Source organism: Leptidea sinapis, chromosome 18 (genome assembly GCF_905404315.1).
Source record: "Leptidea sinapis chromosome 18, ilLepSina1.1, whole genome shotgun sequence".
In the NCBI taxonomy this organism is placed as follows: domain Eukaryota; kingdom Metazoa; phylum Arthropoda; class Insecta; order Lepidoptera; family Pieridae; genus Leptidea; species Leptidea sinapis.
The window spans coordinates 11885341-12128771 of record NC_066282.1 but is presented as its reverse complement, the minus strand read 5'-3'; the positions used below and the strand labels follow the sequence as shown (position 1 = coordinate 12128771).

Sequence of the window (243431 nt, the reverse complement as noted above, 5' to 3'; positions counted from 1 at the left end):
ATACAATACAATACACTGTAAAACTTTATAAGTTATATAGTGCAAGTCAGAATGAAGTAGGTTTTTTTTTCTTTTTTTTTTATGGAATAGGAGGACAAACGAGCGTACGGGTCACCTGTTGTTAAGTGATCACCGCCGCCCACAATCTCTTGCAACACCAAAGGAATCACAGGAGCATTGCCGGCCTTTAAGGAAGGTGTACGCGCTTTTTTTGAAGGTACCCATGTCGTATCGTCCCGGAAACACCGCACAAGGAAGCCCTTGTGCGGTGTTTCCGCAGCATAGCATTTGGCTATATACTTTGTGTATCGTAAAATATTGTACTATGTACTACAAAGCTGTGGAATGAGCTTTCATTCCACAGCTTTGTAGTACATGGAAGAAAGCTCCTTGAAAACCGCACTGTGGAGGACCGCCACACATCCAGATGGTGAGGATGATATCCTAACTTGTGGCGTGTCGTGCGAAGGTGGAATTCGGCGGCAGGTTAAACAGCTCTTCGGAACACTCCCCGTGATAAATGCGGTAGAAGACACACATGAAGTGACGTCTCTACGCAACGCCAAGTGATCCAGCCGTTTACAGAGCACTGTATCCCCGACAATTCGAGTTGCTCTGCGTTGCACGCGGTCAAATGGATCGGGCTGATACTGGGGTGCGCCAGACCAGAGATGACAGCAATACTCCATGTGTGGCCGGACCTGCGCTTTGTAGAGCGCTAGTATGTGGGCCGGCTTGAAGTATTGCCGTGCTCTATTAATGACGCCCAGTTTCTTTGAAGCCAATTTGGCTTTGCCTTCCAGATGACCACGAAATTGGCAATCGCTCGTGATTTCGAGACCCAGTATTCCGAAACTAGGCGAGGCTTTGAGGGAAGTGTTGTCGAAGAGCGGTGATACGACAAATGGGGTTTTTTTAGTGGTAAACGCGCAAACTTGAGTCTTCTGGGGGTTAAATTAGACAAGGTTCAATTTTCCCCATTCCGCGACCTTCTCAAGAGAGGATTCGATAGAAGACACAAGTTTCTCCCGGCACTGGTCGACGATTTCCCGAGAGAGACCTGCATGGACAGTGTATACGGCATCACCAGTGCAGTCGTCTGCATAGCAATGAATGTTGGAGGTGTCCAACATATCATTGATATGCAGAAGAAACAGCGTGGGAGACAGCACACAGCCTTGCGGCACTCCAGCATTCACGGGCTTCGGGTTCGAGCAATATCACAGCTTTGTAGTGCGAGGAAAAAAGCTCCTTGAAAACCGCACTGTGGAGGACCGCCACACATCCAGATGGTGGGGATGATATCCTAACTTGTGGCGACTAAGGGCTTTTTTGAAGTGGGAGAGTCACGCTGTCGTCTTATGACGTCAGCACGATCGGGCCAGACTCGTCCGGGTTAATTACCACACTCGCAAAGAATATGGGCGTAAAGTAGCGGCAAAGTGCCGCTATGTCTCGCGTAGGTTAGTGTCGAGAAGCGGAGATCATCCAGCAGGCATATGAAGAATGACACCCTGGCCCATACGGCAAAAGAGAAAGCCGATCTTCTGTGGGCTCTTTTTGCCTCCAACTCGTGACGACAACGAAAAAACTCCGCCGACCATCAAATTCAAATTCAAAAACACTTTATTCATGTAGGTCACGGAAATGACACTTATGAATGTAAAAAAAATAAAAAACATAAAAATTTATTTATTTATCACACACATAGCAACTATCATTACAGGTATTATCTAATGCGACAGTTACAAACAAACAAGAATAACAAACACAGCAAACAACAAACAAATCAAACTAAAACTAATCATACAATCAAACATTACATTATAAATAATATATCACACCAGAAAATAGAAAAAACTTAAACATACTACTATTTAATAAAATATTGTTTCTTATTGAATTTACCGCTACTTCGTAAAGGGTTGAGCTAATGAGAAGAAGTAGCAAGAAACTCATTGCTACTCTTTTAAGTCAAGATTACATTTTAATTGTTTTACAAATCATTTCAATTATAATATCGACGCTATCCCGGGACATGTTGGCACGGTCGGTGTAGGAAGCATACCCTGTGCTGTCGTCTGCATAGCAATGAATAAATAGCGCGAAAAGCTTCTTGTGCAGCACATATATAGCAATAGCATATACCATATAGCAATGACATATATCATAGAATATTATACTATGAAAATAACTAATAAAGTGAAGTAGTCGCGCCGTGTCTATGTCAGGCAATCCTATAATCTTTTTAACCGCGTATGCTGCAGAACTAAGTCTATCTATCTACATATCTATCTACTATCTATATAGTCCATCGCCAGCTTTAAACATTTCAATCATCTCTTGATCACACCCAGCAGACTTTCCTGACCGTATACCTTTAGTTATGACAGTAAGGGATGAGACGAGCAGTACGTTCAGCTGAAGGTAATTATTACGCCCTGCCCATTACAATGCAGTGTCGTATTATTATACTTATATACTTATTATATTATATAATAATGTGCAGGATTATTGAAAAACCCAAAAATTCTGAGCGGCATTACAATTGCCATCGTCACCTTGAGACATAAGATGTTACGTCTCATTTGCCCAGTAATTTCACTAGCTACGTCGCCCTTCAGACCAAAACACAATAATGCTTATACATTACTGCTTCACGGCAGATATAGGTGCCGTTGTGGTACCCATAATGTAACCGGCATCCTGTGCAAAGGTGGCCTCCACCTCTTAACGATTTCATAATTTCATCGCTCTTGACCGCAAACATATATCTATCATCTCTTCTTGTTCTATTTCACTTGCATCTTTCTCGAATAATTCTATTAACTCTAAACTCTATTATTAAAACTCTATTACCATACTATCTTCATTCATAACCTCACCTCGTTCACTCCTAATTACTTTCATCGAGGTATTTATATTTTTGCACCGTACTTCTTTCACGACTTTCCAAAACAATTTTATATTGTCTCGGAAACTTGCATCGAGTTTTACCCCATTTCTCCTTTTCTCACTCTTCTTCTTATACCAACCATACATCACTCACACTTCCACATTAACAACAAAACAAAAGCTGGAGTAGCTTTTCAGCATCTAGCCTTTCGCTCAATTGCTTTTCACACTTCTCTTTTAGACGCTGATCTATCAATCTTTCCACTTTAATACGTTCTAATTCAGTAGTAGACCCTTTAGCTCTGTGCCGCCAGCGCTTATACAAACCAGCAATTCTGCTCATTACCAAATAGTGATCTGTACTAACATCCTGGTCTACTATACGCTCTAGTATCCACTGCTTTAATTCTCATTCATTCATCGACTATCACAAAATCTATCATACTCCTTAACACAACATTTCTCTCCTTCCTTCGGCACGTGTACATATGTATCATCTTGAGCTACAGACAGATCCATCTCCATACTTATATCTAACAAGTACCTTTAAAGTTAAAGCCGTTGCAATTCACACTCATAACTTCAAGCATGATAATGCGTTCATTAAACTTACGCAATAATGTTAATTATTATTAGTTATTTGTCCCAATTTTTATGTTCATATTGTTTTTACTTTTTGAACCAAAAAAACCTTTTAATTATTAATTATTATTATTATTATTAACATGGTCCGAGCCATCAGTCTGTCAATACCTTATCCCACTCTGCATCTCATTTAATTAATAATTTGACAATGACACATGTCGATGTCACATAATATTTAAAATAACCTAGAAAATTTGGAGATCAATCAGTGTTTGTTTTTGAAAGTTTCAAATTTTGAAAGTTTAAACTCTGACTTCTAAGTTTCTAAGTTTTCGACTTGGAATAGATGATTGATTAGATACCTACCTTCCTATTTCTCTAATTTCCCTTGTTTATAAATCACTTATTACAAAATTTCATGCTTGGTTTTAAAGCTAAACATATTATATGTAGTGTATTCGGCGGTAATACGAATAGTTATTACCTATAATTAATAACGTAATATTTATGATAAGATTGTTGTAGATTGGTACCTTTTTAAAGAACCAGGTACCTTGTTAAAATATTAAATTATGTCTGGCGTTCCATTGAGTCTTACTGAAATTTTTTATATAGAAGAAGGAGTGAACGTAAGTAATACTTATGTTTTCTAAGTGTATATTATTATACCTATTCATGACGATGGTAATTATTTTCCAGGATGATTTTCGTTCAGATGGACGATCAAATATAGATTACAGACCTATGGAACTAGAAACTGATGTGGTTAGCCATGCTAGTGGATCTGCCCGACTTCGGCTAGCTAACACAGATATACTTGTAGGTGTCAAAACTGAAATTGATGTCCCAAAGCCAGATATGCCAAGGGAAGGGAAAATAGACTTCTTTGTAGATTGGTAACTTATGAATGATTTATTTTTATTGCTGGCTTGTTACAAACAAGAGGCTTATACGGGATACTGATAATAAGCTCATGTGATGTAGAACTCTACACTTAACTTGAATTTAGAATTTTGGAAACCATCACAAAGTAATAAAATTTTACTTTGCACAGGTACCAAATGGCACCTTATACTGTGATGGAAAAGGTATTCTACTCTTATTTAGAATAAAAAATTTTCACAAAAGAAAAAAAATGTTTCCATAAAATTAAAAGAAATATTTATTCATCATAATTATCTATTTGTCACAAATATTTTAAAACAATTCAAATTAAATATTACACACTCTCCTCACCCTTTTTTCCGCAAGCAGTAAAAGCTTTTATTAATTTTTGCTTGCACATGTTGGGGGCCCCATATAATAATTGACATGGCGGTAGCTATGCCCCTGTCCAGTTCCTGCTGGCTACTGAAACTACATTGATTGGTCAATACTCTTTTTGAACTACCCATTTTTCTCTTTCCAAGTGAGCCAATCCATTTTACAGTTTGTACATCATCAATGAGTATTGAGAAACATAATTCAAATATTCATTTCATCTATATTGGACTAGTTACTTATAACTATGATATGGGTGCATGGGTACATTAAAAAAAAGTGTGAATAAAACCTTCCTTAAAGCCGGCAACATCCTGTGATTCCTCTAGTGTTGCAAGATAATGTGATTGACGGAAACATTCTACTTCTCTAACACTCAAGTATTTCTTCAGTTCAGCTAATGCAACTCCAGAATTTGAGGGTCGAGGAGGGGAACAATTGGCTACTAGAATATCTAACATGTTACAAAAGGCATACCATTCTTCACAAGCCTTTGACCTTACCCAGTTGTGTATATTCGAAGGAAAACAATGTTGGAAACTGTATGTTGATATTCTAGTAAGTATATTAATTATATGCATACCAAACTTTTTAGAAATAAAATAACAGATTCCATATCATTTTAGTAACAATAAACTTTGATAATCATAATAAAAAGAGATATGTTTATAATAAACATTTTGTTTGACTTCCCAACAGCAACTATAAGTTTTTTTTGTTTAATTAAATATATATTCTAACATGCATTTTTAATTGATAACTCTACAATCTTATGAATTTTATTGAATATTTTCTTGCAATTTAGCCAAAAATAATAGTATTCAAATGTAATTTTTGAGAGGTAACTACAAACTAATGTTTATTTTATATTATATCATTGAATTAAAGCTATGTAATGTGTATTAAGAACGTATAAGTATAAATTAAATATGATACTCCAATATTGACAATCAAATATTTGTATGCCGTTATATTGGCGAATTGCGCTGTACACCAATTAATTGTTAACAACTATGTTACCACGATTCAAACAAATAAATCATTTCATTTCATTTCAATTATAAAATTACAGATATTAGAATGTGGAGGCAATTTATGTGATGCTGTTTCATTGGCGGTAAAGGCTGCTCTATTTAACACAAGGATACCATTAGTTAAAGCCGCTCTGATGGATGGTGGAAACATAGATTTAGAACTCTCTGATGATCCATTTGACAGTAAACATTTAGATATTGGAAGTGCACCACTATTGGTAACCTTTTTTTCTTACTATAAAATCCACTATATAGACATTACTTTAAAATTTGAGATAAGTATTGGGAAGGTTAGTGTCATTCCCTTTTATTGCGAAGAAGACAGTTTTATAACCACCAGCAAACATACCAATGTGGTTTCGGTTTAGCGAATTGTAATTGAAAACATTATCAGGAAACCTTACACATATCTGCATAGATATTCAAATTAAAAAAAAACAATACACATACTGCATCTTTCACTCAAAATTTGTATGACAATGTGTTAATGTGTGTGCATTGGTCACAATTGAGGTTTACTCTAAACTCAATTTTTTTCAATGTTTTCACAGCTGTCATAGTCTATCTAGGTATATTAATGTTCTAAGATCTAGGCATATAAATTATTTTAAGAATTAACATTTCAACTTGTATTTTTTTTTTAATATTTTAGGTCACATTATGTAAGATAGGAGAAAATTGTGTGGTAGACCCCTCAGCTGAAGAAGAAAGATGTACTGTTGTATCACTTGTTGTTGGTATATCTGGCAACAAAAAATATTATACAAATGAAGCAAAGGAATCGACCAATGTAGAATGTAAATTTACAGCAATAGGAATGAATGGTGAGGGAAGTGTCACACCAGACACACTAACACAAGCAATCGCACAGGGAATGTAAGTTATTATTTAATTAATTATTGTAGTAATTAATTATTTATGTTCATCTCAGATCACGACATGAATATTGTTACGTCTATAGTTCTTGAAAATTTTATAGGTACCTACCGGCATAAAACTTGTTTGTAAGATAGTTCTTTACAATAACACACTTTTCTTGTCACTACCTACTACAGTGACTGACATTATTCTAGAACAATACATGAATTACATGGGTACATTCATATAGGTGTTGTAACCCATGATTTATAACCTGTTTGACACGAATAGGTTTAACGTTAAATTTAAGGTTAAATTATTGTTGCCCGTGACATGCAGGCTGCAAATCACATGAAACATTGGGTCTTGTTTTTTTAGTTTATCATGCTGTTTGCATGAAAGTTGTCAAGAAAATATGAGCAGATATTACCTAAGATAATTACAGTGACCAGAGTAGATTCTTCATTAGGAATTACTATAATAAATTATGTGGTTATTACAGCCTTCTCATTTTCTCTAGAATTGCACAGTAAGTTGGTTTAGGCTGCTCTGCCACTTTTTTCTGTATTTCATCTTTCACAAGGTGTTAATATTACATCAACAGTTTACATTACATATAGCCCAGTGTTTAGTGACCCTGCCTACTGATCTAGAGGTCCCGGATTTTCTCGTTAGGTCTAAACAATATGATGAATATGGATGTTTATTTCCGAGTCATAGATGTTTATTGTATTAAATATATCATTGTCTTGTACACATAGTGCAGGCTTAATGCCTAGTTTGGGGCAGGATAAGTTGTGTAAAAGTGTGTCAATGTTATTATTATTATATACTAGTTGATATCCGCGACTATGTCCGCGTACATGACTAAGCACGTAGTACTTATAAAAATCTTTATTTCTTATCACAAAACTTAAGATTTATCGTTCATAAAACTTTTGTTATCATATTTTATTTGAGCTAAAATTAAGTTTATATTTTACTTGCTGAGAAATTTGGAAATATATTAAAATTGTAATTAAATATTCATTTTAAACTATTCTTTCTGATTTCTGAACAACACATCAAAGGAAAAACAAAAATGTTGTTTTTATTAAATTCCAAGCATTTTTATATTTATTCACCTTTTAAACCTTCTCTGGACTTCCACAAATAATTCAAGACCAAAATAAGCCAAATGGGTCCAGCCGTTCTCGAGTTTTAGCGAGACTAACGAACAGCAATTCATTTTTATATATATAGATTGTGCTTGGCTATTGTAGTTTCTCCGAAATGTGCATTAACGCGCAAAAGAGTCAGAGTGTAAAGTTTCGATCATTAGAAGTACAGACAGACTGCTGCTAACGAAGACGTACCAACGATGGCTAGAAATTGCCACCTGAATACCTAATGTTGTTACTTAAGCATTAAATTGTATTATTACGACCTTATGTTTATTTCTTAGTTTGATTGTATTTTTTTTATTATTTAATGAACTATGTATCTCTGTCTCTGCAATGATTTTAATTAAGGATAGGTCTATGGCGCGCTCCAACTAGATACCGAAGTACCTAAGAACAATATTATTATATAATATTTTATATAAATTTTTATTACGGCAACTTTGTATTGTATTATGGCTATTTGTAAAAATGCTTGTGTGCGTGGCATTTTGACACTCAATGGCATCTTTCAAATTCTGTAGGTGACTTATATACGCTTCGTAAATTTAATATTAAAATTAATAAATTACAAAATACTGATGATGTGATCCCAACGTCAAACATTGTTCGAGACTGGCTCGAGTTCGCCTATTTGGGCGTAGAAACAGGTGCCGCGCTTTACAACTACGCCTGCGGTATCTAGTTGGAACGCAGCGGAATTATATAACTTACGGTGATTTGAAAAATGTGGGTGACAAATTGATTCTATAAAAAACAGTACTTACATTTACTTTATATTCAGTTAGTAAAAAAAACCCTCTGTTGTCATTGACGTATAATAAACAATAATTAAACTCCCAATCACTAAAAAATGTCCGAGCGGCGTTGTATATACGTGTAGATACATTAATTTATACTGATAACATTATTTCGTGGCACTAATGTTAAGTCTATTGTATACGCTCATTAGAAGCTGGGACGCAAACACGAGGCAAGAACATTGTTTTAGCAATTGAAATATTATTTAGCAAAATGATTTAAAACTCAATTTTGCTAATTTCAAGTCTACCTGAAATACGATACTCTATCCTTTTTAAGTTTGGATATTATGCTGTTATTTGGACGCTTTTCACTTAACTGTCATTGCGTGGCGTTATATCAAAGCGCGGTCGAAACGCATTCAAAAAAATATTGAGCGTGATTGTGAGTCTAGTTGTTTATTATACGTCAATGACTGTTGTAGAATAATATGTGTCATAAAATGTGATACAACGCCCTTTTGCTCCTGTGGATGCCTCTAATTTTGCATGAGAGCATAGGTTAACTTACCATCAGGTGACCCAACACTCTTTTTTGATCTACTTTCATTTGTTTTTTTTTCCTTAATATAAAGGGCTAAATTTTGTTCTATCCAATCTTCTATAATCCTCTAAATACTAAGTAATAAAAATTCCCACAGGATTGCAGCTAAGTGCTTGGATGAAGCTCTCGGTAAAACACTTCTCAGGGAGAAAGACCAAGTTGTGCGATTTAAGAAGGATACATATGGTTTTCTTAAATAAAGTATTTACCAGTTGTTTGTGTTTAAATAAAACAAAATTTACCCATACACCTTTATTTAACGAGAATAATATGTACTGCCCATCATGTCTAAATCATTGGAATTATTTCTAAGCAGTCTACAAAGAGCACTTAATAGTATCTCTATTAAACAAAAACACCTTCTATTTTCAAAGTATACCACAATGAAAAATTGAAATAAATCATAACTGAATTTGATAATAATGAAAGTTCTAAAATATTAATAGCCGATAAAGGATACAATAATATCAAGTATACTTAATTGTTAGCGCGACATAAAACGTAGGTACATTAAGATAATAATATACTCAGATTAAAGATCAACAGACTCAGATTAAAAACATATAACTGTAAAGAGTCTGATTCATTATATTTTGGATAGGGATTGATTACTTCTTGGTATTGACCGGAGTCAATAGGTCAAGAACAGCTGCAATGTTCCCATTTTTGTTCTCCAAGAGTTGTCCCAGCCAACCGCCATCATTAGTGAAGCCCATGGACATCATTTGTTCAATGGCAGCTTGAATGTGGGCTGCTGTAACAAAACCTCTAATATTATGCACCTGTTAGTAGAAATATGTGTCTGCCGAAGGAGCAGTAGCCCTATTGATTAGGATCGAAGTGGCCTTATGTTAAAAAGTTAAATTTCGTATTCTTGTAACACAAATTGACCATTCAGTTCCGATTGTGATGAAGTTACGTTCCGATTTAGGGAAATCGTATCATGGGTATTCTCATAACAAGGTCGAACGTCAATTGTTGGAAGATGAGTGTACTGCAAAATTGATGTTTGTTTGAGTTTACAACTATAAATATCATTTAATAGAGCATAGATAACACTTATTTGTAGTAGAAATGTTTTATAATTGGTAGAACAATGTTGGTGACTTTGAGCTTTGGCTCCGATTCAGTTAACGTTCTAGGGAAATGATAGAAGAATACGAATCTCTAGATTTTGCTCTAGCAAAACGTGGATTGGATCTGGTCTTAAAATAAACGATTTTAGAAAATTACAATTAGTTGCAGCCTAATTATGAGATGAACTTCCTGCGCAGTGATTTCAGGTCGATATGGCATGTGCACCAAAAAAAGGTGTGCATTCATTTAATTGTTTTTCTCTGAGATATTTAAACAAATAATAAACTCAATAGTAAAGCTTGGGTCATGAATTTGTCTGTTTTTGCAAGAGTATGGGCGACGGCGCTTAAAAAAAGTATAATCTCCGCTAGGAATTTTACACATAGGGTTATATAAAAATGCATTATTCAGTTTGTCAATCTTTACAGTACTTTTATCAAGTGAACCCCATTCTTATCAATGAATGAAATCCTTCTTTCAGAATAATTTAATGTATGTCTGGCCTCATTCCTGCTGCCAATATAGATATCTCTTATCTTGAGTACTTTGAACTGGACCTAAATGCGATGTATCATTTTGTGTCAGACACTATTGTTTTGTTATAATATGAGTCATGAAGAAATTACATCAATTGTCCGTATAAAATATTATGAATTGTAATCTTCTAATATATAAAATTCTCGTGTCATGGTGTTAAACATTGAACTCCTCCGAAACGGCTTGACCGATTCTCATGAAATTTTGAGTGCATATTGGGTAGGTCTGAGAATCGGACAACATCTATTTTTCATCCATCATCAATATTAAGGGTGGTCCAAACGATTTATTTTTTTGACATTTTTTTTTAAATTTGTTTGATTATAAGTCAGCATTAAAAAATACACACAACTTCAAATTTTCATCCATCTACGATCAACAGTTAATTTTGTATCGCGATTTTAATATCGGTAATACAACATTTGCTGGGTCAGCTAGTAATATATCATTACAGATTCAAAATTTTTACATAGCTTAGAATAACTAGTCACTAATTTCGTGTGAAAATATATATATATATATATATATATATAAGCTATGTGTAAACAATTTCAATATGAAATAGTTCAACTTCGATTTAAGTTATCACTTCTGTCGGGCGTCCCGAGACGCACATTGTTATGTGGAAGAGGAGGACAAACGAGTGTACGGGTCACCTGATGTTAAGTGATCACCGACGCGTACACGCGTTGCCGGCCTTTTAGAGAATTGTACGTTCTTTTTTTGAAAGTAATGAAGCTCATACTATAGATTTCATCTTCAAGCTCATTCATAGGTTGGATGTGGAGGTCATAGAGAATCACACTGTATATGAATTCATCTATTTATAATTGATCATCTTATGATAATTCTACACACCCAGATGGTGAGGATGACATCCAAATATGTGGTGTGTAGTATGATGGTGTAATTTGGCGGCAGGAATGAATCAGCTACTACACCTTTATGGTGTCCAATAAACAAAACAGATTTCTCTATAAACTCCATAATAACAATAGAAAAAATTTAATAATTTTGGCTGCTTTTATACCTGGGTGCACCTTAGGCTCGGGTTGAGCTGCCTTAGCTTGTCCTGGTTCCGGCTTGGAGTCACCTTTTTTAGCAGGCTCCTGTTGAGGAGCACTTGACTTAGCTGGCTGCGCTTTCTTCCCTTCTTGCTCTTTGGGATTCAATACTATTTAAACAATACATAAAAAGCGTGAGTAATGATACTGTACTTACAACAAAACTGTTGTTAAACGGAAGTTCCAGGCAGATAAGTCTAAAAATATGTTGTCAAAAAAACCTTTTTCAGGTGTTGGGTTCTAACCAACACTCTGTCAGACTACTCTAAATGAATGAAAATTCTTTATCGCACAAGAATACATAAATTTACTATTTGTATATAACAGTTATGGTAGCACAAATAGGCGACCTTATCGCTTTTCAGAGACCTCTTTCAGGTACTCTAAGAGTGTAGGAGATTTTATTTACATACAACTTGACATAAGTCATTAAATTAACGAGATATATTATAAACACACATACAAATATTTATATAAATACAACATACATTATTAATGTTACATTTACGCACAAAAGAGGAGGGAAAAATAATAGTTAAAAAAAACTCAAAAGCACGCTTTATATAAAATTCAACTAAAAAATAGAAAATAAATTTAAATTGAAAATAGTGTAAAAAAATATATTTTATTGTAAAAAAAAGCGTGGGGTGCAGAAGAATTAGTGTAATGTCATCGGTCCGCGATATATCTACAAAGTTTGAACGAAATCTAGCCGTTTAGAGTGGGTCTAAATCGCGCCCAAAGAAGTCGGTTACAAACATACAGGTGAAGCTAATATAAAGCGTATAAAAAAGGAATTACCAGCTACAAAAACAATAAGATAAAGTGTATTATAGTTATACTATACATTTTCACTAGACAACTTCTTCTAAGAAAAGGTCATTATTAGGTTTTTAATGCATTGAGCGTTTCTTAAATAATTAGGTAAAGCATTCCGAAGTGTGATAGCCTCACCCACGAATGAATTTGAAAAAAGGTGGTAGTGTGACGAGGAACACATAAAATTCTGTTAACATAATTTTCTGCCAAACGGACTTGAAAACAGTACAAAGTTGAAATCAATGATTAACCTTCACCCCTACTCTCCGGCCGCTACATACAGCGAATGTGACGAAAAAATTTAGAGCAATATAATAAAAGTTTGACTTTAATAAATGATCCACACTTAACAATTTGTTATTTTTTTTAAAGTGACAACCCTCACTTCTGGGATTAATTACACAAATTAAAATTTTGTAAACAAAATTTATGAACGATCATAGATTTACAAGAGCGACATCTCAAGTTAATTTCCTAATATGCAAATATTGGGGTTGAGCAGGTTATCAACTACTGTAGATCTGTAGATGAACACCTCAACTTGAGAGTTGAACAAGGACAAGATTTATGAAATTTACGTCGCTCGAGCGGTTGGCTAAGAGGAAGAGAGCTCGCACGGAACGAGAGAGGTCGCGGCTTCATAAATTTTCTCGCAACGTTCATAAATTTATTTTCACAATTTAATTTGTGTGGTTTCCTCTTGTGTCCCAATTTACTACATATAGTAAAACATAATAATGACGCAAAGGTATGAGTAAGCTATTAAAAAGTGAATAATTTAGCATACTATTTGCATAATAACAGCACAAAAGAGGTTCAGGAGCTAATTTAATTTATTTAAAGCATGGAATATGGAAATAATATTATAATGTGTTAATGCAAATGATAATATTCACGCGTATATTGAAGCATTGGATTCAAAATGTATAAAAAAACAAAGCTTCAGAAAATATACACGATTTCTGCAATGTTCGCGTATACTTTCTGACACTGAATGAAGTAAATTAGTTGAAGTCTTTAGCACCTATTACTACCATTAAAAAAGAAAACAAATACTCTAAGCTTGGTGGTCTACTTTAACATGTCATTGGCCAACTTGTAGTATACCCTCCATTGAAGCCACAGTAGGAACAATAGAATAGTGCAGTACATTTTTCGGAATGTTATATTATGCGTTACTTATGCTTAGTACATCTATAAACTTCGACCTAGAACACGATATTAACAAATAAAATATGTAATAACCCACACTTACCAGCAGTGGCTGTGTAAAGAGGCGGATACAAGCTTCGTCCTTCAGATAGGCGCAAACTTTCATTGAACTCTTCTGGCAAGTTGAAACCAATTGGAGGTTCTGCTGGCGCGCTGGGTTTTCCTTCAGAATCGGTTAAATCTAAATAAAATATAATGTAATAAATAAATGAAGTGAAGGGCTGTTGCTTGTGATAAAAATTATTAAAAATGCAAGACTTTTTTTATGGAAAAGGAAGACAAACGAGTGTACGGGTCACCTGATGTTAAGTGGTCACCGCCGCCTACACTGTCCCGCAACACACAGAAGCGTTGCCGGCTTGTAAGGAAGGTGTACACGCTTTTTTAAAGGCACCCATGTCGTATCGTCCCGGAAACACCACACAAGGATGCTTATTCCACAGATTTGTAGTAAAGGGAATTCCTTGAAAACCGCACTGTGGAGGAACGCAAAATATCCGATGTGGGGATGATATATATAATATTTTATGGGCGTCATGTGAAGGTGGAACCAGATGATCGAGCCGTTCACAGAGCACCGAGTACCGACAATTCGAGCAGCCCGAGTTTCGAGGCTATGGTAATCACATATAATCAAGTGAACCCCATGCTCAAATGCTAATGACTAGTCTATAAATGCATTTGCACAAGAGCTGGTACAACTTATCACAATTCACAAACAAACACACCTATTTTATGCTTATGATTAAATAGTTATGGCATATATGAATTTTATGGACAATTTTGTAGTTCAAATTCCCATTCCAATGAGAGACATTCTTATTTTATATATTTAAAATATACCTTTGTCGTTATTGATGACTGTCCATCCATCTGTCTTATCAGGTGACTCATCCCTCTTTTCCTCGACTGTTGTGTTAGTTTGAGAAGAAACTTCAGATTGAACACTATCCTTGTCAAACTCTGGTGTTTTGTTATCACCCTGTCCCATTTCAACATCATTTGTTTTATTAGATGGCGCACCTTTGGGCTGTGGTATCAATGTATTCAACTTTCCACTAAGATAAAGGTTCATAAGTTTCTGGATGTCAAAATTCTCAGTAAACGGACATTGTGGGGTGGAAGTAGAAGTAGATGCCTTGGCGTTAGCTGAAGCGGAGGCTGAAGACTTTGTTTCACTTTCTTGAGCCCTCGGAGTTTGACTGGAGTTAGTTCCTTCTTGATTTGTATTCGAAGTTTCATTGGGAGTTTCTACACCGACATCACCTGCTAGATTTGCGAATTCGTTCATGTAAGTAGCAAAGGTGTCGAGCCAACTCGCGCGCGGTCGCCGCATAGAGTCGTCATGTTGGCGACGGTGATGGCTGTTGCTGTGTTCACGACGTTTTTCACGCTCATTACGTTGGCGCTTGCAATGTTCTTCGTTGATAGCGCTGACAGTCTTCAGAAACTGACGTGACCTTTTTATAGCTGCCTTAATAAGAGGGCGCTGAAACAACACATGAAATGAATAGTTTTATACCAAAAATGATTTAGCTTAGTTAAGTTTTGTTCATTTATAAAATATTTTCTTAGATTATCTGTGTAGGACGAATAACTATTATTTAATATATGATCACTATCTTTTTAATAAAGTTTTTTTTTTCTGAGGATACTGTGCGCCATAGGCATAATATGCACGTGTTATTATAAAATAGTATTTCCGTGTTAGCTATTGTATACATATATATAGTATTGCCACATCTCTAGAGTTCAACAATAAGAGTGAAATTACTGGGTCAATGACACAACATTTATTTTTACAACTAAAAACATAAACTGAGCAGCACTGCACTGAATTGAGCAGGGTGTATTGTGCGGCAGCGACGGCTAATTGAAGGTACTAGGAGCAGCTTTCGACAACGCCCAGAACTTACGTGTTCCAGTCGGGTACCTAGAACACTGCTCGCCGATTTTGACGACGTGCTTCGATTTGCCGTTTAAAGAATCTACCTATCGCTGTAGTATCACATCAGCAACGGCAAAGGCACTGGAATCATCCGATGAGAAACAAATCTTCCCCCAAGGGTGGAATGCAAGAAAGGAACGCATCCTATCCCAATCTGTTGACTTGTTGTGCCAGACGCGGCGGGTCGCTGGTGGTCTGTGTCGTGGCTGTTGGATAGGCACTACGCTCCTGACCAGACAATGGTCGGACGTTCCTAGAGGAACGTCGATAGAGACCTGGTGACTACCAGGATGTGTAGGTGGCAGAAGATCTCACAAGAAGGGCATGAGGCTATCCACATCTGGGAGCCGAGTTGGCGACTGGGACGACCTGCGAACCAATTGGGACAGACCATACGCCAATACAAAATTATGCACAGCTCGCATTACGTAGTCTGTGATGCGTGACCCAAGCCATTCGGTATTGTACTCGTTGAAATCACCCAAGACTACGATTTAAGCGGAGTGGATCTGTGCAAGCAGTCGTCAATTTCCGTTTGAACGCAGCAGATGAGATGATCCGTTTCTACGTTACCACTATGGGACCTTTAGACACACGCATAAATGCGGAGTCGGTCCTCAAATTCTAAACGTAGCGAGAGAGTAGACAGGGCGCAAAATTGCCGAGACGGCGACAGCAGATATACTCCCTAACGTACACACATACACCGGCATAAGGCAAAAAATTATGCTCAATTTTTTACCCGGGGTATGTTAAATATGATGTATCACTCGGTTAAAATATCTGCTCCTCCGTAAGGAAACACAAGCCGGCTGCGCCTTGTCAAGGTGGTGGTGGACGGCGTTTAAATTGGTGATGTTACAAAAGTCTACATTAAGCGTGGAGCGGGATACCGTGGTGTTATTGCCTATTTGGTAATCAGACTTGTGCGGTTCTGTGCCCTCCCCAGTACTCGACGGGCGGCACGAGCGAGAATGCTCGGGGTCCTCCTGAAGTATTTTTTTTTATGGAAAAGGAGGACAAACGAGCGTACGGGTCACTTGGTGTTAAGTGATCACCACCACCGACATTCTCTTGCAACACCAGAGGAATCACAGGAGCGTTGCCGGCCTTTAAGGAAGGTGTACTCGTAAACGGTAAATTTCTTTGAGGACCGCTGACAAATTCTGGTGGAGAGACGGGAAGGATGGGCTCTGTTACGAATCGACATTAACCTATGCGAAACATAGCGGCAGTAGGCCGCTACTTCACGATGGCATTCTGTGCGAGTGTGGAAATTAAACCGAACGAGTCTGGCCCATGCTTGCTGACGTCATGATACGGAAGCGTGACTTGCTCACATCTAAAAGCCCTTAGTGGCCTCTTACGCACCCTTGGGCCTGGGACTCCGCTATTCTTTTTACGCCACCAGGGAAGCACAGACAAACGAAAAAACTTACAGCTAAATGGTGTCTCATAAAGAAAGTTCATTAAATGCCCTATATATTATTGCAATATTCATAGTAAATCATGCAATATTCGGCATCCTTACCCTATTAGTTCACAACTACAGATACACCCTGGTTTTATGTTAAGTATTAAGTAATAATTTGTTTATATCCATAATTTAGTATTTTTTTATTCAACAATAAACATTATAAACTACATATAATTACTATCCTCTGAATTGTTGTTGAATGTTTATTCTGTGTGATCTCAACAAACCTCATTCCATTTACAAACTTTCATTTTATAATATCAAGGCCAATATGACATGGCTAATCTTTAATAGTACAACTTTTTCAAAGACTACAAATTTACTGAGAATTTTCCAACTAAGCAGTGATGATAGTTTACAACAGGAGCACTCTCTAACAAGTTTGTCTTAGAATACAAGCATCATGGATTTATAAACAAAATCTGCATTTTATATGTAAATTCTTGGACAAAAACCTGTTTTATTTTTATAACCTTATATTAACCTTCATAAAAGTCCAAAGTCCATTAAAACATAAACCTGCTATAAGTGTATTTGAAAACAAACATATTAATTATTCATGTAAACTGTATAACCAATAGTAATGCTCCACAATCACTACACAACATGTATGATATTTTGTTGTGAAACTTGGTTTGAATGTCCAAGGCTATATGGAGAAGTTCATTTACCTTTATATGCACTTACATTATTATTTCAAGTAAACATGATATGTGTACAGCATAATCCAGCCAGCCATAGACAGTTTATTGTAAAGTTATGGATGGTTTAACTTAGATAATTTTGTAGCATTTGGTGAGTAATGTAGCAAATACATTATGTAAAAATATGATTAGTTGTGTAAATTATTACAAAAAAAAAACTTAATTGTAGCTTGTAATTTTAGTAATAATGATTGGTAATATATTGTGTTAGTTTATGTTTAAGGGCCCATGACAGGCAACTTAATATTTGGGGACCTATTTGAAATCTTTGCCCAGACAACACTCTTTTGTTATACACAGCATTGACCTAAAAACACTTTAGGAATATTATGATAAATGTGATAAGATAATCATTTAGTATTGTTATAGGTAAACACTTACAGGCATAGAAGGTGCAGGTACTCGAACCATGCAGTGTTCAGGGTGCAGGCCAGCAGCCTCACACTTGGAGCACAGGTCATAATCATCACAACTGGTGCATTTATAGCGGAATCCGACTATTTGAGAGTCACATTCATTACAGACAACTCCTACATGTTCATTGCCACTAGCTAGACAGATAAAAATTTATATAATTTTATCTCATGCATACTGAAATTAATTGTATAACATATTCAAAAATAAATTACTATGCTTACTTGAAGGAGTTTCAGTAACAGCGGTAATAAAAACATCACAACTTTCATTCTTATGGTCAGCATCTTTACAGTACACATAGAGCTTTTTAATATCTTCAGATATTGCTGTCAATGCAATAATTACTTCATCATCAGAAGATATAGTAACTTCATCACCTTCCTCATCTAAAAAGATTTGCAATCTATAGAAACTTCTAGAAACATTGAAAGTAATACTTCTGAATGTAATATTCAAATACATACAATTTATATACATTAAAATGTTGACACAATATTATTGTACAATGATAATGAAAAGGTTCAATTTTTTGTGTTGTTGACAATAAATATTAATAATTAATAAAATTAACAGACGGCTGATGAAGAAAAAGATTTCCCATTATCAGTTCCTTAAATCAACAATAACAATAGAACACAATACTGATTTTCAAATAGGCATTTTAAATATTTATATATAAACTAAGCAATACCTTTCCAAACAATGGTGAAACTTCTGTCCCTAAGTTTAGGGTATACTTCCCTAAGTTTAGCACTCAGATATTGAAAGCTGGTCACCACACTTCTCTCAATTCCGAACCTTCTCACCTCTGGTTTCTCCTTTTCATCCCAGTAAGTGTATACTTTGAACTGAACTTCCATGTTTGAATGCAAATTATTTTCACCTAGACCAAACAAGAAATTGTATTTAGAAAAATCTGGCACAATTAGATTGGTTATTCATATTTAAACAATTGCGTATTACTATTTTTCTTAAAGATTCAACTTATTTCAACATAACGGGTGCCACGCATATTAAGATTGAAACCATTTCTAACAGACTCGATGATATATTTTATATGAGTAAAAAAAACTTAATAAGTTATTTCGTTAAATAAATAAGAAACTTACGACAAACGAGAAAACTGATGAAACACTTGAAATAACAATAAATGTATTAATCAACAAAGACGTCTTGCCAATCAGACCGATTCAATATTTATGTTTATAAAACGGGTCGTGTGTTTTATTATATATAGCGATTAAATATGATTCATCACTCACCGAACATTGGAGAATGGAGAAACACTATTTTCTGTTGTGCAATATAGCCTATACCCTAGGTAGGTACGTAAAACTAAATTGTTTTGATCATTCACAACAAATAACAAAACTCAAACATCATGCTGTCAAGTATAAGATGGCTTGTGGCGACGATATGAACTAACGATTTATTGTAATTAATAATTAATGGTATTCATAAATTGAATCACTTAATTAAACTCAAGCTCTTGGCCTAACATTTCACAGATATATTTAATCTTTATAGTTCTAGGCAGTGGATATATTAATAATATAATATTGCACAAGAACGCCAGAAGCGCCTCCATTCAAGCTCCAACTTATACTTGACGTCTGAGTGGTGACGTGACGCGGAGTAAAATTATGACATTTGATGGCTGTCGGCTATTCTGACAGTACAATATTTTTTGTTTTATTTATTTCGAGCATTAGTAACAAGACCATCAGCTCTAACCAAAATAAAATAAAAGAAGAATATTTAAATCATTTTTCTATATACTGGATTACAACAAAATCCCTGTACGGTAATTGACACGGATGTAAAGTAAAATGCGGAGACACCACCACAAATAAAATAAAAAATCAAAACCTAATGATTATATTGTACTGTAAAAAAACCATTCCATATTAAATGATTTCACAAATCTTGAGAACCCTTGAATTATTTATTCTTATAGAAAATTAGTTATTGCTACTATCCCAATACTTGCCAGGCGTGTTGGGGATGCAAATGTAAGTGATGACACAACTGAACGCTGTTGCGCATTCCCTGGATTACATTATTTTTGTCGACTTACATCCATCTAAGAAGTCCCGCCTTAAAGCCTTTTCTAGACGGAAGTAATCCAGCGTCCCATCAGGGGTGACCTTGCTTGATGTCATTCATGTAGACTGCAGATGTCATCCAGATATTGATATGACCTTCACCGTCCTCGGATTATGTACGCGTGATTCCATACGCGGTTGAAGTTATAGATTACAAACCTGTGTTTCAATTCAAATATTTATAGTCAAAATAGGATGTGACATCCCTTATTGAAAGTCAAAAACTACCACCCAACCTAAAAACGAATGCCTCTGACCCGAGAAGAATGGTCACAACAGACACAGCGGGCTTTTTTTTTCATCGAAAAAATATGTTTACAAAGTAAAATTGTACAATTAAACTTATTATTTAATAGCCTGAGGGCGGTCACTCCATTCCCGATCTGTGGTATCATTAACAAACTCATGTATGTTATAATAACCTTTACCACACAAACGTTTTTTAACAATTCGGCTGAGTATCGTTAATTTGCTCCTAAGAATTGAAGAGTTCCGTTACTTTGTCATGGATTCCGTAATCAGAACCTAACCAAACTATCTTTGAAGTAACTATATGCTTTCCAATAAAAAAAGAATCATCGAAATCGGTTGGCGCGATATTGAGTTATTCGTAAATTTATCATCCACTTCAAATTTAAGACTTATGGTTTTCTCATGAATGCCACTGTCAGATCTGGACCAAAATACAATGGGACCACACGGGAAGCATCAGCTTTCAAATAAAAAGGAATTATCAAAATCGGTTCACCCAGTCGAAAGTTTTGAGGTAACAAACATAAAAAATATACCGACGAATTGAGAACCTCCTGAGAGTAACCTTTACCACACAAAGTTTTTTAAAAATTCTTTTGAATAACGTAATACTTTTGTTTTGATCATTTTCTGGGACCTTGTTTTAAAAGCATATACCTACATCGCCCCACAAAAGACTTACTAACTCGACTTAGCCGAGTAGTAGGCATTATAAGTTTATGTCTGTTCCTGGTATTAACATTATGGTTAGGACAGTTCCTAGCAAATTCACTTAAGTGTTTAGCCAGTGGATAACATCTAACAAACCGCTAGTTGCAGGAAGCATCCTTAAAGTTAATGTTTCATTTTTAGTAAGCTATCTTTGGCTGTCAAAATGAAAAAGAAAGTGACGGTATTATATTTAATGAAACATTAACTTTAAGAGCTCTTTCGCACTACGTCCGATAAAAATGGTCCGGTGTAGTCGTAGAACTATTTCTATCTCGGACCGGAGTAGAGACGAAATACCAATGAATGTAATATGAGATAAAACTACACGAATTTTTGTATAATTCATATCATATTTATAACTATTTAATTTGAATTATTAGGATTAGTATCCAGGCTCTTAGTAATCTATTCCTTTATAATAATGAATTTTTATATCTACATTTCTCAATAAAAGTTTATTTCAACCCGAACCTTCACTGAAGTGTAATTTTTTGAAACAAGTTAACCCTAAAATTATAAAGCCTCAAACTGCTAAAGCAAGGTCCACTTTTTGTAGTTTGGACAGTATTTTCACGCCAAAAGAAGACTCGCAACTGATTCGCTAGCATATTGGCGCGCGGATGACGTCTGAGTAGCTGAAACACAATCCAAGGATCTAAGCTCACTCAAAGGAGACTCTCCTGATGGAACGTTGGATTACATCCGTCTAAAAAACTCCCAAAATAAATTTAAGTACATCGGAATTATCGACATATTTTCTTGTACCATGGATAAGGGGTGAGTTTTATAACCTATTTTAATAACGGAATACCATTTTTGAAGATCTTTTGCGTCTTTCAGCACATTAAATCTGTCGTTTTTAAAGAAGTGTTTATAATTAACTAAATAAAACACCAGTTAACAACTCCAAAGTAATTTATTTCGCGTCGACTCGTTCGTCCGGAACGATTATAGGCTCTCTTTCATAGGTAAAGGGGTGGTTATAATGGAATAGAACCGTAACCACGGAGGTAATGCCCGGCTTAAAGAAATTCCCCATTAGCGTTACGTCGTTAGCCATAGGGCTGCAATTCGACATTGACTTCGAAAAACTATTATATAGCATTCTCTATATTCAGCCGATTTTGAGCCAGTGATTTATATTTATTTCCAACGTTGAAGAATTATTTGTAAGGACACAGATTCAAAGATGATGAGGGTGTAACTGCAGCACTTTAATTCTTAAAAAGTAGTAGGATGGAGATATTTAAGCTTATTTTAGCTTAAGAATTTTAAGCTTACAAGAAATAAATTTGAAAAAGCTACCGGCATCACCGCTCATCGACCTACCGGCGTGAAGTAGCAGCCTAGTGCCGCTACGTTTCGCATAGGTTAGTGTCGAGGACCGGAGGCCATCCCTTCTCCTCCGGCTCAACCAGAGCCGGAGAATCCCTCCCCGAGCATTCGCGCTCGGGCTGCCCCTCATATTCTGGGGAGGGCACAGTACCGCGCATTTCACAGGACAAACAGGGCAGCATCACCACGGCACCCCGCTCCACGCTTAATGTGGACTTCTGTAACATCAGGGGAATTCACTCCAATTTAAACGCCGTCCACCACCACCTTGAGACGGCGCAGCCGGCCTTGTGTTTCCTTACGGAGACGCAGATACCTCGACCTAGCGATACTTAACGTACCCCGGGTACAAAATTGAGCATAATTTTTTTCCTCATGCCAGGGTATGTGTGTATGTTAGGGCGGATATCTGTTGTCGCCGTCTCCGAAATTTGAGGGTAGGTACCTGTCTACTCTCTGGCTCCGCGTAGATTTAGAGGACCGCGTCCGGATCTATGCGTGTGTCTACAGGTCCCATGGTGGTAACGCAGAAACGGATCACCTCATGGGCTGCGTTCAAGCGGCATTTGATGACGTGCTTGCACAGATCCCCTCCGCTGAAATCGTAGTCTTGGGTGATTTCAACGGGCACATTGCCGAATAGCTTGGATCACGTACCACAGACTACGCAGGGCGATCTGTGCATAATTTTGCATTGGCGTATGGTCTGTCCCAGCAGCTTTCCAGTTACCCGACCGGAACACGCAAGTTCTGGTCGTTGTCGAAAGCTGCTCTTGGTAACTTCAACCAGCCGTCCATGCCGCCGTTGCACATGAGGAATGACACCCTGGCCCATACGGCAAAAGAGAAAGCCGATCTCCTGTGCACTCTTTTTGCCTCCAACTCGACTCTTGACAATAACGGAAAAACACCGCCGACCATCCCGCGGTGTCAGAGCTCCATGCCTGAATTACAGTTCAGACAGAAAACTGTTCGGCGAGCTCTGTTTTCGTTGGACGTCAGGAAGTCGAGCGGGCCGGATGGCATTTTTCTCCAATCGTGCTTAGAACGTGTGCCCCTGAGTTGACGCCGGTGCAAACGCGTTTATTCCGGCACTCTTATTCAAAAGGCGGAGTCCCTGGCTCATGGAAGTCAGCCCTTGTCCATCCGACCCCAAAAAAAGGAGACAGTTCGGATCCGGCAAACTACAGGCCTATTGCTATTACCTCCCTGCTCTTCAAGATCATGGAGAGCATAATTAACCGCCAGCTCTTGGTATACCTTGAGGGTCACCAGTTGATCAACGACCGGCAGTACGGCTTTCGACATGGTCGGTCGACTGGCGATATTCTGGTATACCTAACACATAGATGGGCGGCGGCTATTGAAAGCAAGGGGGAAGGCCTGGCAGTTAGCCTGGATATAGCGAAGGCCTTTGGTCGTGTATGGCACAAGGCACCCCTCTCAAAACTTCCATCATTTGGGCTTCCCGAGAGCAAATGCAAGTGGAACTCCAGCTTCCTCACAGGGCGCAGCATACAGGTCGTTGTCGACGGTTATTGCTCAAATCCCAAGCCCGTGAACGCTGGAGTGCCCCAAGGCTGTGTGCTATCTCCCAAGCTGTTTCTTCTGCATATCAATGATATGTTGGACACCTCCAACATACATTACTATGCAGACGACAGCACTGGTGATCCCGTATACACGGGCCATGCAGGTCTCTCTCGGGAAATCGTCGACCAGTGCCGGGAGAAACTTGTGTCTTCTATCGAGTCCTCTCTCGAGGTCGCAGAATGGGGTAAATTGAACCTTGTCCAATTTAACCCCCAGAAGACACAAGTTTGCGCGTTTACTACTAAAAAACACCCATTTGCCGTATCAACGCTCTTTGACAACACTCCACAATTCGCTTTATAACTATGCAGACGCCATGGTTGCTTTCAAACAAACTACGCAGGAGCCTATGAAATTCACACGGTCGAGTTTGTTCGCGCAGTTAATCAGTTTACCCTTTAAAAGCCGCATCAGTATCTCTGAAACTATATCCCTACATATATGGAGCAATTAACGAGAGATTACGTCATTTTCTTCTATATTGGAAGTGTTTATCCTTTTGCTTTAGTTACCTGTATAAATGACTAAATGCTAGAATAAAAATTTCACTCAGTAATAAATGTAGAGATGGCAAATAAAACTAATGTTTCTATGACATCTTAAGCATATTTTTAATATGTGACATAAATAAACGACTAAACTAATACATAGAAACTATGGAATATATTTTTTTAATAATTAATAACTAAATAAATGATGTCTCTTACACTCTTACAACAAAAATTCACTTAAATACCTCATAAATACTTCAATGTATTATACACGATCATAAATCAAACAATATTATTATTATGTTAATCTTGATGCTGTTTTTGAAGATTTTGTTTTGTATTTGTATATTTAGGTTCATTTGCATTTATAAACTTGGGAGGTCCACCAAGTTGACAAGTTTCAGGTATTGACAACTCTTCATTCAACTTTTTGGCAAGGAAGTATATTTCAGCTAATGCAATGACCAGCGCACACATAACACCCAGTAGAAGTCGAAATCCAAAATCTAAATTGCCAACCATCCATTCCACTCCACGGAACCCAAACAGAAAGCCCGCAAAAATTGATAACAGGAACTGTCCAATTGCAATCAGATGACGGTTAACTTGTTTCACTGAAATTAAAAATATTTGAACTCATTATATAATTTACCTTTTCATTAATATCTGAAACAGTCATCAAATGTTATTTTTAACTTAAAACTTAGGCCTTGCCTGCATCACTCCAGTTTTATTTTGCCATCATTCATTTATATATATATTTGTGAACCCTACCTTATAAAAAAAAAACCAAATAGAATCTAAGCAGAAGTAGTCAAACAATCGAACTCAGGTAAATGAAAATCTATGTGTGCATCAGTGTATAATTTTTGCGCAAGTGTGCTAAAGAACTTATTTTGATTGGTGGTGTTGAACCCGCGGTTTCACTTACATATATATATTGCGCACTCCAGACTCTACACGAGGGAACGGGAGAGTGAGAGTGGAGGAGAGGTCGGTGTGCTCTTGTGTGCCCTTGCTGTCGCTCCGCTTCGCTTTCCGAGCGCGAGGCAAACAATCAACCTAACTCTAGCGCTCTCTTGACGGAGTGGATTAACGATTTGTACACCTCTTTTATATAATTATATCAAAAGGAAGCAATCATTTGGAATTAGGTATCACAATTACGTCAATATTTTAATAGATGTAGTAGGCAACTCAGTCGAGATTCTAGCCATCTCCACTCCTGCCGCCTGCACTCGCTAAGTCTGGTGCCAAGAGCCTTTAGGAAGCGCTTCGCGAGTGTCTATAGTGGGCATAATAAATTTTGTCAAAAAATACCTATTAATGCTTATTTATGAGAATAGATATATATGTCACGGACTTTTTTAAAGTAGTTATTAAAATCATTATGATTATAAAGAATAGTTCATAAAACCAATAATGGCATGGCTATTAGGCAAAGTGCAATACCAAAGAATTATTCAAATCTGCTTGTTAGATTCAGAGATTGGCAAGCTCAAACAAAAACACAAACAGAATTCCGCAACTTTATAATATTAGACAAAAACTAATATTATAAATTGTTTGATGATCTAATAAGTATGGTAAGCCCACAACATCAAATTGTACTGACAGAAGAAGTTTTCTCCTTTTTTTTTGAAGATGTTGGACTAAATTTGAAGCCACACAATTGCGACTCAGTTACAAACGCAACAATAAACCTTTGCTTTTGAACACATTTTCTGGTCAATTTCGTTTTCTCCATATTACAATACATATTATAAACCTTACGTGATACATATTTTTAATTTAAAAAATGAAAAGTTTACTTTTATGGAAGAAGAGGGTGAAGTACATGTTATCAATGAGTTAAATTGAACATTTTAATTAGCAAAAAATATATTATAATTTTCATATAAAATTTTGTTTGCTTCGATTTACCTAAGCAAATGCATATCATTTGTATAGGTGAAATAAAGCAAACCAGTCACCAGCTAGTATTGCATAAGTATGTGTAACAGTAGAGTGCACAAATTATTATAAATAAATTTCACTTAAAGCTAAGATACAGTGGGGATTCCAAAAATCTTTCCAAGATATTATATAAATTAATGTACCTATAAAAATTTAAGTTTGATAAAAACCTTGACTTTAGGTGAAAATTGTGTGTTTCTCTCTTGAATGTGAGTGTGACTAATGATTAGGTTCTAGGTTTTTTCAAAACACAAAGCATTAACATCATTTGGAAACAAATGGCACTCTGATAGAAGTGAGAGAAAAACTACCTGTTCTTCTTTAGCGGTGTTGAGCACTTAATTAAACACATAAATGCTAGTACTTACTTAATACTGATTAATAAAGCAATTCGTGCGAAATTATTCCCAAACCAATTCAAAATATTAAAAAATCCACAAGGTGAATGTTCAAATTCTTCTGCCAGCACTCCCAGAGTGCAACCTGTTTTTTTGCTCTCTTTAAAAAATCAAACAAAGATAATACTCACATTGATATGAAATGCTGTCTTCTGGAAACCTCATTCTAACATTATCAACACCTTTTGTCATTTTCCTGTACTCTCTTGCTTCTTGTTGAGCCCTTAATTTAACACATCTAGACTCTAACTCAGGGTTTCTCTTAATAACTTCATTCTCAGGCAGCTTTACTTCACTTTTTTCAAGCAATTCATGCAAATATGGAACGCTACTGTCTTTTTCTCTTTCAGTTTTAATGTATGTGTATAACCAGGTTAAATCTGAAGTTGTGAGAAATGATCTATCTAGATTGGTTTTGATATTTTTGTCATCAATTGGATCACTTTTTGATGAGTTCTCTGCTACACTATTACTTTTGGTGTCTTCATTCTTCCTATTATTTTCTTTTAATTCTATTCCATTACCTGATTTTATATCATCCTTGTTTACATGTAATTCAGTTATCTTTGTTTTAATCTTATGTAATTTATTAATGTCTGCATCAGTTAATTGTATTTGTTTCTCAGAATTACTAGATTGAATTTTAACATTTTTGTCACCCATAAAACTAGCAATATTGGCTGGTACATTATATGAGTCTGGTATAGATTTTATAAATATAATCAACTTTTCTGATGGATATATTTTAAGTTTTGTATCAATAAGAGAGCCTTGAAGGTCCATTGTTTAATTACTTGTTATGTTCAATTTATGATTAAGATCAGCATACAAATCACGTAGTTCTTCTTCTTTCTCCTCAAATGTATTATCAATCCTCTGGCACTTAAAATTCATATCATCAATGAACTGATCCCATTCTTTTTTCCTTTTCTCTTTATTTTTTTCTCGTTTTTCCATACAATCCTGTATTGGATATATTGTTAAGTTATAATAGTAAAACATCAATATATTATTAGTGGCAATGAGTTTCTTGCTACTTCTTCTCATTAGCTCAAGCCTTTACAAAGTAGAGGTAGATTCAATAAGATTTTTTTTTTTTACATTCATAAGTGTCATTTCCGTGACCTACTTGAATAAACTAAATAAAGATTTTGATTTGATTTATTAAAATTAATTTAAGTAGAAATATATTGCAATAATTCTCAAAGAAGTACAATGATAGCAATTATGCTCAAATCAAAACACCAATAATTTACAATCACAGATGTACAACAACAATGTAGTGTTTTTTACCTCCAGTTAAATAACCCTATGACAGTTTATTGTAGTGGCTGAGATCAAATGACCTTAAATGTATGTAAGTAAGTATAAAGTTATACTTCTTTAAATATATTTGCAGTGTTTAATAGATTTTTTCAACATTATAATAACTTAAAACAAGACGACAACAACATTATAAAACATAAATAAGTTCTATGGAAAGAGAGCTTACAAATTACAATAATTATACTAGTTTTAATCTTCAACATAACATCATTTTATAGGTACTTTTAATATAATATTTACCTTTTGTAGTTCCAAATATTCCTTTTCCACAGAGTCAGTTAATGCAAGAACCTGTTGTAATTTTTCACTCAATATTGGTAAAACTTTTGAACTTTTACGAATTTTATCTACTTGACTGTCTTTTACATCAGTGAGGTTTTCCAAAATACTGAACAAATTTTCCACTTCTCTATCTCCTCGTTTTTCCTATAATTTTGTAAACTTGTAAATCGATTATCCTTAATATTCAAGTTCATAACTTCATAGCAAGTTGACGCTCTAGGAGTGTAGGAGATTACTTATTTTATAGTAGTTAATCGATAAGGAAAGTTGCTTACCTCAAATTCTTTTATCATATACTTAATTTCTCCATTCAAGAATGGTCGATGATCAAATAGTCTTGACCATATCTCTCCAATTTCTGAAAATTATAAAATAATAGTCCTGAGTGTTTCTACCAATTAAGTCGTTCCGTTTCGAGTTTATTGCCTGGGTTCTATTAATTTGAGAACTACGATCTTATTAGGTACACGATAAAACTATAAATATTAATTTATTAAAATACCTAACCTCGTGACAATTCCGTCATTATAGTTTTTGTTTTTCACCAATCACCACAATCCACAGGGCTCAGTAATGCCAGAACACCACAGAAGACTCAAGACCACAGAACACTATTACTCTAACTGTGAAGTGTTATGCCGTAAATAAATTCTTTGACTTACTGTCAGTAGTGCCATTACTCACCATAGATGTATTACTGAAGTAAAAGGTTTTCAATGCGAAAGAGCCCGCATATATTGAAGAGAGTGATAGACACACGAGATGTTTGTTGTTAGAGCAAATGATTACGTCCATTTCACACATAGGTACGACTTCAAATATTTACCTGTTTGTTCCCAATAGGGTTTATGCATGTAACTTAAATTTAGTTCAAATTTTTTTTTACTTTATTATTACCTATTGATCTTTGAAATTTAAAAGTAACTTCTTCAGCAGACGAATTACTGTATATTTCTTTATAATCATTGGACGCACAATTTCAAGTAATTCATGTTCATAATTCAGAATGTCATCAGAATCACGAATCGGTAAAATATTCAGGTCACTCAAAGTAATTCGCTCTATGAGTGTTTCATCGATTTTCTTTTTTTGTGTTATTCTTTGTTATTATTCTTCACTTAAGCCAATTACTACATATTTTTTGCTCAGGCATAACAAGATACTGCTAAACCGATCTTTTTTGCTTGGAAAGGCAAGAAACCATCGCTTTGAATACTGGAGAAGAACTAAGGAGTTGAGTTGACCAACGACCTTGTAGAACGAATACAAATATACCCTCTTTGACCCGACCAAGAAGGCGATGGTTAGTGTCAGCCGTGTAGAAGGCTTGAAGGCTTGAGTTCGAATGACTCGACAAGTTGTCATTGAGTACGTTGAGTGTTGACAGCACTTTTACTCAATTCTGTCATTCTTATCTGTCAGTGTCATCTGATTTCAGAATTCAGTTATCAGTCCGTCGCAGAATATCGTGTAGGTGGGACTATACGTAGGGAATATCGCGATATAAATTGTTTTTATTTGCGAATAAGTGTTTGCATTATGAGGTCAAGTAGTGGCAAAGTGCTTATGCAGTTTTAGTTCAGTAATTCAATTATCATAAGCAGTTTTTCGGATGTGGCTGTTACGTTTCAGTGTTTTGTGATTGTGAATTATTGTGATCAACATGCCGGGTCTTATAGGTGTTGGCGAATTCATAGAGGAAACAAGGGAGGATTATAATTCGCCGACGACATCTACATTTGTTTCTCGTATACCGCAATGCCGTCAAACTATAAATGCATTGGAAGAGGTGGGCAGTAGACTAAGTTAATTCATAATACATATATAAATAAATTCTGTGCGGAAAGAAACTGTCAATGACAGGGCATGTCCTCAAACTTAAGTTTTATGTAGAAAAACTAAAACAACTGGTACTACACTGAGATTCAAAACATTTCTACAACTTTTACCATTCTTAGAGTTATGGTGCCAACAGATCAAAATATAGATTTAGATCTATGACTTCATCAGATTTACTTGTCTCCAAGTTGTAATATAATATGAGATATTGCTATAAGATTAATCTCTAAAAAGTAGAAAACAAGAACCCTTATTTTGTGGGTTATCATAAATATTATAGTGCAGAGTGTAAGTCACAACCATCATTGATATGTGTAAAAGAATAGAACTATAATTCTGTCATTATTCAATTTAATATATATTTTTTTTAGTAGTTGAACTAGATACATACATATTCAGCAGCCAAATATTAACCTAAACTTGTAACCAACTTACAAAAATAAAACAAAACATCTTAACATGACAACTAGTGTTATTTATTCAATACAGGCAGCAATTCCATAATAACAATAGTTTGTGTCTCAGTAGACATCAATTCCAAGATATGGTGTCAAACAAAGTACAACTCTCCTTTGCAATTATTGGTTTATTGCCCTAACGATTTTGACAATTTTCTCTGTCTCTGTAACCAGGTGACAAACGTGACTTAGAAATGCAGGCACGAAATGTATTCACTCATAGACTTTAAAATCACCGTTGTGGCTGTGTGGCACAATATGTTCCAAATTGACGTCAGTAACCTCATTTAAATTTCTTAAAAGACAGTTTAACCTGTTTTCATAAATCCTGTTTTGTAAATTCCTTAAGTCTCATTTGCTAACAACACAAGGATGTTCATTACAAAATTTTATTTATCATCAAGTTGTCAACTATATATTTAAATAACAAAGTTATATCTTATATATAAAATTCTCATATCACAATGTTAGTTATCTTACTCCTCCGAAACAGCTTTACTGATTTTCACCAAAATTTTATATGCATACTCAGTAGGTCTGAGAATTAGCTAATATCTATTTTTCATCCCCCTAAATGTTAAGGGTACACCCCTTATTTTTTTTGGACGTACTTTTTTGTTTTTATTTTTTTATGATACAACATTAAAAAATACATGCAACCCTCTACCCTGTTTTTATATCGCGATTTTTATATTATTCTGTTCCATCCACAAATCCGCTATAGGATTGCACGATGGCAATGGATCAATACTTACAATAATTGTAGTACGATAACTTTGGTAAGTCTAAGAATCGGTTGCATCTACTTTTTGCACCCCAAAAATTTTTTTATTACTGTATATGGCAATACAAAGTTTGCTGGGTCAGCTAGTTTATCTATATTATTATGCTATTTTTCCAAGCAATAGGTATAAATTTACAAAGTATGTCATATAAGTATCACTCTAAATCTGTCAATAAATGTTTCATTATGTACTGTCATGTAGTCACTAATGAATATTGTTAAAATATTAGTTTACAGGAAAATATTTAAATCATTACTCAGAATAATACCTCATTTATTTGTCAAATCAAGGTTTTTCCCTAAATAGTGAAACTGTAGTACTTACAGATAGGATTACTTGTTACAAATGTTTTAATTTTAAACCTGTTGGTGAAATACTATTTTTTACTTGTGAAAGGCTAAATTTGCCTTAAAATTAGAATATTGCAATAAAGAAATAACATAAGTAATATAAAGTCTATACAATATAGAAATATATATAAATGTCAATATGAATTATGTAAATTTCACTTTTTTTCATATATGATATTTTAACATTGCATTTGTAATCACATGTTTGTAATTTCAGCAAAAAAGAAATTAAAACTAAGTAATCTAGACGTAAAGCAAGGCTGGTGTTGAATTATAATTTATGTGATTATATTAGCATCTTATGAATAATTAATGTTATAGTGAAAGTCAACCCCTTTAACCACAGAATGTTGTCAAATGTCTTTACAATGGCTGATTCTTAATATCATATTCGTTTATTTTAGTGCGTACAAAATATTGCACACCTTAAAATTGAGTAGGTACATATTCAATATTTTTTATAAACATTTAATTGCATATGCAATGCTTACTCTAAATTTAATAAAGGTACCCTTATATTATCAATATATCATCTATATATCTATATAATATATCAGAAAACTCACCCTGAAAATTCATATGCAAAAAACTGTATTATCGGAGAGCAATTAAAAAAATATTTAATTACTTAAGTAATAAGGTTGTGCCACTTTAATAGATCACATTTGACATCTGTAACTGCTTGCTTGATAGTGAGGTAATCTGCTTAATAACAATGAGTTGAAATTGAATGAATGAGTACAGACCAGACTAACCAGTGGCAGGCTCCTTTCCACAGGATGGCGGCTATCATATGGGAACCACAACAACACCTTTTCAGCAGTGAAGCGGTAATGTGTTAGTAATATTTTGTTTCGGTCGAAAAGGCACCATAGCTAGTGAAATAACTGGGCAAACGAGATTTAGCATCTTATGTCTCAAGGAGATAAGCGCAATTATTGTAGTGCCACTCAGAATTTTTAGATTTTTCGAGAATCCTGAGTGGGACTGCATTCTAAAGGGCAGGGCGTATCAATTACCATCAGCTGAACGCCTTGATCGTCACGTCTCTATTTTTAATAAATTTTCAATAATTTTGTCTTTTTTCACATCTATTTCAAAACCCATTTTTCTTTTGTCAACTCATTTTGCTCCAGTTCACACTGCCAGTCGAAATTTGTGCTCCTTTGGCCATAAACCATATTTTTTATTTTATCAAAATACGCACTATCATTACGGAATATTCCAATGCGATAGAGGTACATACAATATTTCACTTTCTTACATCCTTAAATTTTATAACATATTATAAATAATGTTACTCTCGTAAATTCACCCTGAGTGCAAAAAAACAGATCCGTCTGAGAGGCTATTTCGCGGTGTGTGCTAAGTGCGGATGGATTTCGTTTCTTAACCATAGACATAACCATAAAAAGTAAATGTCAATTGAATTTGGGAATAAGGTAAACGACAGACAAAATGTCTAATTGCGAACTTCGTATCAATCTTCGGATCCGAAACACTTTCGTAATAGGGAAATGTACGATCCGTCAACCGAAACTTCGTATTTTGATTTTGGTAATAGGGCTCCAGCAACGGCGGCCGACGTCGGCGCCATACCTACCTATCCGGAACAACAAAATACAGTCTACTCAATATATTCGCACTATGCTCCCTCTATTGTTACGCTTCATACTAACACCACATTTACAAAAGCGCGTACCTTCTATCTTCGTAAAATGCGGGTCACGCTCTGGTCTTGCAGGAGAACGTGGGCGGCGGTGATCATTTAGAATCAGGTGACCTTGTACGCTTGTTTGGTCTCCTCATTCATAAAAAAAAGTATCGGTGACCATTGTTTGGACAAAATATGATATATTAATAATAATGGTAGTGTTTTAGAGCCATGCTAAACAAGTTTTTATGTAGCATTAAACTGAATATTTCAATTTCTTTTATGAAAATAAGGGAGGAGACGAGCAGGACGTTCAGCTACAATGCAGTGCCGCTCAGGATTCTTGGAAAACCCCAAAAATACTGAGAGGCACTACAACTGCGCTCGTCACCTTGAGACATAAGATGTTAAGTCCTCATTTGCCCAGTAATTTCACTAGCTACGGAGTCTTTCAGACCGAAACTGAAACGAAAAATGCTTACACATTACTGCTTCACGGCAGAAATAGGCGCCATTGTAGTACCCATAATCTAGCCGGCATCCTGTGCAAAGGAGCCTCCCACTAGTAAAATTTACATTCGCCATATTCCATTAATACCTGATCACCTGAAAAGTTTTCTGCCCGTTTCTAGATAACCGCTTATTCGATCGATTACTTAACTTAAAATGGATAACCAAAGGGTAAAACGGGGCGTATTTATTTGCGTTCGTTCGAATATCTCCATTCGAGGGGCATTGATTAAGCGCCGGCTGTTTGTGCGGCAGATGTTTGCAGCGAACCCAAATTGAATAGCTCGTGCATCCTATTGTGGACTTCACACTGCGTGACCAGTTTTATTAAAACAGGGTCACGGCATTCACGTTGCTAGGGGATATCTTTACAAGACGATCGTACACGTGCCTCAAAACTAGCATAACTAGTTATCAATGAACTAGGTAGGTATATTTCTATTCCAATTCCACCTTCGCACGACACGCCACAAATTAGGATATCATCCCCACCATCTGGATGTCTGGCGGTCCTCCAAAGTGCGGTTTTCAAGGAGCTTTCTTCCTCGTTCTACAAAGCTGTGGAATGAGCTTCCTTGTGCGGTGTTTCCGGGACGATACGACATGGGTCATGGACACCTTCAAAGAAAGCGCGTACACCTTCCTTAAAGGTCGGCAACGCTCTTGTGATTCCTCTGGTGTTGCAAGAGAATGTGGGCGGCGGTGATCACCTAACACCAGGTGACCCATACGCTCGTTTGTCCTCCTTTTCCATAAAAAAAAATCATGTCGAATTATTAATGTAGATACTTTTATATGATTTATCGTTAGTAAAATCGTATTCATATTAAAACAAAACTATGTAAATTTATATGTATGCTACAAATATATCCGAATTGATTTCCACTTAATATCTAGGTCATTTTTGGCAAATATAGCAAACTATACGAAAATACGAAACTGCAAGTTAGGTAAGAGCCAGCTTATAACAATACGCTTGTGAAAATGGAAGTCAAGTGCTTCAAGTCAAAGTAAAGCTATTCCCGAGTTTTCGCAAAAATTCTATCTGTATATCTATACATATATATAAAATTGGAGTGTCTGTTTGTAATATTGAAATAACCGTTTTTTACTTCATGTATATGAATATATGTACATATGGTACATACACCAAATTAACATTTTTTACAATTTCTATCTGTCTTTTTGTTCCGGCAAATCTCCGAAATGGCTGGACCGACTTTGATTGGCAGGTAGCCGATGTAATAAGGACTTAAGGAGTATGTAAGGCTACGTTTATTTTAGAAAAATAAGGATAATACAACATTACTTTATCTTTCTTAAAGAAAATTATTTTATTTAAGAAAGATAAAGTAATGTTGCAATGTCCAAGAAACGGCCTAACTAATTTGAGGCACAATCACGCCTAAACCATTGATCGTATCGACATGAAACTACCACCATTCGATGCGAATTTTATCCAAGATGGTTTATGGCTACTTATTTTTCGAATTCCAACGTTCCTTCGTTAATTTATTGCCTTTTTAAATTCGCCCAGCGAAACGGGCGGGAACGGCTAGTAAAGTTTATATAAAAAGTATTCTTAACACAAAATTTTATGAAATATGTAAATGTACCTACTTTTAATAATATTTAGTTATATAAAGGTAACACGGATACATACTTACGTATATACTATCTCCCTTATTCATAATAGTCTGCTAACTTAAAGCATTGCTAATTCTCACTCTGTCTTCTTCTATTGACCTAGTCAGAATGAGAAAAAAAAAACTCCTAAGCGGCTGTTTTAAGTTAGCGGACCATTATGAATAAAGGGGTAAATCTTAAAGTATAAAATAAAACTTAAAATGTACATATTGCTGACATGGTCAGAACATCAAAACTCATTAGTATAATTATTATAATAAACGTATTATATTCATTGTTGCAGACCTTGGATTTCGACAGAGAAGGGCTGGCGAAACTGAAGAAGGCGATAAAAGCGATTCACAACTCAGGAAATGGTAAATATTTATCTACCTATGTATCATACATTGTCATATGTTATATAATAAACGGTCAAGACTGCCATTTATTATTACTTTTTTAGTCTTAAAAGGATAATAATGTCGTAAGAATGAATAATCGATGTATTAGCACGAGCCATAGTTTGGCATAAATACTACCGGGTATCGTACACTGAAAAAGCCTCTTATCCTGAAGTTCCTCGTAATAAAAATAGGACAGACTATATAAATTATTAAATTGACATCAGTCCTTAACCAGTTTGCAAAGTATTAAATTAATCCGACGTTTTGAGGGGGTCGAAAATCAATACATACCAAGCTAATAAAAGTAGGACAGACTGTTTAAAGTGGGTGAATCGTGTCCAACGATTCCTTTAACGGCCGTTTTCAATAACTTATCTCTAGTTACGGATACAATGCTATAAATGCAATAAAAAGATCAATCCCAAAAGTCCAATGCTGTATGTCGATAGGCTATTGAAATGTAAGTAAGCGTAAAAGGATAGTTTTGTCTACCTCTAGTAAGTTAAAGTAAGGATAGATAGGTAATTGAAAACGGCCATTAGTGCACATATCAAAGATAGACAGTTATCAAGCTAGTATACAGCGTGTAAAAATAATACCAATCAGAGCTTTTGTGGTTCTGTTCGTGATAGTTTACCGCGTCAGAGTTTGTTGCAGCCCTTCTATAGATCTGCAGATTATGTGCCATGTTCCTGACTTAGGCTAAGATTTATAGAGCGAACATAGACTTTACTCACACGTAAGATTTAGCTGGGTGTGATAAAACGCGAACTTGACTTTTGTATTGGGCTGTCTTAGTTTAAGGCGAAGAGTAAGCAGAAAACACGCAAACATGGTGTTTTTAGACAAGTTTTGTGGTGAAAGTATACCATTTCGAGCTATGAACACTACTTAATCCTGTTACACATATCCTTAAGTCTTATTTGTAGGTTGCTAATGCTTGCTGTAGGTTATAGTTAACACTGCCGAGCCTTTTTGAACTACCACTTTTCTTTGAAGTTAAACAAGTTTTTTGGCATGGCGTGACGCATTTTTTTGGTACTTCTCTCAGAAAAGTTATTCTTATAGCTTGTACTTTTTTGTGTAGGTTCATTTATTCAGATTAGTAGTGAATAACGAGGATTGTAAGCATATAAACTGTTTTCCACCCAAGAATTTTGAAGATATTGGCCTTGTTACATAGATGGCGGGCCGGCAGCCGTGAACTCATATCGCTGAAGGTCGCTGGCATTAAGTGTCGCCTTAAGCTCAGCTTAGTTACAGATGTCAATTGACTATAAAACGTAATTAAAAATTATGCTAAGCTTAAACTCAGCTAAGTTTTACGTGGGTAAAGTCTGAGTAAAATCATAGTGCGCTCTCTCTCTCTCTCTCTCTCATCATCATCTCAGCCGTAGAGATACTTCTACTGCATTGTTACGAAAGAGCCATTTTTTGATAAAACATTTAAATTTATTTATAGATAATGCCTGAACAGTGGCTGGGACTTTATTATATAAGTGTATACGTTTACCCTTAAAGCTATTATGTATCTTATGAAGCCTACTAGAATTAGTAAAAACCAGCAACGTTCATGTAATTCCTCTGGTGTTACAAGATATTATGGGCAGCGGTGATCGACATATGACCTTAAATTGTTTGGCGTCCTATTCAATGAAAAGGCCAATCGAACCAAGCAGCGATCTTTATCCTGCTTAGAGCAAAACCCCCTTCAAAGGCCCGCAATCATCTCTTAGCCTCTGGTATTGCGGTTGTTTATGGTCGGAGAGTTTTCTCTTTCCCTCACTTCAGCTACTTGACCGTTTGCCCCCTGTAATATAAAAAAAAAGATGTTCCGTTGCTCGAAATGGAAATTGCCCCAACAACAAGCACGCTGCAAGTAAAAATATATCTTCAAAGAATGTTCTGTTAATTGCTTTCGGAAATCGGCGATTTTGGGGACAACTGGTAATAATTATTTGTAAGTTAAACATACTACCCGAAGGTATTTATAACTGAAAGAACGTGTTCTAAAGAATTCCTTTAGAACACAAACAGCTTTCTAAATGGAGCGTCTTAAGTAGAGTTCCATGGATGGTACGGTGCCGATAATAGCTTCGGAAGTGTAAGCTTTAAATATCTTAGGGTTGCTGTATTGATAGAAATTCCGTTGCGTAGTCAAATTTATGCTACTTTAGCCTAACGAATACAAAAATCAATAGAGTGATTTATGCCTCGTGCTATTCTACGTTTTTAGAAAGAACAATTTTGTAAAAATCCTGCAAAGAAGGCTTTGACAATTTATTATTAAATAATAAATACGGCTGTATGGGCTTGAACCCTTTGCCTTTCCTAATAATGGACGAAGAAGCCAAAAAAATATAACAAATGACGAAAATGTCAGAAAATTTTAGCAACCAACTTCAATCTGTTACTTTTGTGTTACAGTGATGCGCGCGCATCTTAAAATTTCACTAAAATTTTTTCATAACGCGCCTAAAGAAGTATAACTTCAAAACCATATACAGATTTGTTCAGACTTCCCTGCGAACTTTCATCTCTTATTTCATACCCATGTAGATGCAGACATCTGTCTGTTTACTTATCTTTATAAATTAGGCCTGTTTGTTATTCTGATGTGTACGGTATATTATTGTAAAGTTTCATCAAAATCCATTGAGTAGTTTTTGCGAGAAAGAGTATCAAAGAGATACCCATACATTCTTACAAACTCTCACATTTGTAACTCCTTCAGTTTTTTGCGGCGCACGCATAACTAGCTCGCAGAATGCAGATCTTTTTTTCTACTTACTTACGTGCATATATCGATAATTCACACTATATCCTTATAAATTATTGCCTATGTGTTATTCTGATGTGTAAGCTATATTATGGTAAAGTTTCATTAAAATCCATTGAGTACTTTTTGCGCGAAAAAGTAACAAAAATACAGACATACTCACAAACTTTCGCTTTCTTCCACGTACTACAAAGCTGTGGAATGAGCTTCCTTGTGCGGTGTTTCAGGGACGATACGACATGGGTACCTTCAAAAAAAGCGCGTACACCTTCCTTAAAGGCCGGCAACGCTCCTGTGATTCCTCCGGTGTTGCAACAGATTGTGGGCGGCGGTGATCACTTAACAACAGGTGACCCGTACGCTCGTTTGTCCTCCTATTCCATAAAAAAAAAACTTTCGCATTTGTAATATTAAGTAGGATTGCCTACCTGTTACGTTTTGGCAGCATCCAAGCTCTAATCTTTTGTCACCTTCTATCGGTCAATATGTGCACTTGGATGTTAGCCAGATGCATTATCAGTCAGAATATTATGTAAAAATAAACATTTAAAATTTAAAGAAAACTCAGACATTTGTTACTCAACGTGAAGTAATGTTGGAAATATTGACAAGTCTGTCTGTCTGCTGTTGAATTCTTTTCTCTAAATTGTTAATTAATTTGGTGTCATAACGGCATTTATAATCGAATATTCTCGAACCTTTCTAAGGTCCAAGCTATAATTTCCCTTCACGCGTTTGATGAAAGTGTGTCGACATATTCTGGTTTCGCTTTTACTCTATGGCTGGCCACATAAGGTCATTTCTAGCCCAGTGTTCTAGACGTTTAAATTACACTTTGGCCGCCGGAAGTGTCAATAACAGGAAGTAGGTTGTTTAGAAAGCGGGTTAACGTTTTAAAGAGTCCAAAAATAATTAGGGTTTGGTTACACTGTCGACAAATACCGTAAATTATTGACATGTGTATCTATCTATTGCTTGAAGTTAAAATAGACCAGAAATGCGGCGCTGTAATGGTCCATGCAACTACCGGACGACTAAGGGGTCTTTATATGTGGGAGAAGATCGCTGGTGTACTACAGCACGAAAGTGTCGGTTTCGATCGGATTAGTACCACACTTCCATAGACAACTGGTGTGAAGTAGTGGCCTAGGGCCCTTATGTTTCACATAGGGTAGTCTTGAGAACCAGTAACCGTATCTACGCTTCTTCTACGCTACGTTTCTTCTTCACATAGTGGTAAGGTAGAAACGAATCGTCTCATGTGCTGCCTCCAAACGGCAGTCGATGACGAGCTTGCAGTTTCCCCTCCGCTGCAGTCGTAGTCTTCGGTTACTACAACGGGGATGATGCCGAATGACTAGGGTCGCGCACGTCAGACTTGTGGCATCTGTGTATTGGTCTGTCCTAATTGGTCGAGTTGCCTACGCGGCTGCCATCGGAAAACCGTATCACCGTCCTCGGATTACGATAGAACATAAAAATCAGCGGTACGAGTATTAAAAATAAATGAATTTGCATTAAAGGTTTAGAAGACACTAGAAAATATGTGGCAAATGGAGATCCCGACGAATGAGGCCTGTCTGTATGTTTTAAACAAAAAACCATAACAATCTTTTCAATCAACTTTCGCTTTTGCTGACCGGCGGCAATAATTAAGCGCACCATGAAAGGAGTTTATTGACTCGATCGCGTGCTGGGGTTTGTTTACTGCGGGCGCGCTATTGGTGCGGTAGGTAGTGGAGGACTCGCGTTCGGCGTGGAACTGGTTCTGCGGGTTGTGATTGAACGGCGTGCAGCGCGCGGGCTCGCTGGGCAAGGTCGCGAGCGCTATGCAAAAAGCAAACGATGCCGTGCCGAATTATTATTAGAATTTTATTTTATTTGAGCCGGATTTGAAAGGCATTTCGTGTGTAACATAATATATGTTGACATGAAACAATAAAAGGCACTGGTTTTATGACTAGGTGGTGATTTTTATTGAAGTAGGCGTTACTTTGCGAAAATCCATAATTATACAAATGATTTGAGTTTTCTTTAGTGTTAATTCCGCCAATATTTGTCTTTTAACAATTCAAATCAAACTCAAATCAGTTGTATAGGTGGTGATGACTGGTTATTTTTCTGGGTGTATTAATGAACAATTCTTGAAGACATACGTAGATATTTATTAGTGTAGTAAGTAGGTGTCTTAGGAAGCGGCCTGAGTGTTTTGTATCAAAGTTCGGATCAAATAGTTATAGGTTTTACATTGTTTATTTATCTACACATATAAATAGGTAAAAGGCATTTATTTTCTCAAAATTGATTAGAATTCTTTTTGATGCCATTTCTCATGAAACAAATGGCGCTCTGAGAGAGAAGTAGCGGCGCAAGAAACTCTCCCAGCATTCTTTTTTTGCGCTCTTTTCAATAAAAATATACAATATTGTACAGTCATTTATATTGCTATAAAATAATCACAATCTAGTCCCAGGCTGTCCGATCATTTAGATATTCAGCAGTGGAGTAATAGGATTTACGACAGAGCCATTTTTTGATAATACATTTAAATTTATTTATAGATAATGCCTGAACAGTGGCTGGGACTTTATTATAGAAGTGTATACATTTACCCTGGCTACGGAATTGATTTAGATTATGTTTAACTATTCGTTATAGTATTATGTAAGTAAATATTATGAGTGTTAATTCTGCTAAGCTTTGTTAGCTACATGCAGATTGCAAAGTACGTCCTGGATTTGCGCACTCCAACGAAGACTTGCTCCCTGCTGAACCTTCGATTGAACGACCGTCCAGTACACAACACAATATTAATTCTTATCATTTTATTACTTCATAATGTTATTCAATCATTCAGAAATACGCTTTTGTTTCAATTTTAAACTTATTAACTTTGATTAAACATTTCCGATGGCTTAAGACTACATTATTACGGAATACTTACACAATTTTTTTGTTTTCCTATTGACAGAGCAGCGCCTATCGGGTCATATTATTGATTTTGATTGTCGTCTTCAACAGTGGTATACCTTTATAAACTAGATTACATACCATCGTTGGCAGTATGCCAAGAGTCTGAGTCGCTTCATATAATCGGTACTATCTACTTCAGTATCTTAGTTCAGCATCGATACTCAATATTACATACTACTATGTACAATTGAATATTCCTATTGTTCTCACAAGATGTAGTTAATTGTTTCGTCATCAGCCGGAAGACGTCCACTGCTGGACAAAGGCCTCCCCCAAAGATCTCCGCGACAATCGATCCTGCGCTGTCCTCATGCAACGTATTCCGGCAATTTTGACCAGATCGTCGGTCCATCTTGTGGGAGGCGTACCAACACTGCGTCTTCCGGTACGTGGTCGCCAATCGAGGACTTTTCTGCGCCACGGGCTATCTATCTGTCAAATTATGTGCCCTACCCACTGCCACTTCAGTTTCGCAATTATTTGGGCTATCTCGGTGACTTTGGTTCTCCTACGGATCTCCTCATTTAATTGTTTATAGAACACAATTAATTGTTTATAGAACACAATGTAATAAACCAAGTTTTGTTGCGCATACCTAGAAATGATTTTTATGGAATTAGCGCTGCCAAGTGTCCGGATAGAGCCGGACATAAAATTAGGCTTTTTGATTGCGTGTCCGTCCAAAATAGTCCCCGGCTTACTGCAGCAGACATCAACACAGCACTGGTTTTCAGCAGCCCCTCGTTTTACAATTTAGATGAAAGATTACAATCTATATAAAAAGTTATTCTTGATAGAAAATGATCCATTCTTGAAGTCCCAAATTGTGAGCGGCACCCCCTATAATTGTACTGGTAACGTCATTCAATTAGAGATTTTCGCCAACATAGTATATTTTCTATGAAGTTTATTCGTTGCGCCGCGGTCGTGGCGTGTTGATGAAAAGCTTTACGAGTGCCCATGTTCCATACAAAGTGACGATAAACAAGTTTATGGAGAGCGGAGAAAATGAAAGGCTAGCACATGTTTCGCTTGGTATTCTGTGTGTGTTTGATTGGTTTAGGTTAATGTTAAATTGTGACACGGAACTTCAACTAAGTTTAATTCGAAACGGAAACCAACGGAATTGAGAAGGCTCTTTGATTGAACTAGAGCCCTAGTACTAATCTTTAATAATTATTGTTTATATTATTATTATCATGTTCTGTTCTGCGAGCAGTAATATTGTTATTGGATGTATCATATTTCTGGGAGGTTCCTTTGCACAGGATGCCGGCTAGATTATGGGTACCACAGCGGCGCTTATTTCTGCCGTGAAGCAGTAATGTGTAAGCAATACTGTGTTTCGGTCTGAAGGGCGCCGTAGCTGGTGAAATTACTGGGCAAATGAGACTTAACATCTTATGTCTCAAGGTGTCGAGCTCAGTTGTAGTGCCATTCGGCGTAGCGAAATTTCTATTAATGGCAATCTATAGTTCCGAGTCCAATTTCAGGCATACGGATAATAATATACTGCTATAGGTATATTGATAACTGCTCGATTTCTGTCTATCGATTTGTGAGGGAAGCATAGAGTAAGGTATAGGTAACACATTTATATCTGTTTCATAAAGAGAATATGTTATGCTATGAAATTATATATATTTTTTTCTTTTTTTTATGGAATAGGAGGACAAACGAGCGTACGGGTCACCTGTTCTTAAGTGATCACCGCCGCCCTTTTTTTGAAGGTGTGAATGTCGTATCGTCCCGGAAACACCGCACAAGGAAGTTCATTCCACAGCTTTGTAGTACGTGGAAGAAAGCTCCTTGAAAACCGCAATGTGGAGGACCGCCACACATCCAGCTGGTGGGGATGATATCCTATTATAACTTGTGGCGTGTCGTGCGAAGGTGGAATTCGGCGGCAAGAATCAGGTTAAACAGCTCTTCGGAACACTCCTCGTGATAAATGCGGTAGAAGACACACAATGAAGCGACGTCTCTACGCAACGCCAAGTGATTCAGCCGTTCACCGAGCACTGGGTCCCGGACATTTCGAGCTGCTCTGCGTTGCACGCGGTCAAATAGATCAAGCTGATACTGGGGTGGCCGGACCTGCGCTTTGTACAGCGCTAGAATGTGGGCCGGCTTGAAGTATTGCCGTGCTCTATTAATGACGCCCAGTTTCTTTGAAGCCAATTTGGCTTTGCCCTCCAGATGCCCACGAAATTGGAAATCGCTTGAGATTTCGAGACCCATTATTCCGATACTAGGCGAGGCTTTAAGGGAAGTGTTGTTGAAGAGCGGTGATACGACAAATGGGGTTTTTTTAGTGGTAAACGGGCAAACTCTTCTGGGGGTTAAATTGGACAAGGTTCAATTTACCCCATTCCGCGACCTTCTCAGGAGAGGACTCGATAGGAGACACAAGTTTCTCCCGCCACTGGTCGACGATTTCCCGAGATCTTTAAAATAGGTCCGCTAAATTTCTAGCGGTCGTTCTTTTCAGGTCTGGCAAGTACAAAGCCTTATTGATACTAACACGCACTTGTAATCTTCAACTTTTTTTGGAATGAATAAAGCTATCATACAACCAATAATTGATAAATTGAGAGTGTAATTCTGGCTTAACCACCAAAACTAAATTACGTCCGGCCGGATACTAGCGGAATCAACCGTTACAAGGTAAGAGTGTAAGGGTACAATAAAATCACGTTAAAAGGGGCGTAACTTTATAACCTCATTATGCAATTATCATTTCCTGTTAAACTATTGTGTATTTAAAATTTTAATTATTAACTTGACTCTGAACTGTTTTTCTGAACTTTTAAAAGGGCGTTAATGTTACGAAATTACTGTGATGTGACATTTTATGGCGCCGCGGAATTCTGAGTCGCCGTGGAGTGATTTCGCCCAAAAACCAATAATTTGTGTTGATCCGATCGCTATCAAAGTGCACATAATTGCTCCTATTTTTTGTGGAAGGCGCGGGTCAAATAGCTAACAGACTGGTCTCTTGATCATGTGACGCTGACGAAGTGATCGGCGCCGCCGATACGTCATCTCCAGTACAAATAGGAACACCAGCGTTCATTGTCGGGCTTAAGGGCTAAACAACAATTGCTGACAACGATCGGAATGCTGCGTACAGCGTGGAGGCTGGTGATCCACTAACAACTCATGGAAAAGCCTTAGCAATATCCATACTAACTGCTAAGTCTAGCTTGTTTTTAATAGCCACCTACGTGTTAGGTGTAGCAACAGACCATGGCGAAAGCCACATTTGGTTGTGGATTAACTGATGAGACTGTGTAATTACAGGGTGGGTCGGAATGGGTGGATTTGAAAAGTGGTACACATAAAAATTTAAAATTTAATTATAAGTGAACATTTGGGAAATTCATAATATAAAAATAACACGTACCACATGTACACCTTTGCGCTGCAAATATGGACCTCCAATTGCTAAACACTGGCTGGCATATTGCGCGTGGAATAGCCATATCTTCACTGATATTGATTTTCAACTGGGCAAATATGGTTGGATTATTACTGTAAATTCGACTCTTCATGTTTCCCACGGAAAAAAGTTTGGTGGTCTTTTATCTGGACTTGGGGGCGGCCATGGATATCACCTCGACGCGATATAAGTTTCCCTGCAAACATCTCATTAACGGCTGCTAATGAGTCACTAGATGAACTTGTTCAAACCATGTCGCATGATTGTAGGCTTCATATTATGTACATACAATAAATACATCAAGCCGGACTTCGTAGGAAAACAGAATATTCCTTAAACTGCGACAACATGCCAAAACTGTTTCAACGGCATCAGATCCTGCACTAGTTGAATTTTGAGGCCTTTAATTGATAGATTCCTAATATTTTAGTTACTCTTGCGATCGGTTTTTTGTAGCTTCGGTTTCGGTTGGGTAAATTGGAATAATAAATATGAGTATCGACTGACTAATTTGTTTGCTAGTTTGTTTATATTTTATAAAAAAAAAACTCGATACGCCTTTTATGTATTTACCGACAAAGCTTATGAAACGCCTGCTTAAACATTGAATGGTAGAATGTCAGATTGGTATTGCGATGTTGCGCGCTCGTTCACACTAGTCGCATTATCTGAGATTAGTGACGCGCCCTGTTACTGTTTATATTTTTCTGGTCTGGTTTTACAACAACTATGCTTGTTATATTAAATTATTAATCAGTGACTTCCATTTTAACATTAAGATCAATAATATTATGTTCTTTACTATTATTAAAAATAATTAATGAACTCATATGTTCCATAGCTCACGTCGACAATGAGATGTACTTATCACGCGCGTTGGAGAGGCTCGGCGGAAACGCCCTCAGCAAGGACTCGGAGCCGGATATTGGAGCGGCCTTCTTTAAATTCGCAGTCGTCACCAAAGAATTATCTGCCCTTATGAAGACATTGGTGAGCCATCATTTGAGCTATATTTTTATTGATAATCATATTATAATAATAAGAAACGAACCATTGTTGGTAAGTACCTACTTTAATTGTTAAAATGTTAATTTCTCAGTGACAATATGTCTTATTGAGAAAGTTATTTAAATCTAAGAATAGATTTGATATTCGGTAATTTCTGGCCATTGCATTGCGAATATGTACTCTAGGAAATCTTATTGGATAGATGTTTGAATATTAACCGAAATACGATCAGGCGAGAATGTAATAAATGAATTTTTGGGATGGGAGAATGGGAGTATAAATTAGCGCACCACACGGTTAGCTTTCAGATGTAGCTAGCTTCACTTAAGACTCCGGTCGGCAGCTGAGTAACTCTCCTGAATCAAAACTAGGAACCACCTCGCCTTTCCAGTCATAAAACAGGTGTAGATGAATCATAATCAGTACTTTACAAGGAGAACATTTGGTAAATCCAATTCATGTCATTGTTTCGGCTTTTTTTAAATACCTATAAACATGCTGAGAAATAAAGGAAAAATTAAAAGCGTTCTTTTGAAGGTCCTTAGATTAATTACTTCATTCCATTCAGATACGGCTTAAAAACTCTATCCATAATAAATTGAGTCATACGTTGGTCATTGTTAAGCGCTTTTGATAGTAAATATTAATGTGTTTAAACATTTAACATCTGAACGACCGAGCCTTGCTCAGATTTTGAAGAATGTACAAAACTTGACCAAAAAAAAAACTAATAGGACATCTGGATTCGAACCGGGGTCTTCTGCTTTCCGGATCACCCAATGTCCCATCTGAGCTATTATAGTCTTGTAAATAGTGGCGCAATTTACTTTATTTTATTATGGCAGCAAACAGTCATGTACAAAAAAAATCTTATTCTAATTCTTAATAGATAGGACCTTGAGTGCCCACAAATTATAATTAAGTTAATAATTACTAATGTAATTAAAAATTAATATAAATTAATTTACCTTTGTATTCTAATGTTAATGTAGGTGTTTTTTCATTAAAACACGAATAGAACTACACATTTTAAAATTGAAACCTAGCTAGATCGATTTCTCGCCGCTGAAACTACCTGTATACTAAATTTCATTAAAATCGTTGGAGACGAGACATATATAGGTACAAGAATTGCTCGTTTAAAGATATAATATAATACAAATATGTATATGACGGGATGTAGCACAAGCTTGACCTCAGTGTGACCCACAACAACTCTCTAGAGACTAGCACTCTTGTAAATACTCGAAATTGTTCTCTAGGCCTACTTTTTTGTAATTCGTGTGGCAATACTGTAACTAAATATTTAATTAAAAGTGTTTTAAGAAAATTTATTGAATTAGGCGTTACTTTGCGGAAATCCATAATTATACAAATGATTTAAGTTTTCTTTAGTGGTATTTCCGCCAATATTTGTTTTTAAAACAATTCGACACGTGTTTCGCCTCTACACGAGGCATCCTCAGGACGTGTTGTCTCGCCAAAATCTGGCACGAGACTCTGTTTTAAAAACAAATATTGGCAGAATTAACACTAAAGAAAACTTAAATCATTTGTATAAAAGTGGTTTTTTAAAGATTACGTATTTTAGTGATGACTTATGCAGCTCTTGGGGATAATAGAATGGTTTTCAGGGATTATTGGCCCCTGTGTACCATAAATAGCTAGCCCATATCTTGGGTGAGGGACCTGATGCTCCCCTTTGCAGTGTCTTCTGCCTTTCATTATGTCATCTGCTAGGCGATAAATATTAAAGTTTGATTAAATCCATTGCCCTAAATGACTTTAGTGATCTGGTGAGAATTTTTTGAAGTTTCGTAAACTTCTGGTATCAAAAGTCTGGATAATGTAGCGTTCACATAGAATAAAATTTTGAAACAATGTTATTAAAGTCCATATAATTTGCTGTGTTCGTTGATAAATCAACCAAATGTGTGTCGGTCTCGTATATGGAAGGTTCCGTACAATCGTACGAGATTTAAATACTTTTATATTTCGGATACATTTGGAATTCGTCATCTTGTTAGCTCTTATAGCTGCAACACTAATGTTAACTTATCAATATTCTATTCTATTGCGGTTTACGAGATACAGCATGCATGTTATTTGACGTTTGAGTATGTTTGGTGCATCACTTTACATATTATATTGTAATTGTAATGATTTGTAAAACGATGAAAGTGTAAATCTTGATTTGAAGGAGTGGCAATGGGTTTTTTGCTACTTCTTCACATTGACTCAACCCTTTACGAAGTAGCGGTAGATTTATAACGAAAAAAATTTTTTTTTGTCATTCATAAGTGTCCTTTCCGTGACCAACATGAATAAAGTGATTTTGATTTGATGTGATTTGACATTCAGTTGGACTGATCTGCGTAGTCTTAGTAAAAGCCAAAAGGGTTCCCTTTGATTACTCCTTGGGTACAGAATCCTGCGAAGGCGCTCACCTTTAAGATTTTAAGGATAACCAGGTCACATAATAATTGAAATTGAAATATTTTTATCCAAAAATCCAATCCAAAATATATGTCTCAGACGTGAAGAACGGGCGCAAAACAATCTACAGGTTTATATTTTAACTAGAATTTTATTACAATAAAATTTCTTAACTAAACAGCCTAAGAGCGGTCGCTACATTCCTAAATCATTAAGAAAGTAATTTATGTTGTAGTAACTTTTACCACATAAAAGTTTAGAACAATTTGTTTTGTACACACAAATAAAATTTGAAAGACGTAATCTCACGTCACTCGAACGGTTAGCTCAGTTGGAAGGGCACTCGCACAGAACTATCTTTATTTGTGTATTTAATCCTAGAAGTGAGGGTTATCACTTTAAAAACATAACATATTGCTTGTTTTGTAAATTTTCTGTCATCATGTCGTAAAAGAATATACATAACAAAAAGAAAAGCATTTATTTCTGAAATGCTTAAGTGTGTAAATTTTTCAATCATATTACAATATATTGTTTACAATTTCCCACCGTATTGTGTATATATTAGTTTTTTGTCTGTTGATATGTAATTTCCGGCGAAACTAATATACTCGTGGTCGGCGATACATTCTCGTTTGATTCACGCTTGACCTCGTTTTCGAAAGAAAGTAAATTTCGACTCGTAAATTGGAGATATTTGAACCGCGTTGAGTTTTAATACTTATCAAACGAAATATTGTCTATGTTATAAACATTTTGGAATAATTATCGCGTGCCTAATTAAATATAATATAACCACTGAATAGTAATTTAATACGTTATATAAATTCAGAAGTAAGTAGTTTCAAAACATCATAGTGTTAATAAAATATAAATGATATTTGCCTCAGTGAGTTCTTAGTTTATTTGAGTTTTGAAAAGATTTAGCATTATTGTTATGCTCTAGTTGTCCGTCTAAGTTGAAATTATTATCTCTTCTACTCCCATTTCCTAATTAACCATAACACAAAACTATACATTCCTACGGGTCGTAAGGAAATGAACATAAATGTACAACATTGAAAATTTTGCCCCATGACATGGGCAACAAGTGTAGCATTATAATTGCGTGTATAATTTCATTAGGTGCAAGATAAACTCTCTAAAACTTCACATAAAAAAAGCGCACTGACCTGCGCTATATAGATGGCTGACGCCGCGCATGCGCAGTAGACAGCCCCCGCCATTACATAATTTATACATCTAGATAGACTGTGACAGCTGTAAACACATCAAAAAAAATAGAGACGCACAGTTTGCCTCTATTTTCAGCAAGCCCACGCACACTCAAACAAAGTGACTTAGTCATGGAGAGTGTAAGACGTAGCACACTAAAGTAATAAACCTAATCTTTATTTTCTGGAATAGGAGGACAAACGAGCGTACGGGTCACCTGGTGTTAAGTGATCACCGCCACCCACAATCTCTTGCAACACCAGAGGAATCACAGGAGCGTTGCCGGCCTTTAAGGAAGATGTATGCGCTTTTTTTTAAAGGTACCCTTGTCGTATCGTCCCGGAAACACTGCACAAGAAAGCCTATTCCACAGCTTTGTAGTACGTGGAAAAAAGCTCCTTGGATTGTGGAGGACCGCCACACATCCAGATGGTGGGGATGATATCCTAACTTGAGGCGTGTCGTGTTTGTGACCTGTTGTCAGGTCAAAACTAAACTAATGCACGCCGCATTAGTTTAGTTTTCTAGCAAGGCAGGCACTGTAGATCTAACAAGTCGTGCTTTAGTCCGACAATACGACATATTATGTTGTATGCAAACTTCGTATATGCAATCTGTAGACTGCCTACCGTAGATAGTAAATTAACTTTAACATATTTAAGCTATATTTATTTATGTTCATAACAAGGTTTGCACTGCCAAATTGCCTATATGATATGCACGCCCTTGCCTGTTGTCATGCATTGCCTAACAGCAAGAGGCTCTATACAGGCGTATAAATTATCTAAGCGGTCAACATTCGCGATTTCTCTTTTTATCCGCTCCAAAATAAATATATTTTGATTTATTTCATGGTCGTAGATAAAGTATTGAATGCCACTGCATGAAATTAGCCATTGTAAAACTAACTGTTGCGCCATACAAACAAAAAAACTAACTTAAATAGCATTCATTACTTAGCATTGGTGTAAATAACTATAGTCCGTATGTTGAAGTAGATGTCCCTTAACACAAACATATGAATGGGATTAGGAATAAATTAGATTAACGTTTGTACGCATTGTGTGTCGTAGCTTCTACAACGGATAAAACAGCTTAGAAAAAGCTGCTATAATTCTCAATGAAGGCTTGTCATGTCCTCTGTTTACGACGTATTTTTAATTGGTAAGATTGTGAGAAGCTACTGTGGTGATCGTATTTGATAATACAATAGATAAAATAATACTACTATTTTCCAAAATATTGTCCATTCTCGTCAATACATCGCTGCATCCGATGGAACCACTGTGAAAAGAACTTTGTCCATTCGTCCTTAAGGGTCGTTTCGGCGGGCTTTTGAAACGCAGCTGCCTCGGCGTCCATAAAACATCTTCATCGAAGATTTCTTTGATTTTTATATAAAAACCGCAAGGTGCGTGGTCTTTTGTCCGGAACTTTCCTTCTGTAGTAGCTGTTTTTCGATCCTCTTAATTCCAAAACAATTGTCGCGTCCTCATCCTTCCGAAGAATGAGGCACCCAACCATATTTATTCTCACGCTTCGATCTCTCTTCACTTTAGTTGGACATTCCTCGGAAGAATACACCCACTGAGCAGACTTTTGGACAGTATGTCGAACATAGGCACCTCCGTTAAATCCTTCAATCATTTTTATCATCATCATCATTTCAGCCGGGAGACGTCCACTGCTGGACAAAGCGTCCCCCAAAGATCGTCATGACGATCGGTCCTGCGCTGCCCTCATCCAACCTATTCCGGCGATCCTGACCAGATCGTCGGTCCATCTTGTGAAGCCTACCAAAACTACGTCTTCCGGTACGTGGTCGCCATTCGAGGACCTTACTGCCCCAACGTCCATCTGTCCGTCGAGCTATGTGCCCTGCCCACTGCCTCTTTAGTTTCGCAATTATTTGGGCTATGACGGTGACATTAGTTCTCCTACGGATCTCCTCATTTCTGATTCGATCTCGTACGGAAACTCCGAGCATATCCTTCTCCATTGCCCGCTGAGCAACAAATTCAACCAATCATCAGGTCGGGGTTTGCGGCCTCGTTCAGATTATGTACGGAGCACGAGGCTTCCTGACCGCTAAATATTCATGGAGGATCTTGAATCTATTGATGGGTCACTCTTTTATCAGTCTCGATAATACACCGCAAACACTCGTGTTATTTTTTTTTATGATAATAAGGGACGAGACGAGCAAAACGTTCAGGTATTGTTAATTGACATGTCCTGCCCATTACAATGCTGTGCCGCTCAGGATTATTGAAAAAACCAAAAATTTTGAGCGGCCCTAATATTGCGCTCATCACCTTGAGACATGAGATGAGTCTCAATAGCCCAGTAATTTCACTAGCTACCGCGCAATTCAGACGGAAACAGTTATGCTTACACATTACTGCTTCACGGCAGAAATAGGCGCCGTTATAGTACGGGGTACCCATTATCTAGCCGGCATCCTGTGCAAAGGAGCTCCCACTGGTATCTTCAGTCGCCGCCGTAGAAGACCGTACCTTACGCAGATCATCGGTGCGATTAGTGCGACCACGTTAAACTGATTAAACCAGTGTAAAAGGTGCCGCGACATGGGGCTTTATCATTAAAGCCTATTCGCAGTCTATCATGACTTTCTTGTTGACTTAAACTGACATCGAAAAGCACAAAAATTTCTCGCTTCATCCATGCTGACGTGACACAGACAATTTGCCGCCAAATCGTAAAACAAATGGCAAATGAATTTTTATTCATTTGCCATTTGTTTACTCGTACTCAATAATAATATTGGGACAGAGATCCATTTTCAAAATTTAAGCTTATTTTTTTATTATATTGCTTACACGTGGCCAGTATTGAACTGGCTTGTGTGAAGTGTACAATTAAATAAAATATTATATTATTACGGCGATGAATGTTATGAAATAATAAATCGTTAGTTTTGCGTAACTATACAAGCTGGCAGTATTTCTGAGTAAAGGCACATAAAATATTTACTTTATAATAAACTAGTTTATAAGATTTATGCGCACTGAGAATCTAGGTTCTAAAAGATTTCCCTCGTTGTAGTCGATGCGTCGTGACGTCACGGCGCGGGCGTGTGTGGGCGCATGGATTGTTGTGTGCCGGTGCTAAATGGGTCAGGGTGATGCCAGCAATCCGACATTGATTCCTTGCCATAAACACTAATTCCGTATTTAGTGCATTAGATCTTTTACGATGCTCTGTAAACAATTTGTTACACTAAAGTGATATCCCTCACATCTGGCATTAACTATAAAATTAACTTGAACCCGTGTCCTTGGGTTCCGTCCGAGAGCTCTTACCAACTGAGACAACCGTTCGAGTGACGCATCGAACGTAAATCCTGGTAATTCGATGTGATATATTTTGATGTGATAGATGGTGTAGATGTAGTCGATGGATCCACAACCTGAGAGTTGAACAAGACATACGTTCGATGCGTCACTCGAACGGTTGGCTCAGTTGGAAAGAGACCTTTGACGGAACCCGAGAGGCGAGTCTCGCATCGTTCATAAATTTTGGTTGCAAATTTATTTTGGATGTTTTGTAATAAAAATCCGTCAAGCATGAATAGAACTCGCACACGAAGAGTTCTCTAAGATTCTACAAGATATGGATTTCTCTCTTTCGTAACATCATTCTAGACTATTGTGTGGGTATTGAGGTGTGCCTCATACATTTAACTTGTTTAAGATTTAGTCAGTTGAATCATTGCTAAGTTGCAAATAATTAAAGAAGAAAATGAAGGCTCAACTTTGATGTACTCTCGCACACATCAAAGGCTCTTGGGGGGAAAGTACTAAAGCCTCTTGCGTTACGTGTAATATCTAAAGCTGGTCTTAAATTGCGCCCAGGTCCTGGAGCGAGTAAGTCGAGCTTATAAACCTAGGCTTTTCTTAATAATAATAACAATATTAACACACTTTTTACACAAATTATCTTGCCCCAAATTAAGCATATGGCTATATATGTGTTATGTATATTTAATACAATATACTTACTTAAACATACATAAATACATTTAAACATCCATGACTCGGAAACAAACATCCATATTCATCATATAAATGCTTGCACCTACGAGGATTCGAACCTGGGACCTCTAGCTTAGTAGGTAAGATTGCTAACCACTCGGCTATACAGTTCGTCTTCTTATTCCGCCAAAGCAGCGAAGAGCACGGAATGATAGAATCGTCGCAGAACCTTCAGTAGTATTGTATATACATACTCGTAAGTATATATATTATAGCGGCAAAAGTGTACATAAAATAAAGTTAATGGAATCCATAAGGTAAATGGAATCCAAAAATGTATTTATAAGTCTTGACTTATCGACGAGAAATTCTGCATGGAATGGTAGCAGTCGCATTAAATTCTTCATTGGTACCTATGAGCTTAGATTTCTGTTTGTAAATCAAAGTACCATCGCAAACCGAAGAAGTAATTGAATAACAACAACCTATTGTGAGGTTGCTTGAGCTAGATTACAAACTGCTATCTTTATTGAGTCGTCAAGGCTTATCTGTTGTCGCACTTACATCGTAATATCAGTGCAATTACCTTGCATTTGTTTGCCAAACTTGATCACGTGATGACACTTCAGATGGCTATTTGTGTTCGCTTGTGTTTGATGTATTGGGAAAAATATAATGTATATTATGACGTACACGCCAACATATAAATAAAGGTACATACGACCAACCACAACATGGCAAACAAATAACCAACACTTAAAAAATTTGACGTAGAAGCCTATGTGCATCCAAAACTATGACGTGTTCAAACTTGCAAAGGTATTATATATATACTAGTGGACTCGACAGACGTTGTCCTGTACACACGTCTTAAATTTGAAAAATCGGTCCAGCCGTTAGGAGGAGTTCACTCACATACACATGAGCAGGAGAATTATATAATATGGACGGAATTGAGAATCTAAACCAATCTCAAATTCACTGAAACAAACAAAAAAATCATCAAAATAGATCCAGCCGTTTAGGAGGAGTTCAGTGACATACACACGCACACAAGAAATATATACATTAAGATACTCTAAACACATTTTCGGATTTGGTACTGCCGGATCCGTAAAAATTATAATTTTGTGCGATGGACCACGCGACATATCATCGAATATGGTCCGTAACCGGATCACATCCGATCTTTCGGTCGTACAAAAATCCGATCATGTATTTGTAGCTTTATTATTTAGATGTCATGTTACTATAACATGTATTTGGGGGGTCCGATATACAATAATAGAATAGAATACTAATACAAATATATTTTTTTACGATAGGGAGTGATAATAACATTATATATTGCAACAACACTTAAACGTCATGAAAAGGCATTTATTTTCTCAAAATTGATACCTTTAGAATTATTTTTGATGTCATTTTTAATATACGAGATACTACTACCGCTTCGGAAACAAATGGCGCTCTGAGAGAGAAGAAGCTCTCCCAGCATTAATTTTTTGCCCTCTTTTCAATAAAAATATACAATATTGTACAGTCTACATTTCTATCGCTATAAAATAATCATAATCTAGTCCCGGGCTGTCCGATCACATAGATATTCAGCTGTGGAGTAATAGAATATACGACTAGAGATTAGAGCCATTTTTTTATAAAACATTTAAATTTATTTATAAATGATGAAAATTTATTGAAGTAGGCGGGCGTTACTTTGCGGAAATCCATAATTATACAAATGATTTGAGTTTTCTTTTGTGTTAATTCCGCCAATATCTTTTTAGACTACTGCCACTTGAGTCTGGTGCCATATTTTGGCGTGACAACACGTCCTGAGGATGCCTCGTGTAGAGGCGAAACACGTGTCGAATTGTTTAAAGACAAATATTGGCGGAATTAACACTAAAGAAAACTCAAATCATTTGTATTATAGATAATGCCTGAACAGTGGCTGTGACTTTATTATAAACGTGTATACATTTGTGAGTGTGAAGCTGCATCAGTTAGCTTCATAATCAGACAACGACGTCAGTTCGTAAAGGATAAATATGGTCTTATTTCAGGCATATTAACACTAACTTTTCCAGTCTATTAACAAATAGATATTGTCGCGCATTGGATTCGTAACACATTGATTAATTAGTTTACGTACAGGGTTGAGGCATACAAATATTTGTTGCCATATAGTTGACAGATGAAATTATTACATACTTTGCTTAATTACGTACTTGGGTCTAATGTTTACGTTTGTTTTGTTTATGAAAAAGTTTCTTTATGCAACTCCAAGTTTGGGACGACTTTTGCTCCGATCAAATAAACAAATAAGGTATCAAACATGTACCTATGACTCGTATAGTATCGTCGCGGTGATTGACAACCGACCGCATTATCTACCTCGAGGATTCCGAACGCCCATAGGCATGTTTTCGTAACTGAAGCGCGCACATACTTCGTCAAATATACGGTCACACGTGGTAATTGTTTGCCAAATATGAGAAAAACGTAAATACAAATAACCATGTGATTTGCCACCATGACATTGAAATACTCTACAGCGAGAACCCCAAATGAAAGAATGATAACTTGGATCTCGGAAAGAATGATACACTTTTCACATTCTAGGCAAGTGCGCTCAACATTAAAATGAGCCAAAATCTGGAAAGAGATTATAATATAGTTCCAGTCACAGCCCATCAAAAGAAATACTTTCTTAAAAACTCGTTGTAACACTTGGGGATGTCATTGTTAATTAGTTTCAAAATTTACTTTTAAATCATTATACTGAACTGTTGAACTTCATGGCCTACCTTGCGTAAGATTTCTGCCATGCATTGTGAAGCGTTTTAAACGAATTATGTTTGTAAATGTCTGAACTCTGAAGTGATAGAATACTTGGAATTAATGAACACGCTTTTGGTGTCGGTGGGAGCGTTAAAATATTGACGATTCAATATTGTTCTTTGATTCTTCTATTATTTTATTAGGTACTTAAAAATTCTTGACTTTATATATAACAAAATCGTATGCCAAGAATAAACATTTCAAGGTTATTGAGAAAATTTAAGAGAGTTTAACTTTAGCCAGTTTGTCTTTAACACTTGTTTTCCGATCAATGTTGGGCTACGAAATAATGAGACCTGCCCGCATTGTTATCTGTTGCTTCATGACAGAGTTGGGACTCTCTTTGCTTCAGTTATTCCCTCGTGAAGTGCGCAGAATCCTTGGCCTGACCTTGACATAACTCACAGCTTTGTACTTTTCGCGTGTTTCGAGAACCTTTATCGTATTCCCGCTCTGCCAGATTGATTATATATTGAATGTTTTAAATAACTCTTTGGATGTAATTATTTTAAACTAGATTAAGATTTTGTGCGTATCGTTGAAGCGAGTGATCTCTCGAATCTACTAAGTAGATATAGATGCTATATAATATTATTATTGGAATAAAAGTTTCATGAAAACTATATAGCTCCACTTAATATTTTTGTAAAGCCTGTGTTTATGCGCTGGATGATATTCTACTTTCATTTTAAATGCTTGATTTTGGAAGGCAGGTTTGTCTCGAGTCTCCACTCGAGAAAATTACCAAAAGTTCTAAAAAGTAGCATGACCCCTTTTTAATATAGCTACAACTTTTTCTCTATGCGTGTAGCTTCTCTGCTTATTAATTACACTTATCAAAATGAGCGAAACTGTAGTTCCGTTTGCGCCATCGCGCCATCGTAAATACGTGTTTCCTTTGTCGTTGTGTGTCATGATAAGATAATGTTTTAAGCATGTCTTAGCCGCTGGTGCAAGACCGAATCGTGCTGAGAAGAACAGTTTACTTTTTGTAACAATATAACATCCGATTAGCATACAATAGAGCAGGCTTTTAGTCGCGCGTGCTTCTTATTAGTATTGTGATCATTGTTTTATTATTGTTCTATACTTTTCATGCGACGCCCCTTTCACACGATTCCATTATATTATAGTCTTAAAAATTTTTACAATTATTGTTAGTGTTTTTGTGGTTTTATTATTGGTAAATATGTAAACACTACTAATTATATCACTTGTCGAAAAGCCGTTGGGTCATTGTCATATCACAAACTAGCTGACCCGGCAAACGTTGTTTTGCCATATAAAGTATAATTCACGCGATAGTTTTATAAGTAATAAAATATTGCCTATATTATAGCCTGTACATCATTTTGTTCTATTGTCAATAGTTTTTGCAGCGCACGCAAAAATAGGTTTTCGATTTTACACCTTGTGTTACAAAATATCAATTTTATTACGGATCCCTAATTTTGAAAAAAAAAACATAGCCTATAGCCTTCCTCGATAAATGGACTACCCAACACTGAAATAATCATTCAAATCGGACCAGTAGTACCAGAGATTAGCGCGTTCAAACAAACAAACAAACACTGCAGCTTTATAATATTAGTATAGATTTGTTTCAGAGAGAGAGAGAAATATGGGCAATGCTGCTCCGTTTTATTTCCGAATACGAATAAAGATTTACTTTTATGCCTACCTACTGTTCGGTTCAGTCGAGCTAATGTGCCTTTTGTTGGATAATATACCATAAGTGTCGTGAAATCCAAAAGAATCTTTAATAAACGATTGTATAGTAAAGGTTTCTTTACATTATTAACTTTCTAAATTATAATATGATACCTTGTGAATGGAGCTGATGCCCTCAGGCTATTGAAGAAACAAATTAAATTGTGATGGAATTTTATTTCGAATAATGTATCGCTGTGTTTCTTTTCGATCGTTCACACACACATATTCAATTACTGATTTTAAAATCCGAATTAAATATACTTTTATTTGAATGTCTTAATATTAATATCATGAATAAAAGCATGAAATTTCATTAAACTTTTTGTTATTATTTGCGTTTCATTAAAATATTTACGTCAAGTTTCGCTGTGACCGTGATTCGCTATTAAACTCTGCGCACGTTCTAAATTCGTGACCTGTTTGTTCCATTATTTGAGATTTGTTTGTTCCTTATAGACAGTATGTGAATCTAGGTTACCATATAAATCTCTGTCTGTCATTACATTTTTTGTGTGAAATTTAATTTTTTGAGCTCTATATTGCACTGTTATCATAAAAAAAGATAATTATAATATATGAATATTGAATTTTCTCTTTTGAGTTGCGTTAGATGTTCATATTTTATTTTCATCATTCCAATATATGTAAGGAAAAACAATGAACATGCCGAGATTTATAATACAAATATCTACTTATAGTAAACCTAGACTAATACAAAGCTAAGCATTATTTTACGAATCAGATTTAAAAAAAAATCATATTACTTCAACAAATACTTTTTAAATCGTCAATGATTTTTTAAACATATAGAGGAGGAAGGCTTTAATAAAATTTTCGTTTTGAAAGGACATCTCTAATATTTTAAAAGTTGTCGCATTCTTTACTAGTTATTAATTAAATATGCCACGATTATAGAGTAAATATTATAGGATCCATATTTATCGGCAAATGATGACGTGTGTCCGAGCAATTAAAGTGTTAAAATGACATCAAAAAGAAATCTAAAGGAATCAATTTTGAGAAAATTAATGCCTTTTATGCCTTATGTACCTGCATTTAATATATTTTTATCATAATCATTTTGATTTTTTACACAGCTTTGTATTCATATAAGAGAATGTGTCTATTCATCTTTGATCTATAATTGATATAATATTCGCTTATTAAAGTCGCAATCACCTAAAGTTCCTTAGTGATCGTTTTGGAATTCTACTACAACATTGTATTTATATCTTCTTCTTCTTCGTCCCCCCACCGCTGAGGATCGTGACTCCGTAGACTGCAGTACCAGTGGGAGGCTCCGTTGCACAGGAAGCCGGCTAGATTATGGGTACCACAACGGCGCCTATTTCTGCCGTGAAGCATTACTGTGTTTCGGTTTGAAGGGCGCCGTAGCTAGTGAAATTACTGGGCAAATGAGGCTTAACATCTTATGTCTCAAGGTGACGAGCGCAATTGTAGTGCCACTCAGAATTTTTGGGTTTTTTGAGAATCCTGAACGGCACTGCATTGTAATGGGCATGGCGTATCAATTACCATCAGCTGAACGTCCTGCTTGTCTCGTTCCTTATTATCATAAAAAAAAAAAAACTTGCAACAGCACGCCTCCATCGGTTACTGTCGATATCCAGATGTTCGGATATCTGATCCGACCATGACTTCGGACTTCGGCCTCTCGGTCTATTTCCCCTCTACCTTCCCCGACACCATCAGTCTTTCGAGACTTTCTTCGCTTCTGCGAGCAATGTGCACGAAATATTTCAGGATTCTCTGTAGGCAAATCTGAGACAACCGCTGATCTGTTTGAATCCTGAGCTGGCCCAGGAATCCTGAGCAGGCGGCGTCAAGACCACATTTCGAAGGCTTCAATTCTCTGCGTCTGATGCTTTCAATGTCTCTGCCCCGTCGAGAATTTTATATACATACGGGCATGTATTTTTAATCTATATTACACAGACGAGGCGTATTGAAAGTTAGCTAGGCTTCACTAACTTCTTATATATAAATGTTTTAGAAACCTAATCCGTATGCAAAATTAGTTAGACACACTTGATCCTTAAAATTACTCGTATGTGTAACGTTGCGTGTAAAGCATATTACTTACAAACTAGGGTGCTCGGTGTCTTTCAAACCATAGAGTTAAAGTATTCCTGCGTATAGACGACTTGGCAGCCCGATAATTCGCGACCAATTTTGATTTGTCGATGTATTTTTAGCTGGGGGCAGCTTATTCATAATATTAAGGTGTAAATGTTAGGCGTGGCTGACTGTGAAGGACTTGTCAATCAAAATCATTTACAGTAACAATAAAAGATTCGCTTATCTTTTCTATCTTTCTGTATCTCTGTTAGAGATGTGCTTCTGTCTCGCATGCTTTATTTTTCTTTATTTTCTTTTTAACTTAATTTAATTAGGATTAAACTTAGCGCTTTTGAATATCACTATAAATATATCTTTTAAATTACTGAATCTACCATATGTTCGGAAAAAGTAGTCCTCGTGAGAAGAACATACAAGAACCTCAACGGCCACTCTCTTCAAATAGAGTACTTTACAATGGCTGTAATATACATAACAAAATAGTTTGTAAGGTGCTGCATTCAATACATGAATCGTGTTTAAATAATATCAAATTTATGAAATATAAAAAGTAATAAGGACAAAACTGTACAAATATTAATTATCGTATATTGGATGCATCAATCAACCTTTAGAGCTTGAATTCATTGTTTGTGTAAGGATGCTTCGTGAAGATTGTAAGTCTATATATTGCATATACTCATAAAGGGTTTCATATTGCACCTTGCCCTAACACGCCATAATATACCCTCGGCCACTTGTCTGTCATTGACGCGTTCGCTTCATTGATTTCAATAGGAACACTCTCGATAGAGTTTCCACTTTAATGAATACCGTCGGTGATTAAAATCACGGAAGAATAAAAAAGCAAAGTCAAGCAATACTGAAATTCTATTCAACAATCTTTTTCATTGTGTGCAAGCGTTAGTTGATATTATATGGAATTTCAAACATCTGCCGGCTTTTGTAGTGAGTTTTAGCGGAGCGTATAATCTTTGAATACAGTATGTATTGTATCCTATGATATTTGTACCCACTTATGAGCCTGACAATATTTTATACGTTATGAGGAAGCGTCAGTCATGGCGATTTTTCGATACAAACGTTTTCGACTCTTTTCTGTTTGGTTTTTAGCCCAAATTCAAAATTATTTCCTCTTAATATCACTTTTAAAATCTCATTAATATGTCCCTAATTAAAATGGTTGAGCAACTTTTGAGTGTAAGTATCTTACCTACCCTCAATGATAGAGTTATCAAATTGACGGTATCTGTAAAACGATTTAAAAGTGCTACTAATATAATCTTTATATAAGTAGCACTTTTAAATCTTTTTTCATTTAACTTTTTTATATAGTGACTAGCATTATAGTTTTATATTCATTCACTGAAGGAATTCGCTCGTAAATCAGATTTGACTCAAACAAACACAAACATTGTGTTTTTTTACAGGGTTACGTTGATTTATACAATAATTTCATTTTTACCTTTAGAACAATCTGCGAAATATAATAGATACCTAATATATTTATTTCTAGTTCAAAAATAGAGCATCTCTCACTTTTGGATGAGTCTTTGTATGACTGGGGAGAATTATCTATTGCTTTAATAAGTATTATTATTTAACTTATGTTTTCCGCATTAACATGAAGCCTTAACGCCAAAATATTTCATTTATAAAGTTTGTTATAACATACTAATTACACTATTGTATTCAACTTGTCGGTCTCGTTTCGAACATCAAGTCCCTTCCATTGTTTGAGGGGTCATAATCGTCCTTCAATGCTTGTTTAACAAACCTTTGGAATACTTAGATGAAAATGACAATGACCACATCGTCTTTGGAAACTCTGTTTAATCAGTCCGGCGTTGATAATTTTTGAAGTTTTTACATACAGTAGAACCACTGCAAGACGAACACCTTGGTGATATATATCTTATATGATATAGGCCCCTTTACTACCTCCCGTTTCCAATAATAATGTACCATACACGGTTCATTTGCCCGAAATATCAAAAATTTTGAACTTAGCTGACTAATTCTCACTTTATTCTTTACTTTCGTTGTTACATCAACATTATTTATGATTCATAACTGACTTCTTGGTTTACCATATTACAGTATGTTGAGATAAGTGTCTGTTTGTTTGTGCAGTCTTGCGAAAACAAAGAATGCAACAGGTTGACTTTGTACACTGTAACAGTAATCTACGATCCGTCGGCCTAACGTAGAAATAAAATCAAAAAAATCAGAAAAAAAGGTTCACGATTGCCTCATATTTTGTAGAACCCACAATGTTTCGCAATTTCCTCGAATGGCGACCACGTACTGGAAGACGCAGTGTTGGTAGGCTCCACAAGATGAACCGATGATCTTGTCATTAGAGATCATGGAGGTGTTTGGGGGAGACCATTGTCCAGCAGTGGACGTCTTCCGGCTGAGATGATGATGATGGTAATATTTGTATAGCAACCTCAAGTCAATTAGAAAACGTTATTTATTAACTTTGCGTGTAATGAAACGCAAGTGAATTGTTTAAATCGCTTGCAGTTAGTCGCCTGTAGCTATACAGTGTGGCCTATCAAAGTATGAGGTAATCAAAGTTTCCAATCTCCGCGGCTAAAACGTCGACCCTTGCGGAATGCAACTCGGCTTTTGCAATAACGTTTTCGATTTCTGAAATCTATTTTGTTTTTAGGTGATATTCGATAGACCTTCTACATTATAGTCGTAGTATTATACGATAGATGTGTGAATGGTGAATTAATTTTTTGGACTGTGATTACTTATTAAACACGGTGCTGGTAATTTAAACTATGTCTTCTGCCTTCAAGACTGTGTTTCGATTCAAAAGGTGCTGTACGAGTCATTGGGCTTCTGAGACTTAGATCTCAAGATGACAAGCGCAATACTGGTGACGCTGAGAGCTATAGAGATTTTGAAGAGAATATAAATGTCTACCTGTAGTCGCTACTCTCTCAGTATCATTTTGTTCAGTAGTTGGATCTCTAGCGTCCGTTACAAGAAATATGTAAACTTAACAACATGGCATTAGGATTATTTGTATGACAAGGTGGGAATTATATTTTTCTACTCCTATAATCGTAATTTACTCAATACACACCATTAAATCAAAACACTATTCCTTTGTACCGGTCGTTTGTTCTTCTTCATGTGAAACCAATCAACCGTGAATGACTTCTTAAATAGTTTCATGGCATTGGCTACAAAAAGTGTATAATTATGATTCAATTTAATTGTATTTTGTGCAAGATAAAAGCTGTAATCGTCACATATAAAAAGCGTACGGACGCGCATGCGCGGTTGACAGTGCCCACCATTCCCGCCCCATTTTAACTTTTATCCGCACCTAAGTAAATTTTATTTTAATTGTTCGCAGATGCAGAATATTAACAACATAGTAATGTTTCCAATAGACAGCCTATTAAAAGGAGACCTTCGAGGCGTGAAAGGCGATTTAAAAAGGCCGTTTGACAAGGCATCAAAAGATTACGAGTCAAAGTACCTGAAAATAGAAAAAGAGAAGAAGTCACAAGCTAAGGAAGCAGGCCTCATCCGCAGTGAGGTAACGCCGGCAGAGATCGCTGATGAAATGGAGAAGGAGAGGAGGCTGTTTCAGTTACAGATGTGTGAGGTATGTGTCCTGATAACTAGATGAACGTACTAGGTGTTACCCGCGACTTCGTCCGTATTTACCAGTAAACCATGTCAGTTGGTTTTCCAATATTGCCACATGCATGCAGCTGAGTCGTTAAGGCAGCGTTCGTAAAAAACGATTTGGCTCGACCCCTTTTTTTCGACTTTGCAAATCAGACTACCACGAAAAACTAGTTGTTTTGGGGTAATAATACACCTATGACACTCACAAATAAGGTGACTTTCTATTGGGAACAGAATTTTCAAAATCGGTTCAGTGGATCCATAGATTACCCTCTACAACCTTACAAACATTACCTTTTTATACTATTAGTACAGATGACAGAAATGTTACAATTACGAGGGGAGTCACAGGTAGTTGCTGATATCGTTACACGTTAGTATTTTGTTTTGAAAAAGGTGAGCAATCATCGTGAGACAAATATAATAGGTTGTATTATAATAGCTGATGATTTATTGTGCCGTGCATAGAAAATGTTTGACTTTAGTACCTTCTAGCTTCTCGCTAAATGTTATCAGACCTATTTACTAATATCAAATACTGGCACTGCCTACAAAAGTAAGTATCACACTTTTCAAATTATTTTTTTTTCTTAACTATAGAAGTTAGAGATTTAAGATTAAAAACGTTTTGTTGCAATTTTTATAGGCTTTAATTCTTAGAAACTAAAATTATACGTAAGTAACAATTTTAACTTAAAAAAAGATAAAACAATGAAAATAGACATCTTTAGTTAAGTGTAAAAAAAATTCAACTAAAATGTATTACATGTTATTTAATTTTTAATAACTGGTATTGCCTCCTCGAGATCTGATTACAGCTTCGAGCCGGTTTGGCATACTGAACACTAGGTTTCGGAGCCGATGTTGGGGAATATTCTCCCATTCTTCTACCAGGGCGTGCTTTAGTGACCTGAGGGTAATAGGTGGTGGTCTGCGATTTCTGACTAGCCTCCCAAGCTCATCCCAGGCGTGTTCAATCGGGTTGAGATCAGGACTTCTTGATGGCCAAGCCATCACGCTGATACCGACCTCCTAAATATACTCTTGTACGATATGAGCCGTGCGTGGCCGGGCATTATCATGCGTCAGCATCGATCCATCACCCATATTTGCTAAATACGGCACTGCATACTCATTGAGAATCTCTTGAGCATATCTTTGCCCAGTGAGGGTGCCATTTTCTATGGCTACTAGCTCTGTGCGACCTTCTGAAGATATGCCAGCCCATACATGTACACTGCCTCCACCGTATTGGACTCTTTCTGAGATGCAGGCTTGTAGGTATCGCTCACCAGGTCGCCTGTAAACACTTCGCCTTCCATCAGAAGTGTAAAGGGAGAATCGAGACTCATCTGCAAACAAAATTCTTGACCATTCTTCTTCGTCCCACTGTATGTGTTCACGGGCGTATCGCAGTCTCGCTACTCGATGCTGTCTCTTGAGTTTTGGGCCACTCGCTGGTCTTCGGGGTTTCAAATTTGCTTCAGCAGGTCTTCTTCTCACTGTACTGTCACTAAAGTAGTCCCTCCGGGTCTGAAGTAGCTGTTGCTGGACTTCAATTGCATTTTCGTGGCGATTTCTTAACACAGTGGAAATAATATAACGATCTTCTCGGGCACTGGTACACCTGGGTCTGCCATTACAAGGTCTCCTCAGATGGTGTCCAGTCTCCTCGTACCTTCGCTTTACCTTCTGGACCGTTCGTACCGTCACACCCACCATTCTTGCAGTGCGACGCATACTGATACCTAGTTCCAGAAAAGCCATGATCCTAGCACATTCTTCAACTGAAAGAGGCATGATAAATAAATGTTATGTGCTTTTTAGCATAAATTTTTAAAACAAGACTCATCGATCTTGAAAAAAATTTAAAACAGAAAGAAAAATGTGAATGGTAAAATTGTAATTCTGAAACGTCCACTTTGAAAAAGGAATGGTTTTGTTTTTGAAGTTTTTTTTCAGCCAATTCTTAAAAGAAGGTAACCAACTATAAAGTTTTTATGTTCAAAATTAAATTCTCTTTGGAGTCCTTTTTATTTCGAAAGTATATCTTGTGAACTTAAAACGTTATCCCAATTTTAAAAGTGTGATACTTACTTTTGAAGGCCAGTGTATATACGTTGCTACAGCACTTTATACGGCTTGATCTCTTCTCGTTTCTCTTCCTCCTTATCCTTTATTCTAGGCAAGTTTTAGGCACTTTAGTTGCAATTTATGGAAATGAAATTCTGATATTGTGTTTAAATATTTGCATGCTAGGAATAGTGCTGACAAAACATGTAAGCTCTTATTATTTATTTAAATTTAAACACCATTGTACACTATGTTTTTTTGCAAATAAATATATTATTATTATTATTAATTTGTCGGTATTACTTTGATTTTCGACTATCCGACTTCCGTTGATGAGTGTACATTTTAGCACTCAAAATTCGTTTTAAATGCCCAAACGCGATGAATTCACATTTAATCATAACGTGCTGTTATTCATTACAAGTTTCCTCACACAACTAACTACAGACGATGTCAACATTTTGGATAACGAGTTAACAGATGTTATCGCGTTAAAATTAATTGTTAAAGCAATCTGCAGCTCACGATCATACTCAAGAGAGTATGTAATGCAATCATCACTGTCGGTACGTTTTAGTTGTTTACCAGCTTTTCCTCGGGCGGTTACTTGTTTGTTTTTATTTGATAAACTCTTGTTTAAATCTAAGGAGATTATATTAGAATCTGTCCATCTGATACTGTCACTGCTGTTGCCAATCTTTAGAATGGAATGCCTACTACATTAAGTCGACTTAATAAGTATTTTGTGGGGCGATGTGTATGCCTTTACAACATGATCCCAGAAAGTGTAATGTGTTCAGAAATTCCAAATAATTTTTAAATAACCTTTATGTGAACAAGGTATAAGGTATAACAGAAAGGATTTTCTAAATGATACCACAGATTGGGAACGGAGCGATCGCAATAAATCAATTTTATTGTAACAAAATTGAATTAAGAAAATAGTTTCTTGCACCTTCGTATGCAAAAATTTTCAAATGGGTTCGTCTGTTTTTGAGGTTCAACCATGTTAGGACCTAGAATAGGATGCAGGGTAGATGCCTGCATCCTGTGAGAATCCTCTCTTGACTCTTCGGTGAGAGATGCATAAATTATTCACGAGGATCAGTATCATGGCGCAGTAGCCCATTTCTCCTGGACTGGTCAAAAAGGAACTTGTACTTGCTCCACTGAAGTTAAAACTGACTCAAGTATAAATCTACCATATATCTGAAAACCTCCCCTTTACTCTCTTTTCTTCCATTCGGAAAAAAAAGCGTCCCGCCCAACACAATCACACAAACACCTTTGGTATTCACGAAATCGGGTTCGTCGTACAACTGGTATAATCTTACCTGCCCTATTCAGCTGTATGGCTCCAATAATTAATCTGATGATGTTTTTTTTCGAAAGCCATAAACGCGAGCTCTTTTTTCTTCATGGCCCAGATTCTCATCCGTTCACGAGGACTTGTTAAGTGTGCCCATTATTAGGTGATCATGATATAAACGTATTGAATTTCAATGAAATAAGATTATACGAATCCACTATCTTATCTATACATAGTCTTTTATCAGTTCAATTTAACATCCGCTACCGATTCTGTGTTAAGTATTTATGAGTATTCTTGTTGTATGGTACGTGCCGCGCGCAGGCCGAGTGAATGACCGACCTTTACAATAGGCAATACTCGTTATGAACGCTTATTCGACGAACGAATGGTTCTTAATTAAGTTAGCTTTTATATCGTACGCTACTTGATTTGGTTTTACGGTACTTGATGGTGTGCGTGTTGCTTTTTTTTAATCATGCGTATCGAATACTGTCGCTTCTTGTAAGTCGGCTAAGTGTGTTTATTTTGCAATATCAAACACTAGTGAAATTGATGACTCAGCTTGATTTACTTCATACTCGGTAACTAGCTGTTTATTCCGCAGAACGATGACCGTTATTATATTTTTAAATGGAAGAGTAAGACAAACGGGCGTACCACCTGATGCTAAGTGATCACAACGTCGCCTACATTCTCTTGCAACACCAGAAGAATCACAGGAGCGTTGCAGGCTTTAGAAAAGTGTACGTGGTTTTTTGTGATGGTACCCAGGTCGTATCGTCCTGAAAATAAAGCACAACGAAACTCATTCCACAGCTGTAGACGAATTTGTGGCGTGTCGTGCCAAATCAGGTCAAACAGCTCTTCGGAATACTCCCCGTGATAAATGCAGTAGAAGGTAAACAATGAAGCGACGTTGCTACGCAACGCCAAATGATCTAGTCGTTCTCGGAGCACTGGATCCCCGACAATTCAAGCAGCTCTGCGTTGCACTGGGGTGCAAGTTTTATGTGAAAGATAATAAATTTGATTCACAAATTGAATGAGAAGGGAATCTTAAGATTGATTGATGAATGTTGATTATCTGAATACATTGATAAAGCGAATTATGATGTAAATGTTGTGGGTTGGTGTGTGGATTGGACTGTGTGTAATATCCACGGCGGTTGAGAATGACTGCCAATTATAAGTGAAGAAGCTAAGGAAGTATGTCAAGTCTCTGGAAAATGGTGTTTCGTAATCTCCACCTACCCCTCCGGTAGATTGGTAGAGGCGTGATTGGTTGTAATTGTAAACCTATTGTTAATTGTAATTCATAGCATTAGTTTACTAAAACTTAAACAGCCACAGTAGACATTTTAATAATTTATCTTCAGCTTTGAACAAAACATGCTTTTGATGGAGTTCCGCAAAACACAAAAATATTGCATGATTCCCGTAAATTCTAATGTATTCAGCAGAATATTCATTGTTAAAAGATGTATCACAATAGCGGCGATGAATGTCGGAATATAAAGGACCATCCGAAAACCGTGCTGTTACTGAAAGTTGGACCAAAGCGGATGAATATGACGTTATATTTGTATCTATAGCTGTATGTCACTAACATATTATTTGATATTTATGTTAAAACCTGTACAATTTAATGTACAAAGAAAAGTTATTGGAAACAGGTTTTGAAATGAAGGCCGTTAGGTCATGTAGAGGACGGAAGAAGATATTTTGATTTCATAAAATTATAGAGCAGATCTGATTAAAGGTTGGTGGTATACAGGTCAAGATTACAAAGAATGGTAGACAGACAAGAATGATAGATAGACAGCTAGTATGAACGGTAATACAAGTGGACGAGCCAAGGAAGTTGTTCGGCCCGCTTCTAAAGGGACTCCGTTATCTCTGGCTAAAAGCGTTTAAGTGTATTTATAAACTCGCTTTTAGGTTTAATTGTGTTTTTTTTTTCAATTTAAAAATTGGAATCATACCGGATGTGAAATAGTATTGGTCTACTGCATTTAGACGTTACATTCCCCCAATTGTGGAGTTCCGGTGCAACGTGTAATTAAGATTGTACCTACTGTCGCGTGTATTTAATAAATATTTATAAAAATCTATTTGTTTCAATTAAATTGATTTTTCTACTTCTTTTCGTACCTACTTTTAAGCCTTGCAATTTATTCAATGGGTCAATTTTGATTTGTAGACATACTACCGGTGTGTCAAGAGCTAATTTCATAAGAGCACTTGAATAATGACTATATACATGGAGCAAACCTCTTCAGAAATATGCTCTTTTCGATTTTTAAAATCTGCGTGATCCCTAGGAGCTACTAAAAATTAAGCTTTATAAGCTTCAATACAGTAACGGCCATTTATCAGACATAAGTATTTTAAAAAACCTTCAAATAATTTCAAGAATATGACAGTGTGACAAGGTGGGTTGATCACAAGCACATAGATGTAAGAAGATTGGCTGTAGGTACAAAGTTACGGCTAACAGTATGTTAATCTAGACGTACTTCCTTAAACTTTGGGTTCCAGAACATGCAGGCACCGAAGGCAATGATTGCGCTGTCGAACTTTTAAGAATCGGTGTCAAAAGCAATTTGGCCCTGATCACTTTTGTGGTGTCCCCAGGAGTCTTGTTAAATCAATGTACACATCATGTTCACAAGAGTGTAGTAAACTCTGGAGCAACACTCCGGATGTAAACTATTCCAAAACCCTAATCCAAGTCATTACAGAAAGGCATCAGGCAAAAGCGCATGAGACAGTAGGTCTAAGTAGAAAAAACCTACGCATTCTCACCAGAACCCTAACCTAGAGATTGAAAGGGGGTTTTATTTGCAATATTACAGAATTGTAGATTCACATTTTACACATCCTCTATTAATTCGGTCCTCAAATGCGTAGACGTAGCAGCATTGGGACCAATTCTTGAGATACGTCAGCTTATGCTAATATACTAAAGCTGCTTTACTAACCATAATCATACCCCAGGCGTACATTCAACAAGACAGCTTTCATGAAGGTCGATATTAGTGAAAGAAGCCGGGCGATATGAATGGCATGATTTTTATGAACCTACGTCATTGGTCGCGTGATGCTGCAAATTATTTAATCACCCTTGTAGTTGGTTATCAGAACAAAGCTTTTATATTCCGGCATAGTGTCGGTCTGCTAATTGCGTGACTGTTATTTACATTACCATGATAATGGTGGCGATACTGAAGCCGAGCGCTACGCAGATTTCCTCTTACGATAATATTATTATGTCCACTATTTAAATGTGTTGCATTTTGCATAACGTCTATCTAAACGGTATTAATTATAATCCGCCACGAGAGCTTTCTAATACACGTGAAAGCTGATGTGATAATGTAGAAATTGATTAATTCAGCCAATGTTGTAACAGCTTAAGGTATTTAAAAAAACTCGTTATGAAAAGTGAACGTCATAGTATAATGTGTAGCTTTTGTTTGGGAATTAGCCACAGAACAAGAAAATGATACACATAATGTTATCGGTATTATGTGCTCACTCAATAAACGGATATTATATCGGCGTTATCCGCGCGCTAGGGCGACACAATATCTATGTAGTAACAATATGTATGTACCTCTACATTCTGACTGGCTCAAAAACCAAATTCCTAAACGCACAAGACATCAATACAATCGTCTATGGGTAATACTAGAAGACTAAAATCTATAGTTTACACTACAGGAGATGATTCTCAATTTTGATGCCAATATGGCAAATTGCTATATTAAGATCAATAGAATTGAACTTAAACAGATAACGGCGGCCCTAATTGGTCACGATCCCAATAATAAACATCCATTTAATATCGCTGCTGCTGCGCATGTACTTTTTCATTGTCCAGGTGTAGCAAATTACCGGGCTCAATATCTTAGAACCCCAAACACACTCCCAAAAGTCTTTAGGAAGGAGTGGCAGTTGCTAAGGTTTCTCGAGGAGTTGGGGTGCCAGGCATAACAAATATACCCACGCAAAATAGGCGCACAGTCGTCGAGTTGCTGAAATTAGTCCGATTATACAATACCATTTTGCCCAGTTCATTCCCAGGGCATAAAAGCCTCGGGTCCAACGGTGTCGTGAGATGCGACTAAGGCAGTGGGAGATTTTTAAATAGTAATGTTGTGTCCCTTCCTTGATTCCCGAAATTATCAGTGCCGCCCTCATAGCATAATTGTATTTCGGTCTGAAGTGCGCCGTAATGAGACTTAACCGTCTTCTCTCTCAAGGTGACGAGCGCATTTGTAGTGCCGCTCAGAATTTTTGGGTTTTTCAAGAATCCTGAGCAGTACTGCATTGTAATGGGAGCTGAACGCCTGGCTCGTCTCGTGTTATTATAAATAAAACTATCTAGGTAGTCGAGTGTACACCGGCGCGAGAATCTCGCTCATCACTGAAGATTCGTGTCCATTTCAAGCGCCATATGTAAATGATACGGTGTGTTTGTCTCGTAGTACGTGGTGTCGCGTCAGGTGTACTGTGGCTATGTGCCGTTATGTGCGAACAAAGCACTCGTCGCGGCCGCGTTCATACGCAATGTTCTATTATTTACTACAGCGCGCTTTGAAAAAACATGTTCGCGACTGCACAAACTGGGACATGCTAGGTCGGCGACTTTGGATTGCCAGCTGTAACCGACATTTCATATTTCACGTTTTTGTTCCCTAGAAAGTGACATTTTTACAGGAGTATGAGGCGGAGACGACATAACTCATCGGGAAACGGAGCTACGGGACCCCATCATTACTGTGCCCGTCAATCTGTGACTTACGGCCCGTATCGCAGAAGGCTTCTGAATACGCCATCCGATATCGTGTGTATATTGTATCTTTTATGCACATTTATGAAGATAGTCATAAGATCGCGGGTGACGTATTAAGACACCTGGGGCAAGGACACACAATTTGATTAATGTGAAGGTGGAAGAATATTAGGTTGCCTCTTTTTTTACTGATCAAAATTCACTTCACTTAAAGTAATTCCTTACTTCCACAGCCTGATTAGTCCAGTCATTTAAGCTTAAATTAGCTAAGAATCTCGGAATTCGAGATACCCAGCTGTAAGTCTGTAAATACTTGTATATTGACACCCTAAAAGTTGTCTCAAAACCTACATATGGTAGAGTGTACGCAACTATTAAATGTCAAGGTCACAGGTTACAAAAATCGGTTTTTTGCGCTTTTTCGACCGGAGGCACCGGTTGACCTGAAGTGATGCTGTGACCGCGCTCTCTCCGCCCCCTTTCTCGAAAACGGTTAACCGTATAAACAATTTTAAACAAAATTTGTAGAGAAATTTGTATTCTACGATATTGATACTAAATACAAATAAAAAAAAACCCATCGGAAATGAGATATTTACGAAAAAAGCGCAAAAAACCGATTTTTGTGACCTTTGACCTTGAAATTTAATAGTTGCGTACACCCTACCATATGTAGGTTTTGAGACAACTTTTAGGGTGTCAATATACAATACAAGTATTTACAGACTTACAGCTGGGTATCTCGAATTCCGAGGTGAACTTACTATAATGACTGGACTAGGTGGCGATCGCTTCATTCGTAACGCGTGGTATCGTTTGCAGGCATTTACGCAATAGCAATCTTCACAACACAAGTTTTTTTTATTTCTGGGATTCTGTTGTAAAAGATTTACTTAACTCAACAAAGGACTTATAAACGTGTAGTACGGTAAAGTTAAATATATTTATTGTCCCTTGTGTACATTCAAGAAAATTCTTTTATGTGCTTATGTACTTACAAATCATCATGAATATATTGAGAGATAACAGTCAATATATTGATTTCTGTTGACTCTAGGACATAATTTATAATAACTGCGAATAGAATAGCTTTATCAGCGATATTAACGGTCCAGGCCATAGGGACTTACAGATTGATCACTTTCGCAGTATTACAACAATATCATTCGTCTTTGCTTTTGTAGTTTATCTATATAGGTGATTTTTCCTCAAATCAATAAAATACATCATACCAAATATAACTCTACGGCCTTCAATCACCACCTGTCTGTCTTTAATAGCGTCGCATCTATAAAACGCGACTATAATTACCAGAGACTTGTGACGGGGATTATTGTAACGTTACAAATGATAATAAATAAAGGCCGCCCCCTCGGTAATTAATTAGCGTGTGTCAACAGCAGCGGCCATAGACAATGCCAGATGCATTTGGCATCAACTTCCATATATCGCGACAATAGTGACTAGTATGATAAAAACTTAGGCAACGCCAATATTATTATATATATATATATAAATGAATTGCTGTTCGTTAGTCTCGCTAAAACTCGAGAACGGCTGGACCGATTTGGCTAATTTTGGTCTTGAATTATTTGTGGAAGTACAGGGAAGGTTTAAAAGGAGAATAAATAGGAAAATGCTCGGAATTAAATAAAAACAACAAATTTGTTTTTTCTTTGATGCGTCCCCCGTTGAATTTATTGACGCAAGGGTTTGACAGTTATGCTGTGAAACAATTTCATTACAACAACAGGGTGCACTTTTACGAAGCAATTCTTGATGTTATGATATATTATTGACAAATTCATAAAAAAACATTATTTTATATATTATATACAGAACAACGTCTGTCGGGTCAGCTAGTATTTTATACAAATAAATATGATGGAACAGCTCCATTTATATGTTTCCCGAGTATAATATTCCCGCGCGGTGAGATAGTGAAAGGTCGCCTTCTTAGTAATATCATAGTTACGTCTCACAGACGTTACTTTGACAAGGATCTGCGACAGTTCCAACGAACAGGGATTATGTTTTATCATCAGCCGGAAGACGTTTACTGCTGGACAAGAATGGCCACGCCGATCGGTCCAGCGCTGATCTAATGTAAAGTATTCCGGCGATCTTGACATCATCGGTCCATCTTGTGGGGGGGGCCTACCAACACTACGTCTTCCGGTACGAGGTCGCCATTCAAGGACTTTACTGCCCCATCGGTCATCTGTTCCTAGGTCACTTCAGTTTCGCAATCATTATATATTAATATTTAATCATTTCAATCATTCATTATGTTATCATTAGTAATTCAATTTGTTTCATGTTGTGCCATCGATTTCCTACTTTGTAAATCTGTAAGCGGCGCACAGTACCAATGTGGGAATAAATAATTCAAATAACTCCATATTCGTCCAATGTATTCGTTTCAATGTTATCGATTGTATTACTTTCTTTCTACGTTTCAAGTGGTTTGCACGTCGAGATGTGATAAGTGTGTGTCCAGATGGGTCTGGATGGCTATTTGGTTTGCCTGCCTCGTAAAATGTGATTGTCCTCTCAAATGTAAGCTCTATAGAGAATATTTATTTTATACAAGTAAACATAACTTTGACATTCATAAGTGTCATTCATTAAGCTAACTGATTTATTGCAAATGAAATTGCAATCAATGTATTGTCTTCTATCAGAGTATCATTAAATTCGAGTGTAAACTTGTTAATCCCACTGATAATTGTTATTACAATTTCGTTATTTCTAATTATTTATAATCCTCGATTACACTTGTGTAGATTTGGCTTTCATGGCAATTTAACCGATGAACCCGGTTTTTTTACTTATTGTGAAAGTTCCACCAAAAGATGCACTTGTTTATGTATAAATTTAATTAAACTTACATTGAATTTCAATAATATGTTATGAATTTGTGAAAGAAAGGTGGTTGGAAAGTATGGAGTGTCATAGTGTCATAGCGTCAGCCGCCAGTTCATCGACCGGCCTTGCGTCGCGCAGGGCCGTCGAGCCGTATCGTGACCCTCTCTGTTCCTCTGTCCTCACTCACCGCTAATTCTCTGTTATAAAGGTCATCACTCATCAGAGCCACCCGGCAGCCTCGTCATTCAGCGTCCACTGAAAGTGAAATTCGCATGGACCACTCGGGACCCTTGTGTAGTCATTGCGCAGTCGAACAAAAATATGCATATTGTATGCGAGCAGCATTTTGTGACTTGTCGCTGAATGGTTCACTCACGCCGGTATGGTACCTACGCTAGGTATTCTGCGCGAAAAGTCCTGCAAACGACGCTGCAGAGTTGTCGTAGTAAGCGAACATATACAACTTCATTAACGGCCTCTTCTAATCCTAATCTTTGGTATTTTGGTATTTGAATAATTGGAATATTAAAAGTAATTTGGAAATTAAGGTTGGTTGTTTTTGAAATGAATATTTGGTATTGAATGACGACTTGCATTAAATCTGGATTCTAAATAGATCGTACATAGAAAGCGGCCGATAAAAAAATAGCTCTGTCGTAAATCCTATTACTCCACAGCTGAATATCTAAGCTATCGGACAGCCCGGGACTAGATTATGATTATTTTATAGCGATATAAATTACTGTACAATATTGTTTATTTTTATTGAAAAGAGCGCAAAAAAGAATGCTGGGAGAGTTTCTTGCGCCGCTTCTTGTCTCTTAGAGCGCCATTTGTTTCCGAAGCGGTAGTATCTAGTATATTAGAAATGACATCAAAAAGAATTCTTAAGGAATCAATTTTGAGAAAATAACTGCCTTTTATGCCTTTTAAAGAAAGATACCGCGCGATGCGAGGCGGTGCGGGTCGAGTGGCTGGTTCATTTAATGAGCCTTAGAAAAGCCAGCCCACGTATCAACCACCTATATATACCCACTCGCAGCAAGCCACACGTCATGCCATAATAAAAACCTGTTTTGTTTGCGATTTTATCGTGAGATATATACGGGAATCCATTGTGATTGATCAAAGGTGTTTTTAAAGCGATTATCAAATCAAACGAGATATTCAGTATTTAAGGTGACGAGCGCGCGGAGTACGCTTACAAGTTGCCTTCCTGGTATGCTACGTCATAGGTCACTCTTATGGTCCTTAACATCACGAGGGTTAGTTATTATCTTTATTTGGGAGTTGTGATCTATATACCAGACAGGATAGTAGGTTTCACTGAGCTCAAATCCAAGACAAAAATCTATAATATTAAAATTTCTTTGAAAAAGAACTTACTATAGTATAGTAAAAGTTGAAAAAGAACTTATATATTATATAATGATGCATGGTTCTTGTTTGGTTCTGCACAGGCCACCTAAAATTGTATAATATTATATTATGTAGGCTAAGTTGTTATATCATTCAAAAGATGGGCTGGGAGTTTAATTTGAGTGAATTTGGAGAGTACAATTTAAATAAACCAATTTGCTCAAAATGGCCATTGCTGGCAAATTCTAGTAAATAATCCTCATTTTCAATGTAACTATAGGAAATGTTTAAACCTGAATAACTATTGATCCCGCCTAGAAACCAAAACTGAAACGATTTTATGCTTTTTTTGTCCAAACCTTTCCAATGATATATTATAGGGGGCTGTACCTACCTATATGATTACTGAGGAATAAAATTATGAAGCCGTCATTGTGTTTTATATATCTATATGTATATACAAATGAAAATGGTCTCTATTTGAGGCTCTTTCAAGCCTAAATCACTGTTCGTATCGACGTGAAACTACTACCATTCGATGGGATATTTATCCTAGATAGTTTGGAATTCCAACGTTCCTTCCTTTTAAAATTCGCCCAGCGAAGCGGACAGGAACGACTAGTATATAATATAGATAATTCAACAACATCAAAAAACCCATAAGTTTGTAGGTACCACACTCAAATAATTACTTTAAAATGTAAGCTTTTAAATTAAAATTTACAATTCTTTGACAATTGAGCTAAGTTGTTTGATTTAAAAGATGGGCTGGGAGTTTCTTAGCAGTTCTTCTCCCTATGTCGAAGCCCCTTTACGACCTGAAAAAGCTTCATGATGTAGACATATGTACCAGTGCGGAAACTACCTACAAATGTTCGAAATGACACACTCACACAAACATGCGCCACCTAATGCGAATGCATTGACATTAGGTGGCCCCTAAGCGGTTTTCGCGGTCAAAAAGAGCCGAGTGTCACGTTGTTATTTATTTCCGCAACCTTTTCAAATACCAGCGTATTGCGTTGTTTACGGCTATTTTAACTCGGCCCATCAAAACTCCAGTTTTCGTTTTTTAAACTGTAAAGTAAAATATATAAATGATTTATTGTTATATTTTTATTATAATTAGTAGGTATTTGAATTAAAAGTCCGTGAGATCGATTATAATAAGTTGGTGAACATAATTCACAATTTACATTAAGATGGCGGCTGCAATATTTATTATCAATTTTTTATAAGTGATGGTTTAATGGTTTTCTAGGATGTTTTTTTCAATTTATTTATTTTGGACAAGAATACTTACCTACATGTGTTTTGTCAAAGATTTCGTGAGTGTTGAAACCAATACCAGCTAGTGCTGTCAAAATGAAAATAAAAAATGGCGGCTGCAAAAAATTATCAAGTTTTTCGTCACGCGTGCCGTTTTCATGGTTTTCGAAGGTGCTGAAATAGATAATGGTGTCAGAATGTAAATCCAAGATGGTGGCTGCATGAAATTGACAATTTTTGCATCATGGGTGTCGTTTTCATGGTTTTTGAGGGTGCTGAAACTGATAGTGCTGTCAAAATGTAAATCCAAGATGACGCCACGAAATTATCAACTTTTTTATCATGGGTGTTGTTTTCATGATTCTCTAGGGTGTTGAAGCCGATAATGCTGGACTTTTGAAATAAAATTGTGTGTTCACCGACACTCCCGAAAATCTCAAAAATGATTCAAATCAACTCATTTTTTTTTATATGGCTGTGTGTATGTGTGGCTGCACCAGTCGGGCGCAAATTATTTCGCCAATGTCGAGTGGAATTGAAGATACACGTTATGAATGAATTTTTTTTTATGAATTTTAAATCTTTTAATTTGGCTTATTTATAAGTGGCAGGTTTTTTTGAGTATTGCGTTATTTTATATAGTTAGTTTGTAGACTGGAACAACACAATATTACACATAACACACTTGATTAATTGACACTCCCGAAAATCTCGAAAATGATACCCAATTTGATTTTATTGTAAAAGTCACATCCGCCATCTTGGATCTCAAAATAGATGTCATATTCGTTATTGACACTCACGAAAACAATAATTGCCCATCAGTATGAAAGTCATTTAAGTTATAGTAACCTTTACCGCACAAACGTTTTTTAACAATTCTTTCAGTAAAGGAAGTGAAGTGAACGAAAGTTCAACGCACAAAGTTTAAAGACACATATTCCAAAGTTTCCCGTCAATATTTCAAATAATATTTCAACGAAAATTAATAAAAAAATTCAAAAAAAAAATTCCCATGAAAAACATTCAATAAAATGTTGTTTAAAAATATTACATGACAGTCATCATGTAGACTAATAATAATATTGCATTAAAAGGCATAAAAGGCATTTATTTTCTCAAAATTGATTCCTTTAGAATTCTTTTTGATGTCATTTCTAATAACTACTAGATACTAATACCGCTTCGGAAACAAATGGCGCTCTGAGAGAGAAGAAGCGGCGCAAGAAACTCAGCCAGCATTCTTTTTTTGCGCTCTTTTCAATAAAAATATACAATATTGTACAATGATTTCTATCGCTATAAAATAATCACAATCTGTCCGATCATTAAGATATATTATACACTCTATAGCTATCATACATACACTATAGATAAAAATCTTACGCTATTTACTTTTTTACACTCCGCAACGCTCCATAAGAAACTTCATTCCAAAACTTCTTTTTTAAAGTAGGTAAGTATTTTATAAACAAGGCTTAGTTTCCATACTCATACATATGTCTACTGTGCCTCATGTGTTGTTGCAATATGTTATGTTATTATCGCTTCCTTTGGTAAATAAATATTTCTATTTCTATACGTTTTGTTTACAAATCAATTTGATAATTGCCGTCTTATTTATAGAGGCAGCGAATTGTCGCGGCCGAGCAAGGCCGTCCGGCCTGTTATTGCTATTGCACAAGACGAATCCGTTCCTCCATATCTTTATTGCGCGTGCGTCATCAAGTACAATTCTGTCTCGCGGAAGGGTTATTGCTGCGCTTCCCGCTTTTAAAATGTCGGATAAGTTGATGCGGTTTGATATAAGTGGTATATCACAATTGTAGCAAATAAAGGTGTGTTTGTCTACTTCTCTGGTAGACAAGCAAAAAAAAACCATACATACATCACGTATGTATGTTTTTTTTTTATGGAATAGGAGGACAAACGAGCGTACGGGTCACCTGTTGTTAAGTGATCACCGCCGCCCACAATCTCTTGCAACACCAGAGGAATCACAGGAGCGTTGCCGGCCTTTAAGGAAGGTGTACGCGTTTATGTATAATATGCCAGCTCGATTTTTATTTATATCAGTCATCGGTAGTTATTGATACGACCCTTATTTTAACGTCGATAAGGTACCTGTGAGTTATTTATAGGGAAGTCTCTAGAATCTCTGAATCTACTGAACCGATTTTGAAAATTCTGTTACCAATAGAAAGCCACATTTTGTGAGTGCACTAGGCTATAAATAAACAGATAAATAAAAGACTTTCGTGGTGATTGGGTTAGCAAATCAAGACGGAGAAATAACGGACGAACGAAGACGTTTCTTACACTCGCTGCCTAACGATAGAAAAATTTGATCAATAAGAGCTTCATAGAGAGAGATCATCGCGGGATGGGAAGTAAAAAACGAACCGGCCATGGACAAGATTGTCAGGAGATACATTGCCGGCCGGAAGATCTCTAAGTAGAGTCAGTTTAGGAATGCTGCAGCCAGCATTTTGATCCACAAAGTTGTTGTATCAAACCTATATATATATGGTGCAGAGAGATTCCACATCTCTATACGCGCCGCCAAAGAATCAAGTCGATCGGTGGAGACTTGAACATCTATGATTCGAGCGTCTGGAGAAAAGTACTCCATGAAAGGTCGGTAGGTATATAGTTGCCGGCGGTGGCTTGAGCTGACTCACCTTAATGAGCACATCAAGTTTTTTAGAGGCTTATCTGCACTAAGTGCTACAGACTGTGACAGTTAAAGGAGTAATCTCTAATTCCGGGGATAAGAGGCTAGTTAGTTGCCCTGTAGAAATTACGGATTAAATATTATACTCTTTATTATAATTTCATTTTATTTTCTAAATTTTCATATATAATATATTTATAAAAAAACAATATTACATATATATATAAAATAGAGTCCCGCCGGCGTTGGTTCACGACAATTCCGCCGTGGTTAGGGCGACAGACTTAGGAACGTACGCACGATGCGTGCCGTTCCCAAAACAGCTGCTTTCTGCAACTGACTCTTAATCCAGTTATTAAGCTAGAGCCTCTAGAGATGATGGTCGAGGCTCTTTGCTATAAGACCGTTTACAGAAACGACTATTCGGAATTATTGTGGAATCAACATCCCACATGTCAGTAACCTCGTGTGCTAAATATTATTATTATTACTCTATTCATGGTGTTCTGATGAAGTTATATTAAATCGTTTGTCTCTTATTGTTTTAGTACCTGATAAAATTCAACGAGATAAAGACGAAGAAGGGCATAGAGCTGCTGCAACACCTGGTGGAGTACTACCACGCCCAGACAAACTACTTCCAGGACGGCCTGAAGACGATCGAGCATTTTGGCGTCTACGTCGCGGATCTGAGCGTCCAGCTGCAGAAGATCAGGCAACAACAGGACGACGAGAGGCGCAGGCTACTGGAGCTGAGGAATATGTTGAGGGCGGCTGCGCCTCAGGACAGAGAGGTATCTACTGTTTTCTTTCTGTGAGAAGTGTTACTGGTCTGTGACCATATATTCCAGTAAAATAAAAAAAAATACTATAAATACCGAATTCAAACATGCATATACTTATTAAACAAGGTAGGTAATTAAAAATAATAATAATCTTGAACCTTTAGATTATTTAGTAAGGCGTTTGGTTTTAAATCACATCATTGTTACTGTGATGGCCAGATGATAACCTTTGATGGATAATGAACCTATTCCGTCAGTTGTTTCAAAAAAAATTCGTGCAGGACTCGTTCGATAGCCTACAGACCCGTGCTATTTGTGAAAAACTTGCAAAATATTGAATTTAGATAGCTATTATAATAATTCACCTCAAAGTGTTCACGTGTTTTCTTTTTATTAAGCGGAATGGTAGCCTTTACATGACCAACTGACGTCATGGATTTAAAACATCATGGTCCAGCGTTTGTTGCTAAATTACACGCGAATATATATATGATAACTCTTGACCACACTGCCACAGTACAAGTAATAGAACAGTAGCGTAACTCAGCAGTCTCCTTGAAATTTATACCTACGTTGGGGCAGAGCGCTAGGATTCGTGAACACAAAAAGATTGACGACGCGTACAAGTACGGCGCATCTAATTTAACTCGGACAGCGACCAGTCTCGGCGGCGTACGGCGTGGCACTTAATAGTTATGTTTTCCCAAGATTACTTAGCGTCCGTGTAAATCGTGTGTATGTGTGCGTGCGTAGATTCGGGCGCTCTAGTATGAAGATAAAGACGTAATATTCTATTACTGTATTGTGACACTGTGTTCAAATTTTTTCGCTGCCGTTATGCTATATAAGCGAAACGCTCTTGTTTCATTTTAAAACCATACAACTTTAGCGTAAAATGCGATCTATGCGTTTCATACAATATGATATGCGTTATTATTGTGATACAATATAATATACATGCAACCCAAGCATATAATCACGTTTGTGTGTGTCAATTATTCAAAACTTGCTAAACATGACTCATTTAGTGTGAGTATAGTTTAATTATTGCAATATTATATTATGATTAAGAATTAAATCGTAGGTACTTTCATAACACATTTCTCTTTTTGCTTGTCCGCAAAAGCTTGAGTTTGATTGAGTTTATATTTTGTTTCTCCCCCAAATTTATCGGCTATTATAGTAAATGGTCATAAAAATGCATAAAATGCATTGATTTTCTCAAAATTGATTCCTTTAGAATTCTTTTTGAGAAGAAGCGGCGCAATAAACTCTCCCAGCATTCTTATTTTGCGCTCTTTTTAATTAAATATACAATATTGTATTGTCATTGCTATTCCTATAAAATAATCATGATCTAATCTTGTCCCAGGCAGTATGATCACTTAGAAATTAGATATTCAGCTATGGAGTATAGTATAGTATAGGTAATGCCTGAACAGTGGCTGAGACTTCTATTATAAAAGTGTATACATTTACCCCTACAGTTATTATGTATCTTGTGAAGCTAACTAAAATTAGTTACAAGCAATCCCTTATTTCTAGTTTTATATTAATGAAAATAACTATTAAGAGCAAAAAGATTACAATTTTTGTGAACGTATACTAAATATCCAGTGGCATTTTAAGAATTTATATTAAAAGAAAAAGTAAACTTTTAAACTTTGAAAAGAAGTAAATTGTAACAACACTCGATAGAAAATAAAAACTCAATGTTAAACCTTGGATCATGGTATTAGTAGTAACTGTAATACTTATGTATCTATGGTAAAAATAGTAGTTAAAAAGAAACTAAAAACACGCTTTTTATAGAAAACCGAGCTGAGAAATGGAAAATATTTTTTGGTTTATTTTGTAGAAGCGTGTTTTTTAGTTTTTTAATCTATTATTTGCATTGGTTAGTTAAAAATTCTCATTCGTATTCGAAATTTTCCTTATATTAAATAAATCGGTTAAAGATAATGGTCGAAATTTAAAATTAACATCATTTCTGCCTTATCGACGAAGGATGAAAATTATATAAATTAACAAAAATCTTATTATGCAAATTGAAAAAATGGAATAATTTCATCAAATTAATGTATTGCCTTCGGTTCTCGATAAATCTACGAAGTTTGAACAAAATCTGGCCGTTTAAAGTGGGTCAAAATTGCGCCCAAATGAATCGGTTACAAACAAACATACATACAGGTGAAGCTAATAAAACGCGTGTAATAAGAACTAGCCTGTAATTGCTATAAAACTGAAATTTTTACAGATATGTTTTTATGGCAGCACCAAGTAAGCACTTTAATCTATATATAAATGAATTGCTGTTCGTTAGTGTCGCTAAAACTCGAGAACTGCTGGACCGATTTGGCAAATTTAGGTCTTGAATTATTTGTGGAAGTACAGAGAAGGTTTGAAAGGTGAATAGGTAGGAAAATGCTGCTAAATTAAATAAATACAACAACTTTTCTTTTTCCTTTGATGTGTCCATACATAATTTCTGTGGGAGAATTTATTGACGCACGGTTTGTCAGTTCTGCTGTGAAACAATTTCATTGCGACAGCAGGCTGCATATTTTACGAAGTGTTTTTGATGTTATGATATATTTATTATTGACAAATTCAAATGAAAACATTATTTTATTTATTACATACAGAACAACGTCTGTCGGGTCAGCTAGTCTATAATAAAATGCTCGCTAAATACCTTTATTACTTCACAGTGTGTGTGGATTGATGCATCTACTGTACTCAATATGTATTATTTTTACTTATTAATTTACATTAACTTTTTTTGACTTACTCGTTTAAAGTATTGAGTATTTGACTTTTGAGTATTTTTTTTTTACATAAATTGTAACTGACATTATTTGTAAAAAGATGAAGCTGTATATGTTGATTTGAAAGAGTGGCAATAAGTTTCTCTTCTTCTCGTTATAGCTCAACCCTTTCCGAAGTGGCAGTAAATATAAAAGGCATAAAAGGCATTTATTTTCTCAAATTGATTCCTTTAGAATTATTTTTGATGTCATTTCTAATAACTAATAGATACTACTACCGCTTCGGAAACAAATGGCGCTCTGATAGAGAAGAAGCGGCGCAAGAAACTCTCCCAGCATTCTTTTTTGCGCTCTTTTCAATAAAAATATACAATATTGTACAGTCATTTCTATCGCTATAAAATAATCACAATCTAGTCCCAGGCTGTCCGATCATTTAGATATTCAGTAGTGGAGTAATAGTGGATTTACGGCAGAGCTATTTTTTTTATAAAACATTTAAATTTATTTATAGATAATGCCTGAACAGTGGCTGGGACTTTATTATAGAAGTTATATAAAAACAAAATAAAACTTTTGACTTTCATAAGTGTCATTTTCTTGACTTCATATTTATATTTCATGCGTCGGGAGAGACCGACAATAGACAATAACAGCCAGCTGTGCGATCGTCAACTGGTTATTTGCGCTTTTCGCCGCGTACGCAACAAGCGGCCAGTGGACACTCACACATGCCCCGGATCATTGTAGTAGTGCAAAAATTTCGCGTGGTTGTATGAAGCTTACTCTCTGTACCATTTTATTTACTAATGTGGTAACAGTCTGTGACGTGTGTCATATTTTCATGTTTTCGTTCTGGACGATTTGTACAACGTAATTGAAGGCAACGTCCCATATTTTAATAATAACTGAGTTCACAAATTCGCACCAAATCAATTACGTATTAACAATCATAATTTATTCAATTAGAATTTAAATTAAATAGTATTACACCATGGCAACCATTGTCTGTTTGGAACCAGTGACTGGATCTAAATAAAAAAATTGCATACGCGTTATTGTAGTGTATCTCGCTTACGCTCAATACCAATGTTATTTATTTGTCTCTTTTACATTATTATTGTTACTTTATTGACGCATCTATTGTTCATTTTCTATCTACGTAAATTAAGTATGCTATTCTTATTTCTTCTTACAAAACCATACTTTCGTGAAAATAGTTTCTATGTTGAAATGTGCCAGGCGTCTTGTGATGGTTTTTTTTAATGACCAGGCTGCATCAACGGTCGGTGGCTACTCCCTCCACCAGCTCCAAGGCGACAAGCAACACGGCGTCACTCGCAGTGGCTACCTGCTCAAGAAGTCCGAGGGCAAGGTGCGGCGCGTGTGGCAGAAGAGACGCTGCAGAGTGACGGCGGAGGGGTACCTCGATATATTCCACGCCGACGAGAACAAGACACCGGCCAGGGTCAACCTGCTGACGTGCCAGATTAAAGTCGCCACTGAAGATAAGAGGGCGTTTGATCTAGTCTCATGTGAGTGTGTACGATCTATATGCTACTAGCTGTTCTGTTAAATAAAATACTTTTTTATGAATTTGTCAGTAATATTTCAAAGAATTTGTCATGTTTTTTAAAGTGATAACCGTCACTTCTAGGATTAATACACAAATAAAATTTTGAACCCACGACCTCTGGCGTTCCGTGCCAGTGCTGTAACCAACTATCTCTCAAGTTGGACTAAATTGCACTCCATGACGTTATCCCCATTCAAATCCGTTCATTAGTTTAGGAGTTCACTGGGAATAAACATCAGGACACAGGATTTACATACATATATTAAGAAGATGTTATGTATCGCCCCGAAGCGACGAGTGCTGGCGAACGTACACGTGTCTAAAATTAAAATTTTTAAAGAATTATCAACACTGTGGGCTATGAATCAATTTTTTCGATGTATACATGCATTTCAAGTCAAATCACTTTATTTATGTAGATCAAGGAAATGACTCGTCTTATGAAGTCTTTTGAACTTTGTGCTGCAGAAGAGGGCTATTCGCGCGATTTATAACCTAGGTCCTAAAAAAATTATTAAGAGAAAAATTTAAAGAAATAAACATTTTGACTGTTGCTTCTCAATTCAAATTCAAATATTGTTATTCAAAATAGGATTTATAATCACTTATTGAACGTCAAAATCTACCACCCATTCAAAAGAGACTGCCTCAGACCTGAGAAGAATGGGCGCAAGAAACTCATACTCATAATACATTTTTGATAATGTTCTGTATGTTCATAAGCACATTGAGGATTTTCTAGAAACTGTGACATTCATAACACGAGGAACAAACATAAACTTGTTATGCCTACTACTCGGTTGGGTCGAGTTAGTAAGTCTTTTGTTGGGCGATGTATATGCTTCTACAATATGATCCCAGAAAATGTACAAAACAAATGTGTTACGAAATTTAAAAGAATTGTTAAAAAACGTTTGTGTGGGAAAGGTTATTATAGCATAAACGATTTTCTTAATGACACCACGGACTGGGAATAAAGCGAACACCCTCAGGCTATTTAATTATAAATGTTTATTGTACGATATCACATTGTAATCCATATTTTATATTTTAAAAAACCCCGCTGAGTTTATTGCGCCCATTCTTCTCAGGTCTGAGGCAGTCTCTTTTGAATGGGTGGTAGTTTTTGACGTTCAATAATTGATTTTAAATCCTATTTTGAATAAAAATATTTGAATTTGAATTGAGAAGCAACAGTCAAAATGTTTATTTCTTTAAATTTTTCTCTTAATGAGTTCTCTTAATGAATGTCAAAAGTTTTTTTTTATATTCAGCACCAAATGGGAAAAGGTTGAGCTTTAATGAGAAAAAGTAGCAAGAAACTCATTGCCACTCTCTTAAATCAACATATACAGCTTCATCATTTTATAAATCATTTCAATTATAATATATAATTGACGACCCATATAGCCGAATGATTAGTGACCCTGACTTCTAAGCTAGAGGTCCCGGGTTCGAATCCCGGTAGGTGCAATCATTTATATGATGAATATGGATGTTTGTTTCCGTGTCATGGATGTTTATATGTATTTATGTATGTTTAAGTAAGTATATTGTATTAAATATATCGTTGTCTTGTACCCATAGTACAGGCTATGCCTAGTTTGGGGCAAGATAATTTGTGTAAAAGTGTGTCAATATAAAAAAAAAATATAATATGTGTAAAGCGTTGCAACAGTGAGTCAAAAAAGAAACAAGACTCATCAGTGCAAGTAGATACATCAATACACGCACACCGTAAATAAATAAAGGTATTTTGCGAGCATTTTATTAGAGATTATAAAAAATAATCCCCCTTATTCATAATAGTCTGCTAACTTAAAGCATTGCTAAATCGCACTCTGTCTTCTTCTATTGACCTAAGTCAGAATAAGAAAAAACACTCCTTAGCGGCTGTGTAAAGTTAGCGGACCATTATGAATAAGGGGGTTAAACTTTAATTTTAACATGAAGCAGCGCCTGTTCATGAGCATGACGCATGACCAGCCATCGCCTCCCTCGACCATAGTTTAGGGAAGGGAACGACCTGCCTGTCACGAGAACTCAACCAAAAATTAAAAAAGACTGCATCTCCATATTATACAATACTCAATAAATAAAATTTCCGCTCAGGATTTTTGAAAAACTTTGATTGTGCTCTTCAATTGGGGCATAATAATATAATAGATTTAGTAACTGTAGTACAGTACATTAACCTACATTAAATCGCAACACGGTAAGAGATCTTTCCAATTAATTGCGTATAAATTTCTATTTCTCTTGCTGCTTACACTACGCTCGACGCCTTACACATAAAATATATGTAGCGTAAGGCACATGTACCTACACCTGTTTTTTTTCATGTAAGGGATATTCCATTTTTTAAATTATTGGGTGGCTGAAGTTTTCATTTTTAACGTAATAAATGGGTAAATTTTTAGAAACTTTGCTCAAGACATAATTAAAATTTGTCAAAGACAGTAAGAAGATATAGACAAAATTTAAAGAAATCAATCGTCTCTTGGAAAACCATGATTTGTCCCTTATATTAATGGATACTTCTGGTATCGATATTATGTTAAATGTTAATAGCCCATTAATATCAGTAACCAGCCTAGCGAAACTCTCTCAGAAAAAAGCGATTCATTCGATTGTATAAAACGTGCAGTCATTTATAGATAGACAGAATATGACGGTTATAATCTTGTAAAAAACGGAGATATCCTAAATGCACTACGTTTTATGCAACTATTCGCTTTCAAACTTACCCGAATTATACTTCGTCGCCTTAATATTGTAATAACCATTTCAAACTTATATCAAATCATTATACGTTTCATACTAAACTAAATTTCAATTTGTACTTAGGCAGTCACGCCTCTTATTACGTAATATTTACATCCTCTTTGTCAATAACTATGGCACCCTCCAAAATGAAACACAAATATTGCATACACAATACTACTTCACGGTAGAAAATGCCGCCATTCTTTGCAAAGAACAAAAGAACGAACTGGCACAAATATGGTAAAACTTAAAAGTCACATATGGAAGAATGCTCATAAGTAGAATGGCGCATTACCGCCTACGTTACGATAATTAAAACATGCAATGTGTCTGACATACCTTACTTCCTCTTAAGCTATAATTTTAAATCTAGTATTACTTTCGTTTTGTTGAAAAAGTAAGGGCTTTTTAGTTAAATATTAATTTAATGGTTAATCACTGGTTGTTATGAAGGCATATTTAATTTTTCTCATAATCCCCAATAATTTAACAGTTGTAATTTTGACAATGTGAATATAACTTTAATGTACAACACTATTAGCACTGATAACTGAATATTAACCACGTTTTGAAGATTTTTTTCTACTCGCTGACTTAACACTGCAATCGTCTATCTTTTTGTTGATAATAACTCCACTCACCAAACCGTTATCTCTATTCGCTTTTTATGTAGGTTGTCTTTGAAATATGCGATTTTTTATCCATTTTCTAAGCAGTGCTTTTGCCCTGTGCTTCCCCAGGGCATAAAAATAATGGGGAAGTAGCAGGCCCAGGAGTGACGTAAGAGGCGACTATGGGCATTTACCAGTGGGAGGCTCCTTCGCACCGGATGTCAGCTAGATTATGGGTACCACAACGGCACTTTTTTCTGCAGTGAAGCAGTAATGTGTAAGCATTACTGTGTTTTGGTCTGAAGGGCGCCGCAGCTAGTGAAATTACTGGGCAAATGAGACTTAACATCTTATGTCTCAAGGTGACTAGCGCAATTGAGGTGTCGTCAAGAATTTTTCAGTTTCTCAAGAATCCTGAGCGGCACGGCATTGTAATGGATTGGGCGTCAATAACTATCAGCTGTAAGTCCTGCTCATCTCGTCCCTTATTGTCATAAAAAAGTTGGCTCTTGAATGCTTGCTGTATCTGTTTTTACATTTATTGAAGCTCCGTGTGCTAATGCTACTTTGCATTGTTGAAAGGGAGCGTCTTTGAGGAGGTAATAAGTACTATCTTTGTGTTAATGCTGGTCATTTATCTTGCAGACAACCGCACATACCATTTCCAAGCCGACGACGAGAGCGAACAGCGGGCGTGGACGTCCGTGCTGGTGAACTGCAAGGAAGGGGCGCTGATGAGGGCGTTTCACCAGCAGGCCGGCGAGAGCAACGACACGGGACATTCTCTGATTGATCTGCAGCGGTCTATCATTAGGGCCGTCAGGTCGATGCCCGGGAATCAAGTGTGCGCTGATTGCGGATCGACTAATGGTGAGTTTGGATGGAGAACAGCATGCCAGCTGCTGATTGGTACTATTAGTACACACACACACTTACGCCTTTTTCCCTTCGGGGTAGGCAGAGACAACAGAACGCCACTTGTTTCTATCGTTACAAACCTCTTACTTACATTCATTACTCTTTTTAGACATGCTTGCCGGTTGCAGGTGCTTCGGACCTTTATTTTTTTCAAATCGTTTCCAATTTGGTCGACGAATATCCTACGAGGTCTCCCGCGACCGGCTTGCTCACACACACTCAGTACTTGATAGTAAATAAATTTTGGTTACAAATTTAATTTGTATATGAATTAAAGTCTCATTTGCCCAGTATTGCACGAGCTATGGCCCGCTAAAATCACAAATTTCTGCTTCATGGCAGGCGCCGCTGTGGTACATATCTAGCCGGCAAAACACAAGCCTCCAACTGATAATTTCAAAATACCCGCACAATTTAACACAACAGCTACAGTAATTAGTAAATGTTTATAGGTGTTACAAAGCAAAATGTTTATATCTTAGATTAATTATTTATATATTATTATACGTATAGAGTATGACAGGTGTGAGCACGTCGAAAAAAGTAGCGGCGAACTGGTAGTCTCTATTTTCAGCAACGGCAGCAGGCTCTATCTAGACGTATAAATTATCTAAGTCTTATAATTATGTATCTACACACATACCGCAACTTAGTAGACAACTTTGCAATACGACCCAATAACTCAAGTGAAGTTTGTCGCATTTCATCATGAAAATTAACAAAGTTCCTCTACCGAGAAATGTCGGCAGCGAATTATTGTTTACAACGACGGAGACAAATGGGCGACTCAAGCGGAAATTTCGTCTGCGAGCGAACTTTTGTAACGTTCGAGAATAAAAAGAAAAGTCTAAATTAATAACTGCATTCCACTATGTCAAGTAATATTTAGTTCTGTGCTTGAGATTTTTGTTTTTTTTTTTTTTTTTTTGTTTTTACTTTCGTATTGTGATAGTTACTGTTGACATATTAAAATAAGCATGACGCACGAATGAATCTCGTAAGTTAAAGTGACTAATGTTGTGATAAAATCTGTACTACCCGGTTACTTTATCTCTGGACCTGGCAATGATGACGTCACATCGTCGCTTTATTACGGTGGGCAAAACAAGCATCGATAGAATATTTATCAATAGTATATATTAAAAATAAACAACGATTTAGTTTTTGGAGAGAAATGGATGGTGAAATCTTGTGAGTTCGCGTTACTGAAATGCTTATAGCAGTATATCTGTAGCTATACAGCTGACGTATTGTGCAACATTAGTGCTGTGTATATCTTATAAGTGAAATAGAATGGATTTAGTGAAAAGTTCAATGTGTATATACGGTGAAAATGAAATAGTGTCTTTGTTTGATTAATATATTAGTGAAAATAAGTTTTAAAAATAAATTGAAATTAATTATTCACAATTTTCACTTCTATCGGTAGTCTCTACAACTGCCAATTGTTTTTATTTTAAGTAGACGACGGGAACTTTCCGAACCGACATCAACATTTTAACCCTCCAAAATGTGACATTATGTATTTTGAACATAATTCCGCAAAAACTCTGAGGCATGTAGATACTATTCTCATTTAAAACGAAATTTAGCATTATTATCAACTTATCTTACTTTTAGTTCAACAGATAGAAACTCATTATTCGGTTATGCAGATAAATTTTCAGTATCACTCTTTGCAAATAGCTCAATATGTTTCCTTGACACACATTCAATTGTTTAATATAAACGAGCGACTATAAGAACGCGTTAATTATGGATAAAAATCGCAAGTATTGTTTCAACGGTTGACTGGTTCGAGTCACAATCATTGCATAATACGAACGCATTGTGCACGCAACACTAGGTAAATGGGTAAGTGTTTTTATGTTCACATGGCGACTCACGTGATACTGTCAGCTCGTTTGAAATACCCGAATGTAATATTGATTATGGAATCTTGTATACATCTGCTGAAGTTGTTCTAGCCATTATTCAGCATTTTATTGAATGTTGAAACGAACGTTTTTGTCTTGGTATTTAAATTTTATTCGATGTAATATGGAATGTTTTCGTCTGTACGTGTTTTAGGTACTGGTGTTTTTATGTTAGCTTCTTTTGTCATGTAGGGACGGGCTTTGGGATTGGGGCTCAGTTGATAGGAGGTGATCTTTCCCGCCTTTCTTGCCATCTTTACAACGTTCGACATCGAGCCGAAAAACTGGTAGTTTTTAAAAAAAACTTAAATCCAATTATCTCGTAAATGGTTAGTTTTAGGATAGGGTGGAGACATAGTCAAATCAGTCGGAAAAGATGTAAATGATAACCCTTAACGGGAATAGTTTGGCGTAACCTGTCACCCTGTATATATTACTTGCTGATGCCCGCGACTTCGTCCGCATAGATAAAGGGTTTTTAAAAATAATAGAGTTTTCACTCCCGTTTCTAACATATTATATGAATCTTATTTCGAGGAAGATTGATATGGCAAACTAAACATACTATTGGTTATAGCTCATCGACGTGAATTTCAGTTCAGAACAATGATTTTTTCCGGGATACAATGTAGACTATGTCCTTTCCAAGCCCTAGTCTATCACTGTTCCACATTTTATCAAAATCGGTTCAGTAGCGCCGGCGTAAAAGCGTGACAAACAAACTTACATTCACATTAATAATCAGCTAGTATTAGCTGACCTGGCAAACGTTGTTTTGCCATATAAATTACTATTGGTCCTAGCGTGATGATAAATTATAACGTTCCTCGATAAATGGGCTAGATAACACATCGAACAAGTCATGAACATATCAAATCGGACCAGTAGTTCCCGAGATTAGCTCGTTCAAACAAACTCTTACAGCAAGCTTTATATATTAGTATAGATTAAAGATTTGCACCTAATATTCCATTAGCTAAACAGATTTTACGAAAATTTCTTCACAAGAGGGTTTGCGGGGCGTTAACACATAATGCGACATAGCATCGTTCAGAAATATTTTTGTTTCTTTATTTGTTAGTGTTTTTATTATGAACTGACCAACGTTTGTCGGGTCAGCTAGTTTTTCGATAAATGTGACACTCCACAAGCGACTATCCCTAAGGAAACCACAATATGTGTCACTACGGGTGACAAGTATTTAAAAGACATATTGTTTTAATATTGTAATTTTTGTGTTTATTATTTTCAGACCCCACATGGCTGTCAACAAACTTCGGTATAATAGTGTGTATAGAGTGTTCTGGAATCCACCGGGAGCTGGGCGTGCACATATCGCGGATCCAGTCTCTCACCTTGGACCGCCTGAGCACATCACAGCTACTCCTGGCGCGGCATATGGGCAACCAGCTGTTCAACGACGTGATGGAGAACACCCTCGACGACAGACTCAAACTGAAACCGGCCAGTACCATGTCAGTGTCCATTATTTTAATATTAAAGTACCTAAGTTACGAAACCAATTTTCAGGGAATTTATTTTGGAACAAAAAATAATGACTGACTTCAAGTTATTTGAACGCGCTGTGCAGCGCAGAGCTGGTCGAATTGTCAGCTTTTAACCACTTGGTGTTGCTTTGATATAATACGGTGTCTACCATATCTATCACAAAGAGTATCGCGAAGATCTGTTTAAAATTATTCCTGCCGCAAAATTCCACCTTCGCACGACACGTCACAAGCATGGATCATTCTAACCATGTAGATGTATGGCGTTCCTCTACAGTGCTGGTGATATTATGATATCACCAGCACGTGATATGTCACGTACTCGCATTTTGAAGTTAACATCTCGTCTCAAAGTGACGAGCGCATTTGTAGTGCCGCACCGAATTTTTTGGCTTTTTTAAGAATCCTGAGTGGCACTGAACGACCTGCTCGTCTCGTCCCTTATTTTCATATAAATATAAAAACGTTCGAATATGCGTGACGGTGTGCGCGCGCATTGCGAAAATTCACTCTCACAATTTTTCCCTAAAAATTCACACTCACAATTTTTCCCTAAAATTCACTCACAATTTATCCCTAAAAATACACTCACAATTTTTCCCTAAAAATTCACTCTCACAATTTTTCCCTAACGCGCCAAATGAAGTATAACATCAAAAGTGAGACGATAGTTCAGTTTGGCTTATCGCAGTCAATTTGCAGGGACGAGCGTCTCCGGTTCATCCGGGAGAAGTACGTGGTGCGGTCGTGGGTGGAGCGCACCTGCCGGGACGAGGCCGAGCGGCTGTCGGAGGTGGAGCACGCCGTCAACAACCGACACCTGCACAACTTGCTGCAGGCCTACGCCGAGGGAGCAGACCTGGCTGCCGCGCTGCCCAGCTCGGTAACTATATTATACTAGTGGACCCGACAGACGTTGTCCAGTACAACACGTCTTAAATTTGAAAAATCGGTCCAGCTGTTAGAAGGAGTTCACTAACATACACATGAGCAGGAGAATTATATTATATGGACAGAATTGAGAATCTAAACCAACCTCAAGTTCACAGGAACCCACAAAAAATCATCAGAATCGGTCCAGCTGTTTAAGAGTTAGTTCAATTGTGAATCTAAACCATTCTCGAATCCACCTGAAGACACACAGAAAGTTTCATTATAATCGGTCCAGCCGTTTAGGAGAAGTTCAGTTACAACAGACGCACAAAAGAAATATACAGTATGGAAACAGCTTATATGAAATAAATGTAGGTTATACCAAAAATTAACGTTATCCGTGCAGTGGTTTTGTCATACAGTAGACTTTTCATTTTGAACAAATTTAAATGTCCTGTAAGATTTGGGTGACTGGGTCAATGATTCAATGAACTTGAATATTTCAAGTTTAAGTCTATTTTGAAATTGTTCTGTAATGATTATTGTAAAAATACTACACCTACCAAGGTATTTAAAACTAAGCAGCTTCAGAATTTTAATTTTTATAAATTATGAAGTAGTTTAAAGATAATGATCGTGAATAAGGAAGAACTAAACAATAACAATTTATTACTTGTTTGTAATTTGAAAGCAACGTATAAAAAATCGTACCAACTTATTTTTTTGTGTTTTATGAAAATAAGGGACGACACCATCAGGACGCACAGCTGATGGTAATGGATACGACCTGCCCATTACAATGCAGAACCGCTCAGGATTCTTGAAAAACCCCAAAAATTCTGAGCGGCACTACAACTGCGCTCGTCACCTTGAGACATAAGATGTTAGGTCTCATTTGCCCAGTAATTTCACTAGCTACAGCGCCCTTCAGACCGAAACACAGTAATGCTAACACATTACTGCTTCACGGCAGAAATAGGCGCCGTCGTGGTATCCATAATCTAGCCGGCATCCTGTGCAAAGGAGCCTCCCACTTGTTCGATGCTCAGGAAAACACTCAGGAAACAGTGGTTTCGTAAGTATTGAACTTACAAAAATAAACTATTTTTTTACAAAGCTTCTCCATTAATTAATTTATTAATTGATAAAAATATTAAAACATTCGAATAACACAAAACTACTAGTTTTTAATGCCTTATTTAGATTGTTGGTTAGTAATTGTAAATAAAGTATCGACGAACTAGAATTGTGGGGTATTTACGCCTTTATTTATTTTCGCCATTTTATTTAAGTATTTGTAATTTGTTATTCAGTTTAACGCGAGCTTTCGGAATGTGTGTCCGATGTCTGGAGTGTCCTAGCGAGTGCTTTAAGCTCAACCCTGCATATTAGGAAATTGACTTGAGATGTCGCTCTTTCAGATCTAAACAATTTATTGTTTTTCCATCATTTTCCTCACTTCTGGGATTATAATATACGAATTTTATTTGTACCAAAAGAAAAAAAAAAGCTTGAATTTATTGTTTGTGTAAGGATCCTACGTGAACACGATGGTCGTGATTACTGTCATAATTAGTAATCGCATCTGCTTTATCACAATGCCTTAGTTAAACCTGTTGTAGCGTTATGTGTTTTGTTACTGGACAATCATGATTTTAGGACAAACTTAGTTTTTCCTAGGCCAAATCGGTTCATCTTTTAGGCGAAATTGTTAGTAGTTATAGTATCGTAAGCTATAATTAATACCATCATTAACGATTAACACCTACAACTTAAAGTTCGACAGTAGGAGGGCCTTCTAAAACGATTTAATATTAGTATAGTATTCTCATTATAACTGTGCCCTTTAGTAGTTGTCCTGGAATAATGTTTAATAATTTATTACCTGTTAAACATGACATTTAAGGGCCAAGACGACATAAATTATTCAATAATGGTGGGTTTGCCCGCATAACCTTGACCGTGGAAGTTACGTGATATTGTTTTGTGCACGCGATGAAATTTTTGGAAACTTAGGGAAACTTTTGTCAATTTACCGACTATTATGGAAGGAATAACAAAAAGATGTGATATTTTTTTTACTTTATTGGAAAGATATTATACCAAACAACTAATTCTTCAAGCTATGTATTATGCGTTATGATATGCATTATTCAATAAAAGTAACTGCTAGTTGTTGTTAAGTACGTGAAGTCATGATAAGTAATTCACTAAAAGTCAAACATGATATTTCTAATAGATATAGAAGGGAACAGTTGAAATATTTAGTATACTTTGTTCAGAACTTAGAGTTAAATAGATAAAATTCTCTTAATTTTTGATAAGTCAAAATTGCTAGTCCTTTTGGTATGTATGGTCACAGTGCACTTGCCAAACTTGACTTGTGTTTTTTGCTTAATTTTTAGTGATAACTAATGCTCATTCCTGATATAACTAACCTCAGTTATCTACTGTATAAATAAAACTCAACGCTTGTATGTTTGTTCACTATGCATTCCGAAAGCGTGTTCATGGGACGCCCATTTCCTGGCCCCAAAAATCTATAACGAATGAATTTATTTTCTTTGTACGTAGCGTGGCATTGCAACGCATGCCGGGTTCAGCTGGTGATACGCCCTGCCTATTACAATGCAGTGCCGCTGAGGATTATTGAAAAACCCAAAAATTCTGACCGGCACCACAATTGCGCTTGTCATCTTGAGACATAAGATGTTAAGTCTCATTTAACTTATAAATGATATAAGCATGTACCATGTGTCTTTTCAGGATTGCGGCGAAACACCTCTCCACCTAGCGATATCACGGGAGCTGGGGGACGGCTCATGTTTGCACATCGTCGATTTCCTGGTGCAGAACGGAGGCTCACAGGTGTTGGACAAGGCGACACTCTCCGGCATGACAGCGCTGCATCTGTGTGCAGCCACCGACCGCACCGAACCCATGAAGCTGCTCCTGAAGGCCGGGGCTGACACCACGCTGAAGGACCTCAATGGAAGGACTCCACTGCAGATCGCGAGGCATTTGGGTCATATTGCGTGCATGGAGTTGGTAGGTTCTGTTATTTTTGTTTAACTAACTGAGTCACATATGCCTGTGAAACCTGGGCTTTCACTAAAAGTCAGAGAGCTATAGAAAGGAGTTTTCTAGAGTGAAAGCTAAAAGACAAAGTCAGACATCAGTTATAGAACAAAACTTACGGACACCTATTGCGTCGACCAACTAAAATGGAGGTGGACTGGACATACGAGTATGCTCCGTAGTCAATAAGGAAAATGGAACAAACAGGTGACTGTCTCGTACCCAATGGGCATAGGAGCTAAGTTCGAAAAGTGATTAAATGGGAAGAAGAGCTGAAAATAACCTTAGGTTTGGCTAAGGTGGGGGCAGATAGAAATCACTGGAAATTGTTGGAGGAGGCTTATGCAAGGCACACCGAGCGAAGAGATATGTTATAAATATAGCTCAAATATTAATAAGTTCAACATGTATGAAGGTTCGGAATAAAAGGCTTTAATATTATTATTATTAATTGAGTATTTGCTTCTTTGTGCTTGTGAGCAATAATTGTTATTCTTCTGTCAATGATTATTATTACAAAATATTTCTAACTTATGGATATTTTTATGGAAGTTGGTATGTGTTTTTACATATCCATCACAGGAATTATTTTTTGGATAGGCAGAAATTCATGCCACCCTCAATTTTAGTTATGTCAGTTTGCCAAGTTAATACTAATAAAATAAATATTTCAGTTGGAAGGTGTCGACAAACGGGAGAAGAATATATTTGAGAATATCAACATTGACTGGAACCTGTCTCATGATGAGGGCTCAACAGACTTCTCTGATGATGACACTGTCATTGATGAAAGGGTAAATAAATATATTTTAGTATTATTATATATCATGTACGGGGATATTCATTCCTTTTTTTGTCATTTGATATGGAACAGAGGGCAAAGAGTTGTTTACTATTGTTTAGTGTTGAGGACGACTGTTTCTAAGCATTTGAAAGTGAATTTAATTAATGTATCATTTCTATTTGCGGTATCATCATCATCAGCCGGAAGTTTGTCCACTGAAGGACAAAGGCATTTAACAAGGATTTTCACGGTGATTGGTCTTGCACTGTCCTCATCCAACGTATTTCGGCGATCTTGTCCAGATCGTCGGTCCACTAACACTGCGTCTTACGGTACGTGGTCGCCATTCGAGGATATTTCTATTCCCACGTACAGATCCGTCGAACTATGTGCCCCGTCCACTGTCACTTCAGTTTCGCATTCATTTGGGCTATATCGGTGACGGTGGTTCTCCTGCGGATTTCCTCATTTCTGATTTGATTTTGCAGAGAAACTCTGAGCTTCCTCATAAAGACCATAGTTAGCGACCACGTCTGCGTACCGTAAGTCATCACACATACACTGGTTGAATATCTTCACCTTCAGACACTGTGGTATTTGGGACGAGAAGATTTTACGGAGCCTCCCGAACGCTGCCCGTCCGAGTGGAATTCGATGAGTGACTTCATTCACGAAATCGGACCTGCGTCTACCGATACGTTATCACCATTCTAGGACTTTACTGCGCCACGGGCCATCTGTTCGTCGAACTATGTACCCTGCCCATTCATTCCTACCATTTCAGTTTTTGTATACTCAGCGGATTTTAAATTATTTTCTTGTATTTCAAAACATAATTTCACTTGTAGCAAAACGGCAGTGTAACACCGGAGAAGAAGTGTCCTGGGTCGCGGCCGCCGTCGTACGCGGGTGGCGGGGAGTCCCCCGTGCTGCGGTCTCGTTCGTCCACGTGCGACTCGCTGCAGCACGCTCCGCCCACTCCCAGCACGCTGCCGCGCCGGGCCAACGTGTGTGAGTTACCTGACACTAGTCTCATCCTACTTTGTAGTGTGATGTTACATCTTTTATCTACACCCATGCTTTAAATCCTCTATTAAAGATTCTGAAACAGTTAGCTTATTGCCAACATTAAACCACCCAATGTTCTAATAACCATTACATCATCCAAATGAGTGTTGTAATGTTGTACTGAATTTCATAACAACACTCCTTGGTTTTTTTCGATCCCTTCATGCACAAAGAGTTTCAACAAACAGCCACATCCTTATTGCTCGATGCGTAGTATCTGTATGAATTTCAAAAGAAGAACATCTTCGTTTACGCGCGTTCCACACTACCAGAACTCGGCGCGCCGTAAAAAAAAGGTTATTCGAAACCCCGCCATTTTTCTTGAAAAAATGAGCGATTCAAGTTTTGACAGCACACTGCCGGAACAAAACGCTGCAAAAGAACCTAATATTCAAGTGAATTTTGATAATTGCACTACCCAAAATGTAAATTACTACTAAAATAAATATTTCTTTCAGTAATACTTAGTTACTTGGTATATAGTCAGTAATGGATGATATTAGGTTACTATTAGGTCTGGCTGTTTTAATGTTAGCAGTAAGCTGTTTCAGAATCTTTAAGAGGATTCATATTCTGGGTGTAGATAAGGTCTTGTATGCAACTGTTGATAATTAGATACTAAAACACTCATGTTATTATTTACACTATTAACCCACATTCGTGTTTTAATGCCGCTTATTACACAACAGTTGCATAAATAACTATAAACGAGCAATTCTTGTATAATATAAATATATAAATAAACAATTTATTATGTTCTTAAAGTGATTACCATAACTTCTGGGATTAATAAACAAATAAAATTTGAAAAATAAAGCCACACAACCTGAGAGTTGAACAGAGCATGCAAGATTTAATGACAGTACGTCACTCGAACGGTTAGCTCAGTTGGTTAGAACACTAGCACGGAACGCCAGAGGTCGTGGGTTCAAGTCCCGCATCGGTCGTAAAATTTTGTTTAGTCAAATTTTATTTGTATATATATATATATAATCTGAATCTCGAAAACGGCTACAACGACTTTAATGAAATTTAGTATTGTATTAGTTGCGGGGGCAAGAAATCGATCTAGCTAGGTTTCAATTTAAAAAAAATTTAGTTTTATCCGTGTTTTAATGAGAAACACCTGCAATGACATTAGAATACAAAGGTAAATTTCGCCACTATATACAAAACTGTAATAGCTCAGATGGGACATTGGGTGATCCGGAAAGCAGAAGACCCCGGTTTAAATCAAGATGTCCGGTTAGTTTTTTCTTTTTTTCAAGTTTTGTACATTCTTAAAAATCCGAGCAAGGCCCGGTCGTCGGGATATTATTGTTTAAATGAATATACAAAATAAATTTATAACCAAACTTTATGAATAATTTACGAGCTCGAACCCGCGACTCTCGTGTTCCGTCCGAGCGCTCTCACCATGTACGCCAACCGTTCGAGTAACGCATGGATCGTAAGTCTTGTTCAATTCTCAGGTTGTGGCTCCAACAATCCATCCAGTCCCGAGTCGTTCATAAATAATGGTTTTTTTTTAATGAAAATAAGAAACAATACGAGTAGAACGTTCATCTGATGATAATAAATACGCCCCGCCCATTACAATGCAGTGCCGCTCAGGATTTTTGAAATACTGAGCGACACTACGATTGCGCTCGGCACCTTAAGACATAAGATGTTAAGTCTCATTTACCCAGTTTGTTCACCAGCTACGGCGCCCATCAGGCCGCAACACGGTAATGTTTACACATTACTCACATATCTCATTAGTATCCAAGGTGTGGGGGATATCACTTTAAAATAACAAAATTGTTTTTCATGAATAAATACATGTAAATGAAGCTCTTTTGGCTCTCCATTGAATTTAAATTTCCCACACATTAACTTTGACCTTAAATGTCAAAGTTTTACATGCCTATTTATTCTGTGGTGACAGCACTTTGCACTATGTTCCTTCTTTAACGGTATTCACTCTGGTTTTATGTAATTGAAAATTAACAAGGATTATTTGTAAAGAAATACTATTAATCATTTTAGATTATTAAAATATAAATTGGAGCAATAGCTTTTAATGTTGTTTCGCTTTACAGGTTTGTAAATAATTGTAATGTTTGAAAGTGTAAAAGTTAGAAAGTTTTATAACAAAATAAATTTCTATTTACAGAGCAACAATTAAATAGTTTTTGTTTCACTATAAAACATATTACATACATTTGAAAATGGTTGTTCTCGGTGATGATTAAATAATGATTTATATGTATTACAGATAATATTGGTAGTTTAAAGAAGAGAACAGCCCCGCTCCCTCCTGCCGTCTCGCTCGGACACCCGCGACCCACGCCATCCCCGTCTCCTTCATCTGACACGAGGTCTATACACAGTGAGTACAAAATAAAAATATTATCAAGAATTTTACAAATAATCTTTTTTTTTTCTTTTAAATCGTAATGAAGAACGCGAACTCAAATAGACGTGTTATATTTAATAACATGCTCGCTGCGTCTTTAGATAGTTTTGTTTTTTTAACTTAATGTGTAGGCGTTAAGTTCTAATATACACTAATAATTATTTGTACAGTTATTGTTACTAGATAATAAATCAACAATTGAGAACAGTTTGTAGCTTATTCATGTATATCGTTGGTGAGTATGTACTTCTCAATGGTTCTACCTTTTCATAAAAACTGCAATAGAAATATTCCTAACATCAATCAAATTATATTCACAATAACAATGCTATATATCAGCTTGGTTATAGACAGTCTCTCAAAGAAAAATTTAAAGAAATAAATATTATGACTGTTCATTGTCAGTACATTTATGAAAAATTAATATATGTTCACAAAAATCGTAACCTTTTTGCTCTTAATAGTGATTTTCATTATTATAACACTAGAAATAAGGGATTGCTTGTAACTAATTCTAGTAGGCTTCATAAGATACATAATACCTTTAAGGGTATTTACCCTTTGTCAGTTTGTTGTCTGGGACTTTATTATAGAAGTGTATACATTTGTATACACTTCTATAATAAAGTCCCAACCACTGTTCAGGCATTATCTATAAATAAATTTAAATGTTTTATAAAAAAATGGCTCTGTCGTAAATCCTTTTACTCCACTGCTGAATATCTAAATGATCGGACAGCCTGGGACTAGATTGTGATTATTTTATAGCGATAGGAATGACTGTACAATATTGTATATTTTTATTGAAAAGAGCGCAAAAAAAAAGAATGCTGGGAGAGTTTCTTGCGCCGCTTCTTCTCTCTCAGAGCGCCATTTGTTTCCGAAGCGGTAGTAGTATCTAGTAGTATAAGAAATGACATCAAAAAGAATTCTAAAGGAATCAATTTTGAGAAAATAAATGCCTTTTATGCCAATTATTATCATTCTAGTTATAAAATATTATCTAGCACCAAATTGAGCGTAATCTGTATAGGTGTAAGAGAAGTCACAACGACATATTTATTTATTTATCTATGACTCAGAGACATCGAATCATCTTACTAATGCGTACCGGACACTGACCTCTACTATATACCTTTGGACTGGCGGCTGTCAAAGTGCTTTTGTGCCAGTTTGAAATTCACCATTTCGGCGTTGTTGGCCATGTAGCGAGAATCTGCGGTACTAAAACTAGTGATGACAACCACAGCAAACAGCGATAGATGGTGGACTATTTACAAAAAAAATTTTACACTTTATTACGTTGATTCTTGAAGTATAAATAACATGGAAAACGAATGAAATTAATTCAAAATGCAAATATACTTCAGAGTATTGTACGTTTCTTCGCAGCCATTTGTATTATACGTCAAAATGAGTTTACAAAAAATTTGCTGTCAAACACATGGAACAGCCTGTCCAGAGGTATTGATACAGGTCAATCAACTTATCTCTTTGTTGCCATGAAATTAGCTTAGGTTTAATTCATAATTAATAATTAAGTGACAACTATTGCATGCTTTTTGGGCTAAACTGGAGATTTGTGCAATCAATCTTTATAATTTATGGGGGAAAAGTGTATTCTATATACCTACTTTCAATAAATTGTTTTGATTTGATTTGATTTAATCTAAATAATAAACTAAAGATTCGATATAAATCAATGCAATCATTTATATGATGAATTTGAATATTTGTTTCCGAGTCATGGATGTTTATATGTATTTATTAATGTTTAAGTAAGTATATTGTTTTAAATATATCGTTGTCTTTTACCCATAGTACAGGCTATGCCTAGTTTTGGGCAAGATCATTTGAGTAATAGTGTGTCAGCATTATTATTATTAAATAATAACTTGTAAAGGTTGGTTGCATAATTTTCGAGTTTAAATACCACTGATGGTACCGGAATACAAACCGTTAATCACCAGCTCACTGAAAACAAGATCATAATTAATCCATTTATAAAACAACAAATGTGTTTCCCGCCAGGCGGGCCGGTGAAGCATCGGCCGCAGCAGCCTCCCCCCACCCCTCCCCCGGCACACTCGCTGCACAACGGAGCACATCGGGACGAACCCACGCCGCCACCCAGAAAGGTACTTGTACAACTAATACAACCACCGTCACTACAACTGCTCACTTGACAATTAAAAGAAATAAAGTTTCATCGATTTGTTATTTTAAAAAGTGATAACTCTCGCTTGTGGGATTTGTAACCAAAATTTATGACCTTAAAATTAATTTAAAAGTTAATTTAAAATTTTTTTTTAAACAACGCGAAGAAGAAAGATCATAAAAAAAATCGTAAGCATAGAATTTTTAAATATAAATTACTTTTATAACTTTAATTATTAGTTACTTATTCATCAAGCAGACCTTTTCACAACTTACATGTAACTACTACCTGTGGTCATATGAACCACAAGCTCATTTGTCCCCCCTCCCCATATCTTAGTGGGAACCCCATTTGTCTTGCTATTGGGACAAACATAGTTTTATTTCAAATAAATCTACTACATTTAATTTATGTAAATAGTCGAAAACTAACATATTTTATAAAATTGTATTTATATAAAAATAAGAACTAATAATAGTTGTTTAAATTAATAATAATATGTAATATATTTTAACAATAAGGAGTGTATGATTTTTCTTAATAAGCCTACTTTGTTTAATTCATCCATATTAATCGAATTAATATTTTCAATATGAATATAATTTGCTGCCGTACTTTAAACATAACTAAATACTTAAATATAAAATAAAATATCTAAACTATAACAAAAATAATATTTAATAAAATGGAACATTCTATATACTATTTCAGTAAATTCTAGATTTGGATTTTGGAAACTTTAAATTTAGAATATTATTTCATAGCAATTATATAGGTTCGTTAATTTAATAAGTGACTGTTCTTGTTTTAAATAATATGTCTATTTCCACGTCTTTTTTATTGATCAACATTGTAAAATAATTTCGCCATTTTAACTAATATCAATGATCCGATATAATTATACTTAACAATAACATGCCAGTAACAAATAGAACGTATAATCTTCATATATAACCTTCAATGTAGAACTAACGCAACAGACAGTACAGGGTGAATTTTGTTTTTTTTTCTTCAGAAGAAAAATAGATTGCATCTGGAACAGGCTGGCAAAGTGAAACTGAGAAGGGTAATAGTCCGAGAGAGCTTTAGTGTATTTAATAGCTTACCTTTGTTTATTTACCACCTTCCCTTATTTGTTTTGTTTTCTATCCACACATCGATGTATTGTCAAGAGACTTCCTTAATCAGTGGGAGGCTCCTTTGCACAGGATGCCGGCTAGATTATGGGTCCATTTCACCACAACGGCGTCCATTTCTGCCGTGAAGCAGTTATGTGTAAACATTATTGTGTTTCGGTCTGAAGAGCGCCGTAGCTAGTGTAATTATTGGGCAAATGAGAACATCTTATGTCTCAAGATGACAAGCGCAATTGTACTGCCGCTCAGAATTTTACAAGAATTCTAAGCGGCACTGCATTGTTATGGGCAGGGCGTATCAATTACCATCAGCCGATCGTCCTGCTCGTCTCGTCCCTTATTTAAATAAAAAATTCAGGATGAATTGTAATAATAAATTACATTTTATTTTTGTAAAATGCAGAATTGTTGTAGGGATAAATTACCACATCATCTAATTTTGTCACCATTACTTATTTGACTCACAAATTGACATGAGTGTCGCTTATAATCTTAGATTAAAAGTCAATTTTGTAGTGGAAATTATATTGGAGAGTGGGATACATTGGAAATTCGAATTAGTATAATAAAAGAATATAAATAAGTATGTTTTGAGTAGGAAAGTACATAGCTCTCTTGACAATCAACTTATCTCTTTGTTGCCACGAAATTAGTATAGGTTTAATTCATAATTAATAATTTAGTGACAACTATTGCATGCTTTTTGGGCTAAACTGGAGATTTGTGCAATCAACCTTTATAATTTATGGTGGAAAAGTGTATTCTATATACCTACTTTCAATAAATTGTTTTGATTTGATTTAATCTAAATAATAAACTAAAGATTCGATATAAATCAATGCAATCATTTATATGATGAATTTGAATATTTGTTTCCGAGTCATGGATGTTTATATGTATTTATAAATGTTTAATGTTGTATTTACCCATAGTACAGGCTATGTCTAGTTTTGGGCAAGATCATTTGAGTAATAGTGTGTCAGCATTATTATTATTAAATCATAACTTGTACAGGTTGGTTGCATAATTTTCGAGTTTAAGTATAAACTTTACTTCACTTAGAGATTGAACAGCATTGTAATATTCTAACAAAGTTGATAAATATAGTAATACTGTCAACAGTTCTAACATCACAGTGAGCACAAATTGTGTGTGTTGTTTTCAAACTAACAAAAAACCGAGTGGAGTGCATGAAGGTTAACTTTTAAAATGAGTTGTAAATTAATTTTTGGTACATACTAGTACACATTTTTTTTCATATTATTTATTTTGTCTCAGTAATTAGTATTGAGAAAAAAATTATGTAATAATTATAAGTATTTTATTATTATAAGAAATTAACTTGATGTCTTTGCGCTGATTCTTAGTGCTTTTTTAATTTATAAATAAAAAACCTTGTATACTTGTGGATATTGTAGATATAAAAGTACAATCACGAACAATCATTTTGTCATATCAAATATATTTATTATTAATTCCATTAAGTTTTGTTATAATTAAGAAATTAAACTTAAATTCATGCAACTCAGTAGTACTTGGATTAGGCCTTTGAATTAAATTTGGTAGTATAATTTTGTATAATAACGCCGGGAGAACATTAAAGTGACATCGATGTGACAACAGCAGCCGTGTGTTCCAGGAGTGTTCTAGTCAAGAGTCGTCGCTGGAGCTGTGCGACATGTCGGACGGCGCCGACGAGAGCCGCCTGCCGTGCGAGCGGTCGCGGTCGCGGTCGCGGTCGCGGGAGCGTGCGACTCGCTGCGACAGTCGCTCGCTTGACACATCCAGCGTGCACTCGAGGTCGCCGTCCGCCTCCATCTCTATGGTATATCGATTTAACTACAACTTCAGATTATTGCGGTCTGTCTCTTTCCCTCAAATATGTGCGAAGAGAACGATGGCTGGTCCATGCGTCAAATCATGAATGGGTTCTGCTTGTGGTGCCAGGTGGACCAGTTATTGTTAATAAATCACAGTATTTGTTGGAAACGATAAGTAATCATGACAGAAATCACGGCCATCATGTTCACGAAGCATTTTTACCCAAACAATCATTCAACCTCTAAAGGTTGATGCATCCAATATACGATAATTTCATTATACAGTTTATTCTTTATTACTATTTATGGAATAATTTATATTATTTAAACCCGGTTCATGTATTAATTGATTACCAACTAATAAATCAACTTTCTGTATGGGCTTGAACCCTTTGTCTGTCTTAATATTGAACGAAGAAATAAGGAAAAGAACCGCCCGTTCTGTTGTTACATTGACATGAATTTAAGTCTTACCATAGACTAACTAATTGCCTCTTCATTCCATTTTATGTTAAAAAATCCACAATTCCAGCAAAAAACACATACATTTCAAAAATATTTTTGTATGTTCAGCAACTGTAAATTTTATATGTATTTGGTGATATTGGTTCATAATAAAATAAAGAATTTTTTACGCTATATTTTATTCATACAACAGCTGGGTCCAAAAATGGTCATTCCCCTTTATAGTTCAAGGTTGTATTATTTTACTAGATTGCATTATTTTTCATATAAATATTGTATAAACTTTTGTGAAATCAAAGTATTTTTTTGTGATTGACGTTGAAGCAATCTGTTGATTTTATGTCAATAAAGTATTCTTGACTTTGACTTTGAATATTGCAGATGAGCGGCACAAGACGGTGTAGAGCGCTATACGATTGTTCAGCGGACAACGAGGACGAATTGTCCTTCCGGGAGGGAGAAGTCATCGTTGTGATCAACGAGCGTACTGAAGACGACAACTGGATGGAGGGACAGGTCGAAGGAACCAACCGGCGGGGCATGTTCCCCGTCTCCTTCGTCCACATGCTACCCGATTAGTAAGAGAGAGACGGAATATGCACTCTCAGCTACGTGTCACGTGATACAACGCACGAGCATGCGTTTGGAACATTTTCTCAGTCTCTTTCGTACGCATGCAAACGGATAAGTAAGAAAGAGACAATCTATGTATCGTTAGTTGCGTGATATATGTTTTTCTCGTGTGATTCGTATTGGTCTCGTCGTTAGATAGTAGACTAGCCAAGTATAAAGTGATAGTCAATGTGAAGGCTCAAGTAATGTGTGGATTTGATGTTTTCTTTATCTTATATACTAACAGACAAGTAGATGGCGAAGCTTTCGGCGTTTATTTGATGGGCTATGAGCTTATTTACATTAGTTATTGTACCACATCACTGCTAAGGGGCGATCCTAAAGTTACGTCACACGTTAAGGGAGGGAGGGGGTTGTCGAAGTGTGACATAGTGTGACAAGGTCCCAAATTAATTGTGTGACGTCACAATTTTTCAAAATATATCATTTTATATCTAACTATTACAACACTTAATTTAAACTACATACAATGTGAAGTTGAAGTGGAATCTAAAATCAAAGAATTGCAAAGAAAACTAAATTTAAATTGATAGATTTCTAAATGATTCACAAAATATGTGACATTACACTACGTAGGGGCATCTCACAAATGTGACCAGCTGTGACAAGGAGAAAGGGGTAAAAAACGAAATTCGTGTGACGTAATATATGATTGGCCCCTAAGACGATAACACCAACTTCAGGCCTCAAGTTAACTAGATTGTGATACAGCGCGACAGTTTTATATGATTTTATGTATAGCTTTCGTATACACTAACGTCATTGATCTCTGTTTTGATATTTTATATTTATAATACGAATTTAAAAAATTGAAACACCAATAGCGATTGCACTCCGTCCTAAGCGTGGATAATCACGTTGACGTACAAAGGGAAGCACTTCAAACGTCCTTCAAATGCATATTATAATCTCATTAATGATTTCCGTTCAAGTATAATATAGTATGGACACAATACAGTAGCGTAACTCAGCGGTCTCCTTGAAATATACCTACGTATGGGCAGAGCGCTAGGGTTGGTACACACAAAAAAATGGACGACGCGGCGTACTGCGTGACACTCAATAGGTTTGTCTTCCCAAGATTGCTTAGCGGCCGTGTAAATCATGTGTATGTGTGAGTGCGTCGATTCAGGCGCTTTAGTGTGAAGTTAAAGTACTGTTCTGTTACTTTATTGTACTTGTATTATGGATCTCTTGTTTAAATTTCTTTCTTATAATTTTGTTAAATAATAGTATTTCAAATACTCATTAGACTTAAAGCAGACTTTCACCGATTGTTACCAATATAAGTTTACTTTACTCCAGGAAACTTGTACCTTATTTCACCACGTTGACAATTGCGATAACTGTCATTTAAAGTTTTCTATTTACTAGTTTAAAACAATGATTTTACTCATTCAAATTTTTTCTTTTAATGCAAATTTAGTGATCTCTAACGAGATTTTCTTAAATACAAGAAGATATTAAGTTCTTCTGTATGAGAACTCGTCTTAATCACTGTCACTGTCACTGCTACTTTTACGGAGAGCCATTTGTAACTAACCAATAAACGCAACAATTATTATTGTAACACAACCCTAACACATCTCTGAACTCATATTACGAATTACCGCCAAAACTACAAAGATGTCAGAAAATATTTCTGTGTTAAATTTAATTGTAATTAAAGTAAGGTACTGAGAATTGTATCGAAAATTCTTGTTATTTTTAAAAACATTTCTATAGATAATAATTTTGTCAGCTTGGTGAAATAGGTGCCTGTATGCAATATAAGTTTTTCTTCTGGTTTTGAGCGAAATATACGTCAAGCTGACAGGTATCAGTAAATGTAATCTTAATAATATTTAACAGCAAATTTAATAGTGCTTTTTAAAAGATTTGTCTTTAAGCAATTCGATACGCCTAATTGCAGTCAGAATTTGGTGAAGATGCCTCGTGTAGAGTTGAAACACGTGTCGAATTGGTGTAACACAAATCTTAAAGGAACACTCAAGAATACTCATAACATTTGGATAGGTATGGTTTTACCCAAAAAACGCCTAATTCATGAAATATTCAGTTTATTTACTTTAAATATTATTTTGAGGTTATAATTAACAATGGATTCCGTTAACGTCCGCTTGACGTTTGATCGATTGTCGAATTTGTGTTCTATAGTATTTAGTTGATGGTATAGGCCTATCATTTAAACAGGACTGATAACTGCTAAAATTAAACATGAGTAATCGCTTATCTTTTTATTAGTCTGAGATTTCTGATAAAATCAAAATGGCTGCCATGTTAACGCAATTTAAGTACGTACCAATAGTACACGTGTGATAATACGTACTGCCACATTCAGGCCTAGATATACACATGCAAATCGGCACAAAATTAGTCGATAAATATACAGTTTTTTATAAATATATATTATAAATGTTCATAAATCATACATACATACAAATTAATACTTTTTATTTGACAATAATGTTAATTAATGTAATCCGTGTTTGTCGAATCGACGATTAGTGTAAGGGAAAAGTTTTATAGCTCATTAGTAATCTGCCAAATATGGCCTACCTTCATGTGATTGATGCCCTCGTAATATGTTGGATACCTAATGGTCTCTTTGACCACCTGTACTAAACAATTTGTTATGCTAAAGTGATATCCCTCAGTGCTGGGATTAATTATACAAATGAAATTTGTAACCAAAATTTATGAACGACGCGGGACTCGAACCCGCGCCTCTCGGGTTTCGTCCGAACGTTCTTACCAACTGAGCCAACAGTTCGAGTGGTAAATATTAAATATTTATTTCAAACTTTTGACAGGTCGCTAGTTAACTATTTAACATTAACTGCGAAGATTAGACACGGTTAAAAGTTAAAGTTATGACGTCATCAATAATTTGTCAAATGGTGCATCATATTTTTTGCTTGCTAACATATTTGTTATTGCTGAAATTAATTGGTGGAGCCTCGCCTTAAAGATGGAATGTCTCATGCATCTAATTACAGATATGTTATATTTAAATAAAAACTGTCCTGCATCCACTTTCAGGTGGTCAAATGGGCTGTTAGATATCCTTTATTATATATATGATATAATTATCTCACAATTTGGCTGTTACAGTAGTAAGAAGTCAATACTTTAGATTCTAGAGCCGTAGGACCAGTGACTTGACAGTAATTGTTCCCGTAGTGACTACTCATAGATTGTTGCTAAATGTTATTTAAACTTTATTATATCTATGAGGAATCATAAGTTGTGACTTCGCGCGTTATAATTTGGTTGATTTTGATTTTGCATATTAATATAGAATTATTTTAATGTAAAATCTTATTAATAAAATCGTAAGCTTTCCATGGCAGTGCATTAAATATTGTTTTGCGGGCGCCTCCTGTTTAGAGAACTCTCTTTAGAAAGAAAGTGTGGGCATAAGTATTTGTTGGTACCTTAGAGATAATGTTATTAGTAGGAACTGAACTCACAACTTATGACTCCTGTACTGTTAAAGAAAATCTTCAGACTTGTTATTAAATATGTAAATTTTATCACTTCGAATTTTAAAACAATTGAATTGTATAGTTACTTGTATAATTAATCAAAAGCATCAAAAATATTTCTTTACCTTAACATACAACCCGACTAACACTTTCATGTGAAACACATTCCCTATTATTATGTCGATAGTTCATCTTTAATGTTTTAAATACATAGATTTAAGTGATAACTTTTTAAAGTTACCTGAGTTAAGCTTGTTGCCATAATTAAGTATTATTGGTTATTAGATTAATTCATCGAGAATTAGTTGATAATGTCTCACACACAAAATGTTTTGTATTCCGCGTGATATTTTCTCGGTAGATATTTTTTGAACAAATGCAGAAATGTGAATTATATTATTATGTAATGAATGCCTACCTAATATTTTTTTTTGTATATTTAACATTTTACCTTACCAAAAATTACATGGCATGTTATAACTACCTTTTTATACAATTTAGCTTAATATGTAATTTATTAAAATATATTATTGTGTTTTTATTTAGTTGTAATTTAAATCTTTAAATTGTTTATAATTTGTAAAATAATTTTACCGTGTACATGCGTAGATCATATTATTTATTTTACAATCTGTACATATTGTGATGAAATATTTTAACGCCATTTAGCCTTTCAGTATATTACCGAATAAAATTTGTAACCAAATGATGCTGTAGCCATTAAGATGTTTTATTCTGTATTGTGGTAAATAAAATGGAGTTGTAGTTACAAATAGTTTTATTTTTCTTTACGAACAAAAGTGAGTGTACTGGTAATTTTATGTGGTTATTTCTGTATTTTTATTGCTTTTTTATTTAATAGTCAAATGATTATGTTGTCATTCTTTGTGTGATCTTCAGATCAGAGAGTGTTTGCAGTAAATAACTTTTAGCATATTAGCTATATGGGAGTAATTGAAAATAAAATGAATTCATTCCTTTTAAGGCCGAATACGTTTCCGGCCGCGTCAGTGTCACGCTGTCCAGTTCCACGACAGTCAGCGCGCGAAATTTAATTGAAAAATGACTTACTGTGCAGTGGAAGGGTGACACCCTTGGCGCCAACCCAAGGCGTTACAAAAATAAGGATAAGAAAATCACATTTCACACTTAAGTACTATTTCACAACTCATAATTTAAGCTAATACATTCGTCAAAACAACAAAATATTTTGTAAAAAAATATGTTGCCAGCCAACACGCCTCGGAAGTCTGCACTACGGAAACAGCCAGACAAGAAAATCTAGCTAAACACAATAAAAAAATATATTATAAGGAGAGAATGTTAGTGATTCCCACTAGGGTGTCATTCGTAGGCAAGAGACGAAATCCAGGATCTCAATAGGAAATCGAGTACACAGTGGAATCGCATCTTCCTCGAGTGATATAGATAGATACCTATTGATTGATACACCTATGAAGAAAACGAATTGTCACTATTTTTACAAATTGAACGCTACTAATTTGATGTATTTTTGGCAGCAATTAATAAAATGATTGCGGCTGGCACAAAAACTATAGACATGTTTACGCCCTACCGACGTAGTACAACATACATTGGAGTGTGGTCAACCAAACTTTCGTATACGAATCTCGCTCGTACTACCTAAGAGAGTTTTACGAGCATTTTATTCATTAGGTACCATCAAGATTGATGTTTGATAAACACTTACTTACTTTAACTGACACAAACTAACTACTTTTGTGAAGCATATTTTGTTGGGTGCATTTGTGATTTTTAAGTATTTGACTTTGAAGTTATTAATAATGTGAAACAAAAACTGAACAAATAAAAACAGAAGTGACTGGGAACAGACTAACTTAATAAATACGCCAGATAATATATTGGCTTATATCAAAAATTCATTTCTAGCAGCCACAGAGGTTGCAAGAAATTATAAATAAATAAAATACAAAAACAAAACAAAATCAAACACAGCAGCACCTTAGATAGATGGAAACGTGAATCTTTGGGAAAAAAGACAAGTTATAGAAGCTTTGTATAAGGAGTAGTTATGATCCCTTAATCAGACTAGAATATAATAAAACCAGAAACAAACTCCATAAATTAATGGAATCCAAACGTGACGCATATTATTTAAAAGAAATTAGTAAAAATTTTAAAGATATAATAAATATGTACAAAATTATTAATGAAATGCTTGATAATTTGAAAAAACAGTATAAAATATAATTCCAAATTGCAAACTAAAACTTGCTGATGCAAGTACCTATAGCAAGCCCTTAAATACTACTGTGTTATTCCAAAAGGTCTCCAAAGACGATGTTAGTAAAGGTACCTGGATGGTATTAAAGTGAGCGAACTTATACTAGCTAACCAATATCTGGCCTTACCAATTGCAAATTTAATAAACTGTAGCGTCGAAACAGGCGATTTTCCTAATGACCTCAAAATAGGTTGTGTAAAACCAATGTACAAAAATTGTCACCACGAAAATTATATGAACTGTAGGCCAAATAATTTGCTTTCTGCAATTGACAAAATCATAGAAAGAATCGTATGTGATCAGGTTCATCAATTCTATCAACAGAAAGAGGTAATTAGTAGCAATCAATTTGGGTTTCAAGCGGGCAAAAGTGCAACAGACCTCCTGTGTTCATTCACTGACGAGGTAAATGCGCACTTAAACAACAAAAAAATTGTACTGGCCATATTTATTGACTTTTTGCGGGCATTTGAAACATTGCAGCATGAACAACTAATCCAAAATCTAGATGATTGTGGATTTAGGGGTCCGTTGCTTAAGTGGTGCAAAAATTATCTCACAAATCGTTCTTTTACTGTTGAAGTACAAAACACATACAGAGACCCCAAAATGGTGACTGAGGGAACGGCTCAAGGATCAGTCCTGGGTCCCTTACATTTTTTATCTTTTGTGAACGATTTGGGAAACTGCCTAGAATACAGCACCTGTTACCAATTTGCAGATGACACTTGTCTTATTGTGTCAAGTAAAGATATCAATAGAGCATGTGAAGATCTACAGTCTGACTTGGACACTCTAACTAAATGGTGTCACGATGCTGGTTTAGTAGTAAACATTAGTAAAACTAAGCTCATTATTATCAAATATCCTTACATCAAGCACTCTACACCAAAAACTATAATTTCACACAATCATAATTGTCTGCATGGGCTAGGAACCTGTAGGTGTCCTACGCTTGATATCGTCGATACACATAAATATCTTGGCCTAATAATTGATTCAAAATTCAACTGGAGCTGCCACATCGAACACATTAGCAATAAGTTACACTAGTGCCTAGGTAATATAAAAGTTGATCTAGTTTTTATATCAGGTTATTGATATTTTTATTTATCATATTATGTAATATGATAATTAAAAAAAAACGAAATAATTGCAGGTCATGAGTGCGCCTCAGTTATGTTATCAATAACTGCCATTAACATTAAAACCACGAAAATTGACAATGACAGTTTCTTGTTTATGTTGTTGCAATTACAGAAATAAAAATATTGGTATTTTGAACAAAATGCCTACCTATTACTACTACTTGATAACTTGGGTTTTTAGTGATAAGCCCATAATCTACCGCTGAATGTTTGTACTATGGAAAGAGTTCTGATAAACGAAGACTGATTACGTAATACTATCATTGTTATAAAATAATTTAGAACTCAAAACACCAAGGTTAATTAATAATATTCACGCTAAATACACGTTATCTTCTTATTCTTTTTTATTTAAAAATTGTTCCTTAAGCTTCCAGTACTTACTAGCAAGCTACAATTTAAGCGAAACAAAATGACACAGCGTAGAAGAGTTCTGGATCTATTACGAACTATAAATATGGCATCGTAAGTATCAAAAGTAAATTAACCTGTAACTTATGATATTTATTCATATAAATATATTTGTGTCGATATATTTTGTACATTGTTAACAAACACATTATTTCCACAAAACAAGCAATTTTCTTCCACTAGCTGCCAAACTTTAGGCGGACTATCTTCAGGGGTTTATTTGCAGTTTAATAAAGATACTTTTACCTTGTAATATTTATAAGATTCCAAGACATCATTGTTTGCAACTTGCAGGGATCATATAGTATGAGGGGGCTGGCATGCCTTCAGATAAAAGTAAAAAATGTTTCACTTAAAACTGCCTAATATGTTTAAACATTTATTTTACTATATTTTCAGTTGTCAATGCCCTGCACACAGTCATAGAGGAAATATCCAAGTCACAAATGCAACACCACTTAAAGATTATGCATTTGAGGTAGTAATTTTAATTAAAGCAGTAAAAAAGATGGAATGTGGGTCATCTAATGACTTTTGGTTAATCATGTTTTATTGATTAAATCAGTGTGTATGTTTTCATTCCATGATGTGATATTGCAATTAAGAATACCGTAATTTTTTTAAATAATATTTCTTTAAGAATTGTGATTCTTACATTAAAAATAATAATAATTTGTGAGATTTTTTCTTATTTTATAGATAAAATGCTCAACTGTGAGGTACGGTTTGGGTGTTACCAAAGAAGTTGGACTGGATCTCCTAAACCTTGGAGCTAAAAATGTGTGTGTCATGACAGACCCCAATGTGGTCTCACTGAGTCCAATGAAGGCTGTGCTGGACTCTCTCACTTCAAAGGGAATCAATTATAAGGTTTATGACAAGGTTAGAGTGGAACCAACTGATTCCAGGTCTGATATAAAAAAATTACTCACTTTAAGTAGATAATAATATAATATTATGTTCTATTGAAATTTATGAAGCTCCAAAAGCTTGGTTTTAATTTAATTAAATGATGAGAATGATGACAGTAAATATGATAATAAAATTTAATAAATGACTCTGATTTGATTTATATATTGAGATTAATAAAAGATTTCGTAATATAAACATATAATCCGGCTATTGGCCAGCAAACATGAATGACATCACACCTCAATTATCATCACTACATTAAATACTTGAAAATTCAGATGTTGTATGACAGGTTATTAATAGGCTTATTAATAGGATTATTATTAATAGGCTTAGTTCTGCAGCATATGCGGTTAAGAAAATTAGACGGTTAACTGACATAGATACTGCTAGATTAGTATACTTTAGTTATTTTCATAGTATTATGTCCTATGGTATATTGTTATGGGGCAGTGCGGCCGATATTAATACCATCTCTGTGCTGCAGAAAAAAAAGCCTGCAGAGTTTCTTGCGCCCATTCTTCTAAGGTAGGCAATGGGTGGTAGTTTTTGACGTTCAATAAGTGATATTTGAATTTGAACTATTGATTTCTGGAGTGTTACATCATTATATGCTACCATGACACCTTCATACTTATGTGTAATTAAAAGTAGATTAAAAAATACATTTATTTGCAATACAGTTTTTTTTATTGCAGACATATTTAAATTGCTGTTGACATTCAACTGATGGTAATTACGCCCTGCTCATTACAATGAAGTGCCACTCAAGACTCTTGAAAATCCCGAAAATTCTGAGCTGCACTACAATTGCGCTCGTCACCTTTACACATAAGATGTTAAGTCTCATTTGCTCAGTAATTTCACTACTATGGCGCCCTTCCGACAGAAACACAATAATTCTTACACATTACTGCTTCATGGCAGAAAAAGGCTCCAATATGGTACCCATAATCTAGCCGGCAACCTGTGCAAAGGAGCCTCCCAATGATAGCAAAATTAAGATTGTATTTATTATCCTAATATTTTTAAATATTTTAGCTTCAAGGACGCAATAAAATTTGCAAAAGAGGGCAACTTTGACAGCTTTGTGGCTATAGGAGGTGGTTCTGTGATGGACACTTGTAAAGCAGCAAACCTGTATTCTTGTGATCCCGATGCTGATTTTTTGGACTATGTGAACCAACCCATTGGTAAAGGAAAGGATGTTACGGTACAACTGAAGCCTTTGATTGCAAGTATGTTTTTGAATTGTCAATAAATGCCCTTTTGCCCTGTACTTTCCCCGGGGCGTAAAAAGAATAGGGGAGTTACAGGCCGTAAGAGGTGTCGTAAGAGGCGATTAAGGGCTTTTTAGAAGTGGGAGAGTCACGCTGCCGTCTTATGACGTCAGCACAATCGGGCCAGACTTGTCCGGGTTAATTACCACACTCGCACAGAATACCGGCGTGAAGTAGCGGCCTAGTGCCGCTATGTTTCGCATAGGTTAGTGTCGAGGACCGGTGTGTGTACGTTAGAGAGGATATCTGCTGTCGCCGTCTCGGCGATTTTGAGGGTAGGGACCTGTCTACTCTCTGGCTCCGCGTAGATTTAGAGGACCGCGTCCGCATCTATGCGTGTGTCTACAGGTCCCATAGTGGTAACGCAGAAACGGGTCATCTCATGGGCTGCGTTCAAGCGGCAATTGACGACATGCTTGCACAGATCCCCTCCGCTGAAATCGTAGTCTTGGGTGATTTCAACTTGGCTTGGATCATGTATCACAGACTACGCAGGGCGATCTGTGCATAATTTTGCATTGGCGTATGCTCTGTCCCAATTGGTTGAGTCGCCAACGCGGCTCCCGGATGTGGATAGCCACATGCCGTCCTTATTAGATCTTCCAGGTCTTTGTCGACGCCCCTCTCGGAACGTCCGACCATAGCGTGGCCTGACCAGGCCGATCATTGCCTGGTCAAGAGTGTAGTGCCTATCCGACGCCAACGTCGCAGACCACCAGCGACCCGCCGCGTTTGGCACTACAAGTCAGCAGATTGGGATAGGTTGCGTTCCTTTTTTGCATCCTACCCTTGTTGGTTTGTTTCCCTTCGGATGATCCTAGTGCCTGCGCCGTTGCAGTAGCCGATGTGATACTACAGGGCAGGGATATATTTTTATACCAAGCTCTGTAGTACCGATCAGTGGCAGATCACAGCCCTGGTTCGATGCGTCAGTTTAAGCAGCATCTGACTGCAAAATACAGGCGTATTGAAATTGGGTTGCGGCGCTGGGCACAAGGGATCCGAACTGCAAAGTTCTTAAGAGGAAATATAACCGTGCCTCCAGATTTTTTAAGCCGCAAATCGCCCGTGCGAATACGAACGACGTCGTCAAAATCGGCGAGCAGCATTCCAGTTACCCGACCGGAACACGCAAGTTCTGGTCGTTGTCGAAAGCTGCTCTTGGTAACTTCAACCAGCCGTCCCTGCCGCCGTTACACATCAGGAATGACACCCTGACCCATACGGTAAAAGAGAAAGCCGATCTCCTGTGCGCTCTTTTTGCCTCCAACTCGACTCTTGACGACAGCGGAAAAACACCGCCGACCATCCCGCTGTGTCATAGCTCTATGCCTGAAGTACAGTTCAGACAGAAAACTGTTAGGCGAGCTCTGTTTTCGTTGGACGTCAGGAAGTTGAGCGGGCCGGATGGCATTTCTCCAATCGTGCTTAGAACGTGTGCCCCTGTGTTGACGCCGGTGCTAACTCGTTTATTCCGGCACTCTTATTCAAAAGGCGTAGTCCCTGGCTCATGGAAGTCCGCCCTTGTCCATCCGATCCAAAAAAAAAGGAGACAGTCCGGATCCGGCAAACTACAGGCCTATTGCTATTACCTCCCTGCTCTCCAAAATCATGGAGCGCATAATCAACCGCCAGCTCTTGGTATACCTAGAAGGTCATCAGTTGATCAATGACCAACAGTACGGCTTTCGCCATGGTCGGTCGACAGGTGATTTCTGTTATACCTAACACATAAATGGGCGGCGGCTATTGAAAGCAAGGGGGAAGGCCTGGCAGTTAGCCTGGATATAGCGAAGGCCTTTGATCGTGTATGGCACAAGGTGCTCCTCTCAAAACATTGAACCTTGTCCAATTTAACTCCCAGAAGACTCAAGTTTGCGCGTTTACCACTAAAAAGACCCCATTTGTCGTATAACCGCTCTTCGACATCACTTCCCTTAAAGCCTCGCCTATTATCGAGTCCCGAAATCGAAACTGGGTCTCGAAATCTCGAGCGATTGCCAATTCCGTGGCCATCTGGAGGGCTTCGAAGAAGTTGGGCGTCATTAATAGAGCAATGGGTATAAACTACAAAGGCTACAACAGCTTCGTCACATATCAAATCAGAAGTGACTTTAATGCAACACTAGAAATAAGGGATTGATTGTAACTTATTCTAGTATGCTCCATTAGATACATAATAGCTTTAAGGGTAAATGCTCACTTTAATAATGAAGTCCCAGCCACTGTTCAGGCATTATCGATAAATATATTTAAATGTTTTATTAAAAAATGGCTCTGTCGTAAATCCTACTACTCCACAGCTGAATATCTAAGTGCTCCGACAGCCTGGGACTAGATTATCATTATGATTATTTTATAGCAATAGCAATGACAGTACAATATTGATATTTGATTAAGAAGAGTGAAAAAAAAAATCGAATTCCTGCGCCGCTTGTTCTCTCTCACAGCTCTATTTGTTTCCAAAGCGGTAGTTGTGTCTAGTATATTAAAAATGAAATCAAAAAGAATTCTGAAGGAATCAAATTTGAGAAAATAAATGCCTTTTATGCTAATTTAATAACTTTAATAGGCTATTGGCATAAAGTTTTTTGACTCTAAAAATATTCCTTATTTCCAGTTCCCACTACAAGTGGTACAGGCAGTGAGACAACAGGCATGAGCATATTTGACTATGAAGAGATTCAAGCTAAAACCGGCATTGCTAACGCAGCACTGCGGCCTATTCTGGCCCTCATTGATCCTCTGCATACCCTTACAGTTCCGAAAAACGTCGCTATATTCTCTGGTTTTGATATATTTTGTCACGCACTCGAGAGTTTCACAGCGATACCGTATTCAGAACGAGGACCGGCGCCAGCAAATCCCGCTCTTAGACCTGTCTATCAAGGAAGCAATCCTATATCTGATGTTTGGGCGAGGTTTTGTTTACAGGTAAGGGCCAATCAGCAAGATTTAAATTGTCTTCTTAATTTTCTTTTTATTACCTCACATTCATATGTCATGTACCTACTCTCGAAATTGTTGACAATCAATGATATGTTGGACAACTTCAACGTACATTGCTATGCGGACGACAGCACTGGTGATGCCGTATACACGGGCCATGCAGCTCTCTCTCGGGAAATCGTCGAACAGTGCCGGAAGAAACTTGTGTCTTTTATCGAGACCTCTCTTGAGAAGGTCTCGGAATGGGGTAAATTGAACCTTGTCCAATTTAAACCCCTGATGACTCAAGTTTGCGCGTTTACCGCAAAAAAAAGCAATTTTTCGTATCACCGCTCTTCGACAACACTTCCCTTAAAGCCTCGCCTAGTGTCGGAATACTGGGTCTCGAAATATCGAGCGATGGCCACTTCCGTGGTCATCTGGAGGGCTTCGAAGTTGGGCGTCATTAATAGAGCACGGAAATACTTCAAGCCAGCCTACATTCTAGCGCTCTACAAAGCGCAGGTCCGGCCACATATGGAGTATTGTTGTCATCTCTGCTCTGGTGCAGCCCAGATCACCTCGATCCATTTGACCGCGTGCAACGCAGAGCAGCTCGAATTGTCGGGGATGCAGTGCTCTGTGAATGGCTGGCGTTGCGTAGAGACGTCGCGGTCGCTTTATTGTGTGTCTTCTACCGCATATAGAGCGGGAGTGTTTGCGAGCGAAGAGCTGTTTCACCATGATTCCTGCCGCCGAATTCCATCATCGCACGACACGCCACAAATCAGAATATCATCCCCACCATCTGGATGTGTGGCGGTCCTCCACAGCGCGGTTTCCAATGAGCTTTCTTCCACGAACTACAAAGCTGTGCAATGAGCTTCCTTGTGCGGTGTTTCCGGGATGATACGATATACCTTCAAAAAGAGCACGCACACCTTCTTTAAAGACCGGCAACGCTCCTGTGATTCCTTTTATTTTGCAAGAGAATGTGAGCGGCGCGGGCGGTGATCACTTAATTGCAATAAGCTTAGACAGTTTTTTAGCTAATATGACGATTTTAAGAAATCGTATTCCCTTTAATGTAGTGTTAATGTTATACAATTCTCTAGCTCAATCTTATATGCAGTATGGTTTGAGTAGTTACGGACGTACCTACGTACTTATAACTTCTATTGGAAAGATTAGCAGCAAAAAAATATTAAAACTTACCCCTAACAATATAATTTTATGTCACAGTTATATAATGAGGGTCAAAAAAAACACGAGTGGCGTGGGTCGCTATGAATGACGCCACGAGCGTTTTTTGACCTTGTTATACAACGTGTCGCATTCAAAGTTTTTTCTACGACTAGACAGTTTTAAATAGAACAAAAATTAAACAATTAAATATCGTATCGTGCTTTGTTTGAAGGTAGCCATGTCGTATCGTCCCGGACGCCGCACTAGGAGGCTCATTCCACAGCTTTGTAGTACGTTTAAGAAAGTTCTTGAAAAATGAACTGTGGAGGAACGCCACATTTCAAAGCGACGTCTCTACGCAACGATCCGCTACTCTACGATCACTTCACAACAGGCGACCCGTACGTTCGTTTGCCCTCGTTTTTATAAAAAAAAACTATATAACACTAATGTATCTTTCAGACACTGAACAAATACTTCTTCCGCTCGATCAGCAACGCAGACGACATAGAGGCGCGCTCCAGTATGCACCTCGCGGCCACCATGGCGGGCGTCGGTATCGGGAACGCCGGGGTGCACCTGTGTCATGGACTAGCCTACCCCATTGCTGGGAATGTTAAGCAATTCGTGCCTGATGATTATGGGTAATTTGATTTCGAAAATATTAGGACCGTAAAATGTGTTACGTAACGTAACACACATCAAAAGAATCTAAGCAACATGTACTAATTTAAATTTTAGGATGGTTTTTCACATTATAACGTTGTATTTTATTTTAAAAATAAACTTATACGGCTTGATGTAAAAATAACAGCTGTTGTCTTTATAAGTTCTTTTAATAACATAAATTAACAATATTAGAATATACTGCAGAAACTAAGGTACATAAGCAACTAAAACTTTTTTAACAAAATGAAATTTATAAAGAAAATGAATTTATTGTGAAAGAATAGGATAATTTAATACAAAGTATGGACTCCTATGCTATTCAGATTTAACTTGTCGGCAACGATTATTCAATGAATTAATGAGACTGTTTATGTCATCTTGCGGTATTCGCTCCCAATGAAAGTGTAGCAAATCCTTCAGCTGTAGGGTTGTTGTCACTCCGTCCAAGTCCTTCAAACCACGTCTCTGGAGCATGTCCCATGCGTGCTCGATGGGGTTGAGGTCTGGCGATTGTGCAGGCCAGGGCAATACCCGGACGTTCTCCGTTGCCAAGTATTGACTGGTTCGCCGAGCTGTATGTGAACGCGCATTGTCATGCATTAACGTAACATCGGAGCCAAAGGTTTGTGTAAATGGATGGACATAAGGTCTGAGAATATCCTCAACGTAATTTTCAGCGTTGATGTTTCCATTAACAAAAACGAGCTCAGTTTGCCTGTTCTTCATAATACCCGCCATACTGTTGAGCCACTGTATGGATGAACTTCTTGAATGCACCTGAGCCTTTCAGTATTTCCGGGCCGACGGTAAAACTAGCACCCTTCTTGTATCAGGCCTAAAACCCGAATCGCGACTAATTGGAAAACATAATTTTATCCCATTGTTCCTGGGTCCATGTTCTACATTCTCTACACCATTCATTTCGACGAGCACGATTCCCGTGACGTATCGGTGGGCACCTAAGTGGGCGTCGAGCTCGTAGGCCGTACTCATGCAGTCGATTTCACAGTTTGGGGACTTACATCAACACCACTTGACTTTTGTAGCCTCAAACTTATCTCTCGAGCGGTTAACATCGGCTGGCGTCTTGGAGTCAGTTTTATGTACCGGTCTTGCCGAGTGGTTGTACTCCTTTTACGGTATGAATGCTGTTCAGCGGGTTCCCTTGTATTATTGTAGCGCTGCCAAAGACGACAAATAACACTTCTATGAATGCCAAAATGCCAAGATACCTGAGATTGATTACAAACAACAATACATATATTACATTTAAAAAACAAAACATAATCGATTTTTTTTTACAACCAGCCAGTATGTCATCAATAACAAAAAAAAAATTACATACCTATGCACTTTGAGTGAATAAAGACTTAGAAATTAATTAATATAAATGGTACATTTGTAATATCATGCACGTTGCTTAGACTTTTTTGATGTGTATATATTAGAGCGTAAGGAATTATAGTTTGTGTGACAATTACGAGACGAAACAACTACCTTCATACATATATATAGAAGGTATTACAGAGTAATTAGAATAAGACTACTAGATATCTTATCAACTTGTGTGTTTACAACCAACTTAACGGCAAACACTCGAAACAAACAGAAAAAAAATTAAAAAAGTGTGTGTGTCAGCTCCGACGCACGACTGTAGTTTACTCCTCAAGAACGATTGTCTTTGAACAGGTACTAAACAAAATCAAGTCCAATGGAGTCGATTACAAACAGACATACAGCAGAAGCTAATAAAAGCGAATTAATTAAAAAAGATCGACGTCATATGTAAGGGTAAATAAACGCATTTTTCTCATACACCCGGTATGAGAATTTAAACCTTATATGAAAATCGATTCTTAAGGAGTAAATTCCAATATTCCCAAGCATACCAACCAAATTAGAGCTTAGTCCCAACTTAGGCGGGCGACGCATCCATAGACCTCTGGTGTACGGGATGTTCATAGATGGTTGTCTCACCACTTCCTATCATGTGAGTTGGCCTCTTTACGGGGGTTTGTATTTATACCAATATCTACAGTTTTGCTTGTTGATATGCCTGTTGTTATGAAAATAAAAAGCATAAAATTAAATTATTTTCTCAAAATTGATTCCTTTAGAATTATTTTTGATGTCATTTCAATATACGAGATACTACTACCGCTTCGGAAACTAATGGCGCTCTGAGCGAGAAGAAAAAGCGCAAGAAACTCTCCCAGCATTTTTCTTGCCCTCTTTTTAATAAAATATACAATATTGCAATGTCATTGCTATTGCTATAAAATAATCATAAACTAGTCGCAGGCTGTCCGACTACTTAGATATTCAGCTGTGGAGTAGTAGGGTTTACGACAGAGCCATTTTTTAATAAAACATTTAAATTTATAGATAATGCCTGAACAGTTGCTGGGGACTTCATTATAAGAGTGTTTACATTTACCCTTAAAGCTGTTATGTAACTTATGAAGCCTACTAGAAATAGTTACAAGCAATCCCTTATTTCTAATGTTATATGTTTTATTGTTTTGATGGTAACCTTACCGTATTGTCCTGTAAACACCGCGCATTCCATGGTTTGGTTATACGTGGCAGAAAGTTCCTGTAAAACCACGCTCTGGAGGAACGTACTCCATCCAGATGGTGAGAATAATATCTAAGTTTGTGGCGTGCAGTATTAAAGATGTTTCATAGTAGCATACCAAGATTAATGTTGATAATTTGCTTGGATGAAATTTGTTGAAAAAGGTAATAACGAATGATTGTACCTTTGCCATTCCTTGAAGTAAAAATAAAACCACTAACCAGAGATAAGAACCATTTCAAACAATACATTTCCCGCCCATAAGCGGCAACTCGAAAACTTGTGGTAGTTGGTTTTTTTTTATTTTTATTAATTTTTATTTCATTTAAAATAACCTAGTCGTAGAAAAAATAATGTATGCGTTACGTTAAGTCAAAAAACGCTCGTGGCGTCAATCTTTCAACCTACATCACTCGCGTTTTTTGACCCTCTTTATCCAACTGTTGCATAAAATACTATAAAAAGTGTTTTATTATAAATTCAAATTCAAATATTTTTATTCAAAATAGGATGTGACATCACTTATTGAAAGTCAAAAAACTACCACCCATTCCAAAATGAATGCCTCAGACCTGAGAAGAATGGGCGCAACAAACTCAGCGGGCTTTTTTTTTTCATCGAATAAATAATTTTACAAAGTAATATTGTAAATGTATTTTAATAGCCTGAGGGCGGTCACTCCATTCCCAATCCGTGGTATCATTAAGAAAGTCATTTATGTTATAGTAACCTTTACCACACAAAACGTTTTTTAACAATTCTTTTGAATAACGTTATACTTTTGTTTTGAACATTTTCTGGGATCTTGTTGTAAAAGCATATACATCGCCCCACAAAAGACTTACTAACTCGACTTTGCCGGGTAGTAGACATCATCAGTTTATGTCTGTTCCTGGTGTTAACATTATGGTTATGACAGTTTCTGGCAAATTCACTTATGTGCCTATGAACATACATTACATTATCAAGAATATATTAAGAAGCAACAGTCAAGATGTTTATTTCTTTGAATTTTGCTCTCAATGATTCTCTAGGACCTAGGTTATAAATAGCGCGAATAGCCCTCTTCTGCAGCACAAATATTGTATTAATATCGGCAGCGTTGCCCCATAGCAATATACCATAGGACATAATACTATGGAATAATGTTGTTTATGATTGTTTTAGTAAGGACCCCATAATACCCCACGGTCTGGCGGTAGTAGTGACCGCCCCGGCCGTATTTCGTTTCACAGCCGCCAGCGACCCGGACAAACATCTAGAGGCTGCAGAACTCTTGGGCGCGGATGTGACTGGGGTCAAACAAGCAGACGCTGGCAAAGTGTTAGCTGATGTGATCCTGCGGTATATGGAGAGGTTGGGAATTGTGAACGGATTGTTTGAGCTCGGATATAAGGCGACAGATATACCTAAACTAGTCGAAGGAGCATTACCGCAGGTGATTGATATGTTTTTTAAGGGTTTTATTGATCTAGCAAGATGTTCATCCTGCGCTACCCTCATCCAACCTATTCTTGCGGGATCCATCTTGCGGGGAGCCTAATTGTTTATTTTATTTTAATTGTTGTGAGATGATTTTATGCCCAGAAGTATTCGTGTGCTACTGTCATTTTTTGTTATTAAGATGTTCACATCTGTTTCTCATGCTTCCAATAAAAAATTACTTATTCCTATAAATGTTTTTTAAAAGACCGGTCATTATCAGTTTAAAGTTTAGTTTCTTGCCAGTTTAATGTTTATAACCTTCATATGCATGTGTTATTATTTGACCTATGATGATATATGATTTAAAAAAAATATTATGATTTGACCAAAAAGTATTCGTATGTTACTGTGAAATTATATTATTTCAGCATCGACTTCTAAAGTTGACACCAGTACCACAATCCGGAGAAGATTTGTCCAAACTATTAGAAGACTCCTTAACAGTTTATTAAGCGATGTAATATACCTAATATAAGCGATTATGTGGGACATCTATCTCCTGACTGCATATACAGTACAATTTGTAGTACTGACTAGCAATAGATATGCATAATTGATTTTGTAAATACCTTTTAAATCAAATAAACAAAATTAAAAAATAATAATAATTATATTTTTATATGACATTTACTCATTTACTGTTTTACTCTGTTGACTATTTTTTTAATGTTATTGTTTCAAATGTGCTGGTAAAATTAAATAAAAGAATTGGGTTAAGTGTTTAATTTTAATAATTTTAAGTACATAAAATAGACCTATCAACTAATTTGTATAATATATAATAATTATGTATATCTTAACTTAATTTGTTGAAATTTGACTTTCTTGTTACAATTACTTAATTATGCAGCGCTAGATGGATCTTGTTCGAACATTGATTGAAGGCACTTACGAATATCAAAATGTTATGAAATTTTGTGTGAATAGCGCCTTATTGCATCACTTAACGAGTTAACACAGTTATTAGTGTACATATTATAGTAAGGTTTGTACGGAGTTACACAGCCTCGGGCACAATGTTGCTGTGGTGGAATGGACTGCTTTCGTAAGACTGGACGTTGGAAGCGTTCACAGTTACGTTGTGAAGTGGTGCGTAGCGGTTCAGTTTTGGTGTGGCCGGACCGGTGAGGTCTTCTGACAACTGCTGATACACCAACCCACAGTCCTTCTTCGTACGGCCTGGTTGACTCATGGCCGCTATTATGGCACTGTTGTATCTCACTTGCTTATTCTTTCTACCGCAAGCGAGCATCACGACCTTAGCGATTACAATGAGGAGCAACAGAGCACTTAAAACAGAAATCAAAACTGGCCACAGATACTCGTATTTGCCGTGATCAGGCTCTTCTAACGACCCTTGCACGAATACTTCAGGGTCCAAGTCATCATACACGATGTCATTTTCTAGTAACTTAATGTCAATCTTCATCTTGTTTTTGCCTGGCGATTGTTCTTTTGGTGCAGCAGTAGTGGATAGCAGCTTACCTTCAGGTTTTTCGATGAGCTTAACTTTCAAATCTACGTTATCGTCGCTATTTTCCTCATCGTCGTCATCGTAATCTTCAGCTGAATCATCATCACCGTCTTCATCAGCATCATCATCGGCCTCGTCATCTGCGTCATCATCCTCGTTATCTCCCTCAATCTTATTAACATTTGTGCTCTTTGTGTCATCTGCAACTTTTCCGTCATCAAGCATTTCCTTAAGTCCGATGTCGCCCACTGCGTCTTTGTCGATTCTTTCCCATATTTCTTCATCTACTGGTGGTAATAACTCAACAGGATGTGTCATAGCAGTGCCACATGTTTTACGCGTAAGGAACTCCCAACTATATGTACCTTCTTCTTCCTTTGCATCCTTAGATAGATTTGCAATGCTAGCAGAGTTTCCGTTCGGTGAAACCTTTTTCGTACTAAGCCAAGACATAAGATTTTCAAAGTCACGACTACATGCAAGTAAATTGTTGGTAATGTCCAGAGTGAGCAATTTATTAAGATGGGAAAGTTCAGTTTGTTTGATCTCGGTAATACGATTATGTGATACATTTAAGAAACTTAAATTATCGAGAAGGTGTGCAGAGCGGTTCTTGTCATCTTTCCATAGTGACGTTAATTCACAATGGCTCATATCTAACCAAGTTAACATCGGTGTGTGAACAAATACATCAGCAGATAGCACTTTCAAAGGGTTACCTTGAAGGTTCAGTTTGCCGAGTTCTTTGTTCTTTTCAAAAATTTTAGCATCTAAGCTTGCGAGATGATTGTACGAAAGGTTGATTTCAACTAATTTTGGGCTGCGAGAGAATACTTGTGTACTGATTGTTTTGATTTTATTGCCAGAGAGGTTAATTTGAGACAAAGCCGTAAATGTCTTAAGTGAGTTATCAAAAATTTCTTCTAGACCACAATTAGCAGCCTCGAACAAATAAATATTGAATTGCTCTGCAGAGCACTGGAACCCGTCTTCTGGCAAATGTTTTAATCTGGGATTGTTTGATATTTTGAAAATATCTAATTCAATGTTTTCTTTGATAAGAACACTGGAAATAAAATCTAAATTGTTGTATGAAAGGTCAAGATAGTTGAGTTCAACAAGTTTGTGGAATGCCTGGTTATGAATCTTTTCAATACTATTTCCACTAAGATTTAAGTTAGCTATGTAAGACATGCCATTAAACATGGAAGGACCAACAAACTGTATATTGGTTTGACCAGCGTTAAGTGTAAGAAGGTCAGATATCTGAAGTCCGTACACGGAGTCGATTGGGTTTCTCTGAATATGGAGTGTCGCTAACTCTGTGTTTTCTGAGAAAATGTCATCAGGAAGAGATTTGATGTTGTTGTCACTAAGGTCTAACTCTTCTAGGTCTAAAAGACTCTTGAAGGTGTCAGCTTCCATATCGGACAGATTATTTCCGGCCAGATTGAGATACATCAGTCCGGGCATATGTTTGATAGTATTTGCAGTTACATATTGCATGTTACAGTTAGAAAGAACAAGTTCTTGAACAGAGGATGCGTTTAAGAAGTATTCTTGTGATCCCGGTGCTGGAAATTTAAAGGGATTGTTCGGAAGCGTCAACAACAATAACTTTTTATTGGTGGCAAAAGTTTCGGGATGAAGACTCTTGAGTTTGTTGTTCGAAAGGTTAACAGCATAAAGTTCATGGAGACCGTGGAATGCTTTAGGACCCACTGATTTAATGGTACTATTAACAATTTTAATCGTGGCTACCTGATGTAGACCCAATTTCTTGAAAATAAAGTCATCAAGCTCAATCGGTATCTCTGCATTTTCAATTACAAGATCTGTAATGTCATCTCCGAATTTCTGAGTGCCAAGTTCCAGTCGGTTGCACTTTGCTATTCTGTATCCCTGAGATACGGTGCATATGCAATCACGTGGGCAAGGTCTGTCTTCATTGAAGAGAACTTCCTGGCCATCGGCTGCATCGTAGTCTTCGTATTGGAAGAGGAAGTTATCGGAGTCCTTTTCTTTTACCTCCTTGGTGTTGTTTACTGCCTCGCTGATAGCTAACGCGCAAACTGCCAGGAGCAGTATTAACTCCCGGGGCCTTGCTCCCATGTCGTAGCGAACTCTGAAATAAGATGTAAACGAGCATCAAACAAACGGTAAATTATTATACAACTTGGTGGAAACTGTAAACCAGTTTAGCAATTACGAAACAATGTAAGTATTGTTTCAATGAACACCCTGTTAGGCTAAACATTTGGAAATATTATTTGTAAACTGGCAAGTTTAATTGATAACAGTTAATTTTTTCGAAGCTTATAAAATGCAATAAGTGCAATTTATGCTATATCATATTATCATAAATTATTTATACTTATTTAAATTCATACTTGAAATAGGTTTTTATGGGGAGAATCTTTGGAATGGTTAAAAACATTTCCAACATTTTTGCATTACTTTATACGTTATAAACATCCAACTAATTCATGTGCTGTTTTGTTTTCTTACTTCGGGAAAATCCTACATGAAACGATATCTTGGATAATTTTGAATGAATAATATCTGCTCAGTTGGATAGAGCACCGGCACCGAATGCCTGAGGTGGTGAGTTCGAGTACCGCATCGTTCATAAAATTTTGTTTTTCTAATTTTATTTGAAGTATTTTAAAGCTACAAAATGGCCTGTGTCTTTATGTGCGTCACGTTCATAGCAGATAAATACCGTCCGATATTCTTACCCCCTCATTCATAATAGTCTGCTAACTTAAAGCATTGCTAATTCTCACTCTGTCTTCTATTGACCTAAGTCAGAATGAGAAAAAACACTCCTTAGCGGCTGTTTTAAGTTAGCGGACCATTATAAATAAGGGGGTTAATGTTTTAGTGACATTAGGTATTGATTTACGGTGACCACCCTGATGTTGTAGTGTTTAATAGAAAGCGATACGCGCTTGTTTATTTATAACTATCAATAAGTGTAATAAGGCATACGGAATCATGGTAAAGATTGCTGAATAAGAAAACAATTTTTCGTTCTTCACATAATAATACAAAAGTGGTTCGTCGCAGTGTTTGTTTTTCGGCCATACTTATTAAAAATTTTAATTTCTTTTAATTAACTTTCCGATTTAGGTGAAATTTGTTATGGGCATAGTTTAAGACCTTGGAAAGGACATTAGATAGCTTCTCCTGGAAGTGCTCGCTTGAAGGTGTGGAAAGAGGGTGCTTCTATAAATTGATCATTTCTCAAAACGTAACCTGGATATACAATTCGTTGTGTATAAGTTTTTTTTGGGTAAATTCAGTGACGATCTATATTTTTAACCTACCTCGGTTAAACTTACAGTATGATACAATAAACTTTGGGCATCGCAAATATTATACTACGTGATGACCTGCGACTTCGTTTGCGTACACACATGACGTAGTGCTTACAAAAATCGTTTCTTAAAACTTCTTTTATCCAGTTGTTGTAAAGTAGTGGTCTCTGCCTACCCCTACGGGAAAGAGGCGTGATTTTATGTATGTATGTATCCAGTTGTTTTTCCATGATGCACAAATGAAAACTTCTATCATTTTTTTTTATATAGATGTCTAGAAAAGCTTGATTGCGCAGAATGTAAAGAAACAAGAGTTCAAATTAGTTTGGTGTCAAATCTGGAGTTGTCTTGATTGACCTAAGGGTCAAGTTTACACAGTCCCTGTTATAGATATACAATATTAAAGGAACCTCCTACAGTTCTCCTGCTACTTGTACTAGTGGGAGGCTCCTTTGCACAGGATGCCGGCTAGTTTATGGGTACCAAAACGGCGCCTATTTCTGCCGTAAAGCAGTAAACATTACTGTGTTTCTGTCTGAAGGGCTCCGTAGGTAGTGAAATTACTGGCCAAATGAGACTTTATATATTTGCAACGTTTCAAGGTGACGAGCGCAATGTAGTGCCGCTCAGAATTTTGGGGTTTTTTAAGAATGGCAAGGAGTGTCAATTTCCATCGCCTGAACGTCCTGCTCGTCTCGTCCCTTATTTTCATAAAAAAAACACCACGTGCATGCGGGGACGTATCTTAGCTTAAATATAATCTTTGAATAAGGCTTGGGATGATGTAAAATGTTCTTAAGCTATCGAACCAAAACAAAAACTAGATAGGACTACAAAAAAAATCAAGCAAACCAAAGTATGATGTGAAAGAAGGTGGTAATGTTAGCAGTGTTAGCTTGTGATTTCAGACTTACGTACTCTGCTGGTAATGACATAGGGGCACAACGGCATATGAAATAAATGCACGCTTGAAAGCGTCTAAATTGTGGGTCCATATGCACCTAAAGGTGAGTACAATTGTAGCTGTTTAATTGATAGAAAATAAATAGGTGCTTATATTTATTAACCATAGGTTACATTATCGCTGGACCTGACGTGGATGACGTCATACCGTCGCATTGTTACAGTGTACAAAACAAGCTTCACTAAATAATACCCTAATATTATTAATAATAAATAAACTTCTATATTATTGATTTATGTAAATTGTTATTATTATAATTATGAAAAAACAATGAAAGCATCTGAGTTAAGTACAATGAGTATTTCTCACAGAACAACAGAAACGACAAAACTATTAACAACAAAAGTCAAAACGTAACATTGAAAACTTTATAATCAAAGCAGTGATGAACGAAAACATCACGACAATACCTATGAACCTAACGGTAACGAAACTGCAATCCGTACTGACGCAACAGGACGAGCGCGAGGGGTGAAAGAGGACGAGAGGGGGCATTACTTTCCAGCGAGGTCCAGAAACTATTTGGGCGTGTAGTAATTGACATGAACATAATATTGTAACAATACTTGGTAAACCTCATGAGGCTACATCAGTTTGGAAAGGGGCTTTGACATGGAGAGATTGATTGTCCAAAACACAGTTGGTTTAAAAAGCAATGTGTCTCCCAATCTCGAAACTAATATGAGACACAGAAAATGGCTTTTAACCTCTAGCTCAAAGAATATATTATATCACATGTGGAATGTTATGATGATGATGATTTTACTATGAGTCTATTTACATGCTGTAGACGCTGATTAAGTGACATAGCACTCTCTGAGTTTCTGAACTAATTGGAGTTGTCACGTGCATTCCCAAAAGTTAACGCTCAATATTGTTGTTACAGTTCAGTTGATGCTAAATATTGACGCAACGAGAATAATGGCAGTCCGCCACGAATTAAACATCTGGTACGTAGTTTTGTAAGAGAAATAAGTTATAATAACATTAGCAAATGCAAAAACAAAGCTCAAGGACCTTTAGGAGAACCTGTACATCACATGGAACACGAGTACATCTTGATGTTTTAAAAACGGTCGCAAAAATCGCAAAAAAGTTGCCAAAAATGTGTTGAATTAAATTACTACCTACAGTTAATGACGTTGCCGCAAATAATACCATAATATGCTTCAACTGCTATATCTATACATTATTCCAGTTGTTTAAAATATTTTTGGTCGATAAGCAGCATTGTAAAATAATTATTCAGTTCAGGTTACGTACGTATGTTGACTTTAGAACCAGATTCGGACAGTGACAGTTGACACACAACTAAGGAGAAAGGTGTAAGGCTTACATTGTCTTTAGTTTAGGTTGTTCTTTATTTTGCCGTTCCGCTATCAGACTGCGAATTAAATGTCCTTATATTGCAGTAGAACGTCATTGACTACAGTTATGAAAAAAATACGTTATACATTGTAGCTATTTATTTTCGTGTTCATACGATATGATCTTTTCCTGTCAAAAATGCTGATCTATTTTATTCATTATTTAAATAGGATTGAATTAAGCTCGGAGGAAAAAGGGTAGTCGATTAGGCACCGATTAAACGTAGGTCTACATTATGGTCTTGAACAAAATATTAGTATTAAGGACTAGTATCTAAGTAGATCTCTATTGTTATAGGTATAGTCGGGTTTTGGGATTAACTTGACTACATTTAAGAATAATCTAGGTATTGATTGCGGAGATTATCGTGAGCAGATGTTACTGATACAAAAATCGAAACGAGAATTTGAATATTGGCAGATAAGAATTTAATGCAGCTGCCTGATATCTCAATCAGGTTTTAACTAATAATCTATACACGAACACTCTTAACGAATCAACATGTCGAAATACGCACCTGATCAAATCGAATATTGAAATTTATGGAGCGGTATTGCCAGATGTACATTACTTAGCATACAATTGTACATGTTCGTGCAAATATGCTTATGGCGTATGTGAGTGCATGAATTATATTATAATCCTCGGACCCCAGTTTGACCCCAATCTTTACTGCGTCAACTTCCGTCATTATAAAACAACCTACTATTGTTATTCGAGAATAATGGTTCTCTCTGCTTCTATTTACGGTTTGGAGTGACAAGTTCGACCGTAGAGCATGTAAGAATAAAGCTCTTTTTATTTACATTCATTATAATGTTATGTGCCGGTGAAGTTATCGAAGCATTAAAATTGAAATTGTTTGTGGATGTAGTCAACAACGACAAACAAATATAGGATTTTAGATTAGAACATTGGATTATGTTTAGTTATTTTTACAACTACAGTTTTATTGATTAAATCTGTTGTTTGTCTGAAGGGTCTGGTGAAAGTTAATTAGAATTATTTATGAGTATCTGCTTTTGGTAGAAACTTGTTTTAGTTATGAGAAAGACTGACGTGCAAGCAAAGCAAAGTAAGCATTTATAAAAACGACGAAAAAATTGTTGTCTGTTAAGCCGGTCTACGGACGTTAATTTTACGTGATAACATCATAAGAAAACATTGATATGAAATTGCATGCTTTTATGAATTGAATTGAATTTTTATCATTATTTTGTATTTGTGTAATACAAGGAGTTACGTGGAAACAACGTCGGTAGGAGAGATAGATAGTCACAAACCGAAATATTTGGCCGATCGTGCCTCTCTATCAGTTGTTCCTCCGTCTCTCTCGCTTGCACGCTTGGATCAGGCGTAACGTGACACTATTTCGTGCATGCAGCCGGCGTTCATCGATTATAAAACGTTTTTAAAAGTTTTCTTTTATATTGACTCTCTTTTACACAACTTATCTTGCCCCAAATTAGGCAAAGCCTGTGTTAAGGGTTGCATGATAACGAATATTTAATACGATATAAATAAATACAAATAAACATCCATGACTCTATATCGATCTAGGATTAAAAGCCAAGGAGAAAATTAACAAAAACATAGAGAATGGAAAACTGGTTGTAATGTCTCCTATTATCAAGTTTTCATCAACTGGCCCACCAGTCAACCCGTAGAGGAAGGGGTTGAAATTTAGAACCCTACTTTGTTTTTTTAGTTTTCAACAAAAATGTTTCACTAATTATCTCGAAAAGTGATATTATATACCTAAAAACTTACTAGTTAACATTTATATAAGGCACGAATTTACAAAATCAAACAATTGAAGAGAAACATTGTGTTATTGAGAGAATTAAAAAAAATGTATTTGGAGGTTTGCTGCTGGTATTATGGAACCCGGGTTCCAAATTACAAGTATCGACTACATCTATTAAATTTTTGGCAATGAATCCAAATTTCACCGTGGGTCTTAGGAGTAATTTTCAGAGCAATAAAGAACTACGTTTAGAAAAACCGACTTCAATAACTAACAATACAGATACCAAGAAAAGGGAACGGAAAAAGGAATCGATTCCGAAAAAATGCTGTTTGAAACTATATTTCACGTTCTTCTTGTGGACAAGTGATCAAATATAACGTGAAGAATGTTTGTAAGCTATGAATGGTGCCTAAGACCCACTTATCATGACACGAGTTAATTATTATATCTAATTAACCTTAATGAAAACTCTTAAAAAGCCGCATTCAATCTAAAATTACATCGTAAATATCATCAACGTAAACAAAAATATTCATAATAAAAAGAAAACTACGTAGCCATATTGTGTTTCAAACATTTATGGGACCAAATATTCCGCATTAAATTCAAATTCAATTTTTTTTATTCAAAATATGATTTAAAATCACTTATTGAACGTCAAAAACTACCACCCATTCAAAAGAGACTGCCTCAGACCTGAGAAGAATGGGCGCAAGAAACTAGGCGGGCTTTTTTTTAATATAAAATATGGATTACAATGTGATATCGTACAATAAACATTTATAATTAAAGAGCTTGAGGGAGTTCCCTTTATTCCCAGTCCGTGGTGTCATTACGAAAATCGTTTATGCTATAATAACCTTTCCCACACAAACGTTTTTTAACAATTCTTTTAAATTTCGTAATACATTTGTTTTGTACATCTTCTGGGATCATATTGTAGAAGCATATACATCAAACTAAAGAAGAATCACGAAATTCGGATCATAAATCATTAATATTAGCGTAATCTATATATCCATAAAAAAATACAACGAATCGAATGGAAAACCTTTTTGAAGTCGGTTAAAAAATACAAAAAGCGTCCTCTTGCACTTGTAACAGGGTTAAAATAAATACTTGCCGGCGACGCGGACGTTCAAACGTTAAAATTCACTATTATAACTTAACCTTTTAAACATGTATTTTGTTTATAATGTCTGATACTTGCGTTGAGCAAATGAAATATAATATAATTCTTTTATTAATTTAGGTACAATATTTTGTACACTTATGAAAGTTAATTTTGATGCCATCGGTTCAAGATAAAACCATACTATACTATTTGAACCAACGGACAGTGTTCTGTCAATTGAAATAAATGGATATTGAATGCTATCCTTAAGAGATAGACATATGCCATCGCTGACTTTTCTGAAGACTCAAGACATTACATATATTATCTTTTCATATATCACAAAGGGTTTAGAGAGGGTTTTGGGTGAAAGCTCCGAGGCGGCTTATTTTTTCCGACATCTCCGACAAATACCGTTTATGAAAAAAAAGCTAAATAATTATACATTAAAACCTTCCTCAAGAACCAGGCTATTTATTGGTGACATCAGCATGAAAATCGGTGGAGTAGTTAATCGCGAACAGACAGACAGGCGGTGGAGGACTTTGTTTTATAATATGTAATGATATCTAAGTATTACTTATTTTATCCTTTGTTTCATTTCTCACAAGTTTATCTGACTGTCTGTAATCTAGACGTTTGTATTGTCTTCATATCAAAGTAATTCATCATGCTATAGATGTGAAGATTTATCTCGTATAAATGTATGTGTGCAATATCACGTAATGCTGTTTCACTATACAAATCGCAATGAGGGCGCAGACGAGGTCCTTTGTTAACCTTAATCAACCTTATTACGACTTGTATACGGGTCAATATAGCTAAGCATATTGGAAGAGGTTTCACGTCAATGTTTGCGGAGACAAGCAAAGGAATTTGCTCCGACAAGGCTCGAATAAATATCGGTGTTACACGTGCGCTATAATGTATTTTAAACTTTGAATCCATAACAGTAAGAGCCATTTTAAGACAGAATATGTAATGATGACGCTTATCACCCACTAGTATAGCGGCCATTACTTGACTGTTTATTGGGCTGTGTAGGGTATTATTTAAAATTAGTATAGAGTAATGACAAGACGTAAACAAGCCTAATACGGTATAGACATAGATTTGCTACTATTTATTGGCTTTCTGAACATCCCGTTGATGGTCAAAACCGATGCTCTTTAAGATAATCAAACGATCTACTAATCGAGTAGCCGAAAAGGCAATGATGGAAAAAAAAATGCGGGCAAGTGCGATTTAATTATAAATTGATAGTTTTCAGATTTTTCCCTATACTTTCAGTATAAGTTGGTATAGCTTGCCAAATTTCATAGTTCTAAACTGAAACTTACTCTAGGCAAACGGAAAATACAGGGTATTTGTAGGTTAAGTAAGTTTTGATTACCTTCAGAGTGTCGAAATATAAGTTTTTCCGGCTATAAACTTGTAATAACTTCTTCGTATTGATTTATCTAGTTTTAATTTCAACTCGATACCTGCACGCGTTCCCTTTAGATAAAGGGTCTTGACAGACAGAGAGAAGGCGAACGGACGAACAACAAAGTGATGCCATATATTTTTCTAAATAATATAATAAAATTTGGGAAAACTAATACAATGTGAATATTAGAGAAAATTATAAGCTTCTATCCAAAATATTACACAGTGTGCATCACACCCAAGAATGTTATCATATTTTTTATTTTGATAAGTATTAATACAGATTTAGAGTATGAAGGACGTTGCAGTACCTACCTTATTATTATAAACTTAAAGGCCGACAACGCATCTCTTGACACCTGTTGCTGCGGATGTCCATGGACTGTTGCTTCACCACTCCCCATCACATGAGCCTCTTGCCCGATTGGCCCCCCTTATTCGACGACCCCTATAGTCCAGTGGTTAGTGAACCTGCCTACTGAGCTAGATGTCCACCCGAATCCCGGTAGGTGCAATTATTTATATTAAGATGAATATGAATATATGTTTCCGAGTCATGGTATTCTTATAAATTTTTACATGTTTTGTTTATTTCATATTTTTGTTTTGTTAGTGCTAGAAGTAGAGTATATTTTAAATCAATACAGTATATTTTAATAATTTTAATCGCTGTCCTTAATCTCCTTATTTCACTGACTTTTACTCACCCGCGTTAGCGCAAAATAAATATTGTTTTAGAATTATTAAATCTGAGAAAGGCCTAAACTAAAATCTCTCTACCAATCTCATACGAAATGTTAGGGAGTGTAATATAAAAATTTTGGTAATTCTTGTTTGATTTTTAAAAAGTAATTGATGTAAATATTATGATTAGTTAACGTACTTTCGATATCAGTCTAAAATTCTTTAATATGTTTAATAGTTTCCTTATAATCGCCTGATAACACTTAGCGTATTTATCACTGTCTCATAATACAATTTTTATAGGTGAAATTTATTTTTAACATTAGTAAAGTCATTCATGAGTTTATCAATTCAAATAGTGTATATTAATTCTCAAAAATTTGGCTTAAAATCGCTATCATAATCTAACATCCACTCGAAACAGAAGTGCCTGTGCAAAAGAAAAACAAACATACAAAAAATTAAAACCTTTCTGTTTATAATATTAGTTTAGATAAAAGTGTGTTGGAGATAAAAATATAATAGCTTTGTACTAATCGTAAATGCATTTATTATTTGCTTTATTGTACCCAGAATATAATTTTTTTAGATTTTGATGTGAAACATCTATAGCCGCACGTAAAACCAATTTTCTGGCGTGGCGACGCATGCCGTGGCGACGCGTCGCCTTGTCACAGTAATACCGTCCTCAGAGGCAACATCGAATATAACTATTACCGAAGTCACTGATTAAACGAATTAAGTAGTCACGATTTGAAATAAATTCGTAAATTTTTGTATTTAATGAAAATAAATGTTTATTCAATAAATAGTCATCGTTATCTGGAAAAAAATCGTAATATTTTATTTTATCATTATGACATATTTAGTTCCTATCACAATATGTTCTTTTCTGCATATTACTTTTACAAAATAATGTCGATGTTTCACATCTGCCAGGCGTCCCGTGACGGCTCACATTTTTGTGTGGGGTTGTAATCTCTAAAGCCGACGCATTTTGGTGGGACTGTCACTGACAGATGGCTCATGTGTTAAACAACGTAAGGGTCACTTTTATTTAAAAAAATATAGGGTTAGGATCATCCAAAGATACGACCGTGGAATACCTAATCGTTTCACTAACATTGACTAGTCACTAATACATATATCTAATAAATAGTTGATAATGTGAAATATACACACCTGTGACCTTGTTCAGCTACCACCACTACCAGTAACGTTGTTAGATATTATCTATAAAAGGAAACAATATTATTAGTAATTTGCAAAAACAAACATGAAATGCACAACATTTTTTTAATATGTTAATTTATAATATTAATTTTAATGTCTATTCTCGGATTTTAGTGATTTCGCGAGGGTATTTTTTTGTTTTGTAACAAGGCTTTTAGGCTGGCAGAATGGACGATGAAATAAATATATCTGCTTATTTGCCATTTGTGCATGAATGTCAATAGTCCTATTTTAATAAATACACATGTTTAAGGTACTGAACGAAAAATGTATTTAAACTACAGTAAAACCTGGTTAAGTGAGACATGAAGGGACCTGCATATTGGTTTCACTTATAGAGATTTTCCACTTACGCAGTGTCTTAGATATCCACGTATAAATAAATATCCATCTCATTTACAGAGGGTTTCATTAAGAGGTCAAAATACAGATTAATTCAGTTATATATTATATAGGTGTTATTATTAAATAATAGTTAATAGTTTTCATAAAAAAAAAATTAAGATAATACACATACAAATGTAATTAACAAAAATATTTAAGCACGCGTTTTTTTAATAGTACAAATATAATAATAATTATATAACAGAATGTGTCAATTACATAAATCTGTCATATTAGTTGTGTCTGGACTTCGGTTTGACATTTTTTAAATAAACATTCCGGGTATGGGTAGAAAAGCAAAACTAAAATTGAAGATTATTGAGGCTTAAAATTACGAATCCCAGATATAGAGGTTTGCTTTGTCCCACTAACAGAGGTAATTCAGTGCCAATGTGTTGGGACCCCAGCATGAGTTGCAGTTATGGAGGTTTCACACTCAATCTACACTGTATATAAACTTTTTACTGTAAATTATTTTCTCCTATTTATGTAATTGCCTCTTTAACAAGCGAATGTACTACGCAACAGTACCTATCTACGAGACATTTCCCCTCACAGGCAATCAGTATTTAGGTAAGTATATAATTCTAACCCCCTTATTCATAATGGTCCGCTAACTTTAAACAGCCGCTAAGGAGTGTTTTTTTCATTCTCACTTAGATCAATAGAAGAAGACAGAGTGAGAATTAGCAATGCTTTAAGTAAACAGACTATTATGAATAAGGGGGAAAACCGTTTACAGCTTTACTTAAGAAATAAAATAAAATAGTGGTTTTCAAACAGCAAATTTTACGATATATATATTCTTTTACATTTTATTGTTTTCGATGCATATATCTCGTTTTCACACTAGATATATAATATTCAAGCGATGACAACATCAGCTGTGGTTACGTGTAACAAAATATTCCATCGTCTGGCTTAGATTGGCAAAGCAGCGCAGATGGTATTAAATGTTGTGAACATTTATATATATATTTTAAGTTTATTTATGAAGAAAGTGTTCCCAAGTAAGTAATAAGAGAATCTCTGAAGGGAAAACTTTTTAGCTGCGTTGGGCACTTTTTGCCAAGGGATTTTATGAATTCGCGTCACCGGCATACACCATGACTGGCACACGCGAAAAAAAGTATTAAAAAATATATATATGACACTTTTCGGATAGGTGAAATCTCGTGAATATGCGTCACCGAAATACTTATAGCAGTATACCTGTAGCTAAACAGCTGACGTATTGTGCAACATTAGTGCTGTGTATATCTTATAAGTGAAATTGAATGGATTTAGTGAAAAGTTTAATATATACTGTGCATTGTTGAAATAGTGTTTTTGTTTGATTAATATATTATTGAAAATGTTTTTTAAGAATAAATTGAAAATAATTATTTAAATGTGTTTAAACATTATGAAATTTCAAAATTAAATTCTAAAAGTTCTAAGTTTTCTCTTCTGTCGGCAGTCTCTCCAGCTGCCAGTTTTTTTTTAAAGTCTCAATGAAGGAGTCTCTGTATTTGATTTAAGTGTAGTTTGTTTAGTATCGCAGACGTGGTCTAACTACTATAGGCCTTTTGAAAAAGCTTATGGTCGCTCAGAGGGCAAAGGAGAGGACTACCAAAGTCACCGACATAGCTCGAATGCTTGCGAGTATCGCAGACGTGGTCTAACTACTATAGGCCTTTTGAAAAAGCTTATGGTCGCTCAGAGGGCAAAGGAGAGGACTACCAAAGTCACCGACATAGCTCGAATGCTTGCGACACTGAAGTGGGAGAGGGCAGGGGACATAGCTCGAAGAACACAATGTTCGTAGGCCCTCCTACAAGATGGTCCGTTGATCTGGTCAAGATCGCCGGAGTAGGATGGATGGGGGCAGCGTAGGACCGATCGTCGTGATATCTTTGGGGGAGGCCTTTGTGGAAGGCCGTTGAAAAGAGAGGAACCGAACATAAGTAATATAATAAAAGGATTATTTGTTAATAGCTGGAAGTGACGCGCGATAGGGCTCTACCAACATACTTTACTTTCCACGGGAAACGCATTCAACGCTCAGGTCAAAGTCGACAAAGTTAAATGTCTAGTTTTTTTTACCTATGATATCGTCAAAAGTACTCAATAGTGACATAATGTCAAACAGTTATAAATTATATTTAATGTTTAAGAATGTTATTTATTTGTATAAGTAATCCTGAATAAGAGTTCAAAGCGTCGCAAGTAAAGAAAGTTTTGATTAATTGTAAGAAATGGTTACTGACAGATAGCCACTAAGCCATCGCGGATTTTCTTTAGGATTTCAGAAGAACTACAACTTAGTTTAAATATCTTTCAAAGGTTCACAACCTACGTAAGTCATGTAGGTTTATATATTTTTCAGCGACTTGGTTGCAAAATATTCTTTTTGCGTACTTTACGTTACAACTTACATAAATTTTACACACACACACACACATATTGTAAATTGTAGTAATAGCCGGGTATACAGACAGACTTGGAATGCATATTATATTACATTATTAACATGTTATTGCTACCAGCCGGAATTACTTAAATAGTGGCTTGAATGCAATTTTTCCAGTCAGTTTTCTAGTGCTGAGCGAACCCGTAAGCCGCTGTCTATTACCAGACACAAAACCTATGTGAGCAATCGAGGTCTTGTCAAACTGATATCCGTCATCCTTGTAACTATTGGAAATGCAAGTGTTTGCTTGTCCTTTACGCTATGTACTCAACCTGTCATCATAAAGTTGACACTGACGTTGTCAGTCTAATGTCATCCTCTACCTAACTAAACCATAATAACAATAGCTCAAAATAGAATATGGTAAATTTTTTTATGGTAGAGAGGACAAACGAGCGTACGGGTAACCTGATATTAAGTGATCACCGCCGCCCACATTCTTTTGCTGTTGCAAAATGTGTATGCTGTTGCATCCAGAGGATCACAAGAGCGTTGCCGGCCCTTTTGAAGGTACCCATGTCGTATCATCCTGGAAACACCGCACAAGGAAACTCATTCCACCTTGGTTGTAAGTGGAAGAAAGTTTCTTGAAAACCGCACTGATAAGGAACGCCACACATCCTGATGGTGAGGATGATATCCATATTTGTGGAGTGTTGTGCGAAGGTGGAATTCCTCAACAGGAATCAAATCAAACAGCTCTTCAGAACACTCAATCATAGGAAGCAAAACAAGTTGTTAAATTAATTTAATTAATTCCTAAATTAACTGTTAGGTTAATTTATGTTTTTTAAATTCTAATATAAATATGGGCAAACGGGCCACTGGGTCATAAAAACAAGAGCTACCGGAGCATCGATATCCCCAATACATGAGGTGATAGGAAAATGCCCTAGACTTTAAGGTCCCTAATCGTAAACCCTAATCCGATTCAGAAAGAAAGCGTTTATTATTAAATTGTTTAAATTTATACGTGCACTGTACAATTTTGAATGCCCCTCTACGGTTTGTTAAATTATAGACATAGACACAGTCCATATAGCAGAGTCGACTGAGTACTAAAACTGGTTTTAGTCTAGATTGCGAGATTGTAAGATATTATAGAAAATGGATATGAATATCGACCCTACCGAACTATCGTACATATTATATTCACTACTTCAGATATCGTCTAGATAGAGCCTCTTGCTGCTAGACAACCGATAAAAACAGGCCAGGTTTATTACTTTAGTGTGCGTGCATTGCTCGAAATAGAGTTTAACTGTCAACCTCAATTCTTTTCGACCTTTTCACAGCTGTCACAAGCTATCTAGACATATAAATGATCTAAGCATAATCATTTGATGGGGATAAATAACGGGAATACTGTAATTAAAACTGCTTACTTACTCGGTGCTCTCAGGACGACACCACACAACATTACCAAATAAAAATATCAAGTACATCCTGTATGTGAAAGGCTACGTTCCTGTGATTCGTACGGTATTGAAAGATAGTATGGGAAGCTGTTATTACTTACGATCAGATACTACGCTCGTTTGTCCAAATATAAAAATACTCCCTTGTTCGTGTGCTCGTCTGTCTAACACATCACATTAGTTCACATAAAAACCAAGATGCCAAATATAAAAAACAGCCGAGCGATTCGGACTCAACACACTTTTTCCTATACTTTTAGTATAAGATATTATAATTTATTTATTTATTTTTATTTAGGACAAAAAACAATCATACAAACAGTGTTACCTATAACTAATTGTTCAAATAGTTTTAAACTAAGTTTACGACATGTTTCTACTAAGTTTGCGACATGTTTCCTTTCTAAGTTGGCGTTACTTATTTTCGGTAAATAATAGTATTTTTTGTCACTGTGATGAAATTGCGAATATTTATAAAGAAATGACTGTATTTTTTATTGATTTAATTTAATGAAGATCGTGAAAATGGCGTGAAATCATTCTAGTCATATTCTAACAAATACATTACCTACATATCTCAGCATTATCAATAATTAAGTCTTAATATAATTTGTATTAGATATTTATTATGTTGATGCGCACAGTTTAAAGTGTTCATATATGAAATATTGACAATTTTTTTTAATATAAATATTGCAAAGGGTAGGTACCTTTACCTGTAAATAATAGTAAATTATCTAACCTTTAGATCATTTAAATGTCTGTGACACCTGCGAAAACGTTGCAAAAAATAGACTTTAGAACTAACCTCTACTTTGAGCAATTCACGCACACTAACATAAAGAGTCATACAAATCGCGAGTGCAAGATGTAGCTTATCACGCACACTAAACTAATATTCCTGGCCTGTTTTTATCGGTTGTCTAACAGCAACAAACTCTACCTATACATTATCTAGTATAAATTATCTAAGATCTAACCTTTGGTGAGATATTTTCGTGATATATCAGAACTTTTTTTAAATAAATATTAATTCTTAAATATAGGAGTCTTAATACTTCTAATTTTAATTTAATTTCCTCAGAGAAATCTCGTCAGCACCACGTCTCTTTCAAGTGGAAGGTCTGGAGTATCGTCGCGACGTGTACCCGCACGATTTTGGCACATTTGAGTACAATAAAGACGGCAAACCGATACAGTACTTTGACGTGAAACATCCGCCCAACAAAGGATTCGACTTGGTTCGAATTAAAGTTATTTCCAACTGGGGCCATTCGGTGTACACTTGTGTGTATCGGGTGCGGGTACACGGAGAACTTGTTCAGAAACAACCTCCGAAAACATTCAAGGAAGAAGACTATCTTCAAATTGACAAGGAATAACAATCATATATAATTTACCAGTGGGAGGCTCCTTTGCACCGGACGCCGGCTAAATTATGGGTACCACAACGGCGCCTATTTCTGCCGCGAAGCAGTAATCTTATAGATTACTACCATTACTGTGTTCCAGTCTGAAGGGCGCCGTAGCTAGCGAATTACTGGGCAAATGGGACTTGACATCTTATGTCTCAAGGTGACGAGCGCAGTTGTAGTGCCGCTCAGAATTTTTGGGTTTTTCAATCATCTTGAGCGGCACTGCATTGTAATGGGCAGAGCGTATCAATTACCATCAGCTGAACGTCCTGCTCGTCTCGTCCCTTATTTTCATAAAAAAAATATATCATAGCCTTAAAATATTTTATTTATTTATTTATTAATATATCTTATTAATTAATTATCTATATATATCTTAATTATTTATATTAGATCTAGATATCTTATGAGTCTTATTCCATCATTAATTGCCACGTGAGAAATATTAATACATGTTAAGTACAGATAAACGAAGAATTTGAAGCTTTTAATACATGAATAAGCACTACTCTGTACGAAGTTAGCTACTTTGCCCTACATTCTAGTAATGGCTTCTGCATACTTTTTAATTCATAAATCATTCATCTGTGTGTTATAAGCAGCACTTTAACTTTGTTAAAATGATTCATATTTCTAGCATTTCATATCGTTTATGTATACAATATACATTCATTCATTTATTACATTTAAAATATTATGTTATTCACAAACTCTACATCCACTTAAATATCACTTATGATTCCGTTCCGTTATAACAAGTTTAGTGTTATTTAAAAGTAAATAATAATATAATATTATAAAAACACTTCTACCAAAATATTATTAAAAAACACATTATTATATTTCATATAATTTCATTGATTGACGACCCACATAGCTGAATGGTTAGTGACCCTGACTACTAAGCTAGAGGTCCCGGGTTCGAATCCCGGTCGGTGCAATCATTTATATGATGAATATGGATGTTTGTTTCCGAGTCATGGATGTTTTTATGTATTTATGTATGTAAAAGTAAGTATATTGTATTAAATATATCGTTGTCTTATGACATCGAGGCGGTGTATTATGGCGGTTTTAAATATCTCGATCGAGTTTGTTGCGCCCATTCTTCTCAGGCCTGAGGCATTCACTTTGGAATGGGTGGTAGTTTTTTTTTTGACTTTCAATAAGTGATTTCACATCCTATTTTGAATAAAAATATTTGAATTTGAATTTGAAACTTCGACCCCTTGCATGAATAAAGGTCGTAAAATTAATTCGTGCTGTGAATAATTATGTGGCAGACGAGAACAGAGACGATACGAACAATACAACGGTACCAATGTACCAATACCAGCTCTCCAACCCACATTATATGGGAGTCATAACTTGCCATTTCCGGTGATATAGCGATACAATGTGACATATCCAATTAACTATTAATCTTCTATGTATGGAACACTTATTCAACAAACAAAGCAAAAGGTAATTAAAGGTTCCAACAGCTCGTTTTTTTTAAATTTGTTTTGCAAATGAGATGTTTCAGAATGAAAAAAATATCACATGACTACCTATTTGATTACAGTTTATAACCCAGTGGGCGACACAGGATGCCGGCTAGATTATGGGTACCACAACGGCGCCTATTTCTGAAGAAATTCCGTGAAGCAGTAATGTGTAAGCATTAGTAGTGCCGTAGGTAGTGAAATTACTGGGCAAATGAGACTTGACATCTTATGTCTCAAGATGTATGTAGCGCAGTTGTAGTGCCACTCAGAATTTTTGGGTATTTCAAGAATCCTATGCGGCCCTGCATTATATGGACAGGGCGTATCAATTACAATCAGCTGAAGGTCCTGCTCGTCTCGACACTTATTTTCATTTAAAAAAATCTTATGCATTGTAAATTTATATGATTATAAACTAACCATTAGGCCTTTTATTTACATAAAATACTTTTTATTGGATTAAAATGCGTGTAATTGTAGCTGTATTTTTACATTCGATTTTTTGGATAACAGAAAAATTAATGTATTATTATAAATATATCCCCGCGTTTCATGAACATTGCACGTTCAGATTGTCAGGAGGTCCGTGTGTAGTGTGGGCATAAAAAGGGCACGACTGTTCAGGTTAATTAATTAATAATAAAATTTCAACTACTCTAAAACCTAATGTAGAATAGAAACTTTATATAAAATATTTTTTTGGTATGTAGTTGGTACTATTTTTCGACCAATAATAAGAGAACATCTGTTTATTTCTGGACTATTGCAAATGGAAGTCCATAACCTCTGTCACAGTACAAGTGATAGTACAGTAGCGTAACTCAGCGGTTTCCCTGAAATTTATACCTACGTCTGGGCGGAGCGCTAGGTTTGGTACATACAAAGATGTTGACGATTATTGACGCGATGGCACATCTAATTTAACTCAGAGAGCGACCAGTACTGGCGGCGTACGACGTGGCACTCAATAGTTGTCTCCCCAAGATTGCTTAGCGGCCGTGTAAAACGTGAATATGTGTGCGTGCGTCGATTTGGCTGCTCTAGTATGAAGTATTGTTTTATTACTGTATTGTGTCTCTGCCCACCCCGTGATTGATAGAGACGTGTATGATTGTTTTTTTTTTATATAAGAGAGGGCAAACGGGTAAGCGACTCACTTAATGGGAAGTGGTGAGACATCCGGTGAATGGAAATGCGCAAAACCAGGGGTTAACAGAAGCTGTAAGCTGGAAGATCCCTGAGTCGTATCGGTATGTAATAAAGCTTGGATAGATGGAAGAAGCTAGTAGTAGTTCTTTACCTGATTTGAAGAACAAACGAGCGTAGGACTTAACTGATGGGAAGTGATAATATCACTCGATTTGCAGGCATTTTAGGATGATATACACGCTTTTGTTGAAGTACCTAAGTCTTATTCATTTCAAGAGGGTTCAATCTAGGCGCTGAGATGTGCTTCACTAATTTATAATATAAATATAGGTATTTTATGATAATAATTGACCAGATTATCGTGCGACTTCGTCAATAAAATTCCTCTAGATAGTTGTAAGCCTTAAGTTATATGGGATTTAAAATTTCATTATGTACGATTGTTCCAGTAGATAGGTTCCTTAGATACACACAAAATAGTAGTGCTTCTAAACAGCTGATTTGCGACATAAAAGCACTGCTGTTGTAGCCTTAGCCAGCATTATCTGCTTTAAAGCCTCCTGGAGAAAAAATCTGGTTGAAATACGACTTGAAACTATAACTGAAAACAATAAATTGCAACTCTCTGTTTCATTATCTCATTATCGTGAAGTTATGACTTTGTAACGAAACAATAGGTAATAAAAGATCTAGACTGTTCTAAGATTAGTACGTCAGAGTATGATGTATTTTATCAGCGATTATATGCATACAGATTTCAATAGTCTTCGTCACTTTTAAAAATTCGCTTCATTGTGTGTCTTCTACCGCATTTGTCACGAGAAGTATTCAAATGAGCTGTTTGAACTGATTCCTGCGGCCGAATTCAACCTTCGCACGACGCGCCTCAAATTACAATATCATCCCCACCATCTGGATGTGTGGGTGTTCATCGACAGTGCGGTTTTCAAGGAACTATCTTCCACTTACTAGAAAGCTATGAGACGAGTTACCTTGTGCGGTGTTTCCAGGACGATATGACATGGGTACCTTCAAAAGAAGCGCGTACACCTTACTAAAAGACCGGCAATGCTCCTGTGATTCCTCTGGATGTTACAAGAGAATGTGGGCGGTGGTGATCACTTCACATCAGGTGACCCGTACGCTCGTTTCTCTTCGTTGTCCATAAAAAAATACATATCATACATGTATTTAGTACTAAATGTAAAAACCAAACTATGTGAATAGTATTTCGGTAGATGCCTGTATCGTCCTGTTATACAATACTACCACCTGACACGACAGACGTTGTTCTGTTCATAATTAAAAAAAAACGGCGAATGGTATATTCCTACCAAACTTCAAGTCCCTACGCCTTATGGTTGGATATATCGTGATGAGTCAGAAATAGGTGGAAATCGCTTATAAACAATATAGATAATATTTTTAAATGCCACTAGTAATAAGTAGGAGTCAATTTAATTACAAAGTATTATGATAAAGCTTAAATTGTAAATAGATCGATCCATGTTAGGTATAAATATAAAATAGTTTTAAATTTTTATCAGAAATGTACTTGGAACAAATCATTTCGTACCTCGACGTATTGTTCAGATAATTTCATAAAAATAAGATAAAGTTTAATACTATGTACTCAGGCTGTTGCGATGTTGATGCCGCGCAAATCGTCATAACAAAGAAATTTTCTTTGATTATTCGTTATCAAAGAGTTCTTTCACAATCTTCTTTCTTTTTCTTTATTTACCTGATTAGATTTTTCCTTTATATTTTATGGTTATAATTTTAAACGTCACGAAATTCAATTTAAATAATTCTATAGTTACATAATAAAATCGGAACAAAGTAAAACAGCACATTGAATATTTTCATTTTTTTTAAACAATACTTGCTGTGTGTACAATTACAAACAATACCGATTCCAAAAAAGGACTTTCTAGAATTTTTATCTGCATCCATATCCAGAAATACGCAAAAATCAATGAATAGTTTTAATTCTAATTTTAATTAATTCTATTTTGCAGGAATATTAACAAGAGGTCGGGACAAGATATTTGCAACTTTATGTATTGCGTCAAATACAGCATACATTAAAGATCTTAAATTTATTGTAGTGTCTTCTATTCGCCTAATTAAATTAGTATGCAAGGGTTTACTTAAAATTTAAAAAAATCTGACCGATAGACTGTGACAGGTGTGAAAACGTCGAAAAAATTGAGGTTGACACTAAAGTAATAAACCTGGTCTGTTTCCATCGGTTGTCTAGACGTATTAGTTTTTTTTACTACAACAACAGTCACGGGATGCAAATAGTAGTAAATATTTATATTACTTACATTATATATTACTTACTAATGGAGTTTGATAACCATACGTCTCTCAATTCCCCGTTCGCGAGATTTATTAATTTTAAAACAAACACAAGATTGAACATTAAATCTTGTATGATGAGCATGTGAAAAGAATTGAATTTACAAATGAATTAACTAAAAAATAATAGTATTTTTATCGAATCTCTTCGAGACATTGCAGGTTATTGCAGTTCAATGACATTAAAATCCTATTTTGAATTAAAATATTGGAATTTGATCGGTGAAAAAGTGGTCGTCGCCACCAGCAATTTTTTTAATGGGGCTGGTGTCATGTTTGACCTCAATTTCACTGAATATAGCACGCGAAGTCAGTAAAGGGTCTGAGGAATGTTTTTTCACAAATTATTTAACTTTTAATTATTTTTAATAACTTAGAAAAACCAGGTATCCAGCTTATCTTTTATTCGTAATGGTTCTTTAAGAAGAATGTTCCTTCAGACGAACGAACGCCTCACATATGGCGTATGGTGCGAAAATGGCATTATTGTTCCAGGTACACGATTTTTCGGTATACTCACTGTTTTATATACGTTAGAAGACGTATAAAGAGTTGACCTCTAAGGTCCATATATAGATAGATATATTGTATTTTGTCTCTTTCGTGAAAGTTAACAGTGACCAACAAAAACTTGTCCATTCTATTGAGAAGATGAGATACTTCAACAATGCAATAAACTACTGCTCAAATTGTTTCCAGATATATTGCAAATATTCTCTTTCGTCCAACTATTAATAATTGACACATGTCGTCGGCGACTTTACATAATATTTAAGACTGTTATCAATTTCTATGTTGTAATAATTTACTTTTAATTCGAAACTAGATAGTGTAATTGCTATCATTAAACAAACTTGACTTGAGCTATGCAATCGATCGAGTTTACAGCGAAAAGTAGACCAAATGCTAAACAGAACTGACATAATTTTATCGAGAGCTATAAAAATTAAAATTTGTGCAAAATTACAAGATTCTAGAGTTATTTCTATAAATATATTGATATTTGTTTACGTTGCAAAAGGAAGGGAAGAGGTAATTGTGTCTGATTATGTAACACATTAACAGTAATATCAAGATCACCGGAATACGTTGAATTAGGGTAGCGCAGGACCGATCGTCGTGAAGATCTTTGGGGGAGGCTTTTATTCAGCAGTGGACGTCTTTCGGCTGATTTGATGATGTAACCACAAGGTGGAACTTATGTGACTGGGTTAACGCGAGTGCAAGAAGAAAAGAAAGCATTCAAGAGGGTGGCAAATGTTGATTCGTATTATGTGTCTACCCTCTACGAGAGATTGACGAACTAGTTTATGTACGATTCCGAAATTTTGGCAACAGTATCAAAGAACGACCCATAATTTGTGGTAGGGAATTGAATTATTAAGCCATAAGGGCTGCCCCGGGTAAAATAAAGGTATTAACGAGATCGCTGTAGAATATTATAAAATGATAGGTTAATAAGGTTGTCCGATTTATGTAACAATAATTGTTTTTACTTTGTTTCTACAAGATTGATTTGTTGCTGACGTCTAGTGTAACGATTATCCAAATTGTTAAAAAATAAATGAAATAACCACTGGGCTATATACAACCCACATGGTAACTTAAGCGTTTACAGTTGTGCGTTTCGGATTGTATTATTTGAAATCCAACTAGCTTCGACTTCAAAGTTGTCAGCAAAAAGATCAATAAATCTATATCTTTCTTACTAATCATAAACGACACAAATACTGTATAGATGATTAGGGCGCCGAAAAATTATTATTTACGTCACTGTAAAGGTTCTCAATGATATCACAGACTGGAAATGTAGCGACCGCTATTAGGTTATTTAAAGATATCACTTAAACATAACATCCTCTATATACGCCTCAAGGCGTTATCTATCCTCGTCATGGGTACGGATAGCTGTGGGATAATATTCCCACGTCAGTTTTTCTCGAACAATATACCTTTGTTTCAAGGAAAGAGTAACTAATCGTCTAATGACTGCGTGTCTCATTGTCACTCTCCATCCAACGATATTGAGGACAAATGCGCTATCAGTCTAATTTAAAAAAGAAATAAAATGAACAATATACATTGTGTAATTAAACAAAGCAAGTAAATTTAATTACCCGTTAACCAGGACGCTGTCTCTCAATAAGGATATTTTATTACCACAAACAATCAAACAGACTAAGCTACATTAAGTTGTCGTTGTGTGCAACAGCCTGTACATGGAAATAGGTTTATAATGTAGTTTAAATAGAGAAGGTCATTAATTTAATTACCTACTATTATGTTTAATGTTTCAGTCTACCTAGTCTATCTAAGGTAAATGTCGAGTATACTATAATATAAGATTTTAATTTTGAAAATAAATTGGAATAATGTAAAAAAACATCAAACAAGCAAGTGGACACAAGTTTGAAGTCCTGAATCAAAATATCCCGAGTTACTCTATTTAAATACTTCTGACACCAATACTTTGTACCAATTATGCTAACACTAATCACTAATAACACTATAATCTAAATGTAAACAAACAATAAATTAGTTAATTTATTTGTGTAGCTAAATAAATTTGTATTGGTTATTTGTTTGGTGTAACTAGCCGCTTATTCATATCTATTCTTGTTTATTTTGCTATTCCCTACAGTATTGGCAATGCCCTATCAGTCCGAGTCCCACACTCAGCTAAAATTGAATTATGTAGATGATATCCGAAACTAAAATTAATAAAATATTTAAAGTTTTTTACTGAACATAATAACAAATATATTCAAAATAGTTAGAACATAAGTACTTGCATTAGTAGATATAAACTGTCGCAGCTAGTTACGCCCACCTCGGGACAATAGGGGCAGTTATGTTCTAAGGTTAGTACAAATACAAGTTGAGGCTATATTATTAGAATTAATTACTATTTTGTTATTATATTATAGAAACGAAATGCTTAGAATCTTTAAGATATTAACGTACATATTACTGTGAATTAATTGTAAATTTGTTATTTTGAAATAACTAACTGATAATTCGTCCTTAAATATTAAACCCTCACATACACACGGTAAGCTTAGCCAGACGAAATTGCACCGAGAGAGAGAGAGAGAGAGAGAGAGAGAAGAGCCACCAAGCAAATTAGGCAAAATGTTTCTTTTACGAAAGTATTTAACAAGTAAATAGTATTTTGTGTGATAGTACTTTCGAAATTATTCGTTTTTATTTTGTGCCCCGTGTGCCCGCGACTATAGTCGAGACCGTCCAAGTATAGTCTTAATGTTTCTCTAGGCTACGCTGAAGGCTTTCGTGAAAGGCATATGAAAGTTTGTCTAGTAGTACCAGAGATTAGCGCTAAAAACAGACAAACAGATGAACATTTTTTTAAATTTGTATTCTTTTGTTCAGCTACCCTCCCTTTATCACCTACAATCGGTTTTTGGAATTAGTATTAAATGCACAGACAGGTCGGCCTTACAGTTTTATTCTTAGATCATTTATAAGTCTAGAAATAGATAGAGCCTTTTGCTGTTAGGCAAAGCATGACAACAGGCCAGGTATAACAGCTACGTCTTACACTCGGGATACGTTAGTCACTTTGTTTTAGTGTGCGTGCGTTGCTGAAAGAAAATACAGGCCAACAGTTCGCCGTTATTTTTTTCGACGTGTTCACAACTGTGAGCACACACACACTCACAACGTGTTTTATTATAGTAATTACATATTAATAATACATACAAAGCTTTCTTTATATTGATATTTTAATTCCGAGGTCTGTCTATGTGTGTATAACCGCATAGTAACAACGAACTATTAAGTTTAACAACTAACATGTCAATGTCACACAAATCAAAGTCATATTGACAAGCGTACTCACTCTACGTCCGCGTTATATTTGAGGTCACAGAGTATGAACTCAACGGCAAAAACCTATTCATAGACACGTGATGTAGTCGAACGACTGTGGATTGATAGCCATTGAGCTGATACGCAAAGAATTTGTAACCAATGTCAATTTAATTGCAGTTTAAAAAAATAATTGTAAGGTCGCTGAAAGGTCAGTGAAATTATTACATTATTAACATATTACTTATTTCCTGTAATATTCAATACATAGATTCTGTCGTGGATAGAAAAAAAATCCCGTGAGAATTTGTTAGAACTACGTTACTGAAGATTATTTAGTCCAATCAATAAGATAATAACTTGATACAAAAACCATCCGATTTCACATTATTTTTATTAAAACCTAAAATCTAAAACTTAGTAAATAGCATTTTTTTTAATTCATATTATATTTATTCCAACCCATAAATAAACCATAAATATTTTGAATATATTGTCAACTTAGATTATACCGCTAGATGCCGCAGGCGGGTATAAAAACATTATTGTGGTTCGGTTCAAAGGGCGCCGTAGCTAGTGAAATTACTGGGCAAATCAGACTTAACGTCTTATGTCTCAAAGTGACGAGCGCAATTATTGTAGTGCCGCTCAGGATTTTTGGGTTTTTCAAGAATCCTGAGCGGCACTGCATTGTAATGGGTAGGGTGATTCAATTACCATCAGCTAAACGTCCTGCTCGTCTCATCCTTTATTTTATAAAAAATAAATCTATATGAGACCTAATTGATTGAAATCTATTGTATTGTATAGTTGTGGTGTATTAAAAAGCCCGTGTCGTTAAACTTTGAACCCAGACCAATGTACAATTGTTGCGTTCGTTGTTCGTTTGCTAAATCCGATGAAATCTACTGATAACATAATGTAAATGTTTGCTATCCGCTGTTGAACTATCTGTTACTGTTATATAGAATACTTTCCAATTATCAAATGAGGTTATACATTTTAACTTTATAGCATTAAAGAAAATTCTTGTTCTTTCTTTGTGCTATTAAGTATATATTTTTCAGGAATAACCAAGGGTGTTTTTTTATGAAATTAAGGGACGAGACGAGCAGGACATTCGGCTGATGGTAATTGATACGCCCTACCCATTACAATGCAGTGTTGCGACAATTATTACACAGGATTATTGAAAAACCTAAAAATTCTCAGCGGCACTACAATTGCGTTCGTCACCTTGAGACATAAGATGTTACGTCTCATTTGCCCAGTAATTTTACTAGCTACGGCGCCCTTCAGACCGAAACACAGTAATGTTTATACATTACTGCTTCACGGCAGAAATAAGCGCCGTTGTGGTACCCATAATCTAGCTGGCTTAAGGAGCCTCCCACTGGTGAAAGATTCAACTAGAATGATATGTGTAGTAGTGCTGACCCGGCAAACGTTGTTTTGCCATATAAATTAACTAACCGTTTGCTGGGCGAAATTTAAAAGGAAATAAATTAATGAAGGAACGTTTGAATCCAAAAAATATGTAGCCAATACCCATCTAGGATAAATTTCGCATCAAATGGTGGTAGTTTCATGTCGATACGATCAGTGATTTGGGAGTGAAAGAGCCTCAAACAAATACCATTTTCATTATATATATTGTAGCTGACCCAGCAAACGTTGTATTACTGATATTAAAATCGCGATACAAAAGTAACTGTTGATCGTAGATGGGTGAAAATTTGAAGTTGTATGTATTTTTAATGCTGACTCAAACAAATTAAAAAAAAATGTCAAAAAAATTGATAAAAAAAATTTGGTGTGGACCACCCTTAACATTTAGGGGGATGCAAAATAGATGTCCCATTCTCAGACCTACCCAATATGCACTCAAAATTTCATGAGAATCGATCAACCCGTTTCGAAGGAGTTTAACTACAAACACCGCGACATGAGAATTTTATATATTAGATAGAAGAATACCCCGCGCCCGCTCATTGTATGAATGGTCATATGTAATGAAATGTCATTTACTGAATTATTTGTATTACGACTAAACAGGAATTTCTAAGTTAATAAAAATATAGGGTCCGGATAAGTAATGACCAACATATCATATATGTACTAAAACCTCCACTAACACGGTGCATCTTAAGGTTTTATCCCGATCGGTTCAGTAGTTTTCGCAGTACATGTGCTGTTTTTGCAGTTTATATCAATGGTAGACGGCTTACACTCGCGATACTTCAGTCACTTTGTTTTAGTATGTGTGCGTTGCTGAAAATAGAGGCTTACAGTTTGCCGTTCTTTTCGATGTGTTCAATGAATCACAGTCTATGTAGATGTATATATATATACATATATGTATATTTTTAACATAAATAAGGGACGAGAAGTGCAGGAGGTTCAGCTGATGGTAATTGATACGCCCTGCCCATTACAATGCAGTGCCGCTCAGGATTCTTGAAAAAACCCAAAAAATCTGAGTAGCTGCTCCTTACTACAATTGCGCTCGACACCTGGAGACATAAGATGTTAAGTCTCTTTTACCCAGTAATTTCACTAGCTACGGCGCCCTTCAGACCGAAACACAGTAATGCTAACACATTACTGCTTCACGGCAGAAATAGGCGCCGTGGTACCCATAATCTAGCCGGCATCCTGTGCAAAGTAGCCTCTCACTGGTGAAAAAAAGTGGTATAAATTATCTATGTTATTTAGTATCAGATGAATTTCTATCTTGTCTTGTGATTTCTTATTATATATGTCAACTATGGCTTATTCAGAAACAATTTTTAAATATCGGTTGAAGAAATGAATTTGGGATCTTGTTACAAATTCCTACCGGGCACCATTTATAAGTAACAATCTAGGTTATTTAAATAGTGCATACAAAAACTTTATCATAACAAGGCACATAAAATATCAGATCAGATGAAGTGTTATAATCGAATATATATAAAGACTATTCATTAGAAATGAACAGAAGTACTTAACAAAAAAAAAACATGAATAGTCTGAGGCGATACCGGTTTCTTAGCAGACGGGCCGTGACTGGCTTCATTGTCTATGGCGGAAGCAGACTGTTTGATTCACTAATTAACTCCGCCAATATAAAATATATCAGCTACTCAATGATTTTAGCGTGCTGAATTAAATAGCCAAATACATGAAAACACACAACCGATGAAAACAGGCCAGGTTATTAAACCTTAAGTATTAACTTTAGAGTGCGTGATAAGCTACGTCTTACACTCGCGATTTGCATGTCACTTTGTGTTAGTGTGCGTGCATTGCTAAAATTAGAGGTTTACTGTCAAACAAAATTTTATTTCAGCCTATAAGTAAAGTTTTTGTTAATTTTATTCTGTTATACTCGTTTCGTCGCCGCTTTAAAAAAAAAGAGATTTCAAACATATTTAAATAAATAAGCATTTATTAATTAAACATATACCTGCAACAGTTTTTTTTTAAATCAAAAGTACATTGATCAGCTGTACTCGTTAATCGTACTGTAAGTTAGTAATTTGAATCTTAAACTATTGTATTTTTGTATGCAACTGAATGCTTTTTTAACATAAACAATTTTTTGTGAATCATATTATCTTTTATTCCTAATTCAAACAATAAACAAAATTATTTTCTATTTTTAGTTTATTATTTATTGAAAAAATTTTGTTTGTCCCGATAGTATGGCGGTGCTGACTGGGCTAGGGAGCAATACCTACAACTCAGCGCGAGTGTCATCTGTCCTTGAAGCGAGTTGCCTCTGACAACTGGATAACTTAGGGAAGGATTAAGGGTTGGTTGGGGAATGACGCAGTGGATGAACTTGCATGGGGGAAGGTCAATGATCCAAGTGGCTTGGCCATCGCCAGTCCTGCCGCTGCCCTTCAGCCAAATTCGTTCGTGGATACGCTCTCTTACCAACAACCTACACAACACCCGATGGATAAATATACCAAGCTGTAGACAGTCGAAAGAAGCGATTCGTGCACTATCGCCAAACTAACACATCGACTTATCAGTCTAAACAGACACGATATCCGAATCATGGTGGGCATCCTAACGGGTCACACGTCACTAAAGAAGCACATTTTCACAATTGCCGTAACGGACAGTCCTATGTGCAGAGGCTGTCTAGCCGAGGTCGAAACGGTCACTCATGTAATCCTGGAAGGTGGCCAACCAAGGGGCTTAAAATCTTAGTGAATACGAGATAGCTCCGAAAGGTCTGCGAGCACCCCATGACAGTTTTGAACTTCTGGAAGGAGCTGGTCTGGTTCGAATGACTCTCCAACACTGCGCACAAAATGGACCCAACTAAGTGGTCTACTTGCAGAAACAGGAGCCCCTTTGCCATACCATTTGTTGCTCGTGACAGATAATCTCGACCTCACTCGTCTTTTGGTTCGGTCGCTCGACTCAAATATCTCACCCTGGCCAGTTCTTTAAGACGTAATTCCACTAGTAAATTATTGTCCAATTAAAAGCTGTGAGATATGAGCGTCCACACATAACACCTGCTTGGCAAATCGTTGTTTTTGCGGGTTGGCCGAGTAATTCAATCCGATCGTTTTCGGCGTTATCAAATTACCTGCCATCTGACCACCTGGGCAACATGGCTGTTGTGCTGCCTAAATTATAAATGTAAATTGATCTCGAGTTGTTTTGAAAGTTATTGGTTGAATCAATTTTGGAAAGGCTAATGATAATAAAGTATGTTATATTGATTCGATAATATCGTAAAACCTACAAAAATAAACTGATAAACTTACGAATATTATTGAAAATGAAGAATCTCAATGTGTTTATTAATGTAAAATATTGTGTTTTTTTGATCCCACGCAAATTTGTTTTGTCTCTTGCAAAACACCAACGGAATGAACGATTTCGTTTACAATACAAATATGTTCAAATAAAGTCAAGATAAAAAAATAAAAAATTATACCAACATTGAAAGCTTGTATATTGTGTTTTCAAAAGGTATATCTTTTGTGTTTAATCCGACACTTTGTAGTAATATTTGTGATTTAATGTCTCCTGGATAACCAACGGAATGAAGGTACGGGTGCGAATATGATCAATAAAGTCAAAACAATATCACATCATTGTAAACTTGTATTACTATTTGAAGTAAAATTATTAAATAAAATAAATTCATATTATTTTAAAATACATCTCGGTTTACTGATCACTCATATAGCTTTATAAACCTGTCATAAGTTTTCCTCAGCCATCACCACCAAGTTCAGTATGACCATGATTCATATACATAGTTGGGTTAAAATATCGGTTATAAATTCAACTTATAATATTATCCTTTGAATGTTATAATAAATAGCAAGGAACAATCGTCGTATGTATAACGTTTATACCTAGTTTTCACGGTACCATGAACACTAATTACTAACTCTATAGTCTATAGGTACAAAAATGAGATACATGGGATGTAAAAACTGGATCCATCTTAGTATAAAACATTGTTTACCAAATCTAATAGATTATTTAGATTTAACACTATAAAATCTATGATAATTAAGGATGTGGTTCATGTTATTCTCTTTTGTTGCCAACGACTTATCAGTTCATTAAAAAAAATATATATCGTTATATTGATTTTTAAGCTAAACGAGAAATTGATGGTCTGTGAGTCCAATAACTGTCAGTTATAAAGTGACTTTAAAAATATAAACGTTAAGTAATTTTAGAATGCATTTTTAATCAGATTATTATCAACGTATAAAATATAATATAGTTATAATTTTTGTAATAATTGCGGTGCTTTACGTGAAAAATAATGATTATCATCTATTTAAACAAAAACAGAAATTCATAAATGAATGAAATGAAAGAGCGCAAGAAAAGAATGCTGGGTTCATCTCTCAGATGAAACTGTGCAAGAAACCCAGCATTCTTTTCTTGCGCTCTTTTTAATAAAATATATAATTATTAAAAAAGTTATTGCTATAAAATAATCATAATCTAGTCTCAGGCTGTTCGATCGCTTACAAATTTAGCTGTAAAGTAGGATTTACGACAGATCCATTTTTAATAAAATCTTTATATTTATTCAAAGATAATGCCTGACTAAGTGTCTATGGTTTTATTATAAAAGTGTAAATACATTTACCCTTAAAGCTATTATGTATCGAAGCCTACTAGGATTAGTTACAAGTAATTCCTAATATTACGCTCTAAGTAGAGGTATATCTCTGTGCCATCAATAATGCACGTTTCATGGTGATTATTATCAACGTGTAAACTGTACCGACCTACTTGGAGCATCCTTGCTCTTAATTTGCATTAAAAATATTCATAGCAGTCGTTATCTTAGCTATGGAAGAGCGGAGTCTTCTAACACAGTGCTTAAAAGGGGGCTCCAAAATGTATGTACATACTTGATAAAGAAAATAAACATATTCTGTTTTGTATTTATTATATCTTTTAATGAATAGGAAAAGAGCGTTAAGTGCAAGTCTGCCTATTAGATGACGGCACGTGCATTCAAGCCCCGCCGGGAACAATGCATATTTTTCTAGACGTATGTGTGTTAATTTCAAGTAAATATATTTATTTTGGGTAGAAGAAATGTTAAAATTATAAATTCCGACGGTGAAATGAAGGATCGTTAGCAAATACCTGAAGAGCAGATCAAATAGGAAAAGTATAAAATCTGGCTCGAGGATTTGATAATCTACTGCTCCTGAAGCATCTACTTATACAGTAGTTTATGTTAATAAAGTAATGTTATTAAAAATTTTAAACTAATGTTATCTCGATTATTATATTAATACAAAAACTCCTAATAAACACATAAGAAATTAGTTCTTGATAATATGATAATTTGATTGGACGACTTTCAGTGTCCCAAAATTTCAATTTCCAACGCTGTTTCAAACGTCATGCATGCTTCATTCCGTTAATAGTGCTTAAAATCATAACTGGTTTATAATAACAATAATAATAAGGAATACAATCGGAAAAAGGAACGATAATGGACTGATTTCATAAATTTCTCATTGGAAAATAATTTACACATTATGTATAGCTTTTTCAAAAGGAAATATAAAATAAACCGACATGAAAATCTCCCAATGGCCTGGTAAGACATGACTGGTTTAAAAGTTGTTAAACAATTTGACATGACATAGTTATTCTAATTGTACCTACAGGTGGTGTTTTCTGTAGTTGAAAATAAAATTTGTTTGTGTAACCCAATTCAGAAGAAACCATTTATTTATATTTTTAACACCATTTTAATTAGCAGACTATAAGCGACAGGTGAATGAAACTTTAATTCAACATAAACTCGGTTTAAACATAAAAACAAGTCGTTTTTCATAAGAAGCAAAAGATAACAGTAGTTATATTAAATCGAAAATACCAGAAATATTTTGAGGAAATAATGTAAAGGTGACTAATGAAACATTATAAAATAAGTTTTAGTGGGTTTCATAAAACGGTGTATCAGGATGAGGCTTAAGAAAACAATTGAATACCTATAAAATATAATTTTCAAATAATAACTCAAATAGTGTTCTTGTCTATGTGTTTCTAGCGAGCGAAATTTTGTTCCCATTAGTGCTTTTTGGTTTTCTCCTCCATAATATAACCTCCAAATGCATGAGGTTTTAATCAAAAAGGTTCCTGTACAAAATGTTTGCATCAAACGATTATTTTACAGCGTAAATACTATTGATACATGAATTAAATTATTATTCTTCAATATATATGTAAATACCGCAATTAAAATACTATTGAATTTTAAACATATATTGTCATTTCACTGGATGAATGCAAAGAATCCGATACCCTGTCCTCTGGAAAAGGAACTTACGCTCACGAAATAACGTTTCTGCATTTTTTTTATTGAAATTTAAAAAATTAGTTCTAATAGTGATTTTGATGTTTATTTTTTTCATAAATGTATTAAGTACATAAAAGAGTCGTCCAATACACATGCGAAATCATCATTTCCGACGCCGACATACTTTCCGCATTTATAAAGCACATTATATCAAAAATTACTATACACTTCTTGCATTTTTTCAAATAATAATAACTAATTAATTGTTATAAATATTAGTATGAAAACAAAAGACTATTAATTAAATAATGAACTGTCTTTTGTTATTATATATTGTTCACGGGAACTTGTAGGCGGGTTGTAAGTGATTAATTACTATACAATTAATTGATTCACACAGGAATAATTGCCTACATAAAAATGAAAAAAATATTTCAAGTTTTCTCTATATGATTATTCAATAATGTTATTATATAGATTTCTATATACATATATGATTCCAATATTATAGAACGCTATAGATGCAATCTTAATTGAAAGATGCCTACCAAAGCATCTGAAGGGCCTTTGACGCTAATTTAGCTCAGCCTATATTTTGTTACTAATTGGAGCATGCTATGATGCTACTATCGAAGTTTCAGGCAATTAGTAACGAAACAGTTTACAAAACAAGTACATACACTAGAGGGGATTACTCATTTGAAACGAGAGCAATCTAATGTTTGTTATTGGCGAATTGAGGGCGCGCAGCTTTTGTCCGTAAAACGAAATCGCTTACTGATGTCATTATTACTTTTAATTATTATTTTTAAAGTGATATCCCTCACTTCTGGGATAATTTAAATAAATTTGTAACCATAATTAATTTCGGTCATAATTAGGTTCGTAAACCTTTGTAAGTCTTGTTCAACTTTCAGGTTGTGGCTCCATCTACAGGATCTACTTTACAGTTGATAACCTGTATTGTGTGTGTGTCAACCCCAATAATTGCATATTAGGAAATTGACTTGAGATGTCGCTCTTTCAAATCTAAAAAATTCATTATTTTTAAAGTGATATGATTTAGTTAGAAATTTAATTTATTTAATTATTATTCTAATATAAAATGAGTTGCAAAGATGGTAAATCAATATATCAGTCAATAACTATCTCGCTAATAACTTTACTTGCCAGCGAGGAATATCTACGTTTGAAATTAGATTGATATAGGGATTATAAAATCGTGAATCATGATAAATAAATAGTTTGTTATTGGGTTGCGAATACCTGAAATGTGTTGCTTCCCTTGACATATACTCGATAAAAGTCCCTTAAACATTTAGCAAGGTAACCTATTAAATAGGTTAATGTCCCGTTCACATTTTCGCTTAGTGAACAGCCATTTATTGGCCCCATAAAATGTTACATATAATGACTAATTACTCATCACGGTAGAAACGACTAGATCACATTATGGGAGTAATATAAGTAATGGATTGAAAAGATATTGTTCGCGATGAACAAAAGAAAGATTGATATCTTCTTACTGATTCTTCTTCTTAAAGATGTATATTTCGTCTGTCTTAACAGGATAAGATAAAATAGTTCTTGTGTAGTTGAGGTGTCGTGTGCAAGTAAGCGAAGTAGAATAGTGAATGAATGAATGTCGTATTTGACAGATAGATGAAGGATGAAGTATGATTGACAGAGTAGGTAAATGGAATAATATTAGAGTAATTGTTTGATAGGTTTAGGTGTATGACTCGATATAATAATAAAATTATATTTAATCCAGTCAACGATAGGAAATCTGGCGTCGACAGATATAGTAGATATAGATTTATTACATACCGCCTATCTTACTGAATTGTGTTAATAAGAATTAAAGTGTTACTAGTCAACAAGGTTGTTTGTCTATGACAAGGCTATGTAGTGATATATGTGCATAGTTAGTGAAACGTGTCACTGAAATTTTTGATATGTTATCTCTTGTGCACGCACGGCGTATGAATTAACAAAACGGTTTGTGCTTTCGATCAGACTACCACACATTACTCTAGAAAATTTTACTCTGACTAATAGTCTAAACACACGGGCGGATGTAGTTCGACGTCGTACTCGTTACGGTCCGGACGGTAATAATAATTTTGTGCGATGGACAATTTTACTAGTGCGAGGTTCCTTTCGCACAGGATGTCGGCTAGATAATGGGTAACACATCGGTGCCTTTGCCTGCCGTGAAGCAGTAATGTGTAAGCATTACTGCGTTTCGGTCTGAAGGGCGCCGTAGCTAGTGAAATTACTGGGCAAATGAGAATTAACATCTTATGTCTCAAGGTGTCGCAGTTGTAGTTAAGAGCAGCTGCTCAGAATTTTTGGGGTTTTTCAAGAATCCTGAGCGGCACTGCATTGTAATGGGCAGGGTGTATCAATTACCATCAGCTGAACGTCCTGCTCCTCTTGTCCCTTATTTATATAAAAAAATGCGACATATACTGCTGCCCGACCGTGTCCAATGGTTCTGCCGTACCAAATGCGATCATGTGTTAAAGCTGTAAAAAATGTCTCACATTAATCTTAATTGTGTTCCAAAATTCTGCCAAATTAAATAAATATCGTTCGCTAGCACGATAGGCGCGACAATTCGACCGAAAGTCTACTTTCACAAAATGATGCGTCATGATCGCGCTCAAGTATTCAATGAGACCGTTTGGGTACGATGACGTCGTATATTTGGTTATTACGAAACCTGTTCTGATAAAGTACCGGCCTGTTATTTTGTATAACAGTACAATGTTTTCTCTTAGTATTCTTGTTATCTAGAGTTTTATGCACAGTTTAAAACAACAGTTTTCGATATTTCACATTCGACAAATATTAATAAAATTGTCTTTATATTCCCATACTGTGTATACTTGTGATATGTTTAAAATGGCTTAGTTAAATATAATATTGTCAATGTTTTGATGAGCGTTGCTGTAAGTGTAACCAATTAAAAAAATAAATGTATAAACATTTATTTTAAGTCCGAAACCAGAGTAGGTAGTTGATAAAGCTTTTAATATATTTATTATTAACGAGACAATAGCAATTTTTTTTGCGTGTTATTCAATATATTGCGCTCACCAGGGAACATTTTAAAATTACTGGATCATATCTATCAGTTCCAACAGGAGTAACAGCTCACACTTCGAGTAGTGATCCATAAAAAGCAAAAATGTTTACATAATAATATGTATATGTAATTAAAACCAAGTAGTATGTCTATGAGATCGGTAAGTGTGAGCGAGAACGCGAAATCGATAATACCGCTCTAACTTGTTGAGCTGTCGTTGGCGATAAATCTGTACTTCAGCTGTAAAGCAGGCATGATGTCATCAAGGTAAAAACATATTGAATAATTCAATATATATTATTTTTCTCGTTACATTTGTTTGCATCTTTGCATATTATAATTAAACCATCCACAGTGTCTCTATTTAATTAAAACATTTAAAAATTTCTTCCAACTTTATGTTTTATAATATGCTGTTAGAGAATTTGAAAGAATGCGGTTTTCAAAACAATACCTACATCTAGTAGGGCACCGAGCTTTTTTATTACATTAAGAAACGAGACGAGCAGAAAGTAATGGATATGGTAATTTATACGTCCTGCCCATTTTAATGCAGTACCACTCAGGATTCTTGAAAAACTTAAATTTTCTGAGCGGAACTATAATTGCGCTCGTCACCTTGAGATATAAGATGTTAAGTCTCCTTTGCCCAGTAATTTCACTAGCTACGGTGACCTTCAGACCGAAACACAATAATGCTAACACATTACTGCTTCACGGCAGATTACCCATAATCAAGCCGGCATCCTCCGCAAAGGAGCCTCCCACTAATACAAGCTTTCTCTGTCTTATTAATAAATGTGATGTTAAGTTAATCCATTAATATTACTTCTCGCTGTGACAAAGATAAAGACGAAAATATTTAAATTTGGAGTTAATTTACTTCGTGTTTGCTAATAACACAGTCTCGGTTTTAGCACTGGCTGGTTGCGATAAAAACAGTAATTTCAATTCCCCTAATGTATAACATTTCACATGTTTCTGAATACAATGTGCTATAAATCCTTAAATTGAACAGCAAGTATGTCAGTATGTCTATAGTTAGATCACGTACAAGGAGTATGGCGGAGGTGTGAAGGCTAGACCAGGCTAACATGACGTGATTGTGCCGTGTATGGACGAAACTCTACCGTACGTGGCCGGCCATTCAACGCAGTGGGAGGGCACACACATCTGTGGCAATAGTATAAACATATATTTAACAAAAGAACGGAAATGAATACTTTAGTGGCCGAGTTCAACAGCTTTCTTTCAATAAAAGTTCCGAGCATTTCACAATTGAGTTTCAATAAACATACGTCTCAGTCTAACGTACACGAGAATTTTAATAATAGGAGATGGGTTACTGATGAATGTGTGTGAAAAACAGAAAAAACAATTTTTGCCAGATATCAGACCAGGGGGCCTACTCCTAAAATCGATATTCGATAAATCGTGGCTTTAGTCGTGTCGAATCCTACTCTTAGTTACATCGCAATCAATGTTAAAACGATGATTGAACGAACAAAACATTATTCGATATCATCGGTGCCAACCCTACTCTTAGTTGAAAATGTCAGAGACGAATATTCGAATTTCACAAATAATCAAACGTCACTTTTACGATAATCTCAACTACACCTTCTAGGCTGTCGTTGCTTTTATCGTTTCAAGTTGTGTAGATATATTTCCCATACAATATACATACTTAATAAATATTATTAAAATAATGATATGTGATTTAATACTATGATTACTATTCAACAGGATTTTTTACTAGCAAGTCATTTAAGTCATTTTGTTGATCGTTTATGCGTAGAAATAATGCAAATGGCCGCCTGACGAATAGGAAGTCGACGAGAAGGGCTGAGTTACTTTTTTTTTACATTTTATTATCCGCAAGTTTTGTATTATTTATTCAATTTTAAATGGTCATATTATATTCATTAGATAATTTTTTAACATTTACTTTATGTGTAAATGATACCAAATTGGTGGTGCAGTCTGGCATAGTCCTTAGCGCCTAAGCTATGTTTTGACTTTTGACACTTAAAAGCGACATAGCAGAGATAATATGAAGGTTTGAACATATTTCATTCACACTAACATCGTAAAAAAATCAAAATATTAGTCTATGGTAACGATAAACGATAAGGAAATGGAACATTTGTTAGAGTAGGACAAATGTATTATAGTTGTGTTATATTCGGAGTATTATCGTATCGTTCCGAATGTATCGTTGTCGATTTTTCGAGTATACCTCCTGGCAAGGTGGGATTTCCCCCCAAAAAAACCCAGTGTTGGAAGTTTATTGCAAATCGTTGGAGCCGATTCCAAGAAATGATTAAAAAGAATTACTCGCTACAATATATAAATAAAATTAATTTGTTACATAAAATCTATAAATTACTATTGTTTGTACCTATTGTGCACATATCTACAGATTGGGAACAACTACATCTACATATTATGTACACATACATACACACATCGTCAAAATTAGCTTGTTTTTTTCATTTTCATTTGCAACTTCGTCATGCGGTTAATCTTATCTTGATCGTACATGGAAAAAATGTATGAAAAAGTTAAAATAAAAAAAAAACAAAATGATCAAAAATCGAAAAAATGCGTATCTACGAAACATTTCGCATCGAATATTAATATACATCCGCATACGTTTAGTAGTTCTTACGTGATTGCGACTTAAGAAAGTCTTTTTCATTTATATATCTTTATATATATATTTCTTGTGTGCGTGTGTATGTCACTGAACTCCTTCTGACGGCTGGACCGATTTTGATGAATATTTTTGTGTGAGTTCAAGGGGATTCGAGGACGGTTTAGATTCACAATTGAACTACCTCCAAAACGGCTGGACCAATTTTCATGATTTTTTGTGTGTTTGAGTGAGTTTAAGATTAGTTTAGATTCTCAATTCAGTCCGTATATAATTTCCTGACCATGTGTATGTTAGTGAACACCTACAGTAATGGCTGGACCAATTTTTTTTAATTTAAGACGTGTTTACAGGATAACGTCTGTCGGGTCCGCTAGTAGGTATATATATATATATATATATATATATATATATATATATATATATATATTATTATTTATGAGATATATATATCTCTCTCATAAAGTAAATATGTGACTAATATTGTCGGTACTTGAATGGATATTGAGAAAAACTATAATACCTACGTATAACCGATTTGCATGACGGAAAGCATGGATTAACATTTAATGGTTGTTCTATTTCAATATTTTAATTTAAGAAGATCTAAATACGCACGAACTCAACACATAACAAATTGTAGCAATAATATAAACTAATAATAATTAATAAAAGAACGGAAACGACTACTTTAGTTGACGGTCTAGTCTAACAGCTATCATTCAATCAAATTACCGCCATTTAGTTCCGTATATCAGAAGGTGACTCAATTCGTAATCTATGATCAAGTGTTATCTCTTTAATACACAGTTATTAAAAATCGCATATTAAAAGGTCGACAAAAGTGCCCGAGCGTCGTTGTATATACGTATACATTAACTTAAAAACAAACATTTATTCAAATTAGCACCTTATTTCGTCGCAGTAGTGTTGAAAGTCTATTGTATACGCGCATTAGAAGTAATTAAGCTCCCCGCGCGACACGGACGCGAACACGGGGCAAGAACACATTATTTAAACAATTATTTACCAAAATTGATAAATTCTTTAAGTTAGTTACTCAATTTTGTAAATTAAAAGGGGCACTTACTTGAAATATGACACTCCATCCTTTTTCAGTTTGGATATGCTGTTATTTGGAAAGTTACTCACTAAACACTTTGTTATTGCGCGGCGATGTTTTAAAGCGCGGTCGAAACACAACTGAAGGAAATTTCTGCCTAGTGCAGTAGCCTATTTCTAGTACTACTACGCGTCTGCGTAGGCCGAGTTATGCTTCAGACAATTTTTGAGTGTGATTGTGTTGTCTAGTTTATTGTACGTCAATGCACTCAGACAAATAAATAGTATATTGTCAATAAATTATATATATTTTTAAAATCAACTGAACTGTCTCTATGAACAATACAATTAAACTGTTACTGAGTGACTGTATCTGTACGTGACAGTAATTTGGAATAAACTGTTATTTATTTAAACTGTTAGTTTTATAAAAAAAAACTAATAAATATCTTGAGTGCGATTTTCACTAACATATTATGGAAATCATTGCTAAGAATTTATTGTTTATCACTGTTTTTTTTAATCGCTTCATATTAGAAAATAGTTAATTGAAATAATTTTGAAATCCACGCTGATGAAGTTTGGTGCAAAGGTCTTATCGATATAATTACACTATGTTTATATCGTAAACTATGATTAAATAATGATTTTTTAATGAACGAACTCATAAACTACTTCTACTTTAAGAAAAATTCATTATTGAAAGCTTCAATATCAGTAAAAAAAACAAGTGGCAAAGGTTTCCTCATTATTATGCGTGAAATGCGAAAAGTTTGATAGCCAAAATAGGTTTTATATTACAATCGAAGCAAGGCGAGTGCGGGCTTTCTAGTTAATTATACAAAACTAAATCTCATGATTTGAAAATCATCTGTGATAAATGTGGAAGTTCCTGTCATAACAATAACCCGTAAAATATCAATGTATTGATGAACTGAGATAACAATATTTATATACCGCGTCACCTTGTTAATGAAAGTACTTCAGTGCTCCATAAGTATTTAAGTAATTTAAAAAAAGTTCATTCAATGGCAATAGTTTTTTTGCACACATAATTTCACAACACTATTGTGGTATACATTTTAATTAAACACCAGAGTTTAGTTAAGTAAATAAACAGCCTGTCTTGCGGTCAGACAACTTGGATTAGCCAAGTTAAGGACACCAAGGGATTTTCCTTTTATTCACGACACATGACGTCATCAGTCAGTTTTTCAATGTAGCAATACTCTTATAATTACGACAACTCAATGCTACAAGGAAACTATAAACAAGAAACGAAGTGTCTGTAAATAAGTATAATTTCTAGATATTGTTCTTGATTTAATTTTTTAGAAGAATTGCATTTGTTTTAGCTACATTTGTAAGTTCGGTGTATATTTTGGCGCCACTATATCGTGTCTGTCATTCATTAAATAATATTTTGGAGACATCCGTGGCTGATCCATTTTGCAATAGCCTCATAGCATTCAAACGTAAGGTATTGCAACTATAGTATAATGATTCTTTAATTACTTATTATCATATTTTTTATGTACTGTCTTTGTGTTAAATATAAGTGCCCAATAGAAATGATTGCTATTTATGTTGTATGCACCTTTAATTGACTCATACACTGGAACTATTTTTGTGCAATATTTAAGTTTAAGAGTGTATTTTGTTTGTGTTGTTGGAGCACCTTTAAATAAATAAATATTTTATCAGAACTACAATAAAACAGAAATAAATAAGAGCGATATGCATTAATACCATAAAATCGCACAGCTAAATAATATATACATTTGATTGCAATAATATTTTTATATTTTCTCTTCAAAATACTTGGTACCTAGTTAGGAAATTGTAATTTATTTGTTCATTCTTTGAAATATGTAGCCTATTCGTTTCGGACTACGGCGTTTATGATTTAAAGACAAAATAATAACTCACCGTGATATTCAATTTCTCTTAATGGTATGTTAATTTTGCGACTGATTCTCACAATACTTATTCAAGGTCGATTATTTTTATGACATGACTAGCCAAATGAAGTCACTCGCAAAAGAAAACCACCTTTTGAATGTGGATTGAAAAGATGGTTTTCTTTTGAAAATGTTTGCTGAGAATCAGAACATTCTGGTTTAAAAAAGTCAACATGATTAATAATTGACAGAACCTGCTTGATATGTTTATAATTCGAGAATAGGATATTGTTTTGTGATTATATATGATAACTTAAAATTTTACTCCATCCCCATACAAACTTTCAACCCCCTTTTCACCCCTTTAAGGGTGGAATTTTCAGCTGTGAAAACGTGGAAAAAAATTGTCAAACAAATCGCGAGTCTAAGACGTAGTTTATCACGCACACTAAACTAATCTATATATATAAAAGAGAATCTATGTTTGTATGTTCCTTAATAGCTCCTAAATTAGTCGACCGATCTCAATGAAATCTTTTGTAATAGATTCGCTGAAGTTCAAGGAAGGTTTACATATATAATTTTCATGGCAAAACAACGTTTGCCAGGTCAGCTAGTATTATATATTCCTGGCCTGTTTTATCGGTTGTCTAACAGCATGAGAGATCTAGATGTATTAATTATCTAAGGAGTCAACGTAGTTTCGTTTTTGCTAAAGGTGAATCCAATATATGATAGTTTATATTTATAGAGTTTATTTTTTATGGAATATTTGATATTCAAAAATCTTTTAAACTTTGACCATGATTCAAAATTATATTGCATCAACATCTTTCTAAGTTAATCTTACTCTTATATTACATAATATGGTATTTTAAATTAATTTAATTAGTGTTATAGTAAAATACCAATTATCTAAAAGAGTGGCCGTTTAGTTTCTTGTATGTCAGAACATACAGATACATATAAGATATGAATACACTTTTAATAGATGTTACACTTCGAAAGTTAAAGTTATGATTATAATTTTGAATAAATAAATGCTTTTTTCACGAGCTCTACATTTTTCGGACATATGATAGATTCAGTAATTTAAATTAAATATTCAAAATAACGAACTATTTGAATAAAATTTATTAGATTTTCAAAGTAGTACTATATAGTAGTAGTAGTACTAATGTCTGTATCTATTATACATGGAGAAAAATAATTAAATAAATTGCTTTCGATTATACTGTCATTGTTTATGTTTAATTAGCAAGGCAACATACGATTTTCAAGACCAAGTTAGAAGTACAATGGTGGTGTGTAAATCAAGAACTTGTGACAAATCGTTAATCTTCATCGAACATGTGTTGAATAGAAAATGAGCAAAAACCTAATAGCTCAAACACATGGGCGGATTTGGTAGGCCGGACTACCGGATCACCGGACGGTTCGGTTTGTCCGTCGTTGTACCTCGTACGGTCCGGACGGTAATAATAATAAATTTGTGCGGTGGACAATGCGAAATACCATCGAATATGGTCCGCTACCAGTGGGCCTATTCTTGTAACAAAACAAGAATAGGATCGAAGCGGCCTTATGTTAAAATGTTAAATTTCGTATTGTTTTAACACAAATTGACCATTCAGTTCCGATTGTGATGAAGTTACGTTCCGATTTAAAGAAATAGTATGATGCGTATTCTCGTAACAAGATAGAACATAACGTAACAAATTGTTGGGAGATGCGTATTGCGCAAAATTTTGACATTTGGTTGAGTTATAGTAGAAATATTTGAGATTTGGTGGAAAATTGTAGTCGACTTCTTGTGAGCTTGTTGTTCAAATGTCGTTTAAGCGGGTCCGATACAGTTAAAGTTATAGGAAAATAATAGGAGAATATGAATCAAGAGCCAAATGTGGATTGGATCATAACTTTTTTTTTAAGAAAATAAGGGACGAGACGAGCAAGAGGAGCTGATGGTAATTGATACGCCCTACCCATTACAATGTAGTCAGGATTCATGAAAACCCCAAAAATTATGAGCGGCACTACAATTACGCTCGTCACCTTGAGACATAAGATGTTAAGTCTCATTTGCCCAGATATTTCACTAGCTACGGCGCCCTTCAGACCAAAACACAGTAATGATTACACATTACTGCTTCACGGCAGAAACAGGCGCCGTTGTGGTACCCATACCCTAATCGGCTTCCTGTGCAAAGGAGCCTCCCACTGGTAAATTTACTTAACGTAAACGAATTTGAAATTACGAGAATAGCACCGCAGATCGCCTTCGATGGTTCGGCCGTACCAAATCCGGTCATGTGTTTCGGCTATAAGCCATGCATCAATTCACACTTTATATGTACTCTTTGATGATAACATTCGCACAGCCATTATCGCCTGTCTTTGTGTGAGGACATAATTTTCGCGTTTCAAACTGAGTCTGAATTTTAATGTAGCGCTTATCATAAACATTCACATCACCTGATGTCGCGCACAATTAACATAAAATTTGCCTTTAAACTCAAACGAGCTCATGTTTTTTTTGTAACGAAGTGATAATAAGTCAAGAACTACCCTATGTCAAACTGTCTGTGCTGTTATTAGATGCAAAGGATATCGAAAAACTATTTAATAAAAACTATTCAAGTACATAGTCTTAACAATATTCAAATATTATTTATTTAAGTAAGTAATTAAGAGTTAGCTACAATTTATTTTGACATCACGGCCCTTAAGTTTAGTAGGTATTCTAAGGCTGAGATCTATAAACCGTACTTATATTTTGCTCAGACTATACTTACGTAAAACTTAGTGTGATAAAACGCGAACTTGACCGTTGCATTGGGTTGTCTTAGCTTAAGCTCAGTAAAATTTCAACTGACAAATGACTATAAAAATGAAATCAATATTATGTTAATGAAATGGCACGAGACTCTTAATAGTTTACTAGCAATAATAATTGAGTTTCATATCAAGTTGAATATTAATCATAAGTTTTTACAATTCTTTGTTAACCTTATTAATTGGTTAAGTTATTTAAAAAAAAACAGAAATAATAGTTATTTTGTGAACAACAAAGAGTAGAATCAATTTGAAATGATCTGAGAAAAATTACACAAACAAAGGTATGTGATGTCAATGTCAATGACAATACGGGTCGACGTCATCGTCCGAAATAGATTTGGATGAGAACGAGACAATAAAATAATATATTATACACTAGCTCTCCGCCCTGACTTCACCCTATTGAGTTTGAAACATAAAAATGTTGGTAGAGCTGGTGATGGAATTATTGCCACTTTTAAATCATATTCATTTGATGAAATTACTTTTGCAATGATTTTTAAAATCGATGGTCGGGTCACTGATGTCACACCTTATATTATCACTACATATTATAAAATAAAGTCCTCCGCTGTGTATGTCTCATCGCGATAAACTAACTACTGCACCGATTTTCGTGGTGTATTCATCAATGAACAGTGTGGTTCTCTAGGAACGTTTTAGTTTATAATTTATTCGTTTTTAAAATTCAAGTTATTTAATATATGCATACATTTATCTATATTATTTTTTTATATTATGCATCTAATACACTCAATATAACTCCTGCATTTTTATTTATTACTTAATATTTATCATTTTTATGACATACTGTGTAATGCCTTGATTATTTTGAATATTTTTGTAGCATCAGTTTATATATATTGTTAGTAAAATAATTTGTAAATGGTAATATCATTTTTTCTCATTAAAGCTTAACAATTTCCGAAAGGCTTGAAAATGGTAAAAATAATATCTTTTGACATTTATAGTGTTATTTCCTTGACCTAAATGAATAGTGTTTTGAATTTGATTTGATAATTATTTAAAAGGATTCTCAACATCAAACGAATATTTTTAAAACTTCAAACATAAAGTTTGTTGTACGAAGTACATACATTATAATATTATACTACTTAACTCGTTAAAATAGCAGTTTGATATGAAATACCAATAAATTGAGGAAAAGTAAAGGAATTTTAAAGAAACAATAATATTATTCTTTCATTACTTTCGGTACTTCAACTTGACTTCTAAAAAATATATTAAAATAACATATAAATTACGAAAATACTAATGAAAATGAATAATATAATATGAAATAATCGTTATATTTACCAAACGTACCTAGAAGTATGAGTTAGCACTTTCGTTGCTAAATAAAATGTCCTAGCATTGTTTGCACACAATGAATTATCAAGTATTCAATAGATTATTGCACTTAGGAAACCACTGTACATTTATTAGTTAAGACTTGACGTACAGAACTGGTCAAACAACCTTCGTTACTAAACAAATTCTGTTTACCTTATGATTACCACCAACGCAGCAGAAATAAAAACACGCCTACGTATTGCACAGCCAAGTTGGATTGTGTTTGAAAACTATCACGAAAGTACTACGTGAGGACCTTTTGAAATTTACCGTATCTTCATACGTTTGCGGCAATTTCAAATTCCATTGGTATTCGTGTTGAAATATTATGTTTGACTGTACTGCTATATTAGATTCCCGGGCGTTTAGCTTTCAAATTTTTTATCCCTTTAAATTCATAAGATTAACTGTTAGTGTGGTGGTGTTATACGGAGATATTACGATTTCTTCTAAGATGATAAATTGCTATCAGGTATTTAGCAGTTGGTGGTTCCTTTTACTAGTTTATTTTATTTCCATAGTATTATGTCCTGTGGTACATTGCTATGGGGCAACGCGGCCGATATTAATACAATCTTTGTGCTGCAGAAGAGGGCTATTTGCGTTTTTTATAACCTAGATCCTCAAGAATCATTGAGAGCAAAATTTAAGGAAATAAATATTTTAACTGTTGTCTCTCAATACATTCTTAATAATGTAAACATAATGCACACAGGCATATAGGTGAATTTTCTAGAAATTGTCATAACCATAATGTTAACGAGAAACAATCATTAATTTATTATGCCTACTACTTAGCTAGGTCGAGTTAGTATGTCATTTGCGTGGTGATGTATCAATATATGCTTTTAAAATAAGATTCCAGATGTTCAAAGATCAAAACAAATGTATTACGAAATTCAAAAGAATTATTAAAAGGACGTTTATTTGGTAAAGTTAACTATAACCATAGAGTAGGGATGGTAGTATACTAATGTAAAAGGAACTCTAAGTCTGTAACACTTTCAGGGCTGCACTAATCATACCAAAGGGCTCAGTCATACCCGCAGATTTCCTAAGATATGCTAATCGAATATAGTTCGCTTCACGGAAAGAAATCAGTATTTGAAAGAACACGAATTTCCATCGGAATTCATCACAGCATCCTCCCTAAAAGTCAGTATTAGCATTATCTAGTTGGTCTGGGAAGATGCTGTAGCAAGCAAAAAGGCCGGAAAGGAAAATAAAACAGTAGACCAGAAAGAGATTGTCTTTGCGGACAATTTTCTATTTAGCCTGCTAAAACAGATACAAGAAATGGACAAAGTGCAAGGTAAGGCATTCCATACCGAAAGCTGAAGAGTAAACTGGAGTGTACAATTTAATCAGCTTTTGCGAAGACCAATTAGGAGAATTTGGAATTTCGAGAGCTTGAATTCAAAGACTTGGTCTGGATTTATTGAAACACACAACAATATGTTACCAATGCCATTAAACAAATGGCAAGTCTGAAGTGGCAGTGGGCAGGATACACAGTGGAGGAGTAGGAGGAGGCTCCTCTGCCGGTTACATTATGGGTGTACCAAAACGGCGCCTATTTCTGCCGTAAAGCAGTAATGTGTAAGCATTAATGTGTTTCAGTCTGAAGGGCGCTGTAGCTAGTGAAATTACTGGGCAAATAAGACTTAACATCTTATGTCTCAAGTTGATGAGCGCAGTTGTAGAGCTGCTCAGAATTTTTGGGGTTTTTCAAGAATCCTGGGCGGCACTGCATTGTAATGGGCAGGGCGTATCAATTACCATCAGCTAAACATCCTGCTCGTCTCGTCCCTTATTTTCATAAAAAAGACAGCCCGGGAAAAGAGGCCTAGAGGCCGAGAGAGATTAATTTTAATATAGACCATATGCAAGGATGATGTCAAGAAAACTGCAGGAAGAATTGGATTGAAGTAACACAAAAACGGGCAAAACTTGTAGAGAATGGTTGAGAGAGTTTCGCATGAACCAAAAAGTATTTTTTAAATCGTCACTAATACTTCGATATCTTTGCGCTAAGGTTATTACAATTAAAACCTATAGAAAATATCAAAGATAAAACATATTATTGCAAATTATATACGTGGAAATATTTAGCAATATTTAAATAATAATCCACTTAATTAACTAATAACTGATCGTGACAATATGTTATGTGTGGTAATTATTAGGTACCTGACTCGATTACACGTCTTTCAATAATTCAAAGTATCATATAATTTAAAGAAAATCCCTACTTATATTACAAGTGTGAATGTAAATTTACTTGTTACGCTTTTACGCCAGAGCTACTAAACCGATTTTGATTAAATTTGGTACAGCGATAGACTAGAACTTGGGAAGGGACATGGGCTACTTGCTACGTTTTATCCCGGAAAAATCCATCGTTCCCGCGGGATTTTTGAGAAACTGAAATTCACCTCGACGAGCTATAACTATACCAATAGTAGATTTAGTTTGCCATCGCAATCTTCCTCGAAGTACGATTCATATATTATGTTGGGAACGGGAGAGAAAAAGGGAACCAGAGCTGGAATAGGACATGATACAATCTTCAATTCTAAACTTGCTTATTATTTTTAAAGACCCTTTATCCACGCGGACGAAGTCACAGGCATCTGCTAGTAATATTATAATGTAACAAAGATTCTTGCAGGGATGATTCTTTACACCGCGTTATCTCACAAAGACTTTGTGAAGCAAACATCTTGTTTTTCTACGTTCATTGTTTGTATCAAACATTCCATACTGATAAGGTTTTATGTTCAACGTTCTAAGTGTCTTATTATGTTGACTACAAAATATTTAACACAAAGGGAATCTCAAATATCTACTTTAATAAATTGTCACATATGCAAAGTATGTATTTTCCGGGGGATTAGTTTTTATTTTCATTTATAGTTTTACAATGTCTCCATGTTCTAAGCATTATTATCCATGGTTCATTAACATCTGCTGTTTTGTTTTGCATAAAAAATATTGTAATGTCTTAAGGACAGTCTTTTAAAGTTCCTCTGGTCTTTCAGAAAAGAATGGGTTGCGTGATGATGGACTTACATGGTCGGTTGTACTTAAAATATAAAATATAAGGAAACTCTATTTAATATTAAAGCAGAAGGAATAACAGAACAAAACTGGGTTGCAGATCGATCGCAAATGGGTGGATTATATATTTCTAAACGAATGTTTGTTATCTGAGCAGATATACATAAGCATCGTAAGAATGCTTAGTAAATAATTTTCTAGGAGGCAATGAATTTTCGGATTGTAGTTTCGGTTTCGGCTAGTAAGTGAATCTCTTAAATGTTAAAAAATAAAGACTATTTTTATATATATTTTAATATAGAAAATAACAAACCGTACTAAAAAGAAGAAAATAATATGTTATTATTGTAAAGAAACATTTCTTGGTTTATAGTTTTAAAACTTCAAAACAGCACCAAAGTTATAATATTATAAAACTTGTATTATTCTTAAATGGTATATGTGGCGATATTATTTCAATATTCTTGTGATCTTGGCAGGATATGAGGTATGGTAATGAAAATATTTATATTGGCAACTGTCCTCGATACAAAATTTCCCAGTAAATCGGTATTGATTCCATTACATAGTACAGGAGAGGCTGATAAATATAATATTACTCGATAATAAATAACAACTTCAATTATATAGACTTTATGTCCATATTATTATACCAAGCAGATTCCATGGATCCATTACCTTAAACAGATATAAGGTATAATAATATTTTAGTAAGTATTTAGTTTGAAGGCATGATAATGTTAATTATTAATAATAACAAGTATGTTTTTTTTTTTAAATTGTCAGTTGTAGGTATAGACTGCCGATAAAAGTGAAAACTTAGAACTTTTAGTATTAAAATTAATTTTTTTAATTATTTCTCGCGTGTGACCATCACGAGCATATGTCAGTAACGCGAACCCATAGGATTTTCCACTACCAAAAATTGCCCAACGCGGCTAAATAAGTTTTCACTATACAAATTAAATTTTTAAACAAAATTTATGAACGAAATTTTCACTTCAAAAAGTGTGTTAATACTTCATGGAGTAAATAATTGTTCAACGATAAAATGAAAAATAAGGTTATCACAAAAAAGACCCGATAGCGTTGTACAACCTAGTCCTATAGGTGTGATGGAAAACACAATTGAAACAGTTTGATCTAAAATTAATGTATGAATCATAGTGATTAACCTATTTTGAGTGTAATACCCCAATAAAGTGTTATTCATACTGTAAACTATAATAGTGATGTGGCGCTTCAACATTAATGGAAAATATCGATTAAAAATTCGAGTTTTTTGTCGTTTACGTTTTGTATTGAATTACTTCGATTATGGATCTATTAAAGCTTTAATTTTAATTCTTATTTTAATAATAGGTATAAGAACAATTTATTTAAATCGATCATTTCACATTTATGCATTGTCATTAAATTACAATAAGTTTTAATTATATATATACTATATATTACTGTATTATATATGAACGTATACTTTATTATGTATGTATGTATATGTAGTTATTGATTGAAGACCTTTTCTAAAATATAATTACAATCATAACATAGAGAATTAATAATAAAAATGATCAAAAATTGTAATCTTCTAAGAATTATATGAATTATATTGATTTTTTATCGAAGAAACAAAGGAAAACAAACAAAGATTTCAATTGAAAGGAAATTTTGAGTCATTGAACAACAGATAACAGCGACACAGAAAGGTATTGGCTATTATTGATAACTTACATCCCTAAATAAAAAGACATATTAGTTCGTTACATTACTTAGAACATTTTTTTTTATGGAATAGGATGACAAACGAGCGTACGGGTCACCTGGTGTTAAGTGATCACCGCCGCCCACATTCTCTTGCAACACCAGGGGAATCACAAGAGCGTTGCCGACCTTTAAGGGTGGTGTACGCGCTTTTTTTGAAGGTACCCATGTCGTATCGTCCCGGAAACACCGCACAAGGAAGCTCATTCCACAGCTTAGTAGTACGTGGAAGAAAGCTCATTGAACACCGCACTGTGGAGGACCGCCACACATCCAGATGGTGGGGATCATATCCTAATTTGTGGCGTGTCGTGCGAAGGTGGAATATGTTATTGAAGCACACGCCTCGCATCCAGATGTTAGTACTTGAAAAGCGTTTTGAAAATAACTTGGCTAATAGATACACTTGGTCAAATTCGACATGTCGCTTACTATTTTTTTTAATTATTATTTTTTATTGTTCAAAATATACAAGAAACAAACTACCAAACAATTTAAGCCATCCTCATGAAACTTAAGTGTTTATGTGAGGAATAGTATATATAATAGTTCATTTATTCTAAACTTAAAATATTTTAATATTAAATAATTATGATTCTAAAAATATCCAATTTAAGTCCAAAAAAAACTTAGTTTGCCCAGTGCTAAGAGCGGTCGGCTTAGTATGGCACTTTATTTTTAACTTTTTTGTTTGTGAATCTATTGAAATACAAACTCTAAATATAACGGGCTGTATGCAAAAATACATGTGAAAACTGCAAACTGTTTTGATGTTTCTAAAATTATGAACAAATGCAGAAAAGCAAAAATAGTGAAACATTCCAAAACTATTTTTTTGGCCTTGTGATATTTTATATATTATTTAAAACAAAGTTTGAATTCTTCACAAATCGAATTTACATTAAATGTTTGTAACATTTGAGTAAATACATAATAATATAATCTAACATTATACTACAAGGACAGCTGTATTTCTATTATTCATTGTATTATAACTCGAAAAATAATTAGATACTAGATACGATTGGAAGTTGTTGCAGCGGTTCCCTAAAGCAGGGTTTTCACTATACACATTCAGACCGAACTGATTCTAAGCCAAAAAGTATAAGATGACACTCGGATTCATATTTGCACGATTCATTCCAACCCGAATAAAAGAGGTTAAGGATATTTATTGAAGCACGATATTGAAAAAGTACTTTCAAAATATTAAAATTTAAGGAAGAAATACATAATAGAGCCAAACTTATTTAAGATTATTCAACAAAATTCTTTATGGAGGAGAGGAGGACAGCTGTTGAGTTTAAAGGTGATTCAAATTCAAATATTTCTTATTCAAAATAGGATTCAAAATCACTTATTGAACGTCAAACACTACCACCCACTCAAAATAAACTGCCAGACTTGCAGACCTGAGAAGAACGGGCGCAGGAAACTCAGCGGGCATTTTTTATAAAAATATGGTTTACAATGTGATATCGTACAATAAACATTTATATCATAATTGTTCCTGCGTGGTTGATGATGTGGCCTTTTAAGATGACGCCCTTTTATTTTTATACAATGATCCGAGTGAACTTGTATGAATAGAACAGCGTCCGAGTCCGAAGCTGCAATCCGAATGTTCCCGGAAAGTGAAAGCGGGCTTAATATTAAGGATAAATACGTGTCTACTTATTTTCCTACATACGTCAGACGACTGGTTTTGCAGAAACTATTTATCGATAATATTAAAATTTTGTACTCATAAATAAGACGTGAATAATGAATAATTAATTATTGAAACTGGTAGCCATTGTTGTCTTTAATAATCTGATGAACACAACAACATTTATTTGTGATTTAAAACTACAGGCTGACATCTTTGAGTTATTTATTAGCTGATAAGTCGTTACGTTTCTTTCACATTTATAACACAAATGTGTTATTAGTTAGTGTGAATGAAACATTCGCAAATTTCTTATTTTAAACCCCAATAGTCGCTGTCCGTCCGTCTTGCCGTGTGTCTGTCAGCGACGGATTGTATATTGGTATTGCTGCTATCAAAAATGACTTTTTTACAACATTAATTATGAGTACACAGTGCTATATCTTGTACAATGTTACGGAGCACTTCAAGTGTGAGACTGACTCGCTATTGATTAGTTTCTTGAGATCGACGTTTTTTTTTATTCGTATAAAATTCTAAATTATATTATATGGATCAATTCTTACTGAAAAACTAGTATTATAGGTAGCTCAACATTTTTGAAACAGTTCAAAGCCAAGAAAAATCCTAAGAAGACTAATTTGTGCTTTCTTAGTTTAAATAGACTCTCTTTTTGTCATATTTCACCGATTTGAAATCGGCAACTCATAGAGAGAGTAACAAAGAGAGAATTAGTGAGAGCCCTTAACTGTCACAGCCTGTATCTATAGCGTACTTGGCGTCGCTAAATAGAGTTTCAATTTAAAGAGAAGGTCAAATAGGCCTCTAAGAATCTTTGTGTGCTCAGTAAGGCGAGACAGTACTCTATAATAAGCCACCGCCTGCAACAGCTATTTAAGGCAAACTCGGCCTCTTATAGAAAATTGTTCTCACCACTCAGCGGGGTCTCTCTAGTACCGTACCAGCATCTTCTATTTGACCGCATACAGCGAAAAGGGGCTTGAATCATTGTCAATCAAGTCATATCTGTTCGGCTTAATTCTTTAACGTTGCGTTGAAATGTGCGGTCTTTCTGCAACTTCTACCCAATGTTAACCAATTTATAACCAGCACACGAATTTTACAAACGGATATCACGTTAAAATGCGTAATTTCACCCATACTACAATAATATCTAGTATTCCATAACCCGCGTTTCGCAAGAAACTATTTGCCTCTCTCAGATATTTTGCAGAGTCATCTTCTAGCTCCTATGTATATTACTAAACAGATACAACTTACAGTCCTTCAAGCTCATAGCAAAATGTCTACGGGGGTCTTTACTTTTGTTATGATAATAACGGACGAAACGAGTAGGACGTTCAGCTGATGGTAATTAGTACGCTCTGCCCACAATACAGTGCCGCTCAGGACTCTTGAAAATCCCAAAAATTCTGAGCACCACTGCAAAACTGCGCTCGTCACCTAGAGACATAAGATGTCAAGTCTCATTTGCCCAGTAATTTAACTAGCTACGGCGCTCTACAGACCGAAACACAATAATTCTACACATTACTGCTTCACGGCAGAAATAGGCGCCGTTTTGGTACCCATAATCTAGCCGGCATCCTTGGCAAAGGGGCCTCCCACTGGTTTCTTTCATACTTTCCATCAGATGGTCTGTTTACCCACTGGTGTCCAATAAAAACATAACTAAAGAATTAAATATCGACAAGAAACTATAGATAGCATCTAAATTTGGTTCAATCGAACGAATCGATGGCTAATAATAACAAAACGATTTATTTCCATAGAACAAATTAGAAGCCGATCGAATTCGAATAGGTATGCATAATAGGCTGCCATGCGAGTTGCAAGACCGCAAGGTTATGTTTAATCGATGGATATCAAAGATCAACAGTTGCAGATACGACTAATAATAATTATTCTATTGACAGTTAAATGAACCAGAGATTTCGTCACGATTGTGATGGTCGCTTCAATTTCCGCGTGATCTTGGAAGTGAATTGTTCAGTTATTGTATTGTTTCCCAATAGCGGAACAAGGCAAAAATTGCAAGTTAAATGTTACGAAAATCAGTCAAGTGTGAGTTGGAGCTAAGTGGGTACAAGATAATATATCCGATAGAAACTTTAGGTATATAATAAACACTCTGTCACAATAACTGTATAATACAGATACGTCATATAATATGTTTTTGTACTGATGGTAATTGATAGGCTCATTACAATGCAGTGCCGCTCAGAATTCTTGAAAAACCCAAAAATTCTGAGCGGCACTACAGTTGCCCCCGTCACCTTGAGACAAGATGTTCAGTCTCATTTGTCCAGTAATTTCGCTAGCTACGGCACCCTTCAAAAGGTAAACATAGTAATGCTTACACATTACTGCTTATCGGCCTAAATGTGGTACCCAAAATCAAGCCGGCATCCATTGCAAAGAATCCTCCCATGACATCTGCGCATATGTTGTAGTTAGTGCGTCTGTATTCTAATCATACATCTTATACAAATGAATCCATAAAACACAGATAATATATATAAAATTAAAGTATCTGTTCATAATATCAAATTAAATAACATTGTACAGTATATATAAATTATTATACGTCGCTTCTATCAGTAAATCATCTTGATTTCGTTTTTTCAATCAGTCAGTTTTGACTGATTTGCGAAACGAGTAGACCAAGATTTTGACAGGCGATTCAATTGCACTTTAAGATGTAAAGTCTCACTACCCCAGTAATTTCATTAGCTAAAGCCCTTCAAACAAAAACACAATAATGCCTACATAATGCTGGTACTTGATATACACCTAGCAGGCATGTGTATAGAAGACACCCGAAGTTAGCTGACGAATAAAAAAAGAGTGTGTAGCGAACCGAGAGACCTTTCACTTGGAGAATTATTGGCTGGAATTCCTTCATGGACTAAGCTAAACAGTTCTACCGAAGATTTCGAGTAGATGAGGATAAACCTTGCTTTAAGAATAAGTTTTTTAAGGTAAAAATTTGTATTCGTATTGAAACAATGAGGTACTTGTAGCGTGCAGGTAGCATTGTAGCAAAATTATGACAAAAAAAGCAATTTCGCTTCATATAGATGAGCGAATTTTGTATTACATGTTTTTGTTTCGTTTAAAAATTATTAGAATTTTGTTTTTGTAGCAATGCTGCTTTAGTGTCTAGAATATTTAATTTCCTATACAATGAACGAAATTTTATCCTAAAATAATTATTCAATATGGAGTAAGATCGACATAAGATATTAAATTAGAGTCATATTAATAATTTACTAATAATACTCTACATTTAAAAATGCTGCTTCATTGTTTAGTACATATATATTATCTAGTATTAAAAGAAAAAAATACTTTTTTCGTATTATATATTATTCGTAGAAATAAATTTTTGAATGAAGTTTCAAAAAGTATAACAATTATCCTATGGAATCGTCTTAGTAATAATTACCTACAGTTAAATTTGTCGGTACCCAGTACCCAGGTACATTCGAGAGCGCATTTGGAAACAGAAATCACCGGAAATAAAAAAAAAACAATTGCCGTTTATGTGGACTGTGCTTCAGTCATTGAAAGGAATCTATTCAATGCAGTTTCATCGGAGCAGAGGGTCAATTACGAGGTCACTCTGTCTGTCATTCAGACAATAAATACTTTAAAAATATCGACATACATCGTTACATCCCTAGGTCATGAAAAGTTGTACTCAATTCGCTTTTATGGTTCGATAAGTATTAGGGGTGAAGTCAATAGTGCTATTTTTGTATTTATTGTTGCTAGTAATATTATAGGGACAAGGGCTGTATTATAACTTCTAAGGCTGATGATGAAAAAAAATGCATGTATTGTTTTAAATGAATGAGTATTCGCCAATGCCAGATGGCTAGCTACTCATGTTATATAGAGGCACTCGGTCATCTGTTATAGTTGGTTATAGGTACTTTAATATCAGTAAAGTATTAATTTTCATATTTTTACGTCTTATATCTTTTGTTTGGAAGTAATTCTGCAGTACCAGAAGTATGCGCGATTTTTATATCTTTCATTAAATAGGCTTAGTCTTACAGTTCGATATACTTTGAATATTCAGAGTTAGAATTATCTGATTTAATTAATGATTTGATAAATGTTCAAAACAAAAGTATTACTTTATTCAAAAGAATTGTTAAAAACGTTTGTGTGGTAAAGGTTACTATAACATAAATCGCTTTCTTAATGATACCACAGATTGGGAATGGAGTGACCGCCCTCAGGCTATTAAATAATAAGTTTAATTTTACAATATTACTTTGTAAACATATTTCTTCGATGAAAAAAAAAGCCCGCTCAGTTTGTTGCGCCCATTCTTCTCAGGTCTGAGGCATTCATTTTGGAATGGGTGGTAGTTTTTTTGACTACCACCCATTCCAAAATGAATGCCTATATCATGTCGATGTCACATCCTATTTTGAATAAAAATATTTGAATTTGAATTTCAGAACAGACAGCTAGCGACAGAAAAATTCTCGTAGTGATAATTTTATCTAAGACCAGTGAGCGTCTCTAGTTTCACCTGCGTATACTTTTGCATGTGATTTCAAATATGTTTCTGAACTGATTTCTTTAGTACCTACAATAATGAAAAATCAAATCAAAAAAGCTCAATTATCAAAAAAGATTACTTACTTTGCTAGTTTATTTATGTACCTACTCCAAATGATCCATTTTCTACATTTTAAAATATAATATTAGAGATTGTAGAGCTTTTGAAAATGTATTGAAGGGGAAAAATAAATGTTTATATTATATTATTATTGTTTGACACAAACTAAAAATAATTTCAAAATACGTATGGCATAGGTGTGACATACAATGAATAAAGATAGTATTGGTAAGACCTGATAAGATAAATTTTAATTAGGTTCAAGTAGGCAGGTATCTAACTACATTGTATTCTATATATTATTTGTTTTTATTCTGCTATTTATATTAATACATACACATAGTTACATAAAAGAGGTAAAAATTTACCCCGAACCTTAGGTATAAGTAGTAATGAGGCATGTTTTAATATTTGTAATTTATCTTTTTATTGCTATATTTTAAGCCTGTGATAAATAAAATATCTATCAAGAAGTTCTGGCAACTTCCTTGTTTACAAGAACAAAGAGATCTTACTTTATTACATGTTTAACGTTTTGTTTGTCTTACAAAGAAAGAACCCAAGACTCATTAGTGTACTGTTGTTTGTGACGCCAATTATAAATGATATATAAAATATTTGACGACTCTACAATTCGGGCAATTGAAACAAATTAAAGATAATGGCTATCAAATCAGCTTACGACTTGGTTTTTACAATCAACGAAAACAAGTTCTCATCGCGTCGCGTATTTGTAATTACAAAATATTACTCATAGTTGCGACTCGACTTTGTAATACAAATATGTGCAATAGGTATTGGGTGTGTTGTGTGTGACAAACATACAACGCGTGATAAGACACTTAAACCACAATTACTTAAGCCTGCACGATCGTGTACACAATGACGGCAATAAAAAATAATAGCTAGAAAATATACACAAAGAAATTTTTGATATAAATTAAATTGAAGTCATGGAACAAATGTGTCACTTGACTAAGTCGGTACCTACGCTGCGCAAGCGACAAGGTACCTCCGTCATTCGTCGCACCTCACAAGCCTCCAACTCTTATCCACTCACCGCCCTTACTTAAATTCTTTGCATAAATAAGCGAGAAAGCTCCTCTTAACTTTACAACAACGTTTGAATATCACTCACTTCGCGAAACGCTAATCACTGCTTCCATAAGAACTTAAAATCAACTTCCTTACCTTAACACTGCGCAGTATTTGATGTTCTTTCACGATCGATGAGCGGAAAACAAGCGAAAAGCAGACACAGTCACGTTCGGATCAGTACGTCGAGAGTAATGGCGCCAGTTGCCACTCGACTCGCCACGGCCGGTTTGTTCAATGTTCGTTTAACTTCCAATCCGACGTCGAGACACGAATGTTGTAAAGACTCGGAGTCGGAAGGCTACGCCATACGGCTGTGATGTTTGCTTTGCGAGACGACTTCTATTCGCGTCTCTTTCTAATTTCGATTTTTCGTACAGGTAGTAAGGGACAGGTATATAGTATCAATGCCGTTATACAGGTAGTGTAGCAACCTACCTACAATAGCGGTGGGCACAATGTCATGTCCCGTGTTCGCTTATTTCTAAAGTACTTACCTCTACTTTATTTTACAATTCAAATCGTTCGATATGATAAATTTTCATAAAATCTACCAGTACATGTCGTCACCAATTTTAAGTTAATCTTTTTGATCCATCAATGTACATACTTCCTTAATGTTAAATATTGTACTTTAATAACAGTTGTTTACTCTCTGACGGTTAAACTTTGTATAAGTTTGTACAAAATATAATATTATCTTATTATAACATGTTAATACTAATACAATGTGATATTCCGAAGGTTTTGATAGAATGTGTATTGTAGCAAAAAAAATATAAAACAAAATTATTTGCCATCTAGCGGACTATTTTAGCGATAGGAACTACTTAATGAATGAAGTAAGCAGCCATAGAGTCACTCTACCACACTTTTTATTCTTAGTTTCACTGCTCTATCATAGATGGCGCTTCCATCAATAATAAAAGCACACTACATTTTAAACAGAACTATTCATAATAATTATTTAAAGGCTTCCAATATCAGTGAAGCTGCGTCTAGTTATTGAAAATAACAGAAAACCTGAGGTGTGTATTTGAAAACATCGGACCACCAAATTATACCTCATTGTATTCAATTTCAGTGTTACAAGATTCCTGCGATCACTCACACCGTTGAAAACTATCAATGTCTCGTGAAAACGACTGGATTATTTTCCAGAGAAATAACCCGAAGAAACTTGAGTTCACATAAATTTTGTGTTTAATTTTACATTGTAACCGATTCCCTTGGGTTTCCTTCCATATGTCTATTCCCTTTTTCTTTTGAACGCATAAAAGTATCAAGTTGGATTTAATTGTTTTCAGTTTTTTCTACCACATCAGCTTCACACATTTCCTCTCAATCACATCATTATACAAATTAAAATAAAAATCTCCGTTGCGGTGGCTCCGTCTATACGGAAGATAGATGATGCAGAGAGACCCCACTTATCTAGGACACGCCAAAACGCTAAAGAATCATGTCTAAGGCTGAGATCTATACTTGGACATTGCTCAGACTTTACTTACGTAAAACTTAGCTGCTTACCTTAGAGATATGTCAATTTTAAGAGTGTCCCACCTCCATTCGCTTAATTATTTTCAATCCACAGTGATGACAGGACCAAATATTAATTACAGGATGTAGCGAGACTCGTGGTGTGACGACGAAAAAAATAATCGTAGTCACTCTGGTGTGACCAGGAGTCGGAGATGAAAACCAATACCTTGGGGATACTTTTTAGTACTGCTCCAGAAACAAATAGTGCGAGAGAAGAAACGGTGAAATAAACTCTACCAGAATTGTTGTTTTTGGTTTTAAAATATAGAAAGAGAGAAAAATCATTTATTCAATTCGGTTAAGATGTCACTGAATGTAAAATGTGTCACTTAACTGTCAAAGAATCTACCACCACACCACAAAAAAGTTTTCGAGTAAGTAGCAAGAAACTTTTTGCCACTCCTCATACGATATAATTATGTTTTTTTTATATGAGAGGGGGCAAACGGGCAAGAGGCTCACGGGATGGGGAGAGGTGTGGCAACCACCCATGAACATCCGCAACAACAGATGTGTCAAGAAATGCGTTGCCGGCCTTTAAGGTGGGAGTATGCTTTTTTCTTGAAGGTCCCTAAGTCGTATCTGTTCGGGAAGACCGCTGCCGGTAGTTGATTCCACAAAGTGGCTGTGCGAGGCAATAAATTTCGAACAAAACGCGCGGTTGTGGAATGCCAGACGTCTACGTGTTGCGGATGGTACTTTGCACGTAATGTCCAGTGGTGGAATTCGACCGCTGGAATCAACCCGAACAGCTCCTCTGAGCGTGATAAATGCGGTAGAAGATGCAGAGAGAACCCACATCTCCACGCAATGCTAGAGAAATTATTAAAACCTTTTGAGTTACTGGTGAAAATTAAGAAAATAAAAAGTGATAAATCTTAAAAAAAAACCTCAAATAATAATTGCAATCAATCAATATGCATTTACTGTAAATAACTTAAAATGGTATAGGTATTATCAATTAAAAAAAAAATCCCTGAAGACAGCACCGAAGATCTGTAAAAGAGCCATTTTTATAAAACCATTGAAAATGTGTATTGAAAACGCCTGAACAGTGGTTGGGTTTTTCTTACGAAATTGTTATACCTATAAAGCTATCTGCTAAGAACTTATAACAAATAATTAGGTACTTATTTCTGGTTTTGTAACAATGAAAATGTAAAAATTTAATGATCTTTGTAAACGTATACTCGTAACATGATGACCATTGGACAATCATAATATTATAATAACTATATAGTTCTTTAATCTTTAAGCAACTGTTTTAGATTGTAATATTCAAGATTGAATCGATGCAAAAATGTTTACAAAAAATAACGGCACAATTTAAATAGGCAGCGAGCTATACAAGTCTTTAATATACCGACATAACGGACCATTTAATGCGATGCAATAATTCAATGTTTTGTGTTGAGGTACCGCCAGCTAAGCTTACTAGAAAGTTTTGCGAATAGATTATCGTTGATGTTCCTTTTGAGATGTTGAACAATTATGGTGTATTGTGTATCCAATTTTATTGATGTTGTTTTATTTTAAAAACATCCCAAGCCTAATAAATGAAAATATTTTGTCCAACAAGTTCGTTGTTTGGAGCAAATTGCACTTTGCGCTTTGTCAATGTCAAAGTCTTTTTTTTTATGATAATAAGGGACGAGACGAGCAGGACGTTCAGCTGATGATAATTGATATGACATGCCCATTACAACGCAGTCCCGCTCAGGATTGTCAAAAAACCCAAAAATTCTGAGCGGCACTACAATTGCGCTCGTCACCTTGAGACATAAGATGTTAAGCCTCATTTGCCCAGTAATTTCACTAGCTACGGCGCCCTTCAGACCGAAACACAGTAATGCTTACACATTACTGCTTTACGGCAGAAATAGGCGCCGTTGTGGTACCAATAATCTAGCCGGCTTCCTGTGCAAAGGAGCCTCCCACTGGTAAAACTTTATTCAATTCGGCTTATACTAAGCGCTTTTGAAATGTCAATATAAATATTTCTTTTAAATTACTGAATATACCATTATATATTCGGAAAAAGTTGAGCTCGTGAGAAGAACATACAAGAAACACAACGGCCACTTTTCAATCAAATAGAGTTTTGTACAATCGCTGTTTACATAACAAATTAGTTTGTAAGGTGCTATTTCCACTATGTGAATCGAATCTGCATCCAATTAAACCAAATTCAATAAAGTTTATTTGACTTTGTCTTTGACTTTGACCAGAGAATATTTCATCGTGCGTTCTCGTATCTGAGGTGGTCACACTGACACTGACTCGACCTTCGAATAAGGAAAGTATTCTCACCTACCAGTGGGAGGCTCCTTTGCACAGGAAGCCGGCTAGTTTATGGGTACCACAAGGCTGCCACCGGCAGACCGTGAAACAATAATGTGTAACCATTATTGTGTTTCGGTCTGAAGGGAAGGGAAGGGTCTAGTGAAATTACTGGGCAAATGATACTTAACATCTTATGTCTCTAGATGACGAGCGCAATTGTAGTGCCGCTCAGAACTTTTGGGTTTTTCAAGCATCCTGAGCGGCACTGTATTGTAATGGGTAGCGCGTATCAATTACAATCAACTGAACGTCCTGCTAGTTTCATCCCTTATTTTCATAAAAAAACCTAAAAGCTGCAGTGATCACTTTCCGAAAGAAGCTGATGGATCCAAGATCTTGGGTGGTGGTAGAAACAAATGAAACATTGATTCTTATTAACATGTTAATAATAACAATATCAATGTAGGTAATGGAAGAGAAAATAAGTAACACATTGCCAATATTGATATTATGGTCATTAGTTTCAAAGGTCGTACTAGTAGAAGACAGTAAAGGCACTGATTAAAGTGTCCAAACGAAATGTATGTAAAAAACCAGAACCGAACATATTTGTTATTTTAAAAGTGAGGGATATCACCTTAAAAATGATATCTGTCACTTCTCGGATTCTACAAATTAAATTTGTAACCAAAATTTTGGAACGCATCGGGACTCGAACTCGCGACCCCTCGGGTTCCATGCGAGCGCTCTTACCAACTGAGCCAACCGTTCGAGTGACGCATAGTTCATAAATCCTGGTACGTCTTGTTTAACTCTCAGGTTGTGGCTCCATCGAAAGTTTGCTGAGGGCCCTTCTGAAAAAAGAACGTATTTTTCTGTAATAATAATATATATCAACTTATTACACATTTTAACGAATGTAACAAAAATGAGATAAAATGATTCCTACAGAATTTTGATGGTGTCCAGTGAACCATATAAACACGATATACATAGGTATAGATTATGAAATGCCAATCGAAAATTCAGTAGTTTCGGGTAGTTATTACAATTATATATGTAAATGGTTGATTACCTGTAGAAAAATTAAAAACACTATGTATAGAATTGGAAGATTTCTGACAGTTACAATTATATATGAAATATTTGACCAATCTGGAATCCCATTCACGTAAAGGAAAAAAATACAATTGAGTCCAGATAAATAAAGTTACAAACGAAATATACAATCAATTTGACGAGACTAACAACTAACTCTTCGCAAATATAATTACGAACCGTTTAGTATGCGAAATGCAAATATCTTTCACAATCATCAGTTAATGCGATCAAAGACCTGTTATGTACATACATATAGGATTTGAAGAGTTTAGTGTTTAACTGTAAACGTACCAGCCAGCTCGTAACCTGATGTCCAAGTGATAGTCGCCAACCACGCTCTGAAGATCAACACCAGACAAAACACAGGAATTCTACCGGCTTTGAAACCATGGCAACTGAAACCCAAAATTGGGTAATTCTCTCTGTAGAATAGTTAATTTAGAATAATTAGAATATCATCCTCGCCATCTGGATGTGTGGCGTTCCTCCACGGTGCGGTTTTCAAGGAACTTTCTTCTACGTACAACCAAGCTGTGGAATAAGCCTCCTTGTTTCCAGGACGATACGACATGGGTGGCTCCAAAAAATGCGTACACCTTCCATAAACCCTTAAGCGGTAATGCTCCTGTGATGACCGAGTAGATGATAGGTACATCATCTCAGCTGGAAGACGTCCACTGTTGGACAAAGGCTTCCCGCAAAGATCTCCATGACGATCGGTCCTTCGCTGCCCCATCCAACGTATTCCAGCGATCTTGATCCAGATAATCGGTTCATCTTGTGGGGGGCTATGGCTACCAACACTGCATCTTCCGGTACGTGGTCGCCCTTCGAGAACTTTAGTGCCCCAACGGCCATCTGTCCTTCAAACTATTTGCCTTGCCCACTGCCACTTCAGTTAAGAAGAATACATGTTGAATATACAATGAATAGCCGCGAAAATTACAAAAGGCTATGAAGTGAATAAACCAGATCGGTGCGTTATTACATCATTGATGAACTGGGTTACCCAGACCGAGATGCAAACCGGAATACAACATGGTCAACACTACAGTGTGTATCGACCCTTACGGATAAAGCGTGGCTGCATGTTTAAGACTTACCAATTAAACTGTGTTACAGTAATTTTGTTGTGCTACAGTACTTTTCTATCTAATTGTCTATCTTCGTTCACTGTATCTTCGTTAGAGATGTTTTTCTTATAATATTATTTACCATAAAAATATTTACTCGAAAAAAATTCGCCCATGCTTCATTGCAGCTTCTCCTACAAACTGCTTACTTAACCTCTTTTAACTATTTTCCTCTTAGGGGTAATATTAAAGAATCCTTTACGTTAATCCATTACGTTATTTAAGATTTCTTTATATAAATTTTAAGTTTATGACCCCAAAAATATTATTCTTCTTGACTTTGATTTGAAAAATTAGTCAGCAAAAAAATGGTCTGTCATGGCTTTAAAAAATCAATGAGAAAATGGTTCACAGAAAAAAATATATGATGAAAGGATTCTAAAAATTACACATTTGTATGTAAATATTAAGACAAAAGATATTAAATTAAATAAAAGTAAAAAGCGATCGGCCATTTTAACTGAAACATTAATGACGTTACGGCTTCCCTTTCTGTCACGCATACGGCAGCGGTAAGCAGGCTCATGTACATATTCAAGAATTGTAACTCAAAATAAAATATATTTAATAATCAATATAAGATTTTATTAATAATTACCCTTTCCTAAACATAAAATTTAAGTAATAACCTAAGCTTCTCTTTTTCAAGTAAATAATTTCAATATTAAATAGTTCAACTTAGATTACTTTAAGTTATCACTTCTGTCGGGAGTCCTGAGACGAACAAATACTGACTTTCGTGAATCGCGTGCATATCGGACAAAATTTATTTTTCATCCCCCTAAATGTTAAGGGTCCACCCCATTTTTTTTTAATTTTCGACATCTTTCTTTTAAAATGATTCAACATTTCAAAATACATACAATTTCAAATTTTCACCCATCTACGATCAACACTTACTTTTGTATCGCGATTTTAATATTATTCTAATCCATCCACAGACACGCAATAGAGTTGCAATATGGCAATCGAATATAATGATTGTTGTAGTACGATAAATTTTATGTATGATATATGTCATCTATTTTTATACCCTAAAAATTTCAATTATAAATTTTTTTATTACTTTATGTGGCAATACAAGTTTTGCTGAGTCAGCTAGTGTACTATATAAAATTCTCGTCTCGCGGTGTTTGTTACCAAACTCCTCCGAAACGGCAGAACCGATTTGGATGAAATTTTGTGTGCATATTGGGTACGTCTGAGAATCGGCCTCGACATCTATTTTCATGCTCTTAAATGATAAGGGTGACCCGCCCCCTATATGTTTTATTTTATTATGATTTAGCATTTAAAAATACATACAACTCAAAGTTTCACCTTTTTACAATAAACCCTTATTTTTAAATCACCATTTTTATATTATTCTGTTCCATATACAGATTCGCAATGAATGGCAAGATGGCAATCGAATATTAACTTTACTTATTTATTTTTTCTCAATTTAAATAAGCCTTCAACCATCGCAATATGGCAAAACAACGTTAGCCGGGTCTGTTAGTATTTATTATATATTATTTCCAAAATTGTCGTGCGAATGGTTCAAACTCGGCTAGAATTGAAAAGACAGTCACGGAGACAGCTGAGACGGGCAATATTTCACTGGGGCACCACGGTAGCTCAACTAGTCGGGCGTGGTGTCCGTAAGCTACAAACCTAGACACCATATAGACACCAGAGTCATGATGCGTCCGAGCTAGTCGCGAAAATTGGTTGCGCAACCAAACGGACACCAGGTGAGTAAATCTCTACCTAATCTTGCCATAAATACTAAAACAAAGAAAAAAAAATTGATATTGCAAATAACATTTATTACTTTTAACAGTGTGTTAGTTTAATACATAAATATAAAACAATTTTAAACATAAAAAGCTTATTCGAAGTGGTTTCCATTGGCTGCAATACAGTCGTTTAAACGTTGAGGCCTGTTATCAGTAGAAGCACGCACTCTTTCCATGGGAAAATTATTCACTGCCAATGCGGATTGTTAAAAATTGCATTTGGCTTCATACCTACTTTGTGTAATACAATCACAGCGATTCGGTTCTCTTTATCGCCTCACTCCATTTTAATATCGCAAAATACTGCACAATGTTTTGGCTCGAAAATAAGAAAACACAATGAACAATCATATAAAAATGACAGATTCCAAATTCAAATGTAATATTTTGTTTATTTTTAATTGTAACAGTATTTATGGCCAGACTAAGTATAGAGCTGTATATAATATATATTTGTTGTTAGCGGCGACTGGTTGCGCCGCCATGGTCGAATAAATCAAATATACATAGCCCTAAATAAAAGCTTGTAAATAAGAGATCACATATGTGAAGACTTTTTTTAATTTATAAATAAATATCTTTTATGATATTGGACATAATTTGAATGAGTCGTTCTTAAGTATTTACCAATCCATTTAGACCTTGAGTGTGAATTATTTCGAATGTCGTAACCGAAACGCAATGGGAAGTTCCACATTAAGTGAATCAGCCACCTGCACAAAAATAACGAGTATTGCATAACAAATAATTTGGGACTTTTTTACTTCTCATACAAAACTTAATTTATTAATATGATTTTGATAACTAAAAATGACATGATTTTGCAAACTGGGGTGTCTCCACAGGGGGACAATCCTGGAATTTGTAAATACACAATTAATTTGTACTAACTAATCTATATATACATATAATTAATAGGCAAAATGAACAATTAAGTAGCTTGTTTTTCTTTGATTTTACACTTTAAATTAAAATACTATTTTATGTTTTGACGACCCTTGTACTCGGTAAGACTCGGTAAGTTTATGGTTTGTACAATAATTATGAAATTGTAAATACAATTTATTTATAATAAAAAATATAAAGAGAGCAAATATTGTTGAGTGTCTAGCCAATTCTTTTCAACATAATCAGCTTTACGAAGCGGTGGAATAGCTCCGCGCGTTCAAAGAGGTACAGGCCACCATCTTGTGACGTCAAGTCCAGGTAAACCGTTCAATACTCTCCAATCAAAAGTATCCTTTGCATCAGTATGCAAGCGGTCAGTACAACTGCTTTGCTAACGCAGCGCAGAAGTTAATATGATAAGGTTCCCGTTTTTAAATAATAAATCTGTGAATTCTGTTGTTTATCATATAAACGTATTATTATGTAACTATAAATTTGTACTTTTCTGAGCTTCGTGTCTATTTTCGGCATAATCTTCTTATGCATTCATAAAATAATATTATACAGTAGTTGAAACCTTTTCAAACAATTAAAGACCAGGGTCGATAATTTTTGAAACCAATAAAAATAATAACAGGATGAAACCCATTGGAAAAGGAAGAGTATTTAATAAAAATGAAAGGAAAAATAAATCACGGGCGCTTTGAGTGGAATCGTGGAAAAAAAATATTTGTAAAAAGTTAAATACAAAACCAAAAACTTGGTTGTGGTTATATGAAGACAAAAGTTGTAAATCTTCTTATTGCCTACAACTTTGCTACTTAACTTTTTTTCATAGGATTTGTAGTTTCGCCAGAAATTTAGATAAATCGTTTGTTACCCATAAACACCCCACCTTTTCCACTTCCAGATCTCAGATCGCTCAGATTTATTTTTCTTTTTATTTGTGTTATATTCTCTTCCGTTTCCAATATGTTTCTTCGTCAAACCATCAATTACAAAGCCTTCAGCACTGGTCTGTTAATAAAACCCGCATCATAAAACCAATTTCCTATAATATATAGTTTGAGACGAACTGCTGTTATTTAACAATCCAGAAATTGTTTTCGTATAAACGATAACCATAATTTACGTTTCCGTCGTATCATAAATCCAATGTTTTCGATTTCTCTAGCACTAAGGGTTTACTTGTATAACAATTCAGAGAGCACAGTCGCTTAGTGCTCAAGGCAGCGTAGATTACCTGTCATTCAGGTTGGGTGCAAGTCTTCTAGTTTTACTAAATTGGAAATACGCTGTCGGCGTCACGTACTTCGCTTTTTGTTATCGTTTCCTTATTAAACAGCGCTGGTAGTTCGTAATGACTTTCATTATCATTCGCTAAATAACCGATAGGAGTGTTACCGGCAGATTTTGAAGTGGAAGCTTCTTTAGCTATGCCATGCATTTTATTTTGTGGGCATTGAATAAGTCAAATGTAATGCTCGTCCAATTAAGGGACTGTAAGAGAAAAAAATTACCAGAGTAATTTATACCCACTCCAGATGGGTCTGAGAGTTGGTAAATGTTAAAATTAACTTTTACTATCATGAGTAAAATTATTTGAATTTCAAGAAAAAATAATTTCACCCAGAATTTTCATACTGGAATTCAATATACTGCACTCATAGGGCACCATTTTGAGTAATAAATGTGGGCATCGGAGAAATACTGCATATTTAGTTACTTTTACGGCAGTAGCGATTTCGCTACCAACGCTCTTGATATAAGTAATTTAATCATTATCTTTTATTTATGGAAGAGGAGGATAAACGAGCGTACGGGTCACCTGATGTTAGGTGATCACCACTGCCCACGTTCTCATACAACACCTGAGGAATTAGAGGAAAGAGCGTTGCTGGCCTTTTAGAAACAAAATACGCGCTTTTTTATCGTATCGTCCTGGAAACACAGCATAAGGAAGTTCATTCCACAGTTTGGTTGTACGTGGAAGAAAGTTCCAGGAAGGCCGCACTGTGGAGGAACGCTACACATCCAGATGAAGGGGATACTATCTTAATTTGTGGCATGTCATGCGAAGGTGGAATTCGGCGGCAGGCATCAGGTCAAACAGCTCTTCAGAACACTTCCTGTGATAAATGCGGTAAAAGACATACAATGAAGCGAAGTCTCTTCGCAACGCCAAGTGATCTAGCTGTTCATAGAGCTCTGGATCACCGACAATCCCAGCAGATCTGCGTTGCACGCGGTCAAATAATTCGAACTGATACTGGGGCGCGTCAGACCGGAGATGACAACAATTCTACGTATGAGGCCGATGCTGCGCTTTGTAGAGCGCTATAATGTGGGCCTGCTTTAAGTTTAACCGCGAAATTGGCAATGGCGATAGGCGAGGCATTAATATTGAAGGGTTCTCGAAGAGTGGTGAAACAACAAATGGGATTTTTTATGGTAAACGCGTAACTTGAGTCTTCTGTGGGTTAAATTGGACAAGGTTCACTCTACCCCTACCGCAACTTTCTCAAGAGAGGACTCGATAGACGTCACAAGTTTCTTCCGGCACTGGTAGGCGACTTCCCTGAGAGAGACCTGCATGGCCCATGTATACAGCATCGCCAGTACTGACATCAGCATAGCAATGCGATCCACAGATCGAATCCAACATACGTATATGCAGAAGAAACAGTGTAGGAGATAGCACACAACCTTGGGGCACTCCAGTATTCACGGGCTTTGGGTTCGATCTATTAGAAATATCTATTTATGTTACATGAATGCATGTTTAATATAGTCTTGTTTGAACTATATGGTACCAGCACGCGTTCTATTGTTTAGTAAATACTAAATGAACTCTATGACCCTGGCGGAAGCCACGTGTGGGGATTCGCTATTTCTTCTGCCGTTTCCTTGTAACTACAGTACTAATGCGTCAGTCCTGAATAATATATTGTCGACTTTGATGTCATTCCGCCGTGTGTGTTTTCTAGGTGAAGCAACTTTCAACCGATTTAAAAAGAGAAGGTTTTTACAATTTGTGTCTCTTGTATGTGTGTTAGAATTCCGTTTGGTTGTTTTAAGTATTAAATACCTACTTGTTGATTAAAGATGAGAAATTGAGAGAAGTTTTGTAAATTTTTAAGAATATAACGATTTCGATCATACACTTATTTTATGGAAGAGGAGAATAAAAGAGCGCATAAATAACGAGCAATGTCCCGCGGTTTCACTCGCGTAGATATTTCGATCTCGTGGTAGTTGGAAAGTCTACTAAGTCGGACTATAGATCTTTTTTTATTAACATAAATTTTTATTTAACCTAGTTATTATTTTATTATTACATTAATTTCTTTAGATTGACATTTTTAAATTAGTTATATCTTTTGAATGGAATGTCCGACTTTAATGATTAAAATAGTTATTTATGCAACTGTTGTGTAATAAGGTGTATTAAAACACGCATGTGGGTTTATATTATATTATATCAAATCAAATCAAATCAAAATCATTTATTCACGTAGGTCACGGAAATGACACTTATGAATATAAAAAAAAAAAAGTTTTTTTAATGAATCTACCGCTACTTCGTAAAGGGTTGAGCTAATGAGAAGAAGTAGCAAGAAACTCATTGCCACTCTTTTATACCAAGATTTACATTTAAATACATCGATTTACAAATCATTTCAAATTACAATATAATATGTAAAATGATGCAACAGACACACTCAATCGTCAAATAGTCAATGTCTTACACGAGTAAGTCAAAAAAGTTAATGTAAATTAATACAAAAGTTATTGAGTACAGTAGCTGCATCATCGAGATACACCATAAATAAATAAATAAAGGTATTCTGTGAGCATTTTATAAGCGATTATAAATAACTTTAACAATACTACACACAATAACTTTAAAGAATCTGAGACCGAGTCCTCGGCAACAGGATCATCCTGCCACCACAAGCAGCGCCCGTTCACGAGCATGACGCATGAGCCAGCCATCGCCTTCCTCAACCATATTTTAGGGAAGGGGACGACCCGTTCCATGACATCGCCATAAGCAGTGATATTTAAGCGAGCATGACGAAACCTGTTACAAGAACTCCGCAAACAACAATAAAATAATCCTAATCTACATATCATGCAATACTCACCAAATACCTCTACTTACAATTTGACAATTCTGCTTAAACTTGTAATTAATATTAAGTATATTTTTACTAACAGAAATCAAAAGCTCAATCCTTTAGTTTAGGGTAATCAAATCAAAATCACCTTATTCAGGCAGGTCAAGGAAATGACTTTTCTTTTTATATCCACCTCCTTTGAGGGTTGAGCTTTATAAGTAGAAGTGGCAAGAAACTCATTGTGACAATCACTCACTCACAAATCATTTCAGTTACAATATATGTAAAGTGATGCAGCAATAATACTCAAACTACAATACTCAAAAAAAAATGTAAATTAATACGTAAAACATAAAAATATAGAAATATAATAGTATCATATAAGTGTTTTAATACCTAATTGTCAACAGTTGCATACAAGACTCTATCTACACGTCCTATAATATGAAGCCTCTAAAAAAGATTCTGAAACAGTTAGCTTACTGCTAACATTAAAAAAGCCAGTCCCAGTGTTATTATTAGTTATTATATATTATTAAAACGGATGATATAATGTTGTACTGAATTTTATAACGCGTATAATCGGGCTGTTGGGTAGTGTATACGATGATATATTTTAACTGCATGATTTCGGTATTGTCAAAAAAATATTAAGAACTTATGTCATGCCAAGGCCGTAGAATTGATTTGGATGGGGCACACAAATAATTTATAACCAAATTTTCATTCAAACATTTTTCTGATTGCGTGGGCTAAATACTTTTAAAGAGAAACACATCGCTAACGGATTTATAGCAAGATAGAAAAGGTAAGTGGGTCTATACGTAATGTAACCGATTTTGTTTGACAAGTCGTAAACAGTCAGCCACGTTTGGAATTAGCTCCTTAGTATTTTGAACATCTATTATTAAACGAGATAACATTGATAAATCTAAATTGATGACGCATTATCGCGCTGTCAGCTCGTCTATACGTTAATAAGTATATTAATCTAAAAGGATACGCCATTAAGTGAAACAATAATAATGTGTAAGTATATTAAATTAGTTTATGTTCGCGGCTTTATAATGGTACTAGATTATATTCCATAGTTTTCACAATTTCTCAAATGGTCAACAGACAAAGACAAGCAAGCAAATGTAGGTAAGAATCTTGTCATATCTTAGTCTTGTCTTGTGTACGACTACACAAAGTAGTCTAAAACCGCTTTCGTATTTTTTTTTATATTTTAATAATCTTGTGTTTTTTTGTTGTTAATAAAGTGTTTTCTATTCTATTCTAATTCTATAGAGTTTTATATTATTAAAAGGCATAAAAGGTATTTAATTTTGCAAAATTGATTCCTTTAGAATTCTTTTTGATTACATTTCTAATATACTAGATACTACTACCGCTTCGGAAACAAATTGCGATCTGAAAGAGAAGTGGCGGCGCAAGAAACTCTCCCAGCATCCTTTTTTTGCGCTTTTTTAAATAAAAATATGAAATATTGTACTGTCATTGCTATTGCTATAAAATAATCATAATCAAGTCTCAGGCTGTTCGATCACTTAGATATTCAGCTGTGGAGTAGTAGGATCTACGACAGAGCCATTTTTCAATAAAACATTTAAATTTATTTATAGGTAATGCCTGAACAGTGACTTCTTTATAAAAGTGTAAACATTTACCCTTAAAGCTATTATGTATCTTATGATTATTAAGTTTAAATCAACAATTGCATCTTTTAGATTACGTATATCAATTCTTGAAAATAATTTACTGTGTTATGTAAATATATAGATAATATTTCTGCTTCGATGTTTTGAATTACACAGAATTTGCATGTGTACTTTTACTTACATCCTTATCTTCAACGTTCGTTATCAGAATTGTCAAACTGCGTCATATATATTTTGTGAACTTGGACGTAGAAAAACGCTTGTCTAAATATTTATTTTCCTGCAGATAAAGTTTTTTGTGTGATAGGACGGGTATACGAGTCTGCCAAACGCAGTCATTTTTTACTGTGCATAATTGAAATAGTGTTTTTTTATATTTATATTTTTAATCATTTGATTAAAAACCATCTAGTGATATCGAGAAAAAAACGAAATGAAGTGAAACTTCATTAAGTCGAGGGTACTTATACGAAATACAACATGTTTTTAAACTCATGTCATAACAATAAACAGGTTAATTTTATCTATTAGAAATACCAAAAAACATTCAAGGGAGTCTCGGGCTCGATTCGATACAAACTAAAACTGCGTCATTTAAATTTTTAATAATTAATATTCCAGGCCGGGAATCGAACCCGAGAACCCTTTGTATCCTCATTCAAATTCAAATATTTTTATTCAAAATAGGATTTAAAATCACTTATTGAACGTCAAAATCTACCACCCATTCAAAAGAGACTGCCTCAGACCTAAGAAGAATGGGCGCTAGAAACTCAGCGGGCTTTTTTTTTAATATAAAATATGGATTACAATGTAATATCGTACATTAAACATTTATAATTAAAGAGCCTGAGGGTGTTCGCTTTATTCCCAGTCCGTGGTGTCATTAAGAAAATCGTTTATGCTATAATAACCTTTCCCACACAAACGTTATTTAACAATTCTTTTAAATTTCGTAACACATTTGTTTTGTACATTTTCTGGGATCATAGTGTAGAAGCATATACATCGCCCAACAAAAGACTTACTAACTCGACCCAACCGAGTAGTAGGCATAACAAGTTTATGTTTGTTCCTCGTGTTAACATTATGAATGTCACAGTTTCTAGAAAATTCCTCAATGTGCTTATGAACATACAAAACATTATCGAAAATGTATTGAGAAGCAACAGTCAAAATGTTTATTTCTTTAAATTTTTCTCTTTAATGATTCTTTAGGATCTAGGTTATACATCGCGCAAATAGCCCTCTTCTGCAGCACAAAGATAGTATTAATATCGGCCGCACTGCCCCACAACAATATACCATAGGACATAATACTATGAAAATAACTAAAGTACGAGTATACTAATCTCGCCGTATCTATGTCAGTTAACCGTCTAATTTTCTTAACCGTATATGCTGCAGAACTAAGCCTATTCGCCAATCCTTCAATATGGGGGCCCCACTGCAATTTGGAATCAAGAGTAATGCCAAGAAATATAGCAGATTCCACTGGTTTTACCACCTATCCATTTAATAAAATATTCGCATCTACATTTTCGACATTTGGCGCGGTGAATTTAATATATTTGGTTTTATAATTGTTTAACAATAAGTTATTGGCGCTAAACCAGTACACGATGTCAGATAGAGCATTGTTTACTTCGTCATACAAAACTTGGCTTCGTTTCACTTTGAATATAAGTGAAGTGTCATCCGCACACAATACCACCTTGTGTTTTTTTTCTACATTGCTTTTCATCATACCTTCGGATTTGGTCATCTACGTCTGTTTACAAGATTCTTCATCATCAGCCGAAAGACGTCCACTGCTGAACAAAGGCCTCCCCCGAAGATCTTATATCTCCACGACGATCGATCCTGCGCTGCCCTCATCCAACGTATTCCGGCGTATAAAAGACGTTTTCACTTCCATAATTAATATAATTAATCTTTACTTACTGTATTCACGATGCATCTACTATACTTAATAACTCTAGTTGCAAATGATACTTGACATCTTATGTCTCCAGGTGACAAACGCAGTTGTAATGCCGCTCAGAATTATATTATCTTGAGCGATACTAGATTGTAATGGGCAGGGCGTATCAATTACCATCAGCTGAACGTCCTGCTCGTCTCGTCCCTTATTTTAGTGGAAATGAGTCTCTTGCCACTTACCTTTTCCTAAGTGGTGGTTAATGTAAAAAAAAAAACAAAACTTTTGACATTCATAAGTGTCATTTTTTTAACTGCATGACCAAAGTGATTTTGATTAGATTTATTAAATTTCCGTTCCTAAATCACGTAATTCTAAAAACTTCACTAACACACGCATAAATTTTCTCAACTTCCAGAAATGGGGCATCGAATGACATCCGAGTGTGTTTGCAGAAAGCATTACCTGGTAAACGGAATGCCAAGCTCTCGATTCTCGATTCATTGGAAACCGAACTATCGAATTACACGACATTCATACGACGTTAATTTGTACGTAAACGTTAAATAGCGGTTGCACGCTTTCATCCTTGGCGGAAAAGGTTTTCTACTTAGTATCAGCTTACTTATACTGGTGGTCGGCAAGGCATTAGAAAAGTTATTATATGATAGTATTGTTTTTTGAAGCTATATATTATATACTTCTATTGGCGCGTAGGCGCTTCATAAGGCTAAGGATTGCAGCAGATGGAGGGGAATCGTACGGGAGAAACTGATGCAGCGGAGGAGTCACGACCCTCAGTAATGAGGAAAACGACGTGAGGAGGATTGGCGCGTCAAGGAAAATTATCAGAGTGAATTTTTACGGTACTTGCGCACACTGTCACGCAAATTCGACACACTGACGTTAGCTGGCCAATTAGACCATTTGTATCATACTTTAGCTACCAAGTCTTTTGTAACTCATAAATTGTCTACTGAACAGTTCAAATTCGCAAACAAATTTTGCTCAAACTTTACTCACGTAAAACTTAACTGAGTATAAGCTTAGCATAATATTTGATTTCGTTTTTATAGTCATTTGACAGCTGAAATTATACTGAGCATAAGTTAAGTGTTATCACACCCAGCTAAGTTTAATGTAAGTAAAGTCTAAGCAAAGTCTGAGTTCACTTTATAGATCTTAGCCTAAGTTATAGGGTCCTAAGTTAGCCTAACTAGTCCTTAGTACCCAACGTGTATAACACACGTTGGGTACGGAACCATAAAAACCCAGTGACTTGTTTGTAACATGAGCTATACGAAAATGCAAATGCCAATATGTTAGGCAATCAGTAAAACTGAGTCACTGAATACAAATGATATTTATTTACTTAATATGTAAGTAAACTTATGTAGTGGCGTAATGCAATGTGTATAATGCTTCGTCTAACATATTAGTGTTCATTAAGTTAAAGTTGTGTTAGCAGTTTTCAACCTAAACTTGATAATTTTTATATCATACAACCTTTAGATATAAAATAATAGTTTTAAACAGTAAAATTACATTTTTGTCATTGAAAGCCGGGTCTTAAAATTTATTCCACTTTTTCTTAAGTTAATTTATTTCCTATGGTTACTTTATACACGGCTATCTTCCCAGTTTCAGTAATAAAAACTATAAATTGTTGAATATCCTTGAAATACAAAGAAGATAAACAGTTCTCAAGTCGACTGCATTTTTTTTATGTTTGTTACCTCAGAACTTTTGACTGGGTGAATTTGTTGATTTATTTTATTTGAAAACTGGTGCATCCCGTGTGGTTTCATTTAAATTTGTCCATCTCTGACGGTGAGAAAACTATATAGTCTTAAATTTGCATTAAGTATGTGTGCTAATGTATGTGTGTATGTGTCAAACGATTTCGATAAATATTTTTTTTTTCAAAATATGTACTTCATGGGTAGCAGTAGTAGTGATTTCAGTATTGTTAGTTTCTGATTATGGGATTCATGAAAAAGTAACGGGACTCTTCAATTTGTCACCTATGTTACGTAGTTATTGTCATAGTCGAATATGATGATCAATAGAACTTCTTAACGCCTTACAGTCAAGGAACGATTAGTTGCAGAATTTCTGTCTCTAATCAAATTACAATAAATACGCTTACGTTCGTTGCTGCATTGCAACATGACGCAAGTGTTCTATCTATATATGCGCTCTTCGCAAGTCACTTTTCGAATTGTCCTCGAGGTAAATTACTGAGTCTCATATGAGCAGCATGTTTAGTAGGTCTACTAGGTAGGTTAAAAGTTAAAATGTAATGTAGTTTTCAGATTATTTTATTATTTATTTTATTTTCGACCTTCTTGACCTAGCCCCAATCGGACCATCCCTAATCTGAATGTGAACTGATCCATATTAATTCTACATCCAAACAATCTAGACTATGAATGGCTAGATAATAATGTCTCTTCAGTAACTGTAACTATGTCTTTAAGTCCACTAGATTAAGTCCGTCTTACTCGATGCAGATTTTAAACGCAAATGTGTATAATAATTGAGACTCGCAATTAATAGGAGAATTATCTAAGCTAAGTCTGTTCTTACTATATTATGCAATCTATACAATGCTTGCTTGAATAGATTTTTTAACTTTATTCTTTTTAGGTAATAAATTATTCAATCAGAGCTTAAATAAATAACCAATATCTATTGTTAAGTATTGAAAGATTAAAATACTTTTGAGAGTAAAAAGTCCATTAATTTTGTGCCTTCGTGTTTCTTACTTACTAAACAATCAAAAGTTAGAAAATCAACCTTAAAAATGAAGAAACTGATACAAAAACACAGTACTCAGGAGAACCAGTCACTGACATAGCCCAAATGATTGCGAAAAAGTGGCAGAGGACAGGGCACATAGCCTGACGGAATCACTGGAAGACGTATTGTTAGTCCACAAGATGGACAAACGATCTGGTCAAGATCGCCGGAATAGGTTGGATGAGTGCAGCGCACGACCGATTGTCATGGAAATTTTTGGGGGAGGCCTGTGGCCAACAGTGGACGTCTTCCGATTGATATGAGAACAAAAGTAAAAGTTTGCTTTTTTTTTCTTGTGTGAGTCTTGCTTTCACATTTAAATTTTTGTAATGTTAAAAATAAAAAAAATAAAAATTTAGTGACAAGCAAATGTTCACGGATATTTTCTTTAACTTGTTCTATATCCTTACAACCTAGCTGTGGAATGAGCTTCCTTGTGCGGTGTATCTCGGACGATTCGACATGGATATCATCAAAAAAAAAGGCGTACACCTTTCTTAAAGGATAGCAATGCTCCTGAGATTCCTCCGGTGTTGCAAGAGAATGTGGGCGGCTGTGATCACTTAAGGCGACACTAAATGCCAGCAACCTTGAGCGATATGAGTTCTCGGCTGCCGGCCCGCCATCTATGTAACAAAGCCAATATTTTCAAAATTCTAGCGTGGAAAACAGTTTATATGCTTACAATCCTCGTTATTCACTACTAATCTGAATAAATGAACCTACACAAAAAAGTACAAGCTATAAGAATAACTTTTCTGAGAGAAGCACCAAAAAAATGCGTCACGTCATGCCAAAAAACTTGTTTAACTTCGAAGAAATGTGGTAGTTCAAAAAGGCTCGGCAGTGTTAACTATAACCAACAGCAAGCATTAGCAACCTACAAATAAGACTTAAGGATATGTGTAACAGGATTAAGTAGTGTTCATAGCTCGAAATGCTATACTTTCACCACAAAACTTGTCTAAAAACATCATGTTTGCGTGTTTTCTGCTTACCTTCTCTTCTATAAAAAAAAAAGATGATTGAATTTTCTGTAGTGAGTAATAGTGACATCACTAAAGATTAAATAATTAACAATGGATAAATTTGAATACTTTTAGTACAATACTTATCAGCTCAGAACAAAAACGTATTCTGTGGTAATGATGGTATCATCCCACGTTCCCTTATCATGACACTTTTTATACTTCAACAATATACAGTTCGGGATAGTTTGATAACATTATCGGTATGACAAATTTCCTGTTTTCTCGTTCATATTCTTTACGACAAATGATTCACATTTCATCCAAGATTGTTAATGTATGACTGATTGAATATTTGCTAATAGACTTACGGCCGTTTTCAATAACGTATCTCTAGTTACGAATACATTGCTATCACCGTTTAATGACAAGATCTTATCTATCCATAGTTATGTCCAATATAGTTATAGTCCAATGCTTTATGTCGATAGGTTATTGAAATGTAAGTAACGCTTACTAACGGCCGTTTCCAATATACTATGTATAGATAGAGATAAATTACTACCTTCTACTGTCAGTAATTAGCTGTCAATAATCTGAAGCTGTCCCACTATACCTGATAAGTCATTCTTATCGCCTTATTATATCCATACAAACTTCTATCGCTAGTAAGCTATACGTTGTCCCATTGACAGACGGCGTGTACGGATAAGGTGAGTTGCCGTCGATAAGTTTATTGGGACAGATAAGTCAACGATAGTTACAATTTTTATCTCAACTAAGAGATATTGGGAACGGCCGTTAAAGGATGGATTTGTCTACCTCTAGTAAGTTAAACTAAAGAAAAATAGGTTATTGAAAACGGCCGTTAGTCGTGCAGCATACGCGTTTAAAAAGACTGGACTATTAAGTGACATTAATACGGCGCGACTAGTTTACTTTATTTTCATAATATTATGACCTACGATACACATTACAACAACAACATAACTTAGAACCAGTTAAAGAACTTATTTCAAAAGTATTACCTAGCTCAATTTCTACAAATTTAGTATAGAAACATTGTAAGTCAAGTTAGCAACCCCCTTATTCATAATAGTCTGCTAACTTAAAGCATTGCTAATTCTCACTCCGTCTTCTTCTATTGACCTAAGTTCAGAATGATAAAAAATCACTTCTAAACGGCTGTTTAAAGTTAGCGGACCATTATGAATAAGGGGGTAAGTCTATATTGGGCGATACATATGTTTGCTAATAACGTACAACATAAGTGTTTTACGAAATTTTCTTAGTAGTAATAGTAGTGACCAGTAAATTGCTGGGCTAATGAGATGAGTGGAAATGCGATGCCAATCAGAATTTTGGGTTGAATTAAGGCTTATAAATCGGTACGAAATGGTTTCAATCATAATCTATTTTGACGATTTCTTGGGATATCAGCCTTAACTGACCACTAACACTGTGGAACTGCATTGTTGTGAGAAGGGCGTGTCACTTAAGGCGAAGAGTAAGCAGAAAACACGCAAACATGGTGTTTTGTGGTGAAAGTATAGCATTTCGAGCTACGAACATTACTTAATACTGTTACACATATCCTTAAGTCTTATTTGTAGGTTGCTAATGCTTGTTGTTGGTTATAGTTAACACTGCCGAGCCTTTTTGAACTACCACTTTTCTTTGAAGTTAAACAAGTTTTTTGGCATGGCGTGACGCATTTTTTTGGTACTTCTCTCAGAAAAGTTATTCTTATAGCTTGTACTTTTTTGTGTAGGTTAATTTATTCAGATTAGTAGTGAATAACGAGGATTGTAAGCATATAAACTGTTTTCCACGCAAGAATTTTGAAAATATTGGCTTTGTTACATAGATGGCGGGCATCCGTGAACTCATATTGTTCAAGGTCGCTGGCATTTAGTGTCGCCTTAAGGCGTTAATACATGCCAGTGACCTTGATCATACGAGCATACGAGGCGTATTTACATATTTAAAATAATCATTATTATATTAATAAATCAAAATAATTATTAATAATATTTGATGACTAAAAAAATTAAGACAAACACGCTGTGCAATTTTCTTTTCTGCATTTTTGGAAACAAAATTTATTACCTTGAAGTTAATTTAAATATACAAAATTAACCAGACCAATTTATAAAAACATTCATTAAGACAAAGGGAGTAGGCTCAGCTTATGCGTCTTGAAATAATATTTTCATGCAGCGCTGGTTTTCAGCCATCCCCATATCAGGTTGGATACATAGTAAGGAGAGGGCAAACTTATAACTATGACATTGCAGATAAAGAAATCGAAACTTTTTATACAAATGATTAGAATTTTCTTTAGTGTTAATTCCGCCAATATTTGTCTTTAAACAATTCGAGACTCGTGCCAGATTTTGGCGAGACAACACGTCCTGAGGATGCCTCGTGTAGAGGCGAAACACGTGTCGATTTCTTTAAAGACAAATATTGTCGGAATTAACACTAAAGATAACTCAAATCATTTGTATAATTATGGATTTCCGCAAAGTAACGCCTACTTTAATAAATTTTCGAAACTTTTTATTATGTTTTTTGCAATAATATTAATCGATCGTTTAGGTTTAAACTGAATATTCAATTTATGGTTTTTTAGTTACAACATGTGATTTGAAAAAATAAAAAGTACCTACAGCAAACATCCGATGTATTATATGATACACCATACCATTTTTTTACAACTGCTATTTATATTAGTTTAAGGAATAACGGTTTTAAGTACAGGGAATTTTCAGTATTCAAAGTAATTTTATATATGACTCGTAATTTTTTTTTAATGAAAATAGGGGACGAGACGAGAAGGACGTTCAGCTGATGCTAATTGATACATCCTGCCCATTACAATGTAGTGCCTCTCAAGATTATTGAAAAACCCAAAAATTGTGAGCGGCACCACAACTGCGCTCGTCACTTTGAGACATAAGATTATTAATTCAAGTCTCACTTGCCCAGTAATTTCACTAGCTACGGCGGCCTTCAGACCGAAACACGGTAATACTTACACATGACTGCTTCACGGCACAAATACGCGCCGTCGTGGTACCCATAATCTAGCCGGCATCCGGTGCATAGGAGCCTCCCACTGGTAATTTTTACTTCATTATACAAATATGTATCATTCATTTCAGCCAGAAGACGTCCACTGCTGGACAAAGGCCTCCAAGATACAGTAATTATGTGTTAAAATTATAGTATTATTTTTAATATTGACACACTTTCACACAAATCATCATGCCCCAAACTAGCCTGTACTATGGGCACAAGACAACGATATTATGTTTAATACAATATACTCAAACATACATAAATACATAGAAACATCCATGACTCGGAAACAAACATCCATATTCATCATATACATGTTTGCACCTACTGGGATTCGAACCCGGGACTTGTAGCTCAGTAGGCAGAGTCACTAACCACTGGGCTATATGGGTCGTTAAATAGCCCACTGGTAAAGAAAATATTAAGAAATCTTAAATCTTAAACAAAATATAAAATACTTATTGCTATGAAGTTTGCTGTCTGTTAGTAGTTCGCATCCAAAAAATAACTCACGCATTATTTTCAAAGAAACCGGGAGTTACTTAGTCGTTATAAATTCAAGGAAATGCTTTAATAGTAACTGTTCATTATTTTAATAGATAACGGTTAAATATAACAGTGAAGCGTTGTCTTATTTTGGGTTAAGGGTTAAATAATAATTGTTTCTAAAAGAAACTTCAATAAGTATAGCATTCTTCTCATTTATTTGGCACTGGCATGTACTAAAAATAGACTATTATACAGTAAACTAATAAAAACGAATGATTTTAGGCATTTATAAAAAATCATTCATAAAGCATTCGACGGTTATTAATTACATTTTCAATAAATGGATAGAAAGTCAAAACATAAAAAAAAATATTATAGTAGAAATAAAATGTACCATGAAACTGCAAAAGTTGAGATTTAATGAGAAGAAGTGGCATGATACTTGTTTCTACTTTTTAAAATCTTGATCATTGGAAATTGAAATGTGCATTGAAAATTTTACCAGTTTTCACTTGTCAGTACGGAACTCTTAGTGGATTATATTCGGCTCGCATTTTACTGGTATATGAGCAGTGCAAGTTAGAGTTGTAGGGTAAACGACCCGGTATCAGCCAACTAGATGGCATAATGTGCATCCTATGAGTCACAATGTTGCACTGAATGTCATCTCATTGACGGCTAATTAATTAGGTCACTGACTTACAAATTACTACTGATAGATCGTTTAACGACTAGTTGTTCAATATACTGAGGGTTCCGCATTATAACTATCGGTCAGTGGAACTTCTGTTACTAAGTTTTAAATAATAATAACATCTCGATATTTCGAAATAGTTGCAGGTGCCTCTGGGGGACACCTTTGCCAAATGGCTATATGTTACAGTAGACCTATCAGAGCACAGAGAGTAATCTCTCATCGGATTGATTGTTTATCGTTGCGTAGAGATATGGGTTCTCTCTGCATCTTCTATGGCATATATCACGGTATATCACAATAGAAAACTATACTCATTTACAATAAAAAAGGATTGTGTGGTTTTATGAAACCACGGTGAAAGTGAAACTTATTTTAACATTATTAACTAAAAAATTTTGGAATAATATTCCATTGAGGGTATAAAAATCGCATTATCAATCTTAATTTTATACTCGGCTAATTGGAATAATAATGGGAAATAATAAAAGTAGACTAAGTCTCCAACTTATATTTTTATTGAACTCTGTGTCTTAGCCCTGGTTAAAAATATTGATTGGAAAGGGTTACATTAAACACTGACACACAACATTTACATTAAACACTGACAAAAACCAACAAAAGCGTGGAGCACTGGCACAAATGAGTAATAGTCTATACACTACACGGTCAGCTGCTGCGAACTATAGGCACCGCCCGACCGTCACGCTACATGCAACACACAGACGAAAAAGTTTGAGACGATGTAATAAAAGTTTCACTTTAATAACCTCATATTATTATGAGCTTAAAACTATCATTACAAAGAAGTGTACAAAGAATATTAGCAGTATTTTCACGTTGGATAGCTAGGCTGATCGGTTGACCGAAATGGCTGCCAGCGCTTGGGTTACCAGTCCTATTGAGGCGCGTAGATAGTTCAGAAACAATAATTCATAATTATGAACTTACAATCAACTTTGAATTGTATTCGATACATCAATTACTAAATTTTAAAAGTCCTGAATAGTAAATTTTAAAAGATAACGGTTAAATATTACAATGAAGCGTCGTCTTCGCGATACATCGCGGTTTAACATAAATTAATAATTTAAATACCATTGTTTTGAGAACGGTTGTATATTTGATCTGTCCAACACCTCTATCGTAAATTTTATTATTATTTAGTTATCCATGACATTTGATTTTTGGATATTACCACCGAATTATGCGGTAATGATAATCGAAGTAATGAACCATAAACTTCTAAATCTCAGCAAATAAATTCACGGATTTTAATGTATATTTCATGCTGTCTGTGAGTTGTCTGTTGTTTATATAAAATTACTACAAAAAGTCCATTACCTTCAGTATATTTTTAATAAAAAATCCCAAGTTGAACAACATCCACGGTCGTTCCACATGGTAACCAGCTCTGCACAATTGCACTGACCTGATTTCTAGGGCATTCATATAACAATAAATCAGCTTGGACATGACTCAAAATGACTTAATACTCAGTATTTTCTTTGATTAACGCGAGTGTTACATACACATTTTAATAAAACACTTTACAAGGATTAAAACGCGTGTAGTTGTAACTATTTTTATACGCTTTATATTAGCTTCACCTGTATGTTTGTATGTTTGTAACCGACTTCTTTGGGCGCGATTTTGACCCACTTTAAACGGCTAGATTTCGTTCAAACTTTGTAGTTTTATCGAGGACATTACACTAATTTGACTAAAAAATGAAAAAAAAAATATAGTTAAAAAAAAACTAAAAAGCACGCTTTATATAAAATTCAACTAAAAAATAGAAAATAAGTTTAAATTGAAAATAGTGTAAAAAATATATTTTATTGGAAAAAAAGCGTGGGGTGCTTTATAAGATATTATTAAAATAATAATACACCCCACCCTTTTTTTACAATAAAATATATTTTTTACACTATTTTCAATTTAAATTTTTTTTTCTATTTTTAGTTGAATTTTATATAAAGCGTGCTTTTTAGTTTTTTTTAACTAATATTTATTTTTCGTTAGATTTTTGCGTAAAAGTTACATTTTTTTTAGTTAACCCGACGTTTTTTTTGTATTCGAGCAAAATTTCCCATATTCCCATTTATGTGGTCTTTAAATGGTAAAAATAGCGGTCATAATTTTATTATAGTATTTATATAGAATACTAGCGAAACTAGACCACTTTGTTTCACTTCAAATTTGACAAACTGCTCCCCTAAGCTTTCTACCCCATATTCTTAAAAAGTACTTATAGGAAATTTTATTCCTTAAAAAATTTAGGTTAGTATCACAGTTTCTCGCAATTTCGTAAATATGCCAATGATGTTAATTTGACTTAAGTATTTAAATAATAAAATTCAAAGTAACAGCGCATTCCCACTACGTCCGATCCGCCTCCGATACGTAGCCGTGAAAAAACGGTCCGAAGTAGTCGGAGAACTATTTCAATGGTAGTTTACGCACTAGATCCAGCTTCCGCCATCCGATTTCTTTCCGTTAACCGTATTTTCACAGGTAGGTACAGATAGGATTCGGATCGGACGTAGTGCGAAAGCGCTCTAAGGGTGTCAAAAATACTAATTATCGTGTATTGAAATACCGAGGGCAACAAATATTGAAAATGCCGACTTGAAAATGCGAATTTGAGTTACGAACTATTCAAATGATAAAGAAAACATGAACCCACAAACAAGATCACGAAACGTTGGGTTAAATAAATAACAATAAAAATGTAACTTTGATACAACACCCTAATGTAAAATATAACTACAAGCGTTTTAATCCTTTAAAAAGTATTTTATATAAATAAATGTGTCACACTAATAATCTTAAAAAAAAAAAAAAAAAATGAAAATAAGGGACGAGACGAACAGTACGTTCAGCTGATGGTAATTGATACGTGCTGCCCATTACAATGCAGTGCTGCTCAGAATTCTTAAAAAACCCAAAAATTTGGAGCGGCCTTGACCTTAAGAAATAAGATGTTATGTCTCATTTGCCCAGTAATTTCACTAGCTACGGCGCCCTTCAGACCGAAACAGTAATGTTTGCACATTACTGCTTCACGGCAGAAATAGGCGCCGCTGTAGTACCCATAATCTAGCCGGCTTCTTATGTATACTAGACCATCAGACTGCCCAATAATGCGTGATCCTTAGAATAATAACTCTAAGGCGTGATCAATATGTCAATGTGTGTGTTAACTACTTTAATATTAAAAATACTTAAGATGTTACGCCGAGCGCGGCTGACTGTTTACGACTTTGCAAACAAAATCGGTTACAGTAACAATAGATAAACTTTTCTTTACTATCTTGCTATATCATCCTAAGAGATTTTCTTCTCTCTGGCACATTTTTTTTGTCTATACGCATGTATTAGTCTATGACCAGAGGGGTGCATATCATATAGGCAATTAGGCAGTACCAACCTCGTTATGAACCTAAATAAATATAGAACTAGTTAGTTAATGTTATTACTTTAATTTGGTTTCGTTATTTATAACCAAACATCTATATTTAATCTAATAATCTCTTTTAATCTTATAATTTTTTTTCTTACGATAGATACTAAATACTTACGGTAGGCAATCTTTTCATATTCCAAAGCTCAACTACGACTAGTTAGATACACAGTGCCTTACTTACTAGAAAACCAGTACACGCCCTGTCTATGACTGTCTTAAATAAATAATAATTATTAATAATGGCCATTTAAGCTAATTTTTCTCCAACAAGTATCTCATTAACAACCACTCAAATTATATTATTTATTCGAACAATTACTGAGTCCCTACTTATTATTATAAGTGGGTAATTATTAATACGTATTAAATACGGAAATTACCTACTTTACTAATACATAAGAATTAAATTCGATTTTGCTTAAAATAAACTAGAAACTATACTTTAAACATAGCCCGTATTGATCAATGACTTTTACTGCGCTAATAAAATGGTGGGTTGTGGTGTAAAGAAACTTTAATTACTTACATAAAATAAAATAAATTGGATTAATTAGAAATTAAGACATTTACTGTATTTAGATGTTGGTAATAGAGTTTTCTTGTTTATATAAAATGTATTTTTGTATTACTATAGCAATCAATTTATCATCAAATTTAAATTAATTTAACTCTTTGCTAAAAGGATAAAAATTTACTATCAGTATAATAAATAATTAAAGAACATGAACTTGTCACGCCTACTATTCGGCTAGTCGCGTTACTAAGTCTTTTGTAGGGCGATGTATATGCTTCTACTATATGATCCCAGATAATGTACATAACAAATGTATTACGAAATTCAAAAGAACTGCTAAAGATGTTTATGTAATAAAGGTTAAAACGATACCAAAGATTAGGAATGAAGCAACCGCCGTCAGGTCTCTCATCTTCTCAGGTCTGAGGCATAAATTACCGAATGGGTAGTAGTTTTTGACTTTCAATAAATGATTTCATATTACCCTTTTCTGAAAAAAAACATTTGAATTTGAATAACACTTTATTGGTTTATTTTTCTAAATAGTAAATCTCGTTAAATATTTTATGTAAGTATTTACCTCAAGCAACAAAGCAAATTGCTATGAATAAATATTAAATGTTATAATTTTTTACTTCACATTAACATAATATATATTGAGAGGATTGTTAACACGACAATGTATTTTCAAGTCATTAAATGTCTCTCAGGTATGGTACTCGAAACATAAATATATCAACTCTTTGATAACGTGTTACGTAAAATCACGTGTTTATATTAAATCTAGGATTCCTATTCACCCTGTAGTGTGTTGCTCGTTGCAAACGTTTGCGCAACGTGATGTCGTTGACCCGTGTTGTGGTCAGTGTAATATGGATACACCGCAATACAAGTCGCAACTCAATAGCTCTTGCACTACTCTCAATTGCAGACAAACCATGCGGTTTTGAATTAACTAAGCTTCTTATTATTATTTTAATCGTTTGATTCAGAATTATTGACGCAATCCCATCTTCTGATTTCAATATTATTATAATATTACGCCAAGCGTGAATTTGTTTGAATTTTTTTCAAGTTTGCTTGATAAACTTAATATTAGGGACAAATATAATAGTTACGACGATGACCAACCGAGTGCGCGACACTATGGTGCGGTCCGGTGGCGGCCGAACTGCTGGATAAATTTAATTCAAATTTGCAATATTAACAACAAGTTGGACAACATAATGTACTAATTTAAAATTTTGCATGAATTTTAATAAGGTTGGGACAACGTATAGGCTACATATTAGGATATTATTATTATTATATATAGGTATAGGACAGCTCTATAGCGTCTGCGGATGACGTCACGGGCAGCAGCTAGTTTATGACCTCAAGGTTGACATAAGGTATCACAGAACACTTAATGGTTTCTGTGTTCTGTGATACTTATTCTACACCAGCATGCTAATTGTCATCATGTTTGTTTTATAAAATAAATTGAAACATAATATTGAGGACTTCAGTTTACTGTTAAAATATAACCCCGAAATTAAGAGATACATCTACTTTAAATATCTTTAAAAATTTAAAATTAAATAATAATGTATATAGTGATTTTTATATGTATTGCATTCCTTCTATAAGTTAATAAATACCTCATGTAATAAAACAGGATAATAACACATCTCACACATAAAAATCAATTTAATTATAACATGAATTATGGACCGACATAAGTGATGTCATATATATTAGAAACCTTTAAACCTTTGACTTCAACGCAATAGTTCTGGCTAGTGAAGCATATTTTTTTTTTGTTTTTATGTTAGGGGCGTCTTCTTCTTTAAGAGTTACCGTTAATCATCTGAGAAGGTTTTTAAGATGTCGATTTTTAGTTATAAGTCTTGAAGTACAATTCAAGACTTATAACTAAAAATCGACATCTTCAAGTCAAGAAGTATTAACACGGATGATTTTTTACAACTTTACCTACAATCAACAATATTTTTTACAACAACATGACATCCTTCGAGTATTTAAAATATCATTTCTCGCAAATGATGAAAGAGTTATGATATTTGATTGATTTCAACCATATCTCTTCAATAAAAGTGCTGACCCGGAGATCGTTGTTTTGCCATATAAGCACCTCGCGCCCGCTCACTGTATCAATTATCATAATATTATGTAATGAAATGTCATTGACTGGATTATTTGTATTAGGGCTATATAGGTATTTCTAAGTCAATAAAAATATAGGGTATATATAAGTAATCATCAATGTACAATATACTAGAACCTTCTCCTGCATCTTAATGGCATAAGTATCATTCTGATCGATTCAGTAGTTTTCGCAGTATGACCGAAGGAAAAAACCGGTTCTCCATTTATTATTATATAAGTATAGATGAAGTAATAGGCTAGCTAATCATAGCTTACGACTAAGTATGAGTATTTTTTAAACGTTAATAAAAAAAACTACGTTTAAAAAAATCGACTTCAAAAACTGAAAAGTAGCTTATTAGCTACTAAAAATTTAATTTAATACACCTCGTATCCAAACCTTTACCTTTAATATTAATAAAATACTATTATTTATATGTGCTACCTATTGATAGGTTTTAAGTCAGTGCCAAGCCCTAAAAAAATAAAACTTAATATTATAAACAGCTCACTTAGTGTAATTATTTAGGTTGTCTGGCCTCGCGTGTCTGTCCGCTTGATTCTAGACGAAGCTATCCCGCTCAAAGTCACGCGTAGCGAGTGTAGGTACCTTTATTACATTTGGCTAAACGTAGTTTTTTTTTCTTTTTTACGTTTTAGTGTCAGTTAATAATGATATATAATCAACCTGAATGAAAACTCCTAAAAAAGCCGTACACAGAAAACAATTATGTCATCCAGGTATGACTATTGGCTGTTTATTTTTATTTAAATAAATTTTTGAGCAAATAAAACTCTCTGTATGTATGTGTGTGTATTCTTCTCGTTAACTCTCGTGATTCCTGCCGCCGAATTCCACCTTCTCACGTAACACCATAAACTTGGTAATCGTGACCATTTGGATTTGAGGAGTTCCTCTAGAGTATGATTTTCCAGGATTTTCTGCCACGAAACTATGGAAGAGGAAAATGGAAACACCAGGACGATACGACATGGGTTTGAAAATAAAAGTAAAAAAGCGCGTACACATTACTAGAGGGCTGGAAACGCTCCTGTGATTCCTCTGATATTACAAAAGACGAGGTGACCCGACATTCGTTTATCCTCTACTTTCATTAAATTCTAATTTTGCGTAGACTTCATTGTACCTGTCAAAATCACCAGGCCATACTTTGTCAGACAATATCATATTGTTTGTTACAATGTACAAATTAATCTTTATCGAAAGACAGATAACCATCAAGTAAAGAATGTTAATGGTACATTTATCAAAATTTTAATACCTCTTTAAGCCACAGCGCTAGCCACCACTGTATATATATTAGTGAACTATAATTTTGAACCTTATGCCTTACTTTCAGAGTCGTATTTCAAACGCATGTCTGTAGTGATAGTTTATTTTCTTGTTTGTTTACGCGTCGTAGAGTTAACGAGGACTCTCTAATAGTAAAAATTAATTTTAATTTATGCATTTATAGCAGATAGAGTACGTTTATAGCAAGGCTTTGGAGATTTTAAAATATAGTTCCTTCTTAAGAAGATTTATTATGAAGTAAGCTTTTAAGTGTGTTGCTGAGTAGGCGGTAGGGTTAGTTGTCATTATATTTTAAATTTGTAAAGGCATATATTTCTGTGAGGTAATCAGTTTATAATCGTTTCAATAAAATATATTTGTCTTAAAGTCTAGTGGTTTTGTGTGTCTTTCAATTAGGTTCGATGAAAAAGTTGTTTACGTGTGGGTGTTTATAATTTAAATGATATATAGTGGTTTGTGCCTGGTCGTCTCCTTCCATAAATATGTGTGACAGGAACGATGGCTGGTCCATGCGTCATCGCGAGAACTAATAATGGGACTTTTTACTTTACTGTACCATGGCCTAGTATTATTGAAGATACAGTAGTCGGCCGTGACTGTACTCAATAGCTCTTGTTTTTACGTAATTACATATTTACATTTTTTTTTGAGTTTTTGTAGTTTGAGTATTATTGCTGCATCTCTTTACATATATTGTAATTGAAATGATTTGTGAGTGATTGCCACAAAGAGTTTCGTGCCACTTCTTATTAAAGCTCAACCCTCAAAGGAGGTGGATATAAAAAGAAAAGTCACTTCCTTGACCTGCCTGAATAAGGTGATTTTGATTTGATTACATTTATTTATTTATAATCTTATAAGATTATATTTATTTATTTATAATCGCTTATAAAATGCTCACAGAATACCTTTATTGATTTATGGTGTATGTGGATGATGCAGCTACTGTACTCAATAACTTTTGTATTAATTTACTTTTGACGTTAGAGTGTGTTTGCTGCATCATTTAACATTTTATATTGTAATTGAAATGATTTGTAAATCTTGATATAAAAGAGTGGCAATGAGTTTCTTGCTACTTCTTCTCATTAGCTCAACCCTTTGCGAAGTAGCGGTAGATTCAATTAGAAAAAATTTTTTTTTGACATTCATAAGTATCATTTCCGTGACCTACGTGAATAAACTGATTTTGATTTGATTTGATTTAAAGTTAATAAAACATTGTATACTTGTTTGATGTGATTACTCATTATAACCATAATCTCGACCATCATTTTCACGAAGCACGAGCAAGCCCAAACACTGAATTCAAGCTCTAAAAGTTGATGTATCCAATATACAATAATTTATATTTATACAGTTTACTTTTAATTATCTCTTATGCAATATTTGATTCGATTATTAGAACACGAGTCATTCATTCAATGCAGCACCTTACAATCTAATTTGTATGTATTACAGCTATTGTAAAATACTTAATGATTTAAAAGAGTGGCCGTTGAGTTTCTTATATGTTCTTCTCACGTTATACTTATAAAGTTACTAGTAAAGACATGCGAGAGACGACCTGCTCGTCTCTCGCATGTCTTCTACCCGTGTATGCATTTCTGGTCAAGCATATGCAATGATAGTTAAAACTTAGAAAATACGCACAGATTAGTTAAGAAAGTAAACAAATCAATTTGCTCAAAATATCCATCGTATGCAAATTCCAGTGAAATTCCTCATTTCCAATGTAACTCTATAGGATATGTTTACACTCAAATAACTTTTGCCCGCCTATTAGAAGCCCAAACTCAACGATTTCACGCTTTTCTCGTCAAAACCTTTTTAATGATATATTATGGGGGTCTGTAGTACCTATTATGATTACTGAGGAATAAAATTATGACGCTGTCTTTTTGTCTTTTATATAATATATAGATAATACAACAACTTCAAAAAAAAAACATAAGTTTGTAAGTACCACTCTTAAATAATCACTTTAAGATATAAGCATTTAAATTTTGTATATTTCATTAAAAAGAGCGCAAAAAAATGCTGGGAGAGTTTCTTGCACAGCTTCTTCTCTCTCAGTGCGCCATTGGATTCCGAAGCGGTAGTAGTACCTAGTATATTAGAAATGACATCCAAAAGAATTCTAAAGGAATCAATTTTGAGAAACTAAAATGCCTTTTATCCCTTTTTATGCCTTTAAATTAAAATTTACAATTCTTTGAAAATTTAATAATATTATGTTAAATAGGCTATTTGTTTGATTCAAAAGAAATTCGAATTTCCAGTTCTTTTCGCCATGTCAAAGCCCCTTTTCAAACTGATTTTTTTTAATGAAACTAAGGAACGAGACGAGCAGGATGTTCAGCTGATGGTAATTGATACGCCCTACCCATTACAATGCAGTACCGTGCAGGAATCTTGAAAAAGCCAAAAATTCTGAGCGGAACTACAATTGCGCTCGTCACCTTGTGACATTAGATGGCAAGTCTCATTTGCCCAGTAATTTCACTTCACAGTAATATTTACACATTACTGCTTCACGGCAGAAATAGGCGCTGTTGTGGTACCCATAATCTAGCCGGCTTCCTGTGCAAAGGAGCCTCCCACTGGTGAATGATGTAGCTTCATGACGTTTGCCAAGTGTTATTACAATATATTAGGTTATTGTCACTCCCTTTGGTAAATAAACATATTTCTATCAGTCTCGTGCCAGATTTTGGCGAGACAATACGTCCTGACGATGCCTCGAGGCGAAAAGAAAACTTAAATCATTTGTATAATTATGGATTTCTGCAAAGTAACGCCTACTTCAATAAATTTTCATATTTCTATTTCTTTTAGCATATGGTCATCTGAGTATAGTTAGAACAACATGACTGTTTCAAACAGACACAAATCGCAAGACAGTAATAGCAGTTTCTTCATAAAACCTCCAAGTGATTACCTGTAATTAAGCTGCAGGTAATGTTCTTCGCATCCGCCGCAAGTCATCTCCCGCGAACAGTCAACATCTCAATAAACCTAGAATTAACGATAACCGAAGGTATTTAAAGTAAATTTATGACGTTTGATTACTCACTCAATTACTTTCAGTCAGATTGATTACCTATGGGAGGCTTTGGGGCTGCGAAGTTTATGTTATATCGAGATTAAGTCGTGATTAATGTAGTTTGAGATAATTTTAATTATGTCAGATCGGGCTAGCTAGATATTAGATGATAATCTATACAATGTCGTAGTCATGAGCGGTGAGCCAAAAAGCGAATACGAAGAAGATTCGGTATTCGTCTTAGCTCGAGTGTAATCGACGTGCAGTGCGAGTGCGGGAGAGAGCGGCGAGCGGTCAGTCAGGGAAGAACAATCGAGCGAGGCGGTTGTGTTACACGCGCATGCCGGGAACACCACGTTCTTATTACGTACGTGTTTTTGTATGTGCAAAAAAATCTATAATCACATCCCTAAAATAATAAGAGAGGTATCGTCAAATAGTAATTTCTCATCTAAATTGAAGATAAGTGTAATATCTCAGTTAAACTGTTAACTGTATCATTAGACAAATATTTTCAGTAAAAAAAAATTACATATTTTCTTTAACATAATATTAAAGGTATAATAATAATGAATACTACTAATAATAAAAATTATACAATGTAATAGTTCAAAAATTGAATTAAATTGATATAATTTATGTAACTAATGGTATTGTAACATACTTTGTACAATTTGCACGTCATAAATGTGGTAAACATGTACTTTATAATATTTATGTAACATCAATCTACACTGGCCTTCAAAAGTAAGTATCACACTTTTGAAATTGGGATAACGTTTTAAGTTCACAAGATATACTTTCGAAATAAAAAGGACTCCAAAGAGAATTTAACTTTGTACATAAAAACTTTATAGTCGGTAACCATCTTTTAAGAATTGGCTGAAAAAAAAACTTCAAAACAAAACCATTCCTTTTTCAAAGTGGACGTCTCCGAATTACAATTTTACCATTCACATTTTTCTTTCTGTTTTAAATTTTTTTCAAGATCGATGGGTCTTGTTTTAAAAAGTTATGCTAAAAAGCACATAACATTTATTTATCATGCCTCTTTCAGTGGAAGAATGTGCTAGGATCATGGCTTTTCTGGAACTAGGCATCAGTATGCGTCGCACTGCAAGAATGGTGGGTGTGACGGTACGAACGGTCCAGAAGGTATAGCGAAGGTACGAAGAGACTGGACACCATCTGAGGAGACCTTGTAATGGCAAACCCAGGTGTACCAGTGCCCGAGAAGATCGTTATATTATTTCCACTGTGTTAAGAAATCGCCACCAAAATGCAGTTAAAGTCCAGCAACAGTTTATTAGTGACAGTACAGTGAGAAGAAGACTTGCTGAAGAAAATTTGAAACCCCGAAGACCAGTGAGTGGCCCAAAACTCGAGAGATAGCATCGAGTAGCGAGACTGCGATACGCCCGTGAACACATGCATTGGGATGAAGAAGAATGGTCAAGAATTTTGTTTGCAGATGAGTCTCGATTCTTCCTTTACACTTCTGATGGAAGGCGAAGTGTTTACAGGCGACCTGGTGAGCGATACCTTCAAGCCTGCATCTCAGAAAGAGTCCAATACGGTGGAGGCAATGTACATGTATGGGCTGGAATATCTTCAGAAGGTCGCACAGAGCTAGTAGCCGTAGAAAATGGCACCCTCACTGGGCAAAGATATGCTTAAGAGATTCTCAATGAGTATGCAGGGCCGTATTTAGCAAATATGGGTGATGGATCGATGCTGATGCATGATAATGCCCGGCCACACACGGCTCATACCGTACAAGAGTATATTCAGGAGGTCGGTATCAGCGTGATGGCTTGGCCATCAAGAAGTCCTGATCTCAACCCGATTGAACACGCCTGGGATGAGCATGGGAGGCTAGTCAGAAATCGCAGACCACCACCTACTATCATCAGGGCACTAAAGCAGGCCCTGGTAGAAGAATGGGAGAATATTCCCCAACATCGGCTCCGAAACCTAGTGTTCTGTATGCCAAACCGACTCGAAGCTGTAATCAGAGCTCGAGGAGGCAATACCAGTTATTAAAAATTAAATAACATGTTTTACATTTTAGTTGATTTTTTTTACACTAAACTAAAAATTACTATTTTCATTGTTTTATCTTTTTTAAGTTAAAAATGTTACTAATGTATAATTTTAGTTTCTAAGAATTAAAAAAAAATTGCAACAAAACCTTTTTAATCTTAAATCTCTAACTTCTATAGTTAAGAAAAAAAAAATTGAAAAGTGTGATACTTACTTTTGCAGGCCAGTGTAACATGTTTATGAAAATAAAAACTTTGACTTTGTAATTTATTATAGCTGTGAAGTAAATTAAGAACCTTGTGAAGTGAAACGTTTATTATATCTGTGTGTTTGTAAGACATCAAAACAGAGAATATTTCTTTGGCTGACACGGTCCTAGTACGGTCATGGTGTGATATGATGTAGTGTAACAGCTGACATTGTGGCAATAGTTTCTAAGTCAAACTCAACTTTTGCTGATTGACAGTTCATTAAGCGCTCTGCCAAATTATATAATGTAATAAATAAAGAATTACAGATCTATTCAAAAAACATAGATGAATGTAAAAAACTTACATCTAACTGGCTAGAACCCAAATCCTATAGTTGTGTATGCTATAAGTATATATATACACACAAACACGCCCACACACACACATACACACACACACGCTCATACATACACATACACACACACACTCTCACACAACACACACATTTCCATTCTTTCCCCCTTCTCTGATCATGTCTATTTTATAAATAGTAGTAACGTAAAGTACAATGGTAGAACTTTCGTAAATAGCTTTAAAGTACATATTTTATTTGTCTAATTTTGCGTGTAGTAAATAAAGGTCAAAGTTATATTTTTATTAGTTAACTTTTACATGCATAAATAACTCTTTAAGTATAATATAATTTTGTTTGTTATAAGTATAGGTTAAAGAGCGGTGACTCCCAACACAGGCGATAAGCTTAACGGGAGACACCTGCCCCTAGTTTTTAAGTATTTTTTGTTAAAGAAATAAACAAATTTATTTATTTATTAGTGTGCAGACGTCATTAGGACTATCTAAAGTCTTATTTGGCCAGGCTATTAGAATTCAAGTATAACTATTGAAAGCAGCAGCCACCGGCGTATCCCCCAGCAGTTATTAGCAATGATGAACGTTGACCGAGAAAGTGAGTTAAACATTGAACAGCAAAGTCGCTCTATCATAATATAAATATTGATTGATGCGAGGCCCTCAACACTATCGGAGAAAGGCAATGAAAGTGATTCTGTAATTAATCGAATGATGTTGTTATGCTGTGAGTACCGAGCGGATTTTGCAGCTAATGTACAATACTGACATAGTACAATTATAACAGTAGTTAATACCATTAATTTATCTATATATTTTAAGCAAATAAATTGTAACATGTTATTATAAAAGATTTATTTTATAATTTTTGTATTGAATACGCAATGAACATTCACCCTTTATGTATTGATTATCATTGAAGAAACTTAATTCAATTAAACTGTTATAACTAAGAACCAAGCGAATTAATATTGTCATTTGGATAGGGAAAGTTGCTTATTGCTCAAAGTTTTTTAAGAATGTGAATTTATTGCAAATATCTGTTATATTATTATATCTATGCATACCAGATATCAATAGTCATATCTGGTGCTAAAACCAAATGAGGTAATTTTCCTATTAACAAACTCAATTGCAAATTATTTTTATACCGAATCGATACTTAATATAAATATAAGAATTCACTTTATCAGTAATATTTATAATCAATACAATTATTATTAAAAAAATACCATAATAGCATTTCAACTTCAACGGCAGCAGCATTGTGCTGAAATGACTTTTTATTTCCATACTATTATGATTTTACTGTGGTGAAAACAAAAAATATAAAACGATCCATACAGGTGTCATTGCCTTTCTTGGGACCACTCCTGCAGACTCGAAGTAACTTCTATAATCTATTCTGTACTATCAGTTGATTAGGATTGCCTGTTCCTTTAGTTTAATAAAAAGTGCAAGTAGTAATTCTTGTACAACATAATAATTTGTGATCCAAAAATACATCTATAGATACTTAACTGTATAAAATTTATAAAAAGTAAATAAAGATACGTATCTTCCTCTTTCTATTTTTGTCAAAAAAAAATCCAAATTTCTATATTTGATAGTAAAATATATATACAAAATTACTTATGATATACTTATTAAAGTAATTTACAATTAAGCCTTATATATGTAGGTATCAGAAAACTTATTTCTACAACTATTTCTACAACTTCTATTGTTGGGGGATAAAACTTTATTATGTTTAAAAACTAATACATAAGGTTTGTGGAGGAAAATCCAGGAAACTTGGAATACCTGGCTATTTGCTATCAACTATTTTTGTCTGGTATCTTGTCTAATATGTGAATATAGTTAATGGGGCTAAGTAGAACTTGTGTAAGGCACAAGGTTTAAGGTTAGGTTAAGTATAAGGTTTTTTGTACTCGATACTTCACTGTTTCCAACAGTTAGAAATCGGTATTGTCCCTGTCACTAAGCGTTCCTCTAATATTTTGTTTGGCACACATTACAGTGGACATGCTTATGAGAGCATATTGTTATTTGCAGCAAATATCAAAGTCACAGTCCAAAATTCAATGCAATAGATAAAGCATGTTCAAGAATCGCGGTATCTAAGAGTAGAAAGGTCAGTAAATATGATCGAGATATATATTTCCCGCCTGACCTACTAACATGTCGTCCGATTTATGTTTATTGACAAAGCAATCATGCTGTTGGCTAATTAGTTGAATATTATTTGGTACACTTGCAGCTAGCAGATCTTTCAACACAATTGTAGAGATCGATACCCAAAGCTTAACAGACGAGAATCCTGCAGAAGAAGGTTATTTGCGCTATTTATAACCTAGGTGATAACATTAACAGAAAAAAAAATAAGAAAAACATTTTATCTGTTGCAACTCAATAAATACTTATTATGGATGTAAATAGTAATTAGTGAATTTGCTAGAAACTGTGATATAGGTAATCATAATGTTAATACCAGGAAAAAAGAAACATGTTAAAACTACCACTCGGTTAAGTCGAGTTAGTAAGTATTTTATTGGGCGCTGCTTTTAAAACATGTTTCCAGAATATATACAAAACAAATGTGTTGAGAAATTCAAAAGACTTGCTAAAGACTTTGAGGTAAAGGTTATCTAACGTAATGAAGATTGGGATGGATGGATGGATCGCCTTCAAACTATTGAATAATAAATTTTATTGTACCTAATTAAATTGAAGACCAAAATATACACTCAGCGGCACAATTAACCGCCCACCTTGATTTTTTACGATTTTGGTTTAAAAAAAAATTGTGGCCTTACTTGTGAATGTTATTTTATAACGTAGGTATATTGAAGTAAAATGAAAGATAATATTGTTTTTAATTATTACGTTTATTTATAAAAAAGTCTGAAAAACACTTTGACCGTAAATTAACAAATGTGATGAAATGGCTTAAAAATAAAAAATCTGCTGAATAAATGAATTCTAATAGTGCGTATTTCCACCTCTAGCCCTCATGACTTCCATCAAACGGTTTGGCATGCTGTCGATGACATCTTTGATCTGTTGTTGTGGAATGTTCTGCCACTCCTCAATCACGGATTGTTTTAATTCATCTATGGTGGTTGGAGCTGGTATGCGGCTTCGAACACGTCTTTTTAAATTGTCCCATATGTGTTCAATAGGATTTAAATCTGGGCTCCGGGACGGCCATGTTAATTTTCGAAGGTACGCGGTAACAACTCTAGCAACGTGGGGGCGAGCGTTGTCCTGCATTAATAAAAAATCTTCGCCAATAAATGGAGCAAATGGCATTACATGAGGTTCCAACACTTCTGTTACATACCTCTGAGCATTTATTCCACCTCTTTCGAAGATAACCAAGTCGGTGCGTGCTTCGTAAGTAATGCCGCCCCATATCATGATAGAGCCACCTTGGTAACCTACTGTTTCCACAACATTACATGGTGCAAACCTTTCATTATTGCGTCTGTATACACGCTGGCGACCGTCAGGACCGTGCAAGCATATTCTTTTCTCGTCAGTAAACATAACATTCTTCCATTGTTCCATATTCCATTCGGCGTGCTCTCGGGAAAAAGTCTTTCTCTCCGGTGGCCTACGAGCAATTGTGGCACTCGAGATGGTCGAAAAGCTCCAAGGGCATTCTCTCCTAGTCTTCTTCTCTCTGTTCTTTAACTCACTTGAACATTGCGAACCTCACGAAGTTGGTTTCGTGCCTCAACAGCTGTAGTGAACCGATTTCTTAGAACATTGGTCACAAGAAATCGGTCGTCACGAGCGGAGGTGCATCTTTTTCGGCCCTGTCCTGGTCTTCGCTCATAAGAGCCAGTTTCCCGAAACCGTTTCACTGCATCTCTTAAGGTGGTACGTGCGACACCAAGCTTCCGCGCCACGTAACGCTGACTAAACCCTTCGTCGATAAGAGCGACGGCTCTCGCCACTGAATTAGCATCAAATGGCATGTTTGTGATGTCCAAACACTACCTTCAAGTTACGAAACCAAAAAAAACAATCAAATTGTTTACTTTTAATGCCACTGAAGCAATGTAAGCAGTATGGCAACGATAACGATAATGAGACGAAGTTCGATATTTATCCTATTCACAACTTATGCGTAAAAAAACAAAGTTAAGTGGGTAGTTTGTAATTTTTTCGTCACTACATTTCTTTCACACTTGACTTATTTATGCCCAATAACTTACAACTGCGATAACATCAAAATTTGCCACTTTAAAAGGATGGGCGGTTAATTGTGCCGCCGCGCTGAGAGGAAGTTCTCTGAGTAAGGTCAAGGCATAAATTTCCGAATGGGTGTTTGACGTTCAATAAGTGATTTTAAATCCTATTTTGAATAAAAAATATTGGAATTTTGAATTTAATGAGACTCCACTCTCCGTGATTTCGACTGGCTTGCTGAATGAATGAATGACAACTGAACATTAGACATTAATGTTGCTGAAAACTAAGATGGTTGCCATACAAATAAAAAAGGATTCTTTCACAAAAGTATTAGTATATTGGTATATCTCGTCAGTAGCAAGTAGCAAAATCCAGATTTAAAAAAAAAATATCCAACTTATATTTTTTTGTTTCACGGCACGGACCAAGTCACCACTATTGCTGCTAAACAATTTTTCATCTCTGTCATATAGGTTACTTATATGAATACTATCGCTTTGCACAAGTAAGTATCCATTATCTCTGTGACAAATTACCATTTGTCTGTCTGCGCTGCCGGTGGTCCTGTTGCCTGAAATATGATAGCAACCATTACTGCGATTTCACTTTATATCTGATTGATACGAGTATAATTCTTAGATTATTAGAAGACATGTTCCTAGATACACATGCTCAAAACTTTGTAGAGGATTGAGGATGACCAAAATTTTGAAAGTGAAACAGTTACTGTGTGGCCTTATAAAAATCTTAATATATATAAATTACGTGACACGTTGTTTGTCCGCGATGGACTCCTAAACTAATGAACGGATTTTAATGGGGATTTCTTCATTGCAGTGCAGTTTGGTCCAACTTGTGATATAGGATAGTTTTTATTTCGATTTGGGACCCAGAATTATTTTTATTTTCAATATTACTTATGTATGGACATATTTTCGATGAGAGAATTTAGTGACGCACGGTATGACAGTTCCGCTGTGAAACAATTACATTATGACAACAGGGAGCATTTTTTACGAAATAATTCTTGATGTTTTGAAATATTATGTGCGAATTCCTACAAAACAGTATTTTTTTTATTATCTACAGTACAACGTCTGTCGGGGCAGCTAGTAATATATAAATAAAATAATAGAGGCCAGAGGCGCGAAGAGTATACAAAGTACTATCTAGTATGTACACGTCTCCATAAGGCTATTGGTAACTCAAGCGCTGGCAACTATTTCGATCATCCTAGCTATCCAATGTGCAAATGCTGCCAGTATTCTTGATACACTTACCCGTAATGATAGTATAAATTTAATGTAATCATTGTATTTAAATATATTTACCCATAGGAAAGCATTATTTTGTTTAAAAATAATATATAATGTACCGTTAATATAATATTGTAAAATTAAATAATAGTTTTGAACGCAATGTAACTCAATTTTTTAAATTTTTAATAACTTTTATCGCGTGATTGTATTAAGTGTATACGTATGTATAAGCAGGGCTATATAAAAAAATAAGGATAACTAAATTATAATGTATGTCATATTGTTTTAAATCTTATTTAAAGGCGCACATAAAATAATACCGTGAGAGACAGCGTGCATTTTATTTGAAGCGATGGTAGTGCTAGATTTACATCAAAAGTTTTTTTTTATGGAATAGGAGGACTAACGAGCGTACGGGTCACCTGGTGTTAAGTGATCACCGCCGCCCACAATCTCTTGCAACACTAGAGGAATTACAGAAGCGTTGCCGGCCTTTAAGGAAATTAGAATAGAGTTTTTTTTTAATGATATGAATGATCTATACTTATATAATAATACTAGCTGACCCAGCAAACGTTGTATTGCCGATATTAAAATCGCCATACAAAAGTAACTGTTGATCGTAGATGAGTGAAAATTTGCAGTTGTATGTATTTTTAATGCTGACTCACAATCAAACAAATTTAAAAAAAATGTCAAAAAAAAAAAAAAAAAATTGGCGTGGACCACCCTTTTCATTTAGGGGGATGAAAAATAGATGTTGTCCGATTCTCAGACCTACCCAATATGCACTCAAAATTTCATGAGAATCGATCAAGCCGTTTCGAAGGAGTTTAACTACAAACAGCGCGACATGAGAATTTTATATATTAGATATGAAAAGCTTCTGTCGACCGCGCTAATCTAATAGTCAGATATTTTTATTACATAATATTATTTATATAACATATATTGAAGAAAAAAATAGTAAACTTAGGACTAAGCTACACATCTCAGTCAGCCTTAAATATTGAATGTTCTTATATTATATTGTAGAACAATATAAATACATTATACATACAATACACATATGAATATGAATATCTTCTGTAAGTTAAATTAGTGTATCGCAATAATTTCTAAATCGTGACCAGTGACGGTCTCGCAAGCTGACTTCTGACTCAAGGCTTCCTTACTCACTCGTATGTACTAACCTTTCTCTTAGAGTTTTTGAGATATTAACATTTAACGAACCTCAGAATGTCAATGACACAGTTATTGTGAAAACGATATCTTAAATGAAAGTAATTGTAAAATAATGAGATATAATTTTTTTCAGTTATATCATGTTTCTAGTGTTTGTATTGAGAGAATTTTCAATACGTATCTGATAAGTCAAAATCGAGGCAGGTCTAATTAGAGATGGAGCGATGACATAGTAGAAACAGCAGGAAAGATGTGGACAATAATTGCAAGAGACAGGAACAAGTGGAAATCAATAGAGGAGGCTTTTACCGCTAGAGGCAGTCCTTATGTCGAAAATAATAACTAATTATACTAACAAAATTGTTATTTTTTATTTAAAATAGTGAAATACACATACTAACAAATACAATTTATAAGTAAATATCTTAATGTATATATGTAAGGAAATAAAGCTATAAATAAAAAAAAATAAAAAAAAATCTGCTAAGTAATTGGACGAACTTCCTCCAACGGTGCTTCCAAATCATTGGTCCAATCGTCTCCTTCCCTCAAATATGTGTTAGGGAACAGTGGCTGATCCATCAACTCGTGAACGAGTGCTGCTTGTGGTGAACAGGTTGACCTGTTATATTTAGTTAAGAAATCGATGAATTTGTTGGATGCGATTACTAATCATGAAAGTAATCACGACCTTCGTCTACACGAAGCATTGTTGAGGATCCAATATACGATAATTTATCTTTAAAAAAAATATATTACTTCTTATTGAATATTTGATATTTAATACGCTTTTTCATATATCAGATGTAGCTTACTAAGTAATTTGTAATGTAAGTTACAACAATTGTAAAATCCTCATTGAAATATTTTTTTATGGAAAAGTATGACAAACGAGCGTATGGGACACCTGGTGTTAAGTGATCACCGCCGCCCACATTCTCTTGCAACACCAGAGCAATCACAGGAGCGTTGCCAGCCTTTAAGGAAGGTGTACACCCTATTTTTGAAAGTACCCATTTAATGAAGTTCATTTGACTTTGACTTTGAATGTTACTAAAATATTTACCACGAACACACACGCAACGCAAGCAAAACAAACTGAGGTCCATGATGATGACGCGGTATTTTGTTCCCGGCCGACACTCGTCACCTTCACGAGCAAATGTTCTGTTGAAAATAGTTATCTTAGAAAATCTTCGTTTCTTTCACGATACAATTGTTAAGGCATAGTTTCATTGTACTTGTGTGAGTGTAATTATGTTTGTGGACACGGTGAGGAATAGTTTTATCGGACTTACTTCGAGTACAGGGTTCTGCATTATTTTATTCCCTCTCAGGCTGGTATTAGATATCCTTTGGCTGGCCGTTCACATTTGACAGCGTCCCCCCCCCCCCACTGCCCTATACAATTGTTATGTATTGTTATGTTATGACGCATACGTAAACAAATTCAAAGGGCCGAATAGTGCCACTTTCCTCTCGGAATACAGGGTGAAAATACGAATTTTCTTTTACAGTGAAGAATGCCATCTTACACCTACTTTATTAATATACTTTTCATTTCTCATACTTGGAAAGTAATGTTGTTTTGATGTGATTATTGGGTGGAAAATGCTGCTTCCCTGCATAGAGAGGGAAAAACTCATACAAATTACTTCCCACCTAAGGGCCGGAATGAACTTTGAAAATAGAACTGTTGTCAGCTGTGAAGAGTTTTATGTAAAAACAAACTAATTAAAAAATATGCTGCGGCCATGTGACTTTCTAAACAGCCAGTGTGAACATAGCGTAAAGTTCTTTGAGCGGAATTCCATATTTAAAATTTAAAAAGTCGACATAAATTGTCCTAATTTGACAACTAATTTTAAATAGGTACTACTAATATTATGATATATTATCAATAAATAGTTTAGATAAACAACTACTTTTATCTTCCTCATATTCGAAATGAAAAGTAAAGGGTAAAAGAATCAATTCCTACTCGGACTATAGCCGACCTTGCTGCGCTCGGGTCTAAATAGGTACCTCGGGAATTGATTCTTTCGACCCTAGGTTAACAATTTACTATTCCTACCGTAGGTACTATGTGTCGGTTAGGTAGTTAAGTCAAGTACAAATTGCTAAATTTTGAGTTGGAGATACACTACATTACATGATGTCATTTAAAGAGTGACAGTAGGGCTGCAATTTTTTGTCAGTCCGTTAATATGAATCACGTGACCAGTTTTGTGTTCTTAACTCATATTTTACTGGAATTACGTCCAATTAAGGTTATTATTAAGAGTCTTCTGTAATTTGTTTATGTTATACGCATGACAATAAATAAATTCATTTAATCCTTGGGGCGAGAGAGCATAGTTTTGTTGATCACTGGGTTGCAGGTACCCATGTCTTTGAAGTTATCCTGCAAATTGTTTCGTTTGAACAAGGATTTAACACGTGTGCGACGCACATGGGGTTTCAATAGCCCATGGGAGGCTAGCATTGTTTGTATTTAGGGATCTCTGAATAAATGTAGAAAATATCTAAATGACAAATAAAATTAAAAAAAAAAAATTATGAACGATGCGGAATTCGAACCCACGACCTCCGGCGTTCTGTGCCGGTGCTCTAACCAACTGAGCTAACCGTTCAAGTACCACCTCGTTATAAAATTCTTTTTGCTTTGTTCAACTCTCAGGTTGTGGCTTCATCTACAGGATTTACAGTTGATAACCTGCTCAACCCCAATATTTGCATATTAGGAAATTAACTTCAGATGTTGCTCTTGTATATCTAAAGAATATATTGTTATGTTTTTAAATTGGTAACCCTCACTTCTAGGATTAATACACAAATAAAATTTGAAAAACAAAATTTTATGACCGATGCGGGATTCGAACCAACGACCTCCGGCGTTCCGTGCCGGTGCTCTTACCAACTGAGCTAACCGTTCAAGTACCGCCTCGTTATAAAATTCTGTTTGCTTTGTTCAACTCTCATCTAAATGACTTTAACAACCGTTTTCTGTCACAACTTCCTATGCTTAGTACATAAGGCTTGTGATCTCATAGTATGTTACAAATAAAAAAAGGGTTTTTTATATTTCTTGAAAAGAAATTTTCCCTGAATTCTTGAATGACTTGCTAAGAGCTATTCCATACCGATGGCGTGGTTTGTTGTTTGCAAAAAAATAAGAAATTACAGACAGAAATAATTTTATCAATGAACATGTTATAGTTATGAATTACCTTAATAATGAACTGATAAATACCATGTTCCATAAATCTTTGAAGAATAACACTTAGTTGTCAAAGTTCGCGTGGTTTGACATAAATAAAAAAATATAAAGCATTTATAGACAGAAATAATTTTAACAATGAAACTGTTACAGTTTCGAACTGAACTTTAAGCCTGTGTTCAATAAACCTTAGAATTACTATATTCAATAGTTATGTCACAATTTAATGCGTTATTACATTACCTGGCAAGTAACGGAACTGTATGCGAGTGCGCACAACTCGGGCTTGACTGGTTTTTGTTCATTTTAATATTGATGGATCTCACAATAAACAGATGTTTCTCACTCGTGTGTCGGAACTCGGTATGTATAAAGCATTGTGCTTCATCTGGTGACGTAGTTATTAATAATACTTGTCTATTTGGCAAAACGACGTTTGGAAATTAAACTTCGTTAATATTGTAAATAAAATCGTAACTGTGATATCTAAGAGAAATTGACATTAACAGCCTTACAAATAAACTTGTTCTAAAGTTACATAATAATAAACCAAGAAAATGCAAATAGTTGACTATATCGCTGACAACACTGTCAATACAATGATAATTCTGAAGTTTTTCTGAATGTCAAGCAGTCTTGTAAATAAACGCGGGAAACGTTATACGTCTGAATAAACCAATCATAAGTAAAATGTCTATTTAAACAAAGTGAAATTTAAAGTAAAAAGAAGGGAGGGCCTTCTGGAATTAATAAAATTAAGTTTGTAAACAGAATTTATGAACGATCTAGGATTCGAACCCGTGACCTCTCGGGTTACGTCCAAGCGCTCTTCCACTGACCCAACGAGAGGTCGCGGGTTGGAGTCCAGCATCGGTCATAAATTTTGTTTACAAACTTAATTTTATTAATTCCATGTATTTATTGAATTAGGCCTCTGTACACGAGGCATCCTCAGGAGATGTTGATTCGCCAAATGCTGGCACTCAAGTCACGGATTCTCGTGTCAAAATGATTGAAGATAAATCTCAGCCGCACTTAGACTTAAGAAACTGACAACATTTGGATACTAGTGGCATTAATAAATTTACACGTCTGTTTAAGAGGTGACGGAATGCAGCTCAAATTGATTTACCTACAAAATTTTGACTAAACAGAGGTTTTTTTTATGGGAAAGGAGGACAAACGAGCGTACGGGTCACCTGGTGTTAAGTGATCACCGCCGCCCACATTCACCTGCAACACCCGAGGAATCACAGGAGTGTTGCCGGCCTTTAAGGAAGGTGTGCAAGAGAGAAGAGGTTTCGTATTTCCCTGTTTTCTCCTAGAAAATAGATCGTGCCAAAAAAAATTTTAATTAAATGATTTCAGCAAGAATGACTTTATGTCCCTACGTCTTTTTACCCTTAAGAACCTTTCAGAATTGTTTAAAATTTATCTGAATAGGGCGGTATAAAATGGGTATTTTGTACAATTTTTAAGTGTCATATTTTCGTATGTCGTTAGTCGATCGAAAAAAAGGAAACGTAGGGACATAGCTTTAGCATACATAGATTTGAAATGCCCTCAAGACTTTAAATGAAGCCACCTCCATACTATGTGAATATGCTCTCGTTACGACAGGGTTGTGTGCGGGTAACGAGTAAATGTTACGTTACATTACATAACAATTTCACATTAATCAAATTACTACTGATTCTGGTAAGTTTATCAATTTTGAAAAGACTGTCTTGACCCCGGTATTCGCTGTGATTAGATTATATAAGTGTGATTGCTGTTTAATTTTTCACGCCCGGTTGAACCAAAAATAATAACTAAATATTTTCCATTAATACTTCATTATAGATATTCTTGTATGCGTTTTAAACGGTAAAATTTTGCATATTTTTTTTTTTGTAATATAAAGTTGATATTTTTTATGACAATAAGAGATGACACGAGTACGACGTTCATTATAATATTATCATCAAAACAATGCCGCTCAGGGTTCTTTAAAAACCCAAAAATTCTGAGCGACACTTTAATTGCGATCGTCACCTTGAGGCATAAGATGTTAAGTTAAGTTAAGTCTCATTTTCCCAGTAATTTCACTAGCTTCGGTGCCCTTCAGACCGATACACAATAATGCTTACACATTAGTGCTTCACGGCAGAAATAGGCGCCGTTGTGGTAGTTGGTACCCATAATCTAGCTTGCATCCTGTGCAAAGGAGTCTCCCACCGGTAAATGGTATGGTATTTGATTATTAATAATAATAACATTGACAAACTTTTACACAAATTTTCTCGCTCCAAATTAAGCATATAGTCTGTGTTATGGGTTACAAGACAACGATATATTTCATACAATATACTTACTTAAATATACATAAAATACATATAAACATCCATGACTCGGAAACAAGCATCAATATTCATCATATAAATGCTTGCACCTACCGGGATTCGAACCCGGGAACTCTAGCTTAGTAAGTAGGATCGCTAACCACTCGGTTATACAGGTCGTCAATTAATAAATATTCGTTTTGGACAGCCCTAACGCCCGAGTCACTCCATTATATCCACAGTACGCGATGTCTAGCGGCCGTCTAGTCAATCATCGAGAGCCCACTTTCCCAGCCGAAATTGCAGCGTGTTTTTTGCGGTCACTGGTCGCTATTCAATACTACAATTATTTCGGCTATCTCTGTAGTAGTTAACACCAATCTTTCTTATCGCTGTTACTGTAAATTGTATTCAGTTGAGATTACATTCTATGCGATGATTGCCTTCTTTGGGAACATGCGTACATTATATTGATTTGTTTTCTTGTAACTGTTATTATTTATGAAGATACGATTTTCAAGTATAAAGCATACATATATAGAGATTAGTTCATGTTTAGTTTTTTCCTGTTAAGTGATCGTACATTGGATACTCTCATGGTTCAGCGGTTCGCAGTCTAACTTGTTAGCTATAGGTTATAGAATCAATTTTCGCCGTTTTGATACTAAAAAATTACGTTTTTGGTAACTTCTGCCCATTGCAGCAGTCATTTGTTTTTATCTTATTATAGCATCATGAAGTGGGGCCAAAGTTTTAATACTAGATTTGATTTGATAAGGCCTATTGGCACTTAAAGTTTTAAAGAGTTTCCTACGCCGCTTCTTCTCTCTCAGCGCGCCATTCGGTAGTAGTATCTAGTATATTAGAAATGACATCAAAAATAATTCTAAAGGAATCAATTTTGAGAAAATAAATGCCTTTTATGCCTTTATGCCTTTTTAAATCAATTTTGCCTTAGGAAGTATAACGTACTTATATTTATTGTTAATTAATAAAAAACTTAAACGAAAATAATTAATGCTCATAGAATCGTTTCTGGTTGATTGTGGTCGTATGTACCTACCAGTCATTTTATTCAGACTTCGAAAACTATTATAATCATTACAGCCAGAAGATGGATAAAGGCCTAACCCAAAGATCGCCATGACGATCGGCCCTGAGATGACCTCAACCAACCTATTCCGGCGATCTTAACCAGTTGATCGGTCCATCTTGTGGGGGGCCTATTAACACTGCGTCTTCCGGTACGTGGTCGTCATTCAGTCAGCCATATGACTGTCGAGAAATGTTCCCTGCCAATACCACTTCAGTTTCGCAACCATCTGCGCTATGTCAGTTTTCCTACGGATCTCTCTCCATTGCCCTCCAAATCAATATCTCAATAAAATGTAATAAAAAGTAAAACTTAATTCAAAACATAATTTAGTAGCAGACAAATTAGTTAATTAGCATCAAAATCTCGCTGCAGTTAACGGTATTCCAATATTTACTTCAAGTGTAATTAATTACCAATCACTATTAGATACAGAAAAAGTAGACTCACGAAGCGAATCTTTCATCTGTAGGTCAATTTCGAATTTTAATAGTCCCGTTAAATGAATACAGGATACGCTTAGTTCTGACTTGTATAAATAATTGCTGGTTAACTCTACGAGCAATTTCATATAGCCTGAAGTAACTTAAGACGATGTTTAGGTGCGCAAAGATAGAAGTGTTATTATGCAAATTACTAACCGGTACAATAACGACAGGTTGTAAGTTGAATAATTTGTCAGATGAGTTCGCAGTGATGGTACCGTGTCGTATTAAGCGAATTTTAACAAGTTGTTCTGTTGTGCATACAATAATTATTATTGTCACGCACTGGCTTTTAAGATTCTGGTTGGTATGAATTTAGAAAAATTCTAGTAAGTTTGATAAAGTCCCTCAATTATATTGAAGCTTCGTTCGTAATAATTCTCGTGTCGCGGCGTTTGTAGTTAAACTCCTCCGAAAGGACTTGACCGATTCTCATGAAATTTTGTGTGCATATTGGGTAGATCTGGGAATCGAACAACATCTATTTTTCATCCCCCTAAATGTTAAGGGTAGTCCACCCCTAAATATATTTTTTATTTTTTTGACAATTTATTTTATTTTATTATGGTTCAGCGTTAGAAAACACATACAAATTCAAATTTTCAACCTTCTACAATCAACTCCTGTTTTTAAATCACCTTTTTTATATTATTCTGTTCCATCCACAGATCCGCAATAGGGTTGCAAGATGGAAATCGAGTTTGTTAATAATAATTGAAGTACAATAAATTTTTTGTACGATATATTTGGTAGGTCTGAGAATCGGTCGTCATCTATTTTTTATACCTCAAAAATTTTATTTTTGACTTTCTTTATTAATTTATATGGCAATGCAACGTCAGCTAGTATAATATAATATTGACACACTTTTACACAAATTATCTTTACCCAAACTAGGCATGTCCTGTACTAGGTGGAAGACAACGATATATTTAATACAATATACTGACTTAAACAAACAAACAACATACATATAAACATCTATGACTCGGAAACAAACATTAATATTCATCATACAAATGTCTGCACCTACCGGGATTCGAACTCGGGACCTCTAGCTCAGTAGGCAGATAATAATAATACTAACATATTATACACACACAAACAACACTATACAACACAATTAAGAAAATAGGATTAAGTCAAGCCAAGAAGCGTTTTCTGAGGAAAACTTGAAAATATTTTCTTAGATTATGATAACTTATATTCGGAAACAATTACTTAAGTCTTTTTAAGAGGGAAATTTTACATGTCCAAACCACCTAAAAATATTCTGTTTAAATTTGTTTTAACATGGACGGGACACATAATTAGAGACAAAATATCCAAACAGACACGAATGAAGTTACTGAGCAGTACTTAAAAGACTTAAGAGGAAAAGTGGAAGGCAAGTAGGAAAAATCTTGCTCAAACCGTAGCGATGTTCAAGATGGGAAAATGGTAAACCTTAGAGAAGGCCTTGCTTTTTTAAAATAAATCAATTATAGTCTGTTAAATCAGCAAAATATTTAACTTGATTCTTTTTGTGATCAAAGTTAAGAATTTTATTAAAATAATGGATTTTCATGCAGATTATAAACCAGTCCTACAGTAAACATTGAAATGAATCGAAATAGTTTGCAAACCAGATACTGTCATGCAATGAAATAATGATCCTTGTTGACGGATAAACAATATACACTTCAAAGGCATCTGGAAAGGAAGTCGAAAAAACCTAGACCTTGAGGCCGTCTCATAGACAAAATGTTGACAAGCAAAAGGGAAGAGGAAAAAATGAAACAATAGATACTGTGATTAAATTTAAATTTATTCTGTACATTTTTTTTAGTAAATGTTAAATTAACAGAAGGAAATGCTGTTTCCTTGTCCTTTTACAAAACAACACGAAGAAGTATTTATTATGAGAGGATATATTCCAGATATTTTTTGTACTTATTTAAGGACCCTGTGAATCAGAATATGGGATCTCTTCGTAAGGTCTCTGTATGTTCATCTCTCTCTCCGTTCCTTGTTAGAGAGGTGAGGCTAGTATGTTTGCTGAAATCATACTAGAAACAATATTGATATGTATAAGATGTATGTTATGGTATAAGATCTATTAAGAATATTTTTCAGATAAATGAATGCCCGACTTCTTCGTATTAATATTATAATTGTGAAATGTTGTGAGTGTGTGTGTGAATTTATATGTTTGTTACTTCTTCACGCTCAAACGGCTGGACCGATTTTTTTTATGCAATAGGAAAACTAACGAGCGTACGGTTCACCTAATGTTAAGTTCTTAACTCTTTTCTTGTATGGCGCACCCAAGAATCAGCTCGATCCATTTGACGGTCGGGAACCCAGTGCTCTATGAACGGCTTGATCACTTGGCGTTGCGTAGAGATGTCGCTTCATTGTGTGTCTTCTATCGCATTTATCACGGGGAGTGTTCTGAAGAGCTTTTTGACTGCCGCCGTATTTCACCTTCGTACGAAACGCCACAAATTAAGAAATCATTCCCATCATCTGGATCTGTGGCGGTCATCCACAGTGCAGTTTTCAAGAAACTTATTTCCACTTAAAAGCAAGCTGCGGAATGAGCTGCCTAGTGCGGTGATTCCGGGTCGATGCGAACGCCTTTAACGCTCCTGTAATTCCTCTGGTGTTGCAAGAGAATGTGCGGCGGTGAACACTTAACATAAGGTGAACCGTACGCTTGCTTGTCCTCAATTTCCATAAAATAAATTAGTTTCAAATTGATTCAGTTGTTCGCAGTGGTCCTAGGATTTTCTAAATGCTCTTATAGTTTCATTGTTCTGCGACTTACAAACAAGTGGCTGAACGAATCCTGACAGGAGCTTCATCGCGTCTATTTTAAGCGATGCCTGTATTGTAAGGATGCATTCAAGGATCGTTTTGATCCTCGGGATAATTGTGTATCGACCTTGTGGTCGCGGCGTTATGTTAACTGTATAATGCGAAGATTGCTTGGATGCGGGCAGGAACGGAGACGGTGCGCATATAAAATGATAGGTATATGATATACATAGAATGAAATTGGCGATTTGTACTGAAAAATTGAAATTAGTTATTTTTCAATTGAACATAATATTTATTAAATCTATAGATTGCTGCCATAATAGGAAGGTCAATTATGCCTTTGCGATGAAACTGTAGTGATCTAGATTCGACAAACTGTGTGAAAGCAAGCAGAAGCAAGGAGGCAGTATCTCCTGAGAAGAAAACATTTTATCACGTCGAAAATTGTCAAAATCACGAAAAAAACGGTAGTCCGTTGGAGCAACTTGTGGCGAATACGGAGGGTGACGAATAGTTTCTAATTGCAGTTTCAGTAGAGTTTAAACGGTTTCTCGTGCTGTATGAGGTCTCGCGTTATCATGGAGCAATATTGTGGTGAAGATCGATTCATGAGTCGAGGCTGTTTCACGGCTAGTTTTACTATCATTGTTCGGACTTCGGCGCAGTAGACATCTGCCGTTATTGCTTGACCAGATTAGAGAAAAAAACCATGGTGAATAACACCGTGCTGAGACCACCAAACAGTTACCTTTACCATTTTATTGGTATACGTTGCTTTAGGACACTGTTGTGGCGTTTGACCTGATCCACTTTTCATAAAATGTCTCTATTCGATCCAATATTCCTTCATTTCTGTACCGATTCAACAACCATCCGGCAACTCAAGTTTCAACACGCGTTTCTTTCTGTAGAAAGTTAAATGATGAAGCACTCATTTTTCATATTTTTTTTATTTTATTGATTTGACGCAAATTAGTCAATATTGTTGGTAAGGTAACGTTAAACCATGCCGCTCATGTTTGGCTCGGATCGGCTTCCACCATCTCTATCCAAATGTTTTCGATGATTTCCGCAAAGTAACGCCAACCTTCACTTCCTTCACCTTAACTTCAATAAATTTCCACCATCTCTTTCAATTCATTGTTATTTACCTGTTCATATGCGGCCAGATGTTCATACGTGGAAGACCACGTGGTTCGTGCTTCATCAAAATCAAAGTTTCCATCACGAAAGCATTTAAGCCAAAATCGCCCGGTGCGTTCATTAGCAGTCCCCTCTCCAAACACAACATTGATATTGCGAGCTGTTTCTGCCGCGTTAGTTCCACGTCGGAACTCGTTTTCAAATATCACTTGAATTTTCAAAGTATCCGTCTTTCATGTCAAAGCTGAATAAAAAAAAATAACTGAAAGTCGATAATCGAATGTTGCACATTTTTTAAAATAAGAACTACATAGGTACCAGGTGAAAAAAGTGTCACTCAAACCATGAAGGTTGGCAATTCGAAGTACCTATTACAGTAAAACGGTTGTTTCATACTTTAACCCCCATTGTAAATCTAGTGTACTGATGTTTGTTTCCAGTGAACAACTAAATTTATGGAACAAATTTTAATGGGGATTACTTCGTTTGTTTTGTGGAGTGTAGTTTAGTCCAATTTGAGAGATATGATAGTTTTTATTTCAATTTGCGACCCATAATTATTGTTCTTATTTACAATATTTATTTTGTATGGACATATTTTCTATGAGAGAAGTTATTGACGCACGGTTTGACAGATTTGCTGTGAAACAATTTCATTATAACAAAAGGGGGCATTATTTTACGAAATAATTCTTGATTTTATGAATTATTATTGGCAAAATAATAAAAAAAAACAGTATTTTATTTATTATGTACAGAACAACGTATATCTTAACAACTTTCAACGTCTATCTA

The 243431-nt window shown here is 35.2% G+C and overlaps 7 protein-coding genes and 1 non-coding gene across 15 annotated transcripts; 3 read left to right on the top strand and 5 right to left on the bottom strand.

Annotated features, from left to right (window-relative positions):
* The first annotated feature begins 3736 nt into the window (after positions 1 to 3736).
* Positions 3737 to 9349, top strand: LOC126969591 (exosome complex component RRP42). The gene is made up of 6 exons (XM_050815134.1): positions 3737 to 4109; positions 4180 to 4376; positions 5133 to 5298; positions 5813 to 5992; positions 6427 to 6650; positions 9234 to 9349. The coding sequence occupies exons 1-6, from the start codon at positions 4053 to 4055 to the stop codon at positions 9334 to 9336; spliced, it is 927 nt and encodes a 308-aa protein (XP_050671091.1). The 5' UTR covers positions 3737 to 4052; the 3' UTR covers positions 9337 to 9349.
* A 24-nt stretch (positions 9350 to 9373) lies between these two features.
* Positions 9374 to 19939, bottom strand: LOC126969556 (protein ref(2)P-like). 3 transcript variants are annotated; one of them, XM_050815073.1, is made up of 8 exons: positions 19654 to 19939; positions 19083 to 19274; positions 18613 to 18777; positions 18356 to 18525; positions 14689 to 15334; positions 13889 to 14026; positions 11781 to 11924; positions 9374 to 9887 (listed from the first exon to the last, which is right to left on the bottom strand). In XM_050815073.1, the coding sequence occupies exons 1-8, from the start codon at positions 19658 to 19660 to the stop codon at positions 9745 to 9747; spliced, it is 1605 nt and encodes a 534-aa protein (XP_050671030.1). In that variant the 5' UTR covers positions 19661 to 19939; the 3' UTR covers positions 9374 to 9744. The 3 variants fall into 3 exon arrangements, with proteins under 3 accessions (XP_050671030.1, XP_050671029.1, XP_050671031.1); XM_050815072.1 differs by having other exon boundaries at positions 9374 to 9890; positions 19654 to 19931; XM_050815074.1 differs by lacking the exon at positions 19654 to 19939 and adding an exon at positions 19501 to 19647 and having other exon boundaries at positions 9374 to 9890.
* Positions 19940 to 24973: 5034 nt separating this feature from the next.
* LOC126969589 (uncharacterized) lies at positions 24974 to 28015 on the bottom strand. The gene is made up of 2 exons (XM_050815131.1): positions 27364 to 28015; positions 24974 to 25492 (listed from the first exon to the last, which is right to left on the bottom strand). Exons 1-2 carry the CDS (start codon positions 28013 to 28015, stop codon positions 25182 to 25184), a joined length of 963 nt encoding a protein of 320 aa, XP_050671088.1. The 3' UTR covers positions 24974 to 25181.
* LOC126969611 (biogenesis of lysosome-related organelles complex 1 subunit 5) lies at positions 27959 to 29494 on the bottom strand. The gene is made up of 4 exons (XM_050815158.1): positions 29348 to 29494; positions 29116 to 29198; positions 28799 to 28984; positions 27959 to 28195 (listed from the first exon to the last, which is right to left on the bottom strand). The coding sequence occupies exons 1-4, from the start codon at positions 29364 to 29366 to the stop codon at positions 28019 to 28021; spliced, it is 465 nt and encodes a 154-aa protein (XP_050671115.1). The 5' UTR covers positions 29367 to 29494; the 3' UTR covers positions 27959 to 28018.
* Positions 29495 to 30304: 810 nt separating this feature from the next.
* On the top strand, positions 30305 to 109683 carry LOC126969530 (arfGAP with SH3 domain, ANK repeat and PH domain-containing protein). 3 transcript variants are annotated; one of them, XM_050815006.1, is made up of 17 exons: positions 30305 to 30629; positions 36367 to 36439; positions 46502 to 46650; positions 64351 to 64605; positions 81533 to 81778; positions 85811 to 86072; positions 90136 to 90360; positions 93577 to 93799; positions 94535 to 94715; positions 97472 to 97753; positions 98458 to 98577; positions 99416 to 99578; positions 101896 to 102009; positions 104068 to 104174; positions 105210 to 105260; positions 106970 to 107155; positions 107997 to 109683. In XM_050815006.1, exons 1-17 carry the CDS (start codon positions 30504 to 30506, stop codon positions 108192 to 108194), a joined length of 2961 nt encoding a protein of 986 aa, XP_050670963.1. In that variant the 5' UTR covers positions 30305 to 30503; the 3' UTR covers positions 108195 to 109683. The 3 variants fall into 3 exon arrangements, with proteins under 3 accessions (XP_050670963.1, XP_050670964.1, XP_050670965.1); XM_050815007.1 differs by lacking the exon at positions 105210 to 105260; XM_050815008.1 differs by lacking the exons at positions 104068 to 104174; positions 105210 to 105260; positions 106970 to 107155; positions 107997 to 109683 and having other exon boundaries at positions 99416 to 99576; positions 101896 to 102006.
* Positions 109684 to 115225: 5542 nt separating this feature from the next.
* On the top strand, positions 115226 to 127310 carry LOC126969563 (probable hydroxyacid-oxoacid transhydrogenase, mitochondrial). 3 transcript variants are annotated; one of them, XM_050815087.1, is made up of 9 exons: positions 115226 to 115448; positions 115528 to 115615; positions 115961 to 116039; positions 116261 to 116469; positions 117515 to 117711; positions 120374 to 120687; positions 122329 to 122510; positions 126281 to 126551; positions 126967 to 127310. In XM_050815087.1, the coding sequence occupies exons 2-9, from the start codon at positions 115563 to 115565 to the stop codon at positions 127048 to 127050; spliced, it is 1389 nt and encodes a 462-aa protein (XP_050671044.1). In that variant the 5' UTR covers positions 115226 to 115448; positions 115528 to 115562; the 3' UTR covers positions 127051 to 127310. The 3 variants fall into 3 exon arrangements, with proteins under 3 accessions (XP_050671044.1, XP_050671043.1, XP_050671042.1); XM_050815086.1 differs by having other exon boundaries at positions 115227 to 115448; positions 115521 to 115615; XM_050815085.1 differs by having other exon boundaries at positions 115227 to 115615.
* Position 127311: 1 nt separating this feature from the next.
* On the bottom strand, positions 127312 to 187639 carry LOC126969536 (uncharacterized). Of its 2 annotated transcripts, none has more exons than XM_050815023.1 (3): positions 187462 to 187639; positions 139883 to 139933; positions 127312 to 130197 (listed from the first exon to the last, which is right to left on the bottom strand). In XM_050815023.1, exon 3 carries the CDS (start codon positions 130182 to 130184, stop codon positions 127596 to 127598), a length of 2589 nt encoding a protein of 862 aa, XP_050670980.1. In that variant the 5' UTR covers positions 130185 to 130197; positions 139883 to 139933; positions 187462 to 187639; the 3' UTR covers positions 127312 to 127595. The 2 variants fall into 2 exon arrangements, with proteins under 2 accessions (XP_050670980.1, XP_050670981.1); XM_050815024.1 differs by lacking the exon at positions 187462 to 187639 and adding an exon at positions 175115 to 175265.
* A 46492-nt stretch (positions 187640 to 234131) lies between these two features.
* Positions 234132 to 234205, bottom strand: Trnas-aga (transfer RNA serine (anticodon AGA)). Its single transcript has one exon. It is a non-coding gene; the product is annotated as a tRNA-Ser (tRNA).
* Positions 234206 to 243431: the final 9226 nt, after the last annotated feature.

Bases quoted from the DNA above. Each gene is read 5' to 3' on its own strand.
- LOC126969536 (XM_050815023.1), bottom strand. From the start codon at position 130,184: ATGGGAGCAAGGCCCCGGGAGTTAATACTGCTCCTGGCAGTTTGCGCG.
- LOC126969591 (XM_050815134.1), top strand. From the start codon at position 4,053: ATGTCTGGCGTTCCATTGAGTCTTACTGAAATTTTTTATATAGAAGAA. The intron at 4,110-4,179 runs GTAAGTAATACT...ATTATTTTCCAG, and splicing joins ATATAGAAGAAGGAGTGAAC to GATGATTTTCGTTCAGATGG. The intron at 6,651-9,233 runs GTAAGTTATTAT...AAATTCCCACAG, and splicing joins CAAGCAATCGCACAGGGAAT to GATTGCAGCTAAGTGCTTGG.
- LOC126969556 (XM_050815072.1), bottom strand. The intron at 14,027-14,688 runs GTATATTTTAAA...TATTTTATTTAG, and splicing joins AGTCATCAATAACGACAAAG to ATTTAACCGATTCTGAAGGA. The intron at 9,891-11,780 runs GTATAAAAGCAG...GTTTTGTTACAG, and splicing joins CGAGCCTAAGGTGCACCCAG to CAGCCCACATTCAAGCTGCC.
- LOC126969530 (XM_050815006.1), top strand. From the start codon at position 30,504: ATGCCGGGTCTTATAGGTGTTGGCGAATTCATAGAGGAAACAAGGGAG. The intron at 94,716-97,471 runs GTAACTATATTA...GTGTCTTTTCAG, and splicing joins CTGCCGCGCTGCCCAGCTCG to GATTGCGGCGAAACACCTCT. The intron at 104,175-105,209 runs GTACTTGTACAA...TTTTTTCTTCAG, and splicing joins CCACGCCGCCACCCAGAAAG to AAGAAAAATAGATTGCATCT.
- LOC126969589 (XM_050815131.1), bottom strand. From the start codon at position 28,015: ATGGACCTTCAAGGCTCTCTTATTGATACAAAACTTAAAATATATCCA. The intron at 25,493-27,363 runs GTGAGTATTATC...TTTTAATTTCAG, and splicing joins AGACAGCATTTCATATCAAT to TGAAACAAGTTAACCGTCAT.
- LOC126969563 (XM_050815087.1), top strand. From the start codon at position 115,563: ATGACACAGCGTAGAAGAGTTCTGGATCTATTACGAACTATAAATATG. The intron at 116,470-117,514 runs GTCTGATATAAA...TAAATATTTTAG, and splicing joins GTGGAACCAACTGATTCCAG to CTTCAAGGACGCAATAAAAT. The intron at 117,712-120,373 runs GTATGTTTTTGA...CCTTATTTCCAG, and splicing joins ACTGAAGCCTTTGATTGCAA to TTCCCACTACAAGTGGTACA.
- LOC126969611 (XM_050815158.1), bottom strand. The intron at 28,985-29,115 runs GTAAGCAACTTT...ACAAAATTATAG, and splicing joins ATATGATAAAAGAATTTGAG to GAAAAACGAGGAGATAGAGA. The intron at 28,196-28,798 runs GTAAATATTATA...TATCCAATACAG, and splicing joins AATATTTGGAACTACAAAAG to GATTGTATGGAAAAACGAGA.